This window comes from Achroia grisella, unplaced genomic scaffold, assembly GCF_030625045.1.
Source record: "Achroia grisella isolate CSIRO2021 unplaced genomic scaffold, CSIRO_AGI_Agris_v1 utg869, whole genome shotgun sequence".
Lineage (NCBI taxonomy): Eukaryota > Metazoa > Arthropoda > Insecta > Lepidoptera > Pyralidae > Achroia > Achroia grisella.
This window is the reverse complement of record NW_026713049.1, coordinates 732,929-960,698: the sequence shown is the minus strand read 5'-3', so window position 1 is coordinate 960,698 and position 227,770 is coordinate 732,929. Positions and strand designations below refer to the sequence as shown.

At 32.8% G+C, this 227,770-nt stretch overlaps 11 protein-coding genes across 13 annotated transcripts; 9 read left to right on the top strand and 2 right to left on the bottom strand.

Moving 5' to 3' along the window:
* Positions 1 to 3,439: 3,439 nt before the first annotated feature.
* LOC131852913 (phosphorylated adapter RNA export protein) lies at positions 3,440 to 7,807 on the bottom strand. Its single transcript, XM_059203662.1, has 6 exons — positions 7,632 to 7,807; positions 7,204 to 7,458; positions 6,212 to 6,563; positions 5,584 to 5,675; positions 4,928 to 5,114; positions 3,440 to 4,444 (listed from the first exon to the last, which is right to left on the bottom strand). Exons 1-6 carry the CDS (start codon positions 7,692 to 7,694, stop codon positions 4,188 to 4,190), a joined length of 1,206 nt encoding a protein of 401 aa, XP_059059645.1. The 5' UTR covers positions 7,695 to 7,807; the 3' UTR covers positions 3,440 to 4,187.
* A 665-nt stretch (positions 7,808 to 8,472) lies between these two features.
* LOC131852890 (probable beta-hexosaminidase fdl) lies at positions 8,473 to 17,787 on the top strand. The gene is made up of 11 exons (XM_059203629.1): positions 8,473 to 8,613; positions 8,849 to 9,001; positions 9,657 to 9,807; positions 10,235 to 10,356; positions 11,245 to 11,329; positions 12,185 to 12,296; positions 12,820 to 12,968; positions 13,693 to 13,868; positions 14,218 to 14,402; positions 14,651 to 14,855; positions 16,110 to 17,787. Coding segments are annotated over exons 1-11 (3,018 nt in total). The 5' UTR covers positions 8,473 to 8,611.
* Positions 17,788 to 20,653: 2,866 nt separating this feature from the next.
* On the top strand, positions 20,654 to 31,789 carry LOC131852848 (E3 SUMO-protein ligase PIAS3). Of its 3 annotated transcripts, none has more exons than XM_059203583.1 (12): positions 20,654 to 20,835; positions 23,062 to 23,228; positions 23,585 to 23,741; positions 24,481 to 24,617; positions 25,153 to 25,330; positions 25,833 to 25,934; positions 27,046 to 27,286; positions 27,881 to 28,115; positions 28,766 to 28,926; positions 29,969 to 30,172; positions 30,655 to 30,852; positions 31,686 to 31,789. In XM_059203583.1, exons 2-12 carry the CDS (start codon positions 23,089 to 23,091, stop codon positions 31,787 to 31,789), a joined length of 1,857 nt encoding a protein of 618 aa, XP_059059566.1. In that variant the 5' UTR covers positions 20,654 to 20,835; positions 23,062 to 23,088. The 3 variants fall into 3 exon arrangements, with proteins under 3 accessions (XP_059059566.1, XP_059059565.1, XP_059059567.1); XM_059203582.1 differs by having other exon boundaries at positions 20,655 to 20,835; positions 24,472 to 24,617; XM_059203584.1 differs by lacking the exon at positions 23,062 to 23,228 and having other exon boundaries at positions 20,655 to 20,835; positions 24,472 to 24,617.
* A 4,066-nt stretch (positions 31,790 to 35,855) lies between these two features.
* Positions 35,856 to 156,963, top strand: LOC131852908 (zinc finger protein 608-like). The gene is made up of 13 exons (XM_059203657.1): positions 35,856 to 36,194; positions 59,437 to 59,633; positions 76,618 to 77,424; positions 136,652 to 136,775; positions 148,561 to 148,648; positions 149,452 to 150,175; positions 150,288 to 150,497; positions 150,841 to 150,954; positions 151,233 to 151,561; positions 152,031 to 152,232; positions 152,617 to 152,706; positions 153,570 to 153,954; positions 155,052 to 156,963. Exons 3-13 carry the CDS (start codon positions 76,678 to 76,680, stop codon positions 155,111 to 155,113), a joined length of 3,075 nt encoding a protein of 1,024 aa, XP_059059640.1. The 5' UTR covers positions 35,856 to 36,194; positions 59,437 to 59,633; positions 76,618 to 76,677; the 3' UTR covers positions 155,114 to 156,963.
* A 5,761-nt stretch (positions 156,964 to 162,724) lies between these two features.
* On the bottom strand, positions 162,725 to 170,277 carry LOC131852889 (ankyrin repeat and LEM domain-containing protein 1-like). The gene is made up of 7 exons (XM_059203628.1): positions 169,960 to 170,277; positions 169,024 to 169,185; positions 165,945 to 166,177; positions 164,676 to 165,528; positions 164,114 to 164,340; positions 163,241 to 163,501; positions 162,725 to 163,153 (listed from the first exon to the last, which is right to left on the bottom strand). The coding sequence occupies exons 1-7, from the start codon at positions 170,091 to 170,093 to the stop codon at positions 162,789 to 162,791; spliced, it is 2,235 nt and encodes a 744-aa protein (XP_059059611.1). The 5' UTR covers positions 170,094 to 170,277; the 3' UTR covers positions 162,725 to 162,788.
* Positions 170,278 to 180,114: 9,837 nt separating this feature from the next.
* LOC131852843 (alpha-N-acetylgalactosaminidase) lies at positions 180,115 to 187,999 on the top strand. Its single transcript, XM_059203576.1, has 10 exons — positions 180,115 to 180,214; positions 182,236 to 182,384; positions 182,902 to 183,076; positions 183,730 to 183,904; positions 184,302 to 184,396; positions 184,723 to 184,884; positions 185,385 to 185,600; positions 186,468 to 186,614; positions 187,020 to 187,092; positions 187,886 to 187,999. Exons 2-10 carry the CDS (start codon positions 182,236 to 182,238, stop codon positions 187,939 to 187,941), a joined length of 1,248 nt encoding a protein of 415 aa, XP_059059559.1. The 5' UTR covers positions 180,115 to 180,214; the 3' UTR covers positions 187,942 to 187,999.
* Positions 188,000 to 190,050: 2,051 nt separating this feature from the next.
* On the top strand, positions 190,051 to 192,617 carry LOC131852842 (hydroxymethylglutaryl-CoA synthase 1). Its single transcript, XM_059203575.1, has one exon. It carries the CDS (start codon positions 190,426 to 190,428, stop codon positions 191,794 to 191,796), a length of 1,371 nt encoding a protein of 456 aa, XP_059059558.1. The 5' UTR covers positions 190,051 to 190,425; the 3' UTR covers positions 191,797 to 192,617.
* On the top strand, positions 190,582 to 202,037 carry LOC131852844 (uncharacterized). Its single transcript, XM_059203577.1, has 2 exons — positions 190,582 to 190,671; positions 201,177 to 202,037. The coding sequence occupies exons 1-2, from the start codon at positions 190,652 to 190,654 to the stop codon at positions 201,949 to 201,951; spliced, it is 795 nt and encodes a 264-aa protein (XP_059059560.1). The 5' UTR covers positions 190,582 to 190,651; the 3' UTR covers positions 201,952 to 202,037.
* Positions 202,038 to 206,754: 4,717 nt separating this feature from the next.
* On the top strand, positions 206,755 to 207,487 carry LOC131852937 (uncharacterized). Its single transcript, XM_059203690.1, has one exon. It carries the CDS (start codon positions 206,757 to 206,759, stop codon positions 207,441 to 207,443), a length of 687 nt encoding a protein of 228 aa, XP_059059673.1. The 5' UTR covers positions 206,755 to 206,756; the 3' UTR covers positions 207,444 to 207,487.
* Positions 207,488 to 216,631: 9,144 nt separating this feature from the next.
* Positions 216,632 to 217,359, top strand: LOC131852938 (uncharacterized). Its single transcript, XM_059203691.1, has 2 exons — positions 216,632 to 216,887; positions 217,011 to 217,359. The coding sequence occupies exons 1-2, from the start codon at positions 216,635 to 216,637 to the stop codon at positions 217,169 to 217,171; spliced, it is 414 nt and encodes a 137-aa protein (XP_059059674.1). The 5' UTR covers positions 216,632 to 216,634; the 3' UTR covers positions 217,172 to 217,359.
* A 6,354-nt stretch (positions 217,360 to 223,713) lies between these two features.
* LOC131852861 (uncharacterized) lies at positions 223,714 to 224,355 on the top strand. The gene has a single exon (XM_059203598.1). It carries the CDS (start codon positions 223,714 to 223,716, stop codon positions 224,353 to 224,355), a length of 642 nt encoding a protein of 213 aa, XP_059059581.1.
* Positions 224,356 to 227,770: the final 3,415 nt, after the last annotated feature.

The window sequence follows — 227,770 nt, the reverse complement described above, 5'->3', positions numbered from 1 at the left end:
GAAATGTACCGTTATTCCATTTTTTTTATTCTATACAAAGTTGACTGTGCTATGTTATTTTTTCTACATAGTTCATCACGCGACTTTCCACAATCATAATTTGATTGCGGAAAGTCATTTTTCTGATAACGTTTCATATTTACGTTTGGACATTTTGTACACTTTTCTTACAAAACTGGGCTTTACTGGACTTCTCATTGCATTGCACCTTAATAATAGAGGAGGTTTCTCACTTATCCAGGTTTCACTGTATTACAACATAAATTTTTTTTCTATATTTTACAATTAATTATTACATAAATAATGTAGCACTTTTGCATAAACAAAATATTTCCAGACAAATTCGTTACTTATGAACTTTGAATTTTTGTAATGTAAGTTTTCCACGGAAGATCGCGGAAAGTGGCAAGAGCTCCACCGACAAGAGCGTAGCTCTTAAATTATGAATGAATGAATGAAGTTTTCCACTATACAATAAAGTTTTTTAGTAAATCACCAAAGTATTTACTAGGATTTAAGTAATTACTGCTGACAATTATTGTACATATATATAGACTACTAGCTGTCCCGGCAAACGTTGTTTTGCCTTAAAATAAAAAAAAAATTAGAGGTGGACTACCCCTAACATTTAGGGGGATGAAAAATAGATGTTGGCCGATTCTCAGGCCTACTCAATACGCTCAAAAAATTTCATGAGATTATATAATTTCAGTAAATTTACAGTGGAAATTTTTGAATGTTGTTTTTTATTTCTCTGAAATCGAAAGTTTGTCGAACACTATCCATTCCGAAACGACATAAATAGAGCTCAGAATACTGTGCACGCAAAATCCACTTTACGTTTATGACTCAAGATGGCCATACAGTTATATTTTGGCAATAAATTACTAACTAAACCACATTTTTAAATTACATTTATGCATCTGTTTAAAATACTTGACATTTTATACACTAAGAGGCGATACAGTGCCATGCAGGAGTCAGCTAAAAACAATTTAACGTATTAATGGTACATACTGTTGAAATAGCTTCTTATATTGAACTAGTATATTGGTTTATGGGGTAACGTCAGTTATCTTTTACTTGTCAGTCATTTTTTAGACATTTTTCGCAACTAAGGTCTGGGGCTATAAACATAAATATCACTTCATTTTTAAGAAGTGACTTAAAAAAGAATAACTCGTTCAGGCCCAAAAAACGACTTCCATCGCATTATTAGAAATAACTACTTGTGATGACTTGATCAAATTGATATGAGACCACACACCACTAATATATAAATGATTCTATAAAATCGATTGTATACACGGCCAAATGCAATTCACGTCAAAAGTAAAATAAAATTATTGCAATTGCTAAAGTTGCAATAATTTTAAATTAAAAACTGCAATTTATCTATAATAAGATATCCGTTTGAGACCTTTCAACTCTAAACTGACTCTTAGATAAGTACTGAATTCAAAGAATTTGATCAGGGAACGTACAAGCATTTAAGGGACCCCTGGACCCCTACAACCCGCCACTGATTTTTCATTTGTATCCTAATATAAATATACTTAATACAATTTGACAAACAACAAAAATATTGTACCCTAAGTCAAAATAGTGTGATATAAGACTGATAACTAAATATATGCACATACATTAATATGCTGAGTAAATAGTATAACGAATATTAGTAGAAATAGAGAATATAAATAAATAAAAATATAAATCTACACTATTGAAAATTATTTAACATACAAATTTATTTTACACTACTAAAAAAATACAAACGTTCTCAATTATAAACATTTGTATTTTTACATTTGTTTTTTCTCCTTTTTTATTCAAAGACGACTCGGCTTTCGACTAAAATAAAAATCCTGTGACTGGTTACAAAAGATTTCCTTTAAATGGTTCATAATGAAATGAAGCACCTGCTTTCGCTAACGGTATATGATACTAGTGAAGAATAAAAACCGGTCAGTTAGCTCAACGTTAGGAATTCTCCAGGAATTTAACACGGGGGAATCTTCACACAGATCAACCTGTTTCCATTACTAACAAACTTTTAGCTTCTTATACTGACTTATGCAATAATCCCATATAAAGTGACACGTCGCCGCTATATAGCCGACTCCTGCTGGACATATAAATAAACTATTAGTATTGTCTATTTCTACTTATAACATACAGTCGCAAGTTATTGTGAACAACACACTCGATTTATTATAAAAATATTTTATAGGCGGATGTGAACACCGTTATGCTTCATTTAGTTTCTACATTTTATTGGAAAATAATCTACAACAGAAATCTAAAACATTTAAAGTATTATTTATCCACAGAAGTAGTAATATATTAATATAATTACATTTTCAAATTGAGAGATTTATATTTATTAGATATTAATATGGAATCCAATGATTGGGTGCCATTTTGTCCTCATATTTTAAAAATATCTACTGCTCATATCATGCTCAAATCAAGTAATTATAGGGTAGATAACTTTACATAATCATAACTCTTCAATACACCCTTATATATTAAACAAATATATCTCAGCTGGTATTTAAGTGGTGAATAACAAATTATTTATATATATATTTATAAATTTGTAACACAATGGAAAATAACTATTATTCTACAACATTGTAATTGACTTAGGTTGCTAATATATGTAAAGTTACCCATTTGTAAAGAGGGTGGGCCATAATAATTTATTACACCAATGGTGTCTCCATTGGTACGTTGGTTGCAATTAGATAACCTCACGACAAACCGTCTGTATATCAGCAGCCTTATTTCTATAATTTGCTAATCAGTATAAATCAATATTAATTCTACATGCAAGGATTTTTAAATAATGAATGCTTATTTGTTTGGATATTATTTTATTACAAGCTATTTTAATATGTACTAAACATATTAAAATAGCTTGTATTAAATTGGATCAAATAATTATTGTTACACTGTATCTTTACAATAGGATTTCTGAGACAAAATAATGTATACTTAATGTTCAAGCCAAGTAAAAATCTTATATCACACTCTAAGACTAGGGTGAATAAATAATTGTGATTAATTCTATCCGATATTGTTCAAATATAGCCTAATTTAATTAATGATAGACCAAGATTATACATCAGTACCATTATTAGCTTGATCTACCTTATATAATATAAAAAACAATTATGAAGAAAGGCTACTTTTATATCAAAAATTTTAATAACCTCTTGTATTAGAGCCTAGAGCTGCAATAAAGTCTAAAATTACTGACACAGCCCTAAATATATACTTAATGGTGACATAATCATACAAACGCGAGGAGATCTGCTAAGTCCAATAGAGGCAAGACACTAAGTACTGCATATTACACACTTAATAATAAAATTATAGAACTCAGAAAACATGTTTTGGAAATACATCTTAAAATCAATATTTAAGTTCAATAGTTTAAGTTCAATAATTAATTTCTGAGATGTAGTATATTACTTTAAACGTGCAAATTATAGTCCAATTATAATAGATCCATATTTCTGTTAAGGCGGGTCCAATGCCAACAAAATAAAAAAAAAAATACGTTTTTTGCTAAACATTGCTGTCAGTCGCAGCCGTAGCGAAACTTTAAATATCGCTCAACTAATGTAACTAGTGACCATTTTCACGATAAATACAAAATCCTTCCCGCAGGTAAATACGGGAATATTTTCTATGGATTTTATATATTTACATTCATAATTATTCGTTTTGTTTGAGGCCTTGGTAGCATTATCATGCTAGAGACGATTATCCATAAATTACGTCAGACGAATTTCATGACTTTTGACCCTCGTCTTTGTCGGAGCTGTCGGACAAATTTCTGAGACTACGCCTCCATTGTGTGACATCACATATTTGCTACTCGTAAACCGAGTGTTAACTAGCCAACAAACCAATTTAAGCCGTAAATTTATGTACACGAAGTTGAATATACATATTTATAAGTTTTTCGTCAATAGTAAAAATTTTGTGTTTTAATACTCAGATATATTAGATTTTGAAATGTGACGTCACGAAATTTAGTACCCCTCCTTCCCCTTGGCACATCTGGTCGACTAACTCCCCCCTTAACGTGTGACGTAATTAACGGATTACCCCTAATATAAGAGTGTCGCTGCAGACCTCTCCTTACACTTTACCATACTAAGCACCACATACTTTAATTAGAATAAATCCATATCATCATTACACATAACCTCTAGAAAATCATCGTCTTCATAGTCTTGGAGAGGGCGAGTCCGGTCTGGGAGGGGTGAGCGTGGTCGGGTGGGGGAGGGGGCGGTGGCGTCAGTGTGTGAGTGACCGTCTGTGTCGCTGGAGCAGTCGCGCGCATCTGTTGCTGGCGATGGCGGCGGATTTGACCCATGCTCGGATTGAACCGTCGCCTCCCCTCGTGACAACAATGATGGTAACTCCGAATCTGAAACAAAATAAGTGTTCACCTTAAATTGCCATTCAAAAACAAACCTTATTGGGGTAAAGAAACAATCTTCAAATCTTCTTTTTATGGTCTTGCATTTAAACTGTATCATTGGAGTTAATTTCATGTTGTTTTGTCAGTGTAAGTTCAACCTTTATAAACAACACATAGGACAACAGAATAACAAATGAGTTAGTCATCTAACCACCATCTAATGGGAACTGGTAATGTTTACCTGTACCCTTGAAAAGATCAGCAAATATCAATATTTTATTCTTAAATATACATAGGTAATAAAAAATTACTACTCTTATATTCATATATACTTAACATAAGTATTTTTAAATAGTCATATTTTTTTATTCTACCACTCATTCGGAATATAGATTCATCACAAGCAGGTAACATGCATGTTGCTTTGTCTTTTTTGAATAAACGTTGTTCAGCATTACTGTCTTAAGAGTTAATGAAATTAATACATACCAGTTAAACTTTGCTTTAATTGCTCCATGACCTTCTGTCGACTTTTAGCCCGCGCTTTTCTTATTCGGCGTGACGTTTCTTTACGGTCTTCGTTAAAGATCTGATTTATCATTTCCTGGGATACATCTACATCACGTTTTAGTAGAAAGAAGTAGATACCGCCTGGTGTCCTTCGTCTGGCACCATTCTAAAAGTTAATTATTTAAATTTTATAATGTTGTTAAGGCCTAGTGGTTACTACCCTGACATAAGCCAAAAGATTGAGAAACCAAATCTGGCAGAAAAAACTTTGCGTGTCAATTTATATTATGACTAAATTTACAAATAGAAGTCTTTATTCAAATAAACTTAATAAGAATACTTACTTTTAAATAGTCATATCTTTTATTATTCTGCCACTTGGAATGCAGACTCATCACAAGAAGTGTGAACAAAAAATTTGAATGATCTTTTAACTATAAATTTGTTCTAAGTAAATTCACAATTTCTGATGGAAATATGGATAACAAATGTATTTAATTCATAAAGGTGGATGCTTCATAATGAAGCATCAGCCAGCAATCAGCAAAGTTTTCTTTTTTATGGTTGTAGACAACAATTAATAAAAAAAATTTGTACATATCCCTATTATTAAAGATAAGACTTAAAGAACTCACCACAACAAGCATGCCACCATCTGCCTCAACCCTTTGTGTTTCCTTATATAACTCTACTGCTTTATGGGCACCTATTACTTGCACTATTCTAACTGTAAAAATAAAATTAGTACTTACATAAGAGTTCTCGGGCTTCCTTAATACTAATAAGAATAACAACCCTGGGCAACCAACACATCACAGAGATTGAGTCATGGGTACTAGACAACTGATATAAATACTTAAATATTTCTTTTGTAAGTACATACATAAAAAAACTAGACCAATAGAAGCAATCATACTCATGAACATGTTTGCATAGATTCAAACCAACAAAGCCATAAATAAAAAAATAAATTAATAATCTGGATTCATTATTTATTGTTGTACACACTAGTATTTATTTATAATAATGAAAATTAGGTCCTAGATTATTAATATTTGAATACTACAATAATACCCAACCTTGCTCACATTTTTATTTATTTTATGGATTTGTTAAGCTAGATTTTAAGTGTGTAATAATGTTTATGAAAACTTTAAAGTGGATTTCATAAACATTGTAAATTTTTAATTGATGCACTATTAACTAATATAAACATGCAATATATGAACAGCAAAAAGTCAACATCCAGTTAGATCAACTTACCTACTAAATCCTTTTTTTCTTCAGATAATTTCTCTGCAATGTCATTGGCAATCACTTCTATAGACTCCTCAACTGTTACCAACAAATCAGGTAAATATCTTGGTTTATATTTTTCATCTTTAGCTAAATTGCTGTTTACTCTTTTGCCAAGCCTCAGTTTAGCATTACCCCTGTCTGTGTTACTCCGCTTATTTGATGAGCGTTCAAGATTGTCATTGCTGTTATTAAATACTTTTTTAGATACATAACTATCATCTAATCTATATTTAATAGTATAATCATAAGATTCCACACCATATGTATTTTTCTTTGTAACACCACAGCTAACCATATCCTCTGTCAGAATGTCTTCCTGAAATAGACATAAGAGGTGAGTCAGTTTGTTATTCTGATATACTGAATGAGTGTATTTTTAAACTTGAGTGTTTATATTTAGAGTGTTTACGATTTCTGACTAATATCATATTGGGGCCATATAGAAAAAAAATTATATAATTTCAGTATTATTAAGGTTATGTCTAATAATGGTTTGATGCAATTCACAGAAACAATAAGGCATAATGCTCTGTGACATTGTCATTACTGTATGCCTTTTCTCAATGGAGCAACCTATACATTAATTATTAAATTCTTTACTCGTAAAAACTAAAATATCTGTGAATCTATTTTGTTTTAATATATTTATGAAGAAATTAACTATAAAGAAAAGGACGACACAATTCAATAATGATAGGTTTAATAAGATGAGGGGAATAAATCTATTTATGCAAAAAACTTGATTTGCAGCTTTTACAGGTAAAAATTTATTAGAATTAAAACAATTTTAAAGTAATACTTAAAAAATATATTGATCTTGTAACAAAATGACCAAGAATTAATGATAGATGATAAACCTCAATAATACAGTACACAAAACATTACTAAACAAAATAATTTTGTGTTTGTTAGTCAAGCAACCATTTATACTACTATCACTGATTCAGTTTACATACCTGTAAGGTTGTACACCAAATATTATATTTATTCTTCTTATCCGACTGTCCCTGTGCCTGTGGCCGTTTTGGGCGCATTTTAAGTCGCTTTGGTCGCTGCTGCCGCTCATCATCAGATTCTGTGGCTGACGATTCCCTTGATTCTTCATCGCTTTGTTCATCCTGTATTTGCATATGCACTAACGAAGGCGGGTTGAACGCCTCCGGCCGTTCGAGGGGGATATACGTGCCACCTTCTAGGTCCGAATCCTCCAACTGAGAAAATAATTATTGGAATATAATTCACGTAAACCATAGACAGATTAATTTACTACATTATACGATGTATAATAGAGATATCGTTTATATTAAAACAACAACTTCGCAATAAAAAAAACACAGGTGGAGAATAAATGTAAGTCAAAAAAAGGCGTAAAAAGCGTTCTAACCTCCCCTTCCTCTCTTTCATTGGAAACTTCGATATCTAATTCCCCTTCTGTTGTTGACATCATACTTTGGTGATGATATTAATGATAAATAATAAATGCTCATGAAATTAAAACGAAATAAAGCTATTCCGCCTTTTAACACTTCACTTCGCAACAATTCTTCATTACTTGGCTAACTGTCAATGCTACCTGTCAGTACTGACATTACGAGATTCTGTAAATAAAAAAACATTGAAGCATAGAGCAAAAGAAATCGAGGTTGCAAAGAAAGTTCGTTTACATTACACTGTTGTCCATTCTGTATTGTTTTTTTAATTGATAATAATGGAATGGTGCATCTGCTTGCCTTAATGGTTTAAGCTGGCGGGGCACCAGAGGAGGATGATAAGATGAGCATGAGGTCAGGTCAATTATTACTACTCATCGAGAAAAATTCACCAGAAATTTATTATTATAGTTTCCAGAGGGAACTGCGTGGAGGTCATCCTATCTTGGTACATTGCTGGCTTCCTACAGTTATCCTAGTTATCGCAACTGGACTTTATTTATATATTTCCGCGCGAATTACAATCCTGTTCTAAACACGATTATCATGATATATAAATAAATATTGTAAAATTACAAAGCTAAATAATAAAATACTAAAATATTTATTACGTTACAATAAATATTTTATTAGATATTTAAAAAAGATAATTACTTTGGAACAAGATATTGTGATAAAAATGCCTGTAGGTTAAATATATTACTTATATATTGAACCTACACTATAGGTACATAGATATATACATAAAGCTCTTTCCTGTCATTTTATTGTAATTGTGTTTGTTTTCGACGAAACTGACTTGAATTATTAATATAAAATTAATTAAAAATTTTAATGGTTTCTCACTCTTTAGATTAAGTAAAAATCCGTTTGAACCGAGTTGAAATCCGATCATCATTGAAATAATGTAGTTCTGGACGAAACATCGAACAAAATGTAAGTAGGAGATTCGATCTCGTTCCGACTACACTTGACTGTTCAAAACTTTATAGTCAAATACTATAATAAGTACTTGTATAGAATTAATAATTTATTTTATGGTCATTATCATCATTTTACAATCATTAGAATTTATACTTGTTGTTTATAATATAAATTTTGTACGTATTGATGATTAATCAGTTTGATTCTTTGTTTGTGTGTTTACTTATCAAATGACAAATTATTTCAGGGCAGCTTTTGAAGCTGTTAGCAGGCTTATGATAAAACCCCTTGGGAGCAGGTTATCCCTTATAGACTTTAGACGCGCCGCACTTCCAGAGATAAGATCTCAAGATGACGGTTTCGATCCACGCCTATATAGAGACCCAAAATGCCCCATAAGGTATGATTTGCTATGAAGCCCCAATACAGTAATTTTCCCCCTTTTAAAGGGCTTTTCTCATCAATCTTTTCTTTAAAGAGGAGTTAAAAATATTCCATCAGGGAAAAAATCCAAAGATAATTTTGAATGAGCTGATAGGGCTAAACTTTCCGTCATATGGGTCGCACCTGACGGAAAGTGGTAACCTTGAGATATGTCTGTTGATTTCTACCAAAGGCGTGTTGCCTTTGGTAGAAATCAAGCGGAACACAAATCAGAGAGGTATTTTTAGGTAGGTTTGGGTTTTTTGGAATTTCGAGTCGTAATATCCAACTTTAACTCGAAACGCATAAGTGGAATCACGGGTGTTACATGATATCAGGAAGTCCGTAGTGTTGTAAAATCTGTATGTAGATTACGGTTGCTGCTTACCATTACTTGGGCCTTCAGATTGTTTGTTTTTTTTATACTACGATGGTGACAAATATGCAAACGGCCTATCTGATGGTAAATGGTTACGTAGCCTATGAACGCCTGAGACCAGGCCAGGGCCACCTTATTATACCAGTCTCGTGAGAAAACTTCGTTACCTGCTATTTTCATTACATACAAAAATTCTTCATACAATAAGGTTATTTTTACTAGCAACAACAATAATAAAATATTAGGTTTTCAGACCGTGGATGGCGTACTTCAATCTTCTACGTACAGGGTTCGGGGCTGGTGTGCTGGGCTTGCCGCTGGCTATCAGCCAGTGCGGCATCATCCTCGGTCCACTTATGACACTCGCTACAGGAGCCCTTATGATATACACACATTTGACATTGGTGCGAATTTTGAATATACATATAACCCTGGACAATACAATATGAAAGTTTCAAATTGTTAATTAGTGTATATAATGTGGATGACGTTTTATGGTACCTTTAGCGCAGGCGGGTGCAACATTCCACTATCATCTGTGGAAAAAAAGAACTATTAGGTATCTGTGAGCGAAAGTCCAGTCAAAATCTGTTCAGCCGTTTTAGAGATTAGCAAGAACAAGCAAACAGACAAAGAAAAAAAATATTAATTATATTTCTGTTGTATGTAAGGTTCAAAAGTCATTATACTTTCATAGGCATTTAGTGAAAATTTCATATGCATTTTAGGCTGTTAATTTGAAATCACATACAGACACTTCAATTATATTTGTTTGTATATATATAGCAGTGAGTATAAAAAATAAAGTGATTATATAATTTCGTCTTACAGCTACGGTGTCTGAACGAAATTAGCCGGCAAATGAGAATTCCATATATTTCCTATCGTTATGGATTTCGTATCGCCCTACTTCACGGTCCACCTATTTGCCGTTTTATTGGGAAAAGGGGTCCGTAAGTATTATCACAGATAAGAGAATTAGTATTATATATTTTTTATAGTAATATAAAAAACCGATATTATACATATACGATTACAAAGTCCTTACAGAATTCCTGAACTGGATAATAAAAGGGAAAAAAGAAACTTAGATTCTGCTATCTTCTAACAGAATCTAAGTTTCTTCCGAACATATTTGCCAATGCAGCAGCAAAATTGTGTAAAATTATACCTTTACGACATAAACATATAGTCAATAGTGTTTTAACCGATGACATTATATATACGTATGGAATCCAACGTAGCAGAAAAAGAGCCTACCGTCGCCTCTCCGTTAAATTTAATTTGTTGTAGGAGTTTCTATCACTAGTATCCATCTATACACATAAATAAAATTGAAGTGTCTGTTTGTAATATTGATATAACCGTTTTTTACTACAAGCATATGAATATAAATACGGTAAATACATCAAAATAACATTCATTACAATTTTTTGATTGATTTTGACGGGACTTTTTTCAGGGTAGGGAGCTGACGTAATAAGGAGTAACTTAAGCTACTTTTATTTTAGAAAAATAAAGTTAAATTCCACGCGGACGATGTCGCGGGTACAGCTAGTTACAGATATAAATTACATATAAATTGTTTTTTGATGACAGCGAAACCAAGGAAATAAATACGTAGAGCAATGGTATTTCCAAACCGGTACGACATTGAAACATTCAAGGGAGCTTATTCCATCTTCAAAAGGCCGGTAACGTACTTGCAATTCCTCTGGTCTTGCGGCTGTTTTTGGGCGGCGGTAATCACTTATGTAACATACAATGAGCTTTGTCCCCTATGCTATAAAAAATGTCAGCCATCTATGTTATATCTATACGTAATATATTTTTATTTACAGAACTATCATAGCAGTAATGATGATGTTGAGCCAAGTTGGAATCTGTACAGTATTTGTGATATTTACTACAGACTCTTTACGTGATGTTAGTACTAGTACAGATAGGATAATAACGTAAATGTAAATTGGAAGGAAAATATTTTTTTTGTGTCGGCCAAATGTATAATCTACGACCTCTTGGGAAACTAATAGGCCACTTAATATTATGTAACATGTATATAACTATATATATCTATAGAAATTGTATGTGAACCTTTGTTCACCTCCGACAATCGTGAAGAAAGGATCACAAAATATAGACGTATTTTATTTCTTTAATTACGTTGCCTTGAATGTGTTACAATGGTACAAGTTGACTTTAAATTATTAAAAATATCAATAATAATTTTATTGTCGCTTACATTTAATCATCACTGACAAGATAACATTGTCTATTATAACAATCTAAATATATATTATATATATGCATATATAAACTAAGTTTATCACAATACAATACACACATAAGTGGATTACAATTAGATTTATTATTTAGCACACTAGGGACCAATATTGTAGCGTGGAGTCATAAAATGGAGAAATTAAAGACTATCTGTGAAATTGGTGTTAATGTAGTATTGTAAAAGTGAATTTGAATAGTGCTAGTAAATTCTTATTTACGATTACTACCTGAATAGGAAGAACAAGTAACAAAACGAACGAAATATCACGTAACCCCGTTCTGAGGGTACAAATGTTATTAATTTGCTAAAATAAACCTGTTTAACCAATTTAAGAAAACAATCTGAAGCCTTTTTAGTTATAAGGTATTGGAATTTGCATAGGAAAAATGTTACAAGTGTGATAGAAGTATACACTGATCGTAATTATTTTTTCTTACTTTATGTAGATACGTTTGTTACGCAAGTAACGTTATAATATTAACTACCATTTCTTTTAGATCATGGATTGGCAAACTTCAAGACCGGCTTTATTAACGTTATTGCTGCCCTATATTTTACTAGAATTTTCCATGAAGACTTTGAAAATTGTTAGCTATGTCTCTTTATTTGGTAAGAATAAAAATTATATATACAAATATATAAAGTTGAAACGATTGTTTATAATTTCTAATTAATATCTTTTCAGTGACTTCATGTGAATGTATACGGTACTTCTAACAAAACAAAATCTGTCTGTCTGTTTGTTTCTGCTAATCTCTAAAACGGCAAACTGATGTCTCCAAAACGACTCCACGCGGACGAAGACGCGGGTAACAGCTAATATTCAGTGGCACTGAGTTCTACAGAGTTCCACGATGGTCGCGGATTCTATTCCAATATGGAAGTTTCGTTATGCTTCGCTTTCGTAGTACCAGTATTACAAACATATATTTTAAAATTCAAACTATTACTTCTGGTATTATCAAAATACATGTATACTCATTCTAGGATATCTATCTGTACACCGAATTTCATCAAAATCCGCCAATTAGTTTTAGCGTGAAATAATTTTCATTATTAGATGATCCATACATCCTCACAACCTTTTATATTCATTATAGTAGAGTCATTATTAAGTATACTTCATTTTTAGGTAATTTTCTGAACCTCGTGGGCTTAGTGCTGATATTTTATCTAATATTTGATGACCCTCATGGAGAAACTATAGTTGCCACAACCGAAGCGCTACCGTTTTTGTTTGCTTTTGGCACTTTTCTCTTTAATATGAGCGCCGTTGGAGTAGTAAGTATACTTTACTTTAAAATTTGTTTTACATATATAGTTGATAGCGTATTTTTTCATGATAGATAATGGAATGGTGCACTCTTGTGCAGTAAAGGTGCTGGTATAAGCACCTTTACTGCACGCATAAGTGGAGAAGATAGGGTTAGTTCGAAGTCAGATCAGTTAGCCCACAGTCGTGAAGTCACCAGGAATTAACAAAGTTGGTTTCCAGGAGCGTCACGCGAGAGTCAACCTAGAGTAACATAATATGTAATAATGGGGGGGGGGGAAAGATTGTTAGTAATGTGGACTCATGGTCCCATTACTAGCAATGTACCATGTCAGGTTGACCTCCACGCGGTTCCCCCTGGAAACCATCATGATAAATTCCTGGTGAAATAGTCACGAATTCACGATGGGCTAACACACCTGACCTCATGCTCATCTTATGATCCTCCACTGGTGCCCCGCCAGCGTAAACCGTTAGCGCAGGCACCATTCCATTGTCATCAATAAAAAAAATGTAATAATGGGGCTATTATTCCCCATTACTAATGATCTCTTCCCCCTGTACACTATCATGTATTACTAAACACTTGGAAGATAATATAATATAAGATGATACTGGGGGGGATTTAACAATAAATTTTCAAGGAAAAGGATAAGTATTAATAGTTGGCCCATATTAATTGTTTACAGTTTTGTCAATATCATACAATTGAGAACTATAAATAAATTTTAGGTATTATCATTGGATAAAGCGCTGAAATATCCGAAAATAATGACGGCGCGTTGCGGTGTAGTCATCATAGGTATTCTTGTACCTACCCTCGTTTCAACGGTATTTGGTACACTTGGATATTGGTCATTTGGTACAATGGAAGAGAATATTCTACGCTCTTTGCCTTTTGATAATCCGTGGGTATCTCTTATCTGTGTTGTTCATATCGTAAACAATTTTTTTTCTGTTTTATTGCATACTTTGTAATTTTTTCTTAATTTTCTTCTTCCGTCAATCTAGGATCCTCTAAGTTCTTGGAGTGTCACAGTAGACTTGTGTTCTTTATTTAGCAAAAAGTATTTCGATTTTTTAAAAATTATAAACATTTAGTTATTATATATAGCTACGATTTTAAAATACTTTCAACTATAGAAAGCGAGCATTATGATATATTGTATTTTTCAAAATAACTAGGTAATACAATAATAAACCTTGTGTCACGAGTAATTAATTTTTATCGTAAATAATTGTTTCGTGGTAATACAGGATAGCAATGACAGCTATAGGTCTGTATATGATCGCAGTAGCATTGGCATACCCCATACAATGCTACCCAGGAATACAGATTATCCTGGAAGTAGCAAAGAATCACCGCTTGTCCGAAGCACCATCAGACCGCACAATGAAAATATTGGAGTATATCGCTAGGCCAGTCTTCGTATGCACATCTTGTAAGCAAAACCACATATTTTTTATGTAGATATTTGTAACGGCAAACAACCGGGTAATCGTCGCCTATATAAATAAACAACCCTACGGATTTCTAGGTATCGTGTGCCATAAGTTGTTAAATTTAATTAATACCGATTATCACTGCCTTAGGCCTTATAAACCTGTAGAGATCGAAGTCTGCACTTCAGGTGGTCAAATGCCATAAACCCTGGTATTTGTCAAACTTATTAAACATTTATGATTTCAGTTACAATAAGCTACTTAATCCCGTTTCAAGGCCCATTTGTAGCATTTGTCGGTAGCCTCTGTACGACACTATTGGCCATTGTGTTCCCAGCCATGATGGAACTGTGCCTCATGTATCCCAGTCATTATGGAAAATTCCACATTCATTTAGTGAAAAATTTGATGATAATTATCTTTGGCATTATCATCTGGTTCTTTGGTGTAGTGCATTGTGGCTACCTAATCTACATAAGAATGTTATCGATGGAGTCTCCGAACGAAGAATTTGGTTGAAATATTATTTATGTACCACGGATGAAATTATTTTAATAAAATGAAAACGCTTAATAATTCCTAGTTTTTATTTTGTACTACCCACTAGTACCCGTAGTTGTAAGTATGTACAATGCGAACATTTTCCTCTTGAATCACTGTATTGTTAAAAACTGCATTAAAATCCGTTGCGTAGTTTAATAGATATACGCGAACAGACAGCGAAAGCAACTTCATTTTATACTATATTAATGTAAACATATCTGCTACAAAGCAACAAGGCATATATATATATTATAGTGTAATAGTTTCAGGATAAGATAACCAAGTCATCTCTGGCTCAATCTAGGTATAACATCCAATTACCTATCAATGAAGGGTGGTAGGATTATTATATATTGTAAAATTCTAAATATAAATAATGGATACTGGATAGTCATAGATTTACTATAAGCAGGGTCAAATCACCACCTATTACAATATCATCTCGATATACATTTTAGTATTGTTTGAAAATAGTTTTTATATCATGTCATATGTCAGAAGGTATAATTTAATTAGAAAAGTGCTATCAATCATTATTTTTACTATATTGTAAATAAAGCAATCATGAAATTATGCTTTTCTAATAATAATAGTATGTACGTATAATTTATCAATGAGAAATGCAATAAGTAACTAATAAAATTATGCAGTAATGAGATCAGGCGTTGTCAAATATTTTTATGTAATTGTTTTACTTGTAATCGTAATAATGTGTCAAAATAAATCCAAAGCAAATACGTAAGTTCCATCTATAATCTTAAAATATAATACAGTAAAGCTCAACTGCTTCTCCCGAGTACTAAATATTGTGAGTTTTGTATAATTAAGAAAATATACACTTCCTATGTCATTCTGGATTAATGTGACGGTGGCCTCCGTGGTCTAGTGTTTTAGCACACTGCTTTACATCCGATGGTTATGGGTTCGATTCCTCGCACGATACAAACACTTGTATTCATGAGCATGATTGTATCGGTCTTAGTATTTTGTATATATATTATGTATGTATTTACAATATATATATCCTATTTATATCACTTGTCTAATGTCCATAACACAAGCTCTGCTTAGCTTAGGACTAGATAGTGCTGCGTAAGAAAAAACATAGGAGGTATTTTAATTGTTTAATAACATAAAAAATACTTAACAATCGTCTTTTGCAGTATATTGCCTTTGTGGACTTGGGATTGCGTTAATGACAAGTGCGTGCCATCGAAAGCAACTGAAAGAGGGAAGTTACAATCTCTCATGACATGCAACATGCTATGCGCTTCAATGCAACTATGGCCTCAGCCTACAGGAACAGTAAGTCTGTCTACAACAGCTGTGCCAGTACGAGTTGATTTAATCGAGTTACAAATCATATCGTACCCATCAGAGTCCGTCCGTGATCACCTACGATACGCTTTTGAGTTAATGCGCAATGATCTACGCATCTTGGAACAAAACACGCATGGGTTTCAAGAATGGCGCAGCGTGGTCGTACGTGTCTCTGTCAATGGTAGTATAGACCCTCGTATGCGACTTTCAACAGACGAAAGTTATAAACTATCACTCCGACCTAAGAGAGGTCCTGGCGGTTCTTTAGTAGTAAATATTTTGGCACAGTCATTTTGTGGCGCGCGACATGCGTTTGAAACTTTTACACAGTTAATATGGCTCGATCCTCATGAAAATACATTGTTGGCTTTAGAAGCTGCGAAAATAGAAGATTTCCCAAAATTTCGCTACCGCGGATTAATGCTGGATACAGCACGCAATTACTTTCCAGTGAGAGATATAATTCGCACCATAGATGCTATGGCTGCTTGCAAATTGAATACATTTCACTGGCGTGCAAGTGATTCTCAGGCATTTTCAATATTTCTTAGTAGTGTGCCTCAGCTATCTGATTATGGTGCATATGGAAAGGGCGCAGTATATACTCCTAATGATGTACGAATTATAGCACGCCATGCACGATTGCGTGGAATACGGGTTTTGATTGAAATAGATACACCAGCACACGTGGGTAGAGCATGGAGCTGGGGAGAGTATGTCAAATTGGGAGATTTAGTCCATTGTGTAGATGCCGATCCTAAGAATTCCTACTGTAACGAACCACCTTGCGGGCAGCTCAATCCCCGGAACCCTCATGTTTATGACTTGTTGGAACGAATTTACACAGAAATAATTCAATTAACAGGTGTCACCGATCTATTTCATTTAGGTAGTGACGATGTCTCAGAACGCTGTTGGGCTGATCATTTCAATAAGACTGACTCTAAGAAATTATGGCTCGAATATATACGCTCAGCTCTGCAGCATCTCAAAAATGCCAATGGGCAATTACCAAGTCTTACTCTGTTGTGGACGTCGTCAATTACTGAAATAATGAAATCCGAATTAAAAGATTACATTAATATCATCGGTCTACAAGCTCGAACCGCCGCGTGGGCTCACAAATTTGTTGTTGGCATTCGAACGGTAGTGTCTCATGAAGATGCTTGGGATTTAAACAATGGTATGGGATCTTGGTATGGAGGTTACGATGGAGCGCCCTATAATTCATGGCAGCGCGTGTATGAATATAGACCATGGGGTCGTAACTCAGCTTGGAATGTCGAGGGTGGTGAGGCCACTGTTTGGTCGTCTTCTCTTAGTGTTGGTGGATTGGATGCAAGAGTGTGGCCCCGAGCTGCAGCACTGGCCGAGCGGCTTTGGACAGATCGTGCCGAGGGCGCTACCAGACCTGTCCATGCTAGACTCGATGTGCATCGTACCCGATTAGTAGATCGAGGGATTCAAGCCGCACCTTTATGGTCCTTGTGGTGTACACACAATCCATACACATGTGGTTAATAAACTAGGTATTTTTCTATATATTATAGTTTGCAGTTTTCTTTTTATCTCAAATTAGTATTAATACCTTAATTACTGCATAGTTACTGGTACTAATCTATTTATAATACGTATATATTATGAATATTAGCGTTTCTCATATTACTCCTACAGTAGAATTAAGAATGCGTATGCTAGGGTAAAAAAATATAGTACATATCATAAACAGTATCTAATACTGATATCTTTATTTTTTTACTAGAAATGCATAAAATAATAAGTTGATCATAAGTATTATGATCAGCTTATTTTAGTAGGTACGGATAATGATGTCCCTAAAGGTAATCAAATCGACGCCAACAATAAAATATTTTTTAAAATGTATAATTAGATTGAATTGGATTGCCAAATAAGCCGACGACTCACCTGATGGTAAGTGAGAAGTGTTGTCATGAATAGCACATTCCGCTATCATGTGACACTTATGCGTTGACATTCTAGAGGACTAAGATGTCATGCCCCTGTATCCTGTAAATTCACTGCCTTATTCACTGCCTTCAACCAAAATGTTTCTTCAAAGCTGATTGGCGACTATACCTAATAGATAAGACAATCGTATTCAATGCAGACGACTTTGTATAGTCTACCTCGGTAAAACTATTAATATCTAGCGTCTAACTATAGATATATATCAAGTTTAGTTTTAACAATAATAACCCTGGACAATTTACACAACGCCATCTAGTTCTAAGCAGAACATGTGTTACGCGTACTAAACAAACTGATAGAAATACTTAAACTTTATTTAAATACATATATAATATCCATAGACAACATTCAGACCAACACAAACAATGATATTAATGAATGATGACTTCGTGTGAGGAATCGACTCCGCAACCATCGAGTAAAGTGATGTGCTAAACCTCTAGACCACCGTGGCCTCTCATCGTGACCGTGACCACTCGACCTCTATACTATCGTCAGTGATTTTAATAAAAGTTATAAGTATTTTTATTCGATACAATTAAGTTATTTTGTAAAACAAGACTGTAGCCGTGGGGGGAAGAAGTCTGATATTTTTGTAATGGGGACTAGGAACCGCAAATAGCAATGTACCCTGTCAGGTCGACCTCAACGCATTCCCCTCTGGGAATCATCGTGGATAATTCTGTATACCTCTTCTACTATTACAGTAGTAACCAATACAATTACAGTAGTGATTACTACTGTAATAGTAGGAGAGGTAAAGCTGCGCTAAAGGTATATACGAGGTATACCTTTAGCACAGGCAAGGATACTATTATTACCCATTAAAAAAAACACTTTAATTACTTTATTGGTTTAGCATTTATTGCCTTACGTTTGCGGTTTTGATTGCGGTTCGATTCTCACACGTATGTTGTATTTATACAAAACACGTATTTAAGTGTTTCTATCTGTCGCTTAATATCCTAGTAGTATAACTGCAAGCTCTGCTAAGTAGACTAAGACTGGATAGCATTGTGTAAATTGAATGGGGAAAAAATTAAGAAAGAATAAAAATAACATTAAGATTAAGATGTAGAAGTCACTAAAAGTATCTCCTCCGATCGATACCCAGTACCATTCAAACGGGGCTCGAAATTGAAAGTTATAAAGAATAAATTAACTCTAATAACCACCGATATTTAAAATGACAGTCAAATTCAAAAAGTATGTACTTACATGTACCTACTTTTTCATTACTTAAAATGTTAAATTAATATTTGATATCGATATGGTAATATCGATATCGAATATTAATTCGGAAGTAGCACATCCAACAAAGTTAGGAAACACCATCGACAAACTAATAAAATTAATTTCCGTTTCCGAGAAGCTAGATGCGTTCGGAATCATCAATAAATTTTTTTATTTTTTTAATTAGAATCCTGTTAAAGTGTATGTTAAATTTTGTAGTTAAATTAAATATTTAAGAATTATTTAAATATTTTAGAGTAAGACTGAATTTATAGAACTAATTGGTTATAGGTAGGTTAGTTTTTGTTTTATGGTACACAAACATACTGCTGTTTTACTACATGTTCAGAACGTAACACGTTCGGATATCAAACTCAAATCGTCATATTGTCAATATTTCCATATGCTTATTTAATATGCACATCGTGTATAACTGAAAAGTTATTTAATTCCAGGGAAATTTTTTTAGTAGTAGAGTTCCATAGGTAACTCTGAGGCTAGTAATAACTTAATTTCTGTGAATTGAATGCTTTGTTTTATGGTTTTCTAAAACTAGTAAGTTTGTTGAATTTGGTAGCTATTATACACATAGGCAATTAGTAAAATGCGATCCAACGATCCTAATAAAATTGTATATGAAAAGAGATATATATTATATACCTACAGTACATACCGTATGTGATATCATTAAAACCTTTACAGTGTAAAAGCAATTAAAATATTAATATAAATTACAATATTAAAAAAACTACTGACACCAACCAAATATACACCAACACATTAATTTGTATCCAAACATTTTTATACAAATAATCACTAATTTAATATAATAATTAATAGAATTAATTAATATATCCGAACCAATAATATCCGAACGAAATCAGGCACAGCATGGATAATTAGGAAACGGATACAGTAACAGTAAATGTTGTCTAATATTGTCTATGATTAACTCATGTACGGTTGCTTTACTAGGTATTTCAAAAGGCTTTAAAATAACTTTATTGTATGTTGATTGTACTTTTCAAACTATTAACACTATAATTCATTTATTAATATTATTTTATTATGTTCATAAATAAGTAATATATTTTGACCTTCACGTTAAACCATTTCCAATAAGTTTTTGATTTTTCTAAAGTCAAAGTACATGTTCATAAAAGTTTAAATTTTGTCTATAGTCAATGTGGCGCTGAAAGAAATGAATGAGCGTCAAGCAACTAAGTTATGGCGTTTTGTGAGAGACTTTCTTGAATAGTTTTTGTTATTAAAATTAAATGACAGTGTAATTTTTATATTTTCTATTAATATGAGTAGATACTACGATTACGGTAACGCGATATCATGGTGAGTTAAATGTAATTCTCCATACTGACATCCATATTGTCTTTATTTTGTATACGTTTTTCATGAATTTATTATTATAATTATAATACTAACACTATTTTATGTTTGGTTTAAAAAAATCATATATAATTATTTCTTAATATCCAAACTATTTAATTGTTTTGAATCTGTTCAATTTGCCGGGTTTGCACTATACATTGTTTTACAACTGTAGACACTTGAACGTGGTTTTCAAAATGCATCCACCCATGGAACTTTCTTGTACTTTACGATGTAAACAATTATTTTTATTAAATTAGTTTGCAAATTGCAACTTTATTATTACAATTATGAAATTAAAAACTATTATTGATTTTTTGTTATGGAAACCATTGGGCCAATGAAAGTATTTTTTACCTTCATAGATAATAGATCAGTTTGTTAAAATAATATTTCATGTTAAATAATTTCAACATTCTGTACCCAATTTTTACGAATCAATTAATCCACAGGTAGGTAAACAACATACATCTATATCTATAGTACATTTATTTTGACACAGTTACTAATTGAGCCCTTTGCATGCCACGATCCATGTAGAAATTACAATAAAATAAAACCTGCCTATACTCGAACATAATGCAGTTTACTATTTTTTTTTATGTTTGTATATGTCGAAAATACCCCTTATATATCAATAGTATGTTTGGTTTGATATACTAGTTGTTACTATAGACTTCGCGTTACTCTCTTTACCTCAATTATTACCTATATTGTTAAATTTCATGATGATTGGTTAACCCACTAAACCACCAAGAGGTAAACAATAAACAAACACTTTCATGTTTATAATACTAAATATTGTTGTGACTTCATCAGCCATTTTTGCTATATAAATTATCTATTTGAACCATATATTGGTAGCAGGGATTATATGTAATGAAATTTTACAGGAAGATTTATGTAAAATTTCATTAGAACCAGTGTATGCTTAGTATGAATTTATAATATACAGACTAACAGTTTCACAGTTCTAACATTAAGTATTAATTACTAAGCATAATAGATTTCTTGTAATAAATAATAAAAATAATCTGCACCAGTATAAGTTAAAAAGTAAAAGGTATGAAATGTCAAAATTAGTAATAGTACCCATAGAATTAAAGAAATTTGTCTAAGCAAATTACTGATAGTCATTGTTGTACATGATAACACGGAATGATTGAAATTTAAAAAAGTGTACCTTAGGAAAAGTTAATAGAAGTACCTACATAGGTCACTAGTACTAACATGTTTGAAAACAAAGTTATGAACTTCTCATTATACACTTCACACTTAATGAAAGAATGAAATGAAATAAAATTTGTATTGGTGTTCGACAATGAAAAATAAATTTTATATTAAAACGCAGAATCGAACTTTAGTCTCTAGTGTATATTCACATGAAAGCAATTTCAATTATTTTTGTAAGGGAACATATCATAGAAGAATAAAACATGTTCCAATACAATACTATATAAGTGTCTTAAAACAAATGTCAACTATAAAAAAGTGTAGATATAACATACTCCTTAGGATCAAACCCTATGATTACTATCCCAAGTTAGCAATATTATGGTAAATACATTCACCACAAAAATTAAATTATATTTGCAACTGGCATTACAATTTAGTTAACACTTCATTGGATTTTTGTGGTGGTCCTAACATCTTGAATATTTTGCTGTAAAAACAAGTTTCTCTGAACAAGTTCTGTTAGAGCAACTTGTTAATTAATTGTCAGTTTTCTGGAAAATTTCTATGACAGGACATCTTATTTCTCTTACACTTATCAATAGCTCCTGTCTCCCAAACTGATTAATACAGTTGTTGAAGGCTGTTAATGTACTTTCTCTCCATAGATAAGCACCTTCACAGCTGCAGTGGAATAATTTGTTACCTTAAGCAAAGGGACCACCAACATTGTTCTAAAAACATTCATCGGTTAAGGTTATTTGTGGTTTGTTTAGAATTCAAGTAATATGGCTGTAAGACATGTTTTAACCATTGATGACTAAAATGGGTAATTATTCACTTGCAGATGTTTTCAAATAAAGCCCCTTTCACTTCCACCTTTCCAAGTATGTGCTGTAAGAGAAATAAGGAGAGCCGCTATTCAACATAGAAGAAATTTTCCAGAAAACCCTCACATTTTACGTTTGGTGTCTTATGATAGCTTCTGTCCGTTTTCGGACGCGTGAATTTCAGTTGACATGAGACGGTCGCCCGTCAACAATGGTTAAAACACGATCTTCAGCGAGGGTAGGAACCGGATCCCAAAGCGTGCCCGCCGAAAATGGGACCTCCTCTGAACTTAGATCCCGGCTCAAAACGTCTGAGAACGGACACCGTTCTCAAAAGAGCAGCAATTCTAGGCAAGTGTCTGTAAATCTCGTTCGCGTTTGCCTCGTTCCTAGCTGCTAGCATGATCTCTGTCAACCAAGTGTTAATGTCAGCTGCATTATGTTGGTGCAATTGTGGAAGAAAGTCAGGATGAAGTTGATGCATGAGCCTTTGGTTTTCTGGTGGAGGATCTTAGCTTGTAAGATAAACATAAAAGGAAATGGTCTTTAAATATATCGCCATGGAGTTCAGAACCACATTACTTCAATTGAACGTCTGATTGTTCAATGTAATTAGTGACCAGTTGGTAAGATTCTATGTTGCATGATTATGTTTACTAGAACAATTATTTGATTCATATAGTAATGTGTAAGGGTTGTCTTGACAGGAACAGTCAGGCGCTGTCGTCGAGCGGCGGTGCGCACGGCACCGGCTCGCAAGGCAAAGATCCGCTGGCGCCCGCACTCCCCAGTTCCCGTACTATGTATCAGCACCCTGCTGTCACTGGATACAATCCACAGGACTCCCGCGCCCAGGCCATGCCTGTTAGTAAGCTTTTGAACTATAGAAAGGCATGCATATCCAACAGGCCGTTTGATGGAAAATGATTGACCGTCGCTACGCCCGTGATAATAATGCCTTGTCATTTTTGAGGACTAAGGTGTCATGCTGCCATATCCTGTAATTTCACTGCTATTTCTCACTGTTCGAACCGTAACGCAGCTTTACTAGCAAATTTATTGATAGTACAATATATATGATACAGAAGTACCCACACTGATGACTTCAAAATCTACTACGGCATAGTTTTTGGGTAATCAGTGGCCTCCTCATACAATATTTTGTGCTTAGTTTTTCAATAAATCAGCTCGCAAGTTAAGTTTAAAAGCCATGTCAGTTTAAAGTGAATAAGATTACCAAAAAAAAATAGCTGGTGTATTTTTTAATATATGGTAATGCATATACCCCGCCAACATATACCGTTAGCGCGGGAGGGTGCACCCGCGCTAACGGTATATGCTGGCGGGGCACCAGTGGAGGATGATAAGATGAGTATGAGATCAGGACAGTTAGCCCATCCTGACAAATTACATGGAACTTATTACGATGGTTTCCAGGATGACCATTGTGGAGGTCAACATGACCTGGTACATTGCTGGCAATGCGTTCAGGTTTATACAGGCGGGTGCAACATTGCATTATCATCCATAAAAAAAAAGGAACTGGTCTCTGATAAAATATGTTAGGTCAAATGAAATAGAAGTACTATTACAGGCGCGACAGAACCCACTGTACGCTGGGAGCATGTACCACGGGTATGGGCACGGCGCGAGCGGCGCCACGCTGGCCCCGATGCCTTCACCTTCACCTACCGCGCCATTAACACCTTACCCTGTACATCCAGATGTGAAATTTAAAAAGTAAGTATAATAATAACATGTCTTCACAACTTAACTCCGATGGGATAGTTTGAAGTAATGTGTATGTCGGCAGCGCACTTGTGACACCCCTAGTGTTTCAAACGTCCAGAGGGTATGGTAATCATTTACCATCAGATGGTTGATACTAGCTGACACGCGCAACTTTGGCTGCATCACATTTCCTTCATTTTAACAACATTTTACATTCCAGCTAGGTTCCTTTTGGGCTGTAGCGTCATTCTTATAATTATCATAGCTTTGAACATTCCTGGATAAATGGCCTATGTAACACTAAATTGATTAGTATGCGATGCGACCCGCGACCTTCCATACTATTAGAATATTATAAAGTTAATGAACTCTATAATATTGAAATAGTATAGAAGATTTGTATATACAAAAAATATTAAGTACTTATTTATCAATCAAATCAATAGATTTTGCTAGGGATAAATGTCTGTGAATACTGACACACACTACATCTGTGAGTAGGTCTCAAGGGATATTTTACAATTCATTTTAATACAACCATCAGGCTTCCATTCTACGATGTGTTGGCGGAGCTGATGAAGCCCTCCACCATGATGCCCATGCAAGCGGGCCGCATGCAGGAGGGCACATACATATTCCATTTAACGCCTCAACAAGCCACAGAGATCGCATCGGGAAAAGATATAGTCGGAACCAGTAATAAATTAGATTATGTTATACAGGTAAGTTCCACAATTACTTCATCATTATTATGTTTAGTAAAAAAGAACATACAAAGGCTTTAATAATTATTTAATATAATATCAATATTAATTACTAATTACAGAAGATATGTAAAGTTAAGAATATGAATAATGATAATAATGACCTTAGTGGTGTAGCGGTGTATCACACCGCCTTCAGGTGGTCGCGGGTTCAATTCCCCGTATGGTACAAACATTTGTATTCATTAGTATCATTGTTTGTGTCTGTCTGGGTGTTTTGTATGAATATTATGTATGTATTTAAAAAAAATAGATATCTACCCAGAACGCAATCTATACTTAAATAATACAATAGCAACCCTGTAGGAAAGATAGTCTTATTACTAGATTTATTTTACATGCAACAATATTAATTTTAGGAGTCTGGCTTAGTATGTTCTATTTATCTGCTTAACAATAATATATATGTTTTTTGTATTCACACCAACAGTCTTCTTTAAGAATAAATATTTATTTGCAGGCACAACTGCGATTTTGTCTTCTAGAATCATCATGTGAACAAGAAGACCACTTCCCACCTAGTGTTAATGTTAAAGTAAATAACAAAATGTGTCCACTACCAGTGAGTATTATTAAAAAAATTATAATAATTTAAGTCTATTATATTATATGAATAACAACTATGATATCATTACCACTTTCTGTTGATTTCTTTAAAAGGTAGGCCAGTTCATGTAATTCAACAAGCTGTGAGCCCACATGGTGGAAAGTAAACCAACCATGACGTTAACATTAGCACTATGAGCATGCTTGCAAATGAACTGTGAAGTATGAAATTAATTAGACAGTATGGAAACATTACATTGTTTTGTGATGTTATAAATTAGCTAGTGCAGTTAGTAAAAGAGTTTTTTAGATTTAATGTGAAATTAACAATACTCGAAATAAAACTGTCTAGCTACTATATTGATTGTGACATGGCATCGTTCATTCCGTGGTGTCTGTAAGTTCTGCTCTTCAGCAGGTTTGATTAGGGCAGTGCAGTGCACTGCATGTCTGATGTCTCGGTATCAATGTGTACATACTCAGTGTCAATGTGTCGAGCGCAGTGATGGCTGGCTCATCCGTCATACTCGTGATCAAGTGCTGTTTGTAGGAATTGGTCTGCTTTAATCTGACTGATTTAATCTTAATGTGTATTTAATATTTTAACCTTATTAAAATTATTGCTGGTTGGTAGTTTAAAGTTACAACTATTATTTAAAAGAGCAACACTAAACTTTCTTGTGTTCTTTTTCTGATGAGAGTAGCTTTACTAATGAGCGGTGGATTAAATAATAGTCCAGTCAAAATTGACATTTATGTTAGCCAAAATTCGCATAGAGCTGAAAATTGGTATAGACGTTAAATAAACCATTACAAATGAAATGTCAGAAGTCCCCTTCGATCCTACTTCTGCAAAAAATTTTATCCTAGGTCAAAAGTCAAAAATTCAGGTTTCCATTTATCTCTGAAACTGAAAATATTAATTTGTAATGATTTATTTAACGTCTATACAAATTTTCAGCTCTATGCGAATTTTGGCTAACTTATAATTTTTTTGGTCTATTTTGACTAGATTATAAACTATATATATTATGACTATTCAAAAGTACTAATTTAAGCACTTCTGAATAGTCATAGTTATTATGATATATTATTTGAATAAATAATTTATTATTCTGTCTATACAGAATCCTATCCCAACAAACAAACCGACGCCCGAGCCGAAGCGCCCTCCGCGGCCTGTCAACATATCGTCCCTGGTGAAGCTGTCCCCGACGGTGGCGAACACGATCCACGTGACGTGGGCGGCTGACTTCACGCGCGCTTACGTTGTCAGCGTGTTCATGGTGCGGAAACTGACGTCTGCCGAATTACTGATAAGGCTGAAGAATAAGGGCACCAAAAATCCGGATTACACGAGATCGCTCAGTGAGTACTTGTGGTGTTAGCTTATAAAGGAAAATGGTTGATTAGTAGTATTTACCTGTGGGGAGATTTGTCGTTGTGTGGATTTTCCATTTACCACATTCAATCAATGCAATGTTCACCAATGTAGGCTTTAATTCTTTGTACAAATTTATCTGCTTGGTTAACTCTATCATTTTCAATATACAAATATTGTCCTTATTTTTGGACCGTGATGTTGCCAAAAAAAAAACGAACATAAATAAGTAAATAAAAAGTTATTTATAAATTTATTACATTGTTACTTTATTTCATCACATTAAGATTGTCTTTGTTTGTAAATATTAACTTGAAATAATTTAATTAAATTCTATCATTTCTATTGTATATCCCACCTACTAAAATATAAATTAAAATTGGCAACACTTAGCTAACTTATGACATGACAGTATGTAACCATTTTCTTTTGGTCTCAATTACTATTTAGAATGAGAAAATAATAAGGTGATCTCATAGCTATCATTTGGTGAAGTTGTAAAGGCCAGCCGTAGCAAACAGTATTAGAATAGTTTGTTTAACAGAAAAAAAGTGGACTCAACGCTCATGATTGGTTGACAGTCAAAGAGAAGCTATCAGAGGACTACGACAGTGAGATCGCGACGACTTCGTTGCGGGTGTCGCTGATGTGTCCACTGGGTAAGATGCGCATGTCGTGTCCATGCCGGCCGGCCAACTGCCCGCACCTGCAGTGCTTCGACGCATCGCTCTTCCTGCAGATGAACGAGCGGAAACCTACGTGGCTGTGTCCCGTCTGCGACCGCCCGGCGCCTTATGACTCCCTAGTTGTTGATGGGTAAATTATACCATATAATATTTATGATCAGTATTTTTATACTAAGCTGTTGTATTTCTGTAACAGAGTACCAGATGTCAAATGGTGCTTATTATTATTAATAATATTAGCTATGTACTGCCTTGTTGCCCTCAAAAACCTGTGTTGGATATATATATATGTATCTGTGTACCAAATTTCATTTAAATCCATCGCGAAAAATCTATATTTATTTGTCAGAATCATAAACTATTACTGTCGCAATGTTTATAGAATTTTAATATATGATTTTAGGATTTTAATATATAATTTTAATGGACTAGTTTTGTACGATATTGCTTGTCTCACCTACATATTTCAGCCGTCGAACAGCTTCCTTTAAGGTGTTTTTCGGTGGAAGGGAATTATTTTAGGCAGAGAAATTATAGGGTATGGAAGCACAACACCGTAGTCCTCTGGAACTAACCCATGGTACTACGGATATCAAGTTGAATGATTGACAGAAGGTATCAGCTTATTTGGTATTCTGATTATTTTTGTTAAAAACACTGAGACATTAATGTCTCTTGTGTCTTATTGTGACTACAGCCTACAGTATACATAATTTTTGTTTCTGTCTATTTAGTAACTATTACACTATTATTTAACACTATTTATTTATTGTTTGGCAGGTACTTCCAAGAGGTGTTGACATCGCCGCGGCTTGCGAGTGACTGCAACGAAGTGCAGTTGCACGCGGACGGTAATTGGTCTGCTCACGCGCCGCCAGCACGCGCGCCACAACAGCAGGTGCCAGCAGCGGAGCCCGTTACTCTCATCCCCGATGACCTGGGTATGATGATTTTTTATATTCTCTTCACTCATAGACAAATTCTTTATTCACAATTACAGATACATAACATGCATGAGATACAGAAAAACGCGAATTAATAAAAGAAATGTAGGTGGCTTTATGTGCCGCAAAAGTGAAAAGGTAGCCAACTTTGCATAACGCTACAGTTAACTCTGCAGCGCTGATATTCTGTTGGCTCCTTTCTTATACTATACTTATTACTAAAAAAAAATTGCATAATAATAGATGTGGTGTTGTTTCCAAATGACACTTCGTTTATCTTTCCATTCAATTAAAAAAAAACTGGTAAACATAACTAATTTACAGCTTGTTCCTTGTCAGTTCGTCTCAATCTATTCTACAGACAAACTTAGCCAATAGAGGATAAATGACTTGCAGAAGTGACTGATTAAGTAGGTTGCAACTAGATTGTCATATACTCCCAGTCAGTTATCGAGGGTTATTTATTTATGTTAGTATATATTCATTGACATTATATATAAAAAATCGATAAAATAACGATCGATTGTGCCATATTCCATTATTTTTTCAGACACAAATAAAATTGAGAGGTTGTAAATGTAAAATTATCAAATTGTCATTAAGTAATGTCAAATTTGTCTTTAAAATAATGAAACTGATCATCACCAATAATGATAGCTGGTTTATAGCTGACAGCCTCGGTGGTCTAGTGGTTTAGCAAACCGCTTTATTATCCGATGGTCGTGGGTTCGATTCCTCGTAGGGCACAAAGATTTATATTCATGACTATGATTGTTTGTATCAGTCTGGGTGTTTTCTATGTATAATATGTATTTATTTACAAAAAAATGTATCCATTTATTTATATCAATTGTCTAGTACCCATAACACGAGCTCTGTTTAGCTTGAGACTAGATGGCGCAGTGTGAATTGTCCTGAGATATTATTATTATATTATTATTATTATATTTCTATATTAATTTTATGTATTTTGTCCTAATAGTAAAATTTTATTGGAACAAAATGTACATTGTTTATTATATTTTTTTTTTATTTGCAGAAGTGATACCAATAGATGGTAACAGTGGAGGTGGTGGCAAGCGAGCTGCCGTAGGCGAAACTCGTGTACCCAAGCCAGCGGAGGCTGTGGTGGACCTCACCTCCGACTCTGAAGACGAGTTGCCCTTAAAAAGGAAAGTCCCACAGCCTAAAGTGACTCCACCTATCTCGGAGGCCAATATCAAGTCTGATGATTACTCCAGTGGTTAGTATTTACCTCTGTTCATAATTTACGATGAAAATAGTATGATCGTCTAGCGCGTTGGTTATCACCTCCCTACTGTAGCGTTATATTAGATGAGATGAGGTGTAGCTACATAAATTATTTTTTTATTATAGTATGTAGATAGTGAGTAATACAGGTGTAATAATTGTAAGTCTTGTTGTATATTAGTTAGTTTATTTGGTAGTGTGCTACATAGCTTTTTAGTAACGCGCAGATTTGACGCAGAGTTGGGATGTAGACTGACATTACGTTGAACTGTTATTTGGAGAGGTTCTGATGAAAAAGTCTCGAGTGTTGACAGAAATATTCATATAAGTGTAGTATTCGTAAAACGCACAATCGTTTTACGAATATTATTTTTAAAAAACCACATAGGCACTAAATATTCATTACATTTAATAATAAATTTTCTGGTTAGTGTCATAGATCTTTTTTTTTTTCAATAGTGATTTGTGATGCAGTGGAGGCAGTGTCGTCGAGCGGCTACCGATCTCCGGGCAGTGCGAGCGGCGCGGGCGGCGGCGCGGGCGCGGGCGCGGGCGGCGTCATCTCCCTGGACAGCCCCTCGCCGCCCGCCGCCGCCTCGCCGCCGCCCGCCGCCGCGCACCACGACCGCGCGCGCTCCCCCTCGCCGCCCACCTCTGCGGACCACGATCGCTGTGAGTTTTTGAACTGAAACCTCTATATATACAGGTGTTTTAGGAATTTTAGGTCACGAAAAAACGTTGCCGCTCCGTGTAGGGCTGGTGACGGCGGAGAGAGAGAATCGGAGTGCGGGGTATCCGCTAATGCGTTGTGAGAGAAAGTGATTTGTCCCGTGTAAGTTTTTGAAGTAAAATTTGTATATAACTTATAACCCTGTATTATAAGTTATAAAAAGAAGTGTTACTCTTGCATGGAGGGTTGATGGTGGCGGTGAGAGGACATCGGAGAGCGGGGAATCCGCTATCGCGTTGTGAGAGGAAGACTTGACTGTATTTCTTCTATGTGTTCCAGTACACATTACTTTTTTAATTTATGTAACTAGAATGGCAAACAAGCTGATGGTGTACCTCACGGTGGACAACAGTTACTTAAATACTACCCTCCGATCGATCCTCCGTCCAATTCAAACGTCAATCGAAATTACAACGGCCCGAGCCAAGTTTCAAACCCCTTAGCGGTGCCCTCAGACTAAAGTTGTATTCGTCAGGCAGGAGTCGGCATTCAGACACTCCAATGGTCCTTCCGGCGGTTTGGAATAGCCTTCGGAGTCGATGCCGGGGCAAAGGATTTGCCCCAAGGCACTAACCTTCATCCCCCCTAGGGAGGTACTGGGATGACCCATGTCAGTCACCTAAGTTATACCAAACTGAGTTAACTAAAAAATTGTGAAGTTTTGATTTGTCTAAGTTTATATGGGTGATACAGATGTGATAACTCAGATGACATGTACAAAGTCTCGCTAAAATTATTTCTAGAATTATCTTTTTTAATATATCACTTATTCTAGGTACGAGTAATAACAGTGACCGAGATGAAAACGACACAGCACCTGCACACTGGGCGCCATACGCAGAGTCCGATAGGGAAAATCTCGATCCATTCAGAAGGTAAAACATATAATTCGAAATATTTATTTTAGAAAGTACACACTATCTTGAGGAGATAAATATCATGGCTCCTACGAACATCCTACAATTCTTGTCCTTAACGGGCAGGCAGCGAACTCTAAAAAAGCCAGCACGATAGATCTCTACAGTGCACCGAGATAAAGCCCACACCCCTCATTAAAAAAAACATGAATATTTTCTGTAAATTTTACCCTCAAAGTTAAAAAAAGACGTTTTCATTCAGTTATAGGTATTGTTTGTATATCGGTTTTGTTTGTTGCCTCAGAAATTCAATATTTATAAAATTGCTTTAAAATTTGATTTTGTATATTGTATACCTGAAGTTGAAGTTAATTGGAGTAATTCTTTAAGTAGAAAATAAAAAATATATAGTTCAATTTGCTTTGACTGTTTTTCGTACATACTGATGTCATTTTATATTTATATAAAAAAAACAAGTGTGATACATATTGTGAATATTGCTTACAAATTGTGAAGAAAATTAATTATTCTGTCCAGGTACTGACTGAGGGAGAAGAGTGGCCGCCCGTCGTACGCCAGCGGCCATTCTTCTGAAGAAGAGCAGGAAACTTCGTATCCAGAAGTACCCCTGTTACCGCCGTAAGCGTACGAACCAGTTGTCGTTATATTGAAGTGTTTTGCGAGTGTTAGTCGAATAATCGACATGACTCTATGTATAATAATGAACTCAAAATGAAATCGAAAGTGTATGTTGGTGACATCAACAGCGGTGTTTAGAATAAGCGTCAACAATTCTATTTTCCGTACCTACATTAACATTTTCAGCGACTGAGGTTAATATTTAGAAATGTGTAATGTATTTTTTATGAATTGTCCGTATCATAGTGTAAAATTTAAAATAATTGGAACATGATTGAAAATAGACGAAAGAAATTAGAAATACAAATGTTTTTTTCTGTAATGTTTAATAGTGTTGAATTATATTACAATATGTTAAATTCCAATTAATGTTACCGATGTACGAGTAAATAATAAGGTTTAAAATAGTAAAAGTTAGATACTGACGTGCGTGTAGCAGCTATCAACATTTATACCGTTTAAAACCCCATCTTGACATATGTACGGAACTAGCAAACCGTCACGGCTTCGCACGGGTCCAATGTTTGTTTAATTTGGAAACTTCGGCACAGTTTACGCAGCACGTAGCGGAAACATTCAAAATTAATATTTTTTTTACTACAATTTTCATCGCTGCTACGCTCCTATTGGTCGTATCGTGATGTTGTATAGCCTATAGCACTCGGGGTTTATATACATTTCTAACAACAAATTTTTTTTTTATTTGATCTGCAGAACCGGAGACTACCCCGAACAAACAAATATACAAACTTTACCTCTTTATATTAGTATAGATATTTGAGGTGATATTCGTGTTAGGTGTTTTCTCGTGGCTATCAAACGTTTTCCAGTGGTAGAGCGAAAGTGTACATAGAAAAAGACTAAGAAGTGGATAGTCAAATTTGTCTGTTCGTAAAAATGGGTTACACCTACATTCAGTCGACCCCTGACCAGGATAGCAGAAAATTCTATGATACTGATATCAAGAAATGTTTATAACTATACTAATTAGAAATCTGTCAAGACGATATCACTAAAGCCAGTTTGAAGGGTTAAACTGGCTTTAGTGTAACATTACAATAAGGTGGTGTTTTCTTTTCTCTTACTCTACAGGATTATATTTCACAGCTTTGGAAGAGAAAAGACTGGGATCCTCTGATGTGATGTTTGAATCTGATATATATAAGATAGAAGTTTATGCGTTAAAACTTGTTCGTTATAAAAAAACAAATTTTTCACAGTGTATTTCAAACCTGTACATTTTCTGTAAGCACTCCCCTGAAACCTTGAAAAATCTACTTTGTTGTCTCAAAATTCCGTGGGAATTTCACAAAACTATTCCTAAATGTCTTCTTCATAAACCGTAATTAAATTATTCAATCGAATTGACGTCATTACTTCCGTTTAATGTTTTACTTGAAGAATATTTCATTGAGCTTTGATCTGAACCACGTTTAATTTTTGTTTGTCACAATTTGGTCTGTATGATAATTTACATGCTCGTAATAATAATTATGCACTTTATGCAACGTTTGGTGGATTGAAAAATGCTGTGGAGGTACTTATTTCTGCAGTTTGTAAAATAATGCGCAAAATAATAAATACTTTTTATTATATTGCGCTTCTAAAACTGAAAAAGAGCTTAAATGTTTGTATTGGTATTGTAAAATATTGGTCAAATTGCTTTCAGACATATCGGTATACAATTGTGAATTATGATAAAAAATAGTTTTATTTAAAGAGCTAATTTGATTTAATGACAGAGACTAACAATAATTTACCTAAATGGCAGCATCATAAACATAGCTTCCAAATATAAGTACACACCTGACATATAAAATACATACAATTGTTTGACTTATTTTTTTTGTAGTTTCTAAATAAAGTACCTCATAAATGTACACATACTTCCAAATTCCAAGTATGTTTAGTTTGTTATGTTAATTTATACAGATAAATATAGGAAACAACAAAGAAACTTTACCTTATAATCTTAATAGTTATTTTCTCGCAGGAATCTAATTTATTTATATTTAAGGTGTAGCATAATTCGTGTAATTGTATTATATTGAAGTGGGATGGTCGCTTACATCGAGACTATGATACTACCACCAAATGTATGTTGAAGCCTTAGCACGTATACTACGTCTATGGTTGAAGTTAAGACTATGTAGAATAAAATAACAATAAAATGTAAATATGCTCCTTAATTGTTTTTCTTATCTCTATAATTTATTATTTATAGCCTGTATTATTTCTGATTTATGAGCTTGTTGTAAAGTTTTATTAAAATCAATTTAGTAGTATTTGCGTAAACAGTAAGAAACAATCCATCCACACTCACAAACTTCGACATTATAGTATTAGTAAGATTCCGGTTCGATGCATTATAATTTGGTCTCTCCATTCTAGATGCAGTAAACTAATAACTGACTGGGAAACGAGGATATTGTTTTTCGTACGACACATTCGTACGAAAAACAATATCTTTTGTTTAACACGTTACATTGGCAGTAACATTTTTATATGCAAAATTTACTTACACATGTTTCATTATTCTGGCCAAATTGTTTCTCTCATTTTGTGTAAGTTAAAGTGGCGTCACGCGTTTGTCACGTCTATATTCGATTGATATCCAACTAAATATTCGAGTAGGTGACCTAATGGTATTATTTCATAGCGGTCACTATATAGATGGTATGCTACTACGGCACCAATACCGGATAAGAATTATTATCAAAATTGAACCAATTTTTCGATGATTATTTTTACAATCTCCTATAGATTGTAAAAAGAATCATAGAAAACTTATACTTACTTAATAGCGAATATAAGTTCTCCTTTTTTAAGTAGCAACATTTCTCAAAATTCTTTGAATATTCTTATTATACGAATATTGGTACACCAACCCTAAAAATTCTACACCGCAAACATTACATTACAGACTTGTAGGTACTTGATATGTAATAAAATTACAAATAGGTCTGAAAAATATTTTCTGCAAGTAGATAGTTAGCAAACTAATGATAAGTGTACAAACATAAAGAAGTCGTTATAAGTATACACTAGCTTTAAAGTGAGGCGGAGAGCTTGCATTGGAGCGTGGAACGGTCGCTCCGCCGCTGTTAGCAAAACGGCAACGACCTCCTCGACTCAACGCTTAATTGTCGAATAATTATTTTAATGAATGAGCGACCGTGCCGATGATGCCGTCACAAACGCTACATTATCTATTCATTGCGTGGATCAATTCAAGATAGCAGTGGTCGGTAGCGTGGCGATTGTACCCTGTCCGTATGTACCTACTATAGGATAGGAGCCCTCACATTTTTATAGCTCCCGCCTCGTAAAGCCTCTTTTGTCTCTATCGGGCGTCCATAGACGTGGTATCTCTATCGCATTCTCTCTTGCGGCTCGCCGGCCGGGGGACACGTAGCGTTCCTTGCGAGTTCCGCGCTCGTCCGCTGCCGACCCGAATCGGCGCTGACGTGACGTGCGTTATGTTGTTACGCTCGTGTTTCTGCTGTGAAATCACTATTGTTATTTGTTTATAATCAGCAACAAATAACTTGGAATGAATTGCAACGTCTGACGGATTAATTACTCACAGCGGAGTGTACTGTACGTGTTTGTGTGAGTTCACAAGTGGATAATGAAGTAAAACGGGTCGGCCGTGTTTATGTGCTGAATGGTGATTAAAAGTAATTTGCTTTTACGGTGTTGAGGGCCGGCTTGTGCGTATCGATCGCATATCGAAAGACAAAGCATTGGATTGTTGTGGTGGTACAGAGGAGCCGGTGTAACGAGAGGTAAGTACATAGCATACATGGCTTGTATTAGTGGCGCGGCGTAGCAATGGCCGGAGTAGCGAGCAAACATCCCAATTCCCAATTCAAGCACTCAAAATGTGTGCGGTTCTAGTCTAGGATACATATGACTGTACAGGGGCAAGCCAGGTCAGGTAATAATAATTAATACACGGGTTAATACAATCAGGTATGTATTTAAGGTTTATAAGTAGATTAGATTAAAGATTTTTTAAAGATTCCACAATATAGTTCTAACTAATTTTGTAGCGTTTACATGAACAATGTCATGTTTGTATTAGTATTTAGTTACACCGCACAATAATTGTAAAGCCCTCTTTAGACGGTCAAACGGCAGTTATTTGCGATCATGCTTGACAAGCATACTTATTTTAAGGATGCAACTGTCAAGTTTTTTATTGGATGATTATTATTGTAAACGCAATTATATACCTATAATGTTATTTTATACAATAATTGTACTGATGTCATTGTAAAGTTATGTAATACAATGATGTCAAATTCTGAGACTTCTTGGATTCATTGTCAATTGATGTAACACCAGGGTTATAATTGCATACAGGATTTCTATTCCCTAATTTCCCACCATTCCTAATTATGGCCTCTATTAGCTCGATTACTATTAATTTTACATGTTTCAGCACATTAATATTACTAAAGACTAATTATATTCCGCGGCGCTGACCGCATTAATTCTCGTAAAACGTATCCTATATATTATAGACCTATCTGTGTCCAAACACGAATATATCTAGTAGTTTTTAAAAACATATAGTTGTTTATTACTCAATATGTGTGATATATAAACAACACACCCAACCATCCAACCTCACAATCTTTCGCATTATTAACATTAAGGATAATTATTGAGAGATCCATGCATTTATAGCCCGATATAGCAAACATGATATGTGAAAGTATTTACGGCATGTTTCTCTCCCGTATATACTTATTAGGAGTTACATAATAAGCCCGACTATAAAAACGGCAATAATCGTACGCCGTTTATGTTCCTAGGCTCGTAATAACTCGTTGAATGAGTTATCATTCATATTTCATTAATGACTGACATTTCTATATACAGCATAATCGCGTGCTATTTCATACGTTTTCTTGTCGTACAAAATGTCAAAGAGATTGTAGATAATTGTGTAGACTTGCAAGACTGCCTCCCTTTGCGTGTTTGACCGATTGTATAACGGACTGTGGAATTAGATATGATATCCAGGGCCACCATCCGTCGAGACCATATGCTGCCCGATGCCGTTTTATCTAAAGTAATATTAATAATAAATAAGTTATAGCCTGTAATATATAAATTAAATAAATCATACGACTATATTTAAAAATTGTTACCTGTAGAAAACTAAACTATCACTTTTTTTGGTATTGGCATTATCTGAGAGTATCTTGGTCGGTATTTTTTTTTTAATTGAGCATCTATATCATGAAAATAAATGCACCCATGCAAACTCTAGAATTGTTTAAAAAATTGTGTTTACAAGCATCGAGTCGTGTAGGTACAGTTTATTCAATAGCAATCTTCTGGGATTCGTTACGCGGAGAGATCGGATATCGGCGAGCCGTCTGTCCGCTCGGGTCTCTACGTGAGGCGAACATCGGCTAATGGCTTCACATTCTGAGTGAGTAATGCCCTTCCCTAATGGGATAATGGCACGCCACGCCGGCGCTGCCCGCCGGACTACCTCGGAATATTTATAAAGCGGTCGAATCGCGCCGTGTCAACAAGCGGCGGGCATCGCGATCGCTCCACTGTTTGCCTTCCCATTTAGTAAGCGGCAAGGGAACCGATAAATCGACCCTCAGGAGCCGACAATCTAATAGGTTCCGTAATGAAAATATTACATCACAAGTCAATACTACTGTTTTTTAACCGAATAATAATGAAATTCCTGTGTATTTCAAATAATACAAATCAGTACTCCTTAATATAAGTTAATTTTAACAGTATTACCTTGGTATAAAAAGTCGTAAGTCGTTGGCACCTCTTTTTCACCGATTCCAACCAACCAAAAGATGTTTTGTAAACTTTCGGTTGAAGGAGATATGGCAGTAAAATTACAAGATACGCATACGAAAGCGCAAGAGAGGAAGTGAGAATTACATAACTACTTGTTGTCCATGGTGCTGATTGTGTATATAGACGACAGTTGCCATTTACCATGAGGTGGCGTCATCATGTGCTTCAACATGTCCTTCTTTGCCATCCAGTTACAAAAAAAAAAACATACCTATGCATCTACTTCAGCACAGACATACCAAGTCAGTCAGTTTATTTCAGGCTATACTTTTGCCTGTAATAAAAACTAGTTATATTCTATGTTATTCTAATTCTGTAAAAAACCATTCTTGAAATCTATTAACATAATTAATATAGGTAAACGTACTTAAAGCCGAAGATAGATATTTAAATAAATTACGCATATCCGTTGGGTATATTAATAAAAAACACAGGTTATAAATCTTGTATAATTTTGTGCTGGAATGTGTTTAAAGATAAACGCATGCCAACGACTTAATATTGGAAACCACAGACACACATAACATTTGACCTTAGTGCAATAGGTAGGTATGCATCGCTTTTTGTTCACTTTTTTATTTGTTGCTTGCAAAATCAGAAATATGCTTGTGTTATGAGCTCATAGTATTTTCATAAATCGTAAAAACAATACGCAATAAAGTGTATACGTAAACATAGGATGTTTCTGTTGCATCACCTTGTATTAAAAAAAATAACAATTGAGTGAAATGGACGATTCAAAAAAGGAACATTAAAGTGCTTCGAGTGCTCTGTGGTGTCGAGCTCAATGGCTCTCGACTAGACACTGACAAGTAAACATCCAAAGACACCTATCTGCTTACTAAGGACTCGTACTTGTCGCATTTAACTTACCATGCAAAACCACAAATAAAGACAATGCGCCGCAGCTATTTGTTACTGTTAATCAAACGGGTGGAAGACAACACAAATAGATAATGTTTTAGATTTACAGATAGGACACTTTTTATCCGAATTGGTACGTGTGAGCAGTAAGTACTATTACTACTAAATATTTAAACTACTCTAACATCAGCAGATTTAATGTATCTAATTCATATGGCCTCATAATTTGTTTGTATAATAATAATAATAATTTTATTTTTCGTCCAATATTTACATTTTTAAACTAAGATTATATTTTAGGTTTTTAATGCAAAAATTTCCTTTGTGTAGGAAAGCTATATCATCAATACAGCTGGTCTATATTTTTTAAATGAAACGAGAAAAAATCCATAACATATTATATGATTCGCTCGGAAACGGAGCGGACTTGTTGAAACCACGTGTAAATTGTAAAGTTTTTTTTTTTTTGAGAACAGCGCTGCAGCTCTCCGCGGGGGCTCGTTCCCTTTGTGCACGGATGAAGCAATGCTATTCCGCTTCATAGAACTGTTTATTGTACCTCGCAAGCACAACGAGCTGTGGTCATTACAGTCTTGTTATTACACAGTTGGCAGTGTACAGCTATCGCTTTACAGTTCCAACTATGGCAAAGTGGTTGTCACTCTGTTGCCTCCCGATGGTTGTAAAATACTGTTCCTCTTGAATTCGTCTGCTTTTCTTAGTTAAAATAGCCATTCTTGTGCTATCTTAATAACAAATTTCAATAAGATCGTTTAGCTGTTTAATCCTGAAACTAGACTTTCACTTTCATAATAATATATGTTGCTGACGTACTAGTTATATTTTGGATTTTTATTGTTAAGAATTGTATAGTATTTTTATATGACAGAACATTAGTCTAATAAGGATTTTAACAGACAATAACGCAGTGTTATCAGAAAGCATGATTAAATATAATAAAACGAATCGGAACAAAACAGAAATTACATGTAAACCATGTCTCTCACAACGTCAAGAAACACTAAGAATTTCAATCAATGTAGGTGTAGAAGTGTAGAGTCAATAACAGCCGGAAAGAGATCACAAATATGGAAGGTCATAAAAGCTTCTAGTAATGGCGGTCCGGCCTTAGCATTGAATACTTGTGGTCACACAAATTAATGGCAGCGGTATGAAACAAAATAATTCCCACTCATTAACTAAGTATCATCAGAATATGGTTAGAGGTGAATCATGAATCATTTAAAATAATTATTTATTTACTTTGCACCATAAGTCAATTATATAGAACATAAATAGAAGTAATAAGGTATAAAAGACGGTCTTATTGCATAAACAATATTGTCCTTATTAATATACGACTAAATGGCTGAACGGATCTTCATGTAGTATAATGTGAAGATAGATTGTATATATAATATATATACAAATATATAAGTAACAGCAATGAAAATTTAATATAATGTATTCTACGTGCTATTTGAATAAATAACATACTCTTCCATATATTCCAATATAATTATAATTCAAACCACACGCTACACACTAATATAAACATCTGCTACAACTATTTACATGATGATTAAATTAATATATAATAAATTACATTTAAGTATTATATATTAATGTATTGTATATTAACGTGTTCGTGTGTTGTTTTACTAAGAAAATATATCATGAACAGTGGGACATTAATCTGGTGAATGATAAAAATCTGGTTTTATAATCAGCATATATTAAAAGCACACTTGATTAAATTCTGTTTGATTTAATTGAAAACCGCAATCACTAAAGCGCGCCTGAGCTACGTACTCACTCTGAGCACTCTACCTACTCGGCCAACGTTCCATAAACATTTTCTTTTTACATTTTATCTTTCATTCTCTCCTGTTTGAATTTTTCTTTGTCCCTTTGTTAGACTTTTCATATCCTTCTGTTTTCCGCATGGATTAATTTTAATTTCGATTCCAAGATTTTCATTGTCAATATCTCTTTATAGACTTGCCAGTGAGGTTGATCATTCATTTTCACTGGTCGGAGGTAGGTATAATATAGATGGAATATTTATAGGAGGGGTCGTAGGATCAAGCCGCGCCGCCCACAGGCAATTTGCTGTCTGTAGTCTTGCGCATAGTGGTTTGCGAGCTATCCCATGTAGTTCAGTTTAGTTCGCATCTCTCTTGAGAATTAGTTCGTTAACTTTCGACTTGAGTTGTCGTGAGTCAGGGAAAGGCTGGTCAACCTCTAGGTGTATACATTTGTTTCTTTTTATTTTTTATGTAGAAAGACTGTTATTTATCGAATGAACTAAAGAGCCAAGGATATGCGAACTAGTCCGCGTAATTCGTCTTTAGGAGCGCTTTTCTGAACTAGTTCCGATTGCGAACTACACAAGCTTGGTTGTCTGCCCGGAGCTCTCCACGGTCGTGTTCTTAAACTAAACGCTATGCTAATATAATGGGGCTTCATTTGATCGCACGCAGCCTATGGCCAATTTCATATTTTCAATGAGACATTTGTGTAAGCAACTTCATCACATGACTTATTTACCATTTATTTATAAATTAATTATACGTGCGATTATATTTGGCTTTTTACTGTCTATATTCACATTTGTTTCCTTACTGACGAGTGGTAGTAATTAAATATATCCTTTTACAATATTTTCATAACTCGACCTATCTTTGACATATCATTTCTTGATGCCTACTGTTTATAATTCCATGAATTTATAGCTACTAATACGTAACAACTGACTAAATAATTTTATATTTTCTTTATAAATCGTATCTTTGCAGTAGGTAATCTGTTGTGCTGTATCATCAAAGCTTTATGAGTCAGCTGCTGTATTCACATTTTTTTCGTCTTTGGGTCGTGATAGTCTTGAAGTCTACCTGTCAATACTACAATGGATCTTCCCAGAACGTCTGTTCGTAATAGCCGTGTTATTTACAAGGTAATTTGGACTTCACGTTATTTAATCAACGACGAGCGTATCCAACGCATTATTTCGAGTGCCTATGAAACGTTGACATCGTCCACATTGTAAATATTTGTTCCTGCCAATACTTGTTGTTGTTGTAGGTATTGAAAGATTTATGTTGTCCGAATCGATTATCGTTAAACAATTCAATCTTTGCTAATCACGTTTTGTGTTCATCTCTAGTGTTGGCATATAATACAAATTGTGCCACCAATCGGCCGACAGATCTCATATGTTTGAATATTTGTGCAATGCCTCAACTGGCATGTTTAACACTCAATTCACGTCTGTTTCTCAACCGGGTTATGTCTTTTCGCTCGGTAAAACCGGTATGCATGTGTATGTCGCAGTATTCTCGCGTGTCTGGAGTATGGAGTTGGTAGCTCGATCGTAAATCACTAGGCGCGGCGGTAATGCGTAGATAAGAGCTCTCTCATTTGTTTTCCCATTTCCCCGGAGAAATTTCTTAACGACGTTACCGCGATGTATGATGTAACGAGCAATTACTTTGACTACACATGACATCTTACAAAGACATGCGTACAAAAACTTAGAAAAGGATTAGATATTTTGTTTTAAATTGATTTGAATAAAATATTCGTATCCTGTACAATTCTCTATAGAACAAAAGTACTTTTTTGTTTTGTTTAAATCACTGCTTGTATGCTTGCATGGTCGGTAGAGTACGTATTTTATGTCTACCAAGTTCTACTTAAATCTGTACATGAAAATAAAATAAATAATTTATACTAACACCATTTTCTTTTAGACATTTCCATAGGCGTGTTGGTTGCGTGTCCCACATTTCAAGGATATAAAATGATAAATTAACGAAAAATACGCGAAAACAAATACTAAGATTTATATGTGTTGGAACCACCAACACATATAAATCTTAGTAACTCATTTATCATACTAGTATTTCAATTTTGTAATTGCTTTCTAGCAGTGATCTAAAGTCTAGTAAAGAAATAAATAATGCATGCAATTATAGGAGCAATTGGCTGCAAATGAAATAAACATGCTCCAAATGTAGTAGCAGCTGAATTAAGACCAATAAAATTATAGACTCGAAGCAATTTAACTGTGAAGAGTTTAACGGATGGTCTTACTATAATATGAGAGGCTATAAATTTCTGATTAGCGTTTTGAACTTTCCGTAATGGGTGATTTAATTATCTTACGTAATAGAATAAGTATATAATATATTAAAGATCTATTACATTAGCTTACAAGTGCTTCACTTATCTATTTTATTGTTTTCTATTTTTATGTTGTTGTAATTATCATGGTCTTTGTATGTATGAAAATGTGTCACAAAAATTTGTCTTTGATGTGTGAAAAAAATTGTCTTAAAAATGTTCGTATAAAAATATTAGCAAATATTAACAGATTGAGGTTAAATTGTTTGTGTGTGTTAATGTGTTTTTACATAGCTTAGTTAGTTATTGAAATATAAATATTAGCAGTAGGCACTTTAATAACGCAGACATTTTATGTTAACGTAAGACGTTGAAGATATAGTATATACCAACATGAAATGGAATGTTCGAATGGAAGGATTTTGGAATATGTGAAAGATGCCGCTTGCATTATTGTCATGCCACAAATGTAGGTCATACTATCCGTATGCGAAATTCTAATGGTCTCCATTATGGGTGTATTTCATTGTCCCATCGCACTACACAATAATGTAGTACAAATTATTATAGGTAGATAGCAATTTCTAGAGATGCCACGAATATTCGTCTTCTATTCTCTATTCGGTCTCTTCGGCAATTTTTTTAGGATTACCAAATAATCTACAAAACGCATAATAACGGTTCTTTTATTCTGCGCTTTGGCCGAAAGTATAGCTGAATATTCGGTATTCGGAAAAATCGATTCATAGACACCTCTAGGAATTTAATTTTTTACTATATACTTAGTATAAGAACACCGATAGTGGAAAGCGAATTCAACAGTAATTATCCACGAGGATTTCCAGCAGGTCCGCATGGAGGCCGATTTGACGTTGTAGTGTTAGTAGAGAAGCCACTAGTCCCTAATAACAATAATCCCCCAACCATTGTAAGATCACATTGTTATGTTATATGACTAGTTATTTATTTGAAGGTTTTCGTTACACACATAATGGATATAGTAATGGTCGAACAAGGGCCCGGCCCCAGATCTCTCGATAGTTCCGATAACGCGCTCGCTTATCGTGGATACAAATTGACTGTCATTTATGTACATTATATGTCGTTGCCGCGGATATATTATTTGAACATTGCCTCCTTGATGATAGAGAAAAATTAACGGGACTATAGTTGATGTTGTAAGAGTCCCAGGTACGGGTTTGGACTATTATTTTGTAAATATATAGTTTCTGTAATGGGTCGCAATATGTGGAATTAAAATTATTAATGTTGCGATTCGTTGTGTTAAAATAATGTTACTTCCTGAGAATGATTAACTTGGGAGTTATTAAGCACGGCGGGTGCTCCATACCATTATATTCATTTAAAAGTAACTATGTACTAATGAGAGCATTGTAGTTTAGCAAAACAATGGTATTTAGGGAAACATATTGTCTTAATTCACATATTCCTTAACTCTCTACTTTATTGTAATATTTAATGACATCTTGTCTGTTAATTAAAGTAGGTATAGCTGAGTTATTCTATGCTTTTATATAATTTTAAGGGCCTAATATAATTTTTCTACCAATTCTAACATAGACCTATTCCTTTGATCGAAAAAAATGCTGACTGTTTTAAATAAAACGATCCTTCTTCTCAATTACCAACATATACAGCAAATTTCATGGCGACTGGTTTATGGTTAAGGCGCCATGAGGTAACAAACTCACTTTCATATTTAGAATTAATAAGGAAGTAATGTAAAAAAATAATTGACATACGTCAAGGTGAATCGCTAGAAAGATTGCTTCTTTTTGTTGATCGAAACTAATAAAAAAAATGTATTAAGTCTAATCAGCGGATTAAATTAACAACTGTCGATACAACCTCTCAACAATTCATGATGATTACCATTAAATCATCATTACGAGAATTCGAGAGTGTAGGTACTTATCTACTACGGGTGTTGAGCATGGATGCCGGATGGAGGTAATAAAAAACTATAACCAAATATAGAACACAGTATAGTGTCGAAATATGTCATTACATTTTTATATGTAACTAACTGGTAAACAATCTGATGTAATTAATTAAATTACAGACTTATAAAAACCAATTTTTTTACAATTAAAAATGCTAAAATGGCAGACATCATCTGTACCATGATATAGCGAAATATAAACATTAATTGTAAAGTTTTTCGAGTGTTAAAAAACTAAGGTATCGATTCGATTCGATACAAAATTGAAATTCAATCGAGTGTAGCGATCGGTTCTACCAGGGTTACATGAGCGTACAAGAGTGAGACGGTACGAAGGTCGACGTCGCCGCCGCCGTCCGGAACCAGTTTGGCAGGACGGCGCAAGGTGCCGCGGGCCAGGTTAAGTGCACTGTATTAGCATCATCACCCGCCCTTTCATGTCTGCTTATCTCCCGGTCTAGGCAATTTAAATAAGCCTAGGTATTGAATTGTACCGAGATGAGTTTTAATATCTTTTTACATAATATTATTATGTGGGATATTTTTAAACATAATACAGGAAAATTACTCTCTATAAACTTAGTAGATTTTTATGTAGGCGATAATAATAATTGTGTAAGTAGGTGCGCATTTCAACTTAATTTCGTAAATGTGGAAGGATAAAAAGCTAAAGAGTAAAAATTAAGCTCGGGAATTTTATTATTGTTACAAGAACCTTTTAGATACTTTAAATGCAAATATGATAATATTATTCATCGGAATTAAAAAAAAAAAGAGAAAACTGTTTATATCATTATTAGGTATATACTGCAAAATATCTGTGGATTTTAAATGTCGTTTAGAAGAAGTATTTTTATATAAACATCAAATTACTTGCTGATTTAATGTTTACTAAATATATCAGTTAAAGAAAAACAGAATTCACATATCATTTGTCTGCAATATACCAGTGAAAAGTTTTATTATAAAAATAATAAATGCATCTTCCATTATTTATAGCACTCTTTCTAATATGGCGTGAAATTACTCACTGAAGCGACTATCAGCAATTCATACGTAAACATACAACGATTTCGCATATATCTTTATTAATATTGACTTAATATTCTATGACTGGTTTTGTTTATTTTAGAGATCATTGGACTACAGCTAGTCCCTATTATTTGTCATATGTATTTTTATTATTCGGTTATTAAATGAATACTAAAAATATCGAATGGATTGAATGAATGATGAATTCAATTTTAAATATAAATAAATTGTAATATTTATCTGCGCTGTGTGACTAATATATTAGGTTAGTATATGTTATTAGTTACTCAATAATTAAAACAAAAACCAATAAAAAAATAATACGGCGTTTTCACCGTGTAATGTAATACATATTATATGTATAGCTACACAATAAAGATGCAAACGAAAATAAATCGATTATTCGTTATAAGTAATGCCAATTCAATAACCGATTATTCGATTTACAACTGTTCGCGCCACTATCGTATACACATACAGCTATAACAACTCTCAGATAATAATTGCTTAGACCTTGTAGGAGCGCATATCGTGCAATAATTTGCAACGTCATCAAGTTTACATTTTATACATTACGGGATCAAAATTCATCATTCATTCTTAGCCATAACCAGTAATGAAAAGAACCGAGCATATACTCATTTTTCAGTCATTTTATCACATCAAAATCAAATTAAATCATAAACAGTAAAATGTTCCCTAAATTATCCACATTAGAATCGAATTCAGAATGCAATGGGTCGTTGTTGCATTGGTATTTTAGTTTTGCAATATTGCGAATATCGTCACAATTAGTGATCACATACTTAATAATAGCCACACATAGAATTATCTTAATTGGTTGACATCTGTTTATTTTACAATATATATAATAGTTAATTACAGTAGGTATACCCAGATACCTATAGAGTCATTGTATATGTGTGTGTGATCAATTTGTAATAACTGTAATTGTTATGTGTCTCTATTAATAATTTTCCGTATAAATAATGAGAACGCTGACAAATATTAGGTAGTAAGTTATTGTAGTATAAATCTCAACTTTGTTTTCAGTAAATCTCTTAAAGTTTCCTCGATGAAATAAGATTCATTAAGTCCCGAAACACCTGAAAATAATATCAGTGATCCTCTTTGTTTAATTTACTGGGACAACCGACAAAATCTGGAGGCACGAGGGTAGCTACGGTTTCCATAACAACAAGCGCGGTGGCCGCCCCTCACCCCTCACCCGCCGCCTCGTATCGATCCCAACGTGCCCCCCACTCCACTCCAAATCAAATTACAGGAGCGCGAGCGAGCAGCCGAGCACCAGCGGCCGTGTAGCGTGGCATGGCGTGGCGTGGCGTCGGAAGCGGCGGCGTCGGCCTCTAGCTTCATTCAGTGTTGTCTATTCAGCATTGGTATTTGGAATAGCAAATTTAAAAAAAATAATAGCTTTGACCGTTGTCACTCAGCCACTTTTAATCATTTTAGTAAAATACATATTGAATTTTTGTTTCTACGAATGTCAACTTTTGGCTACATATACATAAATTGGCAACAAAAGCCACAATGAAAATATGCAGTACTCGCTCTCATTGCGCTTAAATCAATTAGCTTTGTACTGGTGTAGTAGTATTTTAATATTGTGGGCGCTCTTTTAACTGCGAGCCCTATAATGGCTTGTTTGCAAATTGATACCTACACGAAATAATGTTGGCAGGCCGGATAATTGGACTTGTTTGAGCCAATCTTTAATTATTTCAACTAAACTGTATGGTGACTATAATTTATTAACTAACTAGCTATACTATGTATCATTTAGAATAAAATCATATATATAACACAATGCATTTGTTTCTTTTAGTAACTATAGAAATGAGAGCAATTAAAATAACTCGTAGATAACATTCCGCTAGTAAAAATATTTTTTTTTACAAAGAAGATCAACAACCTTCTGTGTATATACTAAAGTCTATTTTAATCGACTGCAACACAACACAATCGCGTATCGAATTGGTTCCGCTTCACACAACCGGATAACCACTTCGAAACATATCTCTTCCTTATGACTAACATATTAGAGCTCACATTCACTTCAATACATACGTACCATTAATATATACCAACTGTTTAAATAATATACTGATTGATTCGCGTCGAGTAGTGTACGACAGCTAAAACAAATATCCTTATCGGCGATTTTATAGCGATTCTGCAATGAAATCGATTATCGTATCGAGTCGCCGCGATGTGTTGAGGCTAGGGGTAGGGACTGCCACTCGGGGACATTTTAATGAGGGAATGCCGTGCGGAGTTAAGTAAATCGGCGGCACATTTGTCTCCCCTAGAATAATGGAAAAGCGCGGAAAGCATATTTATCAAAACTTGCTTCCCTACTTAATTTATTTGCGATATTTCATCCATAGCTAAATGAGTTTGCTTGTAAATATCCCGAATTCTATTCACAATTTTATACATAATAGCTCTCCTGATATGATGTTATTATAAAAATTACTTAATAAGACTCGTTAGAAGTAAATTACTCCTATTGTACTGTCCATTTAGCAAGTTTCGGTAGTTTTTATATTAACAAAATTCTACTTTATCAATATCCTATTAATCAACTCGATTGTTCTGTCAGTTTTTGTTCGGTCACAGTATTCATATTTTTTAGACTGTGTCTAGATATAAATCTAGGTATTTTGTAACGGTAACAGATATCCGTTAACAAGTCTATTTAATATGTGTGAGATAATTAAAATATAGTATTCATAGAATACAATAAGTAAGTTATCAAAATAGTATTCCAAAGAACAGTAATTCAGATTTTATACTTTTATCGTTAGTCTACAAATCATTCTCTCCTCATTAGGTATTCATATTTCGAACATAGCATTGAAGCATAATCTAGCAGATATTTTTTCTGGGGTTTCCAAAATATAAACGACTTAAACTTTAGCTTTAAGTCTAAAACATAAATTTAATTATAGATACTACAGTCAATATTAAATTTATTTGTAATGTCAAAAGTTTTTAAAACAAACAATTACTAGTTGTTAATAGTATATTACTTTGTAGTGGTATTTCATTTATATTTTCTATAAATATATTTTTTTCAAATATTCTTCTGAAATGTTGATAGTAATTATTTTTAATGACTACTAAGTTCCCGTTGAAGTTCTTTAAAAAGATGGAACACCTCATAATTATACGATGTATATTGTAATATATATCTATCATCTGTTTTCAATAATAAATTACTATCGGCTAAAGTCGTGATGGCCGTATATATTCTCTGACACGGTGAATTTGTCTTTAAATGATGTCTGCGTGTTGCGTGATAATGATGAGCATGTTTCTGGATTGGGGCCAATAATGTTAGAGCCACTTCTGCAAACATTCTCGAGAAAACGGTTTTAATCTTCCCGACGTGACTCACTTCAGCATCACCTATTACGTGTGCATTTCTGAAACAAACTACTTACCCAACTATTTGTGCGCTAGTTGAGCAAATAAAGCAGATATTATTAACCGCAGAACTTGGAGCAAACTTTTTAAATTGCTCATGCAGTACACTAAATCAGAATTGTAAATGACGTTGGAATTCTGCCAATACGACTTTGTTTCCAACTATCCGAGTAGCCATAACTGCTTAACTAATCGAAATACGGTTTTATTATCTTAGCTGCTTCGAGACTGTTTGGTGTTGCATCGATGAACTTAAGTCGTATCGATGATCGTAATCGTAACCGAGCGGCCGTGAGTGCTCGTTTAAGACTTGAGAATTTTAGATTAGTAAATCTATCCGAGTGACCTCTGAGGGTCGAGAAGCCGAGTCAGTTTAACTAGCCACTTGTTAACTGCATATATGTAAGTTCTACATAGAGAGTCCGCTAATAAACACCTATAAAGCTACGCACGTACAAAGTCATTTCGTGCGGACACAAATTGCTTTTGTATGGCAACGAACGTGCAGTGATAGAACCTGCTGGAATTATTTCTTACTGATACATGGGACACGCTCACGATTAGCAAATAATCTTAAGTAATTACTGAACTTTTACTTTTCCTAAATCATTAGCGTTATGCAAAGTAGTGGACTATAGAAATTGTACAATCGTTAGTAAAACTACAAACGGCTATTGTTAAACGTATTGTAACTGACATGGTTAGTCATTAACATAATTTAGAGTTGACATTTAACATACTTAGGTAATATGAAAACAAGTATGCGATGAGAGAACTATATATATACGGGTGTAATCACTAAAGTAAAAAAATATATTAGGTACTGTCCCAATTTTAAGGTTTGAGACTGTGAAATATCACCTAAGTTTTTATAAAAAAGTGATTACGACTATTTTTGCCCATATCTTTGTTATGTTTGGTTTGTATCCTTACGAGTAATAATGAAAGTCGATTAGTATATCTCTCTCTATTTATAGAAACCCAAACAAAATAAAATCAATATATTGTATGGCAAGAAGATGAATAGCATATAATATAACCTATGAAGAAGATATGTGAGACGGGAGTAGGTAGGTGTCCTTTTTAGAAGTGCATCAAAATTTTACTAAGTTAGAATACAAGTACAACGACGAGGTTAAATGTCGTATGCGTATCTCTGTCACCCGCCAAACAGGTTGCTTTGAAAGCTGTGTTTTAGTTTGAAATTGTACAGTACAGTGAAATTACAGGGTTTAGAATAGAGACGTGACATGACAGGTAACTGGCGTCACGTCATGACGTAAAGTTTGAAGTTATGTTTATGTATAGATATGCATGATGGCTATTACTTGCCATCAGGCAGGCCGTCAGCTTGATATCAGTTACGTAAAAAACTTATATTTAGTTTTTTACGTAATTGGGATACGTTGAGGGACAGATCGACTCTGGTCTGCTAGACCCGGGTTGCAATGCATTAAAAATGAAAGTGGTAACTTACTGGTATTTTATGACGTAAGCAGATGACTTTCATGGTTTCTGTTACTACTCCAAATAATCAAATAAAGAATAGTAAACAATTTATATTTATGAATTAGTAAAACAAACATTATAAATTAGTAGTTAAATAAATAGACACAAGCTTTTATTAGTGGATGTAAACACTGAATCACAAATAAATAATGATATTAAAATCCTTTATAAAATTGAATCTTTATTTTGATAACAAAAGAAAAAGAAGACAAACTATAATCGCGCTTCTTGTTTTATTTTATCTGTGTGATTTATCTAACATTATTTTATATGTTATCTGACCGCCGCCATCGCATCTATTAGGTTGGGTACAAGGCGAGCATAAAACTAAACAGAACCATTTGCTTTAATATTATCGTTTGTAGCGGTTTTAACGCGTGTAGGTGTGTTGATTGCCGAGTGACCGGCAGTAGAGGTTTATTATAAACCTGTATTTCGTAACAATAAAAGAAAATGTGAACTGAGAACAGAGATGTAGATAACAAATACGTGTGCGGTATTTTTATAAGACTATAAAATATTTCGAACTAGGTGATTCGCGTAGCTTTTTCTGCATGACACTTGATATTTATCATTACTAGCAAAAAGCTATGAAACTGTAAAATGTTTCATCAAAATTCGTTCAGTGGTTTTTGCGTGATTGAGTAACATATGTCCATCTCTCCATCCATACACGCAAATGTTCGCGTTTATAATACTAGTAAGAACTAAGTAAGATATTAGAAATGTACACTTATATACAAATTTAATTTGGCGACAGTACCTACTCGTCGAAGAATCGAAGTTGAAATTTATACGATAGGAGATAAAATGTTTATCCACTACATATTGGTTGTCTTTCAATATTAGTCTTTACAATCTTTAGTTTGTTTTCTAATTGACGCTTTAATATTTTATTTAAGGACGCGACTTTCTGTTACCTTATTATCGTTGGCTATATTAACCTCAGCACCTCTACACGGTCCAGTTATACTCATACTTAGTACAATTCAGCTATATTACTTATCAAATTAATCGTTACATTGTTGTTTAACATACCATTCACAACCGTAAAACTTTTAAGGCAAGCCACTCACACAAATAACGTAAGATTAAGGTGAATTCTAATAGAATCCGTGATTATTCAGGTTCGAATTCCGTCGGGAACTGAGTGGGGAACCCTCACGAAGGGAGTATAAAGGGCCTCTAAGCGCGCACTCGTATTTCATTTCGCTCAGAATGGATTCCGCCTGCGAGGCAAAAAATATTTATGTTATATCAAAATAAAGATCAAAAGTGTTGGCGGATGCGAGAGAACCGCCGCGAACTCAATTGTACTTAGGGAGACATCTTTGGGATTTATCGAGTCTCCGCATTGATGATTCGATTTGATTCAAAGCTCACGCCATATATCTCCAATAGGAATATTCTAATGTAATAAGAATATGGAATTTTTGGTAGTAATACGTTCCTTTTCGCGGCAACTGTTTCGGAAGCGCTATCGAAATTGCGAAATTGTATTTATGGAATGATTGGATATTGAAAACGGCTGTGTTCACTGGTTGGCTGTATCATATGAATTTACGAAGTAGTGAAATATTCAATAATATTATTAGTTATTATAAATGTGAAAGTGTCTATTAAATGAATAGTACAACATACTTTGTCAGGTATAGACGGTCGAATGAATTCTTATTGTAATTTGAATATGACTGAGAAGGACATAGGCTACTTTTTCTCTCAAAAATCAATCTTATATGGGGTCAAATTTTGTGCAGACAAATTCGCGGATAATACTTATACATTCATGATATCCATATCCCGCTTCACATCAACATTATCTTTGTTTTATCAAAACTTACGTAACCGTCTATACTATTTTATAAATCATAGTAGATATTCGTACAACTATCATTTTATCCATATCATTCGTCATCATATCTATAATATTACTGTCATCAATACTCTATACGTAATGTACTTGAGCAAATAGATTTAAATATTTCGAATATTTCACTTTGCTAGATAGTATATGATGCAGATCACTGTACTGTACCTTAAATTGATATTTAAATATTAAAGTAATGTAGTTTCATTTGAAAAAAGTGTTGGTCAGTTCGTCTCGGCTCTTATATTCTGCACTAAAATCTATTGCATTGCTGCTTGGTCGTACCAGAAATAAGTAAATTGACCGTTAACCTAGTTGGGAAAGTCACACAAATAGGTTCTATAGTATAGGTATAATATGTAAAGTGTGGCCTAAGTTAGACTTGAACAGGGATGCCGCATATACGAGAATTTTCTTACAAGTCTGAGATTTTTGATCTTTAGTACAGGTATATTTTTACGTCGCAGAAGTTTGTACGATATGTTGACTTACGGAAACCGGTCAAAATACATTAATGTACGTGATTACAGCGCCAAATTGATCCTTCTTCGTATGAGGTAAAATGTTTTAAGGTTGTCAACCCTGTACTTAAGTAACTAAACACATTAAGGAACCGGAAGACACTCGCAGTACACGCATATCAATCACGACATTACGTTACATATAGTAGGTACTTCACAATAATAACGGTACTTATTATCTACATTTTTATCTACGTAGGTATAATAAATAATATTACAACGAAACAACACAATGTATACAAGCGTCTATAGAAAGAAAAAGGTTTTTAATTCGTCTGCATTTTGACGGTACGCTGATGTAATCTTTTGTGTACTATTCTAACATCGTCACCAGATAAACCATTTATTTTACGTACATAATATATTAATAAATATATATTTTTACATACTTTGTTATCAATAAAAACAAAGTAGCTAAATTAGGACAATAAAGTTACTGTTAAAAGAATAAAAAAACGATAAAATAGTGACATAGTTCGTGTTTTCTATAATGTCAATCAATAGCTAGATGATTAATAAATATGTCATTGGTCTATAAAAAGTATCTATTATACCACAGTAATAAACATACACACATACAATTACTATGAATGAAAATATTGGTATGAATATGTCTTACATATGAAAAGAGAAATAAGCATTATAATAACCATATGTCAGTTTTTGTTTAGCGTTAATTTAATTGTATGAAACGTGGAAGATTATAGAGTATAAACCAGTAAAATCTGCTTTGACAATATCTCACAGAAAATAAATGTACGTATATTAAGAATGGTTTGTGGGGAGCGACAATATGAAGGGTCGTGTTGAAAGCTGTTCGCTGTATTGTCAAAATTGTTTGGGGCGTTAATAATTCGTCACACGCCTCACTTCATAGCTAACTGTTATTTTCGTGCGCAACAAATTTCATTCTAAATGTGAACATATTATTTGTAAGAAAATGTGTAAATGGAAAGCAATTTATAGAATATCGAGTTGTTCTGCATTCCTGAAGATTAGGTACCCAGTTTATATTTGAGCATATTGAGTATTGCAAATGTCTATATAAAGAAAAACAATTTACAAAATACATTTAAGTGCATCATTTCGGAATGGCTACGTCAATTTAGAGAACACTTTTGTGTTGTTTGTTATTGTACAAACAATGTTTATATAAATGAAAATAATTGCAAAATCGTACGGAAAGCTAACAGATTTTTCCACATAGTTTTAGACATCTGTATACAACAAATATTGACAAGATTATTAACAATAATAATAAATAGAAAGGATTATTAAAAATAAAAACATTGAACAATTCACAATGCGCCATCGAACTCCAAGCTTGTATTGTGGGTACTAAACAACTGATAGTATACTTTAATATGTACATGTTTTATTTCTTACACATGTGTCATGTTATATTGTAAATACATATTTATGTGTTACACATGTTCTCATGTTATATTGTAAATACATAACAGAATATACATAGAAGGCATCCAAACCGATATATACAATCATACTCATGAATACAAATGTTTACGTGCGAGGACTCGAAACCGCGACCATTGGAAGTGAGGCAACTATTTAACCGCTAGACCATCGAAGCCGTCGAATCAGATTCAGCCAGACGTCGAATCGAATCAGACTGCTAAGTTTTTTACATTGCTTTAGCTATTACCTGTTACCGATTAATCGATTATCGATCGATTGGGTGAGCGGTGAAGGGACGATGTGGTCTTGTTTTCTTCGTTAGTACACCGGTTTGAAGCTAAATTGCCCCAGTTGTGTAATATGTATTAATATCTATCTACAACACGATACTAATCATACATCTCTCTTCTCTATGCTAAATTATTTATCCCGCGAATTCATATTTTTCATTTTAGTATAATCAACATAAATCTGATTCATAAATAAACTGAGAATGTAAATGCTTTTTTGTTATTTTTGCATTGAAGATTCCTCTTTATCTTTTGCATATAACAACATCATTATATTTCAAAGAAAAAGAGAAAATATAGAGAAGCCGTTTAAATAAATCCTAACTTTAGTACCAGACGTTATTACATCACGCGGTTTCGCTTGCGAAAAATCGTTTTATTCCTCTTATAAAATATATGATATGACTGTTATCAAGGTGCAATGAATCTATACTACGAATTACCATAACAATTATGTATTCTTTTTATAATATTGTTTTTGATTTGGGCATCTTTATTAAATCATAGGTAAAATTTATAGGTACCTCTAAATAATTATAATCCTAATAAATGTAATGTAAATTAATAATGACCCGTAACTTTATCTGGATGTAAATTTATGCAACAATCTCGCAGAGGCAGGGTTGTCAACGATAACGCGAAATTGACACTCCGCCATCAATCACTTTAGAGTGGAATGATTGAGGGTATGGTTATGGTGTCGCGTTGCAGTTGTGGTTATTAATACAAATTGCTGTCACTCTAATGATAATAATAATATGTTAGACCTGGTTTCACTAAAAAGTGTTACCTATTGTTAAGTAACTAAATACTACTAGTTAATACTGGATTATGGTAGACACGCAAACCGATATGCCTTCGCAAGGATGTATTACAAATCCTTGAATTTCTCGGTCTTTCTTTATTATAATATATATAAATCTTTCTCTTGAATCACTCAGTCTATTGCCAAAAACCGCATAATATTCTATTGAATAATTTAAATTATCTAAGAATACAGTCGTTTGTTTTATACTATACTAGCTACTCGCCCCGGCTTCACCCAGGTGTACATGTATTGTATATATAAACCTTCCTCTCAAATCACTCTATCTATTAAAAACAACCGCTTGCAAAATCTGTTGCGTAGTTTTAAAGATTTAAGAATACATAGGGACAGACAGCGACAGCAACTTTGTTTTGTACTATGTAATGATGATGATAAAGATTTTAAAAGGAGAGATCTTTGGGGGAGGCCTTTGTTCATCAGTGGACGTTCGGGCTGAAATGATATTGATGATGAAAGATATTAAAATTGTTTTTTACAAATAAGGGGGTACTGCTTTAAGATACATACATACTGCTTTAAGGTACATACTGCTTTAAGATAGCGTTATGTACAGTTTTCTATTGTAAATACCGTTTCGAAATGGGTTTAAATTATTATTATATAATATTGATTTATGTTATTGTATAACATAAATAAATACCCATTTATTTCGCATTAAATTATGTTCTGCGTTATCAAATTATTTTCTATTGCGAATACAACTCTTTAAATATAACAAAGAAAACCATATAACTCATACAAGTTTGAACAAGCAGTTGTTAGCTCTACTTGTAGCATTATTACAATTCCAATACTCTTTAAAAGTAAGCATGTCGATTATAGTTTCCTGTATCTTTTACGCTCCATTATGTGCATTGTATTCGTATCAGGTTGTGAAAGCAGGGTATTATCCGGTGGATAAAGGATCGATCCTTGGAAATCCAGTTGACGTGTTGGAGCTCCTCCATACTCTCGACTCCCTATCTGTCGCCGAGGTTAGATTACAATGTCAATAGACGTTTTGGCCATCGGAACGCTTGTTTGGTTGGGAATGCTTGTTTAGTTGGGAGAGCGTGTCTTTTAGATAACATGCCTAAGTTTGAATTGCATTTTAGCGTCCAGTGACTCACATTATGGCTTTTGTTGTTGAACGTATTCTAGTGCGGTTGCACGTCATCGTTTCCGTTAGATCTTTATCTAATTGTAGATAAAGTTATCTCTTCCGGAACAAAGGTATTTTAGAATCTTGAATGTATGTTGTGATAAGATTAGTAGTATACTTTTTATGTATACATTTTTTAGAAAATAAAATCGTGGTATTTTTTTTTAAATGCTTTAATGTTATTTTTGAAGGTAGGGGGTACCCTTACCTTAAATACAATTTCTTCTATTACATTCAAAGTTTTTGAGTGCTAGTACTAGTATTGGCTATAGAAAATCTGTGTTTTCTCCCTTGGCAGCAATTACACTGTTTATATTTGCGGTGGTGCAGCACACAGAATTCAGTAACATAAAGGCTTTACGTGACATTTGTGTTGTACACTTGTTTATTTGTTAATACTACTGTTTACCATTGTTTTATATATTTTATTTTGTATTATATGTGCTGAAGATGCAATAACTCATTTATCTACTACCAAAGTTCAATTAAGAGCGACTTTCGAATAGTATTTCCTTACTCAGCCAGTCTCCTACGTAACATAACAAAGAGGCAACTGTGGAGACCACAACAAAAGAATATGAAAAATATCGTCGCCACTACAATTCGAAACGCATCAGTATCTACCTACATCTTTTATATTCCAGAATATTTTTTAAATTTAGTAGTCATTTAAGCGTAGTATTTGCTTTCATGGAGCCTTAATACATGCGTATAAATATTATTGTAGATAATGATATTACCTAATACTGGTATAAATTTACAACGTCTTTTACGAAGAAGCCCTCAGAAGTCTTTGTTGTATAAGTATCTGTTAAAATTTACTACATTTCCATTTAAATTTATATCTCAGACAAGCAGCCATTAAAATTTTCTCTCTTCGCGGAATTCTCTTTGTCATAATATTAAAGCAGTCAACAACAGAAAGACATTTAGATTTTCGCGGGATGTACTTTTAAAAAACGATCTTGTTAAGTCATTTGCTTATTTAGCGGCTTTCAGGAATTAGGTTATATATTTTAAGAGTTTATTTTTAGTGTTTCGTTATTTATAACGAGATCTTTTATTTTAACAATATCCTACAGCTAAATGCACATACCCCTAAATATCGTAATAATATAATGCTTATTTCATGGCGATAATAATTTATTCGAATCCGACGAGCACTGTTACCGCCTATAAAACGCTTTGTAATTATCCGTTTGTTTAAAGAATGTATTACACAAATAAACTTTACGAGTCCAACGTTCAAACATAACTTTTTATTATCTCACATGTTTTCTTCAACACGCACACATTGAAGGAAATATTGGTTTTATCGCTGCCCGCCTCGCGCTCATGAGCACGGAGCATACTCATAATGCATTAAATACATTCATTAATTTGTCAATTAAACTCATGTCCGGCGCTGACGTTGATCCATCATTATAAATATTACACACGAATAAAACCTCAACTAGGCCGGTACTCCAATAATATTTTGTTATCCCTTTAGGTATAAAATGTTTGTATAATATTTTGGAAGCCATATTCCTGTCGGGTCCCTTTCCCTTGTCATGTTACCCGCGCCTCCTCGCACACGTTGCACCGGCTCGCTGCTCGCCTGCCTCCCTCCATCTCTTTCTAACTTTAGTTCCGTGGGCACGCTGCGCGAAGAGTGACGCCCGGCTGATTGCGTACGCTCTGGGAAAACTTTATCGGTTACTAACATTTATTATTATTTTACACAACCCTATTATCTAATTGCACGTGTCACGTGACTACGTTTTAATTATAATTATCATCTCCAATTCGTGTCTCGTGACTAATCATTGCGCGGTTGTATTTATAAAAAAAAAACTCATTAGTCCACTGAATTGAAACAGTATAATTACGATACGTATGTTATTTGTGCCTGTCTTGTTAGTGAAGCTCTGTGAAGCGTCAAATGATTGCTACAGAACACAGTGTATCACGAATTCACGATTTGAATTCCGCACTTGTATCGCTGCGACCGCTAACTCCGGTCGCGGTCGGTTTAGTTTAGTTCAGTATTCGTGTAGCGTGCATTTGTACCGCGCGTACCTACGTACTCGCAACGCGCTAGTTACATGTAAACGGCATGTGTTATACATGGGACGGCTATAAAATGTATGTTTTTGTGTGCAGTGTATGCTGATTGTTTCCTTTGTCTCCGTAGGTGTCGAGATTCTCGCGACTGAGGAGCAGTTACGTGGATCGAAATCGGGATGCCAGTGTGTTTAGTGATGGTGCATTGAGATCGTGCCAGTAACCACTAAATAGTGTTAGTGTTAACTACAGTGCAATATAGTGCTGAATGGATTGTGTTTGTTTTGGATTGCCACCGCGAGTCATCGATAGACTTAACTGGGAACGGTAAGACTGCATTTTTTTTATTTATTAGTTGTAAGCTGTAACGTTAGCCGAGCGAATTCTGGTATTAAGTATACTATTCTACTCTTTAAGGCTTTTATAAATGTATATGCAGTGGTGTACACGCTTATGGTAACGGTATACGCTTGGGAGCGATAGGATGATAGGATTAGTAAGCCCATCATGGCGAATTTACCATGAATTAATTTCCAAGAAGGACTATTGATAGTAATGCTATTCCCCATCCCTAACACCCCCCCCCCCCTCACTTTGGGATATGTACTATCCGTATACCTTTCTTACATATCAGTCAAGCTGTTACAGAGTAAGTAACAAACATTTAAATATACAAACATCTTTACAAACATTCACTACATATATTCACACATTATAATTTAAAGGACAGATAAGCACTAGATTAGATTTTATGTTATTTGTCTTATTGTAGGTATGTACCTAATGACTTTTCAATTATTTGCATAATTTATGCATGTTTACATTAAGTTTAGACTTATTATATTAATAATTAGGTAACCACAACCATACATTTTTTTATGGCTGAATATGAAATGGTGTCCCCGCCTGCGCTAACGGTATGAGCTATCGTGGCACTAGTGGAGCATGATAAGCAAGAGGTCAGATCAAACCGACTTAACATGGCACTTAGGCACCAATGGGTCCATTAGTCCCCGTTATTAACAATCCCCTATAGTTAGTATTGTTGTCTATGTCACACTATTGTCTATTTCGTCCGGTGAAGCTGTAAAGACCAGCTAGGATCAACAGTCGTAATCTGTAATTTCAGGACATATAGCGCCATCTAGACGCAAGTTAAGGTAGCTAAAGCTTGTGTTATAGGTACTAACCTGATGTAAATACATAGATATATTTTGATTATTTGGGGGAGGCCTTTGTTCAGCAGTGGACGTCTTCTGGGCTGAGATGATGATGATGATACATATTATTAATCTAAGTACTTACTACCAACTTTTATACTATTCGAATGAAAATAATATCCTTCATGCTCATGAGATTGTCCATTCTGTACATTCATTCCATTAATTTGATAATGCATAACATAAAACATACTTAATTTATCTAATAGGTATTATGTTGTATTAACAGAAATGATATATAAAATTACTCTTATTATTTATTATCTTTAACAACCAGACCATATGCTTTAATTCATCAATAAATAACTCAACTGGACGATTAATCATGATAACGTGATTAAGAAAAAGGTCAACCATCAGTATAAATATAGTGCAAGTGACGAGGTACACACAAAGTGCAAATAATTTTATGGATTTGTACTATAATGAATAGTGATTTCAAGTTATATTATTTTGCATATCTGATCAAATATTTACTTAATTTTTAACAACTAATTAAATATAATACAATATAGGGACAGTGAAAACAAGGTTGATATCGATATCTAAGGTATCACAAGGGTCTCACGTGAGGTAACACTCCCATGTATTTGCGACCTTTACGTAATATAATACATTTTGGATTATCAATAAGGAATATTAAATTAATTTGAAATTTGTTTTTTTTTCATAATTTCTTTTATCCTTAGAATCTTGCAATTGTCATTAACTTTATTGAAGTTGTATTTACAGCGACTGTTTTGATATACAGGTACTTATTATGAGATAACTTGTAATAAACTTTAAAAATCATCGCAGAATTGCACGATTTTGTACTTACGCTTTTAACGTCACGGTGTGTGTATTTGCCGGTTCTTTTTATATATTTTACATTATTACTGTTGTCTGTTGACTTGTAAGAGTGTATTTCAACTGATTTATAATTTTTTTTAACTATTTATATACAAAAAGGGTTTAAACACATGGTACAGTGAAATGCAAAATAGTATGCATGCGTATGATATTGCTTTATCATTTACGCTGAAAGCAACCAACATAGTGTGTAAAGTTGTTCACAGCATTTGTAGGAATCCTAAGGGTGGATACGCTACATCGTACAATGATGTCGTACGATAAATTATAAATGCACCCTATGGGGGTATCTATTTGCAGTGTTGCAAGCGAATGTAAACACCGCACCAATCCCTCGGTCATTAAAGCATCTAAGTTCACTTAACTACAGTTTAAATGTTTCTGAGTAGTTCGGGGCAAGGTCGATAGCGGGCAGGGTTGCCAACTTAAAACTTTTTGCATCGTATGAACCAATACGACTAGACTCTCCAATCTCGTAAGTCGTAAGTTACTTCGCCATATTTACACCAAAACTAAAACGAGCCCAAATAATGTATACAGTACTAGCTGATCAGCGAAACTTCAACTGCGTTGCCTTTTCCCCGGTATTGCTACATTTTTCATTGCAACTCTGCACCTATTAGTGCTTTTTTTTCTATTATAAAATAATTGTGATTAACCCCTACAACCTTACAAACTCGCCAACTTTACGTATGTATAATATTAGTATAAATTTTGGCTGTCATACATTTCTGTAGATGAAAATGAGGTAAAAAGGAAGCTAACTTAGATATTGTAGATTACATAGTTTTATGTAATCTACATAAAAATGTACTCGTATATCAATTACTTACTTACGTAAGTTAGGGTACATAGGTAATCACATTCAACAAGACTCCCATTTCGTAAATTAGTTGTTTCGAAATTTACTCCCGAATGTTTTGCCAAGTTTCAAACATTCCAACATTCTTCCTAAGGAGCTTGCTCTTGCAACACTATATAATTGGACCTACGATGTAAACAAATCACATTTGCAGCACGCTCCTTAAGATTGCTTCATGCTTCTAGTGAAGTGTGCATTGTGTACGTTTGTATACTCGAGGTGGATTCTATAATAATATCTAAAAAATCGTCGTTGTTATTTTTCGTCTTCATTGATTTTGCATAAGGAATAACTATTATATAGCAAACTACTTTATTAATGTGACTATCGACGCCATTACCGAAGATTACTAGTTTCTTCTTTTTGGTGAAGTAAAAAGTGTCTATTGAAATATGGCTAAATTCAGTGATTATGGCTAAATTATGGCTAAATTCATTAACATAATAATATTGTTTATGGAACAAGAAGAAGTGCAGTGAACTATTAAAGGATGATGTGGTTATTAGTCCATGTTGAGTTAGATGAGTTTATCGTCTAATACTAGGATATTATTTTATGACAAATTAGCGACCCGTCCTTGATGCGAAATAAGAATACTTTACTGCTGTAAAATGTCGTCTATGTTAGTTAAATCTGTAGTAGTACATCGCAGAAATTTGCATTAAATTCCAAGCCAATTCCAAAGATTTGTGTAAAACATATAAACAGACAGAGTGACGATCAAAAATTCTAAGAACCGCTGTTCTAATAGAGCTTCATATTTTTAATCGATATTTATAATGTACAGACATTTTTTTCATTTTGTTATATTATTTTTTCTGTAGTAATTTAACTTTGTATCACTTAATTTTGGATACATTTTTATAAAAAATAAGAAGCACTAAGTTGCTGAGGTAAGTAGAACAGTATTGGCATGCTACTTTTAAATTAGATTGTCAGGGATGTATTTTGAAACAAGACTTGGATAACTTTTAAGTGTTTTATCGGTTTATTTTACGGTTGTCTGCGGACGTATAAATATATGATATATTGAAAATATATTGCTGTGAACAATATAGATGATGTTATGATATGCAATATTGTCATTTATTGTATTACAAATCTTGTGTAAAAATTAAATCCAAGTATTATTGAAACTCGTACTAAATACGTTTAGAGGGTGAAAATGTTATAATTATAAAATGTTAAATAATATAATATATTATTTTGCTACTACATATTGCATACTTGATGTACTATGTTTTAATCTTTAGTTATAATAAAATATAAATATACTTTTAAAGTGAATTTCCCAATAATTGTAATTATTAAGTTAATGATCTATGATATATAAACCGTACAATATACATATTATATAAACAGTCAATATGTAGTTAATAAATTAACTAGCAATAAATTGAAATTAATTGAACCAAGTGTGTCGTATGTTATGTAATAGATATGCCCTTTTTTAAACGAAGGACGCCGTAGTTTAATGTATCGTAGATGATATCTGAATCACAATGGACCGCGTCCAGCTTGCCCGTGACCCAGTAGAACAGAGTTTCCAACCAGCCGTTCTATTATGTAGGTATCAAACGACGCATAGCTTTTTAGTACTCCATAATGCAATGCATGTAATATCATGGGCGTCATATGATAACGATCTGGTGCTGTTCAAGAATATAGGCGGCGTTTATTATGGTTAGTAAACCATCAGGTGAGCTGTCAGTTTGTTTGTCATTCCGATTTATATAAAAGAAAATTCGAAATGAAAACCAAAATTAATAAAATCTTTCTTTCCTGTTTGCAATGTTTGTCTACTTTAAGGTTATAGTATAAAATGTTATATAATTTAATTGATGTTAAACATATCATTATTTATTTTAATAACCGGGTCTTAACACGAATAATTTTATGGCAAATAAAGGTATTTACTTATTTCGACGTTTCGACTAGGTTGCACTAGCAGTGGTCACGAGTTGACTTATGTGCCATAAAATTATTCGCGTTAAGACCTAAGACCCGGTTAATAATATAAATAATGTATATTAAACACGTAAGTTTAATAACTGTCAAACAAATCGTTGGATAGAAATACGTCATTTTGTAGGTACTCGTAGATTGCAATCGTTACATAAAAAGTCGTGAGCACTTGTAACGTTTGTGGTGTTTGAAAAAAATATAATTGGTTTCACATATTTTATTAGAGGTACATGACATTAATTGATCCGTTATCTAATTTGAATGTAATTAGAAGTAATTACAAGACATTATAATATTTTGCTTCTTGTAATAAAATATTCATTATTAAGATAGAGAAGAGAAAATAAATGCACACTTCCGTTTTCTAAGCACTCTACTTTCCATTCAAATATTTATTTGTTCTTTATTGCACTTATAAAGTCGTACAGTTAGCGTGTTTAATGCCGTTTGGCATTGTCTACCAGCTAAACATTGGATGAAACAGAAAACGGTTGATAGGCAGTCGTGGGAATTGACAAACCTATATTATAACTTTCCCTAATATTGGTAATTAGGTGTTCTAAAAGAAATTTTATATTTTAGCTTTTTTATATGTATGCTTATCTATATATCTAGTAATATCCTCAAATAGATCTTAACTAAATTATAAAAATGCTTTTGCCTATCGATGCTCTATTATCAGCGAGACGCAGACAAATTTTTTTTAATTAGGAGACGGTACAGGAATTGCAGTCGTGCGAAACCGGACGGATCTCTAGTGCTATAAATAAACAAATGGATGTATTTATTCTGGCAATATTACGTTAAGTATTCCAGCTATTTTGCAATTCGAATGAAAACGGACAAACTACTTCCACAGCTGTGCCAAATTTCTAGAATATAGCTAAAGTTGACTGTGAAAAATCTCTAGACGATTACATATTTACAGATAGTGTATACTTTCAGTAGTATTATTATATAAATAATTTATTTGGTTAAATATTTTTTTAATTACAGTGTAGTTCTTACAATAAATATTAAAACCAAATGGTTCTACTGTGTTTTTTATGTAATTGGAATTTCAAATAAGCATACGGCCCGCCTGTTTACAAGTAGTAGTACCTTTACAAATGAAGAACACTACGGACATCACTTAAGTAAGTTCCGCGATATCGTTCATGCATTGTCATTCCGGAGCAGTAAGATGTATGTTTCTTATCCTGTAATTTCACTTATGTCCATGCTTCAACCGCTTACAAAGCAAGTTGATTGGCAGCTGAAATAGGTGAGGTACGCAATTAGAGCATTTTTGTATAGTGTACGTCGCTAAAATATTATCATAATAAACATTCCGTTTGTATGTGCACAAAACCTACTAATTCAGCCATTTCATGACCAAACGTATAAAATCTGTTTAGATTATACAGCTAGTTCGCTTTAATAATTTAATAAAAAAAAATTCTCACGGCCTTCCAAGTTCTTCGCATGTTAATTACCGGCCGTGTAAATTAGATATTACGTTCTCATGAATATTCGTGGTATAATGGCGCTAGTTAATTCGGATCATACTTTCTCATTTACATAGAAATGCTTACTGATAATACGAATAAGTCTGTTACGTTTCGAAATGTACAAAAATTGTTTTGAAATTTAAAAATCTAAGGTTTTTTTTTATTAAGTATCTAGCGGTTTACTATAATATCTTACCATCTGATAGTCCCATTTCACACATTCTTATCAATATATTTATCTGAGATTTATTATGTATCTATATCTTTACATATTATAAAACAAAGTCCCCGATGCCTTTATCAATATGTTTGCAAATATCTCAAAATCTGTTTTTCCAGTGGTTTAGAGTAAATTAATTGAAATACCCGTGCTAAGCTGATTAACACTGACAGTATTAACTGATTGGTTTGTGTCTAGATGGTGCTGTTTGACTTGCCCATGACTATTCTATATTCATTTATTATTTTTACTACGATCAAATTTCGATTTCAGTAATTTAGGTCGTGTCACCTTCTGAGTTCTTAGTTTTCACATGAGTCTTTAACAATTATTTAAAATTAATTACTAACAACATTTATATTTACTTTGCGCAAGATGTTATTAATGTCATAAGGTTTTCTTTATTAATAAATATCACGTCATTTAGATAAAATACATAAAACAGTGTAAAACTGTAGGACTGGAGATGATAACCCCTACATATACCTCTACACCGTTATCACAAACCGAGACATAATACATAACTTAATTATCATAACAATTAACGTCTTTGTTATAATAATTATTTAAGTATAATTTATTTAAACAAAATAAATGCCTACATAAAGTAAAGGAGGTACTGTTTCTGATAACGGTGTAGAGATATATGTAGGGGTTATCATCTCCAGTGTCTTTTGAACTGTATTTAAAAACAGTTTCTTGTCAAAATAGAAAAAAAATTAACAAACCGAAGGAGCTGTAAGATGTAATTTTCTTTTAAGTTCTAATTTGCTACCAAATAGTAATTTTATTGTTTATAACTGTGACAGTTCACTAAATGTACAGACCTTTTGCTGGGCTATTGTTCTAATCATAAGCGTTGTTAGAATTTAATTAGAATCAGATGGATTTAGAATAAAAGTAACGAAATTTATTCAGGTACGTAATTTTCTGTTTTTGTGAAGAAAGGTCAGATTAAAACACTAAATATATTCTATATAGTTTATATACTTATAATATAATTGATTAAAGTATCTTAGGCGTTTTAAAATAAACTCGCAAAGCTGACTAACATATAATAAATTATTAAATAAAGACTTTGAAATTGTTAATTTTATATATATAAATTTAAATTCATACAGGCAAATTTATAACTAGTAACTATTTTATATTAAAGAGAATTTAATCGAAATTAATATAATAACATTATGCTATAATGTATTACTATGAATCAAACTAAATTTAATTTGATTTACTCCTTCAGCTCGCTAGTTAAATAATCCTCTTGCGACTCTGCTTAAATACATTTTGGTATTATAATATCAGTAAAACTATAAACTAATATTACTGCATTATTTTTTTTTCACGAGAAACCTTTAGAAAATACATTATACTGTATGTTTTAAAATATTGGTTCGAATGTAATAAATGTCAGTCATAATAATACTATTTTAAAACATTCCAGCAATTGTACATTTATTTTAAAAGATGTGTTTCAGGACAGTTCTTCTTGATTGAAAAATAAAAAGAAAAGACGGATTATAAGTGTCCTTTGTGCCATCATCCAGCATAAAAAAGCCTTGAAAAATGCGACTGAATGCGCTATAGTCGTCGGAACTTTCTGGAATAAAAACATTTAGTTGCCATTGAATCTAAAAAAGTCTTTGGGCTACATAAATGATTATACTAATCGTTTTGATATTATCATGAGATGCTTTTCAAAATGTTATTTCGATAAAATAACAATTTATTTTTTAAACGACGATAAAATATATTTACGATGTTTCTATGTATTAGGCGAACATGAATAACTAGGAGTACCGATAAAATTCTTTCCACGCTTATTGACGTCTGGCAACAGATAATCCCAACGATATACTACCTCGCCTCGGGCTCTTTTACGCTTAACTTGTTATTAGCATCGACAAGATGACGAACCCGAATCCATCCAAATCAATTTACGTGCTCCTTCCACAAAGAATATATTACCTTTAAGTAGACTACGCGCCATTTTATCTATTTTATATAAAGTTGCCACGGTTCTGTCTCTTTTATATGGAATGAAATGCTTCTAAGATTGAAAAGGACACCTAGTTTTTATGGATGATAATGAAATGTGTTTTGCTATTGGTGCCTACACATTGGCGCGGTACCAGTAAAGGATGATAGATGGATGCACATGAAGTCAGATAAGTTAGCCCACCGTGATAATTCACGAGAAATTGACCGCAATTTTTACATAATGGTTCACTGCGAATCGACCTAGCTTAACAGAAATCCCTGCCGGATGAATGTATTGATTTGTTTATACAATAGCTATGATGTGGTTACGACTTATGGTATGAGAGTATTTTCAATAAGCAGCAAATCAAGTGTTTGTTGTATGTTTATGTCTAGATTACGAGACCATCACTCATTGTAATCTTAGAATGTCATACATTCTCTTGTTGGAGATTTAGTAAAACAATATTGTATTAGAGAGCACTACGTTGTACAAACACCTGCCTTATTTATAGAAAGTAAAGAAAACCATGCATCCATATTAATCTACTTCCTTTCATGTAATTTGAAAGAAAAGTAAAAACAACATAGTCTAATAGCTGAAATAAGATATTTAGACGTTTGGCAGTATATGATAAAATTTTTAAAATTAATAATAGAAAATATTTTTTTAATTAAATTAAAAATAAATTACTTTGTGCTCGATAGTAATAAATTGATGCAAAAACTAATCAAAAATTTCTTATAATGTCATTATGTACAGATCAACATATTAATACACGGTAATTTATAGTATTGCTATACTCATTATTCGTACGTTTAAAGTGCTATAATTTGCGAGCGCAATAACAATTTTGATCTAGCTAGGGTTACCATGCTTTTGAGTGGCATTTGAGACAATCTACTTGAGCCTTGAGGTCAAAATTAATATTTAAATCATTTAATTAATTTACAGAGATATTATTCTACACTGTTGATTTGGTTTTTATGTCATAATTTATTGATAAAGAAGTCTTTCAGATTAGATCATTTTCGTATATATGTTCATATTTTCTCTTATGTTATTAAAATCAGTTGTTGATCCCAGTTAATATTTCTTACTACTTCTTTATTTCTGTTCGAGCTTTGACACTTGCTGACTTGACTTGAACTTCTGAGCTCTAAAGCCCCAATACGTTACTTTTACTTGAAATGACACTGTTTGTATACTATTAGTAGCTAACTTTGGTTTATCTTCTATTACAAATACTAAATATCATATCCATTTATTTCAATGAAATAAACAAGTATTTTATTTATATTATAAGCAATGTATTCTAGTACAGTTGAAAATCTAAATAATTATTTAATGCTGAGAAAATACCACACGCATATGGTCTAGTATTGTATGTATCCGCTATACCTAACAAATAATGAGTTCTGTTTTATTATAACTTAGAAACAATGCTAATTACTTATAACAGAACAAAAATAATAATTCTAACGTTTTATTATGTTTAGGTAATGTTAATTATGTACATAATAAAAATGTTTATTCAAAATTCCGTACATGAAATGATTTTTATTAATGTATTTTATCTAACCAATTACCAGAAGTACTATTTGCTTTATTACCACGTTCGTCGTATAACGGAAAGAAAGAAAAGGATGCAAAACAATACCGCGAATGATGAAGCGAGACAAAAGACAGAAGCTTCCAAATTTAAACAGTGTCACGTGTCGCTTCGAAATATCCTTCAATATTCCCATAGCTATTTTAATATACTCGTACTTTTAGTGTCCGGACTTTATAATTTTGTAATATGGTGACTGTAGTGGTAGCGGTATATTACATTACATCATTACAAGTTGTATGTTACGGTGAACGTGAGATAATCTAGCGGACATTATCGGCACATCACGACACGACAGATTAAGTCGTATAGTGTTTCGTGTCAACGCCGCGCCAGTGAGGTGTTGCGTTTACTCCCTTTGTTCGGTTAGCCGCTTTAATGGAAGCAGAGTATCTTTGTGACTTTGTGAGTCACATTTCCAGAAGTGGCGCGAGTATACCTTTTATGAGTATAAATAAATATTTGTCTCGTCCGACTGTTAAGAGCGCTTGTTTGTTCTATGTACATATTTGTGTATTGTAAAAGGGTATAAATGATGGAAAGAAAATTCTCAATTATAAAAGTCGTTATATGATTTCAATAATTAAGACGGCCTCGGGTGGCCTTTCAGTTTAGCTTATTATACCGCTTTACTTTCGATGGGTTCAATTCTGGCACGATGTAAACATTTACGGTATTTATGTATATTGGTTTGGATATCTCTATATTTATTTTTAAAAAATGTTTTCAACTTAATATTTCTATCAGTAGTTAGTATACATCGCACCAGCTTTATTTAATTAGTGTCTTTGTGAATTGTCCTGAGTTATTGTTACTATTTTTTTATTTGTATTGTATTTAAGATCACATATTGTCAAACTTAAAAAAAAATATTAGCGAGATTGTAATTCAACCTTTAACTACAAGTATTATTTTAATTTGATGAACTACGTGCAACTATAACATATATTTATGCAATCTATAAAACCTTTTAAAATTTATATTTTGATTTGTAGTATAACTTTGTATCATGTTTGAAAGTTATTTTGAAAAAAAATATTTAATGGTAATTAAAATGATTAGTTAAAAAAATATAGCGGTAAAATTGGTTAAATCTTAATAATATATATATTTAATACTGTTGTAAAGTATCTAAGTGTATATTAATTGAGTGTATTTGTTTATATCGAACTAAATTTTCCACCAGATATTTGGCGTCAAACGAATAGTTTCCAAAAAAGGAACCAAACAAATCATTGTTTGCCTTCAATAAAGCTGTGTTTAGGCAGCCAGCTAATATCTTTTGTGAGTTGTGAGCATATTTCTGCGAAAGAAACCATTTTTCTTGTGCAAAGTGCACCTAGTCCTGGTTCGATGCTTGGGCAAAGTGCCAAGTAGCGCGGCCGCTCCGTAAATCACTGTACCAGGCTCGCAACGCATCGAGAAGCTCCCAATCAGCCGTCCTATTGACAAACATACGACTCTACCATAATGGAATCTGCGATTTATTTGCGGTCTTGATCCTTTTCGAATGCACCACGGGTTAAAATGTACGTTTTTAACGCAATTTTAAGTAATTCAAATCAATTTTAAGTACAAATAAGTAGGAAAGATAGGAATAATGTTGTTCTTAGTATTGTATGAGCTGCGCCGACCCTAACTATTGGCGTAAAAGCAAATCAGTTAATATGATTGTATGAACTAAAAAGTATAGTTAAAAGTAAAGTTAAAAACTAAAGTATTATATTTACTGTAATTTTTTTGATTAGGTTGATTAATAGGTTCCAATAGATAACTAAAGCCTAGATCAAGATATCAATATATACACATAATAAAATATCATAGTTATCATATTACAAATATCTAAGTAATTGCTTATCCATCATTCCTAAGCAATTCCGGTATTTTGTTTATTATTTCTGTAAATCGTAGATTATGGATTTATTATAAAAAAAAAATAAGGCCAAACTAATCTAAAGACATGATTTCATGGTCTTTATGTATCTACCCCTAATTCAAGCGATAGTAATGGAATTGGTAGAGTTATAATATATAGTAGTATATATAGAGAAATATAATATAATATGTAAGTATTTTTAATAATGTTATGTGATTTCTTTACAGTTAGAAAGAAAACTCTAATTACAAGAAATACTAATTACTTACAAGATATATACTTAATTAATCATTATCAAAACTTGTACATTTGTACATTGATTTAATAAATTCTATGCCTCTAATGACAAATGATTTAATTAATTAATACTTAGGTTTTAGAACAAAAATATTTTTTATTTATATAAGACAACTTTGACAAATTGTCAATAATTGCCGTTATATTATTTTTTTTTGTATAAGTTATAGTTTTCCAAACAATTGAATTATACCTAATACAATTTAAAAAATTGCAGTTATTATGTGAAAATGGGTCTCACACAATTGAAGACTAGGTATTTTGATGTAGTATTAAAGCGAAACCAAACCTGTAAAAAGACCGGCAAACGTTTAGAAATGGTTGGCATCACAATGGCCGTTTTGTAATATCAAAGTGAACATCGGCGAATAAATCGTTATGCTTATGTCGCCTGATATAAATCATGGGAGATATTGAGTTCCGCTCTCGCACAATAGCTAGTAATATAAATAAATTCAAATTTTTATAAAACAGGCACATTGATAAAGTCTAAAATCCAGTACCAGGCTCACATGAGCACCCGTGTCATAAAAAAATACGAGGAGTTATCAAAAGGGCGCAGTAAACCCGACATAGTCTACGACGCTATAAACTGTGCAGAAAGTAATCTGACTCCCTGTTGCGCTATCTTAGTTGTACTGTATGGTCTTATAATGGATGGTAATAAGATTTGCAAAGTTTCTGTTATTTGCTTATTTCATAAACTAGAGGTTAGGCCTTCCTACGCGTGCAATACATCTTTATTTTATTTAAATACATTCTAATGTTATTGCTTATAATGTTGTCATTTATAGGTGAATTTGTTCACATTATAAAGAAATAACTAAACGGATATTTTTTATAATTAGTTTAGAAATTAAATAACTTCATCTCTGAAGGTGACTATAAGAAATCTTAATGGTATTTTGTAGTTAATATCGATGAAAGTTTGATTCAGATAATTTGATAAAAATTATTTAAGAGCCTACTTTTCAAAACCTTCGTGTGACCTACACTGTAGAGCTGAATCCATAAAGGTTGTTACCAGTTTCACCAACCAAGATACTGAGCGATGAAATTGAATAAGTTCCACTTCAACAACAGACATTTTTGACGTTAGACGTTTCTATACCAAATGGTTTAGAAATTGTTTCGAAAATACCATCGGATTCACATATGTGCTACACAATCTTTATCTATGATAATTTAGTGATTACTACGAGTAATTAATGTTGAAGTTTGATATGATAAATATCGTATTGCAGATATTAAATGAAAGTAAAAACATTCGAGAATAACTGCTGCTTTATTGGTACTAAAAATACAGAATTTCGTACATGGATGCGAACAGAAAATGTTGTGACGTATTCCTGACTTTGCTGACATTAAACATATTGAATACTGTGTAGAATGTGCAGGGTTTTGTTATTAAAAACTGAGTTAAAGGCCCTGTCTTCTAATATAAAATATTGTTAAATATATTATACAACTTACTAAGTAGTGTGTAATATTTTTAACTTTATTTTTTTTATACAGTATCATATTTACGGAATGTCGACTTACCTTGCATGTATTTTGCTGATAAAGTTATCTAGAAATTTACGTACTATAATTACTTTTAATGTATGTTGTTCATAAGTAATTTAGGTCAATTACTAAAATGTACACGTTCACATATTATTTATGTTACTAAATTACTGTATCTGCGATTATCGAGCGATGTCCGAATTCTGATGTTCTGAATCATGTTTACTACTTGCTAGTTCTGTGTGATTAACGAGACACATAAACAAACAGATTCTGTCAAACCAATTAAGATAGAGCTATGTAGTTACATAGTATAGATAGATATTTATACTGTCAGATTACTAACCGTTTAAATAAAGGTAACAGCATTTTTAGTAGGTACTATAGTAGGGTATTTGGTAGTTTTATGATACGTATTAAATATTCTGACCTATTTGTTAAAATAGCAGTGTCTGCTGTATTGTATTTTAATTTAGGTATTAAAACCAGTACTTAATTGTGCTGGTTTTGTTAAAAAATATAGGGAAATTCTAATTAATTTATCTTTAAGGGAAAAGTGTAAAATAAACCAAATTTCCTTTGAATGGACATTTTTCTACCGCTTTTCTTATGCATGTACATGTGCGGTTAATAAAATATTTATTTGTTAATTTCAAACACTATATCAAAGGTTGATGAAAATTTATTTTATGAGGCAACGTTTCTCTGGTTTGTTTAAGTAAATATGTATTAGTGTAAGTACCAGATAAATTTATTATTAATGAACCTTTATGGAATTTATTTATTATTTAATGAATTTATTATATTTAATCTTTCATCGCACTCTCATAAAATTGAAACAATTGTCGTGAAACATGAATATATTATAAAACATTTTTCTACTAATACATATTATTAAAACTGAATATGTTTTTAAAATTATAGAGATATAATTATCAAAAATGAATTTTTATTCTTTGAAGCGAACAGTGTATCTGCTAATTATTTGGTGCCCATATTGAACATTCAATTGCATAACATATTCGAAAGATTACAGTTCAATTGGTGGTATAAATTGAATTTTATCTCGATACTTGGAGCGTCTTTTCGCACATTGACCTATAAATCTACGATGACCTGTGGTTATGAGTGGGTATAATTATTATTTAGTGATGCAACCCATACTTATTTTACATATCTCTCTCTCTCACACACACACACACACGCAACATACACGCACTCATGTAAATGATGATAAGCTTAAGTTAATACCTTATTTGATTGTCTTTTTCTAATTAGTAATTCCAATAATTGTAAATTGTAAAAGAAGGGAACTGGTAAAAAACAAGTTTCTTCTTACTTTGGGTACCAGGGAACAATTTAAATTGTTATTGTCGAATCATACAATGAGTATAATTTATAATAATTTTTATTTGTAATCCAATTACCAGGTAACAATTTAAATTGTAAATTTAAATTGTTACATGGTAATTGGATTACCAGGACTTATGATTCGACGGACCTCCGATTCCTCTGATAGCTTTTTGATCTTCATAAGATCATATAAAAACTGTTTGTATATTATTTTCAATTTTATTTGCAATCTGGATATTTTTTTTAAACTGAAAGCAAATAGAAATGTTTCAAAAAGTACACTCTGCCGAGAACGTTTAAAATCTCTATATTATAATTATCAATCAAAACGTTTCGAATCGAATAAAGTTTCTCATAAAATGCTATCCATTTTTAAGCTGACATTATCCTGTAATTTCATTACCTGATCTCGCCTAACATCTGGAACATAGTGTATAAAGCACGCCTCTTAGCGCTTAAAACCACACAACCTTTTACAATCCTCAGTCGGTTTGTAAAAAGTCAGTTTTTACAAAGTCTATTTCACTAATTTATTGTTTTGTAGTGAACCTCCTAGACTAAGTTCCAATTTTTAAATTACAGTTTAGCGTAATATAATAAAAGAAGCTGTTAAAATCATTTATTGCAACAGAGTATTCTTTTGATATATTATTTTCTTGAAAAATATTTTCGTGCCAAACGCGTGGAGTTGATGTAATAAATTCTGCTTTCAATTTCTTTTATGTCACGTAGCGTTTTTCACATAGCGTAGGTATGTTATTTTGTCACGTTTAAATTTTTCACATCAATTTGACTTTATCTGCAACACTACGACTAAATAATAAATAGACAATTGTTATGAATAAATCTATAACTGTTTCTGCATGAAACATCTTCAGTTTAGTTGGACTGTCTTTATTTCTAAAAGACAATTTATAAACGAATAATTATGTAATTTATTACTATTGCATTATTATAATGGAAAGATACCTAAATGTAACAATTTATTTATTCGTTTATTCGCATATATATTATAATAAGCACACAATGCACATAAATAATTATGTTCTTTGTTTAAAGAGTGTAGTATTTTTCATAAATATCATGTCCATACTTCAAAATACTAATATGTAATGCAAAGGCGTGTCTGTTCGTCTATTTGTTACTTTTAACGATTAAATGTCTGCACGAAGAGACTAATGAACTGGTTACGTGCGTGAACTCCGTTTTCAGAGTTTCTTAAAAGTTTCCATCTAGTTATATACGCTGGTATATGAAGCCGTTTCTAGCCCTATAACATAAAGTAGTTTTTCCATTTATCGATAGCACGTAGCACATTGGTTTCGATTGCCGTGAATATAGTATAAGCACGCATCTAGACTAGGTTTATACCACTCTTTGTGAGAGTAACCGGCCTTATCTGAGCTCTTTTATGGCTATTTTACGATTATTGCCTCTTTAAAATGGTTATAAATGCGTACGATATGAAATTTCTATAGAGAAATAATTTTAAATGGATATGTTCATTTAAGCACTTATGGCTGTATAATTAATTTTTATAGCGTCAGCGAGAGATGGGAGCCCGCGGCGTCGGCTTATTGTGTCGTTTATCTTTTGTCGGTACTTGCTCAGTCGATCTAGGCAGGGCTTTATTCCATTCCCGATGAAACATCTCATCCAATTAATATTAAATCGTATTACCTAATGTGGCACTCACGTTGTCATCAATTATTGGTTACTTGCACAGCTGTCCTGTTTATATTAAACAGGCTATTGGAAATGTTCACAAGAAATAAAATTGAAACGAGTTGCAAATAAATTTCGGTTATTGAATATGTTTATACTAAATTATAATTGGAAAAAGATAATGTTGTCTGCAACTCAATTTATCAGCTTTGTACTGTTTTCATAATATCCGTTTATTACTTTACTGCTCTGCATCACGTTGTCGTGTTTATTTACCGGTTAGAACAGTCATATAAAAAATATAGAGATGATTGACGAATTGTTAGCTCGGTTTAGATCTGTCTTTAAACGTAGGTAAATTCAAGGCTGACTTTAATGTGTTGTTTAATTGGTATGTCCACTGTTGTTGCAGGGCTACAATGGTGTGTGCGTGTGCGGGGCAGCGGGGGGCGGGCGCGGCGAGCCGGCGCGCATGGCGGCGCCAATGAGGGAGGGCGCGCCGGCCGGCGGAGCTCGCCCCGCGCCCCACGCGCACCCCGCCAACTTCGAGTACGATGACAACGAATGGGACATCGGCATCGGCGACCTCATCATAGACCTCGATGCCGACATAGAGAAGACCGACGAGGCGGGCGGCATGGCGGCGCGCGCCGAACCGGACGCGCAGCGCACCGCGCTCAAGATGAAGATCAAGCGCACGAAGCCCGGCACCAAGAGCTCCGAGGCGAAGCACGAGATCGTCAAGTCGAACGAGATGAACGGCGAGCCGAAGCCGCCGCCGCCAGCGCCCGCCGCGCCGCCCGCCGCTGCCAAGCGCGGCTCTGGTGGCCATCGGCGAGACAAGGCACGAGACAAGCATCACCACCCACACCCTCCCCATGACGTGAACGGAGTCGCGCGGGTTCCTCCGCCGCCGAATGCGCCGGGCCCGCCTGCCGCGCAGCCGCCCGCGCCGCTCTCCAGCGCGCTGGCCGCGCCCGCGACGCAAACCAAAAATGATTCGCGGCCGTCGCCCGCGCCGCGACTCGAATCTAAGCCCTCGGCACCCGCGCAGGCGACGCCCGCGACGCCTGTACCCGCGACTCCGCCTACTCCCGCGGCCGCGCCGCTCGTGCCCCACGCACCACCGCCACCCGCGAAACCCGAACCCGATGATTCGCGGCAACAGGAACAGCTTAGTTCGCAGCCCCCAGCCAAGAAACTAAAAACGGAACCTAAGGTAATGTGCCATTTTATATTTCGTAAGGAACTCTTACTTTGCTGTGATTAATATTTTGCATTCACAGTTAGCATTCATTTTGTAGTCACAGTCATTGATTTTACAGTTATTTTCATGCTACTATACTTTTAAGTTTATACCCGTTGTACTAAATACATTAGGAACGAGCTTCATGCTACCGCTATTGTCCATATTAATACTACAATATAATTCTTATGTCAGGAGTAAACTTCTGCTGCTTTTGTGGTTAGCGGTTGATTTGACGTCTCTGCTGATATTACAGTACCAACTGCTATTACTACTGAGAGATGATTTGATGTGAAATTAGTAGTGTAATCATTTTATAAATGGTTCAAACAAAATTATAGAGGCTCAGGCTGGGATTTAATCTCTGGATGCCTAAACCGCAGTAAAGCGTCCATAGACTGACCTATCAACGCTAAGCACCGCATAATACGTTATACAATTTAGGTATAGTGTATGTACCATACACACAGTCTGTGCCTATATGAGCAAGTATATTATTATTCTTTGATTCCAATATTAAATCATTTAAAGTACGAAGTGTATAGATAAACATATATAATTAATATGATCAACAAATTCTATTCACTAGTCTAATTACAGCTGTTCATTTCTGAACAATTCTAGGTTAAGAAAACAAGAATACAAAGAAGAAATATTGTATTACGTATACAAATAAATGAACTAGTACATATGCACTGGTAATATTTCGAAATACAGCCGGTGAAATAAAATGTTGAATCATTCCTAATGCAATTATCTGATCAACAAATCAATCCTGGCAGATAACAATAATCGCGTACTAATTGTACGATTGCTCTTATCGCGTTTGTATCGGATTGTTTCGGAGTGTATTTAATTGTCCGGGCTTAGGGCTGTTTGCGAGCTTGATTGAGTGCAAACGGTCGTGGGGAGTAATCCGCGCTGTCGCCCGCCGCATCGGTTCATTAAATCACCCTACCTACACCCCCTTGTTGGTCGCTCGCACCAAAGTCACAATGCCCGCAACGCTCTGCAAATTAATATGATTGCCAAGCAAGCATCTGACTAAAATTATACTTTATGAGTCGTGTAATTTCATACTTGTTCGCAATCTCACCTAGCGCATACGGTTCAAAATTTTGGGCACTATTTGTCTCTTTTTACATTTTATGCACTCCTAATCACATGTTTCCGAACTACATAAGTCTGCGTACAAGCTACAAATAGACGAAAGCAATAAAATCATTATAGATTATTTAGTATGATCATTTCAAAAGCATGGTATAGGATTTATTTCATAATTGACTCAATCATTTTTTATATAGCACTGGTATGTGTAGATTATGTATATTAAATTCAGACATTGCTTGTCTTGTGTATATTTGTTTAAATCATTAGTTACTCATTAGTATGCAACACTAAATGCTAGCCACTGCTACAACAGTAGACCAGTGTTTTAGAAAGCGTGTACAACTCAATCGTTGGTGCACCTGCATTACAACAACATTTTTCACGATACTCATGGGCATCATTAATCAAGCTGACGTGACTTGTTTATTGCTAAAGGCTCATGCAAATTACGTTTCATGTCTTATGAACTTATCACGTTTAACCACATCAAATTATGCTGGTTTATATTTATATCGTGTACACCAAAGTAAAACAGCTGCTTTAGTAATATACGTATCGCAACCACAATATTTTACGGCAGAAGTCAAATTACTGCGCCACATAAAGGAATAGCGTATTTTCTTATATCGTAATATTAGGTAGGGTGTCTCCCTTTACTTTTCTTGTTATTATTCGCGAGACGAGGGGAGAATCGCGACTGAATATATCGCAGTCTCCGAAATTCCTTTCATTAATCACTGTCAAGGGCTCTAAAAATTTCTAAAGTGCTTGTGGATTCAATTTAACGTTCTCCCCTAACTTGTAAAGTTTTGCGACGTAGTTGATGAATAAAGACTATATATCCTTCATCTTAGGAATGATACAGCATTGTCATAAATAGCAGATTAATAGAATAGATAAAAGCGCATATTTTTGTAGATCTTTACATATGTATTTATACATGTGATTTTTATTATTACCTACTAATATTTTAAGTTGAGCTGGTTGTTTCAGTTCAAAATAACCGGTAATATTGTTGTAACTGGTATATTCATTTGTTACCATTGGCCGAAATTTGACCATAATTGACTATAGTTTCTTTCGTCTACGACTACAAGTATACATGGTACATACTTCTTCATAAAAATTCTTTTTCATAAAAAGAACATTACACATACTACCATGCGTTTAACATACGTTATAATGCATTTTTAGGCGTTATTATACTTTTTAGGCATTATTATACAAAAATATTATTGTTTCTGAACTTCATCTGTTCCTACTCCTCAGTCCGCTGAATTTTGGTTATAATGTTACTATAGTTTTTTCTTCAAGTAATTATACATTTTTAAATCTGTCTTCTCACCTTACATTTACAACACAGAATATAATAATAATAAAACTCTTTATTGTCTACACATAAAATAATAAGAAAATACAGTAAATAGTAAAATAATAACAAAACGCGGTCTTATCGCTAAATGCAATTTCTTACTGACAACCTAGAAGAGAGGACTTATGTACATAGAATATATATAATATACTTAAGTATAACATTATTAACGTTTTCAAAATCGTCTCTCGTCGAATAACGCAATCGTCTCTATTCCTATCCTGAGTAATATAAATCCATTGTTAATAATATTATTTTTCCACACTCGCTGTCGTCCATTCGCTCCCTTTTATTTGTTATTCACAGTGTATACTACCACAATTGTTATCTTCGCTGTACAATCAAATATGTATAATACTCTATTACTATACACAGTTTAAGGGGAGTGATTGCTTTGTCAATAAAACGTTTTTCGATTCCTATTATTGATAAGATTACTTACTAATGGTTATTTAGATATTAGTGTTTTTACTTTCCTTAAATAATACTATTTATTCTTTGTCATCTAGTTTATTATTGAGGTTGAGGTTAACTGAATTAATAAAAAAAGATGAATTGACTGCTCGAAACTTTGTGATCCATTAGGTAAAAGTATACTAGTAATTTTTATTAATGAAATTTAATAACTGTTATTATAACAGATATCTCAAAATTTAAAGTAATTTTACCATACCATACCATACCTTCACAACCGTTACTCCAGATGGGGTAGTCAGAGGTATTATCTATTGTGAACGTCATGATGAACGTAATACCTAACATGTACACATCTCTAACTGAATATAATAAATATTTGAATCTGATATGGCAAGAGGGGGAATCTACCGCCGTATCTCGGATTAATTTTACTTTGTTTACTTACTTTATTAATTTTACTTTGTCTGTTTGTGTTTCCATCACCGAAAGTCTGTCAGAAATATAAATTTACAATGTGTTTTGGCGTCGGCCAGATTATTACTTTACTAAAGAGACTAGAGATTGTGAATTCATCACAACCTCTAGTCTCTTTAGTAAAGCTACAAAGGCCACGACGCTGTCTAATATTATCATATTTAACATGATGAATTAATAAGATTTCTGTTACGTGTACTAGGTAAGCATAATCTTTAGCATGTATGTATATGTCGCGGTGAATGAGGTTAATAGCACCGTTCGCTCGATTATACAGATCGCTCTGAATAAATTTACATGTTGATTGCCGCTTGATCAGTGTTCTCCCACTAAACTAACTGCTAACTGTGCTAACTGGCAGTCAAAGCTTACCGGTCTTATTAAATAAACAAGTCCTCGGCAATTTTTGAATGAATAAAGGTCTATGATTTGTATGTTTTGCACATCTAAAAATATCATATGACAGGTACATGACAAATCAGTAAAACAAAACTCTATCGTCGACAAATATGGCTACGTGTATATTATTTTGATTTAAAGCCAAACTACTGTAACGATTTTGATGAAATTTATATACGAACAAGATGATACCATGTCCTTTTAGATAAATAAAGTGTTATTATAAAAGACGGAACTATTATGTAATGAAAAAAATATATACAACCGAATCGATCTTCTTTTTTTGATGTAGGTAAAACATAAAATTCCATTGTAAACAGAGTCAATCACAAGGTTGTTGATCTGATTCGCAAAATAGCTACCGTTACCGCTTTTATAATATTGAAAAGAACTCGAAAGTGTTTTCGTCAACGTAGCTGAACCGTATGAAAAAAAACTATTATCAATGAAGAATTCTGTTGAATTTTTCGCTTCAACAACTTTATTTATCCCCCTAAACGGATGTATCGCGTTACCTGCCCGGGGCGTACCATCATTCATTTCACAAAAACGATATTGCTCTACCCAAAATGACTCGAGCTCTTAGCCGGTCGTGAATTAAAATTTTAATAACGAATATTCCAAGTAATTGATTGATGTGATAAAATATAATCACCTCTCTGGGGCCAGTTGGTCATAATGCCCGTATTGGGTCGTGTTGTCGATTGTAATAAATAAATTTATTATTGCACGAATGTTCGACGATGTTTTGTCGCTGTGCTATCTGCAGCTAATAATAAAGAACAAGTAAGAAATGAATACCTGCAAATTTTCACGTGTATTTGGTGTATTTACACTTAATATTCGGGTTACCAAAACTCTCAAAACGTTTAGCATCGTACGAAGTTCAATATGATTATAGTATTTTCGTGGCCAAAATCTCGTACAACTTGTACGAAAAAATTGTTCACACTAAAGACCAATAATCTCGTAAGTGTACTAGACTCTTCGTATGGCATCACTGCTAGATATAGGTTCTGTATACATATCTTATATCTCTTACTGACATGAAGCTGACGTGTTTATTTATTTGAACGCTATTTCTTATCTTTAAAAATACAAGTTGAATGTCGTTTTTTTATAGGCTAATGCTGAAAGAATGTTATGTTCTATTTTGGTATATATTTTAGTGTATTTAGAGAGTAAATATTGTTATATAGAGATTTATTGAAGGCTATTTATATTACGCTTTGACCTGAGTAAAAAGTTAGAAGAAATGCTTTGAGGAAACGAAGTAATAACTCTTGCTAACGATGTGATGGTAAGCGGTGAAAGGTCGGCGGGTATTTCTTTTAAAGACTTCAACAGAAACAGAATAGTAATAAGATAAATTAATTGTAGTATACCTGTTGTATAAGTTTGTCGGTTATGAATGTTAATTAGAGTCGACGTGCATTATTTTATGACTCTATTACGCTATACAGTAAGACAGCAGAAGGCGCGAGTAGTTAGTTCGCCAGCTGCCGCACACTACTGTGTAATTATTATTGGCGTAATTAGGATGTGAGGCCGGGCAAAGCCCGCGGCGCCGACAGCTCGCTCCACTCTAACAAATGCCATTATTATTTCCGCTTCGCTTTATACTCGGCTGCGGTTTGTTACGTTCTCGTTTATTATGTCATGAACAATTGAAATGATAATAAATAATCATTTCTGCAAAGCAAATTGATTCAAAGTTAATTGCTACGACGTTATCGCGAGTTTGAACTCTCGTTCCTGCTACAACTCCGAAGTCAGTTCATGGATATAGTTTATGATTACTGTTATTTATTTAACGGTTTCGTAATTTAGCTAGTATATCATTTAAAACGTTTCCTCAGCGTTCAGCAATGGCTTTGCTATATCGAGACACTTCAAAGCGCTTTATATTATGATTTCTCTTAACGCTAAACTCGATCTGTCGTCGCTCAAATCATATAATTCATTTTTCATATGAAATATTATAACAAAATGTATCTTCACGGCCGATGGGCAGTCCGAGGCATTGTCAATTGTCGACAGCATTATAAATGTTGTCTATAATTGATGTATCTGCCCACATTTTTCTCGGCATATTAGAATCCAGCGTGCCTATCAAAGTTTTACAGTGTAATATTTTTGTTTGTTCTGTAATTTTCTTCATTGGTAAGGCAGTCAGAAAAATAAATGTATATAATAATATAAAGTTTTTTTTTTGTAATAGTCAGATGTGAGCTCGCGACCTTCTAGATGTAAATCTGGTATTTGGAGAACGTATTTATAACAATTAAGAATACTTAATTATCATGAGTCCGTTTTTAAAAAAACGGATTCAATAATTTATACGATATTCCCGTAGTGGCAGCGCATTGAGATCCATGTTCAGTCGTGTCGTGTTCGCTCGACTGCATTGAGAGCAGGGTTGTCAACTTTAAAACACTTGGCCGTACGAAGAAATACATAATCTGATAAAATCTTGTACATTAGCTTAATTTGGTACTCCAACCTCGGACATCATAGGTCAAAATCTCGTATAAATTTGTATGAGGGTGAAAATATCCTTGTAGCAAAGACCAAAATCTCGTATTTGTACGAGGTTCCTTATACGGTTGGCGTCCCTGGTTGAGGAGCCGGTTGGTCGCACTATTGGCTTATAAGCCGCAGCTGCCGTCTACCTGCTCGTTTCTTTGTTCAAGTGGAAAATTTTACTGCGCTTGGTACCCACCGTGATCATTGTCAGTCTTCAGTACATATTATACCAAATGCTTATTTATTTAAAAAAAAACTTATTAAGTGTTGTGCGTCATTGCAAACAATTTTCGTATTACCAAAGGCGTCTTATCGACGAGACTTATCACAATTATAAACTATCATATCGTTCTTATGTATCTTAATTAGTTTATTATAAACCTCCAGATAATCTAGTTCTAATTCTTTAATTATAAATTATAATAAATATGACACGGTAATATACATATATAATACGATTAACAACAGATCCGACGATCTCCAAAGAGGATCGAGCGACCGGTTTGCCAACTAATAAAACGTTCACAAACACAATATAGGGGAACAGGGGATCAAAAGCTGATTTTTTGTTACGTTTTTTTAAAGCCGCTATTTTGCTCTCTTTTGTGCCCGTGTTGTTTACTAATGGGTCCTGTTGGGTTCGACTTAAGATAATACGTCTGGTTTTTCTCGCCATATGTCGTCGGCAGCGAGTTTTTGTAGCCGGAAACGCGAGAATGCTGTTGGGTAGGATTAAAATATATTTGTTGATCTTTTGGCTTAATATGTGAATTGGGGAACGTAGCTCGCATATGCCACGTGTTTTTATTTTACACCGATATAAAGTAAAGTGATAACGGATTTTTTAAATCATCACGTGTCTGGCTGTATATTGTGTAAACATTTTTATGGTAAGAGTTTGTGGGTACAATTACGTTACTTATTATATTTCTTTGTAGCACTTGAATTAAAATCTGATATTGTATTTAGTTACATTGTTTTCATTCACTGTACTAACTTTCTATCCTTCTGTTTCCAGAATCAAATGTTGACCGTTATAACTTTATTATGAGCACAATTTCTTGTCTTATTGGATTATATGGACAAGGCAATATAATTTCTGTGGTATATCACATGTGTGCTGTATCTACCGGATATGCTTTAATTGTTTTAATTACAAATCCAACACACCGCCCCTCTTTAATCTATCAATCCATACCGCAATATTCCGGACAGTAATCGTTATCGCCGCTTAATCAATCACCGCTCTCGTTTAATACCCCAATATCCTGCGGTATCCAACTAACAATTACATGTGAGGGCCCGTATCACCGGCGACCAGCGGTGCCAATAACATAAATTGTCACGGACGGTCGGAAGTGCTCCTCGCACCCTGCCGTCTACCCCTCCCACTCCGCACCGCGCCCCCGCGCACATCCCCGCCGCGCTTCACCGTCTCCGAGATTGCTGTCGACTCGACAATCGATATTCAATCTCTTTGACGTTTTATACGCTCCCTACTTTCTTACTTTGTGTCGCCGGCGTTTAGAACACGATTGGGATTGAAGAAAGCATTGTATGACGCTTTGATAGATCTACGCTTATTTTCTATCCTCTGCTCATTTTTGTTGTCCAAACTTTTGTGCTCGGTGATTTGTTGTTTATTTTATCAACATTCTGTATCTAATCTGTCAAATAGGATATCTTATATATGTAGAACTACTTGTTGAATATTTATTATAAACACTAATCCAGGTTATTTTACTACTAAATAAATGTATTAAAATTTCATTGTCGGCCTCTACAAGCGGTGGTGAAATTTCCTGTCGCGAAGTTTACTAAAGACAATATTTTCGCGTCAGGGAATTTTAGTCACTTTGACTGTGAGGTCATGAATTTTTAATTTCGCGAAAGTACTTAACATTACACAAAGTGCTTATTAAATCTGTCATGGCGTCGTCCAAGCTTTTAAATTTCGCCGAGTTTCACAGTAATTACGACATAGTTGAACTAATTAGCGAATTCCGGCGAGGATTCGCGGGGAGCATCGGTCGGAGGTAATTACGAATCCTATTCGCGTCGCTTATCCTCAAGTTTATAATTGAAAGTTCGCTGGCCCAGAAGCCGAGCGCCGCATGTATCGCGTTATTAGGCGCGCATACGTAATTTGTTTGTTAAAGACGGCACGCAGTTATACCCGCTGTGAATAATTTAAATTCATCCCCTCGATGGGACGCAGGGTGGCGGCCCCCCGTATCGATTCAGCGCTTTATCTGTGTGAGTGTATGTTTGTGTTGTGCACTGCGGCCGCCACTTTCGGCTGTTCTCTGATAGCCTAGTAGATTTCAGCGAGTAATACTCGGATTTTTTATTTATTTTACCTTTTCACCGATTTTCTACCCAATTTACTTTCACACTTATGTAAATCTTTGTTAAATTTTGACATAAAGTAGCATTCCATGCAGTTCAGTGCACATACATCTCTTGTGTTTATATTTTAGCCAAATGTTTCAAATTTATTAAAAGATCCCTATATGTATATTAAATACGTAATAATATACTAAAAGAAGACAAATTATTTTGTACTATTGCCATAGAAAGGTAGCCAATGTTTAAGTACATATTATATGTTACATAATGCGTACCCTTGATCACTTGATTAATCTTGTAACTTCTAAATTGTTTGTGATAGCGAAGATTGTACAATAATAGAAGTTAATCATCATTTTCGTTTACATAAATGCGATTAACGGACTATCAGCGATTAACGCCAGTGTATTAGTTTGTCGATCTAGATTTTTCGACATTTTACAACCGTCATTATCTCGACAAAAATTATTGCTGAATTATGTGCAGATAAAGAATGTATTGATAGAATCATAAAAAATGTTATAATATATTACTTAAAATTCTATATAAGCATATTATATATCATAAAATCCCTTTATACTTTAATATTACAATATTACTTAGATACAGCAGCTCAGAATATCTAATAGCACTAGATAGTAGTGTAGGTAGACTGTCGCAGTAATCTGTGCACTAATGGGCGCTGAATATTTAAGCTACGCTCCGGAACTAATTTGTCAGCTGTGATCATTGTTGACACAATTGTTCAGTCATAGTTAGAGACTATATACAATTTAGAAATATAAAACTTTTTTTAAATAGAGTTAATCTCCACAGCTAAATCGGTACGTTTATCCTCACAATATTTTGATGCGCGGCCGCCCACGCGACGCCTGGTTTCTATTTCTAAACTTGAGAGTTTCAACGAATTATCTGATTGGTAACCACGACATTCGTATCCAATTATATCTCCTTCAAATATTGAGACAACGCCAACAAACACTGTTCAGTTTTTGTCAACTACAAAACTAATTGCCAGCACATAAATAGTGTCAACTTTTAAATTGTGGAGGGAATGGGGTTGTTAGTATTCATTATTTAGTTGACTAGTGGCATGCTATGACAATCTATCGTGTCAGATTGATTTCTCTGTGGTGTTGGAAGTGCCTGGAATGGTTGAGATACGGTCATACAGTATTCGCTTACGATAGGCTATCTTGACTTGATGTGCATCCTGTCATCCTCTATTGGTGCCCCACCAGCGTATATTTATTATTACAAATATAAAATTGGAAAAAGATAATAAGAAGTTATCTGTCGCTATTTTTATGTGACAAACTTTTTTTTTATATTATGTAAATATATGAAAAAGTTTGTTCACCTAAAAATAGCGACAGATAACGAAGTTATTAATAAAAGCAACCGTTAAATTATATTATAAAATCGTTACCATCTGACTCATGGCTCGGATGTCAATCTCTATATTAATCGACGGTTAATCAATCAATCTTTAATCATAGTTTACATTGACGTATCGTCTTTCTTTTTTATTAGCAATGGTCTACTGGTTTGTGTTACCGGTCGGTGACCTTGAAATCGACCACAGCACGGTTACACTACGTATTTATTTAGCGAAGTTTATTTCCCTTTTTTAATTTCAATAAATGAATATACACCTTCGCTAATAGTAGGTATCCGCTGACGGAGCATCATTAGAGGAAGATGGGATGGGATGGTATCTTGAGTGAGCTCAGTGGCGAACTCACCAGTATTTATTACGATGCTGTCCAGGGCTATGTGGAGGTCGAACTGTCCATTCATTGTTAGCAATGAGTTGTGACGTATTAATTAAGTCAATAGTTATTAAGTCAAAGAAAAGCATTTATAAACTAATAATGTTGCAGTAGTTTTTGTGTTTATGTCTATTATTTTATATAAATATTAAGAATATTTTTATAATAATTATTTCTAGGTTATTTTACAGTATATTACTTTTATCAATGTATAATAACGTAAGTAATAACTACGAAGTATTTGTAGTCAACCTCAAAGAAAATAAAAATATTCCGTTAGCCGTCAGAGCGAAATCACGCTAAACAGGATAGTAGAAAGTATAAAGTGATTTCATAAAAATCTTACTCAAATACAACCTCGTTTCTGAGCTATTTGTAAACTTATCATTGTATATTGTTTAGATATTGTGAATTGCCAATACTTCAACAGACGTATTGACAAACAGAATGGCTTTCTAATGTTAAATTAGTTTTAAATTTACCGTTGATACTCCTATTATTGGTATTTCCATAGTACTATAATAATATTATAAATGAAAGTGTTATTTTTCATGACTCTTAGTTATTTAGACTAAAATAATTTTAATGAAATTTGGCATCAATATGGATTGTATCACACAGATGGACATAGACTCTCATTTAAATGAATAAAAAAGTATTTTTTAATATTCTTATCTTAAACTTTATTTATTATTATATCTAATAGATAGACGTTTGTTTTTATAATATTAGTATATACATATTAGGTTTATATCCATATGTATAATAAAAAAGTTTATATATAATTTTTAAATTCGTTTCGCGTTAATCGTTATTCTTTTCTCCACGCCGCAATTCCATTCTGGTAGAAATAACTGAAAATGATACGCTTAATTAAGCTTTTATAAAAATAAAATCGGTACGTAGAACTTCGCTCCGCTGTATAGTTAAATAACAATAATTAAATATACCAAAATTGAAGTCCCAATCCCATAGCGTGTGCACAAACGTCGGGTTATTGGTGAAAAAATAAATTGAAATGTTTGCTTGCGTATTCACTGGCTGTACAGTTAATTCAACGTTACGTTACGGCTTACAAAAATAAATTGAACATTTATTTTTATCAACGTGTAGTGCGAATTGTGACAGGCTATCTAGTTGATAAATGTACTGTTATGTACGATATAAACTGAGCTCGGCCCTTGTCTGAACAAATTAACTTAATTATATTGTTGATATATTAAGATACCTATATAGTTATACCGTATATAACAAACTACTATGCAAACCTAATTTATGTATCATGATTAAGCAAATGCATTTCATTCACGTAACGCTGTTCTAATATTGATTATTAGTATCTTCTGTATACTTTAAAATCGAGAATATCTATCATGATATTAAAGTATTGTAAATATTTTTGTACTCGGTAAGTATATTGTTGAGTAATAACTTTAAATGCAAACTGCACAATTTGCAAAAGGAGAGGCACCTTTTATTCTGAAATTAATAACAAATGAAATAGTGAATATATATACCCGTTTACATTCCTTCCATTCTGAAGATTCCTTGCTCTGGTCATCATCCCTCTTAACTTTTATGTAAAAAGAAAATAAATATGCTAAATAATTAACAGTCTTGACTATAGAAAGAAATTAACGAAAGTACTAGAGTCGCAGAAAGCGCGAAGAGTAGCCATCTCGCGTTGTAAATGACGCGGAATTCACGGCGGGGAAATTTTCCTCGGGCATCATAGCCGGCAGCGCGACAACTGAATAAAGTTTTGTATCGCGTTAATTGCCAACGGAGCGACCGAACGGCAGGCACGTCTTAATGAGACCGGCTTCTTTAATGAAAATACCAGCATACTACTTCATACTACGGGATCCAGTTCTCATGCAACGGCATAAACGCTTTTGAGTACGCCTTTTATAACGCGCTCGTAATAATTACATAGATTGGCAGATAGATAATTGAAATCGCGTGAATAATAGCCAGAGATGCGGCAACTGCTCTCAGGCACGTCATATCGCGTGCGTCTGAGAATGATTAAAGCACACAAAAAATGAATAAGATATCGAAACATATGCTTCTCGGAAATGGTCTGGGTGACGTAGCACACACATGGGCATGATATTGTAGGGACTTGGACTTGATAATGCAGTAGAGTATATGGTACATACTACACATAATCCTATCAGCTAACGGAATCTTATATTATTATCAAGAATAGTCTCCTTTAATAGCATGCAATAAGTTTTTGGCAATTCAAATATTTTTTTGTTTGTAGAAACTGATTCCAAGAAAAACATCACTGTCTATTTAATATATGATGGATAAGATTGACATATTAAAAGGTGTGTATAACTAAGACATTAGGACATTACGTTAACGAAAATGAGGTTGAAAAATATAACCTTTTCTATATTAATCTTAAGTATTATCAATCATATTATTAATATTATAAACGTGGATGAATTTTTGTTACTCTTTTGCACACAAAATATCTTAATGGATTTTGATGCAAACTTTACAGTAATAGATATTAAACATATTAGTCAGCTATATATATTAAACTTCAGAATAACACAAATTTCTGGCGAGGAATTTCTATTAATCATTTTCTGTTCTCTATTAATGTATAAAATAAAAACTAATACATATAGTCCACCAAAGCCAGTCCAGTAAAAACGTTAAAAATAACAAACATCAATACAATAATTAATGGCAACATAAAGTACTTTTATACTCTATTTTGTAAAAGGTTTTATTTATGGATCGAACTGTAAACAATTTTTACATGAATGATTTGTAGTTAGGTATATACCGCAGTATAAACATAATTCCAATTGGTAAATATTTTTAAACGCAAAAATAGTTACGATCCTGTTTTACAATAACCATAACCGTTTCAGAGTTCTATAAATGACGTACGTAAACTTGTAGTTCTATAAAGTGTACTGTGTGTGGTCCTAATTAAGATGATGTCACCTCCATTACACCCGAGGTGAGCTCAGGGTTGCCAACCTTAATAATAATATAATATTTAGCCTCATACGAAGAAATCAGAAATCTCGTAATTTCCCACATTTTGGCTCTTGTACCTCCTACATCGTTGTATTTTGGTCGATATCCGTACATTAAGGTCTCGTGCACACTTGTAGAACTCGTGCACACTTGAACGAGGAAATGCTGTCAATCCGAAGCTTATAAATATAGTACCTGAATTCTCGACGACGTTTCTCTTACGGTTGGCAGCCCTGGGTAAGCCCAATGCTGGCTATCAATTTCCACGCTTAGAAACATTTATATTGTCATTGCAACAAAATTTCCCACGATAAACTTACATGAGTTATAGTAGTCGTAAACCATACGAATTGCTAATAATATATGTATATCTAAATAATTTAATCATAATGAAAAATCTTCGATCGTTTGTATCCGCGAATATCTATCTAGTTTACGGTATAAAAAAGTTATTAAATGTACCTATTTTAGAAAAATAACAAGACGGAAAAATAAGGTGCCAAGTTCGTAATAGTATTAAAAAATTAAAGGTGTGGCTTTTCTGGAAATAGTAGGTTTTTCGATATAAGATTAACATCAATAGCATCGCATTACTTTTACGATGTTTGGTTAATTAGGACGAGGCTGTTTTGATTTATATTTAAGTGGTAATAAAATGACCGCAAAATAGTAATATTGTTAAAGTAAAGTAGTTTGCTTTCAATGGATACTTGAAGCTGTTTATTTATGTTCGGAATGAATACACTTGTGTTGTACTTGCGACAATAAATGCCAACAGTCAGTAATATAATTTTAAATTATCTAATAGCCACGATTGTTTCTTTATTGTAATAATATAATAATAATAGTTCAACTGTACTGTTGTACTGTACTGACAACTGATATAAATACTTAGATATTTTTTTGTAAATATGTACATAATAAACACTCAGACAGATAGAAACAATCATACTCATGAATAAAAATTTTTGCACCATGTGAGGAATCGAATTCGCGACCATCGGAAGCAAAGCGGTGTGCTAAACCACTAGACCTCCGAGGGCATCGTATTGTAAGTGCATAATTAATTTTAACAAGGACACTAATGGTAGATGCAGCTTGAGATATCTAGTCGATTATCCATGTTATCCAACGGTAATAGTATATTATACAAAAGTTTAGCTCCAATTTAAAATCTATAGAGGACTAATTAGTGTTTAGTTAACATTATAATATAGAACTGAAGAATCTAACATTTTTAAAGTGACATGGTCACTACATTTGTAGCACCGTATCGTCATTGCTTATCAGATTACACTCTGTTCGGACTGTGACTTGATGTTGTATTTTACATATATCAACCGAGTTAGCTTCCATTGAAATTTTTCTTTTGGTAAAATAAATAAATTCCTTAGAAATTGTTGATACGTTTTATGATTTAGAAATAAGTCTACACGTACCGGTTTTGGCTGTGCGCCTTTCGCCGAGTTATTGTAGTATTATATTTACTAGCTGAAAATTTCATCAGCGTCTTATTTTTACTGTTTATGGAAGATTTTTTATTGCAACTCCACTCCTATTAGTCGTAGCATATTCTTATATACAATATAAACTTCCTTGATAAATAAGCTCAAAAAAAATTCAAAATCTGAGATTACCCCGGACATTCAAAATCACAAACAACCTCTTTATAATATTAGTTATAGAAATATTAGAATTTAATGGTTATCAAAAGATTATTAATTATACAAATTACCGATAATTATTAATTATTATTACAAACAAAGCTATATAGTTACTTGTATTGTATTTCTTGTCTGTCATTCATTCTTGTAAATTGATTAATTCATTGTTTCAAAGTCGTTATTGTCGCAAGTGTTCGAGTTAGTACTTATGTGGTTAGTAACGATAGATTAATTTACCTAATATATAAATTAACGATTGTTGCTGACAGGTTGTCTACCATTCTTTGAATTTTTGATATCTGTTTTGTTATATGTCACTTTTGATTACTTTAAGCTGTAAGTTCTTTTGGGAAATATACACATCTATTACTATTATTCTGATTTTTAATAAAATAGTTATTGTGTTCCCGCTCCATTCACAATGATTTGTACTTTGCATATGTTTGAGTAAGGTACAGGAAAATTTTACAAAACCCAGTTTTACTTCATTATTTTATAAAACGCCAACCGAGGTCGGAATGTTACGGATTATAAAATTGGCTTCTGATAATACAACATACAAAGCGTTCGTATTCACAAACTTGTCACGATTCTGTAATGCGTTTATTCTCTTTTTGTTGTCAGTGTGTTGAATCTAAATATATCTACTTTTTTATCAATATGACGTGGAACATTTAAAGCTAATTTAGAGATCTAGCGAGCTATAATACTTGTTGTCGTTCTAGTGCACCAACTTTTGTTTACTGTAAAGGCGATATAACTAACGAAGAGTAAGCTAGTCTAAAACATGGTTCTATGTATTTTAGCTTTACTTTATCTTTTAATTAACTTTTAGATAGCATTGTTTATTCATTGTTTACATATAGTGAAAACTATATATCATGATGATTTACATCATTTATTGAGTTAAATCACGACTTAGTAGGGTAACCTGTTATGATCTAATCTATTCAGTTATAGAATGTCATAAAGTACTAATAATTACAAAATTTAGTGCGTTTCCTTTGTTTCTTGTATAATAATGCATCATTCTTTACCCTAACACGAATTGCACGATTGACATCAGCACCTTTTATTACCTTCACGATTATTTACAATTTTTCCTTTTTTATTTTAATACATAACCAGTCGTATAATTTACCTACTCCATCCGTCGTGTCCATTTTTGGTATGAAAACCTGTTATTTCTGTTAATTTATAAAATAAACACTTAATTACATCTCGTTGGTCATTATGCTCGCGGCGACTGCGATAAAAACTAGTGTAGGAAATCGTAACAGCGTTATACGTATACTTAATTCAATTTATTGAGTTTCTGTAGTCAATATTACAGTAAGATGTTAAATTTTATTAGGAACCAAGAGCTATTAACTCTAAAGGTCTATTATTATAATCATTAGTTTGTACATATTGATTTAACGTCTATCTATTAAGCAAATGTCAGCTCGAATAATTATGAGTTTAATATAGCTTTAGATAGGTATTGATTGATGAACACTGTCTGTGAACGTATGCGAACTCAATAAATTCACAATTAAGGCGGGCTGATTTAGATATCGTGTAACATTATGTCATGTTAAAAACGCTAATGATAATAGACAAAAAAAAAGGTAAAACTTGTATTGTTTTTTGTGAAGTCATGATAGTTATTTAAACGATAATCGCAGTGGAGCATTGAACACTTGAGATCTCGTCCGTCGCAGGGCATTTAAACAATGTAGGCGTCGAGCCTGGTGCCATTATATCGTAAATCACTGTTGACGCGCCGCCGTAATTGGCTGGTAGACCGCGGTCGGGTGCGCCGCTTCGCTTCGGCCTCTACGAACTCCACGCCATTGATGCACCCCTGGTATCGCATCGGTTTGTTTCGTCATCGATGAAATTGCTTTTTGGTCTGTCCGATAGGGTTAGACGGAGAGGAGCTCTCTAATAAATATGGTTATATTTGTAATAGTTTAGATTGTAAAATCCATATTATCTGAATATATCATTCTTGCTATAAAATTAATCTGAAACCAAATTGCTTAGTACAACCAGAGTTTTTTAAAAGATTAATAAATTTGAACTCTTCCGTATAAAGAATACTGTAAATGACTTTCAGCTTTTTTTTAATACGGTAGTATAGATATATTGCTTATATGTAAAAAAAGAGGTATTTATTACCGATTGGACAAGAGTTAGTATTTCTATTTCATTTAATATCTACTTTTAAAATACTAATAAAAATCGTGTATATATATTGTGTATTACTTCAAATACATGTAAATGTTTTTTACTTATTAATGAATGATCGAATGAAGTTATATAGTAATTATAGAAAAGTTTCATGATTTTATTATAACTAATATTTATACACACCTTTTCTTTCTTAATCATTCTTCAATCAATCTTAAGAGTCGAATCACCGTGCACATTTTTCTTTTTCAAACATCTAAAGTGCTTTTAAAATAAAAAGCAGTTACTCTTTTCTGATTATCTTTGTTATACTATTGTGTTATTTTTTTTTTTTAATCTCAGAGTTAATTGGCATTTGTACGATGAAGCTGATGTTGGAATTATTAGAACATAGGTTCTCTATTGTGTAAATTTTGTTTGGATTTATATTATTTTGTTTAAATCGCCTACCATTGGTATGTGTGAGACTACAAATATTTACAACAACAATGATTTAAGTAGCAAAAATGTACGATATAAAGACTTATAACCAAGATGTACAGGACAGTAGCGGATCGTTAGAATGAAGATAAAACAAGAATTAAACAGAGAGAGCTTACAATGCGCGTAATAAAATAGAAGCCGTCCCTGAAGCAATGATGGCACTATTACGTATCACGTTCCTATCGTAAAACGTAACCCGATTAAAGTAACCCAAACGTAAAATGTGTCTAACGGCTGACAACACTATCAAATAAATCTTCCATTTAGAAAGTCACTTATCGTACATATCCTTCACATTTAAAGTAACTTTTATCAATGTCGTCTTATTTACCGTCATTACTTATTATTAGAACATCATACCACCTAATCAACTCATAGTCCACTAGGACTCAATATTAACTATGATTGCGTGCTAACTTTGTAGTGGTGTTTTAATTTAAAATTTAGCTGCTGTAGTTAGTCTAAGATGAATATCTAGCCTCTAAGTAGATGTTATAAAGACATTTGTGAGATTCAAATTCAAAAGGAATGCACAAACGATGGATCGTTTGTTGCTAAGTACGGGAGGCGTTCCATTTCTGCAGCTGTGCTATGAGTTCGCCTTTGAGACCCTTTGCAATATCCTGGACGCTATGCAATGCAAACGACCGACCAAGTTTGCAGTATGCTTTCCTTTCATGATTGCCTGTTACTATTGTATTGCATTTTTTATTTATTTATACACAAACCAGAATTATATTATAGTTCGATTGTATTATATTTTTAGTATATATGTACAAATGTTATGGGATATAGATTTGCATGTATAAATTAAAACTGACTGGTTGTTGTTATTCTTTTAGTAATAAATAGAGTTGTATGGTATTTTTTCTTGTCGATCAGAAATGTACATGTTTTATCTAGGTTTAGATGTTTATTTCGAGATGTTATTCACATTTATTTAATTGATCAGTATCATTTGCTTGTTGGCTTTATAAAATGTGTTGTTACCATATCTTAAATTGTAACTTAGTTTCAGTGAAACTAAGCATACAATGCAGCATCCATTAACAGTATATTTTTATCTTTTGCAGGTAAGACAGACTGGTGGGGCAGGTGAGAGTTTTGTTCTCTTTGCGGTGCGACCCGACATGCGTGAACTTTATTATTACTGGTTTTATTACAGAGGACAAATGACACGAATTCGTCGTCGCTTCTTGTCGGCCGCACACGTTTTTACAATGTCCATCAACAATAATTTAACGTATTAAAATATCTACTGCATTGTAGTACTCAGATTCTAATTCGAAAATTAGAGGGCTGTGATGTTAATTATTATAGAACGCCTTCTCTTCATTAATTTTTTTCTCAATTTATCAGAAGCTTGATTTATTATTCTATCTTTTCCCAATCTAGTAAACTACTATGCTCAAATGTTTATAAGTATCTTATTACGAGTGACATACGTCGCAGATACATATTTGCGTTAGTATTATCATATCGTAAAACAAATTTACATACACGCAACGGTTCCACAGCAGTTTTATCATAAATTAGTGTTGTGCCGTAAAAAATGTTATCGTCTCATTGTTTGCGCAGTCGGCTATGCGTGTGAACTGTTTGTAAGTCCACAATATTGTTGGTGTTCTCTAAACGAGTCACATCAGTGTCTATTGAACTGGGCACAGTTGCGCATTAAGCGCGACATTAAGGTTGATGTGGCATTAACACTCATAACAATGATGTTCATGCGAGGCGAATTGCTATTTATTGCAGCTATTTTAAAACGACATTAAATAGCTAGCCCGACTGCAATCTATGACTACTTATATCTTATCTGTGTCATGTTTTATTCTCGCTTTGACCTATTAGATACAGTCAATACAAATTGTGCGTAAAAGGCAATACTAGTCGAGTGTATTGTCAGAATAGCGGTTGTAATAATCTTAGGGATTCAGAGATTTCATCGCTCCAATATGGACGCGAGGCGATAAACCGAGAGTAAACCGTTGATGGCTGATTGATTCATTTTAGTGTAGATAAAGTCACGTTGTGAGGCGACAGAGTTTATGGCCGAGCGTTTTATTGTCTCGGCGCAGATATAAAGAGATCGGGCGGCGACATATTCCGTCTGTCTAAGTCTAATAGCTTTTTCAATATTTGTTGCTGTCATTTGAAATATTTAATGCAGTAACCGTGTGATATGCTTATTGTCAATACTTCTCTTGAAAACCGATTTCTACTTATATTTAGTATATTCTTATAAAAAAAATATTCAAATCATTCGCGTCAGAAAATGCATATTACGTAGATTCATAAATCATAAAGTTATATAGGTAATTAAAATATCAATGAAACTTCGTACCACATAATATGAATTTACGAATTTAACATGAAGTCTTAAGAAATGCATGTGTATTGTAAAATATAGTTTTAGCTTATCACAGATATTTAATTTTCCATACTGAGATTACGAGCTTTTTGAATTGCTACGTATCACTCATGACACAAAGATTAGAACATATGATAAAAAAATGAAAGGCATCTATTCCAAAAAAATTACATATTATCCGTACATAGTTATTGTATGACGTATGGTTAATAAAAAAGCGGCTGACCAAACAATATGAAAAGTAGAAATATCGACTTTACATTACTTAAATACTGACATTACACGACACACAACACAATTACTTTTTATAAAATATATATATATGTAACGAAAGGAAATTCGTCGTGCCTGTATTTGGAGAGACGTACACTAAGCACGCTAATAGCAAGTTAAGCACTTCTGTATAGTTAGAATGATAGGTTACACTGTCATTACTTGAAACCGTGACTGTTAACTGTAGACCTCAACTCACGGCGTATTTTCCGGCTTGTGCCTAATCTCGAGATGTTTTATCGTGAGCTCGTAATGCGAATCTCTTGGTAGGGTCAATTATACGTCATGTACAACGAGCATTATATGTCAAGACTTCGAGACCTTAATTGACTTCTGTTATTTCAAAGTTTCTTCTATCTACCAATGTATAATTACGCTGATTAACATGAAATTGAGCTGTCAGCAATTTTACCACTGCCAATCTGCAGCAATAACGGTAAGTTGTAAAAACATGATAACAAATGAAAACGTACTTACAAAACCCAATTAGTTCAATCCACAAGATAAAATCCATCTGATCTATGACTTCGTCTAATCGCTAGAAATAATCAGCAGGCGCGGTCGAATTATTTCTACAGTCTGCAAGTAAATATTATTTACGGGTAAACGCTAAGGCTTAACAGAATAACTGTATCTTTATAGATATAAATTATTTAAAAAACAAAATAAAATTAACTGACTTGATATTTATAATCTATAAAGTTTTTTTCGTGATAAAGAATATTTAAGATATGTTGGACAACGAGGAATGGATTTTATTAGGTAACGTTAATTAATATAATATGCATTAAATACAAATAGAAAATATAATACTATTTCAAATATTTCTATATAATAATGCTGCAATTATAGAAATAAAATAGCTTTTAGCTGATAGTTCGTATACTCGTATTTTTTATAATATCTAAACTTGTTCTAGTTTCAGTATACACAAAGTTTTTAAGTGCAACGTTAGGTTGTAAGCATTGCATAGGACGTAGGACGTGCATGAATAGTAAATGTTTTATGAACCATAACGCCCAGCTCTAAAACTACAATGTTCTATGCACCAGAAGCTTTTATAGCACCGCTTCAAAAATTTTAATGCCGTAATTTGCGAGCCGAGAAACCGTTCGAGCTCATCGCAACGGACTCTTTATTGTACGGTGATGTGATGTAATTCGTTTTACTCAGTAACTACTGTTTGTTCTATACAACTACTTTTTCCTCAATAGACTCGTTGTTATTATAAGTATATGGTCTGAGTACCGTTTAATTATTTAATGATTGCACCAATGTAACGTGTCGTAAAAGCCGCGTACAGTATATCCGCTTGCTCAACTATTCCTCGTTTAATGTTTCCGTTGTCTAAATAACATATTGGTCGTGCATCTGCTTTTAGGGTTATTGATATACTGGAACGAATAACAGGCTGTGTAATCTGAGATTTTACTTTATATTTACCACCACTACGAAACGTTAATAAGGCTGTTAAATGCTCCACAAAATTAACGTTTTTATGATCCCTTGTTTTGATTAAAATTTGATTGTTTCCTTATTCGAGTGTTGCCATCGTAACGTTCCAAAGCAGTGTTTGAAACAGGCAGAGTTTGGAGTTTTATCTCTTTATAAATTGTATTAACTAAATTTTCTTAACTTTGGTACCGTAACCGTTTCTACGAATTGAATTTTCTTCGACAAATTCTTTACGAAATTAATAAAGTTTTAATTGAATTCTGTCGGAAAGCAATTTCGGTTGATGCCATGTCGGATGTATCTAGTATTTGATATTTTAATAAATATTTTAATCGTTGACATCCCTTTAAGTAACAGTAAAGCAACAATACGTGGAGGTTGACGGTCTCTGGTCACGTGCACACAATTCTTTTGTCCTTATGACAGCAATTCTCGGCGCCTTCGCGATCCGTCACGATGGCTATCACAGACATACCAAAAAGGATTTCTTGATTCAGCAATGACGACGCTATCTTTTCTTTTTATTGTGCCATATTTTCGACTTCTGCTTCTCTAATAGTATTCGTCTAATAAAATATGTCTGAAATTTTATTATCGTGATGAAGTTTTAGTACCAATAAAACATTACAGGTTTTGACCTGTGAAATATTTAATTGAAAGACTCATAACCCTCAACTCGAACCTCGTTAAATTACAGTTAACATTTAATTATTCTAAAAGTCTTATTTATGGTTAAAAAAATTGTATTTTTTTAGATTTGTGTTATTTTATAAAATGGATAAAATGGAATGGATACCTGATCCAAACATTTTTAACAATTGTAAATACATGACATTAGATTAATAACAATTCCCATTCCAGAGACAGATTACATTTATTTCGTTTTCATGATAACAAATTTCTCATGCTAGAAAAAGAATCGTTTTGAATATGACAGAAATAAATGAGACGTCTTGTACATGAAATAGTGGGACGATAGTGAGAGCAATCGATCACAAGAACTCGCACGAATTGCAACATTTATATAGATCTAGTCCCGGGCCTTCCCACTTTTATCCCGAGCGGCAGAGAGAGATTTATATTCAAGCGCGACACCTCCTGGCCCTTTGAAGTCGCTAGATGGGGGAAATAAATTCTTGCCGCATCTCGCCGTTGTTTCTAATTAAAGTGGCATAAACTTAAAATTTTATTATGTTTTCTTAATCTCGATGACATGTTGTTGTTGGAAAATTGTAGTGTAATGCTATAATTTTCAGCTTGGGTGATTTCAAGGATGTTTATATCTGTTGATAACGAAAGTTGAGTCCAATTGTCAGATACGCAATTTATTAAAAATAACAGCGATATGCAGTAACTCTGTGCGTGATATCTGCTCGTATCAAGTGGTATACGGGGTACCGGCGGCAAAATGTCCGTATTTGCTATCTGATGGTGTTTGAGAAATTAGGTATGGTTTTTATCATTTTGTATGTAAAGTTTATTTTGGTGACACATTCCTATAGTCCATGGGTATGTATGTCTGATACATACCCATGGACTATAGGAATGTGACGTAATATTTTAGTAGTATTGCACAAATATTAGTCTTGTAATACAATATAAATGTTAAAGGCTATTAGAAGAAGGCTGGCCGAATGAACGAGGGCTCGAGTGAGTGTGATCTCCAGTTAATCCGGTGGACGTGGATAACAGTGCTAACAATGTGATAAAACCGCTCCGGACACGTCGCGCTCTCTCGCAATAACTATAAACTATCAACCGCAAACGTCTGCCATCTTGTAGTCGAGTCGATGAAATATCCACCTCTCCCTCGACACGGGGGTGGCTGTGTGGGTGCGAAGGAGGGAGCTCCCTTTCCCAACCCAGAGTTGTACACACGGCCATGAAACTTGCAAAAGTTATTAAAGAATTTAACGACGCTAACGACTTCATTATAACAAATTATGTTAATAAGAATACAAATAATAATTTATCTATTATTTAAACACTTCAGTAGTTATATTTCATAATTATACAATTGAACTTATAAGTTTATTTAAATGAGCTATTATTATGCTTATATTAAATTGATTGAATTTAATATAAGCATAATAATAGCTTGAATAATTTCTTATAAATTTGCAACAGTAACTACCATTTTTGAATGAATAACCTATTGCTTTTATTGCTTCCAGTTTAAGACCTCGTGTGTATCTTCTGTTTTTCGTCGACAAACTGAATACCTTCCCAGCTTCGTATTCCCCCAGTATTAGAGTTTAAATTACACGAATTAATCCGGGGGGAATACTGCTATCCCGAGTGAATGTGCTCATCCTGCGTGGATTTCTCTTTACCAACAGCAACCATCTGAGATTTTATTTATTAAGAAAAGTGATTTATTATATATGATTACTATACCTACTGGTAGACTTGTTGCCAAGAAATTTCTGACACGTAAAAATATTTCTATTGAAGGCAAATAAAAAATGTTTGTAACTCTAAAAATCGAACATGTATTATTACATACTCTAAGAAATATTCAGTAATTCAATGACCGAATTAGTATGACGATCACAAAGCACTTTCTCAATGGTGCGATGTCACATGAATTATTGATGGAGGGCACGATGCTAGCAGACGACCGCCACATCTCTGCACACCATTTTATTGTTATAAATTATTCTTTTTCTAACCAAGCGAGCACTTTTGCTAGCATGTCACATAACTCATTGGTTACGCATATTTTTTATATTATACAATATGGCTTTATATAGTACCTCTTTATTTCACTGTCGAAACACGGTATGCTAATCAATTGTGTAGTGAATACATTATTCATAATTTATTGAAATTTTGCCGAAGGAACTGAAATACGTATTATAAATTGAGATAAGCAATTTTGAACAGAATAAAATGTTGAATCTGTACAAATAAATAAAATTGAAGTGTTTGTTTGTAAATTCAAATTAACAACAACTTTTCTCAAGCAATTTCTGAAACGGATTGACTGTTTCGAATGGACTTTCAGATGCTCGCTACTAATTTTATTTTAGAAAAATTAAAATATGATTAGTATTTAAAATGTTAAATTGCACTTTTAATTAGTGATACTGTTAATAATGTTAATAACGAAAGGAACTATATAAATTCATGTATTAAAAATTAATATTTGTTAAAGTCAACAACAATTGATACAAATACAACTACAATTGATATTCAAGTAATACAGGAAACAGAAGTGGTGTAGATAGTAGCAGATACTATTATAGATTATTTTAATGATATGAATCACATGGCGTGATCAGTCACATTTTGTTGACATGTTCTTAAACTGTTAATTAATTACACACGCCGTTGGTCTGCGCGCTTTTTCCGTCGTGTAATGGATACCATAACACACATACCGAAACGAGTACGTAAGTACCTATGTGTACACACAACGAGCCGGTTGGCTTCACGCACGAATGCCTCGGCTTTAGCTACGCTAGCTCTGTGCTCTGTTTTTGTGTGGCCGCCTGATTTTTATTCCTCTGTGTGGCTGGCGAGGATGGGATACAGGTACAGGGTCGGTACGTCGCGTGTGTGCTGCTGCTATTTTTCGAGAGCCTCGCTTGCGTGCACGGTGTCGTTTTTGCGCTCTCTTTGTTTTATTGTTTTTGTTTGCGACTACTAAAATGAGCGCTCCGTTGTTATTGTTCACTCGACTCTTTTCTTCGGCTGTTATGCCGTTATGAGCCATTTCTTGGAGCTTGCCTCGTATTATAATAACATTATTAAGCGTAGTTATAGATTACGAGGCTGCCTTGTTAACGCTCCTATTTTTTTGTCGGTTTTGCGCAATTCAAGTTGTAAACACTGTGTAAAATTAATTATTTACTGAAGCATAACGATAAAAGGCTCGTCACGGTCAATCGCTCTGATTTAGGGCTCTCAAAGTACAATGAATGATTCAATACGCCTATTTCTGAAGAAGGGGCGCTCATTTACATAAGGATGCAGCATTAACGTTTGCGGGCCAAATAAAGACGGAAAGTAATTTGCATATGCAAATGTGCTATCGTTCTGATGCAAATACTTGGTGTATTACAAACGGCTTAATGATACTTACACTGCCTCGAAGAACCCTTAGGTGCTTCAAGTGAGCCCGTCATTATTTGTGTACCAATAGTGACAAATTCACGTATTTTCAATTGTCATACTTTTTTAAATCAACTTTCCTGTTTTTCAAATAAACATTACGCTGAAGACTTATAAGGGTTTTTGTATAAAGCGAAATACACACTATTCATGAAGCTGAAGGACTTTCCAAGGTGCATAGTACAAATTTAAAATTAAGTTTTGTAACTTTCCAAGTACGACTGTTTGCTTAGTAGCTCCTTACTCTTACATGAATTGTTGGGGTTACGGAGTGCTCAAATTCAAAACCAAAACCTAATTATGCTTTGTCTGACTATAGCACTTCAAAACTATTAGGTGTATAAGAATGGCAAGATAAAAAAAATAATAGTGTTAATAAACCACTGAATATCAGATATATCGAAAAATATAATTGTTATATTAAGTTCTTGAATTTCATACTTTCATGTATATTATCTTTTTGCTTCGTAACCCATTCTATTACGTTAAGACCGACCTAGTAGGTACACGAGTATGTTGGTAGTAAATAGTTGGACGTTTCAACCGGTAAAGTGCTCCCGTGGGATAATTTACGACCAAAGTTTACATGGACAACATTCGCGATTATAGTTGTAGTTAGTTAAATAAATTCAGCTTTATGTCTTATACAATTTGTAATTGTTATTGATAAAATTTAATTTTACAGCAAAGTGGAGAGACCGACTAAGTTTCTTTGTATTATTTGGACTTTCTTTTACCGGCAAATAAAAACGGCGTGTAAAGCAATTAGAAATTCAATTTCTTGTTATTTTATATAGACATTTCAAACGTATCTCTTCAATAATAAATTCTGTAGGGTTGTTGTTGTTCTGCATCTTATAGTGACTCATGTAGTGACTACTGGTAAATATTATTATTTTATTTATCGTAGTATTAAGTTTGTGCACTCAGGTCGTTATTTGAACAACATGGTATTTATTAAGTAAATACTTTATTCATAAAGAAACTAAACATAAATTAAAATAAAACACGGTCATTGTTTACAGATATATCGAGAACTCGTAAAGAATATCACAATTATTTGCTTATGTATAGTTGAGCATACAAACCAGTGAGGTCTGAAGAACCTCTCAAAAATCGTGATAACAAATTTTTATAGGCAGTGGGACTTTCTATTCTAGTCATTTTTTTATTTAAAAAAAATGATTCTCTAACATTTGTTTACATTTGCTTAATTGACATATTTCAAACAATAATTAACTTAATATCTAAAATATATACATAAAAACACCGCAATATTACAAACAAAAAAATATTTTCACAAAATACATTATAAGTTCTTATTTGTGATATATATTTACTACTGCAAATAAAGTATTTTCAGCACACAAAGTTAATAGTGTCTGCGTCAGTTTGCCATCTATCAATTGTAAAGGTTTCGGATTTCAGCTTTCATTTGTAAGCGTGTGGATTCAATATTGTTTAAACGAGTTGGAGAAAAGTGGGTGTATAAATCTATAGTATTTTGGGACAAATGTTTTAATGGTTCAACTATGTACTTATATACATCCTATAGTCTATATATAGTATATATATACTAATACAGTATCTATTAATTTGTCAAGCAAACACTTTGTACCCATTTTACGAACATTACGCGGACTCTAAGTTCGTAATTTCGCACACTTCAGTTTATATAAGGAATGCAAAACGATAAATTTTTTATATTATTTTTATTTATTTATATATTTCAAGGAAACTAGGCCCGTATTATAAATACATTATAGAGTTATATTACTATAAATTATGCACGTATACGTTTTAATCAATAAAATAAACATTACTTTGCACATACCTATTACCTTGTATTTCACACATGCATATGTACTATTTTGTTTAATGTTAAAGTGTGTGGTCAAATAGAAAATAGAGTAATAATATTTGTCTATAGTCTTACTGAACTGTTAAACTAATTATGGTCGAATTTAGCCCACTGGGTGAACACTAGTGCGTATAAAATTATCGAAATTCTTTAAAGAATAGTTAAAACCGTGTCAAAATCTGTTGCGTAATTAAACATGCAAAGAAATAGACAGTGACTTTGCTTTATACTATTTATAGATAACTGAATGAACTTGCGATAAAAAATGAATCGGTATCTCGTAGTTTGAGACGATTAACGCATTATGAAACCGGATGCAGTGTGTCATTTATAAATTTAGACAGTGACCGCGTAATTCATAAGAAGCAAATAATCTGTAATGTCATGTGTATTGCTTGAAACTTGTTTGTATGCTATTTGAAATAGCAAACACTCGTGTCGATGTCTTAATATTTACATTGTAAATTAGTGTTTTATCTCTCCGTGGCAATGTTTTGTTAATCTCCAGCATTGTACATTGGTATGTGACGTGTTGGCGTGTGTGGGCATGTTTGATCACTATTTTTATGATATTCTGACATTACATAATAACGGTTGTTGTAACTGTTGTAAATAGAATTATCATGAAACGGTTTTTAATTAGCAATACCTGGATTGTATTTAGTACATATTCTATAGAACTCTGTTTAACAATAGTTCATATTATACACTTCGAATAGAATAATTTTGGTTTACGTTTATTTCAAATAATGATTACAATTTAAATTTCTATTTTGAATTATTTTTTTCAAACAGTTTATTTTAGCTTAAACGTTAAGCTTCAGGAAAGAGTAACTACTTATACTGCTATATAAATGTCGGAGCTCTTTTTTTTTACAAATAAAGTTATTTCGCTTGTACTGAATCACGTTCAATTAACAGCGGAAAACGTAAGTTTTAGTTGATACGTCATGATATAGAACAATATCATATATGTTTAATAAAACAAAGTAAGAATGTTCATTAATCTGTGTATGAAGACTTAACACTGATGCCAACCATACGACATTTCTCGTACAAGTGTGTATGAGATTTTTACGGTGAAAATACTATGATGTACGAAGCCAATATACATGACTTCATCAGGTTTTTTATTTCTTGGTACGACGCAAAATGTTTTAAGGTTGCTAACCCTGCCACGCGTATAGGAAAACCAAATGCTATTGTATTTCATTATTTGCCAAGTGGCTACAATTTAGTTTTTTGTTTGAATACATTTAGTGCGAATATATCTAAATAAAGACTCGTGATTTCTTGAGATTGCATAGTTTTTTTATTATATTATTTATAGTGCTGATTTAGATAAAATGTTTACTGAATTAATGACTGACATAACTGTTAAACATTACAAATCTCATTAGAATTACAAATTATTTCCAGGTTCTTTATTCTTCGTAAAACTAAAGCTTAGTAAATTAAACGTATTCTTTATATTTCAATGTACCTTTTTATGCTTTGTATGTTGTACCTACTTACAAATACATTGACAAGAACAACATGGTGAGTGGCGGCAGGATTTATCAGATGTCAATGTAGACAATAAACTGTTCGTATCGCTCTCAGCCGCAGCCTCCGGGCGATAACATCTCCACTCGTTATACAAATAGCGCTATTAACCTTAACACCGCTAAACGCGACATGTTCAGAACCGCTGTCTCACCTCTTCCTCCTACACGAGAAGCCCCATATAACTGCATCCTGCTCGCACTCACTGATCAATATGGACGTTCCGTTGCATGTTTTAAATAAACACTGAGCGATGAATTAAATTGATACCACGAGTGTGTTCCTATACAAGCATGACGTAATGTGTAGTAATTGATAAAATATACATTAGTTTGCGCGGCGGGCGGCCATAACGATACCATCAGTTCTATATTCCATATCTAACTAATGCACCATGCCCGACTAAACATCTGATGGGAGTTTGATAGCAGTCACTATAAAACAAATTGATGGCTTGACAAATAATACACAACAAAGTATAGTGCCAAGTTTGTAATTGCTTCGTCCAATAATTTGTCGTAGGAAAATTATCGCGTGTTTCTCTACATCATTACAACGTTAATTTTTTATTTTAACAATCTTATGTAGTCAATGTACATAGGGAATATCTATTTCAGATAATTATTATAATTTCGTCGTAAAAATGAACCGTACTAGTTTTAATAGCTACTTATTCTGGGTTGCGAATGACTCCATTTTGTAGTAAGTGTCATTGGCGTAGATTCTGAAATGCCTTTCTCTATCTATCTACTACATTTATTACGTCGCCATGAAATCTTTAGTTTAAGGACTTATTCATTATGACTATTAACAAACCTCCTAATAGATTTAAGTTGAATTACTATAAATTTGTTTGTCCATAAAGTAGTATTTTAATGAAACTGTCAAATTAATGTAAGTTTTTAGATTAATGTTCAGTCTTTACTTGTTTTTTTTAAATAAATTTGTTATAATTATCAAGTTACAATAAGACTAATTATAATTTAACAATTATAGCAATTTCTATATAAACATAGACTGTCAATTTTAATTGCTCCTTAATATAATGCGTATAAAGTAATTTGTCATATCTTGTCTAATATAGTGAGGCAATTAGGTAGGCAGTGTCTTCTCACAGATCAAAGGATCCAATTAAATTATAACGTTATTAGTATGGTATTGCTATTTAACAAACATTGTATTCGTGTACAAGCTAATTAAATCAATGACTTGTTAGAGTGGCATTTCAGTGTATGTCGAAACCCGTTAGAATGATGAGCCAAGCTGCCAGCCGATATGAGTTGTATAAATTATTTTGTAGCTAGAAAGTACTCGCGCTCGTACGCCGAGAAGTAATTAAGAAATATTGTGCTTACAATTTCAAACTCTATTCTATTTATCTAACTAACAAAGACGACCCTCATAAATGCGGCACAGGGAAGAATTTAGAGATGTCATGCGCGCTTTCTTTGCGCGTTCCACGGCAAGTAATGTCATTTTCTACGGCAGGGAAACATGAGGCGGCAGAGCTCATTTCATAACCCATAATGCGGTCGCTCTGTCCTACTCATTCGTTGGGCGTCGAACGGAGACGGAGTCGGATGTAAAATCCTCGCGTATCGAACTTTGAGCTTTACGTCGCTCGTGATAAAGTGAGTTTTCTTTACGGGAGCGTGCGATCATGTCTTCCGCTATGGGCAAACAGCACACTACATTTAGGTAGAAGTTTTCTGCTTCATTTATTAGCAGGCGAATGTCGACTCGGAGCCAATAAACTGGTGCGCTCTCACCACCCTCTCCAGACGATTTATGAGTAGAACCCGCACTAATTCCACTAACAGCTCTCCCCCAATTTGAATGTTAATTTTTAACAATTTAAGACTGTTAGTGACTTTGTTAGAACTTGAGACGCGTCTGGTGAATTCGTAATTTCGTAACTCATTCATTTCGGATTTACGCCCGAAATGGCCGCCGTAAACGTTGGCGTAATAATACGATTTTACGATTACTGTGCGGGTTCCGTACTACCGTAGTATGAGCAGCGACGTATATTTTATATTATAACAAACTCTGCCTGGATGGCTTTTAGAAGCTTTTATCGTCCCATAGAAGAACATTGCCTCATGGAAGTGTTATTGTCTCCACAGCGTAAACATTTTCCCAGTATTATCTACATATACATATAGTCTTTAAGAGAGCAGTATGGGAAATCACTACAATCCTCCCAAAGTCGGGGAACGAGGGTAAATTCAGTACGTACTGATACTGTATTGACGCAGAGCTTGCTGAGAATTTAGCTTGTGAATTGCTAAGATGTGTAATTAGTACATGGAAAATTACTATAATACATTATACAGATTTACACATAAAACGTATTTAATTCTTTTTTATTTATAAATTTGTTTCTATCCATGTATACTTCAAATGTTACGTGCTTCAACTCGTAGAAAACTTTCTTTAAAATATTATATTGTGAATATATTTTTTTATCTATGTGTAGAGTTTGTTAAACATGAATTACCTTTAATTTTAGTTTATTGTATTTCCAGGTAAGTGTCGGGCTCAACGCGTTCCAATTCACTTGTATCCCGAGGTCGGGTAATCTCCCGCGAACATGGGGCGGTAAGTATACCGAAATTATGTAAAACCTGTACAACAACGGGTGTTTTAAAATATTTACCTTCATTTTGTTGAGTGGCCAATATTAATATTCATTACTGTGTTTCTATTTACATACAAAGAGCGGGGTTTGTGAAATCTATTCTGTTAATTATGCGGCGCGAGTCACGTTTCTATAATAATTCCGCCCGAATGGTTTGTTTTCTAACCGATTTGCCTTATTTAGACATTAGGATAATTAGCATTGACCGATATGTTTTTATGATCTCTAATTGCTGTACGCGATGTTTTATTGATTCGAATAAAATATGTATTCATCAACGCTCGATATAGCCGACCAAAATTACGTCTATTATTTCCTAACGTTATATATACACTTGCCTTTGAAATGATTAAATATTATGTATCGATATTTTTTTTTAATTGGAATAGTAAACAAACTAACGTTTCAAGTGTAAGCAGTAATCGTAGCCTATACAAATGAATAGCACAACGTACATCATGGTATGACGTGATACCTATTTTTACATTGCCATACCAGAACACTTGGATGTCGTGCCCTGTCGACCCTATACCCGAAATATAGTTTACAAACAAGTCATCACCCCCCAAGGGTGAAATAGGTGTGTCTGGAGTACGTACGCAGACGACCTTTTACGATCTGTCTCCAGGATAAAATAATTTCTACCAGATACATACAACTCACTTTGACTTCGCACAGATGTTCAGTTACAGTGTATGTGACGATGAACTTATTAAAAAGCAACATCTACTAGTTGTTTAATAAGAATCCAAGGGGAAAATAGAATGGCAATAAGCTACTTTGCTCTCTACTGTTTGTACATTTTCTCATCAAGTAATAATTAAATATTTATTCTAAAAGTTATTTAATGAAATACTTAACAACGTCTCACAGAGTGAAGCAAGTGGCTGTCAATAACACCATTATAGGTATTTTGTAACCGTAGCCAAAACCCAGCACGCATCTTGTATAATATTTACCCGAGGGGAAAATCCTGTGCTTTGATCTCTCTAGCTCCTGGCATTTTTTTATTCCCTCCGCTTTAATTATTTCGCCTTTGAGCCTCCCTGGCTGCCTCGTGAAGTGAATTTTAAGAGGTTGTCGCAAAATGGACTCTTAATTACGAGCGGGGCAAGTTTTATTTGTAATAATTAATAAGTTTCCCTTTATACAACGATGACTGTTATTGCGTTAAATGTAGGCAGCGATGAGACAATTATGTACCCGGCCCTTTTTATATCGTAATATTATATAAATTATAACGCTATGAAGTCGTAATTGGTTTGTTTTTTTGAAAGCCATTTTCCATTTGCGGATTTTATCGCGGCATGTTATTGCCTATAGCACGCTATGAGAGTTTTTGTATTGAACTGCAGTAAAGTAAAATAAAAAGTCGCACAAATTGTATATGGTCTCATTCAAGTTTAAATTACCTTGTTATTTTTTTGTTATCACACCTAAATGGCAAAATGATAATAACCGCTAACCAGTTCAAAGACTTGAATTTTTTTAAATATATTATCAATTTAAAAAGTTGTTGTTATGCTACAATTAGATATGTTTCCAAGAATAGACGGTTCATAATTTGCCTAACTTACTGTATTAACTAGATCTACTTGCATTATAGTCATGATTATTAAGTATAATAACGTTAATAATACTGATAATAACGTGTTTCGAGTCTTTTATTTTATTATTGTTTCCAATATTTTTCCTTATCCTCGACGATCAATCATTTGTTATGTTGTACATTACTTATGGTATACACTCACGCAAACCCCGTAATTTAATGAGCTTCAAATTAAAATTATAAAGTCATTACTTGTGATAATTATTTTATCAACTATATATATATATATATGTACAGTAGAAACCTGGCATTACATTGCAATGTTTATTTTAACGGTTATTTTTAATGTTTATGAGCCAATTTCGTTGCAATTTCAATTTCTAGGTCACATTTAACATTTTCATGTGAATAGATATTTATTTTACATGAATATGTAGCGTTAATTATTTATAAACTCTACACTTAATTAAAACTGTACAATGATTGGTGATTAAAATCATGTCTGCCATCGCAACATATTATTCATCTTTAACTGAATTAATGTAAAGTGATATAATTTATGTTATAGTGATATAAAAATATATAACTGTGGATGTACCATTTACAAATATGTATATAAATTCTGTTGAATACGCTGTAATATAGATGTATTATTTCTGGAACCTAATTATGTTGTTCAGAAATCGGAGGCGAACTGGGAATTGCCATTTGCCCTTCAAATATAGAGAACATTTTCGCGTAAGATTTTGTTCAATTTATTTTCGGCGATTTACATAATCGTATTTCAATATTTGATATCTGAAATGTGATTTATTTTAGTCACTGCTCTGTTTTAGGTATATGGAAAAATGTTACTAAAAGATTTATCAGGTGGAATGATGTAAATATTGATAATGTACATATGTAGGTAGTAGTAGGTAGGTCGACTTGTGGTCTAGAGAATTAATACTTCGCTCCTCACATCATGAAGGTTGTAAGTTCGATGTTGTTGATAAGACTACTTTTTGTATCAGTTTATGTATTTACAATAGGTATTTATTGATATTTTATTTTAATATATATTTGGCGTTTAAAAGATGATTAAATATTCTTTTTTGCCATATCCTACAAAAATATAATGAAAAATCTCGTACATTTTCCATACCTATCCGTTTTCCTATGTATCTGTTCGCAATTGACTATTTGATTTTTTTCATATGGTGCACTATCCGGCATGATCCGAGTTCGGAAACATGTCCGGATGATAAGGCGACAGAAATTTCCTGACGGGTTCGTCACATGTGTGACATTTAACTTGGAACTTTTTTACAGATATTCGTAAGTCCGGAAATCGATTTTGGATCGTGTGCAACGGCTTTTATGATAAAGAATTGTGAATTTATATCTGCTATTATAGTATTAATATAACAAATTATTCCACAGTCAACATCCTTCAACAACTACCCTTCTCCCAGCCGTCATTATGATCGTCATATGTCTGAAAAGACTAAAAAATAATACTTATTTCGACGTTAATTTTAAAGATGTATTTACAATTTTTTTTAACTACTATCAGCTTGCCATTCCAATGGGCTGTACTAATACTAAGGGAGATCAAAGATGAGAGGGTAAAATAGAGCATCGTATCGTTGCAAATATTTTACTGTGTCAAATTTTAGATGTAAACAAAACTACAAAAAAAAAACATAGACAAAATGTAACATATATAAAATAGTTTCTAACAAGCATATTTATAGAAAATAGCACAGTATAAATATTATTATAAGTTAGTAACGTCGAAGTCGTCAGATGTACAAGTAACTAAACTTATTTTATGCAATACCAACAATTCAATTCAATTTTCAACTTCAGAAAGGACGACGAGATTAATTTGTAATTGTTTTAATGGTACATACAGATGGCGCACAGATGATAAATAGACTGTCTGAAAACAATTGTCAATAATGATTATGAAAAAAAAAACATAAAGGAATTATGATACACTTAATATTTGTTTTTAGTTATTGATTAAAAACTCCAGACTCTGTAATGGCAGTCGTGTTTTTATTTTCAAATTTAGAACGTTATAGATTGCCAGTTTCAAAATAAGCGTTTATACCATAAGAGTGTAGAAGACGGAAGAATATTATTTTATTGAGGAAGTGGAGTGGACTGGGCCAGGCCGCTCGTATATACCGACTGGCAACATTTATATATTACGGTTTTATAATGTCGTAAACGTTTCACGACTCCGTCGACTACACTGTTCAAATTTTATTCTCCATAATTATAAAATGATATTCGAGACTGACATTGAGCTATATTACAGCGAGCAATTAATTTCGTTCAAATGATTTATGAAAGATATTTGTATTTGAATAAATTTACAAATATAGAATGAAAATAAATATGAAATACTGACTTTGACTGTGATTGAATAGAAATAATATGAAATAGTGTAAAAAAAGCAGATATTAATATAAACTTATTTATAAAGTAGTAAGTAATAATTTAAATTAAGTAATAATGTAAATGTAAAAATATATATAGCGCGTTGTGTAATATGTAGATATTCTTTGTGTAACCGAACCGAATTTGGAACGGGTTGTTAATGGTTCAATAGATTAATTGAAGTAATGTTCTGAAGTTTATTTTTTTTTATAAAAGTACATTATTCCAGAGTCAGGTAATCATATTACGGAATATATATAAAACTCACAAAGCTATGATTTTTTTTGTTTAGGGAGTTTCGGTTCCACTTTTCAACAGTTTATTTATTTTTTGTTATGAATTTAATGCTTAACTGTTAAGTCGTACTGTCCCGAACGAAGTCAGGGCGGACCACTAGCCAAGTAGCAACTAATAAATTTAGTTGTTGTTGTGTGGTTTAGTAAACACTGATCATAAACGTTTGTTCCATTGGATACGTTTATGTCAACACTAAAAACAATAAAGATCTTTAAACAAACAAACATTTGGCTCAATCCCAAACTTGACTATGGAATGAAATCTATAAACTTAGCTCTCAATCTGGTACTGATACAGTACATATGTTTAATATTTTATATTATGTCTATATATATATAATATGTTATGTTATGTGTTGTCGTTGTATAAGACGAGTAAGTTACTCTAGAGTATTTAAAGTAGTTATCTACTGGCAACCCGACTGCGGTTCGCCCGGATACTTATAACTTTGTAAATTTTGTATATATTCACATAATATCCAGCAAATGTCATTCCGGAATAATGTCTCCGAGTTAGATCAATAAAAATTTTACACAGGTTTATGATTCAAAGCTACTTTTAACGTTACTCTTAACATTTGCTCTCACTGTTTATAATATAGCTAGTTTTCTATATAAAAACAGTAAAACACGAATAATTTAATACAAAGAGCCATTTAACTGAATTTTAAAGCGAAACGACGCATAAACATGAGTTGTATTGGCGATATAAAGAAAATATGACTCATCACAAATTCGTTACATTTATACTGGGCACAGTACCAAAATAATGTCGAGTTTTCCATCAGAACGATGTAATAAGACTCGTTTTTACGGCTGGCAATTTAAATTTAACAAAGCGAAACGTACAGAAAACGTAATGAAATGATTTTCTTATTGTGTTTATAAAGCCTGGTATATAATTATGAATAATCTTGAAGGTTTTAGAGAAAGCAAATATTTGATATTTATAGGTCATTGAAGGACTTTCTTTCGCCTAAAATGTCATTTGGGTATTGAACTTTCAACATGATCAAACAACAAACCTGTATATTATACAGGAAAATGTAAGCGTATGTATGACATATTATTAAAAACCTTTTTCGAATATAATTATAATTTGTTATTTCCTTTGAAATTTTATAAAATGTAATTATTGTGATCAGCGTTTACGGCATAATTTCTTAGAAAATATTCTGCCATTAAAATAATAGTTACTTATGTAGTATTTTGACTTAGGTATATAATGTATACATATTAATTCACTAATACATTTATTCGGTGTGAATGAATAAATGTTATATTAAAAACTTATAAATTAAATAGGATCATTTTTCCTGTAAAACAGCCTTAAATCCGCAATATTTGGTCATTTATCGCTATAAAATAATCTGTTCAGCATTTTAAGAGAATACGTGAATATCTTAATACGTTTTTTTTATATCGCCGTGGATATATAAAATTACTTTTTTATTGTGTAATAATGATACAATTTATTGTAAAGTTTCCGTTTTACAAAACCATAATGAACATGGTAGAACTTTTATTTATCTTACTTAAGACGACAGTTTTAGAGAGCTCTATTTATTTGAAAAATCCAAAGTGATATCATGAGAATTACCAGGAACACATAACGTGTCGGAATGTGGCATTCTAGAAAGGAAGTTTGCGTGCGAATTAGTAGGTAACAACACGGTAGGGCGAGTTAATCCTGTTATCGGCTATCGGCTTCGAGTCCGTGGGCGGAGACTCTTCGCTGATCACATTTATCCTTTAGTTTTTCTTTCTTTGGTATTAGGGAGATAAGTAAGAGATACGTTATATAACTAGCCCTTTTGTATTACCAGCACGTCTTTTATTGTGTTAACCAGAGAAACATGTGGAAACCGAATTTCTTTCTTGGAAATAGAAGCATTGAAGATGTTTAACTACTATTAAAAAGAAGTGGTTCTTGAGCTGAGGTATTATGGCGATTTTGGGTGGTTTTTGTGAATAGGCTTACTATAAGTGAAGTAAGGTAATCTATCAGAGGAGATTCTCAATTCTAATCATATTTAATTAGGGTACAAGATTCTTTCGCTACTTTTTCTTTCTTATTTAGTAATGTTGCAAAGGGTAAATATCGCTAGTTTATATATGTGTAAAGAAAATTGTTTACTGTATAAGAACTTCTGTTATAAAAATATATTAATCAATGAGATTTTCCCACTAACAACTCTATATTTTACTCGAAATCGTGGCAATGGAGGTGTGCAACATTGTCATATGATTCAGAAACCAATGTTTTTAAAATCAAATTTTATTTTATTTGTCATGAACCATCCTTACTCTGTTGAGACGTACTTCTGTTCTACTTAGGTAGTATTACCGTGTATTTGTAGTACTGTTCAATCATATTTTCCAGTGGTGTCTTTATTTGATATTCTCTTGTAAATAGCGGAACAAAGGAAAGCTCGGAAAACCTTGTTAACTTTTTAAAACATTCGTTTGCTGCTCATGTTTTATTCAGTAAGTTCAGTGGCGGTGTACATACACATGCGTCCGCGTGGTGTTGTGTGTTTGTCATGGCCGTACATGTGTCTAGTGTAGCGGGATAACATCACTGGACCCTACCCTTCTCACACACAATTGACATTTTGCAAAGAGCCCAACCCTTTGTTGTTCGGATGAAATGTGAATTTCAATGAAAACGAGGTTAAAATTGCTCAGTCCCGACGGCGACGTGGCCGTAAAAAACAGATTTCATTACGAGTCATTGTTGTGTTACGATTTTGTGCGCCATTTTCTCTTAAAACAGAAATGACACTTTCGTAATACTGAGAACGTTCCTAGCGGACATAATTAACTTCGAGATGTTGTGTTTCTCGCTTGCTTTTAGTCAATTAAGAATAATTCAAAATAATAGCGCTTTCTTTATGAGCATAGACATAAACCCCGGGGACGGGCGCAGAAAAAGAATAACCATAGACTTTCTTGTCGGTTCTTAACGATCGAGAGAAACAAACAAAAAGTAAATAAAAAATTTACGTATCATAAGTATCTTGTGATCGACATACATAATTATAATTTAAATACTGTTGCTTATTAATCATTGTAAGATTTGTGTTGAGATATCCCCTCGGAACATCTTTTCATTAATTCGGCTGATTATTTCGATTTATATATAAAAAGATGAATAAGTATAAGGGCCATAAGAATATCATCGCTGCATGATTATACCAGTAGCTTTATACTAGTTGGTTGCCTATTCATCGTTGCGGCACATAAAGCTATGTCCATTTTCTTTTTATACTTTCATGAATAAATAATTCACCCAACAAGATTTAGCCTAGTCGCTTCTATATATGTATCGAATAATTCTCACCTTGCTGATTATACGTCTTTAGAGTTTTATCAGAATCCGGATGTGGCTACAGACACAATGGCGTCGGGGCACTAAGCTTCTTTTATCTCTCCCCGAGGCAGGATAAAAATCGAATCTCGATATTGTGCTCGTAAAAAGCGTTTGGAGTAGGATAAATAACACGTCGTCGCTGGGGTCAGGCGGACCGGGGCGCGCCGTAACGAGGGTTAGTTCGCATTATACGAGGATTAGGTCCTGCGAAATATAAACATTTGTACAACTTAAATTATATAAGGAATTCGTATTAAACAAAAATCCCTTTACATTGTACATATTACTCTATTTTCCTTGCTTTAGCCTATTATTGTGCACATTTATACGAACTCTAGATAGCGCAAAAACCATATTTAATTTCAAAATAATTTGCCAATGTTTTGTGGCGAATAAATACATTAGTAATACAAGTGACAGTATATTAATTTCTTAGTTGGTTAATTTTCATGACTATACGTTTGAACGAATCATAATGAAAATTGATATGAGGGAGATTATAATACATAATAATAACGGACATATTTTATCTTTTATATTGAAACTGTGGCTGGCAGCTTGTCTACTATTCTTTTATAAACTTTATATTTTTGATATCTGTTTTTAATGTGTCACTTTTGATTAGTTGTTTGTTACTTTCCTCTTCGCTGTGAGGTGTGTGCTTCCCTTTTGGGAAAAGCACACATTTTTACTATTATTAAAATAGTAATGATTTTTAATTAAATAGTAGTCGTATTCTCGGTCCAGTCACAGAAACAATCTGTAGTGAAATAGGCGATAGGATAATAAAGAAAAGATAAAAGAAGAAAATACCTAGTTGGTACACAATAAATGTATAAAGACGTACATAGTGATGTAGCTTATACTATGTATTATAAGATAAACCTTTACGAAAATTGATAACATCTGATATCTGCGTGCTTCTATATTATTTTATTGCCTAGCACGTATGGTACGTGTAGCACTATTTGGGTATTCTTATTTTAATGTTATCATATTGTAAGTTATTTATAGTTAGTTTAGTTAGTTGTTATTTAAACTTTCAAACTGTAACCGAAAGAAAAATGATTGTTAACGAAAAAGTTTCTTTCAAAGTATAGAACAAGAAAAATGGTTTTATCTTTAGTTCATTAATTATGTTAACATTATACAATTTTGAAGACAAAAGAAAATATTCCACACATATAAGTGGTTGAAGAGTTTTCTACAAAAATAAAGAAGCATAAATTCAAAGATTTAAGTCGAGCGATGCTATCATGGCCTTATAAAAAGCCCCAAGTAATACTATGCATGTCCCTGAGGTCAATTATAAATGCTAAAGAGAAGTTTGGTGAATAAATAGGTATAACCGATTTGAAAGCGTCCCAAGGACCGCCTGGAAAGTTTCAACAAAGTCTTTGATTTTAGGTAGGATTTGGTAAAACAATAGACAAATTAGAGGCGCTTTACATCATTTTACATTGTGTACATTGTCGGTTAGTGCACAATTTGTGTCGTGTATATTTTGTAATTATTGTATTATTATGCTACATAAAAAACGCTAACCGTAGAGATACGGGAAGAAGAAACCTCGTACAGATACGGGATTTTTGGCCTTTCATTCGAGGATATTTTATATCTCGTACAAGTGTGTACGAGATATTGATCTACGGTAATTGGTCAATATACGATGGTGTACGCCGATGTAAATCTAATTCTGGTTGAATAAAACGTGCAATACATTGATATTTGATAGATTTGACTGGGATTAGAGGTTATATGATATATGGAACATACGAAATTATTTATAAAATTTCCAAAGTAATTGCAAACGTTGTATATTTATTAGGAAAACCACCTACAATTAACAAGTTAATATTTGTGAATAATAAACAGCCAATAATATCTTCGCACATAAGCTCTCTGTCATCTCATTTATGTTGCAGAACATAATTAAATAGGCCTTTATGTTATATAGAAGTATACTAAGTCTTGACATCTTTTCTTGTAATTACGTAATGTAGTGTTATGGAACAGTACTCAATTAAAACATTTAATTTCGTTACACGTTCCGTCCATTTCTAGTTTTACAAGTTACCTTCCACTACCTTCCATAAAAGAAGTACTACACTTTAATTAATTAGGACTTATTTTCAAGTTGCAAACAAATTCAATTACGTAAATGGTTTGTATAAAGCTCAGTGAAGTCAAATGTACAAAACAGGAATATAAATACATACCTATGTAGGGAAAAAACACTTAACTGAATGTTTTTCAACAAATTACTGCGGCTAGTGTGGAGAAACGAATAAAGGAGAAATACGGCCTAGAGATATAAATCTGATTATTCCCTCCCACAGCGCGCAGTGCTTAAATTAAATGGCTTTGAACGTAAATTATTATGTTTTCCAAAATGGTCGCTTATTTCTTTGTTTATTTGAGCGTTGAGGCCATTGCGAAAATTTTTAATAGGCTGGATAAACTGAACTTTTTAATAGTCTCGAAATGTAAAATTAATTCCTTTGTGCGCAATCATTTTTGTTTTTATGTATTGTAGATTTATGTTAGTTTGTTTTTTAAAAGAGCGAAATTTAATAAATTTTAACAATATTTCTACATGCTTCATTTGAAATAACGGATACATACCTATACATACTTTTCATACATTAGTATTCCGTATGTACTATTCACTCATCGGGTGTATCTTTGTATTTAACAAATATTTTATTATGTTAGTAACGAAATTTCCTTTAGAAGTTATTATGTATACCTAATATTTATGTTTCCGTAATTATAACATTTGCGATATGTGTTAGTAATAATGTAATGTATATAATAATGTGTATATACTGTCATTCCAGTAGGCAATCTTTATTTGAAAAACAATTTTCTAACTGCAAATTTATAATTCTATTACATTATCATAACATTGAATATATTTTAGTTAAAACATGCAGCAAAGTTAAATTGAAATTAGCTATTCAGTATGCGTTATGGTAATACGAAATACACCAAGTATTAATGTTAATAAAATAAAATTTTACAATCTATGATCTATTCTATTGTAGATAATAAAGTTATATTAGATTTTGACATCTAGGTATATATTTCTGTATTCGGTATATAATTGAATTATTAACTAATTAATTTAGACTACCTCTAAAAAGGGTTTTATTTTTTCTTTGCAGTAATATGTACCTAAATAAGAAAATGGAAAAAAAATAACAGAAAAAAGTTATGATTATTAATGATCTCGTTTGCGTATAATTATTTCATAGTAAATTATACCTAACCTTACAATTTACTGGATTTTCAAAATCGGATCAGTATTTATGCCTTTTTTTAGTGTATGTTACAAATAAAGTATATTCTGTCTATCTATTACCTGACATTATATTAAGTACAGATGAATACATACTTTAATATAATATATATTAATATAATAATCTTAAAGCTATACACACTATAGGTCTATATATGTACAAGAGATTTAAATAGATCCATCGCTTTTTATTGGCCTGTCGTCTTACTAATTTGATTGGCCTTTTAAAATCCGGTTCGAAACGTGAATTAGATTCAACACGAAATTAAATCCATGATCAATGTCTGTCTGTGATCGTTTATTAAATTAACGACTTTCACGCTCAAATGATAATCTATTGAAATTAGCCTTATTAACTTCCGTTATACGTAAATTTATTCATGACATGTGTATATTGAGCAAATTTGTTATGTCACGTTTTAATTAACTTTAATTCTATGCTATTTTAATCGATCTTAAATAATTCGATAACTCAAGTCGATTAAAGTTATGGGCAAGATTATTTAATTTGGTGTTTTAACCTAATGAATATTGTATTTGAGGTTTGTGAAGATTATATTTTACTCACTAGATTTTGTCCGATTATCCATAACCGAATTAAAAGACAGCCTACGAATAAGTTCTTCTATATTTCAAATACTGTGGTATATGACGATTATTTCAGTTCTTAAAGTGCTTTAAATAAAGCGATTACTCTGTTAAGGAGTCAGACTCCGCTTTTATCGATACAAAAGAGAAATATATGAACTCACTTACTATACATCTATAGAACAAAGTCGCTGCCGCTGTTTGTAAGCTCAGATCTTTTTAATTACGCAACGGATTTTAATTCCATTTTCAGCAATAGATAGAGGAAGGTTTTATATGTATAATACTTGCATAGTAGTACGAAAAGCAGAGAAATTCAAAGATGCACCCGAGCGTAGCCGGGGTGGGTCGCTAGTTTGCATATAAATGCGAAAGTGAGTTGTGCCTATACAAATAATACTGACGACTCATCCTTGATTCGCGCGGGTGCACAGTGTATGGGATGGGAATTGTTAAACTGTATGGTTGTGAAAACGTTAACAATAAATCTTCTAGATGAAATTCTGTAAATGATAGTGAAAACCGTATCAAAATCCGTTGCGTGGTTTAGAAATAAGCGGGCACACAAACAGATAGTAAAACCGACTTTATTTTATACTATAGGAGATTATTTAAAAAGAACAGAATCTACACAATATACCATTGTAGAAATGAGGATTCATGAATTTTAAATTCAAGATTATAGTTGGATTATAGTCTTCAACAGCGCCGGCAGAATTAATTAGTTATTATTAAACATTATTCTCTTTACGAATGACTAATTCTTGGCTTTCATTAAGGATTGTAAGGATAATCTTTAAAGACGTCTTTTGTCGTGATTATATCGTTCTAGCTCTCAGATTAATTTTACCGTGTTGTCTATATTACCTAACGTACGTTACTATGTGGCAACGGATACCGTACTAGGTTTATGATAAACTAGTTGATCCCGCGACTTCGTATCCGTGGTATTTAGCACAAGCATAAGTCATAAGTAATATTAATAATCATCTTTAAATATCTCAAGTAATAAACAATTTTGATTACTGCTTATAATAATATTTAGAAGTAATAATCGAGACAAAACGGTCTATAGCTCAGGGGCAGTGAGTCTATCCTCTCTGCTATTCTGTTATAGCCTTTATTAGTAAATTATCAGCAATAAAAAATCAACGACGATGATAGCACTTAAGTTGTTCTCTACTGACAAAGTAAACAAAAACACAATAACAATACAAATAAAACAAAATAACATCCGTATTGCCAATTTAATTACAAATATATTTTATAATACGCAAAAAAGCGTCTATCGAATTGATACATTCGATAGATAGAGATAGAGCAATAAGTACAAAACTAAACTAAAAAACAATTGTAAGGTAAGCAACAGTTGTAAAAAAAGAGTATTACCAAGTTTTACAGAAGAAGCTTTTACAAACAGACTTCATTTCATTCGAAAAGATACCGTAAAGCTGAAGTATTTATTACACTGCAGTTCGTTCGTGAGCACGGCACCGAATAAAAGAATGTAAACTATGTTTGCAACCTTTGTGCTTTGATCCTTGAGCGATTATCGCTGTTTTTTATCTACATGGAATGGCAAACGAGCTTACGGTCTACTTGATGGTAAGTGCTAAACGTTGTCTATAACCATGAACAGCACATCACGTTATTATGTGACGCCTGTGATAGCAGACATGCATTGCCATTCCGGAGCACAATGATGTAATGCTTCTAATCCTGTTATCTCAACCGAAAAATTTACAAAGTAATCTGCTTGGCTGAATTTAGTCAATTTATATCTAGCTGTTATTAATAGAGGATATAACTAGAATATTATTAGAAAGGTAGTGTATTCGGTGTCTCCTATTGTTCGTAAATTTTCGCTGTTACATATTATGAGCTTTTTAGGGTTACGTTTTACCAATTATGTACCTATTTTACTTTTGTATTTCCCAATATTTACACTGCAGATTAAACCCCTACTGAGGTACCCACGCAGACTGCGAGAATAATACGAAAAATGGACGTACAATGTATATATGTACACACGAAGTCTTAGAGATTGTTGCATAGTCGTTTACATTTCACTGCCGTCAGCAACTTAAATCTAGAATCGACTAAGAAAGTAGTCGGTGTTTCCACATTGTGCTTATGTAGTCTAACTTTTCTCAACTTCACCGCTTTCAAAAGGTATATTAAAAATATTTTCCAAGCGATCGTTCCGTAGCGTACATTATAAGGTATTCTTGGAAACTTTAATAAATAATTCGTCAGAAAATTCACTTTATTGCTATTGAAAAAGGATTCCATTTTGGAAGTGCCTGTGTTGGTATTGTTGATCAAAGCGTTTGATATAATGAAACTTCTAATATTTCTTTATATACCAGTATTCATAATTATTCTTTTGAAGGCCATTCCAAGTCTGAGCAGTTATTAGATCACAGCTGTTTAAATATATCTAGCCGAATAAACACTTGGCTCTTTTTGTTTTTACTCTTATTTGTTTGAATTTTCAAATTCCAAATCCCTGAATAAGCAAAAGTATCTAACACTAGCAAATTGTCCCGACTTTGCACGATCGTAATTGTAGGAATCTCCTTTCTTAAATTGAACACCCCATGTTGCTCTTATATTTTTAGATGACTCTTTTTAAAACAACTCTATTACAAACAAAGAAACAATTCTTTCGTGGTTATTTAAACTTATTTTGTAGATGATTTGCTTATTTATGATGATATTAATGTGTAATATTCTCATTATTGTATTATACTTTAATTGCTATAGAATTTTGCCTAAATGCTTTGACACTAATCATAAAACATTCCTATTAAAACCAATAATTTATCGATAATAAAAATTCAAAACTTGTCAGAAATCCGTTCTATATCCTTTATGTTCAGCATTGACTTATAGATAATCCGATATAATGATGTCAATAAAAATATTGAATCGAGGTTAATATTAGATAAACGACATTTATTTCAACCTACCTACTACATGCGACTTCGTCTATTTTTTTATTATAGATAGTCTACGTACGAATTAGAGTCCCTCGTGATAGGATTTATCACGACATAAAATTTAATTAAGATTTTTGTTTAGAAACGATAAGAAACGGGAACTTTCGCGTTATAACATTAGTATAGATAATTTATGATTAAAATAACGACTATTATAAAAAATATTGTAGAACTGTTACACATCCGTGTATTCAATATAATAATATCGAAAGTAAATATACGGAACTCATAAATGTGTAAGTACATAAATTTAAAATTAATATAACGTGATGTCTTATAATAAACATGGCGGAATTTAAGAATTGGAGGGAAAATGTAGGCGTTTTTATTGCCCTACTAAATTCTCAAAATAATTTGGTACTATTATTAGAGGGGATAAAAATTTTATCACTCCATTACGGCCTTTATTTTGAATGGCGGTAATGCTGGTTACACGCACGCAATCAAGCAAGCATGGTTCCTCTTGTAATATTTTTTTCTATATAAGAACACTCACACAACTAGTAAGAGTACATAATTATGTATTCTTTATACAAAGCCTTTATTATATGCATATTATACGTCGAACTAACCATGAATTGTATTTAAATATAATTATACAGTACTGAGAGAGTCGTAGCGTAATTGTTTACTATCCTGAATTAGACAGAAAGATTGCGAGTTCAAATCCAGATGTTAGTAATGTCTCTGATTATCCGTCCAGGGATAACAGTCGTGATGATACCTTTATATATAGATATTATATAGAATATTTTTTTATTCAAATAGTAAATATAAATAATCTTTATTCAAATAAACTTAATATAACCACTTTTAAATATAACTATTCAAAAGTGCTTATATTAGTTTTATTTGAATAATTTTTTATTAATATGCCAATTTCTATTACAATTACCATGAAGAAGAAATTTCCTTATACCATATATACATCAAATTTATTATTATTTAAGCCCTTTAGTCATGAGAAGTTAACAAATAGACAGACACGCTTTTGTATTTATAGAATATTTTAGCCGCAATATTAATATACTGATATTGAAATTCAAACAGAATAACTTATTGTTGCGTGCTGTTAATAAATACATTAACCATTATTAACATTTACAGTATTAAAATATGAAAATCATATTCGAATGATTTGTTATAAGGTTAAAATGTCCTGCATCGGCAATACGGCGTATTACAATAACATAAAAGAAGTTTTTATTTAGGATGGCAATTTACATATCATTAATAAATCTATTAATGAATTAATACATAAACTAATGAATAATTTATATATTTGAAATATTTATATTTTGACAAAGGTGTTAATGTATGTCATTATTTATTATTCGTCGCTTTTGGAAGTGGACGGAGGCAAAGCAGTTTATCCTGAGGTATAATAATAGAAATACATTTCTGCATTTTGTATAAACAGTATTGGTATCACGGGTGTTTCATGATAACGTGATGTACGTAGTGCTGTTCATGTATATATATAGGCGACGATTACCGCCTACCGTCAAGTCATATGGCCATACCTATTACATAAAAAATTCACAATATGATTGCTACTAATTTTAGCTTCGTGTAGATGCCTTAATACAATTTGACAGTATCTGTCAGATTGGCCCGACTGATAGGGTACAATATAATTGTGGCTCGATTTTTTAAATCTACGCAAGGCTCAGTAACGTTACTCTTTCTTTATCTACGTCTATAGTTTGTTATTTAATTTGCGTGATTTCCACTACAGTTTAAAAAAAAAACAAAATATAAGATCGTCATGCAAGCGTTCAATACCGACAGAATAAAGAGAATAGAAAAACTATTTATGATTACATTTGCCATCAGAAATACTTAAAGACTATATAAAACTTATTCACGTTTCTATATGTATTGTACGTAAAATAAAACTATACACAACCTCCATGACCAAATATTTCTTGGAAGAAGTCACTATTGGCGATAAAGCCTGCATTTGTTTGTCTGTTTATTTTATTTAATTTTGTTTGTCTTGATAGACAAAAACAAAGTACAAAAGAAGTACATAATAAATATGATATAATAAACATAATGAGTTTTGTTATTTACAATACACACAATCTGTAGAAAAATTGTGTTTAAATTGTGATAAAATTAGATTCGATAGACAAAACTTTCTTATGAATAAAGAACAATTAAAATCGGTTGAGAACAAGTGAAAATATCGTATAACATACAAACATATATTATAATTGAGAACAGTTTGTTTTTGAAAATGTACCCATTAATTGTTTCCAACCCTCTTACATCATGATCAAAGTATTATTCAGTTCATATTTACACTTAAAACAGCTTTTTATTATTTTCATCAGTCCAACGCTTATTATACGAGATTTTTCAATGCGCCGAGGGATTAACTTCTATGAATTAAGCTGTAAAGACCAAGATACAGGGGATTAAATACAACCTTTTCGCATTTATCATAAATTGAAACACGAAATTCTCTCCGTTCATTCGCATTTTAATTACAGAGGCCGGGAATATGAGATGGTTTTATTTCCAATTAATCTCGCTCCCGTTGCCCGCGGTGTGGGGGTTTGTGTTCAGATTTATCATGAATAAGGCCTTTTTTCGATTATATTTTAAGCAATATTAGTATGTATAATATTAACTATGTAGTAGATAGCGCCGTGAACGTGTACATTTGTAAAAGACAACTGTTAATGATAATTATAATTAAAGAATAGGATAAATAAATAAACCATCTATACGAAACTGTATATAATATAATAATATTTTTTTTTTCTGCCCTTTGTATTTTTCACGGTTTCTTTAGTCAATATTTTGACCAAAATTCAACATTATTTTGTGAAAGTTTATATGTCAGCCAATGATTTTATTTTATAATATTATGCGACAGGTGTAACATTAAAAATTAATTTGCATTCATAACGATGCCCCTGTATTTATAAATAATTTATGAGTATTCTATGTAATTTCCAATTTCAAAGGAAAAAGGAATTGAATTTCTGCTCTATGGTTTCCTTCTGAGTAGACTTTTGTAACAAAAAGATATTAGTAGGTATATTTAAAAGATATCGGATGATAATTTGCGATATAAATATTTATTCGTACGTAGTTATGTATGTAGTCTTAATATCACTCTTGGTTAATCTATTTCTTTTTAAGCAATGAAGTTGTTACATTACATTACTAAATGTATTTCTAGCCACTCGTGGTCTTATATATAAGAACATGTTAAAATATATATACATATTTACATTACTTTATATAATATATGTAATTTTTAAAATGCAAAATAAGTTCAAACGAGACTAATGAAACGTACTAGTTGTTATCTACAACTTTGCACACATCTCGTTAAGTTAACTTGTAAGAAAAATGTATGATATTTTAGTAGCTTTATTAACAATATTTGGTTTAGTAATTTAGGTTGTGCGTCATAGTCTTATCATGTGATCGCCAGGACAAACTGTCGTAAATATATATAATTTACGATTACCAACTACAACTAAGTCACATGATATACCCCATTACTGTATTGCAGACCAACTTAAATGCTAGCGTCACGATAGTGTTTGCAAATATTTATATGTTAATTTTATCTAATATACTGGCTTCAAAATTAAGCCATGGCTTGGAACCAACGGCTTATTTAATATATTCTGGTATGACAGACTCCACGTTCATCGGGTTCGGGTATCATAAATTGAAAAGCATGGTATTGAAAGCATTAATATGCAAACTTAGTGGATTCGAACACTAAGATAATTTTGCACCCTCAAGAAAATGATGTTTAATTACAACTTTGATTAATATAAATATTATGAATATTTTTTTATAAAATTTGTCAAAATATTAAAACCTTCTTCTGAAGATATAAGTCCTATAGTGGCTGCTCTGTTGGTTTTTCAAATATAAATAAATAAATAGGAAAAAAGTAGTCATTTTGCACATTTGCGCAAACGCCCGCACTAATTCCATATCCAAACATCAACAGTATTTGCACTAGTGCAATAGCCAGGCCGAGTGTAGTCTCACGAGGTCATGCTGCGGATGTATTATATATGTATACGTAATTTTACCAGATCCAAGAGAGTTAAAGATAACTGAGGTCAGAGAGAAAACCGTGTTGAATAAGCTGAGAAATACATAATATCTTTGTCCTTCACCCTAACTAAGATAGGACTGGTTTTTAAGTGGACTAGTTTCATTTTTATTGTTTTTAAAACACTACAACTGTAATAGAATAGATCAATATGCCTTAAGAAATCTTTACTTATCTAGAACAAAAACCATACCAAGTACAACGTCAACTTTTGCAACATTTTTCAATTCAATTATGTCTACCAACCTTGCTTCCAATATTTTTAAATAATGGATTTTAAAGTTCGTAGACATAATTAATAAACACGAGAATTTATGTTCCCTGATACTTTATTTTTTGTCGCTATCACATTCTCAGAGCTATTATAAAGTCATTAGTGATGAAGGAACTTGATCTATAGAGGTCAGTCCCATCAAGATAATATGTACGTGTTCCATTTTTCTCACCTGTCTAGTTTTTTATGATACGTTATATACATAGTTGGTACCATAAGTTCAGTAATACAAACAATAAAACTTATCTTTTCTTTACATATAAATAAATAGTAACAAGACGAAACCTGTCCGTTTGTGTGAAGGTTTCGCGCAAAAACTGGTGGAGAAATTACAATAAAATTTTCATAGCATAGTTATGTTGTTAAATATGGGTTAACTAAACATAGGTTAAAAAACTTCGCTACGCATTTCGTTTGTATATTTTCTTAATTTAGTTATTAATTTAACTGGACGTTCATACTAATATGTATTATTTACTCTAAGTTCCTACAATTATTTGTAGATAAGGTTATTTTGTCTGAAGTAAATTGTTACAATATTCAGCAACATGAATTTAGGGAATGACTGCTATAAATCAGTGGAGCTATTAATTATTATTAATGGGTGAGCAAACGATCAATTGTGTCTCAGCTTTGACTCGGCTGGATCATTATAATACACTAGCCAATCCTCCCGGTCTGACACGGATGCATTACAAATCTTTGAATTTCTCGGGTTACTCTATACTTTAACACGCAAGTATTATGCATATAAACTTTCCTCTTGGCTCACTCTATCTATTGCTGTGAACTGAATTAAAATCGGTTACGTAATTCGGAATATATATAAACGAATAGATAGCGACGGCGACTTTGTTTTATACTATGTAGAGATATATGTATGTATAGATTTTTCTCGGAGAATGTATGTTTTTATGTCAACTCCATAATCTTTAGTCTTGTTTATTATAATAGTGTACCACTAAAGTAGGACGGTTCCTAATAAACATTTATGAAACTTAATTTCATACAATATATTGTAAGGATACAATTTCAGTAAACTATGTTAATTACTTCTGTCAGAACCTGCAGTAAGTGCCGTAGTTTATCGCATCTTAATTACAGTAATTATCGTTTATGCAGTATATATGTTAACTACAATTTACATCAGTATCGTGTGAATACTTACACTGACGTATTATTAAATGATTGTATATCAAGATCAGTTTTTAAATATTCCTCTAAGCTATGAAAACCATCCATATCAACGTTAATTTCGTTTGCATCCGAGATTGACACGGAGCTGAGTGGTCCGGGTGGCGAGGGCTGTTGAATAAACGAATATTGAAACAGTTGCGTGCCATCAAATCGAATTGTACAAAGTTAATTAGGGAGTGTCAGTGCTGAGAAGGGTACAGGGTGCGCGCCCTCCTAGCAGCGAGCGTGGGTCGCGGCTCTGCTGATTGTGTTACCTACTTAATTATTATTCAGTAGCCGCTACCAGCCAGCGGGTTTACCATGTACTCATATATGCTGAGCTTCATTGAGTGCTATACTGAATATGTATCCAACAATTTTGCTTATTCACATTACATCTGTTGGTTTAAGGGTCTTGAATTATTAGGTTAGCATACTACGTGTTAAGTCACTTAAGTTTCACAATAGGGGTTGATATTAAACTCCTCTCCAAGTCTATTCTTAGATCTTTATGATTGTTAAAGTTTTAGATATGACGGTATAGTGTTCTTGCTAATATTAGAACAGGAGGAAGTAATTTTCAATATAATTATATGTTATGAAATTTACATACAGTTGTGTAATTAATTTGCTACAGTCGAAACAGTGTAATTAATTGGACACACTTAAAATAGATGGAAATCCGTAATAATAACACATTTTGTTATGCACCGACATAAACAAAATTCTTAGAGTACAAAGCTGTGTAAATTAAAATAATTTCCATAACAAACCACTCTCTACATTTAACTCCATTTAAATGTTAATTTTCTTCAGTAAATAGGCCAAGACATTAGGGTACAGTTTTGTTTGTAGCACAGTGAATGCGTTTGTTCCGTTTTTGTTCCGCAGCGCAGGTTGCGTGCGATAGAACTACTCCTGCTGATTCTCTTCTTGGCAAAGTTCTTATAAGTCGTAATGTTGATGTGTTCTAGGCCATTAGCTGGCACGGACACTCTTTGTCGCCACTTATTCCGCATAGCAGAAAATTAATGTACCGTCTCCGGGTAGGTGGTGTATAAACAAGACGGTGGGTGGCTACGCCCCGGTATTTATTGCTTCTGGCAGTGTGCGCCGCTCGCGGGCCATCCGCCGCGTACTGCCTCGCCATAAACGCAAGCACTAAAACGTGCCCATTTCCCTAAATTATTTTAATGACGTATGTTTTCCAGTTTAGTAGATTGTAATTCGGTCACACTGTTGAAACTGTTTCCGTTTTGTAGCCGAAATTTTGACAAATATTTTATCGTTAGGTATATTTTAGAGAATTATTTGATAGCTGTGATTTTATCAACATGATTTAAGATAACAAATATCATGTGTACCTGTATCCTGTTACTTATTAATTATAACTTTAATAATAATAAAATAAAATAAGAATAAAATCAACTATATACTCTTTAAATGTTTATTAATAATCTTTACAATTTTTCACATTTATAATGCTTAGGAGTTATAACCAAGCAAATATCTTTACATAAATCATAATGGCTTTTGGAAGTGACGCTTATGAGTAAGTTCGGTTAAAGGAGATATTGTTTCGAGTCATTAGGCATATAGGATGGCAGCGGCCGATGAAACTGTTTCCTTTTACGACGCGGGTCGCCGTCGAGCCTACAAATTAGTTCCTGCGTCGCACTGCAATGAGAGATACTCCCTAAGATCTCCCTTTGGCATCTTAATCGGCACGATGCGCTCATTACGTTCTCTCTCGACGCGCTCTTTTGTTCCTGACGGTTGTGAATTGATTTATTTCCCATTGTTCCCATTCGCCGCGCCGACACCGACATATCTCCGACTCTCATTTGTGTTCGATATGCCGCTATTGCGCGCCTGAATGCGGTTTATTGAAATGTAAATTTGAATCTGACCGGATAAACTTTTTTGTAGTTGCACCGCGAAGTGAGTTCGTTTGTCGAGATAAAACGGCAGCTGGCTGGGATCCGACCCCTCCCTGTTACCCGACTGCCAAGAGAGCGCACAGTTGCTGCGTCGCGTCGCTCGTAACTTTTGCTAACCCCTCCGCGTGTAGCGCACAATATCTCCCTCCTAACTTGTAACGTTCACGCTAGCACCATAAAGGATTTAATAGCGATATGGCATGTCGAAATATTAATATGTTTGCGGTTAAACTGTCCATATAAACCCAGTGTCTCTGGAGTTTGTGCGGTACGGGTGAGCTCGTGTACGACGCGCTTGTGGGCGTAAGATGATAGCACATTTGTCATTCAACTAACAATAAAGTGTTTAATTTTATTTATAAGCGACGCGTGGGTTCTCGTGATCAATTATTTGCTGTTTATCGCTTTTAATGCAATAATATGACTTCATTTCGAGCGTAGAACTGGTATAGAGAATTATCAAATGTATTTGTAAGAAATCAAAACAATTTCATCGCAAGTTTATGGGTTTCATCGCGGTCGTTTAATTGGCGTTAGTAGTCAGGTTGGTACTGATGTGCCTACCTTTTCATGTCGTTTCGCAGTGATTTGTAAGTCACGAATGCTTTTGCTTTCTGCTGTCGTGTCAGTTTGCTGTTTACTTTGTTTTTGTGGAGTGTACATACAGTAATGGTGTTTAATATAACACATATACCTACTTACGACGTGAAGCATTTTAGCGACAATGTTTTGTTGACTTATTAATATTTATTAAATATGGAAATTACATATTTTGTTTGTACACGTTAAATAAATATCAATTTTAAGTAAAACTGACAGTAATTAAGTTAATTATACAGGGCATACTAAGACAAAAGCCAAGTAGAATAGCAATCAAACTGAACTTTTACAAAGTGGAATTATTTAAACAAAATTACGAAGTTTTCGCATTAAATTGGTCACGTGACCGAGCACTTTGTATGAAGGTTTAAAATTTAATTGTAAATTTCCACGTTGTTTCTAAGGGAAACTTGTTCAGTTTTATTAATAGTATTGCTATATTTCGGGTTAGTATACCATTTACGACTAACATAATACTAACAAATACCAATTCTAAACTCACACAACATTTCGACAAATATTATTAGTACAATGAAATACTTAAGTAGGTACTTAATATATTCGCCAGTGTACATTTCCTCAGGTACCTATGTATAACTTTGAACGACTTGAAGCGATATCGTTTGCCCTCTTGTTACTGAAACGTGAAACGATTGTGAAGCCAGTAATATCTGTCGATTCACATAAAATTTTGTTATATTTCCAATATGTACGTTTTGGAAGTCGCCGTCGCCGGATTCAGTGGAGTGCTTTAGTTCACAATTTGTGATGCCATTAACCGCGTGCGTGAGAGAGACAGATAATACCGTCGCACCGTTCCCATATTGGGTTCTGAATGTAAATGGCTTCATTTGATTATGTTCTACGTTGTACAAACCCTGTTTGTATTTAGCCCTATATATATATAGCCACAAACAGTGATTTTCACTGTTTGCATGATCAAATCGTTTCTTACTCAACTATAAACCGGAAGGGGGAAAGGGGATTATTAGTAATGTGGATTGATGATCTTATTACTAGCAATGTACCGTGTCAGCTTGACCTCCACAAGGTGCCTCTTGGAAACCATCGTGGTTAAATTCTTGGTGAATATGTCAATGTCCTCTTCCATATTATAGTGTACTTCTGAGTGAATTGATTTGGATTTAATCGCAGGAAGATGTGTGTGTATGATAACGATATTTTCTGTCATTCTAAGGTTTTGTAAGCTACACATAATTCTTGTCATAGGAAAAATAGATTTATTACGTTAGTGCTAAAAGTTGTTTTGTTAAATCCTTAAAGTAGATTTTGCAAAATATTTTTTAATTAATGCAGTTTATTTTTTGTATAAAAAATAACTGACAACAAACAAGATAATAGCCTAAATGGAACGACATTCCAAATGTGGAGATACAATCATGAAATAATGACGGTTGAAAAGTACTTGAAACACAAGTAGGTATAATTAGTTATAAGGATTATTTTTATCTTATCATTACATCTATTGATCGTTGAGGTACTTAGTAATAATACATCAGTCACTAGCCTTTCTAAATAAAGAAAGTATATCTACTTGTTTGTTTAGTTCAACATATACCAGAGCAGGAAAATCTAACCTCTTATCAACTATCTGACCCGCGTAACTCCATCTGCGTTACATAATAAAGATAGAGATTGAGACAGAAGGAATGAATTATCCCTGTATTCTATTGGTCGTAGTGTGATGTTACAACGCTATAAAATTTCTTTAATTCAAAGAAGTAGTTTCTGAGACCAACAAATAAAACTCTTCAACCTTATAATACAATACGGATAACAAATTAATTTGTTCAATAAATTCAAAGAATACCGAAACTTCAATTAATCTACTTTTGAATTATTTATGATCTCAGTTCATAGAATGTAAAAATTTCGACTTATTTAAACAAACCTAATATATAATACAGTTTGCCGTTGCGTAGGTAAATATGTATTGTAATATTTACATAGCGCATGTTTGCAATTACTCATGAGTCAAACATCGTCTTTAGAATTTTGGTATGTACAAGATTACAATATGCCAAACATATTACGGTATTATCAGTTGTTGAGAACCAACTTTGAAACTGTCAACAAGGCCAGCACAAACGTACCTACTAGTACTTTTGAATAGATTTATTTTCGAAGTAACGTTATGTAAAATGATAATAATGAAAAACCAAGATCAACAGGAAACCGTGGCGTTGTGATGTACTTATTGATCATTTGAACCTCTTGACGAAATACCAAATATAATACAGCGTAATAACATGAATGTAGACAAAAAACAAAGAAAGAAAAGTAATATAATATTAATACTATTTAAACCTCTTAACGAATAATAAATACAAGCTCATTTCAAAGAATTATACCAATTTACACAGAAAAGGAAAACTTAATAAGGGTATTTTAAAAATATAAAACAAAACCAGGCAAATGAAAATGATGAATAATTGGCTGATATATTATATTTTATAGTATATTTTTAGGAATATCTGATATCAAGATACGTTTAGGTTATACAAAAAATAGAAGAATTGAAGCAGAAAGAATTCACTCATTTGGTGTAAATATATCTCAATGTAAAATATATATATAATAAGTCTAAACTATTGCCTTGTATGTAAGAAAAAATATTTTGAAATCAATTACTACTCAAGTAATTAAATTGAAAAAGGTTTTTGCTATGGTAGAATTCGAAATATTTTTACATACTAGATGTAGATACTAAATGGATGCCGTAATTAATTCAATATGAAACATAACTAATTTTACTACGATGTTTGGTATAACACAGAAATACAAGTAGTTCCGTTACTAAATTGTATTTTCTACATAGTAATATAACATTAAATCATAAAGGAAAATATATAAGCAGAGCAAACGCTTTTAAAATGTAAGCAAACAGCTAAAGGCTGAAGTGGTCGTAAATTGGTATTTATTATCAGTTCGTGGTAAGCAGATTATTTGCAGTAGGGTGGATACATAGATAATAAGTTTTGGTGTCAGCAGTAGATAACTCGCATTATAGTCTCGATTCCGTCTCGAGCACTAAATCAGTTTTATATATTTTTTTTGTGATATAACACAGAATTGTATTTTTGTAGTAAGTAAAGTAGAATTCAGAGTAATGTAAAAATCTGCTACATAAATAAAATCCAACTGTATACCTAGTACATGGATTAGTACATACATGTGCACTGTATTCGTGAGCTACTGACTGTATTTGCTGAGCCAACTCCCTGATCGGAGCGAACGAAGGATGAGAGCAACACGGCCATCACCCCTTTGAATGCGCTGTTGATGCACAAAATGAACAGCAGCTGGAAGCATGTATGCAACGATATAATGTATAAGAGATACGCTCACGACTTTAGTGCAACTGTACGTATTTGGCTAATTCATATTTATTATGGCTTTTATAATTGATGATGATAAAGATTTGAAAAATCGTTAAAAAATATGTTCCTTTATTGTTAATAGAATTATGAGATTCACGTTCTTTGTTTCGTTTATGTTGTTAGCTTTTTAAAGTTCTCAATTAATTGATTCATTAATTTCACTAGTGCACCCGAAACCGTGGCGGACAAATAGTTTTAAATAAACCTACTTTAGTCTAAAATACGACAATGAGGCAATGGGTACTAAATGTGTAAACTCTGTTTGAGAGCGGCAGATTGCAAAATTAAGACATTTTTTCTAACAGAATTATACGTAAAAGTGGTGAAAGAAAAGTTTGTGTTCAGGTCATGACACAACGCATAAACGTTTATTGTTTACGACGTTATATTAAAAGAAAATAACACAAAAGAAAAACTGAATAGAATGGTAGGTACAATGAAACGTACAAAGCAGCTCTGCAGGGAAAGCTAACCGCAAATTGTTTGTGAAATATTGTAACATCCACGATTCGCTGCGGATTCGTGACCAAGTAATAAATTACTGGTTAAAATATAATTTACATAACCACTCCTATTTATTTGCGTTTTGTGTTATAATAATTTCGATACAATTTCTGTTTACTTAACTTGCCTGTTTACTTAAATTTGTAAGAAGTAGTATATCAAATTTTGAGATATATTACGAATTCAATTATTTACACCAACATATACTCTATATCGATTCGAATCCAATCCAGTTTTGTACAGTTTTTATAAATCTAGATAGATTTATAAAAACTGGATTTCGATGGAATTCGAATAGTCTGTTATTTCGTTCAGTGACAACGATATCTTAAATTTCCAATGTATGTGAATGTTTAAGTTTCATTACAATATAATATCTGTCAAAACCGTAGGTCTTCCACTTTGAAAGAATTTCCCAAAACTCTCACGGGAACGACGAATTCCAAGCGGACAAAGTTGCGCTAAATACCTAGCCAATTATGTGGTTACGGAATATTTTTATTGCTAATGGTCGGCCTGCGGTTGATATTGAAGTTGTCTCGTGGGTATACATTATGGTGTTTATTATTAAAAAGTGTTAAACTTCAATAATAATAAATTAAATTATTTAAATTTTAAATACCTAAATCATATAAAATAAAACTTGTATCTTTGTTTGTAGGAGACGGCAGAAGTATGCGTGGGCACTTCAGTTGGAACAATCACCGAGCCTGACTGTTTGGGGCCCTGCGAGCCTGGTACATCGGTCACGCTGGAGGGCATCGTGTGGCACGAGACGGAAGGTGGTGAGTTGTTACTAGCGCACGAACGCAATGCACCGTAGCGCGCGCTTATATCTCATATACTCTGCACGCTTATGCACGCCTGGTACATGTATCTGCTTTGCGATCCATGAATGCCCATTCGTTTGTCATCATTACTTTTAATTTAATTTAATTAAGTACAACCTTAATGTTCATTCTATGATAAATACTATAGGTACATAATGCAATTATATAATGTAATAATAATGCATTAAATAACCTAAATAGGACGTCTGTTTTAAACTTTGTATATACTTAGTCGACGTCAGTTTTAGGATTGATTATATTAAACATGGTTTATATTAAAATATTTAGTAGTATATTGTCCGTGTGATAACAGTACAATGTGTCATCGAAAAATTGTTTATCACAAACCAAATTAATAGTATGTACATGTGAACGAAATTGTGACATTTGTTTTTTTGTTTCCTTCTTGAAACTGCGTTTGATTTCAAAATACATGTATTGAGATTTATTAATTATTTTATTAACTAAAGCAGTGTATAAAGTGCTGCATTTTATACACTGCTTTAGTTAATAAAATAATAGTCTATTTGAATATCACTCATAATATACTAACATATAAATATTGAAAGTCGTAGAATCTTATTATGGGCATAAATTTAAGTTTTATTGACTGGGTTTTATATATTTTAATTATTTATACTCTACTTTGAAAGAGAGAAAGAGTGAGTTGAAATAATGGTATAAACAAGGCAATGCTGATAATCAGGTGCCATTTATGTCTTCCCTTTCTATTTGACTACGTTGCATTTCACTTAGATTTCATAAAAATAAACCTATTCATAATTAATTTTCTATAAATAAGGTACTTTTACCTGTGTGAAGCTTTCTACAACATAATTAATTAAAATAGTTATTGACTCATGGCAATAAGGTTGATAATAGGTAACAGACGAATATAATTAATATATTTACAATGGATTGTCCAACCAGCTTACCTCCCGCTGTTCCAGACTAATAAGTAATTAATTTTCTACCATGTAGGTATCTAATATTTACTATTACACGTTTTTTTAATTAAATTAAATACTTATTACCATGCATAAGTGAAATTCCGAATGTTTGCGCGTCACTTCAGAAAGCTGCACCTACGTATTTGACTAATTCTCAGGACATGTTTTGTATGAAAAATAGATGTTTAAAAAAATAATGAATAAGTAAGAAATTATATCAAAACATCTACGAATAAAAAAATAGAACAATTATAGACAGATTATGTTCAGATCTTCTGTATTCTGCCTGTTATTCTACAGTTTTTTACCTACCAATTGATACAATTTTATCTAAAACAACAACTAAATAAAAGTAGTGGTAATATATTATTTACTAGCTGTGCCTGCGATTACACCCGCGTGTAATTCTCATGTCTAAAGCTATATTATTGGAAAGTTTCATCAAAATCACCTCAGTAGTTTTTGCGTGAAAGAGTAACAAATCTCCATCCATACTCACAAACTTTCGCGTACACATAACGTAACATAATATTAATAAGATTTATGAACAAAATATTTTGTTTCATTTATTCCGTCAGTACACCAGTGCGAAGCTACGAAGTGAATGTAGTTAAAGATAAACTTACTTTCTTGTTTGGAGCAAAGTAAACTCGCAGACATGGTATAAATAAAATACATGGACATAATGCGCATTAAGACAATAATAATTTCAATTTCAACACCTGGCTCGTAAGGATATTGAACGTACTCACCGTGTATACACCGAATACCCTTTTTTACCCGCGTTTCATAGTAATCATCTCGGCCTTTCATATTTATAGCTCAGTCCTGAAACCTGCGTTAAATATTAAAATATTCATGGCCCACATAAAACAGTAGAGTCAATGAAACTGCCGACATAATTAACTGGGCGCTTATTAGAGGCAGATAACATCGCGGAGTATTTAATGACCCATAGCTGTATGCACATGTGTAGTGTACTGCATTACATACTAACACAAATAAACCAATGTCTTTACACTTTATAGTCGCCTAGTAATAAATGTTTAAAGTCGTTGAAGGTTAATATATTTTTTATTTATCTCGTAGTGTTGCTAGAATGCAATTAGGTAAAAAGTTTAATGTGTGTATTTTTATACATTTTCATTTGAATTTGTCCAGTAATATTTATAATAGTAATTGAGTAACAAATATCACATAAACTTCCATATTTATAATACTAAATTAATAATGCATATTTATTCAAACTTATGCAGATGGGCAATGTTTATAACTTCAGTTATCTTGCTTATGATAATTATTTATTTATTCAATAATAAGTACTTATGATTTGTACGTAATTGTGTATTTTAACGATGTGAATTAATAACTATTCAATATTCATTATTTATCGTTCCTGTCTATTTTATTTATAAGGTGCTGTTTCAATTGAATGGAATCATTAATCATTGTGTATTTATTTTCTTTCATTCCCTAATCTGATCACTGTTATCGGTTACATCATCCTATCTTATAACTGCGTAAATTGGATTGGAAATATTATAATATATATTCACAAATAAATAAAATTGAAGTGTCTGTTTGTAGTTTCAAATTAACAGTTTTACACTAAAGCCATATGAAACTATAGACGGTACTTACATCAAAAAAGTAATTAAAACAAAATTAACAGTTTATTTGTTCTTGTTACTCTTTGAAACAGCTGGGTCGATGTTGACAAAGCTAATGCTAATGTCATAATTAGTAACTTAGGATACTTTGATTTTAGAAATTTAATTTAATTTAATAAAACAAAGTTTCATGTCACGCAGACGAATTCGTCGATAACAGCTAACTAACTCATCGATATTAATAATTAAGTAATAGCGCTAATTTACAAAATAAAAACAAAGCAATAAACACTACCGGTAATGAAATAGTGAACGGTTAGTGAATAATTAGATCAACGTACATGACAAGCTACAAATGTAAAACTATCTACCTAAACATAGTATAAATGAAAGCCCCTTTCTGTGTCGGTATGTATACTATAATTTCAAGATTACTGAATGGATGCAGTTCTTATACATCAACGGAATAATTTCTGAGGAATGTGTGTATTCGTTAAGGTTTACATCAATTTTAATAGCCGTGCGAAGCAGGGAAAAGTAGCTAGTACATAACGTTTTTTGTTGTGTACAATGATTTTATTTTCTAGAGTGTGGTCTATATAAAGAAGTTTACAAACACAGTCATTCTCGTCCATCATTAGGATAGACACAAAACAGATCATAATGTAATAATACGCGAGCACGCGTCCTGAACGCCATTAGAGGGCAGCTCGCAACACAATGCCGCTCCCCGGTGCCGCTCGTAATTATTATAAAACACGATAATAAATCACCATCTGCTCGCTTCTGTTGCCACTTTCCAAATTTATCCGCCCGTTGGCCTCGCCGCCGTGGGGATCAGGGGAGGCAATTCACGCCCTTCCTCTTGAAGTTTATTTATTTTCGGCTAATGGCGGCGAGGAGCTTACGGAAATTAAATACTGTTTGCTGTGCGACTCCAACCGCGTTATAATTATATCAGGCCTCGCGTGTATAGCGACGTTTATAGCGTTTAATCATTTGCTTGTAAGCAGACACCTTGTTCATATTAATTCTTTAAACTCGATAAAATTTCTGCCTCTTGTGTGCTCAAACATGCCCCCGAGACCAGTTTGTAAGGCACGTTGTATGACGTTCCCACCGACTCTCCAGACTTAATACTTTTCATTCCTATATTAATTAGTGAACATATTTTATTCTTATCGAGTTTCCATTTATCGCACATTATAAATTCATTAGTTGAAACCGTATTAACACTTAAAATAATTACCTGCAAGTTGCGCCGTTCCTAAAACCGCTTTAATTATTCCTCCATGAAATGAGTTTTATTTGTGTGGTAACCTTTTAAGAGCGCAAAGTTTGTTTTACCTACAGGTAGGTAGCTTGTTGAATGGATGTAAATGAAATCCCCGGAACTTTGTTTGTCCCAGTGCGGTGTGGGAAACAATGAACAAGTCTGATTAGAGATACTCTCCGAGCTGAGCTGCCGACCGACGCCCACACGCCCATTCCGCTCGTGGTATTAACCCAATCGATTTAGTTTGAAAAGAAAAAGCTACGCTAGGGTCGTATCAAATTTAAACAAAGACAGATAAAGTTATTTAACTTTAAGTAAAGCTAATCTTTTTGTTCATCGAATTCTGAAGTTTCTTTGTTTCATAAACACGCCGTAATGGTATCTATTGACGTAATCTCGGTGCCCGGATTTCACAGAAATGTGGAAGCTACAAGGGTAGGATGGCGGAACAAAGCGGCGGATAAGGTGGGGGCGGAGGCACGACAACCATTAAGGCCTGTTGATTACCGCGGCCCGAGCTGTAATTAGCACCGCTTAAATGAACCTATTTCAGTCCGCTGCTCTCCTGGTATATCTATAGCGATTTCAATCAGATGGTGAACGTTTTAGCTAGGATATAATTAATATACATGTAATCTATATGTCTATCTATGCTCTCAACTAATAATTAGATTAACTTCCCTTTGATTACATTATGTATGTAGCTATATTATTACTTGGTGAAGTATTTAATAGGATTAATTGATATTTCTGATAGAGTAGATTTAATAAGACATGTAATTATTTTACTATACTCAAAGCAGATTTCTTGTAATACTTTAGTCATATAATTTGCTAATGCATGATTACCAACACTGGCATATAAAAAAAATCCAGTGTATCACGTTTAAAATAATTAACATAAATGTAATGTTAGTTATTTTTTATATATATGACATTTTATTAGCGATAATTACCAATAATTAGGTAAACAATGTAATTGTGATGTCTAAATATAAATCATTGGTTAAATTATTGGTTTTTTAGTCCGACTTAGTGTTGAAGGTGTGGATTCAAATCATCCAGAAACTGATAATAAATTAAATTAATTCGATAGATGGTAGTATACTCGCCAACTGCTGTTAAGTTAAAATATACAAGTCTAGCCTTCAACACATCAGTCGTAAAGACAAAATAAAAAGGGGGACTGTGTGTGGATGGATTTATACACCTTCAATTCACCATCAAATTAGCGACAAGCAGATGTTCAAATCAAAGCGATTACATTCAGCCAAACAGAAACGAACCGGACAGCTTCTAATTTAACTTTTCCGTGACCGGCGGTCCATATTAACCATTTACAAGGGAATTCCACCCCTAAATAATAAAAGTACGCAGGGCGTCCGACAATTTCCTGGAGGTCGTCGGCAACTTGGGTGAATTCACAGGGCGAATTGCTCCTCTGTCCGCTTACGTTTTAAATATTCTACCGTCCTGCTACTTTGGTTACTTTGTGGGTATCTTTTTTATTATTTTTTAAATGAAATTAAGTTTCTCTTTGCCTAGAGGAATTTCACCGTCTATATCTATATTAATATATCAAGTTGAAGAGTTTGTTTATTTAAACACGCTAATCTCTGATCTAGCAGTCGGATTTGATGTTTATTGTATTTAATAGTCCAATTCTAGAGGAAGTTTATGGGTTATTAGAACATAACGCAACGATAGGTGAGCAAAAAATTAATAATAAATAATAAATGAGAAAAAGCAGGATTTATATGGGCTGATAATTCTATACAATTTATAGACGAGGCGAGGCTTAATGTTTTTAAATTATAAACGTCACTTTTTGTATCTTTGTAAGTTTACTTATTAAAAGCAAATTATTTTGTTGTTACATATAGTGCTCATATTAAAGAAAAACATTAAACCGGTCCATCACTGATTCAATGGATATTACAGTAAAAATCTAAATTGGAATTTCAATGTAGAGTAATAAAACGATTACCACGCAACGACCGAACCGACCTTAGTAATTTAAATTTATGTGTCTACTCTACTAATTGTTTATTACTACAGCCAGGTTTTGAATGCATAAGGGTTATGTTCAAATTAATTCTATTAATGTTTAAATCTAACGTGACCAGTTATTTTTCTTGTCAAAATAGGACGATTACGAATTAGAATATAATTAGATGATCAAACGAACTTGCAAAAGTGAAGTTCGATCTTAATTATCCTGTTTTCGCCGAAGAGATTTATTTTTATTAACCATGTAGTACCCTCAGTACGACTAGCCATTCCGCACACAATATTAAGCGTTGTAGGGGTAAAAAGAAAAAAGTGGGGAGAGCTCTCCCCTCCACTCTACTTCGCTACAGTATCGTTGAGCAACCTCATTATTTTTAGAGAAAAAGATTTGGGTTTATTTACAACATTCGCCTGTTTTAAGGGATCAAAATATGGGATTGGGTGGGAATTTAAATCTCTTCGATTACAGGATAATAAGATCGAACTTCACTTTTGCATTCGTTTGATCATCTAATTATCCTGTTTTCGCCTACGAGATTTATTTTTATTAACCATGTAGATGTTTAGAGAAAAGTCAATGTTGTAAAATAAAACTATAAGGCATATACTGAATATTATTGATAGATTTCTATTATATAATATATTTCTTTATTATTGTAACAAAAAATGTACTTAGGTATAAATGTAACAATCACATCTTACTTATAAATTAATCATCTTAAAATTAACAATGAACTATTTATATATTACTAAAAAGATTAGTATTCCTATTGATAATCGGTCTATTATAGAAATTGGCAAAAGTGGTAGAGTTTCCAGTCCAACCGGCACAACGGTGGATTGTATCAACGCTGACGCCAGCGCGTAGTGCATTGCTATGTTACATTGGTGTTGATACCACTTAGCTTTAAGATCTGCTTAATCCACCGCCCTATGGTCGATGGTGAAGCAGCCCTATGAGGTTTTTTACAAGTCAGGAATAAATTATTTTCTTTCTGTGGTCTGATTGAAGCAGTTGCTGACATGTAGGCGATTACTGAGGCAGCAGGGCAAATACTCGGCTTGCTTATAAAGAACGGGAGGTCGAACACCGGTTGGGCTCGACCTGCGGCTGATGTTTTCACCAAGTCTGTAATCATAATAACTATTCTATCATCATATATATTAATATTCTCTAATCTGATTAGGGAAATTGTCTGAGTTCTTTGCCCTGTTGCCAAAGCTAACAAAGCAGTACATTTATGTGTTATTTTTTCTAAACACAATGTGTTGTTTGGGTGTAAAGACGACAGATAATCCAACACAATATTAGGGTTCCAAGTTATATTATAGCGCGGGAATGTTGGTTTTAATTTAAATGCGCCTTTGAAAAATCTTTTAATCATTGAATTTTCGCCTATACAATTTCTTGAAATTAAAGATATTGCTGAGCGATGATTGTTTAAAGTGGAGTAGGACGCTCCACCATCTAAGCATCTGCTAAGAAAATCTAATAATGAACTTATTTCGACATCGTAAAAATCTATTCTCTTTTCTATGCAATATTCCCACCATTTTTTAAAACTGGATGAATACTGATTTATGGTATTTTTGGACAAGGATGATAACACAGTGTTTATTGCAGAATTTGGTACACCTTGTTTGAGGAACGCCTGTTGCATACAATGCTCGCTGCCAATGAAAGATGGGATCGCTTAGGCATTTTGCTCTTTTTTTTTTTTTTTAGACTCTAAATATATTCGTGATTGCGTGCGGTCTTGGCGCTTGCGCACAAAGGAATGAGGTTGCTCAACGATACTGTAGCGAAGTAGAGTGGAGGGGAGAGCTCTCCCCACTTTTTTATTTTTACCCCAACTACGCTTAATATTGTGTGCGGAATGGCTAGTCGTACTGAGGGTACTACATGGTTAATAAAAATAAATCTCGTAGGCGAAAACAGGATAATAACCAATTACGAATGCCATAGCTACTAGGTATATAAAGAAATAAAAGTAAATATTTTTGAAAACGGAACATCGAACTCGCTATTATTTTGTTTTTTCTTTAAAAGTATACACATAAAGTGGTATATAGTGGAAATTGATTATGTGATCGCGCAGCTTGTATGAAAATTTTAAAAATTATTTTATCTTTCCACTTTGCTTAATTGCAGTATTGTTCATCTCACCTTTATTTTCTATTTAAAAATTATATGGCTTTTGTTTTATGAGTGTAATGATTTAAACTAATGACGGAACGCATTATTACATAATTGCTACCGATTTAGTGTGTTCTAATTCTCAGCTACCAGAAATATTTTGTCTTAAAAATAACCATAGAAAATTTTTAAACTCTCAAGACCTACAGCAATTATAATACCCGTGTTGTACTGGGTTGTCCATTGATACCATGAGAACGTTTCCTTAATTATTATTAACGTAGATATTCTTCTGTACGGGAAAGAAATGAGTTGACAAGTTACTCGCCTTTAACGGTTTCAAACAAATTACTAGGCAATCACCATTTTAGTAAACAATGACAGGAGGTAATGTTAAAATGATTACAGTTATTAACTCAAGACCAATTGCCTTATTTGTCAGATCACATCCAATTAAACGTCTCGCGTAAATAATTCGATCACGAGAATATTATGCTAATCGCTTATAGAGAAATGCTTTATGTGTCCATTGTTCCGTGAAACGATAAACACTGCTTGAACATCGTCGTGGAGTAATTGTTTTACCTTTGATCTTATTATCAAGCAGAGCATAAATGCAAGTTTATTATTTCACGGCTTTTATTATAAATAATCATTGTGTTGATGTTTGTGATGTCTTTATCTTTATGTCTGTACGTTTATCTGTTGCTACAGTTTACTTACAATTGTTGTTTTAGAAATAGTCATGTTTTAAATGAACAAGAATGTGATATCAAACAGTTGTACTTATTATTGTCATTAACAAAGATATTTATTGTTTTCACATTGTACACGTCAAGATTTAAAATTATTATGTTTGTACTATGAATTATTAATGTGATAATGTATATATAGTCGAATGTTTTTAGCGATACGTTCACTAGAATAACATTTACGTATTGTAAATTAATTAGTAAGCTACTGTCACATAAAAACGGATTAACTTGTGAAATGACGGACATTAATTAAGCACAAATTTGAGAGGTATTTAGATACGTATCCTCTAAAATCTCATTAAACCTTTTTAAAATGTTAAGCAGGTACTTATTTACAATTCAACGAGACCGCTATATAAAATCGAGTCTCGGAAAGCGCTCGCTCGGGATTAAAAAGGGATTGTCCGAGACCCTCATTTTTATCTCAATTTGTTCATCTTGTTTACGAAAAACATTTTGCGGACAAAGAGAAGATTAACTCGCTGGAAATTACATTACAATAGGTCTGCAAAAAATATATAGACCAAAATAGGTTATGTCTTTTTTGTAGTGTATTATGTAGTAGGATTTATAATAATAAGAAAAACTTAGTGTTTGAACTTCACCAAAATTTTAAAATTAATATTCTTGTGACTGCATTCCCTCGTTCTGAATTGTCTTCATTGTTGTTTAACGTAATATTTAGGATTTTAAAACTTTTGTAATTCAGCCGAAAATAACAACGCTCGCCACTTATAAACATATGTAACCGCATCTTATAAAGTTTTATTTTGACTTTTCTCGAAGTGTAAATACTTTTTTCTCTTACAATATCGAAACAAAACAATTGATCAAAACATTTAGTCGATGTCACTTGTGTGTATATATTTTTAAGTAATAAATAAATAAGTAATTTATAAATTACACTTATTACGAGATATTTAGATTCTAAATTCAGATGTATTAATGTGCACGGATATGAAAACCACTAAGATTATATTACTAATTTTGTCACGATTAAGTGGATTTTTTTATAAATCTCAAATAATAAAATGGTTGTAGAAGGGGGTGGAGTATTAATTGAATTTGCATAAGTTAACACGCTACCACATAAGAACAGGGGTGGCGCGGTAGAAGTCGTGGTTAGGGTTTCCACATCTCCTGAAATTTCAAGAATTCCGCAGAATTTGCCCTGATAATCTTCAGGCTCCCGAAATAAAATTAAGATAAACAAAATTCTTCCGGAATTTCTATTGGGGGCATAATTTTTCACGTTTCAATCCGACGTGCCTGGACCCAGGCCTAGCGCCCTCTCCGATTAATTTATTAATTTTGCTTCTTAGAGTTATACAATTACAACAGATAGTTATTTAAATTCATAAGTAGGTACATAGTTTAAAATCTATACATTTAGATAAAAATATAACAATATATTTGGATCAAAGTTACAAAATAACAAGTTAGAAAAATCGATAGCTTTTTCTCTCGGATTTCAAGTTCCGGATAGTAGGGGAGGCAACCCTGGTGGTGGCTTCTAAATATGCGGTTAGAGTCACGTACGCGTTGCGAGCGCGACACGTTCCTCTCCCTCATGCTTCCCCACTATGTAAATGGGAATCGTGACAAATTGGTACCGAACAGTCCCAAATGACTGCATGCATCAATTGTTGTTGCCCCACCTGATACTTATTTTTAACCGACTTAAAAAAACCGTTCCGTTTTTTTTAAACAATAATTATGCATACGCGCATAATTATGACATGTCTTTTTGTGTATACTGCGGTGGTCATATATCTTTGCAAATTGTAAACCAATCTTAATAATTCATTTCTAGTAATCTAATCAATCTAATTCACTTTATATTGTTTTAAATAGACAGTCGGATTTTATTCTATTGTGTTTAATAAGCATAAAATTAACCTTTTTAATTTTACGCGTATAAGAAATTCGTTAATTCTGTTTAACTTTTTATACAAATGGTAATCTGAATTATACAGATACCGTAAACATTGCAGCTGTTCATTATCTTTCCATTTATCTCGGGTGCATGTTGAATTAATTATCCGATCAGTCGTAGGATTCTATTATTACACATATGCCGCCTCCCTACAACTATATTATAGTCTGAAATACTTTGGAACATTTATTAGGTAGAGTTAAATATAATATAAGTATATATATATTAAAACGGTGTAAACGTAATCACACGCCTCTCTTCTCTAGCTTAACTTCTTAAAAAACGTACAGAACTAAATAGAACAAAATTACAATACTATTTAAAAAAAGCTTTTACCCCTTTCTACTGTATAAAAATGTCAAACGTTTCAGAACTTATTTTCATTGGACCGCAAAACAATAACTATAGCCAGTTGGTTCTGTTATTATTTTGAATATTGAATAATCTTATCAAAAAGGATGCCTCCACCATTTTCAACTCTACAGATAAAAAAAATGTAAATTGTAAAAGACCGTTTTAGGTTTTCTGAATAAAGGGTAATAATAGATTATTAGTTGCGTATTGTAGCATTTTTTTTAGACTGGGCGTGACATTATGAGTGCAACATAAATTATTACAATAAAGTTTGTCAGGCGCAGACATGTTAATCTTAAATGTTGTCTTAATGTTCTCTTCGTTTAAATGTAGTCGTCGTTGATATTTTCTCCTAATAATTTATGGATATGGGTTATGACAGAATAGCAGAGAGGGTGAACTCACAGTGAATGCCTTTATTACTTGTGCCCAGAAATTGTATGAGATTATACTTATTATTAGTATAGGGTTCGACTTAGTTCAGACTCCTAACACTCACAAGGCATATCTTGATGAGAAATATCATTAAACATAATTTATGTATATTGTAAAGTTCCTTATATATGTATTACTATAAGAGGTGACTATGTTTCAACTTATTTAGTAACCCTTATTTGTATGTTGTAATAATCCTTGTTTAATTTTATTTCGCCATTTGTAGTAATATTGTTCCGTGAAGCCATAATCTGACCGGCTTAGTGTTTGGTTGCAGGTGTATTGGTAGTGAACGTGACGTGGCGAGGGAAGACTTATGTGGGCACTTTACTGGATTGCACGCGGCACGACTGGGCACCACCGCGGTTAGTACCAATATTTTTTATACCCTGTATATATGACTTGGATTGGTAAACAATCTAATTAAAATTGCCGTGTTTGGTCGCAAAGAAAACATTCTGTATATTCGACTTATAATGGAAAATCATCACATTGTGATGAATTACCTGCGGGGAAGTGGAAAACATTAAAATAAATAAAACATCATAAAATATATGTTTTGTTTTAGACAGGGGTCTAACGGCTCACTGCTTTACTTCTGATTGTCGCAGGTTCGATATCTCGTACGGTATAAAGACGGTATTACTGTTGTATTCATGAGTATGTTTGTTTGTGTCTGGGTGTCTTCTATGTAGGGATATCATTTGTGTATTTACCAAAAAGTGTATCTAAGTGTCTCTAATAGTTGTTTAGTAACGCTAACACAAGCTCTGCGTAGTTTGAGACTATATGGCGCTGTGTGAATTGTTCAGGGATATTATTATTACCATTCCTGAGAAGTATGTCATAGGTTTTTGTATCTTTTACTGCAATAATAATATTATTACAAATGCGAAAGATTGTCTGTCTATTTGGTCGTTAGCTTTTCAAGACTAAACGGTAGAATGAATCATAACGAAATTTGAATATGGAAATATATGGGTATTACGATGTCGAACATAGGGCAATATCTTTTACATCAAGAAATAAACTAGAAGTCGTGAAAGTTTGTTTTGCTACCAACATCGTGGTTAAGGGCCAGTAGCAAATATCAGTAAGACGACAATTTCAAAAAGCTATTATGTAGTAAGTGTAAGAATATAATGTCTAATACCTTTTTAATTTTCAGATTTTGTGACTCACCAACCGAAGAGTTGGATGCGCGGACGCCTAAAGGACGAGCGAAACGTGGCCGCGGTTCTGCACCCACAGACATGACAAACTTCACAGAGACTCGCTCCTCCGTCCACAGTAAGCTCCGCAACGGCGGGGCCAAAGGGCGGAGGGCGCTCCCATCTCCCACGCCTTTCACACCGCCACGACCAGACTCCAAAAGGAAGCGTACGTCCGAAGCGGAGGAACGTCCGCCCACACCGAAAGCAAAGCGACCACCTCCTACGCCGTCGTCGCCTCCTCCTGATCCCGTCCTGCTCGAATGTCCCGAGCCAAATTGCTCAAAGAAATATAAACACGCGAATGGGCTCAAATATCACCGGTCTCACGCACACGGCGCTCCAGATGACGACGATAAGGACGGCTCGAGCTCGGAGCAAGAAGAACCTACAGTAGAACCTGCATCGCCAGCGCGACCGCCTTCGGAACCCGCCACGCCTGCGACTCCCGTGAAATCGCCAACACCGGCTAAGTCACCGGAATCGAAGTGCGATAAAACTCCAGAAAAGTCGCCGGAGAAACCGGAGGTGAATGCAGAGTCGCCGCAACAGACCAGGTTTACAGAAGAGTTTGCGAGCACGCCAGAGCCTCCGCCAGCGGTCGAGCGGCCGCCGACACCGTCCGTGCCGTCCACGCCGCCACCGGAAGCCTTGCCTACGTTGCAACCGACTCAATTTAAGGTTAGCTATTTAACGTCTGTACTATTTTATGATTTATAATTTCAGAAATTTAGATAATTAGACGGTACATTTTATGCAATAGAATTAATTCTAAAACAAAATCAAAATATAGGTGAAGCCAAGGTCGGCCTTAATGCCGGCTGAGGAGCGCAAGTCTACGGAATCTCCGCCGGACGCATCCCCAGGCAAGCGACGTGCGAGGCGTTCTCCGACGCCTGGGGTTCGTTCGCCGGCTTACTCGGACATCTCGGATGACGCCGCGCCGACGGACGGCGCCGCAGATCCGGATCCGGCACACCGGCCTTTCCCCGTCTATCATCAGGTGAGCACACCGCAATAATTTTTTTTTTAACAATGTTATAATTATAATACATGTAATATTTTAGAACCAAGGAAACAACATAGGCAATCGCAATTGTTATGGAATTCTATGGATTATATCCATCGTGTTTAGACTATTTTCATTTACGGTTAAAGTATACTTATGAGTATACTTATTAGTCTTTCCGAATTATCAAATTTTTATTATGATGTTATTTTCTATTCCAACCGCCGAGCAAATAATGCAGTGTTATGCTACACCAGATTTTGTGTTACTTAATGTGGAAAAACGTTATATTACTGTTGTCAATAAATGAATTCTGATTTGTAATATTAATTTACAGTACTATGGACAGCCACCGTATCTACCTCCGACACATCCCCCGACGACTGCGCCACCCCCGGTCGACAAAGGAAAGGAGGATCTGAGCAAAGGAGATCCGAAAGCTGAGCACAAGGTAATACGGGTTTACCACTTGTTTATATAAATGATTTTTTTTTATTACAATTCTTTATTCTGTCTGACAATTATATAGAAATCTGGCAACATATTTTTTTGTAATCCATATTTTTCTTACAGTAAAAATGTTTGTCTGATTGTTTCATTTTGAGTCTGAACGGCTCTTAATAAAATTTACGTGAAGATACATATGTCACACTCATAGACTATCTTTTTTTTAAAGCATACGAAGTCACGTATGCTAGTTATTAATATATTGTTTAACCAATTTTCCAGGACGGCAAACCTGAGACTGGTCCGCAGAAGGTTCTACCACAGCATTTCTTTCCATACAATTATGTCCCGAATTTTCCATACAACGTGGAACCTAGTGGCGCGCCGCCTGGGGCACAATTAGATGATAAGAACAAAGAGCCAGATCGCTCCAAAACCACACCTAGCCCATTAGATAAGAGCAAGCAGCCCCGCGGACCGGACGGTAAAGAGAATCCGGCGAGGCCTAATGACAACCATCAGATATTGAAGGAGAGCATAGAGATGAAGGCGCAGATGGGACCTTATGCCTTTCAGCGGCCGCCGCATGCACGGGAAGAGGAATTAAGAAGGTATATACCCTATTTTCTGTTTAAACTTAAGACTATGTTTCTTAAATGGTTACTTTTCTATCCTTATCATTTATTGGCCATCTATCCTTATCATTATTTTGCCTCTTTGGCTTTTATATCTCTTTTAGCACATTTTGAATGGATGTTTAACTCCATGGTTAATCTTATTTATGGTAAGTGGTCACCGTCTATATACATTAAGATCACCACTGACTTCACTTCCTTATGTGACTCCTATGGTACTCTTCGTGCATTTCCTTTCCTAAGAACTAAGATACAGCTATACCCTGTAATTTCACTACCATATCTCAATCTTCAATTGAAACAGATGTTATAAAGCAAGCTGTTAACAGCTAAAATAAGACAGTACCTAGATAACTTTATACAAAGTTAGCGTCAGCCGTTCACTTTACGTAAATCGATTACCAAACTCTGTTTTTAAAATTTTCATGTATTTATGTGTTTCCAGGTATTACATGAGCTTAGAGCAAAGAAGAAAAGAAGGGGGCAGTGAGTCCAAGCCGCCAGGGCCGAATTCGGGGCAGGGAAACGGACCTCCGCCGTCCGCGGGCGGCCCGGGGGGCCCGCCACAGGTCGCCTCGCGGCCTCCACAACACGCACATAAACCACCGTCTAAAGATAAAGACGACAAGCCCAAAGAAGAAATTAAGGTTAGGAACTCTTCTTCGTGTTGTTAGTCTATGATAGAAGAATAATTTAGTATTATAAGTTACTTTGATGAACATGAATAACAAGCTAGAATTTGTAAGAAAGCAGTTAAAAAATCTTAAAAAATGTATATTTTGTTCAAAACAATTTTGGTTTAGAATACAGTGTTGGGATCACCTTGTACCTACAAGGTAGTAGTAGGTCACCTTGTTTTTTAGTTAATAGTAATAGTGTAACCCAGTAGAATTATATATAAAAAAAAGCTAGCCTATAAAAAAAGTAAGCCGCTAGACCACGGAGGCCGTCTAATCCTTTTTTGTATAAACAATTGATCTGAACTTTAGCTTTCGTTTATAGCTTGTATAGTAATTGTTCTCAATACGCAGGTGAAGCAAGAAGGGCAGAAGCCTACGACGGAGACTCAAGGGCCGCCGCCGCCGCCTACCTCACAGTACTACCTCCCCCCGTATATGCAGGTAGGAAAAAGGGATAATTTTGATCGCCAAATTTTTATTACCCCTATATTTATATTGAGAGCGTGATCTGGTTTTACTACCACGATTTGGACCTAAATGTTCTGAGGTAGAATCAGACCAAGACTTAATTTCAATATTTATTTTTCATTAGCTCTCCGGTGATGAAACTGATGATATCAAACAAAATTATTCTGATGGACGGCGGCAAGCTCGTCCCTTGCCTCGTTGGATAAAATATCCAGATGTACCCAACTATAGTTTTTTTGTATATTATAAAGAAATGGTGCACCCGCCTGCGCTAACGGTTTACGCTGATATGAGCATGAGGTCAGGTCAGTTAGCCCATCGTGATAAATTCACCTGGAATTTATCACGATGGTTTCCAGGGGAAACCGCGTGGAGGTCAACCTGACATGACCCAGCTATAGTTACCCAGCGAAATGTGGGGATATCAAGTACTGCATTCACTACGACTTTGACATATTATAATGCCGCTGTCTGTACCATCTGGTATAATAGTCATGACGGTTTATTATTTTATATATAAAAGACTATACAGTAAAATAGTAAATAATAATTTCTCTGAACAATGCACACAGCGCCCTCTAGTCCCAAGGAAAGGAGAGCTTGTTTTATGGGTACTAGATAACTGGTATAAAAATTTAATATATATGTATATATATTTATAAATACATACATAATGTACATAGAAAACACCCAAACCGATACAAACAATCATACTCATGAATACAAAATTTGTACCTTGCAAAGAATCGAACCCGGGACCATTGAAAGTAAAGCGGTGTGCTAAATCGATCCCGTCAAAAAATAAACATATGAAGATATGTTGATACTTCCTACAGGCACCACATTATGGCGCATTGCCGTTCGACCCAGTGTACCGCGCTCCATTGAGCCCTATGCTGGTGGGGAGCTTCGGCGGCGGGTGGACCGTTCCCCGCTACCACGCGCCCGAGGACCTGTCTCGACCCGGAGCGCCAGCGAAGCTCGAACTTCTGCCGCCCGCGCACGCAGCCCACCACGCGCAGTACTACGCGCCAGCGTCTCACGCGCCGCCCCACAAGATCCACGAGCTGCAGGAGCACGCTAAGTCGCCGCAGGGCAAGCCGCCGCGCCCCGAGCCGCCAAAGGAGCCACCGCGGTCTCCGCCCCCGCAGCGACACGTGCACACGCACCACCATACCCACGTCGGGCTCGGGTACCCGCTCTATCCGCCGCCTTATCCTGGTGAGTATTTTGTAGTTGAAGCTAATCACTTCATCTAACACTACCTGTGTTAGATATACTATTTCAAATCAAAATATCGTTATTCATGTAGGTCTATTATCTCTTATGATATGTCATATGACGGTAGATTTACCTTCAGTTCAGTGTGCTTTCGAGCTAAGAACTCAAAAGAATCTCGGCTCTTATTCTTTTAAAATGAACTTGTACATGTTTACAAAAATACAGATTCATTTTTAAATTCAAATTTAGGAGAAGAACATTATATATATTATGTTTTTGTTAAATAAGTAATCCAAATTAAACAGAAAAACATGCTATAAATACTAATTTCTTAATCAAATTAAGCTAGTCGCTTAATTAAGACACAAAATTTGTAATTGTATTACTGAGTTTATGATAAACAAGTCACAAAGATAATTAAATTACTTTAAAGTAATAAATGAAGCATCGTTTTCGTAAATTAATGAATTACAATATAGATAACAACTTACTTCGATTTTTATAAAATTAACACTCTAAATGATTTACTGATTGTGTTTATGAAATAAATCAAACACTGCTTTGCTTTTATTATTTATTAAACGCATATGTTACGCTCAAGTGCTTTCTTTATATCACTTTGATATATAAAATTAATCATTTTAACTTACTAATAATTAATAATAAAATGTAAGCCATCAATATTGTGCCTGATTAATTAATAAATAAGGTAAAACCTGTAATTAAAGTAAATTGTAAACACCGTTATTTATCAATTAATCAGGGACAACTAACAAGCTGTATTCCAATAAATTTAGAGAAATTGTTTATGATCTATAGCTCTGTACATTTCTTTGACTACCCTAACTCGGTAATTCCAATTTTAAAAATATTTTTTATACTTTATAATCATGACTCTGTGAAAAACATCATCTCTACCCCTCAACCAGTGGTGGCTATCGTTGGCCATTCCTAACTTGTGTGATATTGGTTGCAGGGGCCCGATAGCACACGGCCGACAAGCGGCCGAACCCCGCTCAACCCGTGTAGCTATCACCTAGAGAGATGTCATTCTAAACAGAGAAACTACAGAGAGTAATGGAGATTGTGTGTTGCAGCGGCAGCAGTACTGGCCAGTACACAGGCGGTAGTGAATTCATTCCCGACGCCGCCCAAATGAATCGAACGGAATGACAACTAATGGACCTGACCCTCATTTATTCGCGTCGTAGTTGACGCGGGACAAGCTGAAGCCGGCGTCTCGAAGTGTCGCTTTATCAAATATTGACATGATCCGACCTGAACGTTATGGAATTGAATGTGACAGTGATGTGACTCTAAAGACAGTGATGGACTGAAAAATAAACAATCTAAATGTAATTCTTCAATTGGACTCAATCTCTATGCCAGTAGCCATAATTTAAACACTGTGATCTCGCGTAACCCACGAATGTGTATGTGATGTGCGCTTTGAATGTTATAGCATGTGTCTGAACTAATAGTTACCTGAATTGTTTTATAGTGAACCAAGTGTTGTGTTGAGACTCCGCCATGGGTGTTGTGGACATTGTGTGTACCCAAACAGTAGGGGGCATGCGGGACTTGCCTCGCCCTCTACCTCTATACCTAATTTGTTTTATATGTTTACTAGTGAAAGCACAAACTAGTTATGTAAATATTAGTATTATGTGTAAATTAATTTACATCCATAGTGTTCCATAAGTATGTAATATAAACATCGAATTCTCCATCTGGGCATTGTACTGATGTTTGAAGCCCCTAATTTGATATCACGCGAATTCAGTCTAGTAAGATCTTTATTTATGAATACTGCATTCCACAAAAAAATCGAGCGTACCTAGATTTAAAGTTAAGGATAAATGAGTAATGTTTAAGTGATTATAGTGTAAGTAAGGCGTCAATGTGATCATACAATATGAATCGTAGCGTGCACAAAACGTACTGTCTCGACTATAGTGACGAATGACTTATTGTATAACGTAGAGAGCATCCTATAGAGTCGTGGTGTGTTTGGACATCGCTGTATGTGTATGTATGGCTTTTAATGATAACTTTTAAAATCTCATAGTCCGATATTCTCATACAAGGGATTAGTGTTTCAGTATCTCTTTACTGTGTAGTAGTTAGTAATGGTGTCATTCACGACATTATGCTTGGTGCAAACACAATGAGCGCTTTTATAATTTACCGTACGATGTTACCGTGGATGTCTATGATTCCATCAACATTGGTGTTTGGCATGACATTTAATGTTGATGGAAAATCAAGTGTTCATACAATAGAGTACAATTTGCTTCCGTACTATATAAGGTACCACCAAAATACCTGCATTTCCTGCTACAGAGTATAGTGTTAGTTATATATACTACAATAATAAAGGAATTTCATGTCTTGGTAGTATTAAAAAAATATTTCATAGCCAATTTTCTTCACTGTATTCAAATAGACACTAAGGCAGTTTCATTGACCCTTATAGCACCAAACAACACAATTACACAATATTTGTATTTATTGATGTTTTTATTTGTATAAAAACAATTGTGACGTTGTGGACACGAAATTCGACCATTATCGTAATGTATACATCTAATAATTGTAATACTACATCCTGTATAAGGGCTGTATTCACTAATATGGGAGCATCCTATATAGATACGGAAAAATCGTGGTGTAGCAAATGTTACGTTAAACTATAAAAGATCATCGTGCATGTAACGGGCGTCAGCGCTGCAAATTAGTTCAGTTTGTTAATTACTTTTGTGTCAAATTGTATTTAATATTTGTTGTTGGAGCCATTCAAACTGAAGTTCCATAATAATTAATGTACTACCCAAATGCTAATTTTATTTACAATCTTTCACGTGACTTCGGCTGTATGGTTCCATTACCGTTAGCATGTTAAGAGGTCTGCAAATAATAATAGTATTCTCAGGATCTTCTGTTTAAATTTGTGATTTTATCGTTACTACTACAACATAATGATATTTTTCAATATAATTAAGAAGAAATATGGATCTCTCTGAACTCTGAAATATGGATTATACCATATTTATTCTTAAGTTATGTTCAGAGTATAAGTAAGAATTTGTGATTGTTCCATTGGTTGTAATGATAAGTTTCATAAATTCAATGTTTCATTTTTTTTAATCCTAATTAAGTATATACAAATATTGTGTTCATATTATTTTTTAAATATTTTTTATACTATACCAACAATTATATATACTGAGATTGAATTAAAACTATTTTTATGTTTTTATAATTTAAATTTTTGTGTTTGTAAAGAAATAATAAAATAACAAAAAAATAACAGGAGATTGTGACATTACTATACAAAAAGGCTTCTTCTAAACATGCTATACCTATATTCGGATTTAATTGTTCATTACAAGTCTTCCAATCAGTTGAATTAAAAGTTTTGCAAATGTGTTTCGATTTAGATAAACTGGTTCACTTAAATAACTACACTGTATGTAGTTTTATGTTTTCCGAAGATTCAAATAGACGGATAGCAAAATATTAATTGCATTTTCACTGTAGTAGATAATAATTTTATAACATTAGATTATTATATTCAAATAAACATTATTTTCATGACATTTTGTCGATGTACCTATGTACCTGTTCATTGATAAATTACTGAAATATTTCTACAAAAGTGGGGCCTAATCACTTTAAAGATTTTCTAACATTCTATTGACCAGTGACTGAGTTATTTTTTTAGAATTATTCTATTCTGAATACAACATAACTATCTACTTACTTCCAAAAAGGTACATTGAGATTAGTCTAGAAAGAAATATTAATTGATAACGCTCTGAGAAAAACGCGTATTAATGTTTTTAAATAAATTATGCCACAGAGTGTGGTCGTCGTTAGTAGATATTCGTGTAGTTTTATTCCTGGTTAGGCAAGCACGAGTGCCAAGTGACTATTCTTGTTTTCCGAAAATATGTTGAAGATAACATACTCGAATAGTACTTAAGCTGTGTCCCCTTTTATTGCTGTCAACAGTTTTTGAACGCTTCTATATGCACATTATACCATGACGCGATACAATTTATTATAAAACTGTTGACAGCAACAAAAAGTTACTCAGGATAAGTATGAATGAAAAGTATGGGCAGGATATAGCTGAGAGTGCGATTTACTTGCGTAAGCTTCCCTGTACTTGTACAAGTATGCTAGAACGTGTGTTGGAGGACACTTGCGCAAGAACATCGTCGTGTGTAGCTACCTTAATATGATCTCACAGCAGCGCCTCTGTGCATTGTCAACAAATGCAGACTGATTTTAGATTTGATTTGTCATTAAGTTTGCATACGCCACGCATATTTGTAACAGAATCTTCTCATATATCACTAGCTACCGGTCCTAGCTTCGCACAGGTGTACATGCATTATATATATATAAACCTTCCTCTTTAATTACTCTATCTATTGCTAAAAACTGCATAAAAATCAGTTGCGTAGTTTAAAAGATCTAAGCATACGGATAGCGGAGGCGATGTTATTTTCTACTATGTAAAGATAAATATAGCATTTGATTCTAAATTGTACTGAATATAAAACTCTTTTATCGTTTTTATTTCTTATATATTTATAACAGCTTCGGTAGCCTAGTTAGTGATTTAACATACCGCCTTCTGACAATTTCGGGTTTAATTCCTCGCAGGGTAAAAACATTTGTATTCATGAGTACGATTAATTGTATTGTTCTAGATATATCTATAAAAAAATATATAAGTATTTCTATCACTTGTTTACGATCCGTAAAACAAACTCTACTTAGCATGGGACTAGATAGCCCTGTGGAAATTCTCCAGCGTCCTGTGTAAATTATGTACTGTACGTGATTGCCTGTCATCATGTGAACATTACAAGGCCTATGGTTTCCGAATATGGTCCTGTTACAATTATGCGTGCGACGTGCACCAATCGGCACGAATCGAACGTTACGCTTTCATTATTTTATATCCACTAGTACCAGTGACAACGTGGTATTGAACATGGTCATTATATTTATAATGCATCTGTATATGTTATAATATGAACATTTGTGTATTTTTTTGATGTAACTAAAGCAAAGTTTGATTTTTCTTAGAAAAGAATTCGAGACGTTTAAAAAAGGAATAATAAAGATAAATTATTTCTTAGTATGCGTTTTATTTCATTATAAAGTCCCTTAGAATTATTGTCATGTTTATTAATTATGCAATACTAATATAATAGTTTGACTAGGATGTAAAGAAATACAAAAAAATCACTGTTACATATGAACACTTACGACACGCGTTTTAGCATGGTAACCATGACCTAAAGGTAAAATGTAGATGGTTTTTGAAGGTTCACTAAATTCCACAAAATTACTGTAAAAAAAATACCGTCACATGTTTTTTTATTGCTATATTATATGTATATACTAGCCTTGCTTTGAACGTATCTCGGTATCGTCTTTTACAGTAAAATGTAACCAAACATTACAATGATCATCTTCACCATACTATAACGCGGATATATAAAGAAGTATATTTATATAGTTACTTTATGGCTACACAAATATTCTTCCAAAATACTTATACACAGGTACACATACCAAATTAATCATAGTTAAATTAGTAAAAGTTTCTTTGTAATCCTCAAGCGGTTGCATAGTATGTGATTATGAGGATAATTGGTTAACCTCCAGTATAAACGATCTTTGGTGATTATTAAACCTTAGCACTGGGGGAAAGTGGATCATTAGTAATGAGGACTGATGATCTTATTACTAGCAATGTACCATATCAGGTTGAACTCCACGCAGCTCCCCCATCCTTGGAAACCATCGTGAAAAATTCATCAAGAATTTATAGGCTAACTGACCTGACTTCAAGTTCATCGTATCATGCTCCACTGGTCCCCGCCACCGTAAACCGTTAGCACCATTCCATTACCATACATAAAAGAAAACTCTTAGCACTTCACTTCACTCACTGCAGGTGGGTTGCTGCAGGCACAACTTTGCTGAAATGAGTTATCGATCATGACCTTCCATGACCCACCTCCTGTCTTTTTCTTTTTATGGATAATGATGTATGGTGCACCCGATTTCGCTAATGGTTTACGGTGGCTTACCAGTGGAAGTTGAAAAGATAGCCATGGTCATGGTCAGGTCAGTGGTATCGTAGATAGTATTAAAAACTTGGGGAGCGCTAAGGGTTAATAACTGGCATTTGTTACTATCGTGACTCTACGTAGTACTACTTACTTACTACACACAAAAACAAACCTTAAGTAGTTAATTCATAAAATAATAAATCAATACGTAAATAAATTATTATCCATCAATACAAAATATGTATTAATATTTACATATTATTCATTATAAAAAAAACATTTATAAAAACGAAAATTAGTTTTACACGTTTAGTATGTGCATTTGGGTTAGACAATTAAACAGACTTTTGAATACTATACGCAAACACATAAATGATATATTAATTAGTTAATTCATATAATAGTGAATAAATTTTAAGAAATCTTTAGTAGCAAAATGAAAATGATAATAATTTTTAACGTCAATACCAAATATATCAATAATTTAAAAATATAATAGTTCATGTAATGATATCACGCCTCAATGCTTCATAAATGCACATACTAAGCACATAGGATAGATTATTTTGGGAAGACCAAGAGATGGAAGGGCACACGCATCCAATAATGGTCAGGCAGCTGAAATAGCGGCAGAAGTCAGTTAGTTAGTACGTAGATAATAAAAGGTTACACCAAATAAGTGTACCTACAATTCTTACAGTAATATATATACTAATTGTGATTGGCAGTTCACAGTAAAATTATGTCTACACACTATTGTACATAGTACAAATGTTTAACTTATTTAAAAATTTCATACCTATCTACAATTATGACATTTGTTAATAAATACTTAAAAATTATGTAAAACTATATAATCCAAGGAAAATATCAGCCGTTGTATTATACAAATATATTGGAGTTTGTTCCTGAATTTTTTTAAATGCATTGCAATCATTTGTTACCAACAAATGATTGCAATGCATTTAAAAAAACTGGAAACCATTTCATTATGTAGTAGGAAAGATTCGGTAACGTACAAATTAATTACAAATATTATTAAAAAATTAAAGCTTATTTCAAATAAATTATAAATAACAAAGTGAAATACAATATATTATCGATACAATACAAATATATCATAACAAACCATGTTCCATTACTCTCACTGTTGGGTAGCGAGTCTCATATATAATAATAAATATAAACAAAAGAAAGATGTTGGTCTACTGTTAATATTATCTTAAATTCTCAAAAAATATCTGAAGGAATGATTAAGAAATAGTCCAATAATAATAAACAGTCATGACTGTTATTTTGTTTTGGGTAGTCAGAGGCAGTCAATTCTCATCGTCAATGGTGAATCGAACATTTGACATGCCCTTCGTTGCGTATATTAGAATCATTAATTCTTAAAATGCATATATAGTTATAACTAAAAGAAAAAATACTGTAATTATACCTTTAAATTAAAGTAATACTATAACGTGGTCATTTATTACTTTGGTTAATTGGTTGTTAATTGCAGTACAATTATCAATACTAATATTATAAGGCTTTGTCGTCTAATAATCGGAATACTGTGGGTTTTGTGATGGTCGTTTTACCTTATTAGTCGCTTTTAACGGACATAAAAAATATTTTTCCATTACGAATTAATTATTATGGAGCAAATAAATATTATTGTCTACGATACTACAAGCTATGTACGCATATAAATTACAAATACTGATAAGTGCTAAAGATTGTATAAATCTAAAATTGAAACCTTATCACTTTTAAACTACTGTCATCGTTGTATAGAATTTTATACATCATCCTTGTTATGAAAACATCACACAAATTATTAATACCATTAGCCATTGTTCTCTTTTGTTCTTTACCTTCGTGTTATTTTCTTGTAAAATGGTGACAAAAAGTTAGTTAGTAAACAACTAAAACCTTCAGACGTTATTTTAAACGTCTGAAGGTTTTAGCTGTTTACGAATATGTATACACATGTCCCTGTTGATACAGGGACATTTATAATGATAATTTATAGCTTCTCCAACCATTTCCAATTCTACCCTGTACAAGCATCCTGATCAGCATTTAATACTTGGATAATGAGTTCACATAAACTAATAAATATCCCGCAATTAAAAAATTATATTACCCTATTTACATTCACAGAGAATATTACCACGAAATCTATCATCAATTAAATAATCATTTTATATCATCAAACAGCTAAATCGATAACGTAAATAGGCAAGTAAATTAAATTAAGTACAAATTTAAAACGATATTTATGAAAAAATACTTTAAAATTCTAATAAATACCACACAATTGCATTTAAACTATATTAAGGAATCCACATGGATTTCCCACTGTCTGTTTTAAACCTACATACCTACATGTAGCATTTCAACAATTTGGTCGACGCAAATCGAATGAATGACGAATGTCAAGTCAAGAAAAACTATGAAATACACTAAAATTATATACAGGTACTTTTTGCAAGTAACTTTTAAAATAGTACAGGATTTTTTTTTCTTTTTTATGGTTTAAAACTTTAACTTTAGTATTAAGTTGTGTTAAGTATAAAATAATAGTTTGTCATGTAAATAAAAGTTTAAAATCAAATAAACCTCATGATCAAACTGAGAGATATTTTTTTATCACCAACATAGTGACAGTTAATACAATGTTATAATACAGTGTACTAAGATTTGTTGAATACCTTCAATTAATTTTCCTAATGGTAATACAATAAATCAGTCTATATCGCCAGGCCTTAATTGTCTTTCGCCTTCACTGAGGAATATTTGTAACGCCTTGTATAGTAAATACAATCCGAGCATTCGCCGCTCTTTTAAAGGCCAAGACGCGGCAACACCGTAGTAATTACCGCATTTTAGATTTTTTAAGTTAGGCAACCCTAGAACGTCGATCATAGCCGCTTCGTATGTGTACGCCTCAGCTGGTATGACGTTCTGGAAAATGTGGAGACATATGACGCCTACCTTGTGTGACCAGATGTCCAGAATGTGCTGGACTTTTTTGTCATTTGACGAATTGAAGTCGCGTTTCCAGAGAGTTAATGCTTGGTATAGATGAGAATATGGTCTTGATCGCTTACCTGAAATGACAAAATATTTTTTTAATCCCCTTTGCCTTTGCAAGTCAATATGTGTATTTTCTAGTTAAAGGAATACTTATGTCTTACCTTTGCCAACATAAAATATAGAATTGATGAATGTAATCCATGTCACATGGTCGGGCTGCTTGCCAGATTTTGCTGGTAGGTTGTCAGTAATTCTCGGATCCAGGAGTAGATAAGTAAAGGAGGTTTTTGCATTGCCCTCTCTCCATTTTTTGTTGGGATTTGCAAAATCTGCTCGGATTTTATTTTCTAGTTCTATGTATGGACTAAGATTTTTCAACCAGTCATGGTTACTAAGTGATTTCTCCAATTCGATGCTATAGGCTGGAAATCGTCAAGGTCGATAATTTAAAATACACAGTATTTCAATACACCCAAAATCTTTCCATAGAGAATATTGAGAAAAAATATATATACCATTGTAATGGTTAGTATACTGGCGCCTGACCTAAGAGCAAGTAACCCTGTCTGAAATGAACAGCACCACAAACAACAGATTACAAAGGAAATAGTTTTAAACTGTCTATATTTACTAAATTTATGAAATCATCACATGGTTTATTCCATCTATATAAACGACTCGAAAATATTTTTTATATTTTGTACTATTTTTAAAATCCATAGTTTTCATCATTATTACATTTCAAATTATGATACTCTTCAATTATATATAATGTATACTTTTATAAAAGCTGCTGTAAATTCTATCTATATATATATATAAAAGTATATATTATATAGCTAACTACTGTTTAATAAACATACCTTTGTTGAGGTAAGTATGAACATTTTTACTAGGTAATTTAAATATATTTAACACCATTTCAAAAATTAAAAATCATTATAAAATTAATGTAAACAAGTACTACTACCTATCTAATTTGTATATAAATTAAAAAATGTCAAAAAAATGTCAGTTTAATAAAATGAACTTACTTTTTCCGTGGTTGCGTACTATGATCGGGTTTTTCTTGAGTGCCTGTAACTTTTTCAGATATAATGTTCTAGTAGAGTCCTGTATGGGGCCCGGTCTGAAACCAAGGCGAATCAGCTCTGCTCGTAAAGTGTTATTGTCGTATTGTACAGACGGCGGGAGCGAGGATGCCACTGATAGGATTGTTTGATCCACATTTGTGGTATCAGCTCCATCTTCTAGAGGAAGACTGGAACAATTTTGAATAAAATGTAGTGCATATATATTAGATGTAATATTATGTTACCTGTAATATTAGTAACAATGAAATATTAAATACTAATGCAATTTTTTTTATATAAAAATTTGTCTTTTCATTACATTGTATTAAAAGCTTTTATAAGTCTATGATTTTATAAAAACAGGTTTTTACATATATCAATTTCTCTTTCAAACCATATTGAATTTGGTGCAGTTTACATTGTCATACGAAGAATTTCTTCCAAAAGGCTTATATGTATAATACAAGCATATAGCTATACTACTGTTATATACATTTAACATAAAAAAAATACTAGAGCTTACACTATCGGTGAAACTAGTAGTCTCTTCTCGATTAGCATTACATCTTCTTCTTTATCCTCGTACTTGTACTCCTCCTGCATGCTTGCAATCATTATGCTACCGCCAGAATAATTACTGCTCACACCACTACTAGCTGATGATCTCCTGGTATTCATACCTCTCACATGAGATCTTGATGGATCACTGTTACTACTGAATGACAACCACTCATTTGTTCTATTCTGTGCGACAGCCAGAGCCTTGTCTAAATTTACTGATCTATCATCAGATATTAATGACTGTGAATTGTCGAAAGTTAGCAAGTGATTCTCAGTTTCCTTACAACACACTGCCCTCTTTATGTTTGTCCTTGTATTGTAATTTTTATGAGTAATATTGTTTGGAGATCCTGGTAATGAGAAGTTCTCATAGGTAGTCATGCGATTACTCCTACTACTACTATTATTATTTGAATTCGATTTTGAACAACTACAGTTATTTCGGTCCATAGTTTTGTCTAAAGGTTTTATACCGCTTATATCCACTTCATATGACAGTTTCTTTGATAGGCATGTCTTGAAACTACTATTTGTATCATTGAATTCTTTCCGTTTTGAAACATTTAGATCAGTGTGATCTAGTGTCGTGTTTTTGGTAAAGTCACCTGTTTTCCAAGGTGCCGATTCATTGTCTAATAAATATGTATCACCAAGGATAGTGGGATATAATTTGTTTACAACTAAACTGGTTTTCTCGCACCAGTCGCGTACCATATCAGACTTTCTTGAAGCTGTTATATTAAGATTACTTAATCTTTCTTCTATTATTGGTTCATACTCTGCAACCATTTGATCGGTTTCCACCAATACTTTCTCTGAAACATTAAAATAAGATGTCAACCACTAATATATTAGGAGCAATATATAAAATATATAAAAAAATTTAATACCTCTTTAGCTTTTAGGTTCACTGAATAAAAAAGTTTATTATATTTACAATAAAAAATTAATCAAAAAGTAAAAGTATAAAAATGGGTAGATATAATGTAGTAGAAATTACTAATACTTTGCAGTTTCTGCAGAGGTACATAAAGCCTTTGGGAATGACAATGCGTGATATCATTACAAGATTAAGTTTTGCTGGTGTTTATGTATATAAAAAGATAGTTCATTAACTAGTTAACCATTAATTACATTAAAAACATCTTTTAAATGAGATGATTTAATTTATAGCTTGATATAGTTAACACAATTGTAAATGATTGATATTAAATAAACTGTAAATACATACCCAAATTTAAAGTATAAGCGCATTTCGAACTTAATGAATCATCCAGTGGATCTATTACATTATGTAGATAATCATACACATCCCACTGTTCTTCTCTTGCGGCATAGTCAAAAGCAGAGTGTCCATCAAAGTCTCTGCGAGAGGGATCACCCCCGCATCCTATCAACAGTTTCAGGTTGTCCACTCTCCCCCATATAGCAGCTATATGAACTGGAGTAATGCCATCATCATTGCTAAAAGAGTAGAAGAATAGAATAGAATAGAAAATCATTTATTCAAATAAACTTAATTTAAGCACTTTTGAATAGTCATAACAATTTGTTTTTTATCTACCACTCGTTCGGAAAGCTGTCTCATCACAAGAAGAACGAGCAAGAAACTTGTGTGTTGCTCTTTTAAATAATCCTTGTAAGTTTACATTTACAAGTCGAAACGTGTGAATACAAACTACCAACAAGCACTAATTTTTGGGTCAAATATAAATATGCAATAAGATTAAATCAGTCGTAGTGATAAGAGCAGACCAGTCCCTACAAGTAGCACTCGTTCACGAGTATGACGGATGAGCCAGCCATCACTGCGCTCGACCATATTTTAGCTTGACCCGGCCCAAAGCCACATGTCTGGACATTTTAGTGAGCATGACTAGAAGATTAGTTTATTGTAAAAATATAAATAAAAAAGAAATATATTATTTTTATAACTATAAAAATAGGTATTAAGATAGTCAATGGTATTACATAAAACGTTTATACAGCATGTGCTGTATAAAAGAAATGTTTCTTTATTGTATATTAAAATTTATTATTACTAGTCACCAGTAGTCAGTGGTCGAAATTCAAATAATATTAAATACAAACTATACTAATCTATTCTCCATTTGACTCCTGCATTGAACTACAGTGGACCCCAGGTTATCCGACAGATTTTTCGGTTTCGGATAGTTATTCGCAGGGCACTGTCGGACAATCAAATTTTCAAACTCCTCCATCAAATTTCGTAAAGGGGGATATAAAGCTTTTGCTCCATATATTATATTATAGATTAATATATAATTATTGTACATTAACATTTATTATTATAAAGGTTTCTTAAGGCTTAATAACACATCATACTCCTGGTATTTAATCTTTGACTAAGGTATTATTAAGGTATACATTAAGAGGGGCTAAATTTTATTTATTGTCACCACTAAAACACAAAAAACTGTTAACTAGCTGAAATGTTGAGACTAGGGTTCATTTCCGGGAATTCTCGAACCGAGAATTTCATGGGTTTTGTTCCCGGGAAATCAAGCTCGAGAAAAGTCGAGAACTCGAAAATCATGTACCTATATAGAAATTGCCCTTTGTTTTGTTGCGTGGCGGTGCAATAATTTAAGATATTAACTTTTTTGTTTTCTTTCATGTTATTTTTTTATTTTATAGAAACTATTTTATTATTCTATTTTGTTTTTTTTTTTTTTTAAATAAGCATACAAAAATGGTGCTGTCATTATAAATATAAGTCTGAATAATCAGGTCCTAAAAAAATGAAATTGGCGTTTTGTAAGGGAATAACTTGAAGTATGTTTTTTCAAAATATAATATATTTATTTAATCAAAGTATGTACCATTTCTATTTATGCACTTTTGCCTTTTGTTTTTGCACTTTGGACTGCCCCATCGGAGTTTAATTTTTTCCCTTGCAAGAAGTTATCTAAATTTCGAAAAAAAATGGTAATCTGTTGGAGCAAGGTCCGGGAAGTACGATGGTTGTCTTAGACATTCCAATTAAAGCTCTTCTAATTTGGTAACTGTCTGTTGTGCACTATGTGGTCAAGCGTTCTTGGCGATTGACCAGTCTCGGTTGTTTAGCAGCTATCTAGCTTTTCCATCATGATTTCTCAACTGTTGACAATACACATTTGCCGTAATCGTCTGGCCAGATTTAAGAAAGCTGAAGTGAACAACACCGGAAATAGTCCACCAAACGTTCACAAGTAACATTTTTTGAGCCAATTTTCGCTTGGGGCAGGCTTTTGGTTGGTTCGCCAGGGTTTAGCCATTGCAATGAGCGTTTCCGATTATCGTACAAGATCCACTGTCCATCACAGAAAATGATTTGATTTAAAATCCATTCATTATTATGCCGGTTGATTAATGTAACGCAGCAGGCTACGCGCGTTTGTCGATTCACTCCATTGAATTCATGAGGGACCCACTTTTCAAGCTTTTTCACCTTCCCAATTTGCTAAAGGATTAAAACAGTTTTGTCACTAACACCGCAGCCTGCAGCTAACTCGGACGGGTTTGCGATGGGTCTGCTCCCACAATAGCCTTCAATTCTTCACCTTTGATTCCGTCCGCCCACGGAGATTGCTTTGCAGGTCGAAATTTCCAGAACGAAAACGTTGGAACCAAAAATGCACGTGTTTTCTTTTGCGAGACCACTGCCATACACATCATTAATACTTCGAGCCGTTTAGCACCGTGTAGCACTGGTGCCACAGCGGAACTCGTACTCATAAAATGCGATATTTTGAGTTTTTCATTTTGTATGCTGTGAGTGACCCAAAGTGAATAGCATAGTATTCCAAATAATTTGGAAATGGAATTCCTAACCGAGGAGATATTTGAGATCCAAGTATATATACAAAACGTTTCATATGTAAAAAAGCCTATTAAAAAAAAAAATTAAGTTTTTATATACTCAATAAAAGTTTAATTTGATAGTTTTATTTGAGAGGAAAACCACTGATAATATGACAATATATAAATTTCTCGCAAGAGATAAGTTTATTTCTCGAGACAAAATTGAAAAGCGTCATGAACCCTAGTTGAGACACAAATTCATTATTTAACATAAAAATATTTGTGATAGGACATACAACTTTTTTAATAATGTGCATTAAAAGTGAAAGTTAAAATAATACTAAAAAATGGAAGTTTATATGAAATAAGTACATTTATCCATTGATATAGATAATGATGTTTTTGTAGATAAAATGTAACTTGTAAGTACCAATGCATTACAATGCCTCAATCACTTATAGAATTACAGTTAAATGTATAAAACTATTTAAAAAAAATAACCTTACCATAAATTTGGATCTCCACCATGTCTCAATATAATTTCAGTGCACTTTTTCGATTTTTCTATGGGGTCTATGCCCACAGCTAGATGTAATAATCCAATACCTTTGCATGGTACAATATCATTTATTGTTACTCTGGTCCCTCTCAAAAATGATTCCACCAATCTGGAAATCAACAAGCATAAAATTCACAATAAAATTGTCCACTACTGTTATTCCATAATGTATGCATTATTTGTCAATTCACACATATTTTAATTTTTCTTGTCATTTTCTCTAGTAACAAACTAAAATATAAATCTGAGAACATTTAGCATACAAAATATAACTAAAAGTTTTATATATTCATATTTTGCTTATAATGTTTTTAAATATGTTTTACTATACAATTACAGTTATTTAATATTAATTTAATTAGAATCAATAAGATTATGCGCTAGTGCTACTGTACAATTGTACAGCCATTTTTCTTTCATCTAACCTTTTCTTTTATGGGTCAGGCAATAGTAGTTAGTCCTTACAGCCTAAACGTGTTTTAATTTTTTAATTCATATCCTATGAGTGTCAGACTTAATTTTTTTCAGAATAATCTAATTTTGTTTAAAAAACAAAACACAAATACTGCACATTATGCAATCGTTTTTAAAAACTGACAAATTCACAGAGTTACATAATATTATCTGATATTGTATTGATATCTAATACGATATCTACATTAAGTTTTGGATATAGGAAGTATGACTCATCTTATACTGTACACTTGTTATTGTATTGCATAATATATTATGCACTTACTACTTATCAAAAAGCAATCGGAAAACACATGATACATTTGTAGAATAGAAACCAAATAACTGTAGAAAAAAGGCAAGAGTTTTTTTCAACCACACGCGAAGTTTTAAAATCGAAGATACGTATTAAATAAAAACGAATACATACCTGATATCTCCGCATTGGATTAAGTCGTATAATTTAAATAAATCGCGGTACGTTGTACCCATGACTGTAGTTGTTAATAATTTCAGTATTTCTTCATTAGTGGTAAGAAAGTTTTGAGTATTCACATGAATCATTTCCTGAGTAATCTTGCCGGTTGCTTTCACCTATATATTACATTTTGACAAGTGTTAAACAAACACTATACATTGTTAATACGAAAATAAATATAAAAAACACATTTCTTATTCGTTTTTCAAAATTTTTAAATGTTATATATTTTCAAATTAACGTCAAGTTTGCACTTCCTGCCTTTGTTTACGTTTGTTTTGTTTGGCTGTCAAATACTTGGCTGTGGTTTTGGCATTATGAAGTTTGTTGCGTTTCGTTCTACGCACTCATTGAGTATTTAATTTTTTTTAACAGTCTGAGATTTTTAACTATAAATAGGAGTATTTAATTAGTAATTTTTATTTATTGTAATGGTTTTTAAATAGTATTCAGTTATAGCTGGCAATCATGTAGCAATACAAATTGTGAAAGAAAAAAAAACACTAGTCACCTCCATCTATCAAATGAGGCGCGGGAACTTTCAAAGCGACTAAAGAGATTATATTTTATTGAGTTTTTTTTAGTCAAAACCAGTAAAGATGACGAAGAGGAGTAAGAAGCAAAAAAGAAGAGGGAAATATCGGATGATACATCCGATGATATTAATTTTCTATCTGTAATCGGACCTGAGGATATAAGTATAAGGCATTTCAAATACCAGATTAAAAAAAAATACATTGTATTTATGGAGAGTACATAATATCGGTGATATATGATGTCCTTAGCTATATATAAAAAATATAATAAAGGAGTTAAGCAATTAAATAAATTTAAGATCGGCGTCATTTTTGAACGCCCCGGTTTGATGCAGTTTTTAATAAAAAATTTCTAGACGGATTTAAATTAAAGGCAAGTATACCAGCTTCAGCCACGGAAGTAACTTAGTTCAGCATGTTCCTACGCATCTATCGAACGAACAAATATACTCTAATATAACCAGAAAAAATATTGTTTGTGTACGCAGATTCATGAGGCGTATTAAAGGTGATGATAACACCTTTACAATGCAGCCAACTAAAACCGTCTCCATCACATTTTCCTGTCCTGTACTTCCTGACACCGTCGACCTGAATAGTTGGCGCTTTGTGGTGAGGCCTTATATACCTCCTGTAAAGCAGTGTCTTAAATGTTTAAGGTATGGTCACATCGCTAAGTTTTGTAAGACACAAATTCATTAATCATAATTTCAGAAACTGTTCGGCATAAAAATATGTTGTCATGCAATGGTAATCATATATATTTCATCACAGTTCCTATTAAGAAAAAGAAAATAGTAAAAATAAAGTACAAAGTTATGCTGATATTGTTAGAGAGAAATCATTTCCTCAATTACTAAAAACCTGGAAATTTATATCCCTACTTAATGACCAATTTTAAATACATTTAGAATCAATTGTTAAAATTATAACATTGAATAGAACCAATGTTTTATAAAACAAGTTCTCCTAGTTACAGATAAAAAAAACCCAGATTAATCTTTCTTTCTTTAATTTTTTATTTCTTTATGGACCATATAGTAATAGTCCAGTGGACTGCACAAAGTGTAGTAAGTAATCAACAAATCTTTACACATTTTCTATTGGAGAACAATATTCATATTGCTCTGATATCACCTACTATAAATTAAATATTAAAGGTTTTAACATTGTTAAGATGTCTAAAGCAATTTTATTTTTATAAAATTGATACATATAGTGATGATTCCTTACAGAATATTGCAAAATATAAAAACACAGAAATGTCAGTTGTTAGTTTTATAGCCCAAATAATTGTAGTCTTTTAACAAAAATAAATAGTAATTTCAATAGTATTCCAGAACATTTTTGCTGGTGATTTTAATGCTATCACACAGCATGGGGTTCTATTAATGCTCGTGGTCGTGACATTCTTGAATGTATTGATGGTAACAACTTGGTCATCTTAAATGATGGTACCTTACAGTAGCACACAGATGGCAGAGTAATGCAACCTATATTGCATCCCCTTGTTTCTCTTGCTTCAAATTGGATGGTACATAATGATCCCTTAGGTAGCTACCATTTACCTGTAATAACAAAAATAGTAATTAATAACAATTGCACTCCAGAAAGATTATCAAATTTCATAATTACAATCTTAAGATTGGACCATGTATAAGAATAGTTTGTTACAAGATTTTACACTTTACACTTATAGTAATTCACCCCTGCAGTGTATACTAAATTAATTGATATTTTCAATTTAGCTCTAGACAAAAGTTATATATCAAAATCAAAATATAAATCTACAACTGATATTCATTTAAAAATAAAAGGATTCCATTACAAAATACACTAAGATAACTAAAAGTATTTATTTTATCAGAGGCAAATTATATTACATTTAAAAGGTTACAAGCCAAAAAAAAATTAATAGTTTTTAAATAATTTTTGTTTTAATATACAATTACAGTTATTTAATATTAATAAAACTTATGTATATAGTCAGATTTCAAATAAAAATAACTGATTTCAGATTTTCTTAAGAAATATACTCCTGACACTGTCGAGACCCAATTTAAATCACACATTAATGAAAATAGTAACAAATTAAATTATTTAAATAAACCCTTCACTTTTTCTGAATTCAATGCAGCCATATCTACAAGAGATACAGCATTTGGTCTCATACATTTTAAATTATTCATCTTAACCTAAAAATATTGTTCTATGTATTTATAATGCACTGTGGAAAGAGTCAGTTATTCCTTCCGATTGGAAAAAAGATTGTATTATTCAATAAAACCAAACAAAAATGCAAATGAAATAGTTCTTACAGACCCAAACCCTGACGCATGGGAAAAATATTTGAGCAATTTTAAAACAAAGATTATCCTATGAGAGTGCCAGACTTTTTTTTCAGAAAATCTGCCTCTGAGAGTGTTATCATCTCCATATTGATATATTTAAAAATGCAATGAAAACACAATAATGTCAATCATCACATTATGGAACTTGTTTCTATTGGTATACCTGGAAAAATTATAAACTGGGTCTATAACTTTTTAAATGGTAGAGAAGTTTTTGTTAAAATTAACAAGCAGTTAATAATATTTTCTTATATGTGTGTCAAGGTGGAATACTTAGTCCATATCTACATTAAGTTTTTTAGGATGTCAGGAATTTCAATTTGCAGATGAGTTATATACTTTTCATCTTATAAAGACTAAGTACTCATTGTTATTGTATTGCATAATATATCTAAAGTAGTAATATTTTCTAAAACTAATAAATCCTACAAAAACATTAAAATATTATATAATAATTCAAAACCTATTACTGCTGAATTAACACATGAAAAATATTTGATTATTTAATAAAGAAAGCATTTAATATTATCAACTGTATATAAATGTGAAAAAGGTACAAATCCTTGGTTCAGCCACTTTGAATATGTTTTTTTTCAACCAAAACGCTTCATAAACTTGAAGTACTTCAGAATAATAATCGAAGATACATAACTATTAAATAAAAACGAATACATGCTGTATACCACCATTAAACCTGAGATTCTGGTACCAAAGATTCATCTTAAAATTATTATCCTTTAATTTACAAAAGCTCAAACATATTACTTCTTTATCCCCTTTCTAATTATAAAACAGTTGTATACCCATGATTTCTGACTAATCAATATTGATAATACAAAATTCACAAAAGCAATAGATTTTGGAATTGTTACTTCATTTGAAAGTAAATTTCCAAAAATTAATATTGTAATTGACTCTGAGTTAAGAAAACAAGAAGTTTATAACAAGTTGTCTACATTCAACTCATCAATCCATATTTACAGACGGTTCTAAAAACGAATCTTGCCGGTTTGCTTTCACCAAGTATATATGGAACTAGAATACATAAAGAATTTGATTTTTTCAGCAGAATCTTTGGCTATAAATGCACTTTGTTATATAAAAGATGATACATTGTTTAATTGTCACAGACAATAAATATAACAAACTACATTATAAAACTTATATCATAGTTTTTCAAAAATTTTAATTGGATGTTATATATTATTTTATTATGGACACCATCACATATTGGTGTTTTTGGCAATGAAAACGCAGATTTCCTGGCAAGAACTATCACCAACAATGACATTGGCGTTGTCAAGGATTACGTTTGTTTTTCTATAGTTTACAAGAGTTTTCGTTAAAAATGGGTTGAACAATTCTCGCTAAAGACCAAGGGTAATTGGTTTTACTCTATTAACAAAAATATTAATTCCTCAACCTAGTTCACTAAATCTAGAGTTTATAAAAACCGGAAATTTTACACACTCCTTATTTTTTGGTCACGCTAGATTCAATAGTCATTTGTGCCGAATGAAAATAATTGATTCAAATGCATGTCAAGATTTTTAACTATAAAGCAGTCAGTAAATCACATTTTTTCGAATGTTCCGCTTATAATATTTTATTTTATTGATAATTTACTGAACATTTACAAGGTTTTTTTTGAAACATATATACATATATTTATATGTTACCTCGATATCGATAAAACTTTAAATAATTGATACAAGGATATGGACTATATAAGACTTAAATTTTGAACACGAATGAAAACAAAAAATAAACATACATAAGAATTGGCCTTTGGCCTCATCACTTGTTCAAAAAAAAGTTTAAAACTAGTCACTTTGCCTGTTCCATCACTGAAAAGGAGATCAAATGAATTTGAATTTGGAGAACAACACTCGAGCTATTTCTTCACAGTTCTATCTATATAGATTTCAACTATCATTATTTAATTTTTCTTTTAGGGGTCCCTTTTTCACGACAGTAATTTATTGTAGTACAAGTATTAGTACAAGTAAATATATATAGTATTGATTGGTATTAACAATATAAAACAATATAAAAAAGAACTTTCAAAGTTCTTTTTTCGAAGTCAGTCACAAAATCAATGAAATGTGTCTTTTATTGGACTTTCTTGAGTATGCAGAAAAAACATGTTTAATCGCAGTTATCAAATTAACTGACTTCATTCCTTGGACGGAAGATCTCCGGTTCGAATGGGTTTATTAACAGGTTCACATTATAATTTAATTATTACAGTCCGAACGACTTCTTCATCTATAATGTGACGAGTTATATAAATATTTTAATAGTTGGCGATGAAATAGTTTTCCCGCCTATTTTAACAGTAAAAAAATTGTTTAATGAGGGAATAAAGTAGGAATGATGCACCTGTTTTCACCAACGGTATACGCTAGCGTAGAAGCTAAGAAGACTAGTTATTAGCCCATAGTATCAAATTTACTATGAATTAATCTCATGATGATTTTCAGACGGTCTGCGTAGAAGTCAACCTAATATTGCAGTCATTATTAACAACCCCCACACTTCCTTGTAGAAATTTTGAGGGTTGCCATCTCAGTTTAAGCATTGTTATGGCGATTTTAAATAGCTTATTTATATTTCCATATATTGAGGATTCTACAGATATATTTATGTAACTCGAATAGCAAAGAAACTAATGGGCTACCTGATGGCTAATGGCAACGGTCGTCTACATACAACATGCAACAACGTAGCATGATCTTTCATCGCCATATCTCTGTTTAAATCTAAACAGCCGCTGCAAAACAACTGCCAAACTGCTAAAACAGTTGAGTCATATATCTACGACTTACTACTACTTGTATGTTAACACAGAATTGCATGTAATAAATGTAGATAATATAAATTAATGGCATCGTAATTTTAATATTAAGTAAAAGTTAAGTGAATAAAGAAGTATTCTATTAATTGGCGGCCACCATGTCTAGCTATTTACACTGACCCGCGGACACTCGCTTTATGGGTTCGATTCCTCGCATCATTCAATAATTTGTATTCATGAGTATGATTGCCTGATTGTACGCGTATTTTCTATGTATATTATGTGTGTATTTACAAAAAAGATACAGAAATATTTCATCAGTAGGTACTTTTAAGACAAGCTTGCTTAGTTTGGGACTAGATGCCGCTATATTGTGACTTACGATTTTGTTACTATTAATATACATATTCCTGATAAAAATGCCACTAACACTACGATTCAGGTTATACTATCTTTCTGTTGCATTCACTATTTTTTACGTTACTACATATTTACGTCAGTAATCTCGATTTTTCTCAGCAATTACAAACCATTCGGGGCTGATATTTATGTATTTCTAGCATCTCTCTCTCTCATCTGATTAAATTTCGTAGCAGAGAAAAAAATGCCAAAGAATAATTTTATAAAACAGATTTACGTAGTATAATTAAACGGAACTGATTTAGGTTTACTAGCTTGAAAGATCGCATTACATGCTAATTAGGCGAAATCCATGTTTTGTTTCAAACCGTAACGACAACCCTACGAAGTAGGTCACATCAAAATATGTTTTGGTTCATTCCATTCCTTACGATCAGATTGACTTGTCAATCAAAGTAAGTGAGCCGATCAATCTAATCTCAAATATGTGACAAGCTGTTTTTATTTTTCAATAAACTGACATCTATGTACTATTTGGAGAGTAGAGTACATGCTTTTCTTATTCATGACCACTTGGTTTGGGGTCAGTGACTCTTATGTGGGTCACATTTGTTTATTAGTGTCCCCTTTACCGTTATGACTTCAAGTTGTAGTTATCTTAAATTCAAAACACATGGATATTATCATATCATTTATTTAGGGTTGCCTCCACTATTTATTTGTTTTGTTATTAGTTGCTGTTATTCACCAAACTTTGGAAAAAGTAGACTCAATGGGTATCTCAGTCTCATTTTAAGCAGCTGCAAAGTCGCTTTATAATCTGGGATTTGGTTGAAGAGTGAGATGTGGCAGTGAAATTGCAGGATAGCTAGTAATTTCTGCGCTAGAGTGGGTTGGTGTGTTATGGTTATTGAATGCATATATACGTGCATAGGTCTTCACAGTACCTATGCACGTATACAACTTTATATAGTATACCAGCGGTATTGCTGGACGGCGTCTTCGCTATCATACTGTAGTTTTTTATAATGGGATGATGCACCCGCCCGCTTCTGGGTGTGGTCAGATCAGTTCAATCGTGGCAAATTCATCAGGGATTAAACATGAAGGTTTCTAGAGGGAACCGCGTGTAGTTCAACCTGACATGGTACATTACTAAATCATACTATATTGTATTCATCATAATTTATAAATACTACACGTATACATTTTTCTAACATTTGGACTAATCTATCAATAAAATCAGTAAAAGTAAAATAAATTTAATTCGTGACAACCCTTTCATCCGTAGCGGGATATGCCTATCTGTCATTCTATTACAGGATACAATACCCACCCACAGCGTGTGTAGTGTGTATAGGACCTAATCTATTTAGAAAAGTAACTTTCTCCATCGAATAAACTTTTATGCAGCATAGGTACATACCTCCTAACATTGCTATTATCTTATTTCAATATAAGTAGGTATGAGTTTTTAAGTTTGTGTAAATGATTTGAATTTATATAGAATATCTAATTTAAATTATTAGCACAGATAACATAATATCATTAGTCTCCCTTCCCTTTCATTGTTTTAATGTTTTTTTTTTGTGTTTGTGTAAAGTACAGACAAAATAATAATAAATCTTTATTCAATTAAACTTTTTACCAGATATACTTTTTTATTTTGACGCTGATTATGAACGCAAGCTTGTCGCAAAAATTAAGATCAACAAACTTGCGTGTTGCTCTTATAAATAAATGTTGTTCAGCATTACATTTTTAGGGCTTTTGAAATATGTAATCAATTAGATTTTTTTTAATTTTTAGTTTATAATATTGATTTATGATATTGATTCTTATACTGACCTGATGATGAGCGGTAACCGTTGCATGTAAGCATCAAGTGCTCTTCATACTGGTCTTTGGGCTTCCTAAAATATGGCAATGGCATATGCAGCTAGGGACTGGTCTATTCCGATAATAGTTATCGGAATTACTGATTTATTTTGTTAGTCAAGTAACTTTTTGTTTACTTATGTCAACTTTATTATTTGGCAGTTTGTATTCACACAAAATCTTACAAATATAATGCCTAAGAACATTTATTTAAAAGAACAACACACAAGTTTCTTTCTTTAAAGGTGGATTCAACTTGTGCGTGAGGTTCCAGAGACCGAGAATATAAATAATAAATGTTAGATGCCTTTAAATGTTTAAAGACATCTAACATTTATTATTTACACAATTTATTAAATATATTGTGTTTAATTAAAGTATCTACACATCCGATGAATTTGCAATGTGACTCAGGTGGTATGGTTGTGCTACTAGGTGAACATAAAATTTGATATAATGTTCTTTCACGCGATTATCGGAGGATGGATCAACTTGGGGAGAACATGCTTCTGGAGACAGCCTGCATTAGTTACAGCTTGCTTATTTTCTTCTTTTTCGTTGACAACTTAGCGCGTACTAGCTGAGACACTAAATGTAATTTCTAATGACATTTATGTTATAAACAATTAGCAAGGAATTAATTCTTCTGCAATAATGACGAAATTCGTTAATAGGTATTTATATGGAACCCGAGAGTAGTTTCATTCTATTAAAAACACTATTGACGAATATGAGCAACCCTTTGTGAAATGGGCTGACAAGTAAGCATGGAAGAGATGGAAGCGTTCATAAAACAAAAGAGAATTTTGTTCTACAGATATTATGTAAAAAATGCATAGCACAAAAACGTGTTGAAGTGGAAATAATTGGCTTACACATTATAATCCTATTCAATTGTTGATCTATGACGGAATTGATTCAGTGTTACTTAATGGCCGTTTGAGCTAATATAGCTATTAATTAATAGCACAATAGAATGACTCGATGATAATATAAGTAAACGATTATTTTCGCATGATTTCTGATGACTTTGTACACAATAACTACTGCAATCTTATTCACATGGTTATTTTTGTTTATAAAGTATACTCTGGTGTATAATTAGACGAGTTTGAAGTAAGGTCAGTTAGCCCATTGTGACGAGTTCAAAGAATAAACCAGGATAGTTTCCAGGGGGAACCGCTTGGAGGTCAACCTAAGACGATATAGCTAGTATTGAGGGCATTAACATATACTAACAATAGTCTTTCCTCTCCTCACTTTACCTCAGTCAATATGTTATAGGTACCATTTTCGCGCATGTCAAAGTGATCAATAAATGAGTGTGCGTAAAATACAAAATATACCACATTATGCCTTATGTAGAGAATTTATTGCTTACGTTGTCTATATGAAACATAATTTGCAAAATTTACTATAGAATAAAACAGATTTCTTTGTTACTAAAGTTTTCGTAATTTCTAAGTATTTTCTTAATTTATATCTATAGGAATATTAATGCTTAACGATGAGATGAAAATGCATCATAGATCGGATATTTAATTTGTTAAATATGAGATATATGCATTTTCATTTATAAATAAATATTACATCTATGAAAAAATATAATTATATTACTAAAAAGCAATAAAATTGCAATTCCGATCCTATTCCGATTGGACAGGAAAATCAAAGTATTTTTTTCTATAGGTGTTTAACAGTATTTTAACTACAATTCCTCTCTCTCAAATTAGCTATGTCATTAAAAAATATAATTTTTATATTATAATTATATATATATTTATAATCTATATACAATACTAAGTATGTACCTATATATTACAAATAAAAATAAATATATTACAAACACAAAAAAGGTTAACTGTATATTAACTACAATCCTTCTCTCGTGGATTAACTAATTCAATATGTGTATATTTTTATTTGTAATAGGTACATATCTACGGTATATACCTGGTATTCCATATATACATAGATTACAATACATTATTTTTTATTTAACATGATAAATTCTGCTTTAAAAGTTTCTCACCCATGTTTATAACCTCGGTTTCTGTTTCCCTAAGCCCTGGGTCGCAGTAATAGCCAGGGCATTCGCATACTAATGCACTTTGTTGTTATCTCATGGCCAGAGAGGATATAGAGGAGTAATGTAGGTAGACTCGATGCAATGTTGTCGCTCGATTAGGACTAAACAGACGTGTTCAATTTTATTCATCGGTGCATAAGGAGTTTGATTCAGTTACCACTCGGATTTCGAAACGAAATTTACTTTACTAACAAAGGTTTGTAGATACATATTATAATTTTTGTATATTATATTTTAGTGATAATGTTCATTTTTGTCTTACAATTTTTTTTTTATTAAAATTTCACGTGAGTTTGTAACAAACCTATCTGATTATTAGCTTTATAATTTATATATATTGGATGGAATAGAAGTCTACTTACAAAAATTGGTAGAATTTAGACGACTTAAATTAAGATTTTTTTTATATTATGAAATTTACAATTTATTTTCACAATAAATAGATTGATAAATACCCGTATATGTATAGGTATTTTCTGCGACTTGTTTTTATAAAAATATACGTTATAAAACCAGGGTTTTTGTTCATATTTGTCTAAGATATTAGATATTGGGTATTTATGAGTTTAACCACTGCTTATTTATTTTAATATATTAATAAGGTTAATAAGTTCTTAATTAATAAATAAAACTTACGAATTAGTTTAAGTTCATATGACAAAAAAAAGAATCCTATACGCTCTAATTATGTGCGTGTCCTTCCGCGCGGGAAAAGCTAAGTAGATAAAGAAAAACAGCTTTACAAGAACATGTAAAATCTCCAATAATAAAAAAAATACATTTATTTCTACTGAACATGTAATTTAACTGTATTTAATTTTACCTCTAACTTTGTCTGTTTTTTTCTTGAGATAACAGATAACTAATGACCGTTCTCGTAATACTATTTATTATGCATTAAATTACAATTATGTCATTCAAGTCATTCATTGACTCTTGTAATACCTACTATTTATTTAGACATCAATTAAGAGTCATTCAGGCGTTCGTTTGTGAGATAGTAAGAACACAGATAGGTACACAGGCAGACAGGCAATCCCACTTTCGCATTTTTAATACTACTAAGAATAAAAAAAGTGGAAAGAATAAGGATACTTATTTATGAACTGTAATATTGAGTAGCAAGTACATAGTTACCTATTTTTGATACCGTTATTCTGAAATTAAATATAGGTCATGCTACTATCGCATTTCTGATAATACTACATATAGATAACAAAACAAGTTTTGCACTTTCATCCAATTGATTTTATTTCCTATTGATTTACGGCCGCGACCTGCATACTAAAACCGGTCATTACCCAAATAGCGTTGACCTTCTCTTGGAACGTGAGAACGAGGGAGACAGTTAAATCGAGTTTGGTTTCAATTCAAATTCTTGACATTGAATTACTTATTGAAGGAGTTTTACTTTTTTTTATATTAACAATGAAATCAATAGTATGTATATTAATTTTTTTTATTACCTTAACTTATATATAAGACTGTAGGACTTGCACTTCTTCTAATATCAACATACTGAAATAAATATTTCCAAAAGTAGACAGTAGTAATAAAATTCCAGAATTTATCTACAGTATATATACACTTTGCGAATTAAACATAATTATATTTAAATAAGTACCTATTTGCTAAATCATATATTTTATATTCTATATTAAAATCAATACCTACTGCACTCAATGAACCAGAGAGTAGCTAATAAGGTAATTTAGAGGCATCGTTATTTATGAAAACGGTTTATATTATTTATGTAGGTATTTCACACTTTGCATTAAATTTTTATAGACTTAAACTAAGAAAGTTTAAAATATATAAAGTATATTTTCACTATAGGTGGTATTACATTATTATATTCCGTTTTTATTTTATATTTTTTCCTTAGAATATTTTTTTAATGGATGATATAGGAATGGCGCACCCGCCTACGCTAACGGTTTATGCCAGCGAGGTACCAGTGGAGAATTATTGGATGAACATAAAATCAGGTAAATTTTCCGATTATGACAAAGTTTATTTGATCTCATGTTCATTAACAAAAATTCAGGAATTCAAATTCAGGAATTTGTCATGATGGAGATGATCACAGGGAACCACTTACAGGTCAACCGGCATGGTACATTGCTAGCGATGGGGTCATCAGTGTACATTTCTAACAATCTCCTTCACTATTTTAAGTTATTATAATTTATATATAAATAAACGTTTGAATTCCAGATGTTTCTGTGGTTGGTGTTCTCATGTTTTCTATCTGGAACCTTAGCTCTGGATAATGGGCTGGCTCTCACACCGCCAATGGGCTGGCTTTCGTGGGAAAGATTCCGGTGCATTACGGACTGTAAGAAGTACCCTCAGGAGTGCATCAGGTACATCCACGCTATTATTACTTATTTGTGTTTTACCTTTTACTAAATAAATTGCTGAAAGCAACGTAATGGAATTCTGGAAATTTAAACATAAGATTATATCACAAGAATGGACATAGATTTCATATCACAAATGCAGCAACTATGATAAAAATAAAAATTGACAAAAACAATAAAAAATTAAGTCAAAACAAATACTTATAAATCAGAGATCTATGTACTATTGGTATAGAGTAACAATTAATATTTATTCTATGGTATTAGATTACTAGACAGTCATATTTAGATATATTTTTTAAATATGTAAAACGCCCACCCAAATTCATATATTTATAAATAAAAGTGTTCATAAGAACGAAGAGTGGAGTGCGGAGATTGAACCCAAGACCATCGAAAAGCGAGACGCTACCGCCAGACCACCGAGGTCTTCATAAATTATTACGCCACTATAGCAAACATCTTTAAAAGCCATCTTTAAAAGTGTGATAATTAAATTCATGTCCAATATTATTTTCAGTGAAAATTTAATCAAACGAACAGCAGAGCTGATGGTCAACGAGGGCTACCTCAATGCAGGGTACAATTATATTGGCATTGATGATTGCTGGCTGGAGAAGACACGTGGCTCTGATGGGCGTATGGTCCCCCATAGGGAACGATTTCCAAGCGGGATGAAGGCACTCTCCGATTTTGTAAGTATCAAATACAGTAACTAGACAGGTTTTATCTTTCTCTCACTTAATATTACAAAAAAAATTGTGGGTGTGGATGGATCGATGTATATTTGTTACTCTATGCAAAAAATAGTGACCGGGTTTTGACGAAACTTAACAATAATATATATAATGGCATATAGATTAGAATAACATATGTAATGCGTGGAAATGAAAAGAATAATTAAAAAAAAAAGTATTACATATCAATGTGGATGGTTATAAGTGCAGAGGAAGGCCGAAAAAAAGATGTGTGGACTGTGTAAAAGATGATATGGCAAGAACGAATAGGATAAGGAAGAAGCAGATGATGATGGTGACATCAGAATAACATATATTGTAAATTTAATATAATGATAAATATCAAGTAAGTATGTGTGATGCAAATGAAGTAGCGCGGGTTAGTTAGTTAATACATAATTACTATATAGGTTTTGCACATATTTTATTACCCGGTATCATACTTACCATTTTGCGTCCTTAGTCAATAAAATCAAGGATAGAAAGTGCTTGATATTTCTTTACCAGTAAATGACTGAAGGCTTTACTTCTTCGATAGAAATATAGAAATAGAAAGTAGCCGTCAGATGAGATTTGTACCAAAGCCTCAGACTCTCAGACTCAACTTTCAGATCCACGAGCGCGGTTTGAAGTTCGGCATGTACCAGGATTATGGAAACTTCACGTGCGCCGGATACCCAGGCGTGCTTGGCAGTGAGAAGTTGGACATTGACACATTTGTTGAATGGGAGATCGATTACCTCAAACTGGATGGGTGTTACATCCAACCAACTGACATGGACGCAGGTACGTACATTTTACGTTATAAAATTTATTGTATACGGCGAAATAAGTAATAGTAGGTAGTTTTTTTAAATTTATGGACAATAGCAACCGCCTACTAATGATATACGCGGCGTAGCACCAGTTAAGAAGTACTAGTATGAAATTAGGTCAGTAAGCCCGTCAGGAATCAATTACGATTGTTTTCTGGGGGGACCGTATGGAGGTTGACTTAATGTTGTCTATTGTCAGCAACGGAATTACTAACTATTTCCTTCTCCGTTATATTTATAGTTTATAACCTTATATGGAAATCATAAATATGCATTTTTTTTTATATCAGAATTAATATTTTATGGCGTAGTAATTGTGTTGGCCTGATCGTAAGCGATTGTTATTTACCGTCGTATTTTTGTTATAGGATACCCACAATTTGGAAAGATGTTGAATGAAACTGGACGCCAGATTTTGTACTCTTGCAGTTGGCCGGCCTATCAAGAGGATGCGAAGATTCTGGTATGAAAATATTTTTGTTTTAAATAAATAAAAATACACTTTATACTCTCTATTATCCCTTAAGAAATGGACGCCTTTAGCTGACAAGTAAAAAAAACAAAAGTTCATAGCCAAGACAATGTTTCCTAGGCAAGAATCCTGATCAGCCAAGTTTCAGTTATAATAGATTTTATAACAATAAAAATTGACTAACTTTCTATAGAGACTACTATTGCATTATTTGATGAGCAAGGTGATAAATATATAGATATATAGATATTTTTTGTGTTAACACTTTAATGACCTATGATATAAAAAGTTTTGTTAAATAAAATATAAAATTCTAGCCTGATTATGCCGCAATTGCTGAGCATTGTAATCTGTGGAGGAACTGGGATGATATAGAAGACTCTTGGGCTTCCATGACCAAAATTATGAACTGGTTCGGCGATCACCAGGATAGATTAGCGAAACATGCAGGACCGGGGCACTGGAACGACCCAGATATGGTATGAATTTCGAAATAATATGCCTAAATAAGTATTATATTATTACACGATTTGTAATGAAAAAAATTACTATTCTCTCATATGTAAACAATCACTAAAATATTTTCTGGATCCTATAATATCTTCATGTGTTACAACAATTAGAATAATAACTAGAATTCTGTCCCAAGTTCAGCAGAACTTATGTTATGAGTACTAGACGACTGATCTATACTTATATTAATTGATTTGTCAAAACGTACATAATATACAAAGAGAATACCCAAACCAGTACAAACACACATACTCATGAATTGAAATATTTGCATCCTGAGAGAAATCGAATACGTAACTATGCAAGGCATTGTGCTAAACAACTAGACCTATATATATGTATTTATTTAATAATTAATTGGTTTTATTATTTGGACTAATGGAGCATAATTCCCTAACCTCATATACCTTAAATACCATATAAAGAGCCATACAGGTTGTAAATTATTATAAATATAATTTTTCAGCTATTGATAGGAAACTTTGGGCTAACGGTGGACCAAGCTCGAGTGCAGATGGCAGTCTGGTCAATCTTGGCAGCACCGCTCCTTATGAGTGTGGATTTGGCCACAATCAAACCGGAATTCAAGGAGATTCTTTTAAATGAGGACGTCATTGCTATCGATCAGGACATTCTGGGGAAACAAGGCTTGAGGATTTGGAAGAAGACTGACGCTGGTCCGGTAACTAAGCAAAACTACTATGATCGAAATAAAGCCTAAGCAACCAAGGGTCCATAATGTTTGGGGCCCGAGAATTAGGTTGTTATTAATTAATTATTGCTGCTGAGATGTATCTAAATTATGCTGAATCGTTGATTGATAATTCCCGGCCCTGAATTACACCATTTGCCAAGGGTGCGCTTTTGCCTTAGCCGCTACTGGTGACAAGGTTTAGTACTTAGAAACAAGATCACCGCTCTCATTTTAATAAGGTTTGGTTTCGAGTTTTGTCTCGATTTATTTTCTATTTACTGGCATTACTGTATTTAGCAAGTGGATTAGAACCGTTCCTTTGACAGACGATAGGAAAGTTAATGTTTATACTTACTAATATGGGGTACTTCAAGTAAGCTGTGATCTCGTTTGAAGCGATATGGCTTTGAAATTATATTACGCTTATTAATTATAGGTTACGGAAGGATAAATCTAGTAATAAATATTTTTTCTGTCTTATTTATATTCGAAATCTACTGTAATAAGTTTAAGATTTAAAACTTTTTTTAATATAATTGGAATGGTAAACAACCTGATGTCGCACCTGATAGTAACTAAAGGGGTAACTGTACCTGTACACATCAATAACACTATGGACATAACATGATCATATAACCATGATACATCTCATGCGTTGCCATTCCAGAGAACTACGATGTCATGACTCTTATCCTTTAATTTCACTGCCTAAAAGCAAAACAGAAACCCCAAAGCAAGCAGCTTGGCGGCTATAATAGGTGAGACTGAGGACGCATGCAACTTTTTTGTCTTTTTTTTGCCCATTGTATTTACTTCAATTTTAGAATCTTATACTAACTAGCAGATTTTTTGTAGAGAAAAAATTTGGAGATCTGGAAACGCGAGCTTTCTGATGGTTCATTTGCTCTCGCCTTTGTAAGTCAACGTGATGATGGAATACCATATGAAGCTACCTTTACTTTTGACGAGATGCAATTGACCAATCAGGATTATGATATTCAGGTATTGACCCTAATAATCAAAAATATATTTTGTTTTACACTAACAAGTATTCCTGGATTTCGATGACTTAATATTATAGATAGCAAAGTGTCTCCTGTTATTTCTTTTAACAGAAACTCTGATATAAATCTATGTAAGTTAGGTACTTTGCAAAATAATAATAATAGTCGACATTATACAGGAATAATAATATAAACCTAATATGATATGGACTGAAGAATTTGATATGATGAATCATGTTTTGTGTGTATTTATTTAAAATCTTTTATATTTAAAAACTTTTATACTATATGGCAAATAAATTGTAGTGCATTCTTACACAAATTTATGAAAGGACACGTTCACATATTTCATATTAATGCATGTATTTATACCTCGTCTTTCACATCTACATGTTATTTTTAGGATCTATATAAAGACGACGCTGACAAGGTACTTCAGGCTAATCAAGAGTTTGAAGTCAGGATTAATCCGTCAGGTACTGTATATATTATCATTTGATGATTTGATCATTTTCTAGCAACAGAGTAGGATAAAATTAAACATTAAATTTCATTGAAATAGACACATATCCTATGTTCATCTAGGATATGATTTATTTGTGTACCAAAGTTCGTTTGAATGGGTCTTGTAATTTTTGCATGGAATAGTGACTGTGGAGTGATATTATTGGATGGAACAGCTGTACATATTTCGTTTCTTTTCAACAAAGTGATTCTATTTCAGAAGTATTAAAAATGAAACCGAAATTGCCTTGATTTATCTCCATGTTTTTATAGCTATACAACTAAACCGATTTTGATGAAATTTAGTACCGAAACCTTGCACTCTGAGGAAGGACAAAAGCTACGTATGTTAAAAGAAGAATTGACGAATAATATATATTATTTTGTAATAAATATTTTTTTTTTTAGAAAAATCTAGGTGTAATATACTATTGTTGTCCCATATAAGTAGAATTTGGAGATCCAAAATTCAGATCTATACAAATTAAATTATCCTGAGCCAAGGCACAGCCAAAACTACTAAATCTGGAAAGCTTATCATTAGAATATAGGTTTACTTTTTAAGATGATTTTTGACAATAGTAACAAGAACAGGAAATAAGTGATACAGCCCAAATAAAACCCGTGGAAAACACCCAGTCATACACAAAGGCGTCTTCATAAGATATTCAAACTGTGTAAACAAATTTACGGATATTTGTTTTACATTCTTCATTTCCTTATTAATATTACCTACCTATTTAAATGTATGTGTTATTTTTTCAGGTGTAAAATTCTACAAATTCATACCAAAGAGTTCAAGTGTTGCGAAGGAAATTTAAATATAAGTATTATAAATAAGTAGGTATAAATTGTAAATAGGATTTTAGTTAAATAACAATTAATGGTACTGAAAGTAAATATGTATTTAATTTATTATCTTAAACCTAATAGTGCATCCCCCTATACTTATATTGTGTGCCTAAGTTTTTGTTTGCCTCTACCTTTTTTGAATTTTCGAAAATCTTCATCGACCATAGGAGGCTGATCGCTGGAGGTGTGGTATTCTTACCGTACACCACACGCCTACCGTCATTGTAGGAGTTACTAGATCGCGTAAGCATTCTTCGCTGACTCCCACAGCGTTTGTCCACTGGTGACAGTTGGGCATACGCATATCTTATGGTAAATGGTTACCATAACCTATGGACACGTAAGAGCCCAGGGCCGTCACATGCGAGGTCTCTACCCTTAAAACTAGAACTCCTAGCTGTGCCCTCATACTAAAGAACATCTGTCAGGCAGGAATTTTAGAATGCCTTCTGTATTCGCTCTACTTTTCTACAACAACCCCAGGCTGGTACTTATTTTTCGAACGCCACTATTATTATTATTATTATGCTATCTGTGGTATAACTAAATACTCAGCGGTACACAGTAGTACAGTCGGGGTTTGTTGTACAACGGATCTCTTTTCGCATATCAAAAAAGGTTCATGGGTCGTAGCTCAAGAGGCGTGCTCTTGTATGCTTCTTAAGCATTTCTGGAATGCAGCTTTTGAATCTATCTGAATTTAACTTGAATAAAATACTTCAATTAAGCCGCCCTATTATGAGTATGCACAGTCACGTATCATGAGTTATCTACTTTGTCATTGTGACTTTATTGATAACTCCAAACATTTCTACGTATTGCCAGTAAATTATATATGACACGATAATGTATTATGGTATCCAAATAAATAATGTATCTATGACTATCCCCGCAACTTCATCCGTCCTGTTATAGTGTATATACCTTAATTGAATAAAGAAAAAAATTCATCGTTCTAGCTTTAAAAATGACAATAGTTGCATACAAACTTCCATCTCCCCTTTCTACCCTATTTTCGCATTAAGAGTAAGCTATATCTTATCTTGCGGTCTAGACTATCAGCGTACCAAATTTAGTTTAAATCGGTTCAGTAGTTTTGGTGTGAAAGCGAGACATACTGACAGGCAGAGTTACTTTAGTATTTATAATATTTGTAGGTAAGGATAATGTACAAAAGTGCCTAGATTACTCTTGTTTACCTCTTAGTTAAAGCAGTTTCTGCTAGTTTCGTGTTTACATAATTTTTTCCAGTAACAAAAACCCACAATGTCGCTAGTAGTCGACTTGTTTGCATTCACAGACTAAAGTATAAAAAATAACTAAATATACATACATTTTACGTATATGACGGTCTACGTAGTAACCATTGCTCATAATAAAAATACACGTAAATAAATTATAACACCTCAAATGTTACTTTCTTATAACAGATAAGAAAGTAACATTTGAGGTGTTATAATTTATAACTACTACCTACATATTATATTTACGTACCTATAAAGTGCCCTCGTGGTTTGCTACCATGAGTTAAAATCCAAATATGTATTGTGATTTGAAATCTGACCTATCCAAAAAAACTTTTTGTGCCATTTATATTTCTGACTGAATCTCCTGTAACGGGTTACCTATCCCGCAGTTATTTTTGAATTTAGATCATACAATTCAAATGTATATTCTGTGAAATATATATATTATGCAAATCAGACAAACCACACTTATAGTATTGTATATAAATACATGTTTCTTTAAATAATTGCATGACCTGCAGGTCAATAATATAATATAATAATATAAAGATAATAATAGAATCTTTAATAAATTTTTTATGTGTAAAAAAATATAATATAATAAAGATTTTATTATATTTTAAATCTACATTATTACAGATTTCATTATAAATGACAACTATAATAAAATTGTTTTGTGCGGGAACGGTATTGAAGTCCTAGTGATTATTTGCTCTGTACTTCTCATAAACTCACAATTTTGGGAACACTATTGCGAAGGACGTCAAAGTCAATTTTGACATATATGTCAAATTCAAATAGAATGTGATTTATCCAAAAATATTCTACCAGGACCAGCACACGAATATCATTATAAATTTTTGTTTATTAAAAAAATCTATACGTAAAAGTTAGTTAATATGTCCATATAAGTAGTTATGCAACTCGTAAACTTGACGTAATTAAGAGTTTAATACATAAACCAAGTTTTCTTCTGTGTCATCTTCGTGCAGTGCAATCAATCAATTTACGTGGTATTTGAAGAAAGTAGTTAATGGAGGTCAATGGTGAACCGGTAACGTGGGTGCTGACGTAGATACCAGACGGGTTTCCGCAGAGTCGGTGGCGGGGATATCAGTCCGTGCCGGTAACCGCTCCGTCTACACGCCGCTCTTAACTGCGGCAGTTAAAAAGTTATTCGACTTAACCGTGAAAGTTAACTTAACAATGAGTGGTCGCGCCGAGAATGTCGGCATATTGGCCATGGAATTTTATTTCCCGTCTCAATATGTCGACCAAACAGAATTGGAGAAATTTGACGAGGTATCCGCAGGAAAATATACCGTTGGTCTCGGCCAAAACAAGATGGGCTTCTGTTCAGATCGGGAAGATATAAATTCATTATGTCTCACGGCGTTACATAGGCTCATAGAGAAAAACAATATCTCCCTCCATGATATTGGGCGTTTGGAGGTAGGCACTGAAACTATTATAGATAAAAGTAAAAGTGTTAAGACATTCCTTATGACTCTATTTGCCAAAGAAGGTGCCACTGATATTGAAGGTATTGACACGACTAATGCCTGTTATGGGGGCACTGCTGCTCTTTTTAATGCAATTAACTGGGTGGAGTCTTCGTCATGGGATGGTAGGAAAGCTATAGTGATTGCTGGCGATATAGCAGTTTATGGCAAAGGTCCTGCTCGACCTACAGGTGGTGCAGGGGCAGTAGCAATGCTCGTAGGGCCTGATGCTCCATTGGTGTTCGACTGTGGAGTACGAGCTTCATACATGACCCATGCTTATGATTTTTATAAAGCAGACCTTGCATCAGAATTTCCTTATGTAGATGGAAAACTCTCTATAAAATGCTACCTCAATGCTTTAGACAATTGTTACAATTTATTCTGTAAGAAAATGAGAAAAATTGACCCCAGCTTCAAAGGGCTGCTCAGTTTAGACGGTATGTTATTCCATTCACCATACTGCAGACTGGTACAAAAGTCTTTAGCTAGAATTAGTTTCAATGACTTTTTGAATGCATCACCAGAAGAACGGGAAGCCCAATTTCCAGGTTTATCACAATTTGAAGATTATAAACTGGAGGACACTTACTTTGATAAAGATGTTGAGAAAGCCTTCATGGGGTACAGTCTGAAGCTATTCAATGAGAAGACAATGCCATCTCTCCATATAGCTTCTAATGTAGGTAATATGTACACAGCCTCTTTGTATGGTGGCCTAGTTTCATACCTTGTAAGTAAGTCTCCTGATCAGTTGATAGGCAAAAAGTTTGCACTATTTTCATATGGCTCTGGACTAGCATCAACAATGTACTCTATAAACATCTGTAATGACATGAGTGCTGGTTCTAAATTGTCTAAATTGATAAACTCATTGAATGAAACTACTCTCTTGTTGGATAAAAGAGAAAGTGTGGAACCCATAAAGTTTTCAGAGATAATGGAATTGAGAACTGCAAATTACCACACAGCTCCATATGACCCCGCAGGCTCTATTGACATTTTATTCCCTGGTACATACTACCTCGTTCATATAGATGACCAAAGAAGACGTACATATGATAGAAAAATATGAAATATTTACATTGTTTAGTTTAATTTTATGAGAATCATCAGAGGGTGACTGATGTGGGATTATATGAATGAATAAAATAAATACTAAAAATAATATTTGTTTAAAGATGGTTTCTTTAATTAATTATTTATACAATGTTCCATTGTTGCTTGTTAACTGTTATTTATGTAATTTATTTATCTTGGTTAGGTGTAAAACACAGCATTTTATTGTTTCATTTATATAGTCAAAGTTATAGGTAATGGCTATGTGAAAACGAAATAATTGTGCACATATTATAAACTCGAATATTACTGGTTAAGGTGTCTTAAAAAAACAATTTTATTAATGTCTAAACAGTGCATAGTGGGAAATTTGGTATGCATTTAAAACATTGTTATAATAGATTAATTTGAATACTAAGATTTGTTTACAAATTCAATGAGCAACAAAACAGTAAATTGATACCATTTATAATTTATTATATTTAAAACAAATAGATTCCACTTAATATTCTTCTGCTCATTGTGTTAGATAATAAACTTATTCTTATCTCTGGCAATAAATTCAGTGATCTACAAACATTGGAATTCTTCAGTTGAATAGACAGACAATATTTGATAAGATATTAATTTATACCTAAGTACAGGGGTACATACCCATTGTATCCTGTCACATTGTACCTTACAATATATTTTATGTTAATATTTGTATTAAATTTATGACTGATATGTATTTAATCTGTGCTGTGCAATGTAACAATTCTGTGTATCCATGAAATGGATAATATTTATTCATTGCAGTCTGTCAATAAATGTATTTAATAAATTGTATACATAATTGGTGCTGATATGTTTGTTTTTATTTCTTTTGGAATTTTATATATTTTTTAATTGCATTGGAAAACAAGCTTACGGACTACGGTCAAGCATGTTGTTTCTAAACATGGGGTAAAATCTTCACAAATACAGTAGAGGGTTGGAAAGGGGAGTGTATGTGATTTTTACTAACTAAAAAAACTGATACCGGAGTCTACGGTGAGTCCGGCGGCGAAGGCTCACATTGTAGATTGTGTAAGACAGGATTCTACATATTGTTAGAACCTCTAGCAACCCTATTACGTCATTTAGATCTGGTAGGACATTTCTTTTGGAGTCCATTTCTCTTATATCGATACCTCTACAATATTTTAAGCAATGTTTCCTTTTCGACATAGCTGTACTCTAGAATTCCCGTTACAACATCTAATTATGGATGTTGTCTTTTTCTACAATAATTAATAGACAGATTTGATAAACAAGTTTATCGAGAAGTTTAATTATAATTACGGTCCATACATAGTCAAATAATAATACTAACCTAATAAAAATAATATATAGGTTTTTTGTCAATTGTACCATTGTATAGTAATATATTTTATGACAGTCATATTTGTATATATATATGTATCTATAAATTGTTAAGTTTAGGTAAATATATATTTAATATAGCCGTCATAAAAATACAATAAAAGCTACCATATATCATCTACTTATTCAGTAGCCGCGTTTTCCGATCACTTAGCCAAAATTAATATAAGAATGCGTTCCTCTTAGATCAATGGTATTTATACCTAACCTACCTAACTTACTACCTAACTTAGACCATGGATCTAAGACAGTGTTTCCCAACCTTTTTAATGACATGCCCCACTTCAGTATGTTACATAATTTATAACATTAAAAAAATTAATTGTTAACTTAACAAACTTTATAATATGTTTTAGGATGAAATCACTAGGAAATTGTTCATGAAAACGTAAGTGTGTTTTTCAAAGCATATAATTGAGGAATTGTTATTTTCAAATTGCCCCCCTTAACAATCAAAGAAACACTGTTTTAAGAGGAATTATATCTACTTGTAATAATATTTTTCTAGAGGAATTATATCTACTTGTAATAATATTTTTCTATGACTTGCCCACGCATGAGCTGTGACATCTTGGTTAACACTTTCCCGGGAAATGAATAAACACTAGTTACTCTAAAATTGTAAACCGACGCAACAATTATAAAAAAAATACTTTACCGTTTGCAACAATAATGGTGAACTTTGTTAAGAAATATCCTCAAATTTTATGCGGCAGTAGATATAGCGAAAATATAAATAAAATGTTTTGGCATTCGCTTGAAAAAATGAATTATGGAGATTAATCAAATATTATACGTAGATATAGCTTAATCGAAAATGTTTTTAAAAATAAATTCTATTAATACAATAATTACATAGGTAGATATGTAATAATGTCTTAACTGTAGTCTTCTGGATCTCAAAAGATGACCCGTCTCTCCAGGCAATATTTAGGGTTAGGAATTAATTTCGGTTTAGGATTATATACCTATCGATATAGCCAGGTATAGATTTTCCTTGCATATTGTCTAAATCAGTAAGAACTACTAATGTTACGCAATTTTGTTTCACGGTATCAAGAAGTTTTAGAGAATACGATATATTTCTTTTATTGAGGCTTTTACTTAAGTATTTTTCTTGTTTAAAAAGATATATAAATCTCAATATGTATCTATGTTTTCTCATATACCTAAGAATAAGTAGTTTATGATAAACGAACATGAAGTTTGGGTTGTTAATAAATTGAGCTATTTATAAGGAATTAAAGTTGATTTAATATTATTTTGTTTAATATTAATTTAACCAGTGGTATGAACTTTAATTATAGATTTAAAAACATACATTTGAATTGTATTAACGAAACCTAAAACAGCTGAAAAAATATGTATTTACCACTGACGTCAGTGCATGTTTTTTCATCTGTGTCAAGAAATGTAAATTTTTAATGTTTTTGATATGCATCTTCAATTCTGTCATTGTGCTCATGAAGGAAGCGACCTTTGCCCCCAGCTGAGACGAAAATAACAAATAGACGTTACGTTATTTCTATACATCTTCAATATTCAAAGATATTTAATATTTTATCGTTTCTATGTAGATGCTTGTCTATTGTAATTATTTATTAGACACATTAACACGATCGCATTAAAAAATTATTCTTATTACTCACATAGGGACCGGCATTTTTTGTTGTTAATTACGTACCTATATTACTTTTTAAATATGTTTTTAGTGTAAATACAATAATTTGAGGTAGACATTAGGTATTTAACTCCTAGATTTATTTGAATTAAAGTGCCCACGGGTCATCAGCCGCATCGAGTAAATTTACTTTTTTACGCAGTGACCCACCGCTGGGCATGCGGTCTTTAAAGTGTTAATAAGGTTTATTGCGTGTTTATATTAGGTACCTACGTGTTAATATTTCCATCTACGTTGTGTGCATAAATATAGGTATATTTATAACGCTAATAGACCAAAAGATGCCTTTTAAATTTCTTAATATGTATGTTTCTATCTTATTTTCTATTAAATTCATTATACGACCTAACTATACCTTCAGCAAATTGGCGATGTTGAGAAGATTAAAAAATAGTGTAGCTAAACAAAATTGCCACATTTCTATTTATTTTAACTTTCTTTTATAATATTAAAAGAAAGTTAATATTTTCTCATGTTACCTACTTAAATACATAGGTTGTAGGTAAAATTTTAATATCTCCTCTTTTCGTACACGTATGTATGACTATTCTATTTAATACACGATCCTATAACATTTTCTAGGTTTGCTGGAAGAAATCTCTTTTTAGAGATAAGCTCGCCCTTGTACATTACATTTATTCTGTATAATTTTTTCTATTATGTGTGTGTGTGTACAATAAAGAATAAAGAATAAGTAAGTTATATGACGCATTAGTATTAAACATTATGAAATATGAGTATATATGGTGATGGACTTATCATAAAAAAAACCTTTATTAGTAAACTTAGATTTCACTTCACCAAAATGAAACTTAATCTTTAAAAACAGGATTATCTATTTAAATGGAATTTTACCAGAATAGGCATCTAGTTATCTACATGGTACCTAACTGTCTTAGGGCCATTCATGGATATAGTGACGGTTACTGTTTAATTGTGGGTCGTAATTTTCATTCTAATTACATATAAATTAAAAGTGTAAATAGATTATTTTTAAACGTTTAAAAAAATTAAGAATTATTTTTTAAAGTCTAAAATTAAAGCTAACATACTCTACTCTAATTAAAGCGCTCTTAAGGATTATATTTTAATTTTCTACTGAAGGTACTTATGTAGTATTACGAATATGATGTCTAGCGGTGATGAAGTGGCTCTATGTTTAGATAAAAAATATATATCTAAACATAGAGCCATATCATATAACAGATTGAAGTGTTGTTCAGAGATCTGTCAACTGAATGTTACTGATAATACTGCATTCAATTGAATCTGCACCTATATACTTAGTGTTCTTAGAAATGCTGTGGCTTCAACGGCTAAAACACTTTTATTTTGGTTTCTGTATGTTTATTTTTTTTCCGTATTGAATCTAAAGTTAAGAATGCAACACAAAGAGAAAATCTATACTCAAAAAATCATGCAGATTATTTCCAAAACACTATAAAAGTAAAATATTGGATAAGACATATTTAGTTAGATGACAAGACCACCATCAGACACGAGTAGTGACTTGGACCTCAATTGAAAGACTCTAATGGGTCGAAACACCAACATGGCATGTAGAGCCTTGTATTACGGACCAACTTCTAAATACATTACAATAGTCCACCACATAACCGTATTGTAGAATGCAAGTAACAAAGACGCAAGCTACAAAGATAGCACGTTATTATTTAAAAACATTTAACATAATATGGAGTTATGTTTTTGTTTACAAATATGTTTATGTTAGATAATCGACACATGGCTATGACTGATTTGGAGTGACTTGAGTACCTTATTGTTTTTACATTGCATTCCATAATCAAGCAAGAAATTTACCAAAGCAAGCAGTAGAAAATAGTGATATGAGATTTTTTGTTATAGTTCCTTGCAATTTGGTACAATGTTAAAATTGTAATATAAAACGAAATAATTTTAAATGGTTATCTATTCAATTTCATTACGACAGTTATTGTAAATAAATCAAAATCTATTAAAATTTTGTAGCAATGTTCTATACATTATGTGTAAGATTTTAGCACAATAATAATTCATATTAATAGACTTATTATTAATTTAAATTTAGTATGCATTTCTAAATTTAATTTAAATAAAGAATTTATGAATTTGTTAATGAGTATTACAAGGCTATCTGAATAAACTGATTTCATTGATGAAATTTTTAAACGTTAATATCAAGAAGTACCTCTAAATTCAGTGACGGAAGACAATGTTTCAGACTTAAGTACTTCAGTTATACCTAGACATTTTTTAAATAAATATATAGTTATCTTACCAGGTAGACGGCTTTTTAATCAATGAAAAAACGTAGGCAGGATTTACGTTAGCGATCTATCAATAAAACACGCGACATAATCTCATAATATTTTTATTGCTTCGATTATGTCTACTTATTACTGACTAGTCTTAGATGCCGTAAAAATTTATCAACAATTTATTATTTTATGTTAATTCCATAGCATAAATATATTTAACGTCATTTTATTGCGTGCTTCCTAATGTTATTGTTTTTGATAGATAAATAGGTACACTATTACAACCTTCAATAGAATAGAAATCTTGTTATGCGCACGCATAGGTAATCGAATGAAATAATAAGTACATGTCTTATTTGCATTAGGTTATATACATACTTTGTATCCAGGTGTGTTATCAACGGACTAAAATAGAGATTCAATTTGAGAATATTTTCATGTGTAAAATATAGCTAATATTGGTTTAATTTTTTAAACGAGCATTAATATTAATTATTAAATAGGCAAAGGCATAAACTCTACAAATACTCGAAAACTAAATTAGAAATTATTTTAAAGATATTGTTAAAGGATTTTCTTGAATTAAATACGTATATAATAGTGTCTTGAATTGAACTTTAGCTGTAGGTAGTCCAAGCAATATGGTGTGTTCAATACAATGGAACAGGTGTAGGCCTACTCTGATCCATAGGTACCTATTTCTTCTCTACATTATAAATGCGGAAGTGTGTCTGTTTCTGTATATATTTTTTTCTTCTAATATTTTAATAAACATACATTTGCACCCAACACCCTTCCACACTTACATACACACACACACACACACACACACACACACACACAGTCTTTTACAGTAGAAACAAATTCTTAATATAATAATAAATAACCCTAGAAGACCGTGATCTCCTATCACAAGTATTTAATTATGCTTACAAGGAGATCCTAGCCCCGGCTTATATCTATGTTAATGAAATAAATTTATTATTATTATTATTATTATTATATTTTTTTCTTATGGATGATAATGAAATGGTGCACCCGCCTACGCTTATTCTTTACACTGGCGGGGAACCAGTGGTGGAAGATAAGATGAGCATGTTAGCATGATGTTAGGTCAGTTAGCCCATCGAGGGAAAGTAACCATGAATTTATCACGATGGTAGCATAATTCCGCCCCCCCCCCCCCTATATCTGATTATTACTTTACCATAATTAAACGGCTTAACTGATCTTAATATATTTTTATATAAAGGCAAATTAAAATAATTGTACCCGTGTTCAGTCCACAAAAACTCTAATTCAATCGTTATCGTTAATCAATACATCGACAAGTAATAATATAAATACGAATTATTAAGCATTAAGGTCATATCCAGATTAAAATTATATCAGAATAAAAATGGTCTTTAAAAAAGTAAAAAAGTAGATGTAAGTATAAAGTCGAGACGCAACCGTATAATGTACCAAAACTTGATTTTACTAAACGGTGATACCGGAAATAGCACTGTATTAGAGTACAATTTTTAATATAAACTGAGTTTCAATATAAATTATTTTCAGGTACAATTTTATTAAATATTTAACATATTATATGTAGTTAAAAAAAATTACTACAGCTGCAATAATTTAATTTATAGTCGAAAGGTTGTGCCATATCAATTAATATGTGAAGCGGTTAAAAAAGCTAAAGCATGCAAATACAGGGGTGAATATGATTTTGTCGCATTCGGTGTCGATACCCTTGGTCCGTGGGGTCCCAGCGCTATAAGGCTTTTCAAGGAAATAACAAAAAGGTTAGTCGACATCACAGAAGACCGAAGAGCTGGCAGCTATCGCGAAAAAAATATAATATAATAAAAATTAGTCTAGCCATTTAAAGGGAGAACGCTGCCAGTATCTTTTCAGTTATCTTTTAGAACCTTGCCTAATGGGACTACTTTTAATAATATATTTTAATTATCAAATTTTTAGGTTTTTAATTTTAAATTGTAAATATAAATACATATCAACATTATTTTAAAATAGATGTTATGAATGTGGATGGTAACCGATAATGATATGATTGGACCGTGTGAAAGATGATAAAGGGATTAAAGAAAGGGAATAAATAACGAGATGACTGCGAACAGAGATGAATGGAAGAGAAAAACATTACGCCGACACCAAATGAACGGGATAAGGAAGAAATAGATGATAAGAGAATGTTGTTTACATTCATCTCACATTCTTAAAATGATTTAAATGCATTCTCATTCATACAATCTAGCATCGTGTCTATTATTCTGTGGCTCAATTCCCACAAAAGATTGTAGTCATGAATATCTATGACATTGTGTATCTGGATGTATTCTATGTGTATTCTATATGTACCCAAAACTCTTCTTTTTAAAAACAGCCACAGGTACTCATAACATATTTAATAATCAAACTTGCTGTCTTTAAGTACTGTTTGACGGTAGGGAAAAAAATATCAATTGCAAAAAACTTGGCGTTCATAAATGGCTAAAATGACATGAATAAATGATTTTTGAATTTTAATTTTGTATATATACCTGTAGCATGATGGGTCATCAACTCATCACTGTAGCGTTGTATAGGATGTGATAGGTTTATGAGATGTAGCAACTTTACTTTTTTTTCTGTGTGTCTGTCTGTAGTGAGTAGACAAGTGAAATATAACTGTCCAATTAACTGCCCGTAAATAAAATAAATATAACTGTCCATTTAGGTATAACTTGCTGTTACTTTAAGTGTTCGCGTAAATAAGCCCTTATTAGGGGGGGCTTATTTACGCGAACACTTACGAGTGGAGTAGTAATGTGGTCTGACTCTACAATGAAGTTGAAAATCCACATTATGTGGAAACACAACCAAAAAGAAGCGTGCTGTGTGTTGACAGAAATATTATAAGCACTGTAGTAAGTATATATGGAGACATATATATACGTATTTAGAAAAAAGTATTTGAATAAGTATAAGTATGTCTTTGTTTCAATTCTGGTAGGTACTGAGGTAGACTTTGTAGTAAGACGTCTGTGTGAATACCTCAGTTTCTCCTATTTTGGCCACCAAGCATCATTTTACGTAACTACATTTGCAGTTGAACTACAGGATATGGAGGCATAACATCTTTGTCCTCTGGAATGGCAACGGAGTGATGTCACGGACATCACATAATAACCATGTTCATAGTGCTGTTCCTGTAAATAGGCGGCGGTTAACATTTCCTATCAGGTCAGCCGACAGATTATTTGTCATTCCAACTATATTAAAAACGGTATTTTTTGTTATTGAATACTAGGTATAGTATTCAATAATATAACGTGTCGTAACATATGCCAAACTTTCATTAAATCAAAACTGTGAGTTTTGATTTAAAGCTTAACCCTAAAACTTTCAGCTTATGTATGACTAATTAAATGATTTTGCTAATTTAATTTTCTCACAAATTATTTGATTGTTTTAGAGTGTCATAAATTATATTTCCATTTATCGATAACTTATATCTTTAATGGAGAGTAGATAATGTCTTTAATCATTACTATATAAGGAGAAATATTTTCTTGACCGATATCATTTTCGTGAAAGCTTTACTTTACGGTAAGTAGAACAGTGTTCTACAGTCCATATATAAAATTGTAGTTTTTAGATTCAATAAATATTTTCTAATGATAAAGTGATTTATAGACGCATACGTTTTTGTAAACAGTGATTTAGTGATACGTTTAATAAAAGCCATCGTCTTAATTCGATATTGCGTTCATGAATTAAAGATTTCAATAACTAAGTGTAATTTTCACAGAAGAAATACAATGATACAATTATTTATACTAATATTTCATTAACTTAGTTCTCAAGCGTGATCAGACATTAATATAATAAGACTAACAGGTGTAATAATTCTACTAGTGTACTATAAATCTTAGGATTTTACTATAAATTAATTTGTAAAAAAATAAATACACATAACAGTCTAATTATTTTTCTAATTAAACATCGTTAATTGTTCAATTTTAATTTCAAAGTGTGCTGTAATGTTAACTTTCATTTCAGATTCAAAATGAAACTGCTCGTAACTCTCGTAGCTGTGGTAGCCGTGGCCGTGGCTAGCCCAGCCCGCTTAAGTGAGGGTCAACTGGCTGCCGTAATCGCCGCCATCCAGAGCCCCAGCACCGACCCCGCCACCGGTGCCCTTCTGGAACAACAGCTGCAAGAAATCCTCGGCAACGAGCCCATCGTTGTCGCACCTCCCGTCATTGAGGAGCCCTCATCACCCGTCGGAGTTCCCCCTGCACCCATCGTCGTTGGACCCGGTGTCATCGAATTCCCCGAGCTCTCCCCCGCTCCTGAACCCATCGTCGTCCTTCCTCCCGTCATCGTCGGCCCACCAGTCGTCAACCCTCCCGTCAGCCCACCCGTTGTCAACCCCCCCGTTGTTGAGCTTCCCATCGTCAACCCTCCCGTCGTCGTCCTCCCCCCCGTCGTTGAGCCTCCCGTAGTCGTCCTTCCCCCCGCCCCTGAACCCATCCCTGAAGCCCAACCCGAAGCTAGCAGCGCTCCTCTCGTTCAAATCATCTTGAACATCAACCAAGCTGAGTCTGGACCCGTCGCCATCCCCCCTGGCGTTGCTCTCCTCCCCGAAATCGGACAACCCGTCCAGGTTGTGGAAGGTCCCCAGATCGGTCACCCCGTCCACGTTGTTGAGAGCCCCGTTGTTGTTGACCCCGTGCTCGTTGTAGATGGACCTTCTGGTCCCGTTGAGCCCATCATCGTGGCTCCTCCCCTAATCCCCACTCCCGTTATCACCCTCCCCGATAGCCTTAACTAAATAATACATAACGATACCTCGGAAATATGAATATGTAATTGCAAAAACTTTCACAAATAGTTAAACAAAAAGCCAGTTGAAATGTGATAATACCTATATTAATTAATAAATCTATCTGTTGAAGTAAAATTGATTGTTTTTTATTTATTACTAGAAAAACTTTAGTGTTCGCTGGATGAAAGAAATGTATGGTCGTTACGATAAAGAAATACAAAAGTACAGTTAATTAGTGACAAAAATCGTATAATATACCTACTATACATATATATAGAACTTAATACATTATACTTTTAAATAATGTCTGGGTAATATTTTAGGATTAGGTGTACTGTTTGTTGTACAAAAATATAATTATTTAATTATTTTATAAATTAGACATATTAGAAAGAATATAGTTAAAAATAGGAAACAAATATGTAATTATATGACATTACTTAACTTAAGTAATACTTATATACATAATAATATATACATAAGTACCATATTAATTACAATCTTTTGTTTAACTTACAATGTATGTAACAACAAACATATCGTTCGGGTAAAATCTTGCACCTCAATTTCGAAGCAGATATCTTCAACTGTTTGAACCGATTTTTTTTACAAACAATAACGTCTAAAATCTTATTAGAAGAGACGGTAACGCGCACGTGACCTCTGATGTTTCAGGAATCCATAAGCCACGGTAACCGTTTACCATCAGATGGGACGTATACTTGTCTGTCATTACCGTAGTTAAAAATTTGACAACATTGAATTAATTATTAATACTAAGTATATAAACTAGAAAATTTAAATTAACAGAAGATACTATAAAGTGAGAATTCTGAACAATTCCATAAACTTTACAGTACAAAATAACTTACCAATAAATAAGAGATATGTAATTCATATAAATATGTACCTCGCCTTTGCTAGTTACAACTAGATGATGAGAGGGAAATTTAAGGAGATGACATATGTTGTGGATCATAATTAGTTTTTGTTTACTTCTAGATCAAATGACACCTTAGTTATAATTACAGATAATATATAGTTGCACCTTTAACACATTTTTTATGTCATTAGAATGGAAAAATATCTGTAGGACCACCTAATGGGCTTTAGGATTTTTTTATATAGACGACGGTTATCACCTAGGTAACCGTCGCCAATATTCATGAACAATACCACGACATCGACATCCGCGATGTTACAGTCTGGAGGACTAAGATATTATACTATTTATCCATGTAACGTCACTGTCTATTCTTCAATCTAAACATAGCGTACAAAACAAACTGTGGCAGTTGTAATCACCTCACCTACCCGGTGAGGCGAGTACTCTCGTAGATAACATTTTACAAAGTTATTATGGATAGGTATACTCGTAGTCATTACTTTGGTGGTAAGATTTTTTTTATGATGATAATGGAGCACCCGCCTGCGCTAACGGTTTACGCTGGCAGAGCATCATCTGGATCCTCCAGATAAGATGAGCACGAGGTCAGGTCAGTTAGCCCATCGTGACACATTCACTAAGAATATATCATGATAGTTTACAGGGTAAATTCTTGGTGAACCGCGTAGAGGTCAACCTGACATGGTACATTGCTAGCAATAAGATCATCAGTCTATATAACTATGTAATATTATGTTGTTATCTGTGATATAATCGTGACTATTTATTATAATTTTTGTTTGTACCTATTGGACTTGACATTTTTCTATTGTATACTAAATAAACAGTAGGTATGTTCACCAGTTATCTTGCACACATAGTTCTGCTTCTTTTAGGACTAGTTAACAATGAATAATATGTTAGACTATTTATTATAAATTTTGTTTAGAATATTAATAGCAATGTCCCGATGTTTAGTTACAGAAAAAAGTAGTAAGGTTATAGACATTTTATATCAAACCATATATAAAATATACTATAATTTTATATAATTAAACAGTAATATCTCATGACATTTCACACAGTGCTGTGTGAGCGGAACTTGTGTTCACTTATTGCTACCTACTATCTAATTATAGTAATTCAAATTTTCTAGTTTCTATTTAGTTTAGTTTGTCACGTATTAAATAAAATGACCTACCTAAGCACAAAAAACTGAATACTTATTTTCCTTGATCATGATATAACTTAACAGCCATTTAACTTATTGATCATGTTTTTTCTATTAATTTGTAGAAGATTCGTATGTGAACATTTTTTAAACATGTGAAGTATTTCAGAAAATTGATTCCATTTTGAATATTAATAGCTAAAAGTGACAGGATCCAATCGATGTTGTAGTAAATCTTACTAATATATAAACGCGGATGTTTGTGAGTGTGAATGGATGGATGTTTGTTACTCTTTCACATAAAAACTATGAACAGATTATATCAAACTTTACATTAATGAAAAAATATAAAATATTACTCATATATTTTATATAAAAAATATGTGCTTTATATGATATAGATGGTTTAGGCTGTGCGATGAACGCTATTTAAGAGATGATGAGGTCAAATCTGATCATTAAAAAAAAATGTTTTATGTCCATTCTAACAAATCCTCCATTGAAGGTAATAAGAATATTATTAAAAAATCTGAGAAGCGGCGGCAGGCTCGCCGCTACCAAGTTAAGATTTTAAATATATCGAGCGCATTATAGGGATGTCATGTGTTATAATCACCACAACGTAGACACTTGACAATATCGCTGATTATCCCATCTGGGATAAAAGTCGTGATGGTATGTTTCCGTGTAGTTACCTAAATGAAATATACACAAAAAGATTACGTCTGAGAGTAACAGAAAGGATAGGATACATTCTATGTCAATTTACACGGATTTAGACTCTTGAACTCCAGTCCTAATAGTACCTATTTGAAATAAGTGAATTTATAGTTTTTACTTATTGCTTCAAACTTTTGAATTGAATTCAAATCTTTGAAACCATTTGAATAAATTTTGGCACAAACAGCCAAGTCGGTATACTTACATACATACGCTTTGTAAACATGTCTGTACCTAATAGGCAAAGCACGTTACTATGAAGATATAGATAAAACGCTCTATCCATATTTTTATATTAACATTAAACATTTTGATTAGTTTTACAATAGGAGTGGAATTTCAGCATCCGATAACAAATTTCGCCGGCAACTATAAAGCATTCCTTTGAAATTTTGAATATTGAGTATATTTTATGCAATTAGATTGTTTTTCGTATTTTTGATAGTTTAATTAATAATCTATCTAGATAGTTAGATAAATATACCCTACTTTATTTTTAGTAACATTCTCTTTCCTAAAGTTGTCTAGAAGATATTACTCTAAAAAAACATGTTTTTCACACAATTACATTTTTATAAATATTAATACTACATACAGTATTCATTCCATTTCTATAAATATGAAATTTCGACAAATTTGTGTCATTATGTGTGATTCGTAGTCATACAAAAATGTCGTAAACTCAATGTTTGACTTAAGTTGATTTGGGTCATGCGTAAGGTGTTTAATTATTATTAAAATGGAATCATTTAATATAAATCGTAGTATAATTTACTGTACCTAATTTGAAATGTGTAGTGAGGATTAATAAAGTAAAAGGAAGAAACCTGTATTTAAACAAAAAAATATTTCGCAATAATTAAGATAATCTGAAAACTAATGCATTTACAAGAACCTGCTTTTTAATATTCACGTGAATTACAATTTAAATGTAGTATTTTTTGTTTTTAATTTCTTTTACGTAACTAGAATAGCAAACAAGCTGAGAGTCTACCTATATGTAAGTGTAACTAGCGGCTATAGTACATGAACAGCATCACGGACATCACATTATCATGTGATGCCCATTAAATTTCTGGATACATTGCTCACATGAGAGGTCATGTGAGCGATATATCAAGAAATTTAAATGCCTTTAAACTTAAACACATCTTAAAAAGCTAGCTCGGAAATTTTGTGAACTGTAATTACTTATATATTTTTCCTGTTAACAGATTTCATTTGATTTGTAATTTCACAGACTAATATCACTTCAAACCTAAATACAGTTGACAAAGATGCTTTGCGACTGACGGAACTGCGTGAGACAAAGGTATCATCGCAGACGACTTCGTTCAAAGACTATCTATGTACTACTATTACATTTGTACTAATACATTGTACTATTACAATTGTCTGACAAATTATCAGATTGTTTTAGAGGGGTATAAATTATATTTTAATTTACCGATAATTCGTATCTTTAATGCTTATTAGATAATGTTCTTACTATATAAAGCGAAATATTTTCTTGACTGTTATCATTTTCGTCAAAGCTTTATTTAGCGGTAAGTGAAACAGTGTTATACAGTCAGTACATAAAATTGTAGTTGTAATATAAAAATAATTATAAATTAATAACAAAGTGATAACTAGTTGCATAAGAGTTTGTATAGTGATTTAGTGATACGTCTAAATATAAGCCATAGTTTTATTTCGTTTAAAAAACAAAGAATATAATAACTGTATATCTGTAATCTATTGAATTTTAACTAATATTTAATTTAATAAGAAAACATTAAAAAGTGTTATTTAATTAATGCATGTAGTGTACGTAGTAACACTTGATGTAGTGTTAAAAATTGCTTCCTTGCTACTTATTACTATAAGTTAATTAATTATATATAAGTTTTGTTATATATGTGTAATAAAACATACATATAATTAATTAACTTATGTCTAACATATTTCTAATTAGTAGTTGTTTCTTGTTGAATGTTGTTAATTTTCAAAGTGTGTTGTAATTTGACGTTTTACTTTAATTTCAGATTCAAAATGAAACTGTTCGTAACTCTCGTGGCTGTGGTAGCCGTGGCCGTGGCTAGCCCAGTGAGCCACAACGTGCCTGTCGTTGTTGGACCTGGAATTATCGAAGAGCCATCATCACCCGTCGGAGTTCCCCCTGCACCCATCGTCGTTGGACCCGGTGTCATCGAATTCCCCGAGCTCTCCCCAGTTCCTGAGCCCATCGTCGTCCTTCCTCCCGTCATCGTCGGCCCCCCAGTTGTCAGCCCCCCAGTTGTCAACCCACCAGTTGTCAACCCACCCGTCATCATGCCCCCCGTTGAAGAGCTCCCCATCGTCGACCCTCCCGTCGTCATCAGCCCTCCCATCGTTGAGCCTCCCGTAGTCGTCCTCCCCCCCGCCCCTGAACCCACCCCTGAAGCTCAACCCGAAGCCAGCAGCGCTCCCCTCGTCCAAATCATCCTAAACATCAACCAGGCTCAATCTGGCCCCGTCGCCATCCCCCCTGGTGTTGCTATCCTCCCCGAAATCATCGGACAACCCGTCCAGGTTGTGGAAGGTCCCCAGATCGGTCACCCCGTCCACGTTGTTGAGAGCCCCGTAGTTGTCGACCCCGTGCTCGTTGTAGATGGACCTTCTGGTCCCGTTGAGCCCATCATCGTGGCTCCCCCACTAATCCCCACCCCCGTCATCACCCTCCCCGATAGCCTTAACTAAATTGTATATATTTGTACCTCAAAAATAGAAATATGTAATTGTATAAACTTTCACAAATAGCCAAACATCCAGTTGAAAGTGATAATGTATTAAAGATCTATTAAAATAAAATTTAATAAGTCATTTTGTTGTTTTTATTATTACTAAAAAACTAGTGAGTGACGTATGTATGATATGAATGAATTACCCTTACGATGAAAAAACACAAAAGGACCTAAAAGTAACTTATTTATTTACAAGCCAAATATCAATACCCTATTATATAAAGATATACAGATAATTAGAATAGCAATAGCATTTTTAAATAAAAAATTATCTATGCCTTGTCAATCAAGATATTAATATTAATGTTCTTATACAAGAAGATTGTATCGCGAGAATGGATATGATGTTATTTAATTTGACGACCTCGGTGGTCTAGGGGTCTAGCACACCGCTTTAAGTCCGATGGTCGCGGGTTCGATTCCTCGCACGGCACAAACATTTGTATTCATGAGTATGATTGTTTGTATCGGTCTGTATGTTTTCTATGTATAATATGTATGTATTTACGAAAAAAATATCAATTTATTTGTATCAGATATCTAGTACCCATAACACAAGCTTTAGCTAGCTTAACTTGAGTCTAGATGGCGCTGTGTGAATTGTCCTGAGATTATTATTATTATTATTAATTATTTACTCCTTAATTAAACAAAGTATTTTATACTACTTAATCTTTCTAAGAAAACTTTGCTAGAAAGATTAAGTAGTAAATAATAGAATAGAAATAATCTTTATACAAATAAACTTAAATAATAAGCATTTTTTAATAGTCCTAATTTATTATTCTACCACTCAGTCAGCAAACACGCAAGTTTCTTTCTCTTTGTTCTTGTGATGAGTTTGGCATAAGAACAATGAGCAAGAAATTTGCGTGTTGCTCTTTTAAATAAATGTTGTTTATATACATTAATAAGTATTAGGCCTGCGACAATCAACATAGAAACCGCTACGCACTCAATCTTTGCGATCTGATAATATTGTAAGCACTAATTTTAAGTTAGATTTATTCTACAAAACATTATTATCATTTTTAAACCATTTTAAGACATTTGAATCTTTTTTTTGGCAGATTCAGGACGGACTGGCAGTTTGTTGTAAAATTTCCCATATAACGAATTATTAACTTTGGTCAAATCGTACTTAAGTAAAACCAGTTTGTTGTTATTACATAAGCCTTTATTAGTATAATCACTAACTTTTTCGAAACGTGTCAATATTTTCCTGCCATTTTATATTCGTAAATGCATTGGAAAGCAACTGTGAGGCTATTTAATTCCTTAAAGCACTCTCTCAAGGATTCCCTGGAACACATACCATAAATGGACCGCATGGCTCACTATTGCAAAATAAATATTATATTTATATCAGGTGCTTCACCCCATAATAAAATACCATACAATACAATGCAATGAAAATGTTAAAGTGGACAAGTTTAGCCTTTGCCACATTTGTTAATTATCTAATTCTTCTTACCACATTTCTATTGCAATATAAGCAGCCCAACTAAATTTACTCGCCAATTTAGAAATATGGGCACCCCATTGCAAATTGGCATATAATGTGGTATTTAGAAACACAGTATTATCAACAAAATAATGAATTTATTCTCCAATACGATTTTTGAGTCTACCTTCCTTACATTTCAGAGCGTAAATTTATTTTATTTGCATTTACTAACAGTAAATCTTTTAAAATAGAAGAGAGAGCACTGTCTGCATCATTCATGTATAACATATAACACAATCGATGTACCTATAAAATTTTTAGTCACATATCATTTTAGCTGTATGTTTATTAGGCAAATATTGAAAGGTTAGGATTAAGATGGAGGTGCTAAGACACTAGTGATAATTATTTCATTTATTTCAGGCTAGTAATGGACCACATTATAAACACCTTATAGATTAAAATACATAAATAATATTAATGTAAATATAAATTGTCTCTGTGGACACAGCACAAACGACGGCAGTCTGCCACGGTAACGCCGGTGGATATAACGACTTCGTTCTTCATGTTTCATCAAATTCAAATTCAAAATATCCTTATTCATATAGGTCTATTACAGACTCTTAGGACATGTCAAATCTACCATCAGTTATTTAAATTTCATTTAGTTTATTTAAATTTAAATTTGGGAGAATAGAGTGACCAACCAGCATTGTCGAATTATAGTTAGGGCACTGATGACGGGAGTCTGCCACGGTGGTATATATGCCCGGGTCTACACCAAGATACCTAGCACCACCCCGTTTGGAAAGTAGTATTTCTCCATGAAGGTGGGTGGTTCGGTGCATCTTGGTGTAGAGCTGGAACTTTTTATGTAGGTACTTACATTTTTTTCATACATCTCATACATTTCAAAAATTATATTTTAATGTAGGTACAATTTCATAAATGAAAAATTATCACAAATACATTTCATACATTTCAAAAATTATATTTTAATGTAGGTACATACATTTCATACATGTTGTAACTCGACAATGTCCTGTTTTAAGGAATCAAATATCCTCACCGTTGCTTCTCAATATATATATGAAAATATCATGTATGCCAGGAAGAATATAAACAGTTTCAAAAGAATTAGTGATTACACTAATAAAAGCTTACGTAACAATAACAAACTGATTTTACCTAAATGTCGTTTGGCTAAAATTAGTAATTCGTTTTATGGCAATTGCGTAAGGTTTTACAATAAAAACAACCCTACCAGAGTCTGTTATAAATCTGCCAGAAAAAGATTTAAATGTCATATAAAACACTTCCTTTGCATATATATATATAGCTTACTATAAAATTGAAGAATTCGTTAACGATAATAATGTTTTTATAGAAAAAATATGATAAATCCATTAGCACTGACAATATTATCTGATTACACATATATAATGAGTGCGTAGCGATTTCTATGTTGATTATCGCATAATAGGTATATACATTGGCACATAAGCCTATCTGCAGAGTGTCGGCTTGTTATACTGTAATTATTTAAAAAAAAAACATCTATTCAAAACAGCAACACACAAGTTTCTTGCTCATTCTTCTTGTGATGAATCTGCATTCCGAATGAGTGGTAGAATCAAAATATGGCTATTCAAAAGTGCTTGTAATGAGTTTATTTGAATAAAGATTTTTCTATCTATTTATTTCTATTCAAACAACCTTTCGCTTTATCATATTAATAGTTAGTAGGAGGTGATCTTTCATAACAAATAAAATAAAATAGTAGGTACTGTTATTGTGTAGGTAAATTCTATAATACTTCGACATCTGAAAATACTTTTGCCATTATTGGAGTATGTAGTTTTTATAGAAATTGAATACAATGGTACGTATTTTTTATGGACATAAAAATAAAGATTATTAACTTACATATATAATTAAAAACTACTTCTATTGTATATACATAAATAAGTAGACTTGGCATTTAAAATAATATTTTAGTATGTATATTAGTATCAAATTTTATTATGGAAGATGTACAATTTATTATAACAAATTATACATCTTCCATAATCAAATTTAATAAATATATATAATAAATAAAAACTTCATTTCTGATAGTACTAAGAGACATTTACTTCATTATTTCATTTATTTCATCAGAGTAATCTAATAATAATATCTCAGGACAATTCGCACAGAGCCATCTAGTCTCAAGCTAGGCAGAGCTTCTGTCACGGATACTAGACAATAACTGATAACTGCTACACAGGTACGTAGCCGGCCTCGGTGGTGTAGCGGTTTAGCACACCGCTTTACTTCCGATGCAAACATTTGTATTCATGAGTATGACTGTTTATATCGGTTTAGGTATTTTCTATGTGTATTATGTGTGTTGTGTCACAAAACAAAAAAAATTAAGTATTTTTATCACTTGTCTAGTACCCATAAGACAAGTTCTGCTTAGTGTGGGACTAGATGGCGCTGTGTTGATTGTTCAGTGTTATTTAAATTTTAAAAACTTAAAACGATATAAAAATTCATGAATATAGATGTTTGTACCATGTGAGGAATCGGCTTTGCGACCATTAGAATCAATATACTATTTCCGAATAATATATTAAAACTTTAATTTCATTCATACAATCGAAGTATAGTACAGTTAATAAAAAGGATAATTATTGAAAAGACAAAAGGAACACATTTTTGTAAATTCCACTTTATTTCATATAACAACAATATAGCAACAAACTTTACGTGGATGAATAAGGAATGAAAATAAAATTTACCAGGAATTTATTAGATACGTACTTTTCATGCCGCAACCGCGTGAAACTCGACCTGAAGTGGCACATTGCTAGCAATTGAGCAACTAGACCCTATTACTAACGATATTTTCTCTTCTATATAAAATAGTAGGAGATCAAATATATATTCGTGATTAGGATAGATTTAGGAATAGATATTGCTAATTGTCAAAACCCTGGAAACCATCGTGCTTTAAATTGTTCCGGCCTCTATTATAATGTAGAAATATAGGCACATTATAAAAACAGCCTGCATACAGGTCTAGGTGGGAGGAAACCACGAAGAAGGATTCCTCGATAAACTTCTTACCTGCTCCTAATAAAAGTCATAGAGAACTAAAAAACCATAACAATAAAATATTACATTAAATTTATAACATTATGTTACATTTCATATATTCTATTACAATTTTTGATATTTATATACATACAAATAACAATATAAGAAATATATTCGGATAGGAGATTTATTTGAAGGATTGTCAAGAAGCGAAGTAAAAACTATTGTACAAGAACAGTATAAGTAGTAAGTAAGCACAAGGTAAGCGTAAATACTTATTTAGAAAATAATGATATTTTAATTAGCCTGTTACAACAGTATCCCGTTCTTAAAAACAACCAAACACATTAAAAAATAATGAATAAAAAAATATTCTCCCAACCCTATACAATTCACGGGCATGGAACAAAAAATAACATGAGATAGTTATAATAATTTAATTTATTGGAACTCCCTCGGAGTCTTGTATAAATACAACCTATTCCATTAATATTTGTCATATTGTTATAAATCAACAACACATAGTACAACACTTATTATAGGTTTTAGTTTTAGTTTAAAAATACTGTGTCTTTAAAAAATATACTAATAAAAAAGACTGCACCAAGACTTTTGTGTTACTAGAATGGCAAACAGTCCAAAGTGCTTCCAGATGGTAAATAACTGACCTTAGGACATATACTGCGATGATTGACCTCTCATGTAAGGAGCGAGTTGCATGCATCATGCTTATCATGTAAGTTTATTTGAATAAATGATTTCTATTCTATTTGCCTTAATATTGCTGTAAAGATATTTGAGATAGACAAGATTTATACAAAGTCTTTTTATGGTCAAAAATAAAAGACACTTACATCGAGACAGGCATTTTAGTTTCTAAGTAATATAAAAACAAACTGAATTAATTTAAAATCATATTGAAACACAAATAGTCATAAAAAAGGATATTTTAATACATCTTATATTAAAATATACTTCATTAATTGAAAGTACATATAGGTAATATTATAACTAACTTGATAAATATTGGCCCATAAACCTTATGGACTAACATATATATAAAATAAAATATTAATACTATTTTTGTGGTCACCACACTCACTATGGCGTAGCGTCGATATACCATTCCCTTCGGCCAGTAGTCTTGCTTCATGAAGATGGACAGAATGCTGGTAGAAACCGGGGACATAAACGCTTTGAAGCTCGTGTTGTGTCTCAATTCTAACTGCGTCACTTTTAGTCCAGTCAAAATAGAGATTTAAATTAGCCAAAATTCGCATAGAGCTGAAAATTGGTATAGACGTTGAATAGACCATTACAAATTAAATGTCATAAAATGCCCTTAGATCCTACTTCTGCAAAACTTTTTATCCAAGGTTTTTTATCGAAGGGGATTTTTGACATTTCATTTGTTTATTTAACGTCTAAACCAATTTTCAGCTCTATGTGAATTTAAGTTGCCATTTTTTTTTGGTTTATTTTGACTAGATTATTTCAGGTTACTCTTGGTCCGGATATAGTCGACAATGTCCTGTCCCTTGGTGCGTAGTGTAGGCGGGACAGTTACATCGCTGTGATCAGTGTTGCGGCATACAACAAGAAGTTAGACCCAGTCGGTGCAATTCCACAATGATTTTGATTGACCCTCTTTGTGTGTTTTGGGTTCAATTCTTCGCATGGTACAAATATTTGTATTCATGACTACGATTGTTTGTATTGGTTTCAGTGTTTCCTATGTACCTTATGTATAAATTTACAAAGAAATATGTTCTTATGTATTTCTACAGTTGTCTAGTACTCATAACACAATTTCTGCTTAGATTCGGAATAGACGGCGCTCAGTGAATTGTCCCGGATTATTATTATTATATTATTCTAATTTAAGCGAAATGACAAAGAAGCTCACGATCCACCTGACTGTAAATAGACCACGATTATGTAAATCTCCTACTTAAGTATTGCCATTGGGAGGACTAATATCCGTACCTTGTAATTCCATTGCCATAACTAATCCCTTAATAGTACTTACATAATAAAGCAGGGCGCTTATCGGCAGAAATAGGTGGGACAGAGGTACCCACGCTGACTATTTTGTATCGAGATTATTTTCTTTTGAAGGGTAAGACATGGCAGTGAAATTACAATGTACGGGGGCGCATAATAATAACAACCCTACTACAATTCACATAGAGCGATCTAGTCCGAAGCTAAGCAGAACTTGTGTTATGAGTATTAGACAAGTGTAAATACATAGAAACCTTTTTCATAAATACATACCTACTATATATTGATATATACATAAAAAACAACCAGACCGATACAAACAATCCTAGTCATATATATAAATGTTTGTACAGTGTGAGGAAGTGAAACCGCTACCATCGGAAGCAAGGCGGTGTGCTAAACCGTTAGACCACCGAGGCCGTCATATAATAACGGATAAGAATGGTAACGGATATATAGTGTATGTGTGGCACAAAAAAACCTTAGTACATTTTTAGGTAATATGTAAGGGTATACTATAAAACATTAACATCAAAATAAAAAAATCGACAATTCATGTAGAACATTTTACTCGTTTATAAGTATAGAACACGTTTTATACATTACTATTTTTCCAGTATTTTGATCAAAACACTAAAATAAATACATTAAAAATCATCATATTGGAAAAGATTGAATTTCTTTAATTTCTATAGTTTCCCCTACTGTCCAGTTCAGTCTAGAGATAGATTCAATTGAGAAGAACTGGCAAATAACTGAATGGAATTTATTATTTTTCAAATGATAGTTAAAATTCTGTACGTGTTAAGGCATTTAGGTCTAACATTAAATATTATAACTAACTAAACATTATTAGCAAATATAACTTACATTATACAGTTTGTTTGTATATGCTTGTGTTACGTTACCGTTAGAAATTTGTATTAACTTACCACCTGCATCAAAGACAAAGGAGTAATTGATAGATAGATATATAATTTATTACAGTAATAATGTATATGCTTAAGTAATCAAAACTTGAGCGATAATTTTTAGGGTTCAGTATCAAAGCGGAAAGATTTAATAGTATGTATAGACAACGCTTACTTATGTAATATCTGAGAATAATATCTGAAAACTATCGATTGTATAAAATATAGATATATTATGAATGGTCTCAAATAAATACATCTTCATGTTAATTGATTTATTGTTTGATCATATAATATTTAAAAAACCGACTACTATGGTTAACAAATAAAGGTATTATATATCAATTTTATTATAATATTAAAATCTGATCATCATCATTATCACATATGCTAGAAACTGAAGTCAATTGACTGTTTACATTACTTTGATTAATTTTTTTGTTGTTATTTTAATGAAAAAGCTTCACCGGCTCGATTTTGCATTTGCCTTGCTATTACATTATGACAAATAAGAGCTATTAGTTAATTTGCAATTTAAAAGCATTTCATTTTATATAAAAAAAATATTTATTTATTGAAAAAGAAAAGTCTAATCCTACTGTACTATTTAGAAATAATTATATTAAATAAAATGAATAAATATAAAAAGAGAGAATTTCATAAAAGAAATTTAAATTAATTCTAAACTCAGAATTAGAACCTATCATGTTAGATCCAATTTACCCCTTAATGCCCCCACTGGTTACCGCCAAACAACCTACTGTCATAATTTATATTCTAAATAATACCTTGATATAAAGATATGAAGTATTATTTCGAATATAATTTATGACTTATTTATTATTAAGATAATGTATTTAGTATAAAAAGACAAACGAAATGTGTAAATGGTATCAGTTTAATAGTGACCTTTATTAAGCGGTAAGTATAATAATAAAGGTTTTCTTACTAATTTCATCATCATCATCAACTCACAATCATCACTGATGAGTAATACTCAACAGTGATAGATAATTCAATTTCAAATAAAGCTTCTAATAAAGCTACAAGTGACTATAAAGAAACTTGAGCTTTAAAGAGCATAAGTGTAATATTTAAAAAAACATTAAAAGTAGGTTTTTGTGTTTGTTTTTAAAAATACATTTAATTTTAAATGCAACTTTCTAACTTTCAATTAGTTCAAAGTTCAAATACTAATTTAAATTTAAGCAAAGTCATGTAAAGATGTAACCCTTATTTCTTCTAAGGACCATAAATCCAGTAATCGCTTTCTATCAATTGTGTAATCCATTTGTTTTCTATTCCTAATCTCAGATTTTCAGTTTCAGTACGTAAATATGACATATGTACCTTGCTAACATATATACCACAATAGATTTCATGTTTAATTTGCAAGTAGAAATTCTTATGAAATAGTTATGTTGATGTATTGTCATCGGTATGTTCATATTATTACCGCCATTTAAGATTAGATTATCATAATTTATATTAAGTAGGCAGTATTATTTATTGCCGATTTCATCGCATTATTTATATTGTTATTCTTTTATCTGTTTGTACTTTGAAATTTGTGATATAGTAAAACAACTTTTAGTAAAACAGGCTATAAAAATAAATATTTAAAAGTAGTAACAGTGTACATTAATTATTGTTACTAACATTTTAATCTGATGTTATAATTTGCATTCCAGATTCAACATGAAATTCTTCGTAGCTCTCGTTGCTTTGGTGGGTGTGGCCGTGGCCAGCCCTGCACGCTTCTTGCACGATGGTCAGCTCTCTGCCATCCTCGAGGCCATCCAGAGCCCCCTGACTGACCCCGCCACCGCCGCTCTCCTTGAACAACAGCTGCAGGAGCTCCTTGCCGTCGACCCCATCGTCGTTGGACCCGGTGTCATTGAATTCCCCGAGCTTCCTCCTTCCCCCGAACCCATTGTTATCCCCCCTCCCGGTGTCATCGTTCCCCCCGTTGTCAACCCTCCCGTTGTCAACCCCCCCGTTGTCATCCCTCCCGTTGTCAACCCTCCCGTCATCACCCCTCCCGTGATCAACCCTCCCGTCATCAACCCTCCAGTTGTTGACCCTCCCACCGTCATCACTCCTCCCATCGTCAATCCTCCAGTAGTCGTCCTCCCCCCCGTCCCTGAACCCATCCCTCAGCCCGCCCCTGAAGCTCAACCTGAGGCTAGCAGCGCTCCTCTCGTTCAACTGATCTTGAACATCAACCAGGCTTAAGAACATACAAGTTTTGTTGTTCTTGATGAGGTGACAGTCGCTGTCACCCCATATTATCCCGGATATCAACATTATGTAACAAAATGGTACATAACGTGCCTTAAAAAATATAAACGTGTCAATAGATAAACATTTCATAGTCAAATATCTAATTTGATTGTGTTTTCAATATTGTATTACATGCTCAAATAAATAGCAATCCAAACATATTTTTCTTTTTATTTTCTTAACTAATACATCATCCCTTACTGATCCTTGTTTAATCGAATATGTAGGTAACTACTCTATACGTATATATCTTGAGTAATAAGAATATATATTGCTAAATAAATTCCTTCACAGGAATGTGTAAATGAATGAAACATGGTTCAAATATATCATGATCTAACCTTTTGGAATTATGTACATGTACACTATACAATTTAATAAGAATTGGGTAAGCTAATACATTATTACTACTACTACGCCTAATACATTATTAGAGATTCTTGTAATAGGTATTATAGCTATATTTGTGCAATGTTCAGTGTGTCAACAATGCGGTAAAGACTCTGAAAATTATTGAAGTATTTCATATAAAATATTAGTAGTAGTAACTAAAAGTACTAAGTATAGGACTCTATAGATACACATACCTAATACAATACCAAGATATGTTTGCTAACTAAATATTAACTAACTAGTAGCTTCACACGGGTGCATATACCTTTGTATATATTACATACCAGCTGTGCCCGCGGTTTTACTCGCATGTAATTTATAGCCTTTATGTTATATTGATGTATACGCTATATTACTGTAAAGTTTCATCAATATTCGTTAAGTAGTTTTTGCGTGAAAGAGTAACAAACATCCATATTATTATATACTCACAAAAATAATATCCAATAAATACTTTCGCGTTTATAATGTTAATAGGATTATAATAGCTCTGGAATAATACAACTTTCGAGTTGAATTTACGAATTAGTTCTGGAGTTTTCTTTTAAAATATGTAAGTACAGATAGTTTAGATTTTAGATTTATAGGTTTATATGAAACTTTGAAAATTTGAACATAAAAAACTTCAAAAGTTATCCACACAGACTATCTTTGTTTTATTTCGTAAGGTATGCGTAAATTAAGGCATAAAAACAATAATAACTAAAACATTCAGATCTTTCTAAAAATAATTCCATAAAGTGCTGAAACCTGAGATGTAGAGGTTCTTTGTCTTTAAATAGGGACTCGAGACTGAAAAACAAAACGCATGCATGCTTTGGCAATGCAAACAGTGTTTCATTTTTTGGAAATCACATCTAGGTAGGTACTAATATTAAAATAACCGACTTTACCAATTTAGACTTTCTACAATTTAGTCTACGTGTATCTGTCTCAAATACTAATTATATCACATATTACATATATTTTAGCTAATAAACTTGTAAACTTGGTTTTGGCTGAAGGATATGGCAGTGAAATTATAGAATACGAAGGCATAACACAGTTCATCGGACAACGCGTGAAGGATACACATCACATGATGCAGTTCACATGATGCAGTTCACAAGAGCATCACATGATGCAGTTCGTATAGGCGACGGTTGCCACTTACCATCTAATGAGCTGTCACCTTCTTTGCTATTTCAATTCATAAAAAACTGCCTTGAAAATAAATATAGCAAAAATAATGAACTGCAACTAAACTATGTAAAATTGTAAAGGTACCTCTCGTAATCGAAAAGAGGTCACGATTGGCAATTGTTATTATGTTTAAAAAATATAATTATTTGTTGCCATTTTGCTTTGGTTGATAATACAAAAAAGGTATTAATTAGTAAAGAACAAGAATAAAGTATAAGAAACAAGAACTATGTTTGATTACCTTCATGGTGTTACGTTTTAGCACCAGCCTTCATTTCATTATCATCTGTTAAGAAAAACAACTCTCAAGCCTACTAACACATTAAGTACAAGATACCAATAAAATAAAAAAATCGTGGACAATTAACACAGCGCCATCTAGTCTCACAGTAAGCAGAGTTTATATTATGGATACTAGAAAACTGATATAAATACTTAGATATTTTGTATATTTTTGTAAATATATAGGAAACACCCTGATCGTTACAAATAATCGTACTTGTGAATACAAATGATAGCACCGTTCGTGTAATCGAACCCGCGACCATCGAAAGTAAAGCGGTGTGTTTAACCGCTAGATCACCGACGCCGTATTGATGAAATATGCCAATGATGTTAATATTTATGAACATCATTAGCAAGTTCTTGTATAGTTGCTAATTCATAATTCGATTACGGGAGCAGCCACAGTAGATCAGAGTAAGGCCCCACCTGCCCTACCCAAGCTCTGACTAGTAAGATACTTAACCAAGGCTAAAAAAATAAATGATCGAAGTACTAACTATGATACTTAATATCCATAAAGTTCATATTTGACAGTCGGCACTAATAATAACATGCAGATACAGGGTGCTTTAGGGTGTAATCGTTTTGTATGAAAAAATATCGGGGTAAGACGGCAGGTATAGTTTGCTAGTTACATAATATTTTAGACTGCTGCCCCACCACAGGGTGGGGCAGCAGTCTAAAATATTGTTATGCCTATGAATTCCATACTAATATCATAAATGCGATGTATGTATAGACATACATCGGGATACTAGCTTCTTTAAGATTAGTAACGTATAGACGTTACTAATCTTAAAGAAGCTAGTATCTCGAGAAGGTATGCTATTTATTAACTGACTGACTTCATATGATATTATGTCTATGAGTTTTTAGGTTTCCTTTTCAGGACTAAGCAGGATCTTAATGAAAAATGTGAATATGGAATGTTCCACGAGGACAGGCAAGATATTTTTATACGTATAATTAGGAAAACCACGAAATGTTACCACATTTTATTTTTATAGGGTTCCCGATATTTCGGCAGACTTCAACCGCCATGATCACTGATATTTTTAATTTAAATAAGCAGATATAGTCAGGGTGTTGACAACTATGTATAATATGTTTATGCTGTGGTGTAGGTTAATGGGTCAGTTAGAACAATTATATTTAAATATAGAGATATATGCTGAATTACTTAAATGATAAGTGATTATGTTATATTATCTGTAATTTTTATTACATTTTATTGACAAATGAAATGACGTACCTAATGCCATTCAGTACCAGTTAATCTTTGATGCGTGCATTTATATGCAATAAGGATTTAATAATATATATACAGTCATTTGTATATGTACATACATATATATTTAAATATATATAAATATATTAATATACATATTACATCATTTATTATGATTGACTTTTCTGATTTATTTATTACTAGCTGTTTCCGCGACTTCGTACGGTGGAATTTAACTTTATCTTAATAAAATAAAAGTAGCCTAAGTTACTCCTACATCAGCTACATGCCAAAAGGTCCCGTCAAAATCGATCCAGCCACTTCAGAGATTAGTCGGAACAAACAGACAGGCAGACAAAAATTGTAAAAAAAAATATTTTGGTGTATGTATCGTATTTATATTCATATGCATGTAGTAATGGAAAAATTGTTATTTCAGTATTACAAACAGGTATAAAAATAATGAAGCTATTATATAGATGTTAGGTTAATTAAATGTTATTTTAATAATTATATATGTATATATTAATACGTGAGCAAAACATTATACGAAACTTGCGGACTATGCGGACGGATGAGTACGAAATATCTCACACTTACAGTTTATATAGAAAAATAATATTTTTCTATGTATATTGTTAAACATAAATATAATATTGTTTGGATTGATTATTTGTCTATAGTATATAATTTAATTATGGTTAATTTCAACCACAATCACCACGATGAGTTAATATATATTAAAATGTCATTCTATTTAGAATAGAATAGAAAGAATAGAAAATCATTTATTCAAATAAACTTATATATTACATTTTTTTTTAATCTACCGCTCGTATATATAATTTTATTATTACTTTACATTTTTAAGTTTAAGTGTGTGAATACAAACCACCAATTAGTACTAATTCAATTAAATACTCAAATAGAAAAAATATTGAATATATAACCAACTGGTTAAACAATTAATAAGCGGACTATCAGTCATAGTGATTAGAGCAGACCAGTCCCTATGACGGATGAGCCAGAATCATATCACCACTCACAAGTACATTTTAGTGAGCATGACTACAATACACTAGAAAAATAATATTTTTCTTGGAAGAGATGCCACTATTTTGGTATTTTGAAGAATATACAAACATTGGTGTATCTGTAGCTTCTGAGGCCAATTTATCAGGTTGAGCCCTCACATATATAGCCTTAAACATGAAAAAAGCTTGAATAGTATTATCGAATGGAGAATACAATAATATTTGACGTTATGGTTAGTTTAATTATTTCTTTAACAATTTATGTAATATATAAAGTTATTTCTGACACCAGATTATGAGGCCTAGATTTGATTGGACATATGGATTTTACAGATTCATAAATATTAAGTAATACTTCCTATTTATATGTACTTAGAATGGCAAACAAACAGACGACCCGCCTGATGTTATTTTTTTTCGGACTACTCTAAAGCTGTTGGCCTTAGCTGGCCTTTACAGCTTCACCGGACGGTAGTGGGTGAGTGCAGATTTCAGTCCAGACCCGCGGAAGGACTTGTGGAGCGACTGAAGGCCAACTCCCGCCTGACGGATATGACTTTAGTCTGAGGGTACTGCTAAGGAAACTTGGCTCAGACCGTCGTAATTTCGATCCCCGCTTGAATTGGGTGGCATATGCCTATATAACACCCGTGGTACTCAAGCTTTGGCGTTCAAAAGGACTAAGATGTCATGCCTTGTATCTAGTAATTTAATTTAATCCAGTTCAGCTTGATATACTTATTATAAATTAATCTACATAAATGAATGTCTTTATAATAATGTTTAATCGCTACGACACACTGCATAAATCCGCCCTCACGTAGTATTAGACTATTGGACTTCTTATCCAAATTTAAAAAATTATCTAAATCTTTGTAAATAAATGTCACAAAGATCATGTAAGTGTAGATATTGATCATGTAAGGTACATAAAATTCAACATTTAGGTACATATTACCGATATGTTGTTTTAACAAGGATATTCGATATTTAATTGTAATAAATAAGAGAATATTTATGTGTAGAATGAAATTTCAAGTTAGAATAATGTGTTGTTTGAAATTTCAAGTTTTTAGAATTGTTCTAGTATCAAAAAAGTAGGATCAGGGTTCTAAAATGATGAGTTTAGACCTAAATGTCATGCAGGATTTAATATGTTCGAAATACTTGAACTGTTAGGCACATAGTACACTTATGGGTATATATACACCTGCTACCAACATCCTCATTTTACTGATGAGATAGGAACGGCTATATTGCTACGCAGTGGAGCATATTTCAGAAAACTATTCATTATTAAAAAATCTATTAAACAGTGAAACGATACTTAGCAAGTGAAAAAATACTTAGCTTCCAAAAGAACATTTCACGTAGAAGACCAATGATGAAGGACTAATTTCTTGATGTCCTGTCTTGTGTAATAATTACCCTGCTATATTAATAAAAATTATTATATAATTGAAGATAATTTAAGACTAGTTTTTAACACTTAAGACTAGTTATAAAATGTAGGAATAAAATTCATATAGTAATAAATAATGTATAAAATAATCATTATTTGATCACATAAAATTTAAAAAAGATATTAATTAGCTCTTTGCATTTCAGTCCATTATGCTGGTACCAGAATAATTGGATATCTATAGGATTTATTTAAATTAACTTGAGGAGTAAGGAGTCCAAGTCTCGTCTTTATTGAATTAAATTGTTAAACTTTAATGACATGTTTTACTTATTTGGACGTTTATGTAGCATTGTATGTATATTATACTAAAAATCTCGTACCTATGTGAGTAACAAACATTATAGACGCGTTAATATATTTCTTTTGTTTTAAATATTACATTTACGCCTTCAACTTTATGAGTAATATCCTATCTGTGTAATATAATATCTATGAAATATATTAGATTAATTAAATACAGAGTGAATGGCCATAAAGTCGTGTCTACGTAATTATTCATTGAGGCAGCATGTGTTAAGTACTAATCTTATCCAACGATTGTAAATTAAGATTTAATTCATAAAAGTGTAACAATTATCTATCACAATCAATGATTTACAATGATCCCCGTGATATATGATACTTTACAGACAATTTGTATAAAAGTGGGGTCAAATTTTTCAAAGCCATTAGTCGGATTAAACCTCACTAAAAAGTAAGTCATTATAAATATATATATATATTATATATTTAACATTTATTAGGTGTAGTTTGTATAATATTTTTCATAAATTTCTTTTTGCGCTGCATTTTGCAGTCACGTAGAAAATTTAATGCTACATCATGATGATAAGGAATCTTAAGTATTTTAAATTTTTGTTAAATACAGCAGTGTTCTAAATATATGCAATTTAATTTCAGAATCAACATGAAACTTTTCGTCGCTGTTGTCGCTTTGGTAGCCGTGGCTGTTGCCAGCCCGGCCCACAGACCCGGTGCCTCCGACGAGGCTCAGCTGGCCGCCATTATCGCTGCCGTCCAGAGCCCAACCACTGACCCCGCTACCGCCGCTCTCCTGCAACAGCAGCTGAAGGAACTGTTTGGAATCGAATCCGTCGTTGTCGGACCCCCCGTCATTGAGGAGCCTTCCTCACCCGTCGGAGTTCCCCCTGCACCCATCGTCGTTGGACCCGGTGTCATCGAATTCCCCGAGCTCTCCCCTGCTCCTGAACCCATCGTCGTCCTTCCTCCCGTCATCGTCGGCCCACCAGTCGTCAACCCTCCCGTCAGCCCACCCGTTGTCAACCCCCCCGTTGTTGAGCTTCCCATCGTCAACCCTCCCGTCGTCGTCCTCCCCCCCGTCGTTGAGCCTCCCGTAGTCGTCCTTCCCCCCACCCCTGAACTTACCCCTGAAGCCCAGCCTGAATCCAGCAGCGCTCCCCTCGTTCAAATCATCTTGAACATCAACCAGGCTCAGTCTGGCTCTGCCGTCGGTGAGCCCGTCCAGATCATCGACATCCCCTCTCTGCTTCCCTCCCCCGTCATCACCCTCCCCGCTGAACTTCACTAAATTAAATAATATTAATAATTTATTTCTACCTGCGTAATTCACCGTCGTGATTTACTCTGAAATGACCATAGCATGTAATCATGATCTGTATGTAGTTTGAATTATACATCAAAATCAAATGAATTAGAAATAAATCAATCTTATTACCTACTCATTTATTTTTATTAAGAGATACCTACCTGCCTAATATTATAATAGAACAAACGAATACTATCAGTTAACTATCTATATCTTATATTTCATGGATTTTAAGTTTTATGACATCTACTTAAAATAATCAGATTAATACATTCACTGCTAGTCACAATGAATTTCTTCTATAATTTCATGTAAATTATTTGCATTATTATTGCTTATTGTTTTGTTTTTTATTATGTATGCATATATTTTTTTGTTAGTTATCCTCAATACGCGATTTATATTTAACTATTGCTAGTATAAAATCGTGCATACAATCTGCATAACACAATTTGGTAGCACCACATATAGGATAATATAATAACACTGTCTGCATTTCAATGTCAAATTACTTCAAAATATTATGTTATCTGTGCTTCAATCATCTTAATAATATTAATTAATTAGTTTGTACATATTTATTTATTTATTTATTCATAACAATAATTATTGTGTCGAATTTAAAAAAATACAAAGATGTTAGTTACTCTTTTACGCAAAAAGTACTGTAACGATTTTGATGAAACTTTTCAGTAATATAGCTTATGCATCAGAATAACACATAGGCTATATTTTATATTAATAAAATATAGTCGCGAATAAAACCGCGGGCATAGTTAGTAGAATAATAAATACAATTAGTGTTAATCACGAGTAGTCAAAATTAGACCCTAATTAATTTTAATAAGTTTGATCATAATTAAAGTTGTTTTCTCATAGACTAATCTTACATATACCTACATATGTATGTGTGCGACAAACGTAGCATTTGTAATATATTTTTTTAATTATGCATTAGTTTAAAAACTGTTATCTTTCAGCAGTTTTTACTATATATAAACTTTAAAGGTGCAATGCTTTGTACTTCAGATAATTTTCTTTAACAGGTACAGTAGAGGTAAGGGTTTGATTTGTAGTGTAGTGTATAGTTAATAATACTGATATCTAGTTAAATACAAGTTTTTATTTGAAAGATTTTAATAACATGTTTAACGTGAAGTCAGGTCAGTTAGTCAATCGTGTCAGATCTACTAGGAATTTATCAAAATGGTTTCCAGGGAGGTCAACCTAACTTGGTAAATTGTTAGCAAATGCAAGGGGTAATTTTTTTTATGGATGGTACACCCGCCTGCGCTAACGGTATACGCTGGCGGGGCACCAGTGGAGGATGATACGATGAACATGAGGTCAGGTCAGTTAGCCTATCGTGACAAATTCACTAGGAATTTATCACGATGGTTTCCAGGGGGAACCGCCTGGAGGTCAACCTGACATGGTACATTGCTAGTAATGGGGTCATGAGTCCACGTTACTAACAATCCCCTTCCCCCCAGCAATGGGGTAATTAGGTCTTCCGGGCTGCGATGATGATGATGATGGGGTAATTATCTAAGCCATATTACTAACAAGCCCCTGCCCCCCTCCTTCTATAGGTTAAGACTTTATCACAAGTACAGATATCTATGCTCAAGTTGTAATATTTTAATATTGTATATCATGATTTACAATTACAGTGGGTTTATGATAATAATCCTTACTAATATTACAATTGCAAAAATTTGTCTATCTATCTGTTAGTTACCTTTTCACTATTAATATATTTAACACATTGCATACCTTTTAATACTTTTAAAATACATGAACAAATGTGAAAAAAATGTGTTTGTGAAAATAGGAAATACTTATTTTTTATATCTCAAATCTTTTTTCTATAACCTGGAAGGAGAGTGGGGTGAAATTAAAAATTTATATAAACAGTCGTAGACTGCTCATCTGTAGGTTCCATATACCTCAGACACGTATCTGCATATCGGTAACGTGTGTGGTTTCGTGAACTATCTATACATATAAATAAAATTGGAGTGTCTGTTTGTAATATTGAAATAACAGTTTTTTACTAGGTACATGCATATGAATATATGTAAATACGGTACATATACCAAAATAACATTTTTTACAATTTTTGTCTGTCTGTTTGTTCCGGCTAATCTCTGAAATGGCTGGACCGATTTTGACGAGACTTTTTTTGGCAGGTAGCTGATGTAATAAGGAGTAATTTAAGGTACTTTAATTTTAGAAAAATAAAGTTAAATTCCAAGCGGACGTAGTCGCGGGAACAGTTAGTTGTAAATATACTTGATGTTATCACAACAATCTGTGATAATATAAATATTATATACCAATAACTATCATATCTACAAACCTATAAAATAACTAGTTACTGCACATTCAAAATAAAATTTTGGCAACTTTCTTCCAAGGTTTGGGTGTACCCGGCTCTTCTCGGCCTTAAATTGTGAACTATGTCTGTCCTTGTCTATCACACGAGATGTGCATTAAAACAGATTTTGGCGTGAAAACTTATAAAGACCAGTAAATTCATTAATTTGTTCTTATCTGTATTAATACCATATTTATTATTTTAATCTTTATTTAGTTATGTAAAAAATATCTTCATAACTTTTATATATCTTACCGCATAGCATGAAGTTTTGGAAATTGATTCTTTGTCCCTGTGTTTAAAGATATGTAACTAACAAATAATTATGTCCAATTACCTAACAACCTCTGCTTTATTTCTAGACCAGATATTTTTAAGCTTGGGTCCTCTTGATGGTCTATATCGTCTGGCTTAAAAACACTACAAACAGATAAAAAACTATTTATGTTACTAGATGTAACCCACAGGTAAATGGGTATTACGAATATTAATAATAATAAAAAAAACAATAGAACACATCTGCAGGATAAAAAAAAATAGGCCAAAAGGATGTCACCACAAAAGAAGCGGCAGATATTACTATACAAATAAAAAAAAAAACCCACATGTACGCTGGAACCTATCGTGATAAATTTCTGGTGAATTTGCCACAATGGGCTAACTGAGCTGACCTCACGCTCACCTCCACTGATGCTCCAGCGTATATCGTTAGCGCAGGCTGGGCGACCATTCCATAATGATCTATTAAAAAACGTAGTACACGTCTGCTTTATTTGAAACGATAATAATATTTTTAATATTAGTATAATAAAATTTCAATCTGATTCGCTCAGCCGTTTTGTCCTGAAAACTGGTAACAAACAGATAGTCACAACAATTCACATTAATTGTTGTGACTAACTATCGATTTTATCATTCAAAAAGAATCTCGGGATTATTTTAATCTATTGAAACTAACTATGTTCCATTAACCTACCTGCATATTAACTAATCTGTAAGAAATGTGTAAAAAAGTGT

Excerpts from the sequence above, each read along its gene's own strand:
- LOC131852913 (XM_059203662.1), bottom strand. The coding sequence starts at position 7,694 with ATGATGTCAACAACAGAAGGGGAATTAGATATCGAAGTTTCCAATGAA. Across the intron at positions 7,459-7,631 it reads ATGAAAGAGAGGAAGGGGAG|TTGGAGGATTCGGACCTAGA; the intron begins GTTAGAACGCTT and ends TTATTTTCTCAG. Across the intron at positions 6,564-7,203 it reads TTTGGTGTACAACCTTACAG|GAAGACATTCTGACAGAGGA; the intron begins GTATGTAAACTG and ends TGTCTATTTCAG.
- LOC131852890 (XM_059203629.1), top strand. Across the intron at positions 12,297-12,819 it reads TAGCTATGTCTCTTTATTTG|GTAATTTTCTGAACCTCGTG; the intron begins GTAAGAATAAAA and ends CTTCATTTTTAG. Across the intron at positions 14,403-14,650 it reads AGTCTTCGTATGCACATCTT|TTACAATAAGCTACTTAATC; the intron begins GTAAGCAAAACC and ends TTATGATTTCAG.
- LOC131852848 (XM_059203582.1), top strand. The coding sequence starts at position 23,089 with ATGGTTAAAACACGATCTTCAGCGAGGGTAGGAACCGGATCCCAAAGC. Across the intron at positions 23,229-23,584 it reads CAAAAGAGCAGCAATTCTAG|GAACAGTCAGGCGCTGTCGT; the intron begins GCAAGTGTCTGT and ends TTGTCTTGACAG. Across the intron at positions 23,742-24,471 it reads CCCGCGCCCAGGCCATGCCT|GCGCGACAGAACCCACTGTA; the intron begins GTTAGTAAGCTT and ends GTACTATTACAG.
- LOC131852908 (XM_059203657.1), top strand. The coding sequence starts at position 76,678 with ATGGCGGCGCCAATGAGGGAGGGCGCGCCGGCCGGCGGAGCTCGCCCC. Across the intron at positions 152,233-152,616 it reads AGCCCAAAGAAGAAATTAAG|GTGAAGCAAGAAGGGCAGAA; the intron begins GTTAGGAACTCT and ends CTCAATACGCAG. Across the intron at positions 152,707-153,569 it reads ACCTCCCCCCGTATATGCAG|GCACCACATTATGGCGCATT; the intron begins GTAGGAAAAAGG and ends TACTTCCTACAG.
- LOC131852889 (XM_059203628.1), bottom strand. The coding sequence starts at position 170,093 with ATGATTCATGTGAATACTCAAAACTTTCTTACCACTAATGAAGAAATA. Across the intron at positions 165,529-165,944 it reads CGCTTATACTTTAAATTTGG|AGAAAGTATTGGTGGAAACC; the intron begins GTATGTATTTAC and ends TTAATGTTTCAG. Across the intron at positions 163,502-164,113 it reads AGTACGCAACCACGGAAAAA|CCTATAGCATCGAATTGGAG; the intron begins GTAAGTTCATTT and ends GACGATTTCCAG.
- LOC131852843 (XM_059203576.1), top strand. The coding sequence starts at position 182,236 with ATGTTTCTGTGGTTGGTGTTCTCATGTTTTCTATCTGGAACCTTAGCT. Across the intron at positions 183,077-183,729 it reads TGAAGGCACTCTCCGATTTT|ATCCACGAGCGCGGTTTGAA; the intron begins GTAAGTATCAAA and ends CTCAACTTTCAG. Across the intron at positions 187,093-187,885 it reads AGTCAGGATTAATCCGTCAG|GTGTAAAATTCTACAAATTC; the intron begins GTACTGTATATA and ends TTATTTTTTCAG.
- LOC131852842 (XM_059203575.1), top strand. The coding sequence starts at position 190,426 with ATGAGTGGTCGCGCCGAGAATGTCGGCATATTGGCCATGGAATTTTAT.
- LOC131852844 (XM_059203577.1), top strand. The coding sequence starts at position 190,652 with ATGATATTGGGCGTTTGGAG. Across the intron at positions 190,672-201,176 it reads ATGATATTGGGCGTTTGGAG|ATTCAAAATGAAACTGCTCG; the intron begins GTAGGCACTGAA and ends CTTTCATTTCAG.
- LOC131852937 (XM_059203690.1), top strand. The coding sequence starts at position 206,757 with ATGAAACTGTTCGTAACTCTCGTGGCTGTGGTAGCCGTGGCCGTGGCT.
- LOC131852938 (XM_059203691.1), top strand. The coding sequence starts at position 216,635 with ATGAAATTCTTCGTAGCTCTCGTTGCTTTGGTGGGTGTGGCCGTGGCC. Across the intron at positions 216,888-217,010 it reads CATTGTTATCCCCCCTCCCG|TTGTTGACCCTCCCACCGTC; the intron begins GTGTCATCGTTC and ends TCAACCCTCCAG.
- LOC131852861 (XM_059203598.1), top strand. The coding sequence starts at position 223,714 with ATGAAACTTTTCGTCGCTGTTGTCGCTTTGGTAGCCGTGGCTGTTGCC.